The sequence below is a fragment of the Thalassophryne amazonica genome, chromosome 23, assembly GCF_902500255.1.
Source record: "Thalassophryne amazonica chromosome 23, fThaAma1.1, whole genome shotgun sequence".
In the NCBI taxonomy this organism is placed as follows: domain Eukaryota; kingdom Metazoa; phylum Chordata; class Actinopteri; order Batrachoidiformes; family Batrachoididae; genus Thalassophryne; species Thalassophryne amazonica.
Genome location: NC_047125.1, coordinates 21,458,241 through 21,702,812, shown reverse-complemented (window position 1 = coordinate 21,702,812; position 244,572 = coordinate 21,458,241). Strand labels below are relative to the sequence as shown.

The following is a 244,572-nucleotide window of genomic DNA, read 5'->3' as shown; positions in this document are numbered from 1 at the left end:
TCACAAACACATATCTGACATTGCAACCAATCACTGAGCAAAATGAACAGGTGTTAGCATCACATGATTGAAGGACCTGCATGTTAACTGAACCTCAGTCCAAAAACTCACAAAGTTTTCCTGCACATGCAACATACAATTCAGTTTCAAATTACTATATTTTTTTGAGTTTTCTGTTTTGCAGTAGTCTGGAAAACAGCAGGTGCCAATACTGAGAAAATGCAGTCATACGGAACAAAAACATCACTTCGAATTTTAACTGCAAGTCGATCTTTAACCAAGCTTGTTAATTTTCAATTTAAGAAAATAAGTAAATCACCAAACTGAAGTGATGTGTTTGCAGTTAGGCAACATGGAGCAGCATGATGCTTGTTTTATGATTGGTGTTGCCACAAGGGGGCGCACTAGTCTATTTCTATTTCTGTGTGCTGCTCTACAGTGAAGCTGTGATCCTCCTGTGTGTAACAGCTAAAATTACCAACAACAAAAAACTGTCTGTGTCCAAATATGCTACATATGCTTTTCTTGCCCGCCTAAAAATATGATGTGAGGTGTTATTGGTACATGTACTTTGTTTGGAGAGAAGGTCTTCAATGAGATTTGTTACCTGTGCACAGGTTAAAAGTATTATTCTCACTGCTAACACCTGATGTTTGTTAAAATACCATTCTGACCTGGATATCGAGCCAGTAAAATTAATTTCCTTTAAATTATGTAAGGAAAGCATTAAACTTACCCTGACACCCACACATTCTGAAATATTAGCTTTGAACGTTACACAGATCTGATCTGTTCAGCACAACGCTGCTCATTAAACCATTACAATATATATATTACAAATAATTAACTTTGAGAGGATTCCAAATACGGTCTCCACCGCACGACGCAGACGAGACACCTGGAGCTGAAAACGATTTCTGATTCTATGAGTGAATAGTTGAAAGTAAATGCATCATCAGCTACAAAATTATTGTTTTATTTTATTTTAGTATTGAAAGTTTAAACACATCCGATATGTTCCAGCTTCCAAATTCTGCAGACATGAAGGCACAATATCACACATCCAGATGGGCACACAGGCTGCGTTCATTAATTCCACATGGTCCGCATTAATTAAATCCATTTTTGTATAGTACTGAATAAATTCAGCTTTGAATAAAATTTGAGGTGGTTGCGGAATCCATAGATTTGTCACACAGGCATGATTACCACCAGTTTATTGCCCAAAAGTCATGGAAAAAGTAACAAGAATAACCAGAACTGCTTAGTTATGGAAGGAAATTTGTTTCCCTTCTTCCTCCGTTTGTGGCATTGCCAACATGCGCAGCTTTCCAGCATTTTGCACCTGCCGTTTCTTGACGAGATTCTTTGAGCGTCAGTGCGTGCTACCCACTGAGTTGCCCTGATCCAAAATGGCGACCACGCCCCCTTGCCAGGACACATCTCAAAGTGACTGCAGACTCTAGTTCTTAAATAGGGCTCTGTGGAAGGCACCAAGTAAGCTTGCCCGACTCTATGTGCTATGGCCCCTAGAATCAAAGATTAACCAGTATTTTAGTTCAGACACATGCATACACACACACTCTGTACCTATACCTCTAGACAAGGGGAGACTACTACCTCTATAGCGTTTATGAGCGATCAAGCAGCACCTACAGCCCTAAATAACTTTGTAAAGAAGGTAAAGAATCCACTTTCCACACGAGAAATAAATGTTTAGTACACGTCCACTGACACTATTCTGTGCTACAACATGCTTTGTCTTCCATTTAAAACATTTTGCACAGTACATTATCAGCTAGATCTGAATTTAACGAGGCCAAAGTTTCCACTCGCGGCCGCCTTTAGGTTGCTGACAGAGCAAAACCTCAAAACCTGTCTTAACAAATAAAAAGCTGGTGAGATGACGAAGGGTGAGATGTGGGAAACAGCAGAACAATAGAAGACTGAAAGACAGGAAGAAGCAGAGGGTAATGAGGTGTAAAAGGGGTTGTTGGATGTGTGTAAAAGTTCCATCTGCACTCATAAATGCAAAATGCACACATAGAAAACAGAAACGGGTAAATAAAATACATAAATTGACCACGAGAAATGTTTATTCATGATAAATGCATGTTGCAATATGGTGGCTGGATGAAAAGTTTTGAGCCTAACACTGGTGACCTTCTGCCAGCGCTACTGCTGCGTCAGCTTTATCCTAAAATGGTCCTGAATGGTGGAAGTGAATATGGTTTTCAGCCAATCTGTAGTTCATGTTTGGGAACAACTGGAAGACCAGTGGTATTAAATTAGCAGAGTAAAGTGGATGTAGAGGTCAAATCCATAGTTCTGCCTGAATGGAAGTTTTACTCTGTTTCGCCATGATGGCTCCCATAGCTGCTTTAAAATTCATTAATTATTCATGGTTTGTTGGGTGTTTGGAAGTCCCACAAAAGCAAGTACCATCAGTTTCCCAGCAGATCAATCAATCAATCAATCAATTTTTTTTATATAGCGCCAAATCACAACAAACAGATGAAGATGGTGGAAAAAAAATGGGCATTTCCAATTTTTGTCTGTATCTCAATGTGATGGACTCAACATTCGCCCTTGGCTTATTTATAAAATGATTGACAAAACCATTTGGATCTGAAAAAGTTTCAACTTATTCCTTGATGGGATCAAGCTGGTGCAAATTCCAATCAGGAGTAAGAGGGCATAGCACCTTTGTTATTCTATGTTCTGTCATCAGGATGATCTCAACAGGAAATGCCTTTAGCACTCGTTATGGTGCCAGTAATTTCCAGGTTCCCAAGCTTTGGGTCATCTTCAAGTCTTTCTCTTCCCATCTTGAATTCCATTCTCCACCTTTTCACAGTTGCATCATCTCCTAATGTACAAACCATGTCAGCATGTGTTGATGGGCAGCAACACCTTCAAATTCAGGAACTTGATGAGAGCACAATGCTCAGTTTAGTCCGTTTTTAAATATGTGCCACGTCTTAACTGTCAAAGCCTCATAACAAAGGCCACATGGTCAGGTTTCACTGATGCATCACTCGGCATCACTTCCTCACAGCTAGGCTTCAAGACATTCCACTCCACTCTTTAGCATCGGTATGAATACAGTGTCACTCTTATTGAGAAAGAAGTAGACAGAAGGGTTCATCCTTTGCCTGAAACCAGGGGGAGCTTTCTGGAGGTTCAAAGGCAATAAGAGGAAGGTGGAAGGACACATTGGTGCAGTCCCAAGCCAAAATAAATCTACTCATCAACGTACTATATTTTTTCCCCCTTTAATACTTTTACAGTGTTTGTAAAGCTAAAAATAAACCTCTAGGGTGTTTATTCTGGTACAGACTGGTTGAATTCTGTGTAACTTCACAATAGCTTTGATTCACTTCCACTGACACACTTTTAGTCATTGAGCTAAATGCATAAACTTGTGGGTGACACATTTCTACTGTTACTGGATTCATATGGGTGTAATCAGTCTCCTGCCATTCCACCCCCTCGTTATTATAACATTAGGGATTAACCAATGGCAGATGACTTCATGAGGTTGTGATGTCCAAGGGACTTCCGCACTCATAAATTACACCCACAAACGATCCCTTTGTCTGGTATTACAATTTGACTGGACCTCCGTAACTCTCAACTGACATTTTACCCACTTCTCTTTCTCTCCCTCTCCCTCTTCTCCCTTTTCTTTTGGTTCCCCACTTTGTTTTCAGGACCTCAAAAGTTGAGTCATTGTTCATGAATTTTATAAATTTGTTGAAATAGAACAACAGCAACATCTGTGTTTCACCCCAAAAGGTCATCAGTTCGACCTCATGCAGACACTGATTGCTATCAGCCACGCTTTAAATGTAACTCCTGTTTGCCATGAACTTGTGACCAAGTTTGCAGAAGTTGTTACCTCACAACCACATTAATGTGACACAAAGTTTGTGGTAAGTTCACGTTATGGTAATTGGGGTTTTTTTTGGGGGGGGGGCTTGTAGTCATTCTTCTTCTGGTTGCTCCTTTTTCCATAACGTTACAACACAAGTTTTAAAAAATGTTGTTTACTGTTGACTCTTATTCATGTTTGACTTTGGTAAGCAATAAATCAATTGTATTGTTTGAGTTTTGCAAGAAAGAGAAATGCATTAATGAAACTTGTCATCACATCAGTTGGAGTTGTTTAGCTGTTGTTTCCATTATTACGGTGCTTTAACCTTACATCTTTGTACCGTTAACTGTTTATCATATGTAGTTTAATAAATGCACTAAACTAATAATAATAATAATAAAATATCAGAAGATTATTGTGTAATTTCTGGAATGTAGCCTCAAATACTTTTGCTTTAGAGTGATGAAAGAAAACTGGTTAAATAAATGTGGGAGAAAAAAAAATCAATGTTCTGGGAAATTTAGAGAAAAATTGAAGACAATTATATATGTCTTAAAATGTTTGAACATACAAATCAAGTGATGCCGTGAACATTTGTGATACGAAGAACATCTCTTTTTATCAATGGCTTATTGATGATTCTTGTTATAAATCATGTAAATCTCATCTCACAATGAAGACTCACTAGTGGATACTTTCAGTTCTCTCTTGAATGATTTTACCTATGACAGTAAGTTATTTCCCCAGTCACTCTTATTGCCGTTTTCAGTGTTAGTCAATTTTTTTATGTATTGTTGTGATATTTTATATGCATTTTATTATATTTCTCTACATTTTGTAGGTGAAATATGAAAATAAATAAAATCAAATCAGTTGATACACTGCAGTCAGTATATGATACCTTATGAAATAGTTTCTCAAATTCAAGGAATAGATAAAAGTGGCACTTAATGCACAAAATAGAAAACATATTTTTAAAAATTAAAACATGATGTTGCTGACCTCTCATGAAATATGTAAGTCAATTCAGGAAAAAGTTTACAAAAACAAATTTGATTTAAAATCAGTCAGGAAAATTGCTCCAATATCTTGGAGTTCAAGGAGTAAAAAAATACACCCCCTTGGGTTATAAATCATATTCCTTGGCCTTTGCCAAAATTAATTCTTTCAGGGCAATTTTGGGGTCAGTTGTCATTAATATCCCAAGTTTTGCAGACATCAGCAAAAGGACCTGGGAGTCGGAGACCAAGTAGAAGATAGACAGATATGACCTTAGCCCCAGTGATTGACCTGTAGCAAATGTGACCTCGCCGGAGTAATTCCAGAACCCACCCGCATATGTGTGCCATAATAAATGCTATAAAGGTAATCGTGGGGTTGACTGTCAGCGATATATCACGTTCGGTGGGAGTCAGCCAAAGGACCTGGGAAGAGTAGGGGAACAAACAGACAGACAGGCATGGCTCAGATTGTAGTATGATGTACTGTAATCATTTTGTGGAGGTGACAAAGTGACTTTTTCACCACAGTTCCATCTATCAGCACTGACCATGTTATTTTTTATGTGTAGGTTTTAATTTGCATCTCTTGCTCTGAGGGGTTGTTGAAAACTTTTTTTTTTTTCATTCTGAGTTCAGAAGTGCAATATTTCATGATTTGGCTGGTTTAAAAGCAGTATTTCTCTTTGTATCTGTCAGGCTAATATTAGTGCTGTAACTTCCTGTTATATTTTGAATGTTCCATTTCCTTCTTCGCTGTCCTGCAGCATTCTGCAAAACAAAACAAGCAAACAAAAAGAAAGAAAGAAAGCAAAAACAGTCTGTCAGAGGCTCTGACGCACCGTCCTTTGCTGTCTTTGCTGACCTCAGGGACAGCAACAGAATTACAAAAGAGGACACTTAGTTCAAGCCCACAGTGCATATCCAGGTCAGGTAGAGACATTTTTCAACCATCTCACATTCACACCAGTGGCTCTGAGTCAGAACTGAAAGAGGAAGCGTAGGTTTTATGTTGAAGAACTCAGAAGGTGGGTGGCTAGACATTCTACTGACAGACCGACACAAAGTCTAGAAATGTTTGGAAAAAATCATAAATCAAGTTGAATATTGGCTCAAATCAAACCAATCTGGGCAAGAAATTCTCAGGAAAGCATGCAGTCATAAAAATAACAATGTGTGACTGGGGTTGTGGCTTGAACTTGAACAGTTTCTCTTCATAGTTATCCTTTGTGCAAATAATAAGTACTGCATGGTATAAGATGAAGGCTCCAACATGCTCAGCACAGGGTGTAGTGCACATGGACTGCCCAATTTCAGTTAAATTCAATGTCACTCACTTATGTTTAATAATTTGCTTGGATCTTCCATATGGAAGTAAATCTGTCCCATCAGAGTTTGAATTTGGATTTTTAAGGTTGAATTTTTTTTAGCATCAACATATTCAGCCTCACAAACTTCAACCTAAAAAAAAAAAATTCAACCTAAAAAAAATGCAACTTCAAAAAAATTCTACCTAAAAAAAAAAATATTCAGCCTAAAAAAAATTTCAAACTCTTTGTCCAGATCAAGCTGAACCTTGGTCTGGTGTGTTTGCAGTGTGAAAGCACTTTTTGGATCATTTGGACTTTTACAGGACGTTGGAACAAGTTAGTTTTTTCTCCAGTCAAACAGAACTACCAGCCAAATTGAGAACAGGACAATATCAGAAATGTCTACAAACCAGTCCATATCCATCCATGTCCAAGGGACTGCAGATGCAAATTAGCTTTAAGATAAGTCTGGTACAATGCATCAAATGGAAACATTTATGTTTTTTATTGTACATGGTCTCTTTACAAATAAACAAATAAAAAAAGTACCTACAGGGAGACACATCTACATAGATAACAGGACATAAGAACATCATGGAAATTTCTTTAGGGCCCCTTCACACTAAGTACAACTCAGGGTGACTCACGGTGGAACAGCTCATATGAGCGACCCAGGAAAACATTGAGCCGACGGGCAGGCGTGCACAATGCCGCTGCAAAGGTTCATGCACGCAGGAACACAGTTGGAGCAGCTGCGCCATGTGGTTACATATGGTGCAGCTGCTGTGAAAATCCAAAAAATAAAAATTACATGCCACCCACAGGATTCGAACCTGCACTTTCCAAAAGCTCTGATTGCCAGTCAGAAATTTTACCACTGAGCTACCATCGCTGTCCTGTGAAAGGTGCGGAAAAATGCCTGATATCAAGGACATGGACGTATTTAAAAAAAATAAAAGCACCCTTTTATGAAGCGCGCAACACAAATATGAACCATCTGTTCTTCTGTAGATGACCCATGGTCACAGACGTACAGTCATGAAATGACATGAATGAGAAGCAGGGCGCGCTTATCATGTCCACATCTGCTGCCGGCGTGTCCAGGGGGCCCTGTGCGTGTGTCCTGCCCGACAAATGTATCTTTTGGACGGCACGCTGCAAGACAGACACAGCGCCCTGTGGAACAGAGCTCACCTGGTTGGCGTGATATTCAGATCACCCGCTGCGTGTTATGATCTGACGGTCCGGCTCACCTAGGGTAGCCTGTCAATGTGCACGGCTTGTGCGCACTCGCTGCAGCCCATTGCAACAGCAATATATGTTTTATGTATGTCCACGTGACGACAGCAAGTAGACACACTGACATCACAGTGGACAGTTGTTAGTTCATGTCCGTCCAAACACGGTATGTGTTCCCCAGCCGTGACGTCCAGAACCAGAGATCTCCACAGCGGCTCCAGTCGGCAGCCACACCCCCTGTCAGTTCAGCGCACACACCAATGTGTCACTGTGTCTGATTGCAAAGCCACACTCGTGGGCGCACTTAGACAAATTTAACATCCAACTCGACAGTGATTATCTGCTGACTGTTGTTGTGTTAACAGTGTGAATGACCACACATTTTCTAAGTGCCATGCGAGCGGTGTTAGATGTTCGTGCGTGTCACCTGGAATTTGGCCGACACCTGCCGCAAGAGGGTTCAATGGGCTCTCACAGCGCACACTCTGTCTTTCAGCCACTGGTGTGTGCAAATAGTTGTAGCAACAGGTGTACGAGGCGTTGAATATGATTCCTGCTTCATGCGCACTTCATGCTCAGTTCGACCAAACTCGCACGATGTGTGAAGGGGCCCTTAGTACCAATGCAAATGCTAACCAGACCAATCAAACCTCAGTATGGATTTTGCTCCATACGTTCTGGTGTGAAGATACCCCAAGTTTTTAAGTGCAGATGTTGTTAAATGATGCCTGTTCTTGCATATGAAGCATCACTTCCTCTGTATCAGAGTGGAAAAAAGTGAATGAAAGTCTGGGTTGCACACACCCTGCTGAAATAAAAGGCAGTGGTTTGCAGAGTCAAACAAAAGAAACCAGACAGTTTCAGGTGCATCTGAACACGTCATAGAAACCTTCATTCTATATACAGAAAAGAGCCATCATACATTTCACATGCTGCAAATTTAAAACCAAATGAGGAAGTGCAGCTGAGCCTATTCGGGGCTGCAGGTGTGAAAAGTGAAAAACCCAAAAGACGATCACACAGTGTGCAGATAGCACAGCAAATTGTTTGGGAAAAAAAAAACTTGTCTAGTTTGAAATATGAGACACATAAAGCCTGTTTCTTTATATTTGGCATTAAAATGACATGTGAGCAGACTCAAGTTGCACAAAAACTACACGGTTTTCTGTTTTTAAATGTTGCCTATTTCTTAACCAAGTGTTCTCTGACCTTTTTCATTCATGGATACTTTTTTGTGTCAAGTGACCTGACGTTAAACGTTAAAGGACGTCCTGTTGACATTTATTTTAAAATGGACGAAACCACAACAAGCTGATCTGAAACTATCAGAAGATGGCTCTGTCATTATGAGCCAACCAACCTTTACCACATCGCTGCTGTGTTTGATATATAACATAGCTTAAAAGACGAAAGGTCGTCTAGCTAATGTAATAATAGCGTTAGCCTTTGTAGCCACCGACATTTCTGTTTATGCTTGATTTCGGTATAAATGGGTCGCATTTAAAAGGGCACTTTCCAAATTTGGGACATTTGCATATTTGCTTTGAGTGTTTGCCGTGGGTTCCCTCCCACATCCAAAACACATGCATGTTAGATGAGTTGGAAACTTTAAATTGCCCGTAGTTGTGTGCGTGCGAGTGTGAATGTGTTTGTCTGTCTTTAAGTGGCTCTGCGACTGGTGTCCTGTCCACGGTGTACCCCGCCTCATGCCCTATGACTGCTGGGATAGGCTCCAGTCTCCCGTGACCCTAAATTGGAGTAAGCGGGTATAGAAAATGGATGGATGGATGTCACTCAATCAGCAAAGTGAGCTGAAAGACCCCCACAGATACCAGGTGCAGACATGTGCATTTTGAACATTACTGAATGCTACATTGGCATAGGTGATTAACACAAGTCAAATTTCAAGTTTGACTTCCTCTGGATTTTACCTTGTCTACCATGCTGAGTATCATTTGTCCTTTTTAATTTAATCTGTTAGTTTAATCAGGGTAAATACATAGAAAAGTTAGGGCCCCTTCACAGCTGCGTCGTACACCTGTTGCTACATCTATTTGCGCACACCAGCGGCTGAAAGACAGAGTGTGCGCTGTGCGAACCCATCGAAACCTCTCGCGGCAGGTGTCGGCCAAATTCCAGGTGATACACACGAACATCTAACACCACTCGTTTGGCACTTAGAAAATGTGTGGCAATTCACACTGTTAACACGACAACAGTCACCAGACAATCATTGTCGTGCTGGCAGTGAAATTTGTCTAAGTGCCCCACAAGTGTGGCTTTGGTGTGTGCGCTAAACTGACAGGCGACATGGCCACCGACAGAAGCAGCTGTGGAGATTTGTGGATCTGGACGTCCCAGCTGGACAACATTTACTGTGTTTGGATGGACATGGACTAACAACTGCCCACTGTGATGCGTGTGTGTCTGCTTGCTGTCATCACACATCACATGGACCTAAATAAAAACACATACTGCTTGGCGACGGACTGCAGTGAGCGTGCGCACGGACAGGCTGCTCCTAGGTTGAAATGGGCTGTCAGATTGGAACATGCAGCAGGCGATCTAACTGTCACACCACCCACATGAGCTCTGTTCCACATGACGCAGTGTCACTTCTGCAGCACAGCGTCTACAATACGCGTGTCAGGCAGAACACGCGCAGGCCAGCTGGACACACTGGACCAGTAGATGTGGGCATGAGAAGAGCGAACTGCTTCATCATTCATTTCATTTCATGACTGTATATCTGTGACCATGGGTCATCTACAGAGGAACAGATGGATCATATTTGTGTTGCCCGCTTGATAAGAGGGATTCAATAAAATGCTGTGTTTTTATATGGTGTGCATTTTTTTTTAATGCGTCCATGTCCTTCCTGATATGAGGCAGTTTCCTGCAACTTTTACAGCACAGTGATTGTAGCTCAGTGGTAAAGTTTTCGACTGGTAATCCGAGCTTTTGGTGCGGGCTCGATTTCCGTGGGTGGCATGTAATTTTTCTTCTTTTTTTTATTTTCACAGTGCAGCTGCTGTGAAAAGCTGCTGTGGAAGGCTGCTGTGTTCCCACGTGCACAAAACCGTTGCATGCATTTTTAAAATGTTTTATTTATTTTTTCTTCACAGCCACATCGCACAGCTGGTGGCACTGTGTTCCCGCATGCACGAACCGTCGCACTGGCATCGTGAACACCTGCCCGTCAGCGCAATGTTTCGTAGTTCGCTCATATGAGCTGCTCTGACGGGTGTCGCCCTGAGTTGTACATATTTGCATTATGTGTGAAGGGGCCCTTAGACAGCGTTTGAGTAATTAGATAAATCAATTGATTTTATTTGACTGACAAAGAAATAAGATGCTCAAGATCACCTTGTTTCAAAGTTATCCCTTTTCAAAAAGTCCTCTTGGTATCTGGGAAATAAAATCATGAAGAAATCTGAAAGGGTACTTACAGTATTCAAAATCCTACAGGATTCCTGCAGAAACATCCAATAGGATTTCTATAGAATAACTATCGAAAGAAACTGTTATAATTTCTGATAGAAACTGTACAATTCCTATCTGATGAAAATCCTGTGGGAAATCTTGTAGCACTATAGGAAAAAGTTGTTTCAGTTTCTAAGAGAGCTCTTATGGGATTCCTATAGGACATTTTGAGTAGGATTATCACAATATGAGCACACACATTGATGCAAACCCACAAACGTTTAACACGGTTTGCCATTTTCCAACAAAAACCTTTAGATGTTCACTTTTCCACAAATTCTGCTTGTCTGACTCATTTCCTTTTCATACACATGTAGTCACTGCAGTGTCAGATTTCAGGTGACACAGTGATGTAGTGTTGAGAATCACGATGCCTTTTGGGGCATTTCATTCACAGTCTAGAGTGACAAGCACTTTGTTACAGAACTGCTTGGCTAAAGGCAACTATCATTACCTGTACCTCAGGTGTTGCTCATCACTTCTTCATGTAGTCAAACCATATTTAGCTTATATTGATGGTCCCGCCACATTCTGGCGAGGTGTCCTTAATGAGTCCACAGAGCTTTTCGTTGTAATTGTTAAAGTGTAAATTACTGCCCTAGTTGTGAATAATTTCCAGGAAAGCACATGTTCACATTTTCAATGCCCTGCAGCCAAAATGTTGCACTTGGGGGCGCTGTTTTGTGACTGATGGTACAGTTGTATTTAAAAGATTGGGCACCCCTGATGATTTCCATGATATTCCTTTATAAATCATTGGTTGTTTGGATCAGCTTTTCACTTAGATATATATATTGCAGACAAACACAGTGATATTTGAGAAGTGAAATGAAGTTTGTAGGGTTTACAGAAATTGTGCAATAATTCTTTAAACAAAATTAGGCAGGTGCATAAATTTGGGCACCCCAACAGAAAAAATACATCAGTATTTAGTAGATCCTCCTTTTGCAGAAATGACAGCCTCTAAATGCTTCCTATAGCTTCCAATGAGAGTCTGGATTCTGGTTGAAGGTATTTTGGACCATTCTTCTTGACAAAACATCTCAGGTTTGATGGTTTCTGAGCATGGACAGCCCGCTTAAAATCACACCACAGATTTTCAATAATATTCAGGTCTGGGGACTGAGATGGCCATTCCAGAACATTGTACTTGTTCCTCTGCATGAATACCTTGGTAGATTTTGAGCAGTGTTTAGGGTTGTTGTCTTGTTGAAAGATCCAGCCCTGGCACAACTTCAACTTTGTCACTGATTCATGAACATTTGTTCTCAAGAATCTGCTGTTATTGACTGGAGTCCATGTGACCCTCAAATTTAACAAGATCCCCAGTACCTCCACTGGGCACACAGCCCCACAGCATGATGGAACCACCTCCAAATTTTACTGTAGGTAGCAAGTGTTTTTCTTGGAATGCTGTGTTCTTTTTCCTCCATGCATACTGCCCCTTGTTATGTCCAAATAACTCCAATTTACACTCAACAAAAATATAAATGCAACACTTTTGGTTTTGCTCCCATTTTGTATGAGATGAACTCAAAGATCTAAAACTTTTTCCACATACACAATGTCACCATTTCCCTCAAATATTGTTCACAAACCAGTCTAAATCTGTGATAGTGAGCACTTTTCCTTTGCTGAGATAATCCATCCCACCTCACAGCTGTGCCATACCAACATGCTGATTAGACACCATGATTAGTGCACAGGTGTGCCTTAGACTGCCCACAATAAAAGGCCACTCTGAAAGGTGCAGTTTTATCACACAGCACAATGCCACAGATGTCACAAGATTTGAGGGAGCGTGCAATTGGCATGCTGACAGCAGGAATGTCAACCAGAGCTGTTGCTCGTGTATTGAATGTTCATTTCTCTACCATAAGCCGTCTCCAAAGGCGTATCAGAGAATTTGGCAGTACATCCAACCAGCCTCACAACCGCATACCACGTGTAACCACACCAGCCCAGGACCTCCACATCCAGCATGTTCACCTCCAAGATCATCTGAGACCAGCCACTCGGACAGCTGCTGAAACAATCGGTTTGCATAACCAAATAATTTCTGCACAAACTGTCAGAAACCGTCTCAGGGAAGCTCATCTGCATGCTCGTCGTCCTCATCGGGGTCTCGACCTGACTCCAGTTCGTCGTTGTAACCGACTTGAGTGGGCAAATGCTCACATTCGCTGGCGTTTGGCACGTTGGAGAGGTGTTCTTTTCACGGATGAATCCCGATTCACACTTTTCAGGGCAGATGGCAGACAGCGTGTGTGGCGTCGTGTGGGTGAGCGGTTTTCTGATGTCAGTGTTGTGGATCGAGTGGCCCATGGTGGCGGTGGGGTTATGGTATGGGCAGGTGTCTGTTTTGGACGAAGAACACAGGTGCATTTTATTGATGGCATTTTGAATGCACAGAGATACCGTGACGAGATCCTGAGGCCCATTGTTGTGCCATACATCCAAGAACACCTCATGTTGCAGCAGGATAATGCACGGCCCCATGTTGCAAGGATCTGTACACAATTCTTGGAAGCTGAAAATGTTCCAGTTCTTGCATGGCCGGCATACTCACCGGACATGTCACCCATTGAGCATGTTTGGGATGCTCTGGACCGGCGTATATGACAGCGTGTACCAGTTCCTGCCAATATCCAGCAATTTCGCACAGCCATTGAAGAGGAGTGGACCAACATTCCACAGGCCACAATTGACAACCTGATCAACTCTGCGAAGGAGATGTGTTGCACTGCATGAGGCAAATGGTGGTCACACCAGATACTGACTGGTATCCCCCCCCCCCCCCCCCCAATAAAACAAAACTGCACCTTTCAGAGTGGCCTTTTATTGTGGACAGTCTAAAGCACACCTGTGCACTAATCATGGTGTCTAATCAGCATCTTGATATGGCACACCTGTGAGGTGGGATGGATTATCTCAGCAAAGGAGAAGTGCTCACTATCACAGATTTCGACTGGTTTGTGAACAATATTTGAGGGAAATGGTGATATTGTGTATGTGGAAAAAGTTTTAGATCTTTGAGTTCATCTCATACAAAATGGGAGCAAAACCAAAAGTGTTGCGTTTATATTTTTGTTGTGTAGTTTAATCAGTCCACAGCACCTTATTCCAAAATGAAGCTGGCTTGTCCAAATGTGCCTTAGCATACCTCAAGTGACTCTGTTTGTGGTGTGTACGCAGAAAAGGCTTCCTCTGCATGACAGCATCTCTTTGTACAAAGTGCGTTGAATAGTTGGACGATGCACCGAGACACTATCTGTAGCAAGATCATGTTGTAGGTCTTTGGAGCAGGTCTGTAGGTTGACTGACTGTTCTCACCATCCTTCAAACCTTTAAACCTCAAAACACCTCAAATACATGGCACATCTAAAAACAATCTTCAATAATTATCCTGCTTTTGCAAAATCTGAGAAAGGGATGAGCAGATTTTCACCAAGAATATTCCTTAGGTGAGTGTCTCCCAATGATTAAATGTTGGAGCAGCTCAGTCAAAGGTCACGACCATCAGAAATACACACTGAAAAAGACATTTTCCAAGATATCTCCTCAACCAGTATGGCTAGAAAAATAATGCGAAGGTTCTAACAATCTAAATGATTTGTAATCAAATAACGTGTGGTGTTACGATCCCAAAAAATTGTATACCACAATAACTATGTTCAATTATGTGTGAGGTACAAGTACATTTCAAGGCATGCAGCTTGTTTGCAGTTCACTTCCTGACATGAGTTGCAGATTGTAAATGTGCAAATGTTTTGTTTTGCATATTCCAAAAGTAAATGTTGAACCATAAATAGAAATGTTAAACGTGTGAAAACAGCACAACACACTGTGTTTATGCACCGTCCTCACACGTTCACTCCGAGTTTAACGAGAAAGACAGAAGTTTGTCGTCACTTTTCCTTTCTGTTTTTCTTTCCTGGCGAGAGGAGTGACTGAGGGAGGGAGGGAGGGGAGGCAAGGGGAGCAGAGTCTAGAAATTTACTCTCAGGGTGTATTCTGCAGGAATACCTTTGGAGTCCAAAAAGTAATCCAGCAGCAGGTGGAAAAATGAGGAGAGGGAGGATGAAGACGATACACAATGACGGGAACAGCGTGTGCACAGTTAGTCGTGTCAGCACCTCTTTCAAGCACTAAAACATGCATCGCGACCTCATTCAATCTTTTCTTCAAGTTCCTTTCTCGGCGCAAACATCCACTTTCGTCTCTCTTTCTAATCTTCACATTCCAGCTATTTTTCCCTTTCTCATGCTTTAATTCATGCCTGTTTTTTTGTTTTTTGTTTTTGTTTTTTTGCAATTTCTCCCTGCTGCCTTTAAAATTTGGCAAAACACTGTCGCCAGAGCAACCAGTCGACACAATTAAAGCAGGAGGAGAGAAGGTTGGGGGGAAGAAAAGAAAGAAACAAAGAGGGTCTGTTTTGTTTCTCAGGGTCAACTCCAACGGGGCTGGAAACCAAGTGAAACAACAAAAACAGAGCGTGGCACAGGGAGATGACAGGATGAAGTCACACCGGCCAAGAACAGAAAGTTTTTAAAATGCCGTCACATCAGCTCGAGGCCGAACAGACAGTCTGAGCACACAGCAGCAGTGTTTTGTTTTTATTGTTTTTCCACTGATGGAGGAGGAATGTTTAATCACATGTGCATCGTGTTTATTACTGCCTTTAAGTGTACAAACACCACAGCTGTTCAGGACGCGTGGACTCACTCACATACAGACAGTACAGACACAAAGTGCCTCACCTGCTTTGGCATTTATGAACACATTTTTTATTCTGACATCATGCCAAAAAACAAATAAAAATAAAAACATCAGGCTTCTTTATATACAAAAATTGTAAATCCATTACCAAAAAAACCCCTCAATCCTACACTCTGTAAAAGTAATTATTAAGTATTGTAGAAAAGACATTTTTTTGTTATTGTGTAATTTTGTCTGATATTTTTTTAATTTAATTGATATTGTTCGACCTGTGCATGCATTTTGATGAGCTCAGCGATTGTGGGTATTATTTTTTGGAGTGCCAAAAAACATAATCAAAGAGTTTTGTTCTGATTTGGAACAATCTTGGTGCAATGTTTGAGGGTCAGTCAAGGACAAAGTGATTTGCTTTTAAATAAAACCTGTTAATATCAAGGTCACAGGTCAAGGTCCAAATTCTGGCCCTGTGCTTATATAAAGGGTATATTTAGAATGACTATCTCAAGGAATTGGTTAAGCTACACCAATTGTCACTTTTAAACACTAATATGAAGTGACGTATCACCTCTCAGTTGGTTGCATGACCTTTTACCTTGCGTGACCTTGAAAACTCAATCTCATTGATAATGATTATTTTGAGATTGGTTAATGATACAGCTAAACACTAGCATGAAGTCATATATTGCCTTTCTATTTGTCACATGGCCTTTGGCCTTGGGTGACCTTGAAAGGTCAATCTCAAGGCCATATCTGTTTAACTCAAATGGTCTACACCTAATACAAATTGAACATGGTAGAATGGTAGCATGTTAATCAAGGACAAAGTGGTCCTATTTTGGACAGAATTTATCAAATTTGAAGGCCCCATAGAACCACATATTATGTGAAGACTGAATCACAAAAATAACTTGCATGAATCTGTCAAACAAGTATAATGTGAGTGTTGCTCGTTTTCTTCAGATTATGTTCTCAAGATTCTTTTTTTTTTTTACATAAAGAAGTCTGATTTGTTCTTATTCTGATGTGATGTCATAAAGCAATAAAAGACCAAGCCAGTGAGTACTGATAGGCACTATAACTGATAAGATTCATATTAGTTTAAGCCGCTTTGTATTTACAACCATACAAAATATTAAGTTATAAAACTGAGTCTGTAAATGTAAATCTCTCTCCAAGATACTGATTCTAGCGTGACTCCCCATCTCATATTAGTGTCCCAGGCTAAATCGTTTACACGACTCCCTGTTTTAGTGGGAACCACGACCATTAATCAGTCCAGAAATTACAAACACAGAACAACCAAAAAGGTCACAGAATCACAGTTCACATACAGTCCAACTTGTCCTGTAGGTCACATTGTCACATACTGCAGAGAAACACAAAAACTAGCAGTGCAATACTCAATTCTCGCTAACTTCATAATAATAGCGGACACTTTGAAATTATTTGGCTTTTATGAGGCTAAACTGCACTGCGAGCTTGCGAGTGCCTGCAGGCCAAGCTGCTTTTGGCGAAGCCTTACTGTTTCTGTGTTTATGTTCAAGTGAAGTGGCTGAGTCCAACCACACTGAGGCTTGGTACGCCAATTATGGGTTTGCCCATGCAAACACCCGCTCTCTCTTCTCACACATGGGCAGGGTGGCCTGTGCCTACTCTACATCAGCTGTGCTACATATTTGAAAAAACAGGTTTTTCTTATTGGTGCAACCCAATGAAGGAAAGGAAATGAAACAAAGTGACTGTCTTAAATAATTGTTCCAGCCTGTATATGGATTTAATTTCAAATAAGGAATGTGCTTTCAGACATTGGAAGAATAAAAGCATGCGCTATATTGGAGGTGTTCTCCAAATATTTCCATGCATCAAAAGATCTTAAACATCTCCGAGGTTATCGTAGATAATATCCGGTGATTGCACAGGGGCTTGGTGGTGAGTGTGCTGGCTGCACCGTACATAAGATGGCGGCGCTTTATGTTTTGACACTTTGCTGTATAGCTCGCTGCTCCCTCCTCCACCCAAGATGTTATTGTTGTTGTTGTTGACATTGCTGGCAAGATTTCCTTGTTTTTTCCTGCCAGGTTTGGGGACCTTTGTGGGCTTGGGCCATCTTGGGGCCAGAGGTGGCGGTGGGCCGTAGCTCAGGCCCAGCTGTGAAGATGACTGGAACTCAGAAGACTTCCCATGGGAGGGGACGGTGTAGCTTCCCTCCATATTGAAAAGGGCCTCCACTTCTTCTTGTCTCCTTAAGCTGTGAGGTTCCAAACGTGCTTTGTCATAAATACTGATCCCAGAATTCTGTCCTTTGGCGCAGCCTTCTGGTTCATCATATATGTGCTCCGGCTGAGTAGCAGGAGGTGATGATGATCCTTCTGCTTTACCTCCTGGGGGTCTCCTGTTGCTGTTCCCCCCTCGTCCTCCCCCTTGTGCATTTCCAGCTCCATTTAGACTCAGACCACCTGTTTTCTGGTTAAGCTCAAAGGTAATCTGGTCATACAGGTGTAAACAGAGGTCCGGTGGCTTTCTGTGGCTGTGGTGATCTCTGACCACGGCCCCTGAGACACCACCACATGAGGCCTCATCTCCTACTGGTCGAAGGCGTGGGGTGGGCACTGGGACTATGGGAGAGTGGCTACTGGTTTGGTTCTGACCCTTGATGGTGTCCACTGGGTCGGAATAGAGGCCATCACCACTGTGCAAAGGCAGGCGTACAGAGTCCGCTGGCTCAGAATAAAGACTGACATGCTCATGTGTTGACGAGGGTCCTGCACCTTTCACGACTCCGGTTGCCCCCTGCCTCCCCATTGGCGGGGTGTTTCCACCACCCAAACACACCACTGTGGGTGGAGGTTCTGGTAAACCCCTTCCTTTATGTCCTCCCCCAGCACTTTGCACTCTTCCACCTCCTCCTCCATCTCCACCTTCTCTTTTCCCAAGCACGCTGTCTCCAGAGCCTGGCTTGCTGTCTCCAGAATCACCGTCTGCTTCCCGACTGCTGGAGCTGCTACTGTCTCCACTTCCTGCTGTCATAGCAGCACTACCAGGAGACGCATTGCGTAGGTGCTGAAGGGACATGGGCCAGTCTGGGTCAAAATTGGTGGTGCAGGTGGGGTGGCGCTCCTCAGCGAGCGCCTTCTGAGACTGGATAGCCTGATCAACCAACTGGAAGATCTCATTGCCTTGCTTAGTGTCAAAAGTGAAGTTACCCGGACCTGAGTCGCAGCGTCGACCCGCCTCGAACGAAAACATTACCTGTTGAGAAGAAAGTGGAAAATGAAGAAGTGAGGGTAGAAATAATGCTAAATATGTTGGTAGTGAAAGTTAGCAAGATGTCAGAAAATACACAAGAAGATGCGTCTGAATGTAGGTCATCTGTCAAGCATATCCTCTGCTGCTTATAGCTTTATTTACACTTCGTAACAGCAGTCAAGCTTGCAGTCAGGGCTTAAGCATACCACATCAGACTCCCTCAATGCAAACAAGATAGGTGTGACCATGTCGAAGTTCACTGAGCTGTATCTCTGACAGTTTTATTTTTTTCACACAGTTGTAATGTGACTTCCTCCTGCACCTACCCGGTCTCGGCCGTATCTCCTCAGCAGCTTGTAAGGCCACACCAAGATGTTCCTTTTTGTCTTTGGGTCTTTCAAGATCAGGACATCGCCTTCAGCTTTTAGCCAATAATTGCCTGACAGCGCGCAACGCTCTGATGCTTCGGTGCGCTGGATGCTTACCCAGAACTCGTTCACTGCAGGAAAGTCAAAAAGAGGGGGATGTTACCGGTGCATGTTATTCTTACTAAAATTGGTATTTAATGAGCTGGCCTGAAATATGGCTAAATAATAGAGAAGTAAAGCGAAGGACAAATGTTTTAACTTCACTGTTCCGGGTACATGGTTTGGAAAATGGTTGTAGCTCATGTAATATAGGCTAATTGTATAATTTTGGATGAAACAGAAAATGGCTCTTATAAATAAGCTTCTATGTTTCAAGATGTAGATAGAAGGCCCAGGCTGTTTTATCTCCTTACCTTCTTCTCTGGAGTAATAGAGGAGGTTCTCTGACATCTGCATATCCCTTTTTCCCCCATTAGAGTCTGCAGCACTGGTGCCACTTCCTCCCTGTGCACATACCAACAGAAACAGTAGAACATTGTTCCTGTTTACATCCAGAAGTCTACCTTTCGGATTCCAGAAAACCAAATTGAAACAAGTGAGGTACTCATTGAATGCATCACTCAACCATGCCAGAGTCATTCCCTATTCATCACTCTGCTGTTCAGAAAACAGAAATTTATTAATAAAACACAAAAATTATGCAAAAAAAGTGAGATTTAGAAATATGGGTCTCCAATAAAGGCAGCCATCATAAACATTTGTTCTCTAAGTATTTTTAAGTCCATTATCTTAGAATTCATGGTTGCATCCATATTAACATATAGGCTCCGGAAAAACAACATTTATCTGCATTGCTTAGCAAAAAAAAAAAATGGAGTGGAATTGAAAATTGTGACAAAGTGTCTTCTTGCAATTTTTGTCTGTGGCATCATCAGTTATGTGGCTTCACAGTAGAGGAACATAGAGAAGGTTTCTCTTTCAAAGGTGAAATTTCCAATCCAATTTCCAAAGGGCAAATGGGAGGCTCGTTTTTTTCCTGGTGTTAATATCCTTCTCTGCTCCACTTCACCACAAAGCTATAACAGGTGAGCCAAGAAGCTAAATTTGCATTATTCCCAGTTTCTCCAGTCACACAGTTGTCATGTGGGTCTTGTTGGCTTCCCTCATTAGTCTTCTTCTTGCACGGTTGCTCAGTTTCTGGAAATGAAGTCCAAGACATATTTAGTGCCTTGAAAATGTTCATTGTCCACCTTGTGAGTAGTTTAAAGAAAACTGGCTGTACAAGTGAAGTCTTGTATTGAGAACAGTGATGATAATAATATTAATATTTAATTTGTCCAATTACTTGTGTCCTCTGAAAATGGAGAGACTTTGTCTAAAAATGGCCGACATTTTTGTAAAACCCTTTGGATAAAAAATATTTAAATGTTTATGGAACAAGTTATACTCCAACAGAGTGGTATTTTATAAAATTTGATTGTGTGAGGGCTAGCTAGAGCGTTAGCTGCCTCCATTTGACTTCCTTGGCAATACTGAGAATACGGCTTGTGAGTATCGGCACAAATTTGTGTGTCCAAGTTGACTAACTTTGAGTCAAACAAGAAAGGCCTGTGCATATTATCCAACACTGTCTGAATCACGTTTAAATGAGCTGAAATTCGCTGTGAGAATGAGCTGCAAGAAAAAGAATAAGGACTCAGAGGAGCAACAGAGGATGAAGTGGATGGACTTTCCTGCTGGAAACTCCCTCCAGCTTCCTCTCTCAAAACATACAGTGTATGATGTTCGCGAGTGTGTGTGCGTCCCCACAATAGAAGCTTGAGTTTGCACGCACACTCTCGGGTCATATGGGAAATTCTTCACCATGAAGATTCTCACAGAACAGCACACGTAAACAAATAAGAGGCCGCAATATCAGTTTCGAATTGAAATGAAAGCTGCAGTTTTATGTTTTTGACATCTCAGAGTAAACCAGGTGAAACACACACACAGGAAGCATTCAAAAGCACAATTACCCGCTTCCTAACCCAAACGCTATTTCTGAAACACACTGTGAGATTCGGTTGCCCTGATTATCAGACACACATGCACCCCACCATCACTAAATACCGACAAAGTGTATCAATACCTGAAAAGCAATGTCACACATCATGTCCATCCAGTCTTTAGCCACACCCCTCTCCGCGGCGAACACGTGCGTCTTGTCGTTGGTTTCCACACAAAATGCCGCCATGTTGTCTTTGGGGCAGGTCTCCATCAATGCGGGAAGGATGGAGATACATTCAGACAAGCGAATTATCTTTTTATCCAGCTTTTTTGTTTTTTCATTGGCCCCGCTTCCTGAACCTCCTCCAGCTCCTCCGGCTCCAGCTGAGGACGAGTCGAAGAACTCGAGACGGGCAATGCCGTTCTGGCTGGCGGGATAGAGGACAAACCAGTTCTTCTTCCATTTCTGATGGATGGGAAAGGAAGATGAGGAGAGATAGTAACAGATGAGAACATTATTTAATATCGACATTTTACATTTCATTCAATTTCTGCAACGTGTCACCTCACTGGTGTCACATATTAATTAGCTCGCTAAAAATGTGTATCATGTGACCCTTTTAATACTTTCATCAGATTGCAGAGTTTATTCTGCTCATTTCTTGATGCAGAAATGATTATCTTATACTTTATTTTCCTTTGCATGTACCCTGTAAAAAGAAGTGCGTGGTAAGATAAACTATCTTCACGCTAAACATAACTCAAAAACAACACATGCCATTATTTTGTAACTCGAGACAAATAATGACGTCATTTGCAGTTGTTTAATTGGTATCCAAGTGCAAAGTCTGTGTTCGTGTATATATATATAAATATATATATATATATAGAGAGAGAGAGAGAGAGAATTATACATTTATTGTTATTTATTGTTAAGATCCTATTGTCTTACGTACAATTTGTACTTGTTCAGTCAAGTCCCTCTATTTTGTGACATGATAATTTCACAAGGACCACAATGGAAATAAGTGTTTATGTTTTATTGTGTTATCAGTGTATCATTGATATATTCACCTCTGTATGCTTATATTGATGTTGCAGAATAAACTCAATCAATCAGTCAATCATAAACAATATTTTATTTACATTTTAACAGCGTCTACAGGAGGGACTGCGTGTGCGCATTTATGAGCTTTTAATGAGCAGACATTAGCTGTGAGTTTGCGGAAGTTAGCATGCACGCTGACGTCAGCGAGATGTTTTGTATATCAGTCCAGAGGTGTTATCAGGTTACAAAAACAGCTTTGTCAGTTTTAGAATTATTTATTTGTCGGTAGCTTTTACATAATATATGAGAAAGAGGTTATATTTACAAACAAATGAAACAAAGTTAACAGCTAGCTAGACCAGCCAGTGACGTCACCACACTAATGTCCGCGAAATGTCTTGTATGTCAGTCCAGAGGTGTTATCAGTTTACAAAAACAGCTTTTTCAGTTTTAGAAGTCTTTATTTGTCGGTAGCTTTTACATAATATATGAGAAAGAGGTTATATTTACAAACAAATGAAATGAAGTTAACAGCTAGCTAGACCAGCCAGTGACGTCACCACACTAATGACCACGAAATGTCTTGTATATCAGTCCAGGGGTGTTATCAGGTTACAAAAACAGCTTTTTCAGTTTTAGAAGTCTTTATTTGTCAGTAGCTTTACATAATATATGAGAAAGAGGTTATATTTACAAACAAATGACACAAGTTAACACCTAGCTAGACCAGCCAGCAGTGTTGGGGAAAGTAACTTTGGAAAGTTACTTCATTAGTTAATCTATACAGTTATATTTTACACTTACTTCTTACTTCTTTACTTCATTAGCAGCTGCGGACACCTTGTCAGCAGCTGCTGAATGTAATTAATAAAGTTGCTCATAATCTAATTTGGTTATTTTTAAGATTTAGTACTCAGAAAGTAACTATTAGTTACTTTGCTGATTAGTTACTTTCTGATTGCTCAATCTTACGAGTAACCAAGTTAGATTACTTGTTACCTTATTAGTTACATTACTTATTAGTTGCAAGTTTTCTGCAGATTCTAATAAAGTCATTGCATAAAGCTGCTAATGAAGTAACTGCATAAAGCACCTGTATAAAGCAACTAAAAAAGTAACTAAAAAAGTAACTTGTCAAAGTTACTTTCTACAACACTGCCAGCCAGTGACGTCACCACACTAATGTCTGCGAAATGTCTTGTATATCAGTCCAGAGGTATTATCGGGTTACAAAAACAGCTTTTTCAGTTTTAGAAGACTTTATTTGTCGGTAGCTTTTCCAGTTTTATTTCTTGTTAGTTTTTACATAATATATGAGAACAGGTATATTACATATAAACAAAGCTTTGGAACACCAGAGAGCGAGCAGCCAGTGATGTCACAGTGCCTACTCTGATGGCTGTCACCCCCGCCCTTCAAAAAAAACAAAAAAACAAAACAACAAATAAAAAAACAGATTTGCATGATTCAGAGCATAAAATAGGAAGAGAATTTAACTTTTTAACCTCTTAGAATAGGTCAAGGTTAGCCATCTTTGAACTTGTCCAAGGTCGTGTCCCAAGAATGTTCCCTGTGATTTGAAGACTCTGACCAGTAATAGGACTGGACTTATGCTGAGGACAGACAGATGGACAGACAGAGGAATGGACGGATGGACGCAAGCCTTTGCAGTACCCGAGACCATATTTGATGGCCTCGGGTAATCAATAATTATTTCAATTAATATGTGCCTTTTTTCTACAATTGTACTCAGTTGCACTCCTCCAGTCCTGATGATGGTAGTGAGAGCCACTCAGGTATTTTACTCACAAAATCATGATTGACACAGTGTGGTACATACAGTAGGGTTGCTGCCAAAAACATTGTTGTGTTCATGTGTTCATTCACATCTTGGAAATCCTATTTTCATTGCTTTTGTTGTTGCACAAATGTGTGGTGATTACAACATTATTTGTAAATGCCTTAATTATTGTAAGAAGACAAACTGCATGAAGTAGAAAACCAGATCTGCATGCAGAAAAATGTAATCAGTTCCTCCATCTCATACGCACACACACGCCGTTATCGACCAGTTAAAATTAACTGCCAGAAAGGACAGGAAATGTGTGGGACGGCCATTACCCAGGATTCTCTCTGCTTCCTAGTTTTGAGTCCAGGTGTGTGAGATCGAATGTGTGCATGTTTTTGTACGGTGTTTATTAACGTCTCTGCTTTTCACCACCATCTGTGCACATGCAAACTAATACACAATGGGAAGCTGTAAATGCATGTGCCAGTAATATAGTTCGAGCATATGTGCAGAGGTCGTGACACGTTAAATCGGTCTTCCAGATAAGGCAGCAGCCACTGATGCACCGAGTGGAAATTATGCAAATAATTCAGAGAAACTTCCTCATTGCTGGTGGACAGTCAGAAAATTGACACGCTCAGTTTAACCTCACCTCCTCTTGCAGACTGCAGGTTCAAAACCTGTTTGAATTTATCGAAAGTGTTATTACCTCCAACAAGAAGAGTACTTTTTTGTTGCTGTTTGTCTGTCTGTGTGCCTGTTTGTTTGATTGTCAGTCGGATATCTCAAAGGACTTTAACAGATTTCATTGACATCTCATGTATCAGTATTCCAAGTTTCAAGGAAGAGTTGACTACATTTTGGTGCAGATCTGGATTCAGGGGTGGATCTTTGCTTTTAAATTTTAAGGTTGTAATCGTGGTTGCTGTGATCAGGATCATTATCAAAGATCAAAGGCTGGATCAGGATCAAAGGAATTAGGATGAAAAATATCCTGGTCAAAGAGAGTAACAAAAACATAACCTTGAAGAGGTTCAAAGGTCAACAATAGTGATGTAAAATACAGATAAAATGTCAGCAGTCATGGTCAAAGTTTAGCAATCATGCTTAAAGCTCAACATAAGATAGTGTAAGTACTCAAGATCAAAGATTGCCAATCAGGGTCAAAACTCACCATCACAAGACACAATTAAAGAAAAGGGATGAGGATCAAAGATAGGTAACCAGGGCCAAATCTCACAATCACAAGTCAGAATTAAAGATAGGTTATCAGGATGAAAGTTCAGCACACAGGGTGGTCACAAGTCATGATAACCGATCAGAATCAAAAGTGAATCGAATCAAAAGGTATAAATCTTCATCGTGACTTAGTAACCAGGATCAAATTTCAACGATCACCACATGAGGGCAGAAGAAAAGTCAGTAATCAGGATCAAAGATCAACAACTTGGATCAAAACTCAAGATCACAGATAAGAATCAAAAATGAGTGATAAGGATCAAACGTCATAAATCACAATCAAATAAATGTTAAATGTTTGAAGGAGCAAACATGAAAAGTGTGTGAATAAAATAAATGTGCATTTTACAAAAACAGGCGGACCCCAGTTTTACTGTGTGAGCATTAATCAACAAACACAGTATGTCACTCTGTGTTACTGCAATCAGAAATTTTTGTCTGTGTAAATTCTGTTGATTATGTTACAATCTTTTATTTATAAAATGTCAGAAAAATAGTAGAAAAAGTGTCCAAAAGGGTTTCTTAAGCCGGGGAGAAATCTTCACAGTGCCTATTTTGCTCAAAGTCAAGGGTAGCTGTTGTTAATAACCAGTCTAAACCAGTTCACATTTATTATGTCCTTAATATGGAATACTTTAATCAGAATAACTTGAAAGCCAGTTTAAACACGTTCCCCGCTGCTATAAATTCATTAAACTCATAAAAGTAAGTCTCTTCGGCTGCTCCCTTGTTTTCACTTGGGGTTGCCACAGCATGTTCATTTGACACAGGTTTTACACCAGATCCCCTTCTTGACACAACCCCACATTGCATGGAGAAAGGTGGCAGGGGTGGGGTTTGAACCCAGAACCTTCCACGCTGAAACCAAGTGCACTAACTGCTTAGGCACCACCCCTGCTGATAATAATAATAACAATAATGATAATAATGCCATATCTGCGTTAAACCAGTTTAACACATGATCCAAGAGGTTTAAAAACAATTTATACAATTCAGTCCTGAGTGTACAACAGTTTAAACCAAGCTACAATCAGGTTCTGTTGAGGTTTTACTCTACATTCTTCTTAATATGATGCCTACAGCGATGTTGTAGCAGGACAAATTATTATGCTTGAGGTTCATTGGATTGGATTGAAAACCAGTCGCAGGATAAATGAGGAGATGGATGCTACACCACATCGTGACAAAAGCACAAATAAAGACAGTCTGGAAAACCACAAATCACTTAATCCATGAGATGTCCGTAACTTTAGACATGGATCATCCTCTGAGTAAATCCATGAAACAACAGGATGTAATTCGCCCTGAAGCAAGTGGTCTGGTCATGTGACTGTTTGTTCCCTGCCATTAAAAGCTTTTCATAGCTCCAGGCGGGCCTCACACTGCAGGTTCAAGCAGCTTTTACCTGTGTGTGTGTGTGTGTGTGTGTGTGTGTGTGTGTGTGTGTGTGTGTGTGTGTGTGTGTGTGTGTGTGTGTGTGTGTGTGTGTGTGTGATGAGCAGATGCTCAAAGCCACAAGCTGCCATTCCTCCCAGTAAGAAATTCCAATTATAACGTCACTTTGTAAATGTGAAATCACAACAGTAAGAATGTCTGAAGTGACGTACAGCAGGTATTTTCTAAGGTGTTCTGCACTTAGTGGCTCAATGAATACACTCTAAGAAATGAAACACAGGGGTTTAAAATGTAATTAATACTATAATTTTCAGTATACTTGCAATTGTTAAATTTAAGGATTTAAGTAATAATTGTTGTGTGGGCCGCTGAAGAGGAGGTACTGCTGGTCCACCACCACCAGAGGGCGCCCTGCTTGGAGTGCGGGCTCCAAGCAGAGGTCGGTGTGCCCTCGGTCCAGGCCCACCTCAGGAGGTGCCGCCGGGTGTGGCGGACCGCCCGCTCTGCCCTGTTAAAGGCCCGGACGAGGGCCAAGACCCATGCGGACCGCCGGCGTTCCCCGGCCCCCACATACCAGCCCGGGCAGGAGGTGGCTCTCGACTAAGGACATCCCTCTCCGTGTGGACTCCCCAAAACTGAAGGACAGATTCATCGGACCCTTTCGTATCCTCAAGATCATCAACCCGGCCGCAGTGAAGCTCCAACTCCCAGCTTCACTGTGGATTCACCCTGTGTTTCATGTGTCCCGTCTTAAACCACACCACACCTTGCCCCTCTGTGCTCTGGGACCTACGCCGCCTCCTGCCCGGCTCATTGACGGGGAGCCTGCCTGGACAGTCCGCAGGCTCCTGGACGTCCGTCGTAAGGGCCTGGGGTTCCAATATCTGGTGGACTGGGAGGGGTATGGACCTGAAGAACGCTCCTGGGTGAAGAGGAGCTTCATCCTGGACCCGGCCCTCCTGGCCGATTTTTACAAAAGACATCCGGACAAGCCTGGTCGGACACCAGGAGGCGCCCGTTGAGGGGGGGGTCCTGTTGTGTGGGCCGCTGAAGAGGAGGTACTGCTGGTCCACCACCACCAGAGGGCGCCCTGCTTGGAGTACGGGCTCCAAGCACGAGAGGGCGCCAGACCCAGAAGAAGTGACAGCTGTCATTCATCCTCTGCACCAGCTGTCACTCGTTCATCATCATCATCATCACCATAAAGGCCGGACTGCAACTCCACCTCCTCGCTGAGAAATCGACTACCGAAGAGGTAATTTCTCTGCTGACTCATACGTTGTGTAATAATAATCTGAACTTCTGTTGCAGCCGTTTTCCTGGTGTTTTCCTTATCTGTGGGATTGGCGTTTGGTGTGACAGCGACGGCTTCGCCTCACACCCCAAACCAGATAAGTGGATTAAACAGGAGCTGCACAAGTGTGTGATTGGAGGTGGAGGTGCTCCCTCCTAACTGGGTGCAGACTGTGGATTACTGAGTGTGCGGACTCACACTCATTTATCTTGTCTTTGCTTTCTGCCAGCAGTACCAGGGTCGACAGCCGAAGACAGAGGCCACCTGGGGCCTCGGGACTTGGCGGCTCCGGTGTTCTTCAGACCGTTGGTGGTTGTCCGTTCTTTAGCGCCCCCTGTTGTGGGTCCGTGCTACGACACCTTTCCAACAATAATGTTTCATTTGATTTAATTAATTTCAACTACAATATTGTTTGCACTTAATTGACAATGTTATGTGGAAAAGGTTACCTTAACTTTATCAATTAAATTCAATGTTTTATTTCTGAGAGTGTAGTTTACAACCTGCACATTAGCATACAGTGTGTATGTACGCTGTACTGGTGTGGATTTATAAAGGCAGCTCTTTCAAATCTATTTTTTGGAGTATGAACATGCATCATGCGTCCTTTCGGCTTTGTTTCATTGTTTGTTGTGACTTCCTGTGCATTTCATTTTGCACATTATCCCTGAGGACAAATAGTTCATTTAATTTAGCCCACTATGCAAAATACAAACATATAAACAAACCCAGATGAACCAATCCACTTTATTTATATAGCACATTTAAACAACAGAACAGTTTTGCAAAGTGCTGCACATAAAAATAATTATACAAACTATACAAAACAATAAACCAACTCAGATACTAATAAATAAACATAAAAACAATAAAACAATAAATAAATAAAACACTGGGCCAAAGACAACAGAGGACCATACAACTCATGCAGAGCTAAAAGCCAGAGAATAAAAGTGGGTCTTCAGACAAGACTTAAAACACTCCACTGTGGGGGCTGTTCGAACGTGGAGAGGCAGAGCGTTCCAGAGTCTGGGCCCGGCCACAGAGAAGGCCCTGTTCCCCCTAGTCTTAAGTCTCGTCCTTGGCACCACAAGCTGGAGCTGGCCCTCAGACCTCAGAGCGCGCGCTGGGGAGTAAATTTGGAGGAGGTCTACAATATATTGTGGGGCCAGTCCGTTTAAGGCTTTAAAAACAAATAATAAAATTTCAAAATCAGTTCTAAAATTACAGGGAGCCAGTGCAAAGACGCAAGAAGGGTGTAATATGTTCATGTTTTTTGCTCCCAGTTAAGAGGCGTGCAGCAGTGTTCTGGACTAACTGCAATCTGTGAAGTGTATTTTGATTAATTCCAAAAAAAAGTGAATTGCAGTAGTCCAGGCGTGAAGAAATAAAAGCATGCATGACGCGCTCCAAGTCAGAAAAGGATAAAATTGATTTAATTTTGGTTAAAAGACGAAGCTGATAAAAGCTGGATTTAACAACCGCCTTGACCTGCCTATCCAGTTTAAAATCAGAGTCCATAATGACGCCAAGATTGGTGGCTGTGGGCTTCATTTGTTGACTGAGAGGGCCCAGGTCTAATCGAGCTGTGGAACCAACACTGGGCCCAAACACAATCACCTCGGTTTTGTTCTCATTTAAGCTAAGAAATTTTGAGCCAACCAAGCCTTGACGTCTTCCAGGCACACAAGCAAGGGTGTCAGGGGGCTGCTAGAGTTCTTCTTAATAGGCAGTAGATTTGAGTATCATCTGCATAAAGATGATAACATATGCCATGTTTTCTAAACACCTGACCTAAAGGGAGAAGGTACAGGGTAAAGAGAACAGGCCCAAGAATAGAAACCCTGGGGGACTCTACAGTTCAGAGGAACAGAGGATGAGGTGGACTCCCCAGCCTGACAGTAAATGAATGGCCTGTAAGGTAAGAGTGGAACCAGTCCAAGGCTCTCCCCCTGACACCCACACAGTTCTCAAGAAGGGATAAAAGAGTTGCATGGTCGACTGTGTCGAAGGCAGCAGTCAGGTCCAAAAGCACCAAAACGGCAGAGTCACCAGAATCAGTGATTAAAAACAGGTCATTAAAACTTTAAAAGTGTTGTGTTGTTGTGTTCTCAGTGCTGTGAAACAATTTATAACCTGACTGAAAACTGTCTAAAATGTTGTTCGTTTCTAAAAACTCTTGTAGTTGTGCAAGAACAGCTTTTTCCAAATCTTGAAATAAAAGGAAGCTTAGATATGGGCCTATAATTAGAAATAACAGAGTTATCAAGACAGAGAAGAACGGAGAAGACCGTGATCGTGTTTTTTCTCTTTAAAACATTAAGACACCGTTTGAGGTATGAATGATACATCACTAGTTTGATGGAATACTATCTTAGTGTAAGTATATTCATTTTCCCAGCTCCCATGAACACACACACACACCTCCTACCTTTTCCTTCATCTGTTGCTGGGTTCTTTCCCATTTGTTCCTCTGCTGTTTTCCTCTTGCACCTGCGTTTTTCTGCCCCTGCTTGGATTTTGTTTATTTTGTTGTGTTTTCTTTTGTTATTGTTTTTAGTTGGCAGCTATTTGTTCCCATTTTTGTGCATGGACATTTGGTAGTATTGTTTATGATACTGTTTACTCTTCATGTCGATATATAACTTTTCAAAATTTATTTTGTAAATAGTGTTTTTAAATAGGCATGCCTTACTGTAAGGCGTCTTGCGTTTGGGTCTACGTGTCCCGCCTACCTGACAAACTGGGTATCATCTTCACACGACTGTCTGACCCCATGTTTCCAGATTGCACATTTTCAAGGTATTTTTCTCACGTTCCCAACACACACACACACACACATACACAATTCAAGCTCGCTCTCAAAATGAGCCAGTGTTTCAATGTGCTATACTACTTGCAGGGACTGGTGCCATGACTACCCAAATACAACAGTCACTTGTCAGGAAGAATTTGTGCTGTCAAATCGTTTTATAACTGGCTGCAAACATATCAGTTTGTTTCTGAACTATCGACAGTAGGCTGAGCATGAAATGTAGATGGAACATGATGTATATGAACCTATTTCTCTGTGTATCATTTAAAACAGAAACTCTCGACTCACCTTTTCCAACCATACACGTGGAAACAACAAGGCAATGCAGCTGCATGTCCACTGACATTTCTAACAATTGCATAATTGACAAAAAACTTACCCTCAGACTGCTTTCAACACCTTCATATCAGCTGGCGTTCAGTTTCCTGTTCTTTTTGATTCACTTCCTTCTCTACACCATCCAAAGCTGAGAATGATCATTTTGAATGTGTCTATGTTCCTGGTGTGTCAAATGCATTGAATCAGTATTCTCTATGTATCTATTGTTAACTCCAAATTTGAGGGTTGGTAGTACCAGAATGTTTTGCTGGTCCATGTCATATGACCAGAGAGCGAGAGACAAAGACACTCTTAGAAAACCGACAAATTTGAAAGCATTCACGAGTTCTTACACAGCAGAGATCAGACCCAAGGCAAGGTTGCATTTAGGCGAAAGATCACACAGATCTGTAACAGAAGCACGGGTATGTCACTGTGCTAAAAAAAAAAAATAGTTATTTGATGATAAATTAACAATAATTTGGATAATTATTTACATATAGTCACTGCTGGGATAGGCTCAGCCCCCATGACCCTTAACTGGAATAAGCAGGTTTAAAAAAATGAATGAATTTACATTTAGTCATCTGTCAAGCAGAAATGACAAACTTCAGTTCATTTTCTAAATAATTTGTGACTACTATCGATGGAATTTTCTGGTGTAATTTTTCTGAAAAAAAAAAAACAGATATTTTGCCACAGTGCGAGACCTAGAAAATTGTGATGAACATTATTCCATTTTTATAACATTTGTAAAGCAAAGACACCAATCAATATGAAAAGATAAACTTTAAGACCCCCCCCCCCCCCCCCATTAGAACTTTCTGATGTGATAAAACAAGAAAAAGTGAGATCACACTCTTCCCTGACCTACAGTAAATGTCATCTCCTCATTAAATGTCAATGAAAAACAGATCAGGGTGGTCAGAGTAAGACTTTTATTCCCTCATCTGAACTTGTGATATTGATGATGATTTGGAAGCAAATTTGGAACAAAACAAAATTTAATGAGCTGTTTCCTGATCCAACCACATTCTCCCCACAAAATTGAACTGAAGGACATAATAGACTGGTCACAGTTCATACTGTTTTCCTTTCCGTGCTTGCTGATGTCATAAAACAAGGATCTTAACGAATGAGATAAAAGCAAATGTTTGGGGGGAAAAAATCATCATCAAAATGGACCCAATTCATGCTTGACAAAACTGCGTCTCCCCAAAAATGTTTTTTGAAAGATGGCGAGTGGTGACAATTCAGACAGTTTACCCAATCAGAGCTTCGTGATGCCGTTAAAGCAGGGATATAAGGAATGGGATAAAAAAAAGGGAAAAAAATTTTGAACAGATCACAAACTAAATCAACAAACTCAAGTCTGTATCAAAAGACATTTCTTTAAAAGATTATGACATCCAGAGTTCAAACCCTTCACATCTTTTATGATGTCATAAAACAAGAATGTTGAAGAATGAGAGAGATGAGACAAAAGGAAGGGTTTGGAGGCAAATATGTATCACTGCCAAAATTTAATCACATCTTCCATGACCAAAGGATCGTCTTTCCTCAAGGTTCCATTCAAATTGAAAAACCACTTCTTGAGATATCCGGCCAACAGACAACACGGATGGACAAAGTTGATTACATAGCCAAACGAGGAGGTTATGAGAGGAAGTAGCGGCAGCCATATTGTCTTTGTATTGTGAGATCAACCATCGTAAAACATAAACTGTCACAGAGAGAGGAATATTAGTCTGCTGTCACCTGCTCAGATGAAGTGGAATCTGTTGTTTTGGTATCACAGCCTTTTATTATATTATTATATCACAAGTATGATGAACACATGAAGTCTTTCATTTGTCCATGTTGTCACAGTCAACCAGTGTATTTTCATGTCATAAATACATACAAATGTACAGATACCCAGCAAGTTTATTTCATGACCCCACATCAAACAAGGCCCGATTACATCATGCGTAGAAGTCCATCTTTAAGCAACTGGGCACAATGGTGGCTCTGTAACCGAACCAAGATATGTTCCATTTATCAGTACGTAAAACACCCCTTTCTGCTTTGCAACTGGGAATAGCATACTACAACTTCCATTTTTACAACTTCTAAGACAAGCTTTGTTGTCCACATGAAAACCAATATTCATACTTTTATTTGTAGTTTCCTTGTTGTACATTTTAAACTAACACACTTTATTTGCATCATCAGGTACATTTAGGTGAGGACTTAATGGGTATTTGTAATTTTGGAGTTGATCAGTTTCAATAATAATAGTGAGTATGTATATAACTTTATTTATTTTATGTTGCGTGCATTTCCCTCTGGTATTTGTATATTTTATTGTGTCTGTGGGTCAATAATGAATTAATTAATTTCAATACATTCAGATAACAAAGACACACTTCTTCAGATATTTGATTTTCAAAGTGTTTCATTTTATGTATATAGTTAGTTAGTTATTGGGGGAATGGGAGCGTGCATCCCTTTTAATTTTTGTATGCACACAAGAGTTGAAATGCTTATTCAATGTACCGAAAACCAGGCATCAACTCTTCTGATGTCCACTTTCAGTCTTTTAATAAAAAATGTTAAATGTTAATTGGGTCCTACTTCTCAGCTATCACGATTTGTTGTCTCATATATGTTTACAAGGAAAAACTAGCTTGAAACTGGTTTCAACCATTTTAAACCACATGTAGGTTTTTGTGTATTAACCTCTTGAAACCAACAATGAACGTGTAAACTGGATGCAATTTTGTGAAATGACTTTGAAGGGCTTTTAAAAAGTTTGAAAATGGTTTTAAACCAGATAACAGCTGGTTTTTATCAGATCTAAAACTAATTACAAACTGGAGTTACATGGAGATTAACTAGGTTTTAAGTTGTTTATTTGATTAAAAAATAAATAAAAAGCCCTCTGAAGACGCCTTACTGATTTCTGAGAAACATTTTATGCAGTTAAACAGAAATACTAATCAACAGATTAACTGATGATGAAAATAAACATAAGCTGTAGTCCCAATGTACACATTTTAACTATGGTACTGGCTGAACACTAGTATTTCTTTTAAAGTGCTTATTTTTACAAGTTGAAAGATTGTTCAAATTGGGATTAGTTGGTTTGCAACTGTTTTCACAGAAATCACAAACATTTTCATCTTTACCAATATTTATTGAGTCAATTCTGCTTTTTTTTTCTCATTTCTATTCCCACTCAGTGCATTTTGTGTAACTTACCTTTCCAAACTTTTGATGCTGCACATAAAGTTGTCCCTCTTTGACGTGGGTGTCCATCCCCCCCCAAAACTTCACAAACCCCTTTTATCCACAAAGGGGAAGATGTGACTTGCACTTGGCAGATGAACTCTATTTAAGGGGGTAATTTTTTTCTGTATCCTTTAAGAACTTCCCCTTCTGTCACTTGAGCTCCCCGGCTGTCAAAGCGTGTTCATCTGAGCACATTCCGAGAGGTAATGGCCTCATGATCAAAATCAGCAGGTCCAAACAGCCTCTGTGTGGTCCTAACAAAGTAAAATAATGCCCAAATGTTGTCAGAGGGTCTCCGAACTCTCTCACTGCTGCTGTTGGGCTGATCCAGTGTCAAGCTCAAATGAATGCCCATTGATTCGCCTTCAGAATAAAAGCTTAATGAAAAACAGTTATTGCAGCAGTAGCGGACTTCAGTAAGGCATTTCAGAAATTGGTCTAGGTGAGGTTTAGAGGTGCCTGGGAAGAGTCATGGTGTTGCTAGGCAAAGCAGAACGAAAGTCCAAGTCTTCAGGTTTATGGTGCATCTTATCTTACTTTATTGTTGTGAAACTTAAACAAACAAGCAACCTAAGGTGATGACAAGATGTTTTTGTAATGGGGTCCCTTCAGAGGATCATAGGGTACTGCTGGAATTACTTTATGTTAAATGAACAGTTACTTAGAGAGACTCAGATTAGGGCTATCACCTGAATTGTGAGGGAACATAAGCTGTGACAGTTTGACCATGTGGTGTGTTTCTCTTGGATTGATCCATCACACAGGAGCCTCAGTGTTGAGGATCTCGGTGGCAAGGGAAGGCCAACGGGACGCGGACACCTACATTTCAGGCTGCAGCACACAAACTGCAGCACACAAACTGCTACATTTGAGAGGTTGGGATGGACTGATTATCTGCCAGAGTGGTTGCCTTTCTGGACCCAAGATGGTTCTGTAATGTGGTGGATGTAATGGGGTGATGACCTATTGCCATTGGGGTAATGCATTAAGCCCAAATACATTATACCAATGACAGCAAAATAATTTCTAAACAGCACATAAGAAACACAACTGACTGCACGTTGATTCTGTATGTCAATTTAGCTTAATGTTAGCATCAACACCAATACCAATCAAAAGTACCAGAATTGTATATTCACTATCTTCATGTGACCAAAGCGAAATTTGGAAAGATCTGATTAAAAATGCACGAACGACTACAGTCGTGTTTCTACGCATCTTATAAGTGAATTCTGAACTTTTATTATGAAGACCGGATGTATCGACAAGCGGAAGTTGTGGTAGATTTGGCTGACTTGACGCCGCTGCCTTCAGGAGGAGTGTGCAGCAGCGCGTGGTGAGGGCACGGAACTGTTCCTCTTCCTCTCCTCCCACCTCCTCGCTCTTGTGTAACTTCTACTTTTTTCTCTCTCTCTTTTTTTTCTGGCCTTTTCAGCTGTGACAAAAACACATTTCAACAACAACATGGAACGTACCGAGACAGTTTGCTCATTAAGTGTCAGAAATAACAGCAGAACTCTGACCACCGTGACTTTACTGAGCTTCACGTGACGTGTCTAATACAGCACTACTTTAACAAAAAAAAAAAAAAATTCTGGGAATATTCATTAACCAAGAACGAAAAAAGTGAACGTTGAAAACTTCAAGGCAGCTCAAAAGTGTTCACACCAAAAGTGAGCTCTTGCGCCGCCTGCTGGTTTTGCTTGCTTCTGCAACACATTTTTTGCACTACGCATAATTATTTTCCAAACGCCAAAATGCAACTGCTCTCGCCAAATTATTTTTTTTTCATGCCAGTAATCACTAAAAATAGTCTTTATTGATAGCAATGTTTTGGCAAAGAAAAGTTCGACACTGCTGCCATCTGCTGGTTCTGGATGAGCACTGCAATGTTTAAAGTTCTGCAGCTGTTCTCGCGACATTTACGCCAGTCAAGCGGACCAAAACAGGAAGAGGCGCATGGCATCGGTGTACGGCGGAGTTGAGGGGTAAGACCGATTTTTAAAGTAAAATCTTCAATGAAATTGTGTCAGCTTTATTGTTCCCTTACTTAGTACATGTAGCTAATGGATACTGCAGACGTTTATCTGTTGTTTGATGGTTGTCACGTGAGTTTCTTCCTCGTTTACGGAAGCTTTTTGTCGCGTCTCGCGATCTCTTTAATTTTATTTAAATTTGCTTATTTGTTTCTGCTAAATACGTCATGTTTTAACTGCAAAAGGCCCTGAAAGACCTAACACTAGCTTGGGAGTATCATGTTATTAAAAAAGCTAAGAGTTATCAGTATTTTTACACTTTTCTGCCTTTTGACAGTTACAGCCAAAGTGTTGCAGAAACTTTGCCCTTTATTATATAAGGGTGTGTCTCACAAAGTCTCACAGTGATATGGATTTATGTCATGGCACAGTGCAAAAAGAGGCTGCAAAATCACACTTCCAGCCAAAGCTTCTCCATTTGGGGAAACTGAAAGTAACTTGTAGGTTTCTATTTCTCGAGCATTGCTTTGTCATAATGATTCAGTAAAATGGTACTTTGCCACGCATCTACAATGTAAATGGTAAATGGACTGCATTTATATAGCGCTTTTCCATCTGCATCAGACGCTCAAAGCGCTTTACAGTTATGCCTCACATTCACCCCGATGTCAGGGTGCTGCCATACAAGGTGCTCACTACACACTGGGAGCAATAGGGGATTAAAGGCCTTGCCCAAGGGGCGGGGATTTGAACCCATGATCTTCTGGACTCAAGCCCAACACCTTAACCACAAGACCATCACCTCCCCTAATGTGTGGATCCTGGATAATAAATTAAAAGACAAAAGGTCACAGTTGGCAGTCAGAATCTAAAAACTGATATGAACATTGATCTGTAACTGTTCATCTTGCAAAATCAAATCAGACTAAGAGTGACATGCACCATCTAAGGTTACAATACCTTGTTCAGTGCAATTAACAGAGTGCCTACTGGAGGCAGTTGTTCTGCAAAATTTCCCTTAGTAATTCTGTCAAACTAATGCATATTCAGGTCTGAAAATTTGAGTTGTGATAGGTACAGGTGAGGATCGGTGAAGCTCCTATTTTGGACTGTATTAGCACCTTTTAGCATAATTTGCAGTTATTGAGTTAATGTTGGTATAGTGACATGTCTGGGTTTCTTCAGGCAAGCATGTGTGAAGTCGAGCTTCTTGCATGTGAGTTGCCATTTGCAGGGACCTGGTGATCTCTAAGACATGTTATGAAGCATCATTAAAAAAGGTCAGTTTGGTCCATTGGGCATTGACCCCTTTCATCCTGCCACTTCACCTATCAAGCAAGACATTCTACATGGTCCAAACCAATCTAATTACACTGTGTATTGGTGAAGCAGCAATAGGAAGGCATTGTTTTCCATACCTGTGTGTAGCCTATGTATTTACGATAACTCAAACTTTCCTTCAAAGTTGTTTGGAATATTACTCGGATAGATATTTAGAGGTGATTGGATTTTGGAATACTTTGGTCAAAGGTAAAAGAAGACATGGTTCAAATAGCTTTTTTTGTGTATCTCAAGAGCTAAGAAGTCAAGCTGGATGATCTAAAGCATTTATTGAGTGTAAAAATATTTGTGATTGATTGTTAGGAATGACTTTTAAATAAAGTCACACAGAAGTCATATCATGAAGTCAAACATAGTCAAAAACAGTTAGACGTATATTTACATTCATGTAGTGGTGTGTAGAACAAGCAGGGTACATCAGTCCTTTCATTTCTGCTTATTTTACAAGCAATTTTTTTAAAAATCAAAATCAGGGCAGTGTTTAGATTTTGGTCGTCGTCCCCCCCCCCCCCCCCCCCCCCCAATGTGACCTTTCACCTTTTAATTTATAATGCAAGAGCCATCTATTTCAGAAAGGACAAAGTGTGCCTTTTCTGAATTACTGTGGTCAAAGGAACACTTTGGCATTGTCAACAAGATCTTTGAATGATCATAAGATTGAACACTGACCCATGTCTTTCCAAAAATTTGGAAACATCACTTTACTGTCTACAGGATTTACAGGTGTTGCCAAAAATTTACATGGATGCATTGCACACAAAAATACATTGACCCCCTCCACTATCACCCGAGTTGAGAAGCTGTAAGAGCAAAGAAGAAATGTTTGTTGGGTCCTTGCTGTATGCAGTTGTGTTTATGTCCTATGTCTCTGCCACTGTGTCACCAGTGGGGGGACTCACTCCAAAGCAGTGTTGGTGGCTGGAGATGGGAAGATCCTGGCAGAGATTCCAGGCTCATGCACCAATCACTGGGTGAGCACAACCAGTGGTTGGTAAATGCAGATATTTAGGAGAAAATGGCATAATGAATTTGATCATTTTTACATTTTTTTATTAGTATTATTTGTTTGCGTGTGTTTGAGTTTTTTGTTGTTGTTTTGTGCAGTTGGTCGGGGTGGACAAATGCATTGAAACCATTAATGGCATGGTCCAGAGAGCCAAAGTAGAGGCAGGGCTGGATCCAAATACGCCACTCTGCTCCCTGGTCAGTCAAGCATCCCTCTGGTTGGATCTATCATTTAATCGATCAACAAAAGAAAGTAACTGACAGTGATTTTCGTTCAGTTTTTTTCATTTGTTGAGGAGAAATACAAGTGTTCCAGATGGGTAATTGTGGTTGACATTTTTGATTATGATGTGTTTTTATTCATTGAAAATAATGGACTTTGTCCTGAAAATACACTCAACAAAAATATAAACGCAACACTTTTGGTTTTGCTCCCATTTTGTATGAGATGAACTCAAAGATCTAAAACTTTTTCCACATACACAATATCACCATTTCCCTCAAATATTGTTCACAAACCAGTCGAAATCTGTGATAGTGAGCACTTCTCCTTTGCTGAGATAATCCATCCCACCTCACAGGTGTGCCATACCAAGATGCTGATTAGACACCATGATTAGTGCACAGGTGTGCCTTAGACTGTCCACAATAAAAGGCCACTCTGAAAGGTGCAGTTTTGTTTTATTGGGGGGGATACCAGTCAGTATCTGGTGTGACCACCATTTGCCTCATGCAGTGCAACACATCTCCTTCGCATAGAGTTGATCAGGTTGTCAATTGTGGCCTGTGGAATGTTGGTCCACTCCTCTTCAATGGCTGTGCGAAGTTGCTGGATATTGGCAGGAACTGGTACACGCTGTCGTATACGCCGGTCCAGAGCATCCCAAACATGCTCAATGGGTGACATGTCCGGTGAGTATGCCGGCCATGCAAGAACTGGGACATTTTCAGCTTCCAAGAATTGTGTACAGATCCTTGCAACATGGGGCCGTGCATTATCCTGCTGAAACATGAGGTGATGTTCTTGGATGTATGGCACAACAATGGGCCTCAGGATCTCGTCACGGTATCTCTGTGCATTCAAAATGCCATCAATAAAATGCACCTGTGTTCTTCGTCCATAACAGACGCCTGCCCATACCATAACCCCACCGCCACCATGGGCCACTCGATCCACAACATTGACATCAGAAAACCGCTCACCCACACGACGCCACACACGCTGTCTGCCATCTGCCCTGAACAGCGTGAACTGGGATTCATCCGTGAAGAGAACACCTCTCCAACGTGCCAAACGCCAGCGAATGTGAGCATTTGCCCACTCAAGTTGGTTACGACGACGAACTGGAGTCAGGTCGAGACCCCGATGAGGACGACGAGCATGCAGATGAGCTTCCCTGAGACGGTTTCTGACAGTTTGTGCAGAAATTCTTTGGTTATACAAACCGATTGTTTCAGCAGCTGTCCGAGTGGCTGGTCTCAGACCATCTTGGAGGTGAACATGCTGGATGTGGAGGTCCTGGGCTGGTGTGGTTACTCGTGGTCTGTGGTTGTGAGGCTGGTTGGATGTACTGCCAGATTCTCTGAAACGCCTTTGGAGACAGCTTATGGTAGAGAAATGAACATTCAATACACGAGCAACAGCTCTGGTTGACATTCCTGCTGTCAGCATGCCAATTGCACGCTCCCTCAAATCTTGCGACATCTGTGGCATTGTGCTGTGATAAAACTGCACCTTTCAGAGTGGCCTTTTATTGTGGGCAGTCTAAGGCACACCTGTGCACTAATCATGGTGTCTAATCAGCATCTTGATATGGCACACCTGTGAGGTGGGATGGATTATCTCAGCAAAGGAGAAGTGCTCACTATCACAGATTTAGACTGGTTTGTGAACAATATTTGAGGGAAATGGTGATATTGTGTATGTGGAAAAAGTTTTAGATATTTGAGTTCATCTCATACAAAATGGGAGCAAAACCAAAAGTATTGCATTTATATTTTTTTTGAGTGTAGATGAGGGTTCCTCATGAACACTCGTTTCTTGTTTTTGTGCGTACACTCAGGGTTTGTCTCTAAGTGGTGGGGAGCAGAAAGATGCCAAAGATAAGCTAATTGCTAATATGAAGGAGCAGTTCCCCAGTCTGAGCAAGCGTTACTTGATCACCACTGATGCCATAGGTGCCATGGCGACTGCCAGCGATTGTGGTACTGAGTCATTTCTTGTTTGCTGTACTCTTGTAAAAAAAAAAAAAAAAACAAAAAACTGTAGTTCTCTTTTTTTAACCTTTTAAAAATCTGTATATTATGAGATTAAGTTGTTTTGGCATGTGTGAATTTATATTTGAAAATGTCTTTATGTACATGTTAAAATGACCTTCAGACATCTTAACAGAAAGAGGTTTGAAACTTAATCTCCTTTGGTGTGCTCACTGTTCATGTTATGTGACTCCAGGCTTTATGACTTGATGAGTGTTCACATGTTCCGACTGCTGATTGTCTCTGCTCTTTTCCAGGTGGTGTGGTGGTGATCTCGGGAACCGGCTCCAACTGTAAATTAGTCCGTCCTAATGGCTTAGAGATTGGTTGCGGTGGTTGGGGCCACATGATGGGTGATGAAGGATCAGGTAACCATAAAAAAAATAACTTCTGTGGAAATAAATGTGAATAATTTATATTAATTGGTATCCAAACTCATTAGAATCTCTTTGTCAGGGTACTGGATCTCTCATTTGGCCGTGAAGACTGTGTTTGATGCCAAAGACGGACTGGTCGTGCCTCCTCATGATATTACTTACGTTGAACAAGCTATGAAGCAGTACTTCCAGGTCAGAAAATAATTGAATGTTGAAAAAGCGGCTCCAGAAATAACAGAGAAGTTAGACAAGAACAATTTAGGGCGATTTAAGAACTTTTTTTTAAGGCAACTTGTTCAAAATTTTCAGGAACTCAGTGATACTCGAAACTTTGTTGAAGTTCTACTGAACTTGGGTACTTTGGGGTAAATTCTGTTCAACTCAGCATCCAAAGTGATAGTAGCTTAAGACCAGTGATGCCGGTAACGCGTTACTCTAATCTTTTTTTAGTAACGAGTAATCTAACGCGTTAATCTTTCCAAATCAGTAATCGGATTAAAGTTACTTCTCCATGTCACTGTGCGTTACTATTATTTTTCATTGTGGGTCGATAGCAGCATTAAACTTGGTCTGTGGGCAGGAGGTCGGGGTTCAACTGAACTGCCCACTTTAAGCGAGCTGTGAGCTTTTCATCCGCGTTTTTTTGCAGCTGCTCGACTCGTCCTCACCTCTTAAAGCGCGGTGATCAGCACACCTGCACTGAGCTTTACAAAGACATTTTTATACTTTTTCCCCTCCTTTATTTAGAATTCTGAGCTGAGCCGCTCCGTATCTGCACGTTAAAAACAGCTGATCCTCCGCGACGCGTCAACAACTAAACTGTTTTCCACTCAAATGCACCTAAACTCTCTTTCTGAGGACCACATGATGTGAAAACGCAATAAAACTTTCTTACCTGTAAATCTGGTCCTGTTTTCTGCATAAATAAATGTTATCCATTCTTTGTGCTCAAACGCCAAAGCAGGGGTGAATCCAGATGGAATGGGGGCGTGGGGGAGGGATGTGCCCCCCTCACAACACCCCTAGATTAAAGGTCCAGTTTTGAAGCCGTTTTTTACTACAACTACTAATACTGCTTAAAATAATAATAATTTCGACAAGTAAAATGTTTAGAGAATTTAAATGTTAGAAACATGTTAGAATTTAATAGTTACATTTATAAACAATGTAGGTTTGAAATTGCAAGTTTTACTGTTACAGTGCTGTCAACAGTTAAATATGAGGTCAAGAAAGAGGTCTTTATTTTACTTTTTATAAAACAAGTATTTGTTTTCATTGAAGTCAAGAAAGGGTGACTATAAAGTGAGTTTTGGCAAAACAGGTATCATTGTCATGTTGAGGTGGGTTGTTGTCGGCAGCTGGGGAAAGTAACTAAAAAAGTAACTAGTAATCTAACTTAGTTACTTTACTGATTACTCAATTGTAAAAGTAACTAAGTTAGTTTTTCAAGGAGTAATCAGTAATCAGTAATTGGATTACTTTTTCAAAGTAACTGTGGCAACACTGCTTAAGACACCTAATATCCATGAGAATACGTTTAAATCCTCAACAACCAAGCCAACAGCAGGTGCTTGGGTTGTCCACCAGGCTCACCTTATCGTGGAACTTAGTCCAGATTGAATTTTCTAACACATCAGATGGCTTATGGTTTAATGAGCCTGAAGCTGCTGCAGTCCAAATGGTCAGTTTTCCTCCTGAATGGGAAACCTGACCAGGAGCACAGACTCATATTTGGAGGTGTTGACTCATGCTGCTTCATGCTCAATTAACAAAAAAAAAAAACACTCCAACATGCACGGGAGTTGATGTTCTGAATCAAAAAAAACTTGTAGACTTTTAAATACAGTGTTCATATCCTGGAGTCAAAGGGTTGGAGTCCGAATCTGTCCTCACCCCCATAATCCCAAAGTGCTGGTTTCATTTCAGGCATCATCTCTGATGGACATGCTGCCACATCTCTACAGAAACTTCAAGAAATCCCATTTTGCCGCCTTCTGCATAAAGCTGGTCGAAGGTAAGCGGCACATTACTTTGTGCTTTTGGGGATTATTATTAAAACCTTCATACAAACAAAGTGAAACTTTGGTCTGATAAACTGCAAAAAGGACGTGTGTTTGTGTTGAAGGTGCAGAGGCTGGGGATGCTCTCTGTCAGCACGTGTTTACCGAGGCTGGGCGAGTGCTGGCGAAACACGTGGAAGCAGTTTTGCACCGTGCACAGGAGGAGGTGACGCACACAAATATACAATGCTGCAGTTGCAACACAATTTCAGAAATAGATGCACAAAACTGCCAGAAGGTGACAGAACATCCTCAGGAACTAATTTCAATTGGACACCGAACACAAAAATTTTGACTCCAATCAATTTCTATAGTTCTTCTCCCTCTAGCGGATGCTCAGAGTGCTTTACAATCATGCCTCACATTTATTTCCCCAGCCAAGGCTGGGACCCCATTTTGTACAGCTGAGTGGACGAGATGGTGAATATTAAGTGTCTTGTCCAAGGACACAGACAGGTAGAATGAGCGGGATTAGAACCCAGGTCTTTTTGTTGGCAGGTCAGTTCCTTATCCACTCATGCACCTGCTCTCAGCGACCTTGATCTTTGCCAAAACAAACCCTTTAAGTGTAATTCTAGGCTCGACCTTCATCTGTATTCAGTTTGGTTGCGAACAGGCCAAGGACTTCGAGGGAGTAATGGAACAAACGGTTTCTCAAATTATTGTAGGATTAGTGTGACCACATTACAACCTGATTAGAGATGGACTAGCATGCTAATTTTGGAATGCTAACCTATTAGTGCAGGTAATTTGATATACGAGGGCTGTCAAAGTATAGGTCCTTTTTATTTTTTAAAAAACTATATGGATTTCATTCATATGTTTTTACGTCAGACATGCTTGAACCCTCGTGCGCATGCCTGAGTTTTTCCACGCCTGTTGGTGAGGTCATTCGCCTGTGAGCACTCCTTGTGGGAGGAGTCGTCCAGCCCCTCGTCGGAATTCCTTTGTCTGAGAAGTTGCTGAGAGACTGGCGCTTTGTTTGATCAAAATTTTTCTAAACCTGTGAGGCACATCGAAGTGGACACGGTTCGAAAAATTAAGCTGGTTTTCGGTGAAAATTTTAACGACTGATGAGAGATTGAGGTGATACTGTCGCGTTAAGGACTTCCCACGGAGCGGGACGTTGCACAGCGCTCCCAGGCGCCGTCGTCAGACATTTCAGGCTCTATTGATCCAGGACGTTGTGAGAGAACAGAGAAGTTTCAGAAGAAGTCGGTTTCAGCATTTTATCCGGATATTCCACTGTTAAAGGAGATTTTTTTTAATGAAAGACATGCGGACGGGTCCGGCGCGTCGGGAAACACCTCCGTGTTGATAACCATTTGTAAAATTCAGGCGGCTTTTGGTGGCTTTCAGTGGAGTGAGTATCTGAGAAATTGTTTAACAGCTGGGCATGTTCCAACTTGTCCTTAAGGCTTCCAACAGAGGTGTTTTTCCTGTGGCGGAGCGTCGCGGTGGCTGCGAGCCGACGCTGCAATCCGTCCGCACGTCTTTCATTAAAAAAAATCTCCTTTTAATAGTGGAATATCCGGATAAAATGCTGAAACCGATTTCTTCTGAAACTTCTGTTCTCTCATGACGTCCTGGATCAATAGAGCCTGATATGTGGAGGTTTTCAGCTTGAAACAGGCTGACGACGGCGCCTGGGAGCGCTGTGCGATGTCCCGCTCCGTGGGAAGTCCTTAAAGCGACAGTATCACCTCAAAATCTCTCATCAGCCGTTAAAATTTTCACCGAAAACCAGCTTCATTTTTCGAACCGTGTCCACTTCGATGTGCCTCACAGGTTTAGAAAAAATTTTGATCAAACAAAGCGCCAATCTCAGCAACTTCTCAGACAAAGGAATTCCGACGAGGGGCTGGACGACTCCTCCCACAAGGAGTGCTCACAGGCGAATAACGTCACCGACAGGCATGGAAAAACTCACGCATGGGCACGAGGGTTCAAGCATGTCTGACGTAAAAACATGAATGAAATCCATATATAGTTTTTGAAAAAAATAAAAAGGACCTATACTTTATTGACAGACCTCGTAAGCATGGTCCTTAAACATGGCAGTGGATCCACTTTTTTTTTTTTTTTTTTTTGATAAAGTGTTTGTTTCAGATGCTACTGTGCTGGTGCATCTAAATTGTTAGCATGATCCATCATATGTGGACGTGGATTTCTAGGTAGCACAGTCAGCCTTGTGTTTTTGTAATATGGCTACAGTATTCTTCTTGGAAACCTGAGTAACTAATTCCAACAGCTTAACTTCTTCCTTTCCCTCACTTGTATGTCTTGACAGCCTCCACTGAGCGACAACCTTGGCCTGCCCATCTTGTGTGTCGGCTCCGTGTGGAAGAGCTGGGAGCTTCTGAAGCCAGGTCAGTGTCAAACAAGGTGAAGTTTGTGGCAACGAGTGACACACTGGGCAGCTTTAACCACTTGTCTCTAGTATGTCAAAATGTCAGGCACAAGCACTAGCACACATGCTGCTTCTACATGGTTCTACATCCACTATTGAAAAGAAATGCTTTGAGTCCCGACTTGTAACCCACCCAGGCACACCTGTCTGCTAATACCTAGGCTTCTCCTTGGCCTTGTCTAGTTGTTAAAGTCCTCTCTCGTATGAATCATTCAGTGGCACCCGAAGGTTCTCCAGAGAAACTTGGTGTCAGACATCAGCTGTTGATGTCACCATATGACTGTGAAATTACCTTAAAACCTGAACCGTACCCTTGAACCAGGAGCCTGTGGAGCTTGGACGCTCCTTTATTTTGGGATATTGCGGCAAGAAGCAGATGAGGGGATAGCTACCCCGGACAGTGCGCGATGCCATTGCTGGTAACTTCCCCAGCCAAGGCTGGTGCCCACTTCTAGTGAGATGGACTGGGACAATGCAGATGAGTGTCCTTTCCAAGGACAGACATGTACTGCAACTGGGAAGAACCAAATTATCAAATGTATGGCTTAGTCAATTAAATTGCTCAACATCCTACAGAATTGTACGACAGTTACTAAAATCAGTTTTCTGGCCCTGCAACGCTAATTCTGAATTCTGTCTGTATCTGACCAGGCTTCACAGAGGTCATGGACAGGGTAGCATCATCTCTTATTTACAAGGGGCATTTCCATGGCTACAGTCTGCTGATGTTGCATCAGTCTTCGGCCCTCGGCAGTGCCAGTCTCGGGGCTCAGAGTGTCGGCGAAGCTGTGAGTTTAGATTACGCAACTAACGCCAACATCTTTTTCCAACGCACTTTCAACATCGGCCAGTGAGAATTCATCAGCAGGAGCTCAACCAATAAGTCTCCAACTAAGGAGGAAAGTGTGATTGTTTGCATCACTGTTAATGTTTACATCATGAGTTTTCTGCACACTATTATAACCTCCAATTTAATCATCACACATGACTATGTTCCAGCCATCTAAAGTGATACCAGTATCGTTGTACTGTACCTCAACCTTTGACACTTCAACAGTTTACAGTCGAGATTTTATTAAAATGCTGTTGATTGAACACCATCTTTGGTTATCTTCAAATGATCTTTTGTAGGGTCAGGTGATTGACAACCCACAGTGAGGTGTTCACATTTTTCAACGTGAAAGCTACTTTGTAAAACTAGTCCAGCTTTGATTGGCTTCGTGCCCATCAAAACACAACAGTGAACCATGCCTCAAACCTGTGGCGCATATTCAGTAAAATAGTCCAAATATTACAATTTTTAACAGACATGACTAAAATGAGACCTCCAGAGCGACATCACAATCTGACCAAAACAGAGAAGAAAAAAACATTTGTCTTTAACATCTTTATTCAGCTTTTTTTTTTCATGATTTTGTCTGTATTGAAATTTCATACTTTTAACAGTTTGTCATCTTTAACTCAAAATCACCAAAAATGATTTCATGTAGTATAATCCACCTGGCGGACAATTCCTATGGGTTTTATCGGGGCATCGTTCAATAGCTGCGGTCCAGTGCAGTGTACCAAGTTTGCTTTTAACCAAAGACTGGGTGCTTCTGATATTTATTTTTAAAAAAAAAATATAAAAAAAAACCCAACAACTGCACAGATGGATAAAGTACTTTGATTTGTTGGTCCAACAACACTGAAGTGCACATAACTGTTACTGTTAACAAATGTCACTGTGGATCAACTAAAGGTTCTCAAAGTTCTAATTATGAACCACACAGTCTCTTTTCACCATCAAGCGACTCCCACAGTGGATTAACTAACAAATACTGTTATCCGATTTCCTGAAAATACCTTGACCTATACAACTGTTTCCTATTGGCTCACAAGTTAATGGAGTTTATACTTATCGCTAAAGCAGGACTGCTTCAAGGAGGAACGAGACCAGTGGCTAAAAGAGCTTCCTGAAAATTCAGTCTGAGTTCTCCGACAGAAGAACTGCAAAGAAGCTTTCCTCCTGCTCACGGGACTGAATGGACATTGCAGGCTACGGTGACACCCGTGGAGAGACGGAGCGCCTCCATCTTCAAAATACACAAAGGGGGGGGGAAAAAAAAAAAAAAAAGATGTACAAGAAGAGCACGAGAGGCTACTTGAAAACCTCATTTGAAAGTCAACACTGAATCATATGCTGGTCAAATCTAATTGTCCCGGTACAAACAAAAGGACAGCAGCCATGGTCCAAACCAAATGCTTTTGTAAAAGTATCATTAATCCAAATGGAAATAAGGCATAAAGGTAGGGACAAATACAACTTATTTTTAACCAGCAGTTTCTGTCCAACAGAGTTATTTTATCAGTAAATGAGATTTGGACATCCTGTTATAAAAGCTCAAACATCCACATCAATTGATATTTTTTTTTTCTTACTTCCTGACTGTGCAGTTTATTTAAAAAAAAAAAAAAAAGCAGGGACAGTGAGCTGGTATTTGGTTTAGAACAGAGCCGCTGCACAAAAACACCTGCGATGTCTTAACTTATGACATCATCGGAACAAACGCTAACTAAACAACTCTGCAGAGCGCCAACAGAAACCTACAACAACCCCTCAAAGATCATTCTGCAACCGAACAGTTACAGAAACACTCAGAATTCCAATTTGTCAGCACTTTAGCAGTCAGAATTGAGTTTATTTCAATATTTGACTTTAATTTTCAGTCTTGGCATCTCTTCGCGGTAGCTGCCTCAGTTGCCCGGGGACTTTGAGCTCTGCAGACGTTATCAGTGTTATGTGAAATGCGATGATTAGCTAGTGCCCACAGTTGGGCGATGCTGGTATGACACTCCTCTCCCACCCCTGTTCCCATCATCCCTCACTTCACAAAAGAGAAAAATAAAAAGGGAAAGTTTAAAGGACAAAAGAATGAAGAGATCCCCCCACCCCCCATCCGGACCTGCCAGCGCACCGTCGAATTTAATGTGTGTATGCGATCAAAGCCGCTAGAGTCTTTGAGAAAATGTGAGAACTGGTGCGTGCACGAGCCCGGAGGCTCCACGGGGGTGAGGACGACTCCTAGTATTTCTTCCCCGGGACAAACTCCTTCGCTTCAGGATTCAACCTGCTCTTCCTCTGTGAGGTGAGTTGGGGGACACAACAACAAACAAAACATTCATACAACTTGAATTCTTAGTCATTTTAAAAAAGTGACATTTTATGACACTTAAAACAGAGTCCTCGACTCACTGCCACTTCCTCCAGGTTGCTGTGGTGGTCGTTGACAGACAGGCCGTTGAGCTGCTGCTGCAGCTGCCCCATCCCCTGGTGAAGTCACGTGACGGAATGAAGCAATCCTGGTCCTCCTCTTCCAGCAATTTCCTGGAAGCATCGCTCCCAAGAACTCCTGCTCCAACAGCTCCTCTTCCACCTGGGAGGAAATGAAGATCCACCACATGGCAAGTACTAAGAAATCCAGAATGTTTGCATGACTGACAGTTGGATTTCACTACAGTTATATTCCAACTGAATACTGTGTTGCACCTTACAACAGTGGCACCCTGACAGTTTGGAGGAGGTGTAGGTCAACAGAAAACCTCATTTCAAATGCCCCAGACTGGGGCTTTCAATCCAGAAGTTCTGACAGCACTCTGAAATAGAATTTGTGGAGTTTGTCATGTTTTCTTGAATCTGACAATAGCAGGGGAAGCGTTCACAGATTGTGAGGCTGCCAGATTTAGTTTGTGGGCTGAAATGTCCACGACCACTTCTCAGTTTAATTCAAAATTTGAGTATCAACTATCGTCTTTACTGCACCACTGTCTTTTTCCTATCATAACTGCTGCCCCGTCTATACAGAGTCCAACCAAGCCTTCATATGGCAAATTGGTCTCTATATTTGGTTACAAGATTATGGATCTTGTTTGCATTTAGCATTAATGCCATTTCAATGTCAGCCACTTCACCATCTTCATTTTGAAGGGCATCATCAACAGCAAGACAATCTAAAATCTTCAGGAACTTTGTAACTAGATCATTTGCATCCACATACTGAGCATGTATGACATCTGGTCAATGGTACTAACATCAGCGGTCCCAAACATGAGTGTAATATTTATTTTCATGCAACGCTTTCAGGAATTCAACCTCAATTACTTCACTGAGGCACATCAGAAATTCCTGTATAGACATTCCAGTGGAGGTACCATTTTACCTTAAATGTTTAGTCCAAGCTGGGTCAGAAGATCGAGCAACTTAAAGTTTGTTAGGTGGGAGATATTATTTTTGGCTAAGGGGTACAGGCAGTGGAAAGTTTTTTTCCATGCTGTTTCTACTGACTTCCTTATAACATTTCATCTACATGTTGAGACATATCATGCTCCAACTAAAGGCGAACAGAGTCAACGTGTGAAGCTGTTCCTTTGTGATCGGTGATGCTGTCTAACCAAACTAACACATCCAGTTTTATTCCGCGTGTCACATCCGAAAGGCACCTTGTTGAAATCATGGTAATATTTGCAAAATATGGAACCCAAGGCACTGTTACAGATTAACCAAGTGCACCCATTTTTCCATTTGGGATCAAAGTGAGATGCATGCTTCTGTTTTTTTAGTCTTAGCTGCTGCATTAGTGCAGGAATGTGATGCCACGACAGATGATTGCAATGAAAATGGCTGAACATCCCCACACATCTCATTCTCCTCTTCACTTTTCCTTTTTCCCCACCAAAGTAGTCCTCAAGCTTGTGCCATGATAAAGAACCCACTGCAGAATTTAAAATCCAAATAAACAAAAGTCCTACATTATTGCTCCCATGCATAAGTCATTTCGGGAAGGCTAGAGGCTGCGCTATCCCATGATTTCACATCCGGTCCGTGTAGCAATGCCAGACGTTAACATTTTCTTATGCGATGGAGATTCATCATGTGACGGCCCACATGCATAAGAGATCAGTTTTTGCTTAATGTAAGTTTTAATTTTTCAGAAAAAATCCATGCAGGAAGCACTGCCAATTACAACCCGAGAGTCAGGCGGCAAATTGCAATATGGGGTAGTGCTGCCCGGCGCCGCCCAACATGGCTCCAACCCGCTGCCCAGTAGTCCTCGTCTATTTCACTCAAATGAATCAATTATAAGCAATTTACAAGTTAAAAAAAAAAAATACCCCTTATATTTTAAGGTCTCTCGCATGACAAAGACAGCTGCTAATAAATAACTAAAACTAAAAATTTTGTATTTTTATTACCTAAAATATAGTTTTAAAAAACATGGGAGTAAATGTTGAGTCAGATATTTAACACATTTCAGTTATTTTTAAAATCACTTCTTAAATTCCAACCTCTGTGCCAAGCTTAATTCGCTCACAATAATTCAGCATCAGCCAAGTCCTAATTTATCTAAAAACCAAAGAACTGATACATACTAAAATCGTGTAGTTGATAGAGGAAAATGTTAAACCCACACAGTACATCAGATCAACAAGTAGTGACAAGAGGAGGAAACCCTGAGGGTCTGTAATCCACAGAGGAACCCACCTGTCTGTTGTACTCCTCTTCATTCTCCATCCACATGTACTCTGCAAACGGGTTGACATCACCGCCCTCTCCTGTGTGCCCGTTGGCCATGGGCTCTTTTCCTTCCTTTCCTGGAGCACCGCCTCCTGGAGTCTTTGCCACCTCTGGACCACTCATTTCAGCCGGCTCTGAATGAGGAGAAACCCTTAAGTTGTTGCAGTACAACTGGTTTTAAGACATCACAAAAACAAGCATCCCTTAAACTGTGCAGTCAGGATATTCATCTTAAAAGTTTGATAAAAATGTAATTTGCAGACAGAAGATTCACATAAGTCTTTAAAAAGAGGGCAATCTGGTTTTCATTAGCACACAACTGTTATAAAAAAAAAAAGGTAGATTTACATTATCTCAGTGTGCAGCCCAAAACCTAAAGTCTTTAAGTTGTGTAGAAATGTTGTCAAAAGGCCAATAAGTCTTCAGAGTCCCACTGCCTGCCTGCTATAAACGCAGTTTCTATCTTCAATACTGAAGAGAAACTGAAATCCCCAGCACCTTCCCCAGTGTACGCATCAACACATTCCCAAAACTCAACCTTCTTACAGCAAATACTAAAATTAAGCTGAAGGGTTATTTAATGACACAGCAGTTTCACAAGCCTGAATGACAAGTTTGAAAATTACATATCGCTCCAGCATTTTGATTATTCAACATCTTTGGGTGAAACTGGCCCAAAGCAACATTCTTTTACAAAGAAATGTAAGTGTTGAGCTATCAGAGGCTAATAAAGAAACAAGTGTGGCACCAAACATCAGAGCTGATTCACAAGTAAAATACAGACCATCTAAGAGTGCAGATTGAAGTATGAAAGCACATTGGAGATTTATTCTGTGAAATTCTAACATGTTTGGTGTCATGTTAACAGCAACAATGCAACCAAGTCAATTTATATCATAATTATCTGGACAAATATTTTAACCAGATCACACAGCAATAAAGTTCCATCGCAGCACTGGTGTTCGGTGCATCCACTCTGGTTTGCACTCCCTCTCGCGACCATGCACAGCTTGTGCCCAAATGTATCGCTGGTTAGTCTTTGTGCCGTCATGGTAACAGACCACACAACCTTGTAATGAGTCTTGAGAAATGAAAAAAAAAAATACAAATACATAACAATAGCATGTCTATGTGGAAGTAGAACTAACTCTTGCGCACTAATCTTTAGAACTCAGACACTCTAAACAGATCACAAATCATTGTGCTTAATATGGCTTATGTAAGTTTTATTTAAATGCATGCATAAATAGTGGTGTTAAGAGTGTGTAACCCACTATTTTAGTGCTTCATGTGTGTTCTAGTCATATTTTCTTTTGCAACATTTTATCCTTTCTCTTTGCCTTTACCCAGTCCCAAACTGACCACAACCTACAAGTCTGTGATAAGTTTACGAGTACTAACCCCAAGACCCCGATTCTTTTCATACCTTCAATTTCTGAATGGTAATTGACAGATTATAAGAGCTAGAACCCCAACAGACCCAGTTAGGCTCTGTCCTTGATATGGCATCAAAACATCTTCACATTCTACTTTAGTTACACAGAAAAAAAAAAAACATTTATATGGGCTCATCAATTCCACTTAGTGCAGAACTGTATTAAAACTAAAAACACAGTAGTAGGGATTTAATGTTTGTTTTAAAACTATATTCTTAATACCAGCAGTAGCATTATAGTATGCAAAAAAAAAAGCCTAAACTTTCTTTTATAAAAGCCATTTCGCTTCAAAACTCATGCATGTATGGAAACTGCTTCCCGATTAACAGCCAGAATACATTTCCAAAACAAAGATGAGGTGAAGCAGTATGAAAACCAAGACTGAGGCCAAAATCAAGCTCAACAGCAGAGAAGAATGAGGCAGTGGGGAGGGGAAAATTAAGAAGGTGTGAACGGCAATAATGACATAACCTCTGCCCTCCGATATCATAATGCAAACCAGTGCCATATGGTCCTCCAGGTTCAAAATAACTGTTGTGCTGAAGGATTACGTTCAGATAGTTAGTATTTGTTGCAGGGCTGCTGGGTCTGATTACACTCAACAGGTGCCTGTCTATTTTAGTTACAGAGTGCAAGTGAATAAAACAGAGTGAATCGCCTTCAGGTCAGTCACAATAGGTTTTGTCTGTAAATTGGGTTCCTGCATCAAATGCACATTTTGTTTAGGCAATTACACAAAAAACCTCTATCAACAAGAATTTGTCCTCAAAGGCCCATTGGTTTCCACTAATCCTAAGACTTGACAAATTTAGGGAGTCAGCATACGCCCATCATGAAATGACAGTTTACCCCCCAAGATCCTGAGTCTGCATTGACGTGGCCTCGACAACTATGGGCCTCAGGGCCCATTTGGGATTACTACTGTCCTTAAAACACAGATGTGCTCAAATTCGTCCCTTTGAAGGGCCATAAATTAACCTGAACAGAGGACCACAGGTGAAAAACTAGAAGGCATTCAGTTCTGGGATAGAAGTTATGGATCGCATTCAAAATCAAATCACTTATTTCCAGGAACATTAAATATCTGCTCATCAAATTTCATTGAAATCTGATCATTACCTTTTGAGTTATCCTGCAAACAGTCCAACAATAGTGAAAACAGCTCTTTGGCAGAGGGTTGTTGTTTGAATTATTTCCTTTACATTTAAATGTGCAACATTCAAAAGATAATCTTTAATCTGTAGAGCAGGGAGCTCAGTGGGATAAGGACTTGCCCTACCAATATGAAGACTTGGGTTTGATTGCCTGTCACACTAACGGTTTTGTGTTCTTGGACAAGACATTTCGTCTGCATTGCCCAGTACACCCAGCTGTAAATGGGTGCCAGCCTTGAATGGAGAAATAACCTGCATCAGATTTGGTGTCCCACTGTGTTTTTGTGCTTAAATTTTTTTTTAAAAAAGTCAAAATGTTCTGTTTCTGAACCATCTAATTTGCTGGCTTTAAAAACTGAAGGTCCTCATTTCTGTGCCAATAAAGCCATCTCACAGTTACAAGTGCGCATGCTTGGGAAAGCCTACAGTACTACTGGGTCAACGATCACGGGACCCAAGCACCGGCTTGCTGCAGGCTTATGTCTGCTTTCTTCTTCACTACTGTCACAATGACCCATGTTTTAGCTCAATCCTTGTGTGACTGAACCGCCATTTGTCCGTCTAAAAGCTGGCACAGACTGCACGGGATTGCGTAACAAGTTAGTATACTGGAGTCTCGTTCCTTAACGGAATTAGCCAGACAAATCGCTCCACCAACAAGAATGGTGAGAATACACACCAACAGGAGCGATGGGAGCAAAAGAGCGATCAAGCTGTTCATCCTTTCCGTGTCCAGACCCGGTTAGGTTTCCTGTGTTGGAGTCAATTATATCCTCAGGTTCCTGGTGGTGCCCTCCGTCTCTACCCGTCTTCCTCATATGCTGGATGCTGCCCGACGGATCATGGGAATAACGCTGCCATATCACTAGTTGTCATCGCTTACAGTCCGAACTACGACTGTATCTGATATTCTTCGAACCTCCAACTTTCGTTCCTGATTAACGAAAACATTCTTGGTCCAATAATTTGACCTCTACCCCCGACCATCCCTCTTAATCATGGCCCCAGTTAAGAGAAGAAAACCCACAAAATACAACTATAGTCCTATTCCATTAATCCTAACTGGGATATCCAGGTGTCCCACTTTAAACACTGTAATTTTCAAAGTAAACGCTTCAGACCGCATTATATGGGTTCCAATCCACCTGACTACTTCTTCTCCTTCTGTCTTTCGGCTGTTCCCATTAGTGGTCGCCACAGCAGATCAATCGTTTCCATCTCACCCTATCCTCTGTATCTTCCTCTGTCACACCAACCACCTGCATGTCCTCCCTCAGCACATCCATAAACCTCCTCTTTGGCCTCCCTCTTCTCCTCCTGCCTGGTGGCTCCATCCTCTTCAGCTCTGCCACCTCCAGCTGCCTCCTGTCTTTTTTTAGTGCCACCATACTACCAACGTTCAAAGTCCCCACTCTCATTTCCACCCTTCTAGTTTTCTTCTTCTCCCACTGTTTGTGGAAACGTTCTCCTCCTCTTCTTCATCTTTGCCCAGCAGTAGCCCAACTTCCACCGGCACCCTGCTGGGCAACAGCACAGGTGGCGGACGTTGTTAACCCAGGCCGTGACCGAGCCGGTATGGAAATTCGATTCTTAGTCTGCATAGTTGGTTGGCTTGTTTTACGCCGGATGCCCTTCCTGACGCAACCCTCATTATCCGGCTTGTGACCGGCACTCAGAATGTACTGGCTGCACACCCATGTGGCTGAGTTTCAGACTCATTGAGAACATGCTGTAATGCAGATTGTATTTTCTTTGGAGGTTCATAATCGCTTCATTATCTGATTATTTGTTATAGATACTGAGAGTTGTCACTGTATTTCTTGCTCTGTTTTAACTCTAATAAAGTCCTAACACTCAGTGACTTTACTTTACTTGATTTAAAAAGCGCTGCTTACACACTTTGGTTGTGTTTGGGTCAAATGACCTCTCACCTCTCCCACAATGCAGTGCGTCACCTGAGAGTGTGAGATGGCTTATTCTGTGTCGAGAAGGGCGTTTGGTGCAAATAACCTGTCAAATCAACAATGCCATGCCAGATATGTTGTGCCATGTGACAATGAATACAGGAGCTACACTGAAATAACTTTACGCAGAAGAGGCTAATTTTAACCTGCGTTTTACTGAACAGATTATAACTCCATTAATAAGCATGCGTTATACTGCCCCATGCGGTTAACGCTGGTATTGCACATTGAGGTTGAGAAACGCGTTTGTCTTAAAAAAAAGTTTGTCAACTATAAATGTATGTAACACACTAGAAAGAAGACACGCAAGACCTTTAAACGCCTCGTGCAGCATAATGCAAGATAATGTTATGCAGTGATTAAAAAAAATACCTTCAAAGGAGGTTATGCAAGTAGCTTTGTGACGTCGCGGTTTTTAAACTACGGTGTTCAGAAAGCTAACGGGCTAAATCAGGTGCTAAGCCCACCTCACCTGAGAAGTTGCTAAAGGGCTTTAGCCAGGCTAGTGCTAAGATGCTAGGTTAGTGCAAACAAGAGACAGCTGTGTGAACGGGCCTAAGCAACAACAAAGGACACACAGCTAGCTGGCTAAAAACACCCAGTCTTGTGCAAGTCGTCACGTCAAATCGCATACGCGCAGATGGAACGCGGGACACCCGCAAAAACTAAACAAACAATCCTCGGCGAAGAAGATGTAAAGCAGGCAGCGAAGCTAAACTCCGTCCATGTTTTTGGTGTTCGAGGCTCCGTGACCAGCTAGCAGGCTGCTACAGCATGGCAGCATCACTGAAACAGGGCAACAAAACAAGCCAGCGTGCCACGCAAACACTCACCGGACTCGGCGTTTTCCCCGACTTTCAGCTTACCTGGCATTATGCTGCTCAGGTCCTCCTCAAAAAGTGCTGCTAAGCCTGAATCCGCGCACCTCCAACAATTTCGGATGGAGCTCCTGTATCGGGTCGACGCTTCTATCGCGTGCAGATCGTGACGTTGCTGATGACGCGTCACGCCCACTTGATCTGTTTCGGCTCAGTGCAAACTTTTTTAGTCACAGCAGTAGTTGTTTTAACAGTGTTGGGAATGTGCCAACATCTTACTGCATGTGAAAATACTCTGCACTGACTGAAACCTTTAAATCTAAAATTCATAATTTGAAATGGATGCACATTCCTGAACTGTTCAGCAGGTGGCAGCACAGTCAGTAATGTGTGTCTTCTCAGGCTGAGTTTGGAACTATATTTGAAACGTGGGTGTTTTGGAATGTTTCAACTTTGCCAGGAGTAAGTCATTTTGTTTTTGTTTGCTTGTTTATTTATGAGGGAACCCCCTTAGCGTTTGCCTGTGCAGTTGCTAATCTACAGTTGTAAACAACTAAAATAAATTCATAACAACAGAAAAGCATGGTGTTATAATCAACACATAATATCATCAACACCTAAATTTGGCAACATAAGCATCAAGTTTTTGCCAGAGGTTGCAGAAATTGTTCACTTTTGAAGGCAGGCACCACATCCACCGGCTGGCAGACACATCTATGGGATGTTGGGTAGACCAAACAAAGTTGCTTTTTCGGTTCACCTGGTGCATCAAAGACATGGAACAAGATATTCCACAATTCCATCAGCATTTCCTGTCCACTGTACTTTAACGTTTCCCATAATGCCCCTGGCAGCCCCCTGCTCTTCCCAGAATGCACCGCGGTGCCAACAGAGTTCTGGCATCTCACAGTGCATGTAAAGAATGACTATCGAGGATGTAGATGGTGTTGATCCAGCGAATTCGCGAGAGATTATGATGATGATACATTCTCCCAAGTTGAGAGGGTTATCTAGAGGAGGTGTAGCACCTGTGATGGACTTCTGCCATGCCCCGATGTTGTCTTGTTGTCCACACTTCACAATGTTTGTTTACATTGTGCCCTGAACAGGAACTCTGATGAAACTGATCATGGACCACGAGATGGTGCAAGATTAACAACTGCAAAACACCAAATGGTATTTTGAGGAAGTGCTGACACCATCTTGTCCCTCCCACCACCCCCCATATTCCAGCAACAAATACAGGGTGAACACAAAAACACTCCTTGGTTTCAAATATGTATAATATCAAAAGTCCCATGAATAATTTTCCAATTTTGAAGAAGAAGAATCTGCAAAAGAGAAAAAACTTAATGAGTTTCTGCCACTGTTGATAGCAAAATTGTAAAATAATTCATGTGACTTTTGATATTATACATATTTGAAACCAAGGAGTGTTTTTGTGTTCACCCTGTATTATGACAGCAATGAAAATATCACCATCATGAAGCATCACATTCTGTCCTTTCAAATTATGTTGAGAATTATTCGGGGTTAGTGATGGATGTTGTGCAAAAGGTCCCTACCCAGTTGCACACAGAACTTCGTGTTCCAGCCTGAAAGCTAGTTTATATTGGTACAAAGTCTTGTGGAAAAACTCTTCTCTTGTGTCCCACTTTTTAAGACATTGCCACTCAAAAATCTGAGTTCAAAATGGGACCCTGAAGGCAGCAATTCAACAAGATCCTCCACTAAAAATACAAATCCATGTGTGGCTTTGGTAGATAAAACTTTTACTTACATACAAATGATTCAAATGATAAAGGTGACTTTTAGGATAATGTTGGGTAGAAATAGCTTAAACGGTGTATATATACCTGGAATATAACTGATCAAGCTAATTTTGGTGATTTACACCAGTGTTTTTCTCCAGTGGAAATGGACTGATGAATAGGTCAGTAGTGAACACAAGGGGGCGCTGTTTACACTTTATATAAACAATGATTTTGTACAAAGATAATTTAGAAATAGTTTTGCAGACAGAACCATTGAGTTTAGCATCACTCAGATCTGTTTCATTTGAATTTGAAGCTAAAGCAAACATTAAAATGTAAATGAGCAAGCGCAACTACTGCATATATGTATATATATGTATGTATGTACACACACTTCTGTGTGAACTGATATACCTTCTATTATTATATTCCAAACAATGATGACCAAAAAAATAGAGGTTTTTCTTTCTTTAATAGTAGCAAACATTGAAGATATTGTAATATTAGTCTTTACAATCTCAAAAGACAAGGTGTACATTTCCATCTAAAGAGCACTGCCAAAGTGGAACAATCCTGCAATTTTGCATTGAGATGAACAGTCGAATTGTTTATTTGTGGCTCTGTTTGTTTGTTTGTTTGTTTGTTTTCTGGTTAGCAAATATGAAGTGAAGGCCGATGGCTCAGAAGAATTTGTTAAAGTTTCACTCCCTGCTTTGTAAAGTAATTTGGCAGACAGGTGAGTAAGATCTTTAATGTTTTAGCCTGTGGGTGAGAGTTTAATTTAATTCACAGCTTTCATGCACGTTCTTATTTAAGAAGTTAGACCCAGAAGGAGGCGCTCCACTCCTACGAAACATTTCTCCTCCTTTTTGTCCACCTCTCTCCTTTAGTTCCTCTTGGGGTGAGGGTTGGGGGGGGATAACTAAATCAAGAACGCTGCTTGAATTAGTTGATGCTGTTTGAATAAAACGATTTCAGTGAGACAATTTTACCCGATCTTGGATAAGTGGTTGAAGATGAGCACGTGTGTGTGAAAAAATTTGAGATGTGTTTTCATGTTTTGTGCTATACAATAAAACATGCAGAATGACAGAGTGAGGATGGAAGAAACAGTTATCCAAGATATATTCAGGTAAAAGCTCCATCCATTTTTTTTATACCTCCTTACTCCAATTAAGCATCATGCCCTATCCCAGCAGACATAGGGTGTGAGACGGGGTCCACCCTGGACAGGACGCCAGTAAAATATGGTTGTCTCTTTTTTTCAGTCCAAGTTACAATATTGCATTGATTATTTTACACATAAACCCACGTAACACGCACATCAATCAATCAATTTTATTTATATAGCGCCAAATCACAACAAACAGTTGCCCCAAGGCGCTTTATATTGTAAGGCAAGGCCATACAATAATTACGTAAAAACCCCAATGGTCAAAACGACCCCCTGTGAGCAAGCACTTGGCGACAGTGGGAAGTGGCACATGTAAGTGAGGAATGTAAGCACTCAAGGGTTTTTAGTGTGGTGTTTTTGTCTCAGAGGTGACTTTAGCTCCGGAAGCTGTAATTCATTGTCCATATTCTCTCTCCTTCATTTATTCAAGCTTGTCCTTTATTTTCTTGAAATAGACTGAAAATGTTACATTTCCATACAGGCAAACCACATTAGAGGGATTAAGCAATTAATACCACATTTTTGTTTATTTGTTTATTTATTTGGATCCCCATTAGCATCTGCAGTATAACTGCATCAGCTACTCTTCCTGGGGTCCATTCATGTTTTAATCACAGTTTCAGTACAATAACGTAATAGATTTACATTAAGGCCTGCAAATCGTAATGAAAATTCACAATACATTCAGAATAAATTCATTCATAATCAATTCATAATACATCACAATACTTCAACCATTTGCCTCAGATAATACTTTTTAAGTTCGTTTTTAAGATCCGTACTTTGTGGAAAGTGTATAGTTTGCAACCCCATCTGTGATGATATGGAAAATGGAATTGCTGCAGGAATGAACATACGTATATTAATGAATGAAATGACATAATCTCCACAAAACATGAAATATCTTGGGTTCTTACTGTCTGCAATGAAACAGAAGAGAAAGTAAACGTCAGAATCTCTGAGGGGGTTGTTTTGTTGATGTTTTTTTATTATTATTATTTTGTGGTTGTTTGTATTCTCCATATCAACCCACTGTTTTCTGATTTGGGGTTGAAACTAAATTTGACTAAATTGTCATTGGAACAGCAGAATTTATGATGCATTGATTCAGTGTTGAAATAATCCATGGAACCAAAGTTACATCTTTGCAAAAATATACTTTTTAAACTTTTTTTATAGATTTTTTTCATAACATTGATGTTATGATTTTTTTTCATAACAGCAACAACATGCACTTATTTGAATTCCAGACACCTTTCACCTTCCTTCATTCATGTCCTTTAGTAGTTTTTCTTTAAGTTGTGGTTTAAAAATAGCTTTCTATCATTTGCTTGTATTTTTACAGTAACATTATACATATATTAATACATATAAATACATATATTTTCTCAATACCACATGCTTCTTTGAACACAATTGTACAGCTAAAATGCTAAATATATAGATTGTGTTATTTATTTATTTAATTTTTTATTCAGTGGATTTCTGGAACTCCTTCCATAGGTTAGTTGTTCACTTAGGTAGCTCATGTTAGCTCAGGCCAACGTTAACCTTAGCTTGCTAATGACAGTGAACTAAATTATAAAGGCAAAAGTTATAAACTGACAGATGTTAGTTAGCATTCAACTGTTAGCACTTGACACAATCTAATTCTGAGCCACTGAAGGTAAGAAAGTGTATAAAACAAGCCTGATTTGCCCAGCTAACAACAGCTAACCATTAATTTTAAAATAACGTTTGGCTTACGTCATGCAGTGGAAATGAACCACTGCAATGATGAGAGATAAGATGACACACTATTTAATCCTTCCAAAGCAGGTTTGTATGGTTTCATTTGTTTGAGTTACTGGCTTACAAGCCACTAAGCCTATGTTGTGGTGTCTATCATAGTCGTTGGCACCGTCTTCCGTTTATTGCGATATCTCAAAAATTGTCTGATAACTTTCCTTCTCATTTGGCAAGGGCATAATATGGGTCATTGACATTGTTCCCGTCTAAAAATCATATTCGTAAATTCATTCATTTGGAAATGGCAGCCATTTTATGCCAAAAATAGCCATTTTTGAGCACTTAAAGGCAATATTTTCAAAAACTGTCTCATAACTTTTTTTATAATTTGGCAAGGGTGTAATATGGGTCGTTGACATATTTCATGTCAAAAAAATTATAGTCATAGATTTATTTGGAAATGGCAGCCATTTTTATGCAGAAAACAGCCAATTTGGGTATTTGGACCCAATTTTCTCAAAAACTGTCTGATAACTTTTCTTTGTATTTAACAAGGGCACAATATTGGTCATTGACATTGTTCTGTCCCAAAGTTATTTGTGTAGATTTGATTTGTTTGTTTGGAAATGGTGGCCATTTTGCCTTGGCCTTCAATTGAGCCGGTAACCCCCGGCCCTTGGCATTCTGGTTTGAAAATGGTGTTCAAAAGGCAAATTATACAGTGATGTGGCTAGTTTCCTTTGCTGGCTGTTTAAACTGTATAAAGGTAAAAGTTAGAAACTATCTAATATTACTTAGCATTTATCTGTAGACAGTTGACACAGTCTAATTTTAAACCACTAAAGGCGTGAACCCCCCCCCACCCAAGTTGTTAATATTGCCTCTTTTGGTTATTGTGGTGGGGTCTGAGTTTTAATTTGGGTGGTCACATACCCCCAAATAATTCTAACCATGATGGGATTGACTTAAAAACATAAAAATCACTGCTTTTAATTGTGTCTCTTTTTGTAGTTCATAAGTGGTGCGAGACAAATCAGAAATGAAAAAAGCACTAAAGTAAGAGAGAGAAAGAATAACAAGAAGTGTCAGTGATGGCAGGATCCATATGGGGCCTCTTGGTTTTTTTTTTTTTTGGGCAGCAAGGGGAGAAATGCCAGGTAATGACTTCCAGACACACATGCACTATAATTTGATTTGGAAATCTGACAGGACGCGGAGGCTGAGTGCATGGAGCAGTTAGTGCGCAGAAGCAGGAGGTCTGAGTTCCTCTGCCTGTTGGGAGTTGGGGGCCAGCTTGTCTCAGTGTGGGTGAGTAAGAGCTGGGGGTTAATGTGTGCTTTCAGTCACAGCTCCAGTGGGGAGAAATCAGATCCCTGCAGTGCGGAAGTGGACCTCATGACACATGCACACACACGACATACGAAAACACTTACTGAGAGAGCGAGCGAGCGAAAGAGACAGAGACAGAGAAGGAGCAGTGAATTTATTTGTCTATGGTTTTAGTCATTAGTGATTTTGGTGAAACATTCACTGTGAGTCACTGCTTTTTCGCCATTGTGAGCACAATGTTTAAGCACCAAAATGAAGTTTATTCTTTGTTGATCATTGACAGGAGATTGTGTAGAAATGAAAACAAATTATCATTTTTGAAGAGGTGAATTGAAAAACTAGGAATGCACAATTAACCTAGAAAGAAGCGCATACCTCAGACAAGGCCTCACAGATCTTTGATCCTGATCCTGAATTTTGTTTCTGATTGACACTGGATCCTCATTGCTGATCTTTGATTGTCATCTCTAATTTATAAATTCTTTACTTTGATCACTAACCTTCGATGTTGAGCACTCTTTTTTTAATTGGGGAGCCTTGATCCTTTTGTTGGATCTTTTATCCTGCTCTTTTACAGATATTGACTGATTAGGGTCAAAGATCATGATTAGAGGTCAGTAATAAGCATCTTTAACCCTGATTTGGATCTTTGATCCAAAACTTGACTCTGATTGATTTGTGATTGCTAATATTTGCTCATCGTCACTCTTTTTTTAAATCATGAACGTCCCTGATTATCTGAACTCCCAATTGCTCATCTTTGATCCCGATTTTTGACTTTGTACTTTGTCTCTGATTGCTGATCTTGGATCCTGATCACTGATATTTCATCTTTATCACTCTTCTTTTAATTTGGGAAGTTTGATCCTAATTCCTAATCTCTGGTGTGAATTTTGACTCTTATTGGTGATTCTTGATCTTTGATCCAGGTCACCTTTTTTAAATTGGGGACTTTGATCCTGATTGCTAACTTTTGATTTCCCTGTCTGCTCCTTTTTTTAATCTTTGATCCTAATTAATTTAGATCCTGGTTGAATTTGAATTTAGAGACTGATCCTCATTGATGATTTTAGAGCCTGATTGGTGAATGTTAAATACTTTGATTCTGTCATGGTTAAAGGATTCAGGATTAAATAGCAATGTTAGGATCAAAAGAATCTGGATCAAATAGCTTTAAGATCAAAGGCAGGATCTAGATCAAAATTGAATCAACTCTTTCTTGACCTGCTGTATCAGCAAATTTCTTAGAAATGGGCAATTCTACGGCAACGGAATTACAGTCTGAGCTAATCTGTTGTGGTTAGATGCCATATGTCCAGATTTTGCTGCTGTTGTAATTCCGTTACCATAGAATTGCCCAAATATGTTTATTTCCTTTTGAGATGTGCTGACAAACACACAGACGACACCCTAAAAATAACATAATTGATGGAGATAAAGACCAGAAGCGAGGGAATTAGGAAGAGCTAATGAAACAGAGGAAGGACAGATGTTAGAAGAGTGGGAGGAGATGGAAGGAATGAAACATGGCTAAAGTGAGATACGCTGCCTCACTGGTAAGTTCTCAGTGAGGTAAATCCCCCAGCAACCCCCCTTACGCACTGTCACAGACCTCCCACTCCTGTTGTGTGTATGTGTGTGTGTGTGTGTGTGTGTGTGTGTGTGTGTGTGTGTGTGTGTGTGTGTGTGTGTGGTGTGTGTGTGTGTGTGTGTGTGTGTGTGTGTGTGTGTGTGTGTGTGTCTCACTCCGTTGTCTGGCATTCCAGCACAGAGTGAAGCCCAACTGCAGACACAGAACTTGGCCGAGAAAGCAGAAAAGTGGAAGAAAACAGTTGCTTACTCATGCACGCTTCTGTTGTGTGCACTTCTAATTTTGGAATTACAAATTTGGGAATTCTTAGCACTTTCCTCAACTTTCCCATCTCTCTCTGGAGATAGATTTGAACCGTCGGACAGCCATATATCGAGTTTGGGAATGCTTTTGTACTCCAGCACACTGAATCATACCAGGACAAGTGCATAGTGTTCCAGTGGCATTCTGACGGGTGAGTGAATTTTTTTTTAAAGTTTTGTCACTGTTCTTGCGTGTTTGAAATGATTCTGTTTTGTTGAAATACAGGTGTCTCAGGGTCCTGCCAGCTGTGGCCCAGGAGACAATTTCATAAAGGCCACCAGATATTTCAAAAATTTGTTCCAAAATGCATTTTGATTTTTTCCTCCTTTTTAAGTTAAATTGAAGGACATATTGCTGATGTCTGTGCCAATTACCCTTGATAGGAACAGTGTTTACCACATTTGCCTGCTTTGCATTGGCATAGGCTTAATTGTATTAGCAGTTGATACCAGCTGACTGGCAGAGCTGTCAACTGCAAATACAAATACCTCAGACCTTCTACATCTTCCTCTGTTTCTGTTTAATACAACTGCTCATCACAGCAGATAGCCTATCTCAGTATGACACAAACCCTAATGGATCAAATTTTATGAAACTTGGTGGTGGAGTTGGTCATGGGCTGAGAAAAAAAAATTGTGTGGTCCCAGATCAAAGTCTGATCCTTATCAGCGGTGACTAGTCAGGATCTCAGGTGAGCGATCTGCGTCTTCATTCAGAAATGTGATCAGTGGTCAGGATGAGCAGATCCAAGATGACTGAGTGGGATCAAAGATCATGATCAAAGACGACTGGGGAGGATCAAATATGGGTGATGAGGATCAAAGAGTAGTGACAGGAATCAGAGATCAGGATCAAGCATGTGTGATGAAGATCAAAGTTCAGCATCAAGCTGACAGATTTACAATCAGAAACAAAGGGTAGCTTTCAGGATCAAGGTCTTGATCAGGATCAAGGGTGAGTGTTCAGGATGCAGCATGTATTTTGGTCCTTTATCTGGATTTGCAGGACAAAAAAGTATTATCAGACAAAGAATGGAATTTGTTTTGGGACTTAAAGTGGACTGTGGGTCCTTGGAATGTGTTTTATTCAGTGCCCTTCTTGTTAATTTCATAAATTATTGAGTTTAATGGAACAGTGTAAGTTGATTACTGTATATCATTTTAAAAAGAGAGAGAACAACCCTGACCAATGGGCACCAAGTAATTTGAATTTAGTGACTCGTACTTATGCATTTATGGCCAAACTTTTGGAAGTGATAATTCAATGATGGTTTGATGCTTTTTCCTTTACCCAACAACACAATATCTTCAGCAGTACAATTTATCTGTGTCATATTGACAAATCACATCAATGAAAAGTGAGTAACTCAAGGTGGGAAGCATCTGAAGTATCTACAGAAAAGGGAGTACAAATAATAGAATTTGGAAAGTACTTTTTGACAGTATATCATAACAGTTTCATCCATAAGGAATAATTGACCATTGATTACAGTATGTGACATCAATGCTATAGGTGGGTGTCTACATCTTTGCTGAAAACTGTTCTGCTTAGTTTGATTTTTTTGGCACATTTGTAGGTATAATAACACCCAAACATGTCAGCTGTAAATGTACATGGCATGTCATTTTATTCAACAATTTATTTTCTCAGCTGGATTTCTTTCTGGATCCTGTAAAGATGGCTGATGTTTTGCAGCCAGAACCCAACAGCCTGCAGATACCAAGTGAGACAACTCATCTCCATGTAGTTGACCTTTCTCGCTTCCATTTTTTTTTTTTTTTTTGGAGTACTACCAGCAGTAATGTCCTTTCCATGTTCCACTCCCTCTTGTGAAGATTAAAGTCATTTTAACAGTCAAATCAGAGCTATTGTTGGACTTTACCTTAATGGTAACCGTGTTGATGAAGTATAATAATGAGTTGAGTCCATTAATTGTATTTCGACACACATCCAATCCTAGGTGACAATATGCCGGCCCCTCCTTCTTCACCTGGCGCCACCAGAAATGACTGCAGCATCACACCCCTTACACCCTCGCCGTCACCTGTAAGTACACACACTCCGCAAACACACTCCCCTCTCTACTTATTTTCCATATATAGAACTTTGAAATCCACATGCACGCCTTTATGTCATCAGTGACAGTCCACAGCCGGCCACACGAATCTGGAATGTTTTCTAAAACGTAGACGTGGTTTTTGAAAATTACACCTCCCCTCTAAGACATCGGTCTGAATTCCACCACCAGCCTGAGAGCACTTTGGACCATAAACCACGAAGAGGAATAATTTGCACGGAATTCTGCTCCAGTCAGTACCAGTTACACCACAAATACTGCACATATCTCTTTCTTTCAGCGGGTGGAGATCAGACCAAAGATGGCCTGTGCGTTTTCAGTTGTCGTGGCGATAGACTTTGGGACGACCTCCAGTGGCTACGCGTTCAGCTTCACGCAGGATTCTGATGTCATACACATGATGAAGTAAGCACGTGCACCTGTCTGAAGTTTAAGCTAGCAAACAGCAACAAGTAGGTTTATGTTTTTCTTGGCTATCGGTCTGTCTGTCAGGATACACAAATGGATTTCAGCTAAATTTGGTTGGAGCGGTAGACCTTAGATCAAAGAACTTGGCATGGGATGGATCCTGCCTTTGATCACCGATCTTTGATGGCTGTGCTCAGATACTGATCTGTGATTGCTTTGAGCTTGTGATCTCAAATATAGGAATTAGAATCAAAAATAAAAAGAATTATAGGATTATAATCAGGTTCAAAGATCAGCAATGACCTTCAGAGGTCAACAATCAACATAAAAACTCTGTGATCAGGATTAAAGCACAGCACTCAAGATCCAAGATCAGGTTGAAAGGTCAGGATCCAAGTTGAGTGATCAGGATCACAAGTCAGCAGTCAGAACCAAAAATGAACAATCAGCATCAAGGCCATGATCGAGAGCAAAGGTGAAAGCTGAGGATCCCATGATACTCTATCCATGGGACTGCTTTGGTCCAAACCCTGATAATTCTCTGGATCTCTTTGACCAAAATTGTTTTTCATATGGGGTGGTGTACTAGGGTGGAATTTGGCTTGGGGTTTAACTGGTTGGCCTTCATGGAGGTATTACGCTGTCTGAGTACTTAGTCTGGTTCTGTTGTCTTTTTTATCTACACCTTTTTTTCTTCAATCCATGCAGGCGCTGGGAGGGCGGAGACCCTGGGGTGGCCAATCAGAAGAGCCCGACGTGTTTGCTGCTGACCCCTGATTTGCGTTTCCACAGTTTTGGGTTTACAGCGCGGGATTTCTACCACGACCTGGATCCTGAGGAGGCCCGACACTGGCTGTACTTCGATAAGTTCAAGATGAAGATCCATAGCACGAGTGTAAGACACAGATTTATAAAGATGTGGGGCTGGATCGAAAGGAGACAGGTTAAGCTTTAGTTTTAGATTTAAATCTTGAAGCTGCCGAAAGCTGACGATTCCTCGTTGGGGTTGTGGGGTTGTGCTGCAGGATCTCACCATGGAGACGGAGCTGGAGGCAGTGAACGGTCGGAGGGTGAGGGGCCATTGAGGTGTTTGCTCACGCGCTGCGTTTCTTCAGGGAGCATGCCCTGAAGGTATCAGGCCAGAGACTGATTTCCCTGATGGATGAAAATGGATGCGTGCTACATTTGAGGGTAGAAAAATCAAAGGAAATAAGTTTTCTTGGTCCTGTTTCAGGAAGTGAAGGAGCAATCATCATCTATGCTGGAAGAAGAAATCAGATGGGTGATCACCGTCCCTGCTGTGTGGAGACAACCTGCCAAACAGTTCATGAGAGAGGCCGCCTACCGGGTAAAAACACGTACAGTACACTCGTGAATGGACAATATATAAAAGACGCTAAGATCCCGCAGGCATTACTACATTATTATTCAAAAAAGATTATGGTCTTCACCCCATCCAGAAATCAAGATTATTTGTCCATCTTTGATCTGCCGTCACTCTCGATGTCTTACAGCTAAATGTAGCATACACAAACACACACACACACACACACTTTCTGCAGTGGCTCCCGCTTCAAGCCAGTCAGGGTGTGTCTGCTTCCCGCTGGTGATGATGTCATCAGGAGGGTGAACAATGTATGAGACAGGCATACAAACACAGGAAGTGGAGCTCAGACCCACACCCTGCACGCACACACTGATTACAAACCTGTACATTTAATGTCTTATTAACATACATTTAATACCAAAAAAGGCAATTATCCACAGCAATGAGTGTGCAAACAGACTATTTTTTATCTTTTAATCTCACCACAAACTGTCATTGAACTCTGTTATTTTGGAACTGTCTCAACCTGAAGACAAACAGACAGGTGTTACATAACCGACACCCTTCCTCTGTCAGTTGCCGGAGATAAACGAGTAAATAGGTTGCATTTATTTATAGAGCACATTTCCATCTTTTTATGACCATTAAATCCATCTCCTTTTCAGCCTCTTCTCTACTGTGCGCTCATTACACATCCTCTAAATAACAGAGGTGAGTTGGACATGCCCCAAATGCATTTGGACTATGCGCTGGAGACAAAACACTGTAGATCTCCAACATAAAGCCCATAATGTTTTCCAAAGCAGGGCAGGCAGCTCGTACAGATAGAATGTGCAAGTTTGTCATCTTTATGATCCTTTTTTTGTTGTTTTCTGAAAAAAAAAAGTGAATAAAGTTCAACGCATGCCTGGAAGAAAAAAGTACTTGGTACCAGTTAATACAATAAAGTGATGGTACTCATGAAATGTCAGAGGAAGAGTTACTTTTTGTGAACCAAACAAGTCCTTTGGACTGTTTTAGCCAAATTCTCAATCTCTTTCGCTTCATATATTTATCTCTCGCTCCCTCTTCAGGCTGGCCTGGTATCTCCCGATTCCCCCGAGCAGCTCCTCATCGCATTAGAACCAGAGGCTGCGTCCATTTACTGCCGTAAACTGCACCTCCATCAGATGATTGACCTGAGCCTGCAGCCAATCACAAATGGCTTGGATCTGGACGGGTCCCGCCCCTTCGACTCCAGCTTCAGACAAGGTAGCAGAGGGAACGTGTTTGTTTCTGTGTGCATGAAACCGCAGTGTGTTCCTGGAAATGATTCTGGTTGATTTAAGTCAGGCCCTGTAGAGTTAGGGAAGGATAAACCTTCTTTTAAAGATCTGACTGGAGGTACTTCTTGTGGTTTTGCCTCACAGGACTGTAGTTATTGTTTGTCACTGTCATTCCTTTGCGGGATCTTGGCAAAAAGGAGAGATGGAAACATGAAGGAGCAGCAGAAAGAGGAGTGCACTATTGAAACAAAGAGAACAAAGGAAGTAAAACTTGCCAAACATGTAATAAAACCAACAAAACCCATAAAACAAGGTTGTGTAATGTTTTTGCGTGTAAGTATGTACTGTTTATATGTTGAAAGTAGCATTAGAGACACTGCAAGAACACTTTATGTACTTAAAGCCAGTAACTGGCAAACAATTAAGTTGGCCCAGTGTCTGAATGTTATATTTAGTCTTTGCAAGGTGTTCTACTATCTTGGTGTGTAAAATGGGACACATGACTGTAGCAAACTCTCTTGAGATACCTGGTTTCACATTTGACTGCAAAACAACACTCTGGAGGTCACTCTCTGAAGAAACAATTAGAACTGCATCATCTGCAAAAAGTAGCACTGCAATCATGAGACCACCGCAGCTCGTCCCTGTTGGTGTTTTTCCAGTTCCTTAACCCTGAGGCTTGTTGGCCAAGTTTGTGTTTCTGCAGTTGGAAAGTCCCCCCCATCCAACACACCACAGAACTGACTTGGGTCCTGGATGACAACCACCCACACAGACAACGGGCCCATCTACAAGTCTCAAAAGAAACCATTGAGCAGCTTCAGCCAGAAAGAGAGTTTGCGTGTCCTCTTGGCGTCCACGGCTGTGAGGCACCTGTGTGCTGGATCACGCCTGGAAAAACACATCACGTGACCAAAATGTCATAGCTGACATTCCCACACAATGTGATCTTAAGCTTATCTTCAGCTTAATTTAAGATCGCTATGTCTTGGTATTCCAGTAGTATCCAGGGATCCTGCAAAGAGCCCTTGTGTCCAACCAAGTCTCACAATCATACTGTAAGACGGGAAGTACCAGACCCTGAAAAACGTGGATGTTTGCTGTCCTGCAATCACCTCCATACACTAACCTCATGACTTTATCACCCCAAACTGATATCTAAACCCGTCAAAATCCAAAAGTGGTCCAAAAGTACTCAGCAACCTGAAGTCACCAACTGATCGTTTTTGTTTTTTTTTTTTTAAATGTCCAGAACTCCTGTTTTGGCCTTTGGCACGAATGAAATGATCTGTCACTGTATTTCAGCAGCAGGTCAACAAACCGTTCCTCTGACGAGACAAACGCAACACTTGAACTCCTATAATTGAACTTATGATGGCGTAATACAGAAGGGAAATGTTTTAGCATTCTGGGAATAAATTCAAGACTACACAACCAGTCCAACAATCTGTAGAGTGGTGGGCCGTGCAACTGTAGCAAAAGGTTGCCTGGTCCTCGGTCAGTTTTACTATAAATCAACATAAAATTGAAACATTTGCAGCAAAGGAACAAAGAGCAACTCGGTGCGAGAAGGAGGGAATCCAATGTATAATTCAGCAGGCGAACACGCAGCCCCCTGCGCTGGCCCACTTATACATATGCAGCCAGTGACACACACACACACTGAGACACATAACTCAAAGAGGCACGTAGAAACACACACGCAGGATATTGTAATTGGAACAAGGTGCAGAGAGTCTATGATCTCACCCCCTCTGACTTGTCATTCTCTCTGCTTCACTTACATTCATTTTTTTCTCCCTTCCCCTCCGTCTTTCTTGTATTTGGCCCCATCCTCCCCTCAGGACTCTGCAGACACACACACACACACACTGTTTTTACAATCTTTAGGTTTGCTTCCATCTCATTTCTCCTCCAAACAGAACTGCCGGCTCCCTTTTTCCCCTTTTTTTTTAAGCACACTGTAACATGTTCTTTTTTGCAAATGTCTTCCAGACCTGCGTTCCAAGATATGAAATCAAATCCTGTATGAATGTAGTATTCTTTGCTCAGCTCCATTTGCCGTGCACATCACATTAACGTGCACGTACACATGCACAGACCTCAAAATCAGCTACAACACAACTGTAAGACTCTTCTGATTTCAACACAATGTGGGCTGTTGTTGCACAAATCAAGTCTATAGTAAATTTACTTTAAACATTATGATTTAAAATTTTACTGTTAGCTGTGTTTCGGTCTGTTCTGGTTTTGTTGGTCTCGTGCTAAAATTTCATCCACCATTTGTGTGTTTTTTTTGGTTGTGAATAAATAGGCAGTTGAAATATGAGAGTATTATTCCAATTTGACAAACTACCCCAGTTATGCAAAAAAAAAAAAGAGTTTTCCATTTTTAGTGTATTGTTCTTGGATTGAAAGAAATTTGAGAAAATAAGGGGAGAAAATTCTGGAACATCATTAAAATAAACACTGATGTTTTTGTTTGAGCCACTTTGTGTGAACTGAAGAGATTTATTTTGTCACATGCAATATGTTTATATGACACAACAGACCCACTGCTGGGGAAAACAGCCAAAGTAAAGTGTTTTAAGTTGAAAAATAGAGGGAGTGCTCCAGATGTTGACAAAATTGTGGATGAATACTCACTTCATCCTTTCATTCATTGTCTCCATCAATATGGTGTTTTTCTTCTTTCATTTTTGTGTCTGCTTGTTTTTAGCAATATATCTTTAAAGGACAATAAGAGATTTCACTAAAATTTGGTGGAATGTTCAACCTTGGCTCAAGGAAGATTTGCTTCAGTTTTGTTGTGGATCCAGACCAAAAAAAAAAAAGATCTTTGCTCTTTGTTCTAAATTCTTTTGATCTGGATCATTCCTTTGATCTTCAGGAATATTAACAACTGCTCAGTTCAGCAATGAAAGGTCAAAATCTGCTTCTCAATCCTGTTTCCTTTTATCCTGATTACATGATCAAAGCAAAACAGGAAAACAGCAAAGAACAAATAAGATATTTGGCAACAAGTTTCTTTCTGGCTTTGATCATTGATCTCTGATCTTGACAGTTAATTCTATGATCAAAATTGCTGATTAATTCAGTATCAGTCAAGATCAAAGAGGTGATTAAGAATGACGTTCAGGATCAAAGTTCAGCAATTGAGAACTTGGAATGTCAGATCTCAATGGAAGAGCCCTCCTAAAGTAAAGAAGAAAGTTTGAAGAAAAATACAGGAAATATTAATTTCCAAACATTGCTTTAGAAGTGTGTGAGTTAAATGTCATCAGTCCTCAATGTAATAGATCAAAGATACATGCAAATATTTTTAAAAGTATATATAATGGTATGTATTTTGTGATGTATTGCAGCCCGGGAGCAGTTGAGACGATCCAGACATAGCAGGACCTTCCTGGTGGAGAGTGGAACCGGAGAGCTGTGGTCAGAACTGCAGACCGGTCAGTAAACAGACAAATCCCCTACATTCACTATTGATGACTTTTGACCCCAGAAGGCAGATAATAAGGACGTAATGCCTCCACACTTTCTTTTTTCACAGTGGTCATTGTGGTCCAGATGTTATTTTTCTCCTGTATGTACTGTCATTTTTTTTCAGGTGAGCATAGTTTCTGTTTGCATCAGATATAAAAAACTAGTTCAGACTCAAGTTGTTAATGAGTCAAAATATTACAGAAGTTTTTGCATTGCAGCATGCAAAAGGGCCATGCACAACAGCCAGCCTCATGTTACATGTTTGACACATATTCATGGAAATTCATTCTTGATTCAGTGACACCATAATGTATGGTATCATTGGTTTTTAAGGGTTTTTAATAATTGCATGTTCTTCTGACACATTATACACAAATAAAAGTTAATGAGAACAGCAGAACTGTATGACCAATGACATTAACATCAGCATTGCCGTAGCTTGTATATTAGCCATGATAACCCTGCAAAGCACCTTTACAAATCAGCAGGTATGAGTTCCTGGATATGGTGGGTGACAGTATAAGTGCCTGTAAATAAATATAATTGCAGTTTGTGATGGATTCACAAATGAAGGCAGGGACAGGAAATTTTACAGTGCCTTGAGTTGAGTTTTTTTTGTTTTGTTTTTTTTAATGAGGCGAACGTCACGCTCTTAAATGTTTCGTAGACTTTACTGTCATGACTCCATAGTTACTGATTTAATATTACACACAAAAAGTAAGAAATGTACTTGATGAAGTAGAAGGGTATTTGACTTTTACTCTGATTACTGATCTTTGATCCTGATGGGTGAACTTTGATTGTGATTTTCCTTTGATCATAAACATGAACTATTACAGATTACAGATCTTTGAGCTTGAATATGATTTATCATTGATCGTGATCAGTGACCTTTTTCCTGAATGATGTGTGATCTTGACCATAACGTTGGTTGTCATTTTACTTTATGATTGTTGACATTCAGTTCTAATGAACTATCTTTGATCCTTATTGCTTAATTTTGTCCTGATTGTGACTTTAATCCTGACCATTGACCTTTTGTTCTGTCTTTGACCTTGATCATGATTTTGATCACAAGTTAAATTTAGTCATGATCATTGAATTTTTTCTTAAATGACCTTTGATCTTAATCATGTCTTTGATCGTCATTTAATTTTGATCGTGACTGTTGACCTCCTATTCCAGTTGTCTTTGATTATGATTGCTAAAGTTAGTTCTTATTGTCATTTTGGTCATGATCTTTGAACCTGTATGGTGAATACAGATCTTTGATTTTGATCATGACTTCAGTCATTATTGTTGACCTTTGATTCCAACGTAATCTAGATCAAAGTCTGGCATTTGGAACAAAGTCAGGATCTGTCCCTTGATCTTGAACCAGAACAAATTTTAATGGGCTCTTCCTTGATCCATGCGCTGCTCCTCCTCTGACCTTCATTCCAGTTGGCTAATTAGTTTTTGTGTAACCCTTCTCACAAACAAATAACTGACACGAACGTTATCCAGTTTCTAAGACAGTTGGCTGTCAGAGACTTTTCCCACAGTAGGAAAGTTTAAAGCATCAGAATCGTTTGGAGTGAGGATCTTTCTTTCCACTGAGCCTCAGCTGTGACCCTTTCTGCTCCCTTTCCTGTCCACACACACACAGGAAGGGCCCAGCCCACGAGACTCGTTGATGTAAAGAAAGTCAAGGAATCACATCCCTGCGTTCTTCTCATTTGTGGGATTTTCTTTTCCCCAGCATCTTTGCAGCATTGCTCTTCTCCTGTGTAGTTTTGTTTTTCAGCCTCGCGGTGTTGTAGTCGGGGTGTGATCAGGTCCAGCTGAACGCAGACGGCAGCAATTTATCTCTGAACATATCATAAACACACACACTCAGAGGCCGTGCACAAACCACACACGCCTGCAATATGTTTGTTTGAGAGTGGTGTAATCAAAGAATTACACGGGAAACATGCACACGCGCATGTGTGCGCTTTGGAAACCTGACAGACATTCCATAGAAATTATATTTCCAACAATATCATTGATGTTCCTCTGCAACATATTTTGAGTGTACAGTTTTTTTTGTTGTTGTTGTTTTTTGTTTGTTTGTTTTTTAGAAAACATTAACTACCAATGGAATCCTTCTGATAAAACTTAAAATTAAATAAAATTTATGTCTCAAATTTGATGACACATAGTGTGAAGCTATTTATTGTCAAACAACTGTGTTTACTCTTTGTAAATCATAATAACAACAGAAAATACCCAAATGACCCTGATCAAAGGTTTACATACTCTGATGATTTTAGCCTGATAACATGCACACAAGTTGACACAAACAGGTTTGAATGGCTACAAAAGGTAATCAGTGTGTGTATAAAGGGTCAGTGAGTTTCTGGGCTCCTGACAGACTCTTGCATCTTTCATCCAGTGCTGCACTGACATTTCTGATTTCTGAGTCACAGGGAAAGCAAAAGATTTATCAAGGGATATAAAAATTTATCCAAGGGACTGAGAATGCCAATCAGCAGTGCTCAAATGCTAATCAAGAAGTGGAAAATGGGGGATTCTGTTTGAACCAAACCACAGTAATTTCACCACGAACTGCCAGGAAAATTGTTTGGGATGCAAAGAAAAACCCACAAATAACTTCAGCTGAAATACTGAACTCTCTGAAAAAAGTGGCGTGGCTGTTTCAAGATATTTCACAATAAGGAGACACTTGAAGAAAAATGGGCTGCATGGTTGAGTCCCCAGAAGAAAGCATTACTATACAATGCCACAAAGTATCCTGCTTACAATACACCAAACAGCACAGAGAACAAACACTCATTTGGAGTGATGAGAACAAAATTTTGGCCACAACATAAATGTTACATTTGGAGAGGAGTCAACAAGGCCTATGATGAAAAGTACATCATTCCTACTGTGAAGCACGGAGGTGGATCGCTGATGTTTTAGGGATGTGTGACCTACAAAGGCACAGGAAACTTGGACACAACTGATGGCAGGATGAATGCAGCATGTTATCAGAAAATACTGGAGGAAGAGTGGCACTCATCAGCCTGGAAGCTGCGCATGGGACGTACTTGGATGTTCCAACACGACAGTGATCCAAAACACAAGGCGAAATTGACCTGTCATTGGCTACAGCATTAATAGGGAAGATTCTGGAGTGGCCATCTCAGTCTCCTGACCTCAATATCATTGCGCCACTCTGGGGAGATCTCAAATCTGCAGTTCATGCAAGACAGCCCAGGAATTTACAGGGACTGGAGGCTTTTTGCCAAAAAGAATGGTCAGCTTTACCATCAGAGGAAATAAAGAGCCTTGTCCACAACTACCACAGAAGTGACGGTATTAAGAACTGGTGAATGTAAACTTCTGATCAGGGTCATTTGGGTAGTTTCTGTTGTCATTATAACTTAAAAAGAATAAACACAGTTGTGTGACAATAAATGGCTTCACACAACCACTAACCATGATTGGAAAAAAAAAAGTTTTGTGTTAACATTCATGTTCCCTGAAAAATGACCAAAAAGATAAAAAAAAAATAAAAATCTTCCAGGGTATGTAAACGTTTGAGCACAACTGTAAATATGTGTGTAAGAATGCTCTCTCACTTGCTCTATTTATCTTGCTCAACCACCTGCTTCACTTTCTTTTCCTTTCGCCGCCCAGTTCCTACCAATTCCTTTCAGCTGGATTGTACGGAGGCATGACTGTGTTTAGAACATAACCACTATAAAACAATTAGAAAACAATGTTTTAATTTGCTGATTGAATGCAGTCATCTGCAGAAACAGTCTAAGTCACGGGCAAACACACCTGCTCCTAATTTTTCATCATCCTCCCAGCGTTCACACCTGTAAGATATGACATAAGAACAACAAGGCTGCTTTTTTAATTGTTGTGGTACATAGTAGCTGATCCAGTTTCATTTTGTCATTTTATTCCCTTTTAAACTGGAAATGTAAAAGATGATAGCATCTGTTGTTTTTTTAAGATAATTTAATATACTACATGTGAAAGACAGAAAAAAAATGTGTAAATAATTTGCAGCACATGTGAATGGAATTCCCTGTATTGTCCCTCAGATTTCTAATCTTTCTCTCTAAAATGTGATTCTTTAAATTTATGTTTGCATATAATGTGATGTGATGTGATTCATCTTAATGATGACAGAAGCTTTGCTTGTCATGTTACATTCTTGTAAAAAGACAAAGCCAATTATTGTTTCGGCTGTAAACTATAAGGTCACCAATATGTGATTGTTATGTAAACATTACGTAATAGTAAAGACAGTACTGGTGACAACAATCTGATATTTGACCTTAGTAACCTTGACCTTCACCCAAATGATTGACCTCTGCCTGACCATGCCAGGGCAAATCTGGAATCCACTTAAATATGTAATTTGGTCAAAATAGGGTTGAAAGTGATTATTTAAATTTTTTTTTTATTTTTTTTTTTTATCATTGCCAAAAATAATTCATTCAGGGTCATTTTGATGCCAGTCTTCACTGTCAAACCATGTTTGGTGGAAATCAGAATAAAAAAACTTTAATTGCCGTTTGACCCAATAATTGATCTTTGATCTTGCCTGCAATTCCAGAACCTAAACATACACAAAATTTGAAACATTAGCGTAGCTGTAAAACCATTGCGCAGCTGGGGTTTTAAGACCTCATGCACCACCCTGGTGGTTTTAAATAAGATCCTCAGTTTATAAAAATGTGAAGTCTAAGATGAAATTCACGTGGTCTTCTCCTGTCCTGCAGGGGACAGGTATATTGTCGCAGATTGCGGCGGGGGTACAGTCGACCTGACCGTCCATCAGATCGAGCAGCTGCAGGGAACTCTTAAAGAACTTTACAAGGCTTCAGGTACCGTCCTCTTGCTTACAAGAAAACTAATATCACCAAGGAATGGATTTGTCTCGGACTCTAAGAGCTCCCGTTACTTTTCTCCCAGGTGGTCCGTACGGTGCTGTCGGAGTGGACCTGGCTTTTGAAGCCATGCTGTGCCAGATTTTTGGTGAGGACTTCATCCAGAACTTCAAAACCAAGCGTCCGGCAGCCTGGGTGGACCTCACTATCGCCTTTGAGGCAAGGAAACGGACTGTGGCACCAGGCAGAGCGAACGCCCTCAACATCTCGCTGCCCTTCTCTTTTATAGACTACTACAAGAGGCACAGGGGCCAGAGTGTGGAGGCCGCCCTGAGGAGGAGCAAGTGAGTGGAGCCAGGAGGCACAGCACGCCAAAATATAGCTTTTTTTTTTTTTATCTTTAAAAAAAATGTCCAAAGGCATGACTCTGCCCTCTTTGTCTGTGTGGTGTCAGTATGAACATAGTCAAGTGGTCATCTCAGGGGATGCTGCGGCTCAGCCAGGAGGCCATGAACGAGCTCTTCCAGCCCACCATCGTCAACATCGTAAAACACATTGGTGAGATACACTCACACTGAAGAAAATTAGCAATATTCATGTTCTCGCTAATTGTTTAACATTTGAAAATAGGGGTCAGGGGAAAAAAAACAAGGCTGCACAAAGCTTAGCAATGCGTTATATGAGCAAGTTCTGATCTTCTAGAGCAGGACTGCAATGAAAGATGATTTTGTTTAAGGCCCTTTCATGGGTGATTCTTTAACTATGGGCACTATTGGCCTTGTAAATGTAATTTCCACCACACCATTGCCTTACAATATAAAGTGCCTTGGGGCAACTGTTTGTTGTGATTTGGCGCTATATACATGTACTCTGATGTCACTGTTTATCTCCATAGAAACTACCCAAACAATCTTTCATACAAACTGTTTAAAGGGACATTACAGTGTTGTGGTGGAAATTACGGCAGTAGTGTGTGACAACTACATTTTGTTTAACAAAATCACAACAGTTGTATGACATTGAATACCCCAATTATGTTTTGATTATTTTATTGATATTTTATTCAGAGATATTTTAAAACATTACAAAAAATGTTTCTTTACCATTCATTTTTATCATTGAAGATCAAAAGTCTGGGTGTGGGACAAGCACAAAACGGCAATATTTGCATAGAATGATGCTGAAAAAAGGTGAAAAAGTCATCATAGACTACTAGAACAAATTTCTTAACACACTTTCATTGTAAAGATAACTATAAAAGTGTGAAATTTCCCCTTTTTTCTGTTTTTCATACAATATGATCAAAGGACATAATAAGTGCCTGTAGTCTAAGAATCACCCTCACACCTTGACGATTTAGCCTGCGTATGCCGGCCATTTTAAAAACTCTGGCGTACGCTGTCATACATCCAATAAATTAATGCAGCTGTCACACCTTGATGATTGTCCAGCGTCTGCCGACAACCCCGTTTCAACTCAGTGATTCTGCTCAGTACTGCACCACGTGGTGCGCATCAAAAACAGTAATAAAACATTATTTTCTTGTTTTATTTAAAATTTTCATCTTGGTGGACCATTTTCATTGTGTACAGAATCCTGGTGAGTGGATTGGCTGTGGGAAAAGCTGCTGTGAATGAATGGAGAGCGCTGTCTCTAAACTTTTAATGTGCTAGCTGCTTCCTGATCAGTGGAGCTGAAAGCAGCCGCTCAACCCTTTCAGCTCCGCTGATCAGACCTGATCAGGTCATCACAAACCTGAATAATGAAACACCGTGATGATTTAAACCTTTAAAGAGACAATCAACTGCAATCAGGTGTGATTTGAATGAAGTGCTGTGTGATCTGTCAGCGTGGTGATCACTGACAGCCACGGTACTTTAAATGTTTAAACAGCACATTAATCAGGCGTGATCACCCTGATTGATCGATCAAGTCACCTATGATCACACCACAGCGATGGCGCTTTAAAAGTTTGAATCATCACAACGCTTTTGTGTATTCAGAGCGCAGCACTATGGGGCCATTATTGTAGCAAAAGTATTTGCAAATGTGTTTTTCAATCCACAAATGTGTATAAAAAAATCTGTCTGTACTTAGATCCACAAATGTGTAAAGTAAAAGAAAAAAAAATCCATGCGTATATAACCGTGTCTGTGAATAACAGGCCACTCGATTGGGTGCGTTCTTACACGTGACTTTTGCTGCAGTTCTGCCTCTTGAGATCTGTAAACGTGTGCAGCGATTTTTACTTGTGTGGAGACTAACCACCAGGAGGCGCAAGCTCCAATGATGTCAGTCACGGATACCGTTTTAAGCCTGTCTGGGCCCTCCAAGAACATCTTTGAGGGCGTGTTTCGTTGTTTTTCCTATGTTTCCGAGACCAGGACCACGACAGATGGACATGAATTAAACTGAAATGCACAGGTCAGCCTTTTGTTTTTTCAGCGTGTGAATGAAATAGTCTTTTTGCATACGGACCACAGATTTCAGCCAGTCAGTGGCCAACATTAATGGACAGGTAAGTAAATTACAAGAAACATTTGCCAACAATCACTTAACTTACCTACAACTGATATCCAGCATGTGCGGGACGTGTGAGTCACATGCGGGCACTCGTTGAAAATTTTCAGCATGCCCAAAATTTTGAGCTCAGCTTATCAGGACATACATCAGCAAACTTCAACGTGCTCTTTAACTTATATATATATATATATATATATAAAAAAAAAAAAAAACTTACCCTAAATTATTGGACTTATGCCAGCATTTTTTTAATACGGTCAACATACGCTGGCTAAATTGTCAAAGTGTGACAGGGCCTTTAAATCGACTAATTCGGTGCAAATTTAGACAGTATGGTAATCCCTGAAGACCAAGTTCTATAATAAGGCTACCACGGACACTGCTGGCACTGATGGAGAAGGGAGTGCAGGGGATGTACAAGGTGGACTGAGATGAATGCGTGTGCAGTATGGAGAGTTTAGAAGACATAATAAAATGGTGAATCGTAGTTCATTTGCAAATTGGTCCAGATGTCCGATGTCATTTTGCCCCAACAGAAGAGCTGATGGTGAAGCCTGAGGTGCGCGGCGTGCGTTTTCTTTTCCTGGTCGGGGGTTTTGCAGAGTCTCCAATGCTCCAAAGAGCGATGCAGAAAGCGCTGGGGCGGTCGTGTCGCATCATCATACCCCACGATGTTGGTCTGACCATACTGAAGGGTGCCGTACTTTTCGGGCTGGATCCCACCGTGGTGAGCTGTTAGCAAGAAACTGCACATTGAAATCTCACGAGGAACTCATTTAACAAGTTTTCTCCCTCAGGTCCGAGTGCGCCGATGCCCTCTGACTTACGGCGTCGGAGTCTTGAACCGATTCGTGGAGGGACGCCACCCTACTGATAAACTCCTCATCAAAGATGGTCGCGAGTGGTGCACAGACATCCTCGACCGCTTCGTCTCCGTTGACCAATCGGTGGCCCTCGGTGAAGTGGTGAGGCGGAGCTACACACCCGCTCGCCTGGGCCAGCGGAAGATCATCATCAACATCTACTGCAGCGCAACAGATGACGTCACATACATCTCCGACCCTGGAGTCAGGAAATGTGGAACGATCACTTTGGACCTCCCAGAACAGTTACCGCTCACAGGAGCAGCGGGAGGAGCATCAGGAGCAACAGAAGAGAGAAGGGAGATCAGGGCAATGATGCAGTTTGGTGACACTGAGATCAAAGTCACTGCTGTTGATGTCATGTCGAACCGCTCTGTCCGAGCCTCCATAGACTTTTTATCCAACTAAAAACAATCTCAATGATGCTTCGTAGCTTTAAAAGCGGTACTTTGGGAGATTGGCCCCATACTGTTGAACGGAGAGGGCTGTTTTGAGTTCGGAACCGGCCTTCAGACTCTTGACTCCTGGCTTCGCTTTGTCACGTCACACCATATAAAAGCCAGCACAGGCATTTCCTGCCCTTACAGTATTCCAAGGAACACTTGTGTAAACTTGGAGACCTCATGCACACAGACTGTGGACAATTCTTCAAGCAGAAAAACACCTAGTAATTAGGTATATTTTAATCTGCATTATAAAATGTGCTGTCATAACTTTTAATAGTCTAATAACGAACGAGTTGGTCCGATACCTCATCAGCAGTCTGTAAGCTAACAAAGCTACCTGTGAAAGAATTGATTTTTCTGCCATCTACTGGTGAGAAGATAGAACTACCAGATGTATAACCTGCAAATCCTCGGTTATATATATTCTTTCCTGCATTTTAAAATACTCTATCCACATTTATCATAATAAATGTAAATAGCATCCAGTTAAACCACTCAGCAGTGTGTGATCTCGGTTGTGAATTTATTGACAAAAATGGTCAAATAAATACTTTAACAAGGCCTAACAAGTGAACAGATCAGATACAATCAGTGCTTTGACATTTCCACCATCCACAGTGTGTCATGTGACCACATTAACCACTGCCAAGGCTCACAGGAGGAGTTCGACACAAACAGGAACTGGCCTGCTTTCTTGGGTTGTTTTAGTGATTGAAGGGAAAAAAAAGTTGCAATAGAAGAGTATGACGTTACCAAGACAACAAAGTACTCATGAAATGCCAGATGTCTTTAAGTCCAATGACTCTTTTGTCAAACTGCTAGTTGTTCCACACACATCCTTTCCTGCATCCAACACTTTGACTCCAGCTCTACCTGCAATGGGATTTTAATTCCAGACTTCAAGCGGTGCTTTGTTTTTTTCTCCTTGCATCTAGTGAGCATGTGGCCTCCCACGACCTCTGCCCCTGCCGACACCCCCTGGAGGTGCGTCCATAGAGCTACGTGGGTTCTTGATGGTCTCATCGACCGACAGGATCAGACAGGCTGCCTCTGACGCTGCCGTCAAGGCGTTGATCCTCACGATCGACGGCTCCCAGACGCAGGCAGCGAAGTTGTCAGCGATGTCCTCATTGTTGATGTCCACGCCGTACCACATCCCGCCCTGCAGTGAGATGAATTTGCTAGTTAGCAAGTGTGTTGCACTAATCTCTACCAGTACCACAAAAGTCCCACCACCGTACCTGTGCGTGTTTTGCACGCAGTTTGTTCAGGATGTTTGTGGCATCGAAGCCAGCGTTATCGCACAGCTGCCTGGGAATGACCTCCAGTGCCTTGGCGTACGCTCCGATCAGGAGCTGCTGTTTGCCGGGGATAGTCCTGGAATAATCCCTCAAGTATTTGGACAGCTCCATCTCTATGGCGCCTCCACCCGCCACAATGGAGTCATTCTGGACATGAGCAGAAAACAGCATGTACAAACACAGAATGCTACTTTTTTATTCATTTTTTTTATTTTTTTATTAAACAGACCTTGATGGCCCTGCGCACAATCATGATGGCATCATGCAGCGAGCGCTCCGTCTCCTCTGTGAACTGCTCGGCTCCACCCCTCAGGATGATGGTGCACGTCTTCGCTTTAGGACAGCCCTTAAAGAAGTTGTACCTGAAGGATGACACGATGGACATCAGGGGTGAAGCACAATTTTATGTGAAACATGTTACGTGAAATCCTCACTGTCCCTCAGTTACCTCTCTCCTCCAACCTGGACCTCCTCAAACAGCTCACACTGTCCAAGGACATTCTCTGTCAGGGCGCCGACTGATGTCTGGATGGAGCCTCCACAGGCCTGGAGGTCACAGAAAATATTTTCCCCCCCTCAATACCAGTGCAGAAATAAGGTTTATTGTGGACTGTACTAGTCATTCTGACAGTCCTACCATCATGGTCCTCTTTAGATCCTCCTCCTGGACCCTGCCCGCGCAGAACAGGTCCCTGTCAGCGAAGTACTGCGTGGCAACATCACCAATGGGCAGTTTAGACAAAACCACTTTGGCTCCAGACTGGTAGATCTTCTCCAGCTTGTCGTACAGAATGTTCCATTCTGCGTCCACGATGGCCTGGTAGTCCTGCAGAGAAGGTACAGGTGAAGTGAAACGGGTGGATGGGTATTTAACACACAACTGACGCGTCTTTGCGTTGTGGCCTCCATACCTCCACTGATTTGACGCGGACCTCGGCATTATCCTTCTCAGCCTTTAGCTCCAGCTCCACGTTGAGCAGGGCAATCTTTGGGTTCTTGTAACGTTTAGGCTGCATCTCAAAACCGGCATAGGAGAAGGTTTTCTTGAACGCAACTCCAGACACCAACTGGGAATCCTGAATGATTTATTACAAAATAAATAAAAACTGTCCAGCTGAGGAAAACTGACCAAGTTATGAGGAACTGGAAACGGTACCAACCTCAAGTGCTCCTCCCTGGACCTTCTTGATGCCAATCATCTTCAAAGACAGCAGCTCATCCAGAGACATGACAGCATCCACCACCATCATGGAGAAGAATTCTTTCTGACTGGCAATTAGCTTGGAATTCAGAGCCGTGGCTGCACATTTCTCCAGCAGCTGCCTCTGCTCTCTTAAGACAACAGGAAAAAATGCATATAAAACATCTACACACAGCTGAAGGACTCTACACAACATGTGAGGTCATTGGCTGCGACTGTCGTGCAAGTGGTGAAAGCGTGACCACTCACTGCTTGTCATCTTTTTTAACAGAGACTGAGATCTCCTTGATTTTGCTGATGGCGAGTCCCGTAGCTGTGCGGAACGCTCTGATGATCGTCTGAGGATGGAGACCCTCCTCCACGTATGGCTTCAACTGCTTCATGAACTCAGCAGCCAGGAGAGTGACGGAGGTGGTGCCATCTCCAACCTGAAAGTTTTGAAGAAGAATGTTATAAATGTGAAGCTTTAGAATCGAAAACCAAAGACTGTACACCTGCCAAAATTTTCCCAACCTCAGCATCCTGGGAACGAGCGATGTCCACCAGTGTCTTGGCTGCAGGGTGGACCACATCCAGGAGCTTCAGTATTGTGGCTCCATCATTGGAGATTGTGGCCTTACCTGAAAACACCCATTTATGTGATTTGGAACATTCATAATTCCCATAATCTGTCCTCCAATTCTGGTCCTCTTGTCTCACCTCTGCTGTCCACCAACAGTTTGTCCATTCCTCTGGGGCCCAGAGTGGTCCTGACAGCCTCGGCAATCACCTGGAGAGGAAAAAAACAAAACATCATTGGTACACCTCTCATGCATACAAGAGTTGTGAGTTTGATGCACTGGCAGGTTCAGCTCAGAAGCATCTGGGTCGAAGCACAAATCAACACCCAAGAACTGGAAGGAAAAATGTTGTTTTGTAAAATAAACAGTTTTTTCTTCTTTTATGATTTAGAATACTGTAACTGTTATACCACACAAAACATTTTTGTGTTCCCCTGACTTTGAGCTATGCCTGTGCCTTTTCCACAGACCTGCAAACGGAGTGGGAGATCCACTTGCTGAAATGTGTCATTGCTACCATGGAAGCCAGGACTGTCTGTCTAATTTTCTATCTATCGACCAATCATCTCAGCTGGCGATTGGTCGATTGATAGAAAATTAGGCCGGCAGTCCTGGCAAACTGTTTAAAGATACATTTCTAATATTATCTTGCAGTAAGAAAAAATAAATAACTTGTAGCTGATTTCAGAGTTACACAAGATATGAATCAATCCAATTACATTTTCCATATCTCTGGGATTAGTCAAGTTATTTGTAAATACATTTAAACCACCCTGTTATGTGACAACCAAAGAAAGAAGCATTTTGTTCCACCTGACCTGGCAGGCATTGATGTTACTGATGAGCTGTGGGATGCCCTGAGACGTGTCCGTCCCCTCCTTCAGCAAGATAACAGGTGTGGGCTGGAGAGAGCAGAAATAGCGCACAATGAGCAAAAACAGAAAAGAGGTACAATAAAATGAACAATCAATTTTTCACTTTAAATACCAAATACACTATCTTGACGTGGATTTCACATTAGAAAACAGGATAAGCAGCACCGTTATAACGTTCATTCAGCACGCACTTACCTTGAACGCATCACAGCCACCAAGACTATGTGAGGCGTTCGTAGCCATGGGAAATGTGAGAGATCCGAGCAAAATGCGAATTTGCGTCAACAAAACCCATTTTCGATGCCCCGATTACACTTTTTATACATACGTGAGTAAGTATGGGTGCTCATTCACTGCGTCTGTTTAGCTTTTCGAGTTTCTACGAAGCACCACAGCAGTAATTCCAAGCTAACCGGCAGCTAATGTCAGCTTTTTGTAACCAAAGCTTAGAATCAAAACAGAACTCATGAAAATTACACTGCCAGACAGAGAACAAACAAATACTGTGGGTTAATACCAGATCAATCCGCAGAATGACTATTTTACAATACTCGTATCATCAACAGCGGGAGTTAGCAGAACCGAATTACGCCCATTAATTTTGGGCGATGCTAACATTTTAAACAATAAACCGTCTCCTCCATCAATTTCTCGAAATAGCTGCGCCCCAAAAATGCCGACACCAAGTCCTCTAATTCACGGTCTGTCCAGATGTAATTGCTTGTTATCAAACATGACGATGGACAAGGATTGTAAATTTGATACAGGAGCATGAAAGGAAACTCACTCACCATCATCTTTGCAGTTCGTTCGAGAAGCTACCACTGGCATCCAAATCCCACAATGCTTTTCGAAATGGAGGGCCATTCAAGGCACATTTTATCAACGGTTTCAAACGCTGTGCGAATATCATTTTCGTAGTGCGCACATACTATTAAATACAATTTACATTTTTATTTTTGTTTATATTACGAGCAAATTTAATATGCCATAATTAAATGAAAGTGATTTCATTTTTTGTTTAAATGATATATGCCAATTTAAAACTATTGAAAACAACGGAAGGAAACAGCAATTAAAAATGTCAGTGGATATTATATTAGTTGTGCATGGAATTCATGAAAAGGTTTTCCTGACTGTGTCACCCAAAAAATACAGTTCGAGTTCACGACACACGTATTCTTCGCAAATAATTGATCACAGAGAGCGGTTGAGTGTTCTTGAATGCAGCCTGTCGTCTTTGTCTGACGCGCAACTGAATGCGGATCTCTGATTGGACGGCAGTCTGTCTGTGTGTGGTACTCGATTTATTTCACAGGATGCGCCGTTTGCGCGGAGCACTTGTTTTCCTCTGTATTGAACAACGTACACTCCACCCTGAGGGACACTCTGACAAACAAAACATTCGCTGGCAATATTTTGCCGAGGCTCGCGCGAAATTTCAGGCGGCGGGCGACAATGAGACGATATTATTTTATCATTTAAAATAGAATGAACTGAACACAAAGTAAGATAAAAGGGTCTGCTTGGATGATAATAGTCTTTATTGTTGTGAAAGGCAGAGATGGATTCTTTTGGGGTTTATGCGGTTTTTGACGTGAGCAGCCCGCCTCAGAAGCTCCTGTCGTAAGTCAAACCGTCAATGTCCACGACTTTTTGACACAAACCTCAAAACACTGGAGCATGATTACGAACACTTTGTTTACAGAGTACGATTGGCACTCAGTTAGCGGTCCTGTTGTTATAAAATGTAATTTTTTTTTTTTGTTTCGTACTGTGTTTAAACAGCTACGACTGGGGGTGTACAAATGGAGGCCCGCGGGCCGCACACAGCCTCACTTGTCAATCAACCCGGCTGCAGACAAACTTTCACTTTAATAAAAGCTATGTCTGTCAAGTGAGTTAAATAGAATCTAATTAATAACATGCTTTTTGATTGATTTATCCAATAAATAATCCTGTGAAGATGAAGGAATGTATTTCACTACATTAAATATATATATAACTATGTAGAATACTCCCCCATAGCAGAAGTAGAAAAATCACAGGGAAATGTCCAAATAAAGTAAACAAATGCGCTACAAATGCCGCTGTGCAATCTGAAACTGCTGCACGTGTGATTTCATAAAGCCGTATCTGGTGGAATCAGGTGAGTTTGAGTATGATTTAATAAATCTGGTAGTATCATCTGCTGTGCTAGCACTAACTTGCTGCTAATGGTTTTGAGTTGAGGTAACATTTCAGGCTTGAAAAACTCAAATGGTACAAAAAATTCTTAGTGTAGATACTACACACAACAGTTTTCCATCTTGGAATCTTTTAAATGTAAGGTCGTTCTATTGATGTGATTCCGTACGCAAACTGTGTAATGGTAGTCGTATGGCACACTTTATTTTAATTACAATAGTGCTACTTCAAACAAATGCTACTACAAACATTTCATGCACTACCGAACCCTATAGGTTCTGAGCTTTAAATTCAAGTATTCTGGTTACTTTTTAAAAAGTGTTTAATTACTGCTCTCAAAGTAATTTTATTTTGATATGATATGTTGCCTTTTAAAAGCATTAAAGAAATTTTATTTGCAACCCTTATCATTCTTGTGTCAGGTGATATTCTTACATTCTTTCTTTATTTTAATTTTTAAGTGCCTACGGATCGCACAAGGTCTCTGTTGCAGTTCCTTGGACTTCCTGCCAGGTGGTGGTGTTTAGCCATGGGCCTTGGGGTAACAGGGTGTGTGTCAACGTTGAGCTCTGTGATGCTGAGCGGATACCCATCACCATGGGCAAACTCACGCCTTACAATAAGTACGTTGATTGAACGTTACACGTGTTTGCTTGATAAATGGATGCAGCTTGTAAATAAATATGTGTATTAGCATTTTTCATGAAATGTTATGTTTGTGTCCTCGAGGTGCCTGTGTTGGGAGCAGTGGGAAGAGGAGTCATGGACGAAAAACATCACACTGACTGTCGCTCTGGAGGGAGGAAACCTCGTAAATATCAAACATAATACACCTCTCCCGTGTTTATTACACCCCACTTTCTTCTGGGAGGTGCTTGTGTCTAACGTTGTAGCTCCATTCATGTCATGCATTTGAAAAGCTTTTTTTTAATGCCCAACCCATCCAGGTTGGTAATTCAGTGGGGCTCTATCACTCTGCAATTGTTGATGGTACTCACCAGAGTTGCGTTTGCTGTCTCAGGACACCGTGGCTCCTCTTTCAGTCTGCAAGCTCAACAGCAAGCGAAAGCGAGACCGATTATTTGAGGAAGAGCCTGACAAAGGGAAGACATCGATAAAAGGTGAGGAAGAGAACGTGTGTCCCAACGGCAAGGTGGTAAAGACCAAATCTGTGCGAAAGGTCAAAGGAGAACCAAAAGGAAACCAGAGGCTGTTTGTTGAAGAAGATGAGGCAAAGACGAAGGGAGCAGGTGAGAATAAACAGGTTGTGTTCAAACAAACAAATGTGACAAAGTGTTGGGGAAGAGTTTTTTATGATAATTGGTGTTCGAGACACAACATGAGCAACAAAAGGCGTATTTGCTGTTTGTTTTTGTCAAATGTAATTTTGACAGCTAATGGGGAGGTGCAAAGGATTGTGGGAAGGACATCTTCACATGGCGAGGCTAGGGTGGTGGGCAGGAAGACCAAGAGGCCCACACAGTGTGATAAGCGTGAGTCAGCCTGGACACATTACAAATCATATTCACTGTTTTTGTTTGTTTGTTTTTGGTGGTGGGTGTTTGTCCGTCTCATGTGTGAGTTTAAAAATTTGATGATCTACAGATAGACTTTTGAGGCGACCTTCTTAGTTTTTGTAGGGTGCAGTTTTCGGGTTACCGTTAACATTCTTTAACATACTTCATTCTGAAGAATTCCATACTGAGCAAATATACCTGTTATAGCCCATATTTAATCAGAACATAAATGTTTCTAAACTGGGAAAAATCACCATTTGTGGGAGAGCTTAGACCTTCTTTGAATTTGACAACATGAGGTTGGAACAAAGTTTGGACTGCAAAAACGATCGCTGTTATTTACATTTGTAGGTAAAGTGATGGTTATTTTTACAATTAATTTTTTCATGTATAAAATATATGAAAGAAGCTTAAAAATGCACCTTTTTAAAAGAAAACAAATTGCTAGCATCATATTAACAGTAATAATTGAGGAACACGGCAACACATCGGCATAGTGGTTAGCACTGTTGCCTCACAGCGAGAAGGTCATGGGATCAATTCCCCAGATTTGGCCTTCTGTGTGGAGTTTGTATGTTCTCCCCGTGTTTGCGTGGGTTCCCTCTGGGTGCGCCGGCTTCCTCCCACTTCCAAAGTGTGTGGATTGGAAGCTTTAAATTGTTTGTAGGTGTGCGCAGGCGTGTGAATGTGTTTGTTTGTTGACATGTGGCCCTGCGACAGACTGGCATCCTGTCCAGGGTGGACCCCACCTCCTGCACTATGACTGCTGGGAGAGGCTCCAGCCCGCCATGACCTGATCGTTGATAAGTGGTTGAAGATGAGTGTGTGTGTGTGAACTGAGGAATACAGAAGAGCATCTTCTGTCTCATTACTTTCATCTTCTGCATAATACAGCAATTTAAAAGTTTATTTTTTCTTTGTTTACTGACATAAACATGCACATTTACTGCCGTAGGATCATGATGCCAGGCACTTTTAATGACATTTCTTCCTGTTCAGTGATGACAAAAAGTGGTTTACTCTGTTTTATAGCTGCCCCGTACGGTTGCAGTATGTAGCCCGTTAGCCTGTGATGGTGTTTGTGTTCTAATAAATCAATACTGGACCAAAAAGATGAACTCCAAAATGTCAAAAAAATTAATCCCACTTTGAACAATACAATAAATGTGCAATTTTTTTCTGCCGGACAGTGAAAATGTAATAAATCGGTTAAATATTTAAAATTGCTGCAACTAAAATTTGGCATTTTTTGGGAGAAATTATTAAAATTATTATTATCCATGTAGTTGAGTGTTAGTTTTCTGTCAGAAAGGTGACATTCCAAGCATCATCTTGTCATCAAACTGTAAAACTGACTGTGTTGACTTGGAGCAACAGCGCCTCTAATGTGGATCATCTGCTTCATGAAGCGTTTAATGACACATCGTGTGCCGTCTGCTAAAGTGGGTGAATAAATCTACGATCTTCCTGCAGCTCCTGTGCACGCCCCTTCGGGTCGCTGGGGTCAAACGCTGTGTCCCATTGATGCTCAGACAGCAATTCTGATGGGAGGACAGGGGACCAGGATGCAGTTCTGCAAGGATCCCATGTGGAAGCTCTGCACAGGTCAGTCAGTTACTGAGGGGGGGACGCAGGTTTAAACTTAAGAAAGACGAAGGTAGAGAAGCTTGAATCTTCGACTGGACTGGGTTGCTTGACGCGAGGACATTTTGTTTGATTTGAAGCGAAACATCCTCGCGTCAAGCAACCCAGTCCAGTCGAAGATTCAAGCTTCTCTACTATGGAAACCACCTGGACAACTGAGAGCCTACACAGAAAGAAAGACGGAAGAAAAATCTGGTTCCTCTTAATATTGTTCTTTGGTCATTGATTTGTGACACGTCATGCGTTCTTTTGTTTGTCCAACAGAAGACATGTCCTGGGTCACAGCAGAGACGCTGGCAGAGGGTCCGACCCCTGAAGCCAGAATCGGACACACGGCTGTCTACGATCCAGACTCCAAAAGGATCTTTGTGTTTGGTGGCTCAAAGAACAAGAAGTGGTTCAATGATGTCCATATCCTGGACACCCAGAGCTGGAAATGGACCATGGTGGAGGTTTGTACATTTTGTTACTTTCTGTCATTGTCCCACCCCAACCCACCCTTTTTTTTTTTAACTCCTGGTCTCTTTCAGGCTCAGGGTAAAGTCCCCCCGTTGGCCTACCACAGCTGCAGTATGTTCAGAGGGGAACTGTTCATGCTGGGAGGAGTGTTCCCTCGTCCAAACCCGGAGCCCGATGGCTGCAGTGACTCCCTGTATATCTTCGATCCCCACCAATCCATTTGGTACCAACCCATTGTTACGGGCAACAAGCCATCCCCTCGCTCAGGGTACATTATCCTGATTTCTCTTTGTCTTTATTTCTGTCTCTCACATGCAGTCAAACACAATTTCTTCATTTTGCTTTCAGGCATTCGGCATCTGTGATACAGGAAAGGAAGATCTATGTGTTTGGCGGATGGGACACTCCGGTCTGCTACAACGACATGTATATGTTAGACCTCGGTGTGTGGATATATGTCCGTCCGTCCGTGCGTGCACATGCAACTGCACAGATGTCTAAAGGTGCATTGATGAATGCATAACTCAGCTTAAGCTGTTTTTGTCTTCATTAGGCCTGATGGAGTTCTCAGAAGTGAAAACAACGGGAAAACCCCCGTCTCCTCGCAGGTACAAACATCTACTCAACCTCCCACAAGGAGGTAATGTTTTGGTCTGTGGCTGTCCAAAGCACCAATTATCAGGAATTTCAGACAAAAAAAGATGCAGATGTTTGGAATTTTAAAATAATTTTTGCTTGAACATTTCTGGGTCTTTTTTATCTTCTGCCAGGATTGTACACAGAATATTGGCTGACTGTGCATTTGTTATTTCATCCATGACGCAACAATGCTTTGTGATAAAGACTTTATATTCAAAATCAATGTATATCGATTGGTGGCACATACAATTAAGTTCATTTACATCCAAAATTCCAACTGCCACAACTCAAGGAGGCTTGATAGCAGATGCTTCAATCTTGATGTGGTATTATTAGGCAATTCAAGTGGCTCACAAAACTGTTTTTTGCACCATAGAATGATTTTGCCTGGATTCACTTTAGTGTCGACACCAAGTGGATTACTAAATGTAGCTTAACTGGGAAATGCTCAATTTCATTTTGGTGCAAATCCAGTTATTTTCTTTGAATTGAATGCTTGTTGTGGTTTTTATTTTTCCTTAAATACATGCTTGGAGGTACATTTCTGCTGCGCATGAAGTAATCGACGTGTATGTTTCATACAGCTGGCATGGCAGTGCTGTGCTCTCAGACACAAAGTTCCTCATTTATGGTGGTTACAATGGAAACAACGCTCTCAGCGACACCTTCATCTTTGACACAGGTGAGCCGCAGCTCAAAAAGCAGCGGGTTTAAGCCGCTTTGTTTTCGACAGCTTTGCGATATTGATGTGGTTTCTGCCGGTTCAGGGACAAACTGCTGGACAGAGGTGAAACACCCAAGCTTTCCGTGCCCATTGCAGGACACTCCATTATCACCATGGAAATCACCCATCACAGTCGCTTCTCAGAGGAGGAGGAGGACACAGATATGGATGCAACCTCTGTTACCACAACTCTGCTGGTGTTTGGAGGCGGAGACAACGAAGGCAACTTTTACTCAGACGTGATGTGTGTCGCTGTGGAGGAGCTGCTGAGTTTTGTTTAGCAGGTGAACCATCCCTCCCCCCTCTATAATTTATCTGCTTTTGTTTTTCACCTGTTTTTGTTGTGTCTGGATTTAAAATGTCTTCTCACCCTTTTTGGAATGTGTACAGTTTGAGCATTTGAATGCAAACTTTGAGTGCTTTCGAAAAAGTCCCTATAATGGATGGCAGGATGAAAACAAAACTATTACTTTTCTTAAGTTTTAATTTCCTGGTTACAGAGCAGCAAAGTTGCAAATAACCTTAATATTATACCATCCCACAATCAAAGAAAGTGGTTGGTGGAATTGTTACCTTGTCCATTCATTTTGTTGCTTTTGTAAAACCACCTCTGAACTGTTGTATGTCTTTTGGTTTAAAAATCTAAATTTACTCTTTTATTGTTTTGCATGTGCACTTGGCTCCTGTTATCCAAATTAAGGCTTCCGATTTTAATTCAATAAACTATTTTCACATTGTGCATTGTTGAAGTGATGTTCACTTCTATAACACACTCACTAACACCTACTTAATTTGTAATCTTTTCCATTTGTAGAATTATTAGAGCTGGTTTAGTCTGTAGTGGCCAGTAGGGGCTACAACACTTTGAAATTAAGACAATGCCAGAAAACTCAGAAAACATCTGCATCAATGCAACAACAGGTAGTTGCATCAAAAAAAAAATATCTTGCAAAATATTTTGAAAATGAAGATATTGCATTATGGCTGAAATATGTAGCAGAACAGAAAATAAAAGTGGAATTCAAGATTAGATAGAATGTGCGGCTTGGGATGGTGCCAAAACCTTTTTTCTGTACTGCAGATTAGTGATAACTAGCTTGAAACACAGCTTTGAAATATTTGAAAGAACTGTTTTGAACATAGTTCGAGTCAAAATGGCAAAGAAGACACATTCTGCACTGCCACTTGGTGAACACTGCTCCCTGCTGGACAGTTGAGAAATTGATGTATGCATACGCAAAGACATGCAGGTTCGGTGGACTGGAAACTTTAAACTGTCCTTAGGTGTGCATGTGGATATAGTGATACTGAAATAAAAAAAAAATAATAATAATAATATATATATATATATATATATATATATATATATACACGTCAAAAAATGGATACATGATCTTTTCTAAGTCATTGAATATGTCTTGGGTTTAACTTGTAACAGTTGTTAAATATAAACGGTAAATGTGTCTTGAGTAAGTAGCTGGGGGTGGGGGGGTCCTCGACGTCCAAGGCCAAAACGCCCTCAAAACACTTCAAATTACAGTGTGCTAACTTCATTACGGTAAGACGATATTAGTTTATATTGTGGTAAACTTATTTTTCTCCAAACGCAAAGCGCATGTTTAATTTTAAAGAAAAAACACTATCATTCTGCTTTTTTTAATCATTCGGCAATAGTCACGCTGGGAAGCTTCTTTTTAAATTTTATTAATGGCATGTAATGCTAACTGCCCGGCTAGCTCAGTCGGTAGAGCATGAGACTCTTAATCTCAGGGTCGTGGGTTCGAGCCCCACGTTGGGCGATAGCATTTTCTTAGTTTTATATTTTTATGCAACTGCAATCATAAAATTACATACATTTAAAAAATGCTCGTAAATGTAGTGGAAAGACTTGACTGAATAAGTAAATCGTTCATTAGCAGGGTGCTGATGTTGACAAACATTTAGCCACTTGGCTAAATGCTCGACATGAACATAATGAAAGACTTCATTCAGAGCAGAAAAGTAAAATTATGACGAAATGAACAAGAAATCGTGTATTAGAGGATCAGAAAGCGTGTCCCTGGGTGGGCTCGAACCACCAACCTTTAAATTAACACTGATTTATGACGGTGTTTGTGAGAACATAATACACACGGTAGTGATCCTGCTTTGTAACAGTAGGACAACAATCATGACTTTTTTAAGCTTATTTATTATGTAAGGAAATGTGATAACAACGTTCGAGTCCCACCACTGCAAAACATGGGAGTGTTCATTATGTTTTGAAAAGGTTATTATTGTTACTGGAGATTATTGGATCATTTATTTTAAAATCTTCTCTGTTATATACATTGGTATAAGAAATGTTGTTCCTAAGGTTCCTGGTTTGAGTCCCAGTGTTTGAATTACAATTACAGAGGGCAACACAAGAAATCATAAAACATATTTCCATTTTGGTCCCCCGCGGGGAAAGAACTAATAAAAATCAGAAACAAGGCATACAATATATGATAGATGACATTTAAATGGCAGATAGTGTGAAATTACTTGGAGAACGTCTGTCAAAATGAAATTAATAATACATAAAATCATCATGTCTTGGTGGCTTCCCTCATCAGCCTCTCCGGACACATTTGTCGTGTTTATTTCTTAATGAATTATGTCAATTATGTCCATGAAGTCCAAGGCATATTCATTGACAAGTTCATGTGTTCCTGCTTGGCTGTGTTGGCGGGCAGCATGGTGACTTAGTGGTTAGCACTGTTGCCTCACAGCAAGAAGGTCATGGGGTCGATTCCCACCTGTGGCTTTTCTGTGTGGAGTTTGCTTGTTCTCCCTGTGTTTATGTCATTCCCTCTGTAGTGCAGCAAATAACTGAAACAAAACTTCACATGGTGATACAAGCACCAAATCCAGCACAAATTCTCCTTCAACATTACTCTTTTGAAAGAACTGATGGGCCACTTGAATTTTCAATAGGTAGCCACGTAGGGGTCAATTGAAGAATTACACAGGGTAAAAATATAAAAATGCTCCAATCATATTGAAAACTATACCACATTATTTGTCTGATCATAAATATTCCAAAAAGGTATAGTCTGGACTATCTATGACTGAATGTTATTTAGTTATGGGGTAAAAACCTTAAGTATGGTGACATAGGTCAATTTTAGTTTGTACAGGGGTCAAAGGTTAAAGTTGCTCCAATTTTAGGAAAAATGGTGCAAATTGTTGATTGAGCTACTTGGATTAATAAATGAAATAGTTTTGACTGTGTTGAATGCTTGGTCTGCAAGGTAAAGGTAGAGCAATGTTGACGTCCACTGGATTCTATGACGTGACATACGTATGTTACCCTGTAACATGATAACTAAGCATGCCACATAGTGCAAACTATTCCTTTTTAAAACCCTATTTAACTCAACCAATAATTTGCATCACCTTTGAACAAAATTGGAGCAACTGTAACTTTTGACCCCTGCACAAACTGAAACTGAACTTTGTCACTATTCTTGTTGTTTTTACCCCATAACTCTATAGAAATCAGTCATAGATATCCAAACTATACCTTTTTGGAATCTTTACAATCAGACAAATAATGTGGTATAATTTTCAATATGATTGGGGCATTTTTGATTTTGACCCCTATATAATTCTTCAATTGACCCCTACATGGCCGCTTATTGAAAATTCAAGTGGCCCGTCAGTTTTTTCAAAAGAGTCATATCTAAGGTGTACTTTTGCCAAATTTGGTGTTTGTATCACCATTTGAAGGATTCCTCTGTAAATATTCTGTTATCTGCTGCACTACTGGGTGCTCTGGCTTCCTGACATGCAGGCGAATTAGAAACTTCATAATTGTCAATGTCTCCCTTGTAAAAGAGATCTCGATCTCAATGGGAATAACCTGGTTAAATAAAATACAGTTGTCTGCTTGATGGCTTTCCGTCGGGTTTGGTAATCTTGGACTCTTATGGCCTGAAGCAGCCTGATCATTGACTTGCTTGTGAAGTATCTCCAGCTGACTTTCAGCAGGGTGAGCATTAGTTTGGAGCGGTCACTCAATTCCATTTTCACTGCAAGAATTAAATTTCCAAACCAAAAATTGCTCTGGAATGTCCTGCAGGTGGCGCACTACAGCACATTTTCCCCAGCAACAAAATGGAATTTTAATCACTGATGTCAGCTCTTGAATAGTGTGCTTGCTGGCAGTGAAGTCAGAAGGTCTTCAACTTGTTACCTGTTGCTGATAAATCACATCATCTGCAGGTGGATTTGTTGTCTCTAAAAGTGAACACCAGAGAACACACTCTTCCATTATCAGGGATGTGATTTTTCCAGAGATTTATTAATATCCTCAGACTCTGTCACTTCCAGCGGCAGTGCTCCGAGGTTTGTCACTGCATGACTGTTGTTGCTAAGTAACTTGAAAATGTCTGTACCAGCTGTCAGCATCTCACGATCGCACCTAAAGAGAGCATGAACACATGTGACACTTTGTACAGCTGTGATTTTGAACCGACTCACAATTCATCCAGACAAAATTATGCTTTTATCTCATGTTGGTATAGCTTCTGACAACACAATTTTTTTTTTTTAAGTTAAAGTTCTTTTTCTCCTCTAAATTTGACTTGTTGCTTGTCATAGATGTCATTTATTGCACTGGGTGCACTCATGCATCCTGCTGGTACTTTTTATGGACTTAGTCCAGCTGGAGACGTGATAAATTCATCACCACATTTCCTAGAAATAGCAACATTGTTCTTTGGCAGTTTGTGTCATACTACAAAATGTCTTGGGTGGGGAAGGGTGGGGGAAAGGTAGTCTTTACCCACAGGGGTACCCCAAGTATCCATGCTTGGAACACTCTGCTTTTCTCTTTACAATACTTCATCTTCCAATATTGTTCACGCTTATGGTTTTTCATAGCCTTGCTCCTGTCTGATGGCACTTAAGTCTGTCTATCCTTGCCACTGAACACTCTGGAGTTCCTGCATAGATCCACATCTACCTTTGGGGGATCTAACAGTTGACCAGAGACTGTCACCTTCAACTTTCTTAAAGAACTCAATTTCACAACAACCAGGAAGTTAACCCATCATCTTTTGTTAAATTCTTAGACAGACCCTGAGGTCCATTGGTGCCCGTGCTTATCCTCACAACTTACTTTTTTAGCCAAGGCCAGCACCTGTTAACATCTGGGTGGACTGGAACAACACAGATTAAGGGTCTTGTTCAACAAGAACACAGGATGGCAGCATGGCCAGGCATGGAACCCAGGTCTGTATAATGTCAATCTCACTAGCTAATTATTACTTTCAACTTAAGCCTGGGATCATGTGCTGGTGTTGCACATTGGCACATCCATGACATCACAAAACCACCATGTGTCCTGGATGGCAACCACTCAGGTAGACAACCAATCCATCCCCACCTCTCGAAAGTAACCACCTGTCTGCTGCCAGGTGAAGTGTGGGCATGGCCTTGGCCTTCTCCAGCTGTTGGAGTCCTCAACCCTGAGGTACCGAAGGGCTCTTTCTTTTGATAATATTGAGGAGGTTTTGCGGAAATCCCTTTAAACCATCAAGTCAATGCTAATGCAAATCTACATGAACAAATGCTTAAATTAAAAATTACAAAATAGCAAAATAAGGCTTCAGGCACTATTTAACACAGAATGGAAAAAAAGGCTGTGGAGAAATCTCCAAAGAAAGCCCTCCCCATGACATTTCCTTCTGCCGCCTGTGGACAGGTGCACGCTTTGACTTCCACAGCCCAGCAATCAACTGGGCGAGATTATAAAAATATCCATTAAAAACAGATCAGCATCCGGCTCAAAACCTAATCAACCGCTCCTTAGTAAAAAGCTTTGCCTCTCCATTAAATTTAATTGAAATCGGAGGTGAGAAGTCATAACATCGGAAAGAGCCGAGCCGAACCGAAGGCGGCACGAACTCCCCCTCCCTCCCTCCCTCAGTCGGTGTGGTGCAAAAGCAGCCATGTTGCCGTGAGCTTGTTCCGGTATCGGGGCTGGATCGTGCGCAAATTCAGCCAGGATTCGGGTGCAGCTCCTCGTCTCTCCGTCTCTCTCCGTGTCTCCCCCACACATCGCACCTCCCCTGAAGAAAAGCCACAGTTCAGCGATCATGGATTTGACGACTTGATGATTCCTTCTCCGGTCGGCCAGTGAAACACGTCGCAGCCGTCGGTGTACCGACAGGACGGACTGGTTTATCGCCACACTGCAGTGCAGCGCTGGTGGACGACCTTATTCCACTCACGCAACAGGGGGAAGAGCACCGGTGGGTTCCGTGGATATTCGGGTCTTTGGGTCGCTCCGGAGGAGAAGCTAACCAAGCTAGCTTCGCTGAGAAACCCTGAATTAGCTTGCTGCATGGGCTAACGTCGGCCGGATAGCTAGCCTGTGTGATTAGTATTTTTCGCCCGCTATGTGCCAGTTTCACACGACGTTTCTTCTCTTTTTTTTCGGACTCTCAAACTCTGGATATCTCGCCGGGAGGAATTGTTTTGTTCGAGTCGGGAAGGTCGACACCTCGCCGGGGAGAAGTTTTGGCCTGAAAGTTTGTCGACCTCAGACCTGGTTTTAATTACTATCAAAGGAGGACTTCTTTTTTTTTTCAAAATTACACAAGGGAAAGAAAAAAAAAAAATCTCGTTTCATGTATTTTTTTCCGCATGCTAACCACGTCGTTTAAAACAAGCGTTGGCCAAGTTTTGTTGTAGCTAGCTGTGCTAGCCGACTGGCCCAAACGGCAAAACGACGCTGGACAACCTTCGGTACTGACCAGTGTTAATTTGGAACTGAATGTCCTCACGCCTAGACACAGACAAAAGGCTACACTTTTTCCTCCTCTTGTTTCGTGGTTGTTGACAAACATGGGAGCTGCGCTTGGTGCTAGCTAGTTTTGAAGCTAGCTTGCTAACTCGGCCAGCCGCTGATGTGGGATTCAACTTGTTGATTCACGGGCTAGCTGTGGTGCTGCTAGCTGGCTAGCACTGGACCGTTTTCCTAAGACAGTCAGCTGCACAACTTAAATGCACAATAGACACTGAAGAATTGCTGCTTTTCCCCCCATTGCTCTTCCCCTTCCTTTTTTTTTTTGAAAAATGTCAACAAGACCCCCACTGGTGCAAGTCATTGAAAACTCAGCTGGACAGGTAAGATTCAGCTTTGAGCTTCCAAACTCTTAACACACTTTTGATTGTCTTTTAGGCCTTTTTTTGGCTTTCTACAGTCTGATTCTTTGCCACTTTTCCTCCCTTTTTCTGTCTTTGCCACCCAGCAGTGATTCACCACATTGCCTACCCACTCACAATGGATTTCCCATTGCTAGCAGAGAACAAATATAGGTTTCTGTTTAGTCTGTGTGTTAGGGCATATCCTCCTACTCGACTGTTCATCACTTTGACCTGCTGTAGTACAGAAAACCTTGTTGGGCAGTTCCACATAAATTCATCCATTGGTTATGATTATAGATGGCAAAGCAGAACATCAATAAGTTTGTCTTATTTCACTCAAGTGCATAATGGTCATGGGCGCATTGATAATAAGTGGCAACAGCGTATTGTTAGAAAAAATGGGTGTTGACCCCATGTCAACCAGGCATTATAATGGGGAGCAGTGAATTTGGGGGAAAAGGTGTTTTTTTTTGTTTTTGTTTTTTTTTTTTTTACTTTTGAGAAAGAATGCCAGTACCCAAAACGGCAGTGACATACATAGCAACACATTCCATTAACACAGCAACAACAGAATTTTCAACAAAATATCAGAATACATTATTATTGCTTGTCCTTTCATATTAAACTTACAACCTCAAATAAGAAAAGTTGGGTCGGTTGGGGCAGGGGTTGTGATGTTAAAACATTTTCCAATTTCTAATGTTGTAATATAGGTGTTTTGGCATCGAGCACACCAAGCAATGAATTCTTTGAGGTGATATTTTGTTCCATTCTTTTTTCCAAAATCTTTTAAGGTGTACAACAGTACAGGGTTGTCATCGTTACATTTTTCGTTGTGAAATTTTCCACATATCCTCTTTTGGGGACAGGTCAGGACTGCAGGCACATCAATCCAGTACCTGTATCCTCTTCCACAGTCTTGCCTTTATGTGTGCAATAATGTGATTTTGCATTGTCTTATTTTAAAATAAATGTACGTCCCTGAAAAATCATCTTGAAGACAATATATGTTGCTCTATGTCGGTGTGTTTTTCTGCATTAATGCTGCGACCACAAAATTGAAAATTACCTTTGCCAAGGGCACTGATACAACCCTATGACAGGCCCTGGCTTTTGGACTTGTTGCTGGCAAAAGTCTGGATGGTCCTTCTCATCTTTAGTCTGGAGCACACAGCACTCATTTCTTCCAAAAAAGATCTCAATACTGATTTTTCTGACCACAATACATGTTTCCACTGTGCAACGGTCCAACCCAGAGGCCTCTGAACCCAGAGAAGTTGATGCCACTTTTGGACAAGATCAACATAAAGTTTCTTTCTTTTTTTTTTTTTTTTTTTTTGTGCAGTAAAATTTTAAGTGGCATTTGTGAATGTAACTGCATATTGTGGCGATTGACCAAGGTTCTTGATGCATTTCCATCTGAGGGATCAGACCACAGGTGCTCAGTTTAGGCTTCCACTCTTGCACTTTACACACTGAAATTCCTCCTTCTGGGATCATTTAATGATCCATTATCAGGGTGAAATATGCAAATTCCTTCCAATTTTCTTTGAGGAACATTGTTTTGAAAGATTTCAATAATTTTCTCTAACATTTGTTGACAAATGAGATCCTCCGCCCATGTTTGCTCCACAAAGACTCTGACATTCATGGACACTGCTTTTGGACCAAATCAAGAATACAATCACCTATTGACATCAACTGTTTGAAATAACATCATTTAAGTATTTATTTATTTTAAATCTTGTCAGTGGCCCAGAATGATCCTATCCCAACTTTCTCTGGAATGTGTTGCAGGCCTTAAATGCAGCAGTAGATGTATATTAAGAAATTAAATTTGAAATTTTCTATGTCCTCCCAACCTTGGCTGATTTGGTGTTCAATGTTAACTTGTGTTTGTCGAGATGTCCCCACTGGCGGCTACACATGATGCAACTACAAAATAGAAAATAATAAAACAAACATACTCATATTTTGATAACAGGATGGGCAGTTCCATAGTTTGTATAAATTATCTACAGTAGCTACTGCGGACAGTGCAGTGGCCAAGCAGTTACTTTACTACTTTGTAGATCAAAAGGTTCCCAATTCAAGACCACCACTGTTCATTCCCTGTGCAATGTGGCGTTGCATTAAGAAGGGATTCCAGCGTAAAAAACTTGTGCCAAATCAGTATGCAAATCCATCTTTGATCTGCTGTGGCGACCCAGGGTGGGAGAAGCTGAAAGAACTATATATATACAGTGATAATTGTAAATGCAAAAACACTCTGGTATAATAGCAATAGTAAGGTTAGAAATTAGACCCCAGGTATCTTGTTTGAGGCTATTGCTGATAGATTAGGAATATGTATGCCTTTCCAGTTTTATTGTTGAGTCTTTTCAAGTTCTTATTCAAATGCTCACTTGTAAATGTTGAATTTCAAGATGTGTTGTTCAGTATGACCCTCAGGCATTTGTGCTGCATTCCTCACAAAGAAACGGACGCATCTTTTATCAAACCATTGAAAATGCTAATGGCTATATGAGGAAGAAGCCTTGAGGTGAAGCTTTCAGTCTGTGTGTAGTTATCGCTTTCTTTAACATTGCAAGAATAGACAAATAATAAAGTGGTATATATATTTTTGTCACAGTTGCTAAACATAATGCATTTGTCTTTATTTAAATTGAAATGCATGTGTGTTGTCACAAATTGTCCACAGTTTGATCATTTCATATTGTGATCGATCCAGATCTGGTTGGTTGATGTAATCTAGTGCCGAGTTGATGCAGCCGAACACCACAATACAGTGAGGGACGTAAAGAGCGACATGAAAAGGACGCAAAAAATTAAACATGTTTAATTTAATTAAACATGTTTCTTTTTTTTTTTTTCTACGTTAAGCACAGGACTCGGAAAGAAAGTACTTTTCTCGCAAGTTGAGGCAACTTAACGGTACTTAACGTGGCTGGATGCCACACCCACACAATATAGCGTTACCCAATGCCAATTTATGATTTCTGCTGTGCTCCATTGTTGCCGAGTTATAAATCACACAGGATTGTTGTTGAAGTGTTTATACTGTGTACACAATGCAGTAAAACTATAACAACAGAGGACATAGAGCTCTAAAAAAACTGCTCATTACAGTCTGGCTGCAGCTCCTCACCTTCTCAAGTTCTGTCACGATTGTGTTAAATAAAGTCCATAGGTCCTGCTCACAGGCTGATTGCCAGAGACAGGACATGTCCTCAACCAGTATACTCCTCACGGAGGACATCTGCACGTCCACTCAAGGACTGTTCGTGCGCGCAAACGCCGGCTGCAGCTCCGCAGACACAGGAAGAATGATAAACTAGAAGAGAAATCAGCGCACAGGCCTGCAGCGCTGCACAAGAAGAAACATAAACTAGAGAAATCAGAGCGCACACCTGCTCATTTTACAGTCACCTCATGTGGATTGATTGATTAACAGCCTGTGGGGATATTGTTAGGAAACAAAAAAACAAGCCTCCAAAGATGAAACTGGGGTGTCAATGCTGCCTCTAGGTGAATAACAGGAGGAATGACAGTGTCAGGCCTGTGACATGTCCAACACAGGACAGAGGTCTTGTTTTGGACAGGAATTTGTTTTTCTAAGTGGCACAAATAATTTGTTTGGCATCTTATTGTTTTGTAAATAGTTATACAAAAAAACCCCCAAAAACAACAGCTTAAGCATTTCCTGCGTTTCAATGTAAATAGTTGTATATAACTTTGTTTGCTACATTTGTGCACATTTTTGAAATTTACAAATTATTTATATTTATAAGTTATAAAAATGTTAAACATGTTTATGGTTTTCACAGTAAAAAAAACAAAACAAAACACTTTTTCTATTTGGATTTTGTGTTTTGTTTTTTGTTTTGTTTTTGTGTGAATTTCGGTTCACTTTAATATAGTATGTCAGAATGAAAGAAAAACTGTAAAGTCACACAGGTGAGGTTGTGCTAAAAAATGACACCAAACAAGGCAAAGTAAACCATTTTTTAAGGTAAAGTATGAAGGTGAAACCAAAAGTAGTCAAAAACACCCAATTATACCCTGGACTCTAGAGGGTTAATAATTGTATGTTTATAGTATGTATTAATCTTTCTCAGAGGAAAACACAGCCATTGCTTTGATTTACTTGGAATGTGAAGCAATGGGCTTTCCATCATTTATGTATATTTTTTTTTTAAAGAAAATTTGTTTAAATTCACAGTGTAGCATAATGGTGATCTTTGTGTAGCAGCAAGCCAAAAGTTTGATGTAAGCCTTAATAATGTTGTTGTCAGTGCTGATAATCTGAAGTATTCAAGAAGAACTTGCATGCAAAGCCTTACAGTAACAATAGCACAATAAGGAAAAACAATGACCAAACATGCTGTCGAAACAAAGACAAGGAGTCCGAACATCACATGTTAATCCTCCTTGTGTAAAGTATAAGATAAGGTAAGAGCACATCTGTTTTTTCCAGCCAATCAGGAAATCTCATGATGGTGTGGGCTCAAAAGTTCAAGGATTTATCTGCTTTCTTCCTTGTTTGTGCAAATAAAATTGCATGGCGGATGTTAACTGTTCATACCGTTTGGTGTGTACCCGTGGACATGCGAGCGTGTTTTACAGTCATTGTTTCCATACCTTGTGTATGTAGAAAGGTGTAGCCAAACATTTTTAACCAAACATACTTTCACATGACAACATCCTTACCTGTAATTAAGTTCAGAAAGGACACTGGCATGTTCAGATGGTAGATGTATAACAGACACTTGCAACATTAATCTTCATCTTCAGGATTGCAGACAAATTGATCCATTTTCCTGCTTTGTGCTCTGATAGTTTCCACCTAAGGACCCATGGCAGTTCCATTGTGTCATGGATGCGGTGAAGCGTTGTACCAGTGCATGCTCTCAGACTTGACTTGATAATCGTGTGCAGATGATGAATCTCACTTAAATAGTAGTGGTGCTGTTTAAATGTTTGACATTTGAATAATTGCAATAAGGAAATGCCATAAGAATCAGTGCTTTCTTGAAATGGAAATCTTTAATTTGTTCATAAAATAACTTACTTCTGTGCCTGTTGCTTCAAATGGACGATGCAGCTGCTCGCCACACCCACACTCCCATGAGAGGGGCGTCTCTCTATCTCTGTCCCACTGACCATGTGGGTCTCTTACATGAAGTGCAGACCGACTTAATTTTGTCCATGTTTGACTGACCCGACAGGAGTTAATATTCACACTTAAGATGCATATGCCATGTCATACAAACCTGAGTATACAGGTCGGAATGTTTCTCGTGGGAGGAGAATTTCTGTACACACATTTGTTGAATTGAGAGGATGATGTAAAATTTCAACCTTATGAAAGACAAAGATGGCTGTCGGCTTGCTGTAGTGTTGTCTGAGTGAGCTGTTGCACATCTCGCAGGATGTAGTTAGGGTAATGTGGAAGAAAATTTTGGAACCGCGACTGGCATTCAGACTGGGTTTGTCGGCAAAAGGTCATGGATGACATGTACACAAACACGGGCTGTATGGAGCAAGGCTGTGGTTAGTTAGTGTTTTTGAAATCTCTGTTATGTTGCCATGATGTGGATTCTGCAGTACAGCTAATACCATGGTGTTCTTTTAAATGTCTGTCTCTCGCTCTTTTTCTTCCTCTCTCGCTATTTAAGTGCTGCGCAGACTTATAACTTTTGGGAAACAGATTCCTTTCAACTGTAAAATAAATATCATCAGCGATGCTCACACACAGGATTTTAATGGAGACTTTTCCCCTTTTAGTGGACGGAATCTCTGTTCAGCTCCTCCTCGGCTGCACAGTGAACTGGAGCTTTACAGCCTCGGGACAGTGAAGCGGCTAACTTTTTAGCACACGTTTTCACCAACAATTCAGTTAATGTTTCAGAAAATCCATGCTCGGCAAACAGACAATTTGAAGCCGAGAGCCAGGCAGAAACTTGCCGCTAACCGCAGCTGGAACACTGCGGAATAGAGCTCTCTCAAACAGCCCAGCTTTAGAAAACCTTCCCCTCTCCTCCTCCCGCTCCACAGTAAACAGAGAGCAAACAACAGTAGTTGAGAGGGTTCTCGGTGGCTCTTCTCCGGTATCGGAAAATGTCGCAGGTTGGATCGGTATTTTTCGATTTGTGAATTACTTCTGGGGTCAGATCGGTTCCATCTCTAGCTACAAAGCTCTGTGCACTCTGTTGTTGTTATTAGTTTTGGCATTAATGTGTGAATAAAAGATTGAGCGACTGACATTACATTTTCTCCTGTGTACTCTCAACTTCATCAGAAGGCCTCAAAATAATACGAGGAACAAAATAGATTATTTCCAGAGTATTTGATATTGTAACAGAGTAAAGATGCGCGGATCAGCCCTGACATCAGTCGAACGTACTGTTAAAAATACATCATCCACCTCCACCTAAAAGTTTTATTTGATTTAGATATCTGCACCCCAACTGATCATCATTAAAATTGTTCTAATTCTCAGTGGGCTGTTGAAGTGTAACTCGCATTGCAAAATTTTGCGGCTCTGTATGCAGATAATAAATAAATATAAATATCTGGCAATGTAATGGGACACGTATCGTGCCTGTATGAGAAGTGTTCAGATCACTGCTGCTACCTCTCTGTTTTTTTTTTGTTTTTTTTCTTGCAGCCGCATGACACCACAAATCTATGATGTGTTTCACTTTAAAGAATAAAGTTTTAAATTAGTTTTCATGAAATTTAGTGCAACCTTCACGCAAAAGTTCTTTAATATACATAAATGACAATAATGACTTGCAATCGCATGAGAATGTACTTTGTGCTCAGTGCAGGAAAGGGCAAAGCTCTCCCTTTCCACCTGGAGGGGAGTGAAGCACAGATACATCTCTGCTAAAAAAAATACAAATTTAGCAAATAAAGCAAGTGATTTTAATCTTCATTTTTCTTGTTGATTATTTAATTGAATATATAACATTTTCCCCTCAAGCTCATGAAAATGTTTATGAAACAAAAAATGTCATCAGAACAAGCTGATGAGACTTCCTTTTTTTTACCCATGGCATGATGGGGGTATCCCCCCCGTTTTACCCCAGGAAGAACATTGCACAATAAAACCCTTCAAAGTAAGTTGACAACTTCACTAATACAGCTGAACATGACGCAAACACAATTGTACAAGACATAGCAAGTAAACGCCGTGTCACACCTCGACGATTTAGCCTGCACATGCCCACAGTATTAAAAACTCTGGCATACGCGATAATTTAACTTTATTTTATTTTTACCCAGAGGTAGAAAACTCCGGCTTCAGAAAGTAAAAGTCCGACCATGTATTGCATCCATCTGTGCACCTAAAATAGGTGATCTCAATAATTACCTCATCCACCTGCCTGAAGAGTTGAACTAATTACAGTCAACTGGTTTCTTAGGAAGATGGAACAAATATGTGGTTGGACTGTTACTTTCTGAAGCCGGAGTTTTCCACCTCTGTTTTTATCTTGGTGGGTCATTTTAATCGCAAACAGAATGCTGATGGCTGTGGTAAACGCTGCCATGAATGAAGCAAGCGCTGTGACTCTAAACTTTTCAAGCACCAGCAAGCACCAGTCGCTGTCTGATCAGATCCTCCTGTCTCATTGATCAGAGGGGACAGCCTTTACTGTTATCTGTGTTGACTGGTAAGAGTTGAGTATTGCAACGTCCTTGTTGTGAATTGTTGGTATTGTAGGACTTCTTTCAGTTTGAATTCACTTTTTTTTTCAGTGGGACATGAGTCCAAGATCTCTTACCTGTGTCCTTAATGACATAAATGGATTGATAAACTATGTTCATCAGATGTATAAAAGCGACTAAGTTGTGCATGTTGATTTTATGGCATATTGTCTGAAATGTTGAATTATTTATTGTTAAAGTGGTTGCTGTAGGTTAATTGATCTCCATTTTGTTCACTTCCTGACTATCACTCGACTCTGTGATTTCCTGTTTTACAGTGTTCACTCTGTTTATTGAGACATGTTCTTATAAAAAGACTGATACAGCTTGAAATACTGGTCTTTCTTTTCAGTTCTTTTGTCACTGTTCTTATTGTTTGGGTAGTTATGCACTATCCCAGCAAGATGTATCTTCCCTGTACTAACGTCCAATGGATTTAATCTGTTAATTTCTGTCAGGTATTCCCTTATATAAGTAGGCATGGGTATTGCTAAGATTTTATCATTATTGATTCCGCTTATTGGTCCGATTCCTTATAGATTCCCTTATCAACACCTCTCGTGAATTTTCTGTGTACTAAAAGTAGGCTTTTCAGGTTTTCTGTCAACAAAATTTTATTGAGTCTTAACGTAAATAAATATGAAATTGGTCACTGGATCTTTAAACCCTGGACATAAATAAACTCTACATGGTGGATCCTTGATCTCTGGACATCAATGGAAATAAACAAAATCTGTAGTTTTTGTCAAAAGCATTTCCTTTCAGACACTATTGGCATGAATCTCACTCCGTATCTCTGAGCTGACTTCTTGCAGCCGGCTGTGCTGCACGTCACCATCAATCTAAATAATAACGCAGGACGTCTCATTTTTGGAGGAAAAAAACGTTTTACTCGATTGTAGTTTCTTGTCTGTATTCCAACGTTTGGAAAGAGGTGTCATTTTATTTAAAGTGGCGATTCACTTTGAAGTTATTAATTGCGACCGGACTCCAATGGGACTTGGCAGAGAGCCACGGAGCATTTGGAGCTGTGTGAACGGAACGGAGGGCGATTCTTATTTCTTGACTGCAACAAGACAAGAGTCCCAGTTAGTGACTTGAATCTGCGCAAAAGTAACTCACGATTGACACATTTTAATGGCTTTGAGAGTGGTTAAGAAGCGGACTTGCTGCTTCTGAAGAGCAGTGAATCACAGAACCATTGAAGCAGTACTTCATTGGTTCAAGCTTCAAAGTGAAGTCGCGCTGCAGAAGTGGTTGATTAGAGCGTCTGCGGAGTCTGCAGTCAATGTAGCGAAGTAATAATTTTCTCAAGAAACACTCTCAAAAACAACGGCTGCTCTGAAGGAATGATAAGGGAATCATTAAGCAAAAAGGCTATTGATGTCGGTGGATCGAATCATTTCTTAACAATACCCGAAAAGAGCCGGTTCTCGATACCACAGTTAAGTGATGTGCTCATTAGTCTGCTTTAATTATTGCTTTAATGAGCACTTTTATCAATGAGTAGGTATATTACACAGAAAAATCTCTTAAACATATTTTAAAAATACCCAAAGTCCAGGATCACTAAGTTTCACTGTATCCTAATTTTCCTGCTGTCATCTGCATGGGTGCAAGCAGCGTATTTACGTGAAGGCAAAGTTTAATATTGTCAAAATCCCCTTGGTCATCACTGGCAGATCACAGGGTGTACTTGTACAAATGTTTTCTTGAAAGTTTGGCTTCAGACCCCCCTGTAGAGCATTTCAACATACAGACCGGTCCAAACGTGGCCCATGGGCCACAAATTAGCAGCCCTGATTTATAAGCTGTGACCAACAAAACAAGCTGGTGTCTGACAGAACCTTCACACAGTTCACCACTCGTCTTTTTTTTTATCCTTGCAAATTACACTTTGCCTTCAATAACACAGATGTCTGGTGTGAAACATGAGTTGCTGATGAGTTTTAATGGCACCAAAGTATCATGCAAACGGTGGGAGTGTTTGAAAAAACATCTGCAGTGCTACAGTTTCCAGGAGCAAAGTGGTGTATGGTTATTGTCAGACTTTTTAAATCTTTTTCTTTTTTTGCCAATAGGAGTCAAAATCTGTTGGGTAGATGTCAGCTTCTGACGTCTGATGCGTTCTTTTGAAAACTCAGACTGCTAACTTTAATTGATGCAGCAGCAGCTGTTAATGGTAGTTTTAAACGTTGTGCTGCTGTCAAATGACCTCCCTTTAAATAAAATAAGCCAATTAATATGTTGTCAAATCATTTCCAAAAAAGGTTATTGCACTGGAGATTGTTTGTGTGTTCAGGGAAGCTGACATCAAAGTGCAGTGGATATGCCTAAATCATCCAACTCAATTAATATTTGGTGTTATGAAATATACAAATGACAATAAATACAGCCTTCTGAGCATATCTAGTCTTTCACTTCCACCTGGTACTTTTTACTTTATCTGATGTGTTGGATTACTCTGTACTTTGAAGAGTTATATTAGTGGTACAAAATCTGTTCAATAAACTTTTTGTATTAATATGGCTTTATTGGTCCAAAGAATCAGAATCCTTTTATTGTTATTTACAGTGTACACAGTATAACAAGATTGAAACAAGATTTATGTAAAGAAATATCATTTAATATATATAAATTAAAATACCAGCTGTAACTTTAAAGGAATGAACACATAAATGCATCACTAATGATAATCCTGCAACGTATAGTATTTTGAAATTGCATTCTGTCTCAGTAGTTTTACTTTTGAGGATGTTTTGATGTTTGATGTACAGTTGTACCTGGTGGCATTTTCAATGAAGGACTATTGCAGAACTTCTTATTTTTTTACTTTTACTCAAGTAAAAGACCTGAGTCTTTCATTAATGCTGATCTTTAATACTTTGTTCCTGTTATACCCTTTGCCTTACTGGTAACGCAGATTTTGGGTATAGCCTGTTTAAAAAAAATAAATAAATAAAATTAATGATTGAAGATCATATTCTTTAACGCAAGAGAGATTTTGAGCGTGTGCAGAAATTCTCAATCCGAGCACAGACAGATTGCTTTCTTTTTTAATACATCACAATACATAATTTAATGATAAAGTTGATGTAGAATTAAACACCAGATTGAAGAGTTTTTAAACTTTGACACTTTTTATTCTTTCTTTGCAAAAGAAATATGGATTTAATCAGCTGTGGCAGGATGTCTTCAAAGGTTCTGACTTGTTTTCTGAATTACTGTTTTGAAGTTCTGTTTTGGCCATCACTAATCACTTGTTAATTACTGTGTAGTGGAGCGCCACACAGATATTAGATTTAGTTGCACAAACTCTAGTCAAAAATAGCTTCGGCCTACAACCCTCAGTATAAATTTAGCTAGTTAAAATTGTTAGAATATTTTTGGTATAGACACAAAATCATGTTGGATTTGTATAATACGGATCTATGTTACTCTTCTTGTGTGTAGTTTCAGACCTGAACTGGTATGCTCACACATGGCCTGTGTCTTGTGTACGCAGAGCAGACAAGGCTGCTGCACTCTCATAGGACTGCAATTACATCCAGCTACATTAAGGCCACCTGACACTTCCATGACTTTGATCCGTGGACTTGCATGCACTCTGCCGTGCACGAGAGTAAACTCTTCTCATTGTAAACGGTTGTAACCTATGTGTGGCTTTGTGCACATGCACAAAAAAAATTTTGAAATGTTCAAAATATCCTATCACGCATTTATGACGAACATTGTGCAAACAAGTCAAAAACAGCGCATCTCGTCTGCACGATTATAATGAGATATTAAATCTGTCATGAACATACTTTTACAGCTACACACAAGAAGGAATGACCATGCAATTGTTTTACCAAGCTATTACAATATAAGCATTACCTTTTTAGACAGTTCCAAATGCGTTCTCCACCACATTAAGTGCGTGCAAGAGAGACAGGAAAGCTACAGCTGGAGCACCTGTTTGTTTTTGTCTGTTTGTGAACAACCTGTAAACAAAATTTTTTCATATATTGTGACATTTTTTAGAGGATTCATATCCTGATAAGCAAGAACTGATTAAATTTTCAAGGTCAAAGGTAAAAGTCAGGAAAATCCCTATCCTTTAACACTGAACAAATTTTCAAAAATTCAAAACTGTCAAATATTGAATTTCTTTCATATTTGACAGCCTTATGTAGGATGGTATCCTTTATCGACTGACAAAGCTTGATGTGGATCTGATGTGGATTAACAGATTTTGTGGCCATTTCAATTTAACAATTAAAACCCTGTTTAATATATATTTTACATTATATCTTAATTAAACACGCCCTAATCACTCTCATATTTGAAAGTGAGGTGCAGACTGGCACTCACTATCGCCTAACAAAGTTTGATTTGGATCTGATCCAGATTGTGGATTTTGTGGACATTTGAATTTAGTATTGAAAAAGCCCATTTCTTGTACATTTTGCATTATATCTCAATAAAAAGTGCCTCAATCCCTCTCATTTGTGACAATGAGGTGCAAACTGACACTCTCAATCTGCATGTGGATTTAGCGGCTATTTGCTTACCTGAGGCCAAAATGTAGCCATTGGGTATTGTGAAGTCCTTGCGTCTGTCCATCTGTGCTCAGCATAAGTCTGGTCCTGTTACTGTCAGGCTCTCCAAATTCACAGGGAACATTTTTGTGACACAAACCTTGGACAAGGTCAAAGATCGCTAACCTTGACCTATTTTGAGAGGTCAAAAGGTCACAGTTTACTATTTTTAAAACCAACTTTTTTTTGGTAAAATTGTAATAAACCTTTTGTCATGGTATTTGACAATAGTCCCATTGTAAATGGAATTGTCCCATTACATTTCCACAAAATGGGACAATGTCTTGTGGGCTTTTTTTTCCTTCCTGGTTATTATTATTATTATTATTATTATTATTATTATGTTTATGTGATGGAAACTTTGTTGTCCCACTGACTGACCACATTAATCCCATGCATGATTTGCTGTGTGGAGGGAAAATGCTTCTCTTTATCCATACAACAGTCCATATTCTTGTTGAACCTGTATGACTAAAGTTCAGGAATAATTACCGTGTACACTAACAGGTGACACTGCCACTCCTGTTTTTGTTTGTCCTGCTTTGTCTCAAATTTAATCTGCTTCAGACATTGTCATTTCAGAATTACTTTTAAGAAAGCACAGGTTTTGGAAAGTGGCGTCAGCTTCCCACTGTTTCTGATTCCCTATTGTTGCAGTAAAAGCTGCTCCCGTCTACAGTTCAACATGTTCTTTTCCTTCATTGTGACTCACCAACACGGCTGGATGAATTTTATGGTGGGTAGCGGGATGACTGACATTGTATTATATATTTTTCTGAAGTTATAAATTATTTGAAAAACAAAAAAGCATTTTTTAAAATTTTTATTTGGATTATAGAAGTTGAACAGTGTAACAACAAAAAAAAATTCAAAAATAAAGCTCTTAAATGTGCACACTGGAACGTGGATCCCATTAACTCTTGAAGCATTTTCCTCAGAAGCAACTTGGTAAAATAGCTTACAATGTCATATTTTTGAGGTCAGTTTTGTGGGGTTGTTGCACACTAGGTTGCCTTTCAAGAAATGTCCTTGACTATAATTCTGTTGACAGTCCCAGATATACACCAGTGGCTTTTAGGCAGGTTTCTATTACCTTCCAAATTGTCCACTTTGAAATAGATAATTGAAAATACACTTTCTGGAAACACAAATACTTTATTTTTATTTTTTATTTTTTTAATCAGGAATGAAAAAAGTTTTATATTTGTACAAGTGATTATCAAAAGCTTTAGTTTGATAACTGCAGTGGAGACAATTTCTGCTCTTACAGGTCACATGACATACAGAAAGAGCCACATAACATTCTGAAATGCATGACATGGGACGTGTGGACAGGGTTAGAGATAGGGGTCTGTACCGGGTCATGGTATTATTGAAACACTGGTATAACATGTTTGGTACACATACTGGTAATCCCATCCCCATATTTTTTTGATATATCAGCATTAGATGTGGTGAGCAGTTCCCTGTTTTGTGCAGCAGCTCAGAGGGCTTTAAGTTGAAAACAGTTTGTGTTGTTTTCCTGTAAATGGGCTGTAGTTGTATTGTGTTTTCCTGGGCAGCATGCTTTACAGTGATGCCTTACATTCACTCATTCACACAAGGAAGCCAGTGTGTTGCCATGTAAGGCACTCATGACACACAGGGAGCAACTTGGAGATTAAGGGCAAACAAACAAAACAAAAAAAACAACACTTTGCCTTCTTCCAAATAGTCAGTTTCTTTCTAATAATGGAACGAGATAAAAACCGCAGATAAAATAAATACATGAGTTTTCTATTCTTCCTGCTCACAGACAATGCAGGCCAGGGGCGTAGTCTGAGGGGTGAGAGTACCGAATGCCCCCTCAAACACCCTGTGAGACGAAGAGTTTGTTAAATGTTATAAGAGATGGTGCTACGCAATATTTGGTTAAAAAACAACACTGAAATGGTAATATTTAGTAGGGCTTACTGTTTCATCTCCATGATTATTGCATTTTCAGTTCTGGAGCGAGCCTCACTGGAATGATGATTATTACGGGTTGACAGGACCCAGCAGTCACATTCCATCAGTCAATGGAAATACTGTCCCTTTGTTTTCTGTTGTTTTGTCAACATTCTGAAAATATTAATTTTGTGCAAATCTGTAATGGAAACCAAGCTCATAACAGCTTGTGGTTAACTTGACATGCATAGTCTGTATGGTGCCCAGTAGCAACAACTTCCATGTACTCTGGAACCCTTATATCTCATCAAGCAGGTTTGTCTCTTACATTAGTCAGAAATGAGAACTCTGCCAGGTTATTTATTTATTTTAAATCAGGCCACAAAAAAATTGCCTTTCGTGACATTTCATGTCCTCTGATGTGGCTATTGTGTATATCCACCTTGTGATGACAAGGCATGAACAATGGAGAGGTATGGGATGGTGTTAGCACAAACATTTTTGAAATACCCTCTTAAAAATATGAAGGTTATAATGAACAACAAAATGCACATCATTGACCACATGCCCCCCCCCCCCCCCACACACACACACAAAAATCATGTATTCTTCACTCTGAAATACTGCCTAGCAGAGAGCCTGTAAACCAATAAAGCTATTTTAGTTGAATTTTCTTTTATCGCATAAAACTAATATTATAGCAACATTGTAGATATTATGAGGTACATAGCAAACCTCCAGGTAGAGACGTCCTACCTTGGTGTGTTCATCTATGTCAGTGGATGCTAGCTACATATTATTCAACTGCAGCAGCATCCCACTTGGAAACTCAGCCATCTCTATGCAGTCTACACCAAAGTGTGTTTTTGGCCTGTGATCTTGTAAAGGATTTATTAGCATCCATTTTTGCACCTGCCAAAAGCATACAAATGGCCAACATCTGAAATATAGCAATGATATACTGTTATTTTTCACTGTTTATGCATTTTACTTAATTCTGTCACTTTTGCTGAAAATGAAAGAGTCTGTAGTGACATTTAGCACAAATAACCATCATATTAAATTGTCTCCTGTGCTGAAAATATCTACAAAATACCAAAAAAGTCATTTTCAGCATTATATGCAGCATTTTTCAGCAGTACTCTTGTTCAGAGGGTCTGTACATGGGGGTTAGGTTGGGTCAAGTTGTCAAGACTTAACAGATTCCTGTTCAGAAGGTCTGTTCCCATATTTTTAAGGGGGTAGTACATAGCAATGTTTAATTTTGCAAAATAGTACCACCTCCTCGGACAGGGCTACAAAACATCAGTTTGTGGACAGATTTCTGTTTAAATGTGCTTCCATGTTCTATTTATTTTGTCATATAAAAGCGCAGAGTTTTCCCCAGACACGGGAATAACGAAGCATCGCTTCTGAGAGGCATCATCTCGTAATGTTTTAGAGCGAGACTTGGTTGGAATCTGACTGTGCACAAACCCATTTTTCAACGTCAGCTCTTCATTTTATCCTATTTACATCCAGACAACTCAAACCATGACAAAACATAAGGGTTATATGAAGCCCCATGATTAGAGGACAATCTCTGCAATATTTGTTTTAAGGTTGCGACCGATCCGGTATCGGGATCTGCTTCTGATACCGATGTAATTCACATATTAGAAAATACCAATCCAACCCGCGACGTTTTCTGATAACGGAGAGGAGCCACTGTGAATCCTCTCAACTGCTGCTACTCTCTGCTTTGTTTGCTGCCGGGGGGGGGAGGTCTGGAGCCGAGCTGTTTGAGTGCACTCTCTTCCGCAGTGTTTGAAGCTGAGGGTAGCGGTAAATTTTCCGCCCGGCTCTCGGGTTCAAATTGTCTGTTCGTCAAGCACGGATTTTCCGAAAAATGAACTGAATTGTTGAAAATGTGTGCTGAAAAGTTAGCCGCTCCAACGTCCCAAGGCTGTGAAACTCTTTGAAATGCCAGCTCAGATCGCAGCTGAGGACAGCCAAACAGACATTCTGTCCGCTGAAAGGGAAAAAAATATCCATTAAAATCCTTCAGTATTAATTCAGTTTGTTGCGTGAGTGTCGCTGGTTTTACACTTACAAATTTACGGTTCATTTTACCGCTGAAAGGCTTTGTGTTCCAGCTTTCGCCTCATGAAATATTCGTACCATTGAACTTATAAACATTCATTATTTGCATAATATTGTATATAGAGATTTTCAATTGCACTGTCATGTCGGATTTTGGCACTGTCCCCAAGTGCTTGCTCACAGGGGGTCGTTTTGACCTTTGGGGTTTTTCTGTAATTATTGTATGGCTTTTGCTTTACAATATAAAGCACCTTGGGGCAGCTGTTTGTTGTGATTTGGTGCTATATGAATAAAATTGATTTGATTTTATCTTGTATATATTGGGTACCTAAACTTTCTTATCAACATTTTATACTTGTAACTATTTTATACTTCACTTCTGTTTCTTATTTAGCTATCTGTTTGCACTGAAAAAGAAGCTCTCCAATCTCATTGTACATTTTTTGTAAGGACAAAGGGTTGAGTTGACATGTGGTTCTTAGTTGACTAATCAGTGGGAGTCCATAGAACAGAGATGAGTGTGAGCTCTGGCCCCTTTCCCACTCAGACATAGTCAGATTGATATAATATAATATTTTTTGATAGTAGTGGTTTACAATCAAACATTTCATATTTGGAATTTCCCCAAGACTAAAATACAAGTGGTTAGTGTCTAAATGCTGGGATTATGAAGAACAAAAGTCTTGGAAAGGAATTGCAAAGCCTCAAGATGGAAATCCAATGTAGTTGTGAACGCAGTGCTGACTGCACACGTCATAAAAAAGTTATATTGATGAGGATGTTTTGTTATTCCTTTGTACACCTTTTTGCCTCTTCTCCTTCGAGCTCCTATTGAACGAGTCGTCATATCGGCAATCTTCAGCACAAACACATGCGTGTCCACTGTGCTCTTAAACCCAGGAAACCATAAATTATGGTTCTCTCCTTACCAAACCAGTCGCTAGGCAGACTAACAAAAAGACAAAGCTAACCGAGGCCCTAGCAACAGAAAACCACACACACACAGAGGATAATTCAATCTATCACATTCACATTTGTTCTCTGAGGCACAAACATACTAGCACTCCCTGTTCTGTCCTACATGCATGTATTCAGCACCTTAGTAAGATGATTATTATTAATTAATAATTTACGGGTTTCTGTTTTTAAAAAAAAAAAAAAAAAAAAAAAAAAAAAAAGACGGAGATATTGTGTGTGAAAACATTTAGTTTAATGGACACATAAATAAGAAAAGGAGAGGTGCTGTGTAGTTGATAAACCAACCATGCAGTGACATTTTGTGTGTAGAATTGTCTTGGGGAGAGGCAAAAAACAGGCCTTTCCGGTTGAGCTGAAGTTGTAGGTGTGGCAGGTAACTGTAGCTTGACGTCATTCAGGTGTATGAGTGTCGACTTTCCTCTTCCTGCTTTGGTGTAATTCTGTCTTTCCATACATGCAATCATCATATCTCAGTTTGCTATCAGTGCTTGGATTTCTTCCTGTTGATCTCTGTGAGATGCGATGTAGCTAAATGGTTATATGACAAAACTGGCAATGAAGAAATATGTTTTCAGTAGCAACCACTGATTATTTTTGGGATCAAGTATTCTGCCCATTATTTCCTTCACTGAGGTGGCTTGTTTGCCATTTGTGTGTCTGCAGGATTTCTCCAAAAGACAAGAACCAATTTGAAATGACATTTGATAGAGATGTAGGTCTTGGCTCAGGAAGGTTTTAGAGTTTGAACTACGCCTGGATCCACAACTTATTGTAATTAATAATGACATCTGGGCCACCGTGGTGGACACATAAGTATTGTTTGCCTTATTGTGAAGAGAATTGCAGTCAGCCATTTTTCTGGTTGCGCCCTACCTGTCGCAGCCAGCGTTAAAAAATAAATAGAATAATTAGTATTCAATTGCCATCATCACCTTAGCATGTTTTAATTCTTTCATTTGTCCAGCCACAGTCAATAAACCAGTAAACACGGATATTGCTAACAACTAGCAGTGCTAACTGCAATAAAGTCAGTGTCCGCGCAGCTGTCCTGTTGAGACTTTTGACATCACTTCCTCTCTAAGCCTTCGTGGTCACACTCTTGCAAAAGTGGATAAACTTTCATGGCTTTCTCGTACACACGTAAAAATCATAAAAATAAATTAAATAAATTGACATCAAACTTTAAAACAAAGCCTGGTATTAAATGGTCACAGCGGTTAGATTTGTAAAGACCGTATGATCGTAAGCTCTGCTCCTTAGCGGTTTTTGTTTCGGTACTGGAGAAATTTAATGTTGCTATGTAGAACAGAGTGCTCTTTGGCTTTCTCTCACTGTGTGAGCTTGTTTGTGCGCAGAGCAGCTTGTCTGTTTATCTCTTACTCTCTCACTGTGATCGTCTTTGTGCGCACACTTGAGCGCTAACTAGCTTGTCTGTCTGTTGCATGAGCTTGTATTGCATGAGCACTAAGGCAGTTTGTCTGACTCTGTTTGCATCCCCCCTTCAGAACCAATGGTTGCAGAGATAATTAAACACTTAAGAGTGGTTGCACTTGACTGTATGTTAAATAAAGTATTATTAATTCTTCTCCTAATTCTCCTAATTTAATTATCCTAATTTTTTTTTTCTTTGAAAATAGCATTGAGAATACCATCAAGTACCAGACCAATAAACAGTGGTATGAAGCATCCTAGTACCATTAAAATCTTCACAACACCCATTGATTTCTTACTGGCTGTGATTCAGTAGGACAGGTGTCAGTGGTGGAACTGATCGTATTGGTCTGTCATCAGTATGTTGTGTCCTTCGTGGTTCAGCATGATTTGCGGATTAATTGCAAAATGTACATAATGGTGTGAAGCACAGATTTATTGTCATGGTGACTTGTTTTAAAGTAATAACTGTGTAAATCTTGATGCAGGTCACTGAAATCAAAGTGGCGAGTTGGGGGGGGGCGCTGTGCTCACGTGAATGCAGCAAAGCAGGCCATCTTTGCCGCCTCCCGCTGCACTCGCGCTGTTAAACAGCCTGCGAAGATAAATGCACAACACAGCAATAGTTGCTTTGAATAATCAGGGAGATGCTGCTCTGCTGCATCTACACTGCTCTGGCTGTGATCATTCAGATAGATCAGTGTGCACATTTTGTCCTCATCTTCCTGATTATTCAAAGCAACTGTTGGTGCGTTTGACAGTGTGTGCGGTGTCGTTCTCACCTGCAGTTGTTTATCTCTGGTGTACAGAGACGGTACAGGTGCACGAGCTCACCCATTTATTTTTGTGACACAGGAGCATGTTTTAAAATGAAGTAAATTACAATGTCCTTTCTGGTTCTATAATACATTTAATGACTTTGTCTTGCATTACAGCTAGGCAAGACACTGTACACCTCCGCTAACATGCTAGCAACACAACTTGAAAGCATCTTCAGGCTTCCTGCAATGAGTTACTGATGACAGCTGTACTGCAACAGTTAAGGATAGAATGAGTTTTGATTGTTTATCAACAGTACTGGACTACAGGCCGCTCAACAAAATACTGTTATTACTCCTTTGAGGTTTTTAGTATTTTTGACAATGTTTATATTTCTGTCTATTTTTTTTTTTTTGTCTTGACAATTTTTATACTTGTATGTGTGCATGATGTGTGCTTTTTATGTACTGCCATACACTCTTTTTTGCTTTGCACTAAAATTATGTGCAGCTCTGTCACTAAATGATTTTTACTGCCGGTGTAAAAATTTAGAAATGTCAAGCTTGCTAATTCTTCAAAGGTATAACATTGTCCTAATGACATCCTTTGCTTCAAAAACTCCATAATTTGACACATTGTTGGACGTAGCAGAATCTATCAAACATAGCATTTAACAATTTCATGAGAGACTTGTTCTCAGGATAAAAAAAAAGAGAGAGACATTCTTGTCAAAAGTGGCACATTTGTTCATTTTATCTGTGTTTCCGCACCAGATTGTGCACCAGCATTATGTCAGTCTGGGTTTTCATTATGACTCAAATTGGAAGAACTGTCAAAGCAGGTGCAGTATTTCTTTCAAGCATTTGGCAGCTTTAGTCATTTTAATTTCATCTCATTTGAGTGTAGTTGTTTCACTTGAGCTCTCTGTTACTCTCTGTTGGGATCAATTTGTAATTACCTTGGAATTAGCTTTGTAGATGCATCTGTAACTGTAATTAGGGTTTTGTTTGTAAGGTTTGATGTCTAGCAAGCAAACTGGTGTAAAAAAAAAAACAAAACAAAAAGGGTAACATTGCTGCTGTCAGAAGTATTTTGTCTGTTAAATGATACAAGACTGCATCTTAATTTCAGTATATTGGTCAAACTATACTGCCATGAATAAAGGTTTGGTATTTAGTTTGTGTTCAGACAATAAAAACATTTTGCAGCCTTGTCATTATATCTAGTTCCTGAGATACGCAATTTAGTTGATGACCTCTGATTTGAGCTTGATCTTAGATCTGTGCCGTTGACATGAGTCATGCTGTGAGAGGATGGTCCACTGAATTTGTCCATCAAGTGTTTGTGAAATTGCTCTTTGCAGTTTGAAGATAATGCCGTGAACAGATGGACATGACCATAACAAAAGCCTCTTTGTGGTTCACAACAGCATGAAAAATTAGAAATTGTTACTTTCATTAAATCCTGACTGCTTTAAGCACTGATGGCAAGAATAGTACCGTAATTTTCGGACTTTAAGCTACTACTTTTTTCACACGCTTTGAACACTGCGGCTTTTACAATGATGCAGCTAATTTATGGATTTTTACAGGCTTTTTCACAAGTCGAAATACGCCAATTGATACTGTCGATTGATTTCCTGAAAGCTGCGCTCCTCATGCGGTGTAAATTCACGCACAGTGTAAATATAAGGTCTTACCTGTTCGTTTTGGTGAAGAAAAGTCCCTCGCCGGCACTTTGCGCCCAAGTTGCGCCGTCAGATCAGTCCGCGGAGCCTTCTCCCCCCACCATTCCACACCGGTTCTGTCTTGGCACAACAAGCCAAAAAAGTCACAGAGCCTCATTAACGTCTCATTTACCACAGACTCCACCCGATCCTGGCTGCACGCAATGAAAGTTAGAAAAAGAAAAACTTAAAATTACTCAGTTCTCCATGTGGAGCAGAGACACCGTGCACGCTCTGGGTAATGTGCACGTCAATATTTACATGTAACACTTCAGGGGAAAAAAGCATTTACGGTGCGTATTTAATTAAAAGTTAAAAAATGTTTGTCTAACATCACCCTGTGTAAATATCTCTTGTTGCAACGTAGAGACCTGCGGCTTATAGACAAGTGCGGCTTATTTATGTACAATTTTTTTCTTTTTAAAATTGGTGAGTGTGGCTAACATTCATTTACACTCTATAGTCCAGAAATTACGGCATTATAATGATCAGGAAGTCTGTTTTTCTGGTCAGAGTGCATGAAGGTAATCTGAAACCTCGGCACAAAACTTTGCATATCTCTAGCACGACAATAGTCCTCCTATAAATCCAAAGTGTGGTTCTTCTAACTGCTTTTCTTCCTTGTTCTTGTGAGTGTAAAGTGGTTCCTATTCTTCATGCTGGTTTACAACCCTTTCAGTTCTGCCATCATTCAGAACATACGCAGGACTGACAAGTCAATAACGACACTTTGTGTCAACAACTGTACCTTAAAATACAATATTTGGTAACTCATGCTTGGGTCAGGATGTGTGAGGTTAACATTGGTTCACTGCTATCGAGAAATAAATCTGTAGAAAGTATCTATTAAGGCTGATTTTTTTTTTTTCTTTTAAACTATAAAATGAAATGGTGTCATTCACCCAGAGCTCTGTGCTCATTTTTATCCCCCTGGGTATAAAATACGGGGGCATATATCGATCAGCATGTCTGTCCGTTTTCGCTTGTTCGCGCAATATCTCAAGAACCAGTTGACCAATTTCCTTAATATTTAGCATAAAGGTGTTCTTGGGTGAACCCCTGACATTTTGTATTCCTGATTTGTGGGGACCAGGGGGATGTGTCATCTGCTGATGACTGTCGTACTGTTTGCAGTGACAAAAGGCTTGAGCAGACTACAGAAAGCATATTGACAAAGCAACCTCGAGTAAAAACTGTTTGTAGTTCGTCTGGACCAAAGGTCCGATGATATCATGTCACAGTTCATAGAAAATGCTTCTTCTCCTTCAGTTCTTGATTGATTTTTGATTCCGATGGATTGCAGAAGATTGAGGGTTTGCAGTGGAAACAAACAGTAACACTAACTAAACAAGCCACCTTTAGAATTCATTTCTCTCACGCTCACAAAACTTTGATATTGAATCCTTTTAATTTTTTACTGGATTTCAGCTGCAGCAACATATGATTATTGTTGGAATTGGGGCATAGCTGCCGGTTACCAGGCCTTAGGTCATGGTTAGGGGTACAGTGTGTTGTAGGGCTGCAGCTATCGATTATTTTAGTGATCGAGTATTCCATCGATTATGCTGGCGATTAATCGAGTAATCGGATAAAAAGTACTTTTGCGTTTTAAAACATTAACAGTCCAGGGCTCTCCCTAAGTAATGGCACAATGTCGCTGCGTCATCACGGAGATTGTCAAATTTAGTGTATCCCTTTGTTTTTCTGAGTAATTATTTATTTTTTAACATCTTTACAAGTTTTGGATCTTTCCTAGTGTCAGAAACTCAGTCAAAGTCTTGACATTTTGCTGAAATGGCGATGGGATGTGGCTTTCTGTTTTTTGTTTTCCCCAGCTTGTAAAATTTTACCATTTTTATTTATTTATTTATTAAGGTGGTGGACTGGGTCCCTGCATGAATTTCTTTTTAACACTCTCTGCGATTCAGCCAGTGCATTTAATTTTTGGCTGGAGGCTGAACATGCAGCCTCGCAGTCACTGGTTTATGTATTATTATTATTATTTTATTTGAGTTCCCGTGTTTGTGAAGCATTCTGTGTTGCCCAAAAAAGCGAAAATTAAAACGCGAAACACTCATTGCGAGTCACACATAAGAAAGTGTGGACTTCTTCCAGACACTGTGGCCAGGACAGAGCTGTGTGAGGGCAGTGCTGAGCCGCTCACACCGGGCAGAGAGAGGCAGCAGCCGGCCACAGCGCGTAGAGCGGCCAGCGAACGAAACTGTGTTTTTAAAAAAAAACACACTGCTTTGCTTTAAATGCACAGTAAGCTATTTCAGATGATCAGCGTGGACTGTCTTTTTCCTAAAAGGCTTTATTTCACTCTGTTTCACTCGCGTTGGAAAGCTGTAGCTTTTGTGCTAATTTGATTAGCGCTTCTCTACTTCTTCGGTTTGTTTTTCTGGGGACATTACAGTGCCACACACAGGCCTGGCATATGTACTACAACATTAAATGAAGCTTCGAGGCACAGAATTTGCCTCGAACATTTTTTGTAATCAAATTACTCGACTAATCGTTTCAGCCCTAGTGTGTTGTGCACATGCATCAGTCTGGATATATATGTACAGCTGGGCAGTTTCAGCATTAACCAAGAACACAGGCTAAACAACAGACCCTCTCGAAGCCGTAATGTCATTAATGCTCTTGACAATGTTGTTTTTTTTATTATTGTCTGCTGTGACTGAGGGTCCCAGAGTCCGGTCACTGTCCAGTGCCATGCGCGCTGGAAAAGCTCAGCTGGTGAACACACAATGCACATGTGTGGGTGGGCGCTCATGCCCTCATGACATGCTGATAATTACATACACACACGATCACACGAGGACCGGCCAGCATCTGAGCGTGTGGGATGGTGTGAAATTAATGAGCTGGCCGGGTAGGCTGTCACTTCCACTGCATAAATTGTAGTTACATGACAGAGTGGAAATTAAATAAAACAAATAAGGGTAAAGGTGTGAACTCATTCATGTGTGATTGCTTTGCTCATACGCTTTGTTGTGGACATAGAGCGCCTGTCAGCTGACCGTCAGTGCACCACAACGCTGGACACAACCGCGAGGCGCATGTAACTGTGGGATTTCCCCACATTGTAATAATTAAAACTCATATCACATTTGCAACGTGGTCACCAGCAGATCCCTGTGTGCTGGACGTGGCATGCCAGCTGATGTGTTCATGACACAGAAGCCGCCTCTTCATAACACGGGAGCTGGATCTTTATCAGACGAGAGCCCGGCTGATGTCTTCATGAGATGAGAGCATCAGTTAATTCATTTAAAACTTAAAAGGGAGAACAGTAATCGACATAATGTCAGTACTTCCTGGTGTACGTCTAGGCGGAGGCTAAGTCCGCTCTTTATAGCAGGAATTAAATATTATAAATTGTGATGTTTTTTTTTTGTTTGTTTGTTGCTCCACTGCTGTGTGCGTGACTTTTCCACATGCTCGCACTGTTTGTGCGCGTGAACACCAGCGTGCACAAAACCATCGCCGCGGTATCATGCACGCCTGTCCAACCGTGTGTCCCTCCCGACAGCAGGTGGAATATTTCGTGGTTCCCCATTTTTTTGTTTGTGGATTTTTGGCCGGTTTCTGCTTCTTTTTCCCAATTTTGCGTTGTGTGAAGGGGTGCGAACCAATGTTCTGTGAAAATTATCTGAAAAAGAATACAGAAACCGAAAAACTTTGGGGGGGGGGGGGAACCTGACACGACCACAAAAAGACTTCGATTCAGGTGCATGAACAAAACATGCTCCTGACATTTGATCACATAACAGGACTTTGACCTTGAAAATTCTTTCCAAGGTAAAACTTTGTGGAATTAGAAACTGAAGTTGGCGGAGGTTTGCGCCCTACGAGTGCAGTGCTCTAGTTTCTTCACCACATACCCTGTGAGTTGACTGCTTGCTGTATGCACGTTGTCCTCTTCAGAAATGATAATTCACTCCACATGGGGTCACTCACTGATGCACCCTGCCTTGTTTTGACAGTATGACGCCAGACCTGCTGGTCTGCAAAACATCAGCAGTGGTCACACCTGGACAATCTTTCAGGCAGTTTTTCAAAAGAAAATCCACTGTTACAAAACCATCTTCCCATCATATACAAGTTGTCAGCTTTGTATAGATTTGTTGTCTTCATTGTTGACTTCCCGTGCTACAATGCAAGGATAATCAGCCTCAATTAATTCTGCCACCGTGACCTGGAGCGGCAGAAAAAAATAACTAATTCTGCCTTTTTTGGAGTTACTTGTTGTGATGTCTCCTACGTTCAAAAATCCACAAATGTCTTTCAGTGGCCTCTTTGTCATAAATGTCTGCATGCATATTGTGACAAATGTCTTTATCAACAAACTCAATTTTTGTGCTCTTGGCTAATACTGAAACCAGCCAGTTGATGACTTGTACATCCGGGTATTGCCATATTGACTGAATCGATATGGTTTTTAATCCAGGGATCAGAACATTTTTCAGATCAGGAAAAAAAAGAAAGAAAAATAGACGTGCTGCTTTTCTCTCCATTTTTAAAAATAACGAGCAATGCAACAAGGAACTTTACCCCATGGTCCCGAATGAAAACAAGATGTCCAATGTTTTATATAACATACATAATATAAAATGAAATACTTGATTGTTATATTAAAATGGAATATGAACAGTATCAGTAAGTGAAAAATAGTCTTTGTAAAACCCTTAAAGTTAAGAAAATGGGGCAAATTTATCAGGTTCATGATGTCAAATTATTATTTTCTTTTTTTTTTCTTTTTTTTTTTAAGAAATGAGTGTCTACATTTTCTTTTGAGAAGGTAGTAATAATTTTATTTATAGCCTTTTCGGGATGAAGACATTCATCCTACCCCCTGTTTCGAATTCAGTCAGATCAGTGTTCCTGCCGTGCATACGCTTGGAAAAACATGAATATTTATTTTTCTGGAGCTGCGGACTTTCATCCACTTCGGTTGTGCATGTGCTTCAAGCGCGACACTCACGCTAAAGACTGCACAGAGAAGAGATGACGGACTCAACTCCTTTTCATTTTTTGAGAGTTTCTGACTTTTTTTTTGGATCCAGAAGTGCTCTGAGCCTGTTGTCTGTAGCAGAGTGCTGTAACAAGTTGTGAGGAAATGTGTGCCCAAGTTTACTGTGAAATCCTGTTTTATGTAACCACATTAGTTTTGATAGGAGTTTAATTAACAGCTGACATTCAGGGAATATAAACCAAATCACAGGAAAACAGCAGCCACTAAAAAGCAAATGTTTTCAAATGACCTTTTCTTTCTCAGTGCCTCTGGTGTTTGTATGTATTCAGCTCACCAGTTTGCTGTTGAAATATCAGCTTGATGACATCTTTGCAAAAAAACCCCAAAACAAACAAACAAAAACCTGCCACAGGAAAAATGTTGTTACTTTTGTTGTTTTTGCTTTCAGTTTTGAAACCCATACTTGGCTGCATGTCAGTCACATCTGATAAGATTGCAATCACAAAATGTCAGATTGTGTCAAATTCAAGTTTCATGAATTTTGAATCACAAGTACAGTAACCAGAGAGGCCACGATGATTCCATTATTGGCTTGTCTTACAGTATGGACATGACCTTGTAACATTTTTGCTGACATTTTTCTGGCATTGGAAAAGCACACGCTTGAGTGTAATATATCGACATACATAGTGTGTTTTTAATATTTCTAAATTAAGCTTCATGACTCACACTGCATCAGAGAAATGTGAGAACAAAGCAGTGATATCATTTATTGTCCTTGTCCTCTAACACATCTATAATTATAACTGAGGGGAGTGGTGAATATGTGTATGTGTGTATATGTAGGCGCGTGTGTGTGTGTGTGTCTTAGGGAGGGGCTTTGCTTTGCCTGCAGCTGCCCAAAAATGAAGAATCAGAAGACAAAAATAGTCAGACATGAAAGGGGATAGGAGAGAAGGAAGACGAAAGTGTTGGGGCGAAGAGAACTTAGGAAACGTGCTCGAGTTGTATTTCAGCAGTGTCCAGTGATGCTTGCATGAGATTGTTCACGTCAGAATTAAAAGGACAACCACTAACTTGTGGGAGTAATGACCCATTATGGCAGTCGTTAACCACGTAATGAAAAGTTTCTTTGGTAACTGACGTTGTGTGTTCCTGTCATTTGGTAAGCTGATGCGGTTTCATTTCAACTCTGACATAAGAGGTGTTTCTGACAGGCATTTAGAAAATGAGAGCAAAAGCATGATGTGCCCTGCCTCACTCTGCAAGATTTGTGCCGCTCAAGCATTGAAATAGAACGTGTGTATATGCCTCAAACAAGGGATGGGTAAAGACGTGGTGCAATGCTAATAAAGAATTTATATTCTTGTTATTATTCATTTTTTATGCAGTGTCTTAGCGAGGGCTTTACTGGGTTTGTTTGGAGTTGAAGCTTTAAAACCAGGTCAGTTAGGGTTATGGAAGCCATAAATATGAAAATGCTAAAAGTTCTTGGGGTTAGTAATCTGACTAACCATGTAGGTTGTGATGCCAATGTGAGATAAGGTAAAGAAAAGGTGAAAATTTGATAAAGAAAATACTACAACACACATTAGCCAGTATAAAGTGCTAAATAGTTAGGTTACACACAAACACTCCACATTACAATTTATACATTCACTTAAAATCTGTACAAGCAGTATTAAGTACATAATCGGACCAATCGTGATGCCTATCAAGTATTGGCAGTCCATGCCTATGCGTGATATCATATGGAGCTTTGAGAAGAGCTCTAAAGACATTGTCATTTTAAAATGTGGTCCTTGAATGTTAAAAACCTGGAGGAATAACAGCCTAATTTAAACAATTTTTCAGTTTTACACATTTAAAAGGTCTGACTGTGTTCACATTAACATTTCAGTGAAAAATTACACCAAAATTCCGCTTCTTCACACACACTCAAATACATTTTCGATATTTGTGACAATTATTTAAGCAAATTACTTTACACGGTGGAGCCGCGGTTTTAGAACTTAATTGGTTCCTAAAAGTTGTTCATAAACCGAGTTGTTCTTAAACTATTTTTCCCATAAGAAACAATGTAAAGTGGATTTATCTGTTCCTTGCCCCAAAAAGAGCAATGTTTGTACCTTTTTTTTTTTTTACATTAATTCATGCATAAAAGGCAGACAAAATACAAAGAATATGCATAGTGTCTTATACAAAATACTGTACAGTAATTATAATGAAATAGACAATTTACTAAAATAGACAAGTTACTGTCCATTAGCACTTTTTACTGCACAACAAGCCAGATTATTCCATGTGTTCCAGTGAAATTCTTGTCGGATTTAATATTGTATGCGAACAGCATTAGCATTTTAGCAGCTGTCGGTAGCTTCACCCGTTGGCTCCACTTAATGTATGATTACTGGAAAGAGTACGTGGCTCATAACTTTTAATGTCCACAACAAAGTAAACCGTTAGAACCACTGAAGTATGATTTAATCAACACTGAACACAAAACAAAAACAACCCTTCTTTTTTCGGGGTTAATTGACAGATTGCAATCCAACGCGGTGCATTACTGCCACCTACTGAAGTGGAGGTGTTCGTGTACGAAGTTTATATTTAAAAAGTGATGCATTTTTCATTCAAAAAAGTATGTTCATGAACTGATTTGTTCGTAAAGACAGCCACTCAAAACAGAGGTTCCACTGTGTATAAGAAAAGTAATTAATAGGTGTTTGACTTGCGTGCGGAGCAAAACAGGAGGGAAAACAAACAAAGCTGTTTATTCTTCACATCTTAGAACAACACAGTGGAACAAGAACTAACCCGAGTGCTGCAGATGTGTTGAACTCATGGATTGGCAAATTTATAATTGATTTTTCATTGGTGCTGATGGGAAAATAGATATTTGTGGCCTCTCATTTATATTTAAAAAAATAAAACAGAATAAACCTACCGAATGACAACTGGATAAAAGGTCAGGAAATGAGATTGAGATTTTTGTTTTGTTTTGGTTTGGTTTTATTCATTCCAGACTCTATAAAATGCAACTTAATTAATGTTACTTTGATAGCCGTGTGTGTATGTATACTCCCCAAACATGATTTTTAAAAAAGTCTGCTCAGTTCATGGTGCCATGAGCTCCAGTGTGTGTCGGGCCATGACGGGATTTCATTTACACGTTTTCCAGCGGTGATATACTGGTGTTGCCGGGCTGTTTTTCTCTCTCCATAAACACCTGCAGATTCAGTGACATCTTACAGCTTGTGAAAAAGGATGTGTAGTTGAAAATGTAAAATCCTAAACCTTGTATCAGTGGTAGAGAAGTTTTCCATTCTACATAGTATGTTGGAACCACCTCAGTGTGTAAACTTGTCTAGGTTATTCCAGTGTAACTCACATCTTTAAACTGCATCAGGAGACTAGTTCTTATCCGTGTCTTGAAGCACTGCAGGAGAAAGAAATTTTGCCCACAGGGACGGCAATACACTGAATATGTGACTGCAAAGCTGAGTAAGCGACACGGGGCCTGAAGACACAGTGACATGTGAGAACAACCTGACTGATTCATATGGACTTCTCTTATCCTGTACTATTCGGTCGTCATTAATATATTACTCCACCTCCTTACATTAACTAATCTAGTCTGGATAGGGCAGAACTCTGTAGTATTTCAGTAATATACTCCATTATTGTAGTCTGTATGAGAACGTGCTTTCTCAAAACAAAAGTACAAATAAGAATACCATTAAAATATCAAACCATTAACTGGTACCGCAGAGTACTAGTAGTACCATTGAAATCTTAGAGCCATCCTTAATTATATTTGCCAATTACATTTACAGAGTTTTACCGTGGCGATATCTTGATCAGGTGTTCAGTTGATCAGTGTTTTTGTTGTTGTGTTTTTGCCTGCAATCCAAGTGATACTGAGTTTCCGCCAATGCAGTGTCCCGATCCAATACTTGCATTTTATATATATATATATGGTGCGTGTGTATTTATTTTTTGGTTTCTCAATTCCACTTAGTGTAGAATTTTTTTGGAGTAAAACTGGTGCACTTCATTGAGCAATGTTTTAGTTGGTGAAAATATTATTATTAAAGTGAAGTTGTTCCAGTGGGTCATTTCATTGAAATCTATTTTCTTTTATATTGATAAGCATGGGCACTGAATGTTATGGTCCCAAAACCTGGTATCAAGCTCCTCGTGCTAAATTAACAACTAAGCTCCATCTCATAACATTACTACTGTCTGTACTGTTGAAATAAATAAAAAAACACAAACTTTTGAGCAGGTTTTCTTTTCAAATGTCTCTGTCATGCTGCGCTGGCAGCATGACAGCGAGCGAGCGAGTTTTTGCACATTTATCTGGAGTTTTCCAGAGTAGGTATTTGCACGGCTGCCTCTGAACCGACTAGCTCAGCTCTCTGTCAGTCTCTTGCTGAAAGCTTGCACACTCACACAAGCATTTAATTGAGCATTTGAGAGAAGGAGAGGGGGAGATAGTTATAAGAGGAGCATTCGTGCGTAGAAAGAGAGGGAGAGAGTTGTAAGAGGAGCGTGCATGTGTGGAAAGAGAGGGAGAGAGATTTACAAGTGCATCAGGGCACACAGAACCGACGATGATGGAGAGAATTAAATGCTCAAAGGGGTGGTTGCACTTGACTCTTTGTGGTATGTAGAAAATAAAGCATTGTTACTTCTATTATTTGATTCTTTTTAACTCCAGAAAGAAAAATACCAATCACAATACTCTTCCAGTACCAGACCGATAATAGTAGTAGTTGTACTGTTAAGATCTTAATGAAACCTATCCTCAACCCTCTGGGGCAGACCTCAAGTGAAAAGCCAAAGATCGTTTTCAGGAGTGATATGTTACTAGTTGGCCCCTTTTGAATAGCCCCCTGGGTGCTCCAATGAGTACATACTATTAGTACATACTCGGTGCGCCCTGTGCCATTACGCACAGTGATCAGTGAAAGCAGGAGCACATGGAGAGCCTCTGATGACAATCTCACGTGCTCAAAGTGTGTAACTATCAGGATTGCTCCACTAGTTTACATGTGAATGTTACTGTTGCTTTCTCTGCGTAAAGCACTGTTTACCATATCAATGGACAACAAAACCCATAGACCATTTTGTATATATTGTTCAAAATGTGCATTTGTGTTTATTGTTTGAACCTTTTTGTTGTACAGTCTTTCACGCAAGACCTCAAATTACCTTTATGAAGTGTCAAAACAGTTTATTATAGTTTGCTGTGTGTTTTGAATAAATGTGTGGAAAATTATTTTTCGCTTTATTTTTTCCTTGCTTATTTTTGATTGTAAGCCTTTATTACACTTATAAAACACAACAAAAACATATATATTCTGAAAGCACAGGTTGTCCTGAAAAAAGAGACATAAAACTTGATTGTGGAATGCAGGGGGAGCTGTTAACAGCAATAATAAAACACTTATGCCAGGCGAGTGAACTGTCCAAAAAATGCCTTCGGACCCCAGAGGGTTAAATATCTGTATTGGTTAAAAAATAAAAAATCCATCCCATTTGGGCTCTACCAGTGTATGTGCACTCAGCTTGCGGAGAAAGCTAAGAAACCTTTGGTGCCATCTGTCTTTGTTTGTGTTTTACAGTTTAACACCTGTGAAGCAATCACAAAATGTTTGATTCACAGTTGTCTTTGAGTGAAGACCATCACATTGTCAGACCACCACTCAGTCGTGTCACATTTCCATTCACTCTGACTGAAACGTTCTATCTGCACACACACAAGAAAAATGTAGCAAAAACTCCTGTGATGAAAGTAAGCCATGCATGGTGCTCTGGCATTGACTGAAACAAAACCAGAACCAGACTTTACATACCATTCATTCCATGGCCCCAGGACCCTACATGTATGAAAATTTTGAGGGGTTTTTTTCCCCCCCCCCTTTGGTAAAGCGATGGCATTATATTTAACCCTCAGGATGGAAAAAAATAAGACTTTTACAATGTCTTCAGAAGGCATTTATTCTGAGGTGGGGGTAGCAGGATAGCTCCAACCCCTTTCCCCTCTGGCTACGCACCTGTACAGTCTTCCTAGAGCAGGAGGACAACAGACACGATGAGAAGACGATCTTTGTGGAATGCGTGATCTGGTTGATCAGTAAGAAGGGTATATCACATGTACTATCCTTCAGAAACAGACTTGGTGCATATTTGATGATTTGCAGATTTAATCTTGAGTCCTTGTGCCAGTGTGGTGGCCACTGTGTGTGTATCTTGTCAACCTAGGCAGTTTCCTCTCCTCTGACCCTGATCCACATCACCTGTCCTCTCTGATCAAACACACACAGTTTGCCCAGACCCTATACAGAAACTAAAACCCACTGATGGTTACAGTAATGTTGAACTTGCCAGCACAGTGAGGATTTGCTTTCATTTTATCAATGTGCTACTGTTTGCTGTAAGTTACACTGACACAGTTTTAACCAAGTGCTACTTGTTAACAGGCTATCACATAACTTTTAGTATTTTATGGGAACTGGTTGCATAGTTGCTGTTCACATTAGGAACAGTTTGATAGAATTGTGACTCATTTGTCTGAAATACAACATGAACTACTCGTCAAGAAATGAATGAGTAACTTTTCTATGTCGGCATTGACTTGCATTGGTGTTAAACATTAACCACAGTAAACTAGTGACAAAGTTATAATAACTCTCATCCAGCCTACTGTCTCAGTGTGTAGGCTTTCATTTTGAATCTGTCTTAAAACCATTTGCAAAGTTTTAGTGGTTGAATCTTAATGACATCTGCTCATACTGTAATATTAAGCATCAACAAATGCATATCATTTTGCATCTGTACTCGCCATACTGCAGTTGAAATGACACAACTGACTTGACTGCAGTGTTGACGGTCAAAGGTTTTACAAAAATATTGTGTTCACATTTAGAAATTGCAGCCATTTGTATTCATTGGGTGTCCATTTTATGAGCCTGTAAGTCACTTTTACTCTGTAAAACCTACAGCCTGGTGGTCGCCACAGCCGTCTCAGCTTGTCTGTGCCACTGTGGAGTGCCACCTTGCCTAAAGAGTGGAATTGGTGTGCGCGAGCTGATCCCCACTTTAAGCAACAAGCGCAGGCAGGAAGGAAAGCCCTGCAGCGATGGGAAGAGGCGAAAACAGCAGGTGCATGATGGCACTGGGAGCTGCAGTCTCGATCCTGCATGCAGGCGGCTCAGGAGCTATGGTTGTTTGATTGCTGACCCGAGACAACAGCATTATTCGGCAGGGCCCTGGGTGACCAAGCAGCCCTGTTTAGGGATAGCCCTGCTTCCGCCACATGGAGACAGACCTAGAAAAGGTGGTCTAAACATGGCTTGTCTCACTAGACCTGGTTGGCTCACCGCTGCCAACGGGCATCACTACATGCGGTGCGAAAGAAAAACAAAGAAACAGAAATGCCTGCGCCACACTGCAAAGCAAGCTCCGCATACTGCAGAACGACTGGTGGCTAGCTTTTGCGGAGAAGACATAACATGCCGATGCCGGAGACATGCGCTCCTTTTATGAAGCCCTTAAGACCATCCATGGGCCAGCACATCAAGTGCAAGCACCCCTGCGCTCCTCAAACGGCTCCACCCTTCTGACGGACAAGGAAACCATTATGCAGCGTTGGTCAGAACACTTTGAAAACCTCTTCAGTGACAAGCGCACTGTGCAAGAGTCATCAATCGAGAAGATTCCCTAGGTGGAGATGAAATGGGAACTTGATGACCCCCCCAACACTTGAAGAGATCCGAAAGGCCACCACGCAGCTGAATCCAGGGAAGTCTCCTTGCATAGATGGCATCCCAGCAGAGGTGTACCAAAATGGAGGTGAGGCAGTGCTCGACAAGCTTCAGATTCTCTTTTCCAGTTGCTGGGAAAAGGAAATGGTTCCACATGACCTTGGGGATGCGGTCATTGTCTCCCTGTACAAGAACAAGGGCGACATGTCTGACTGTTCTAATTACTGGGGCATCACTGTCCTCTCAATAGCAGGTAAGACTTTGGCTCGAGTGCTGCTCAACAGGCTTAGCCCTACCATAGCGCATGAAAATACTCCAGAGAGTCATTGAGGATTTCGGGCCAACAGGGGAACCACCGACATGATCTTCGTCCTGAGACAGATCCAGGAGAAGTGCAGAGAACAGAACATGGCCGTTTATGCAGCCTTCATAGACCTAACCAAGGCTTTTGACATGGTCAGTCATGAGGGTTTGTGGAAGATTCTTGCACGCCTTGGCTGCCCTCCAAAGCTCCTCACCATCATCCGCCAGCTGCATGAAGGCCAGATGGGACAAGTGAAGTACAACGGGACTCTGTCCGGCAGCTTCCCCATCTCAAATGGCGTCAAACAAGGTTGCATCCTCGCGCCCACTCTGTTCTCCATCTTCTTCAGCATGATGCTCCGTGAGGCCAAAGAAGACTTGACAGACGGCATCTATATCCGCTTCAGAACCGACGGAAGTCTGTTTAACTTGCGGCGCCTTCTGTCCCACACTAAGATCACAGAACAGCTAATCATGGAGCTGCTCTTCGCAGATGACTGCGCCCTCATCGCCCATACGGAGCAAGCCTTGCAGCACATTGTCAGCTGTTTTGCTGAAGCAACAAGAGCCTTCGGCCTCACCATCAGCCTGAGAAAGACAGAAGTGCTATATCAACCGGTCCCCCATACAGCATATACCCCACCCCAAATCAACATCGAGGGTACCAGCCTGAATGCAGTAGAGCACTTCACGTATCTTGGTAGTGTTCTCAAACGACGCATCTGTTGCCAAGGTCCTAGATAGTCGCCTTGCTAAGGCCAGCAGTTCTTTTGGTCGACTCTCAAAGAAAGTCTGGCAGAATCATGCACTGCGCCTTTCCACAAAAGTGCAGGTCTAGAGAGCCATTGTGGTCCCTACCCTCCTGTATGGAGCTGAAACCTGGGTTCTGTATCGCCAGCAGATCAGATTACTGGAACGCTTTCAACAGCGTTGTCTCCGAAACATCTTCGGGATCAAGTGGCAGGACTACGTCTCAAATGAGGACATCCTTACCAGAGCCAAATTGCCCAGCATGGAGTCTATTATACTCAAACAACAGCTTCGTTGGGCAGGTCACTGAGCCAGGATGGATGATACACGCATACCGAAATTAATTCTTTTTGGCGAGCTCAAGGAAGGGAGACAAAACCAAGGGGCCCCAAAAAAGCGCTATAAGGACCAGCTGAAGAAACAGCTCTCCCTTGCAGGCATTCAGCATCAGTCATGGCAGCATCTAGCTACAGATAGACTCAGCTGGCGTTCCAGCATCAAATCCGCCAGCCTGAAGTTTGAGGCAGAAAGAAGTGAGGCCTCACGCCAGAAGCGTCAAAGACAGAAAGAGCGGGCAGCAGAACAAGCTCAGCCTACTCAAGTGTTCATTTGCCCCAAGTGTAACAGGTCTTGTGCATCCCGCATCGGACTTTTCAGCCACCAGAGGGCTTGTAGAAAATAAACTTAAAGAAAAAAAAAAAGGGCCTTCCCACTATCCTCGCAAGCGAGGAAACTGCCAACAACAACAACAAGAAGTCGTCACTGGACAAACTAAGTTGAGGATTATTTTGAATACAAATCATCACTTTGACAACTAGTTTTCTTTAGGCAGTTCACGGGACGGATGCATTAACAGTTCCATGTCATTCGATATGTCTTGGACTTCATTTACTTCAATTATAAAAAAATACAAACAGCATGGTACTGTGTAGTAAATCTGCCTGGAAGGAGTAGACGGTTATCAAAAACTGACCATCCAAGAAGATGAGTGAGGGAAGCCAACAAGACACCCAGTATAACTCTGAATCAGTTATTGGATTATGTGGCTGTGATTAGAGAAATTGTGCAACTTTGGTCTGTTGCGTAACCAGTTACACAGATTCATGATGCACTGGCACATGAAAGACTTGAGCTTAAATTTGATCCATTTTCTTGTTTGGAATTTTCTTATCAGTTCCACTCCAAAGTGAAGTTTTCCCCCTCACATTTATTGGTTGTTTCTCTAATTTTCCCTACCGCATATACTCACATCCAAGCCTTATTTTGCACCAGCTAAGGCCATAGTTACTGGATTTATTGGTTTACAGATTTAAATAATAATTGTTGTTTTTGAGAATTGATTGGTTCAACTTTTTAATAAAAAAATTATGGACCAGGACCAAAGTTTGTAGTTTTATTGTAAACAGTCTGGTGAAAAACAAATCTGCTGCTGCATGTCTTCCAAACAAACCATGATTATTTTTTTTTTTTTTTTTGACAGCTTTAAAATCAAGTCACAGTGACACAAAATCACAATTATATAATTACATTTACATCAATTATGTAAATGTAATTATGTAATCACAATTATGTAATCTTTGCAGTTAAGCCACAGTTCACACAGTAGAAAAATGTCGGACTGATTTCAACATTAACTTGTCGATGCAGCATTTGGACATGTAAGAGGTCAGACCTATGCATTATTGACGCGGGTCGCACTGGCTGATGAAGACCGTGAAGACAGTCATTTGTGGTGGAGCCGCAGAGCAATCCACGGATCCCTGTGATAGACTCAAACACCGGATTTGACAAAAAAGTGGAAATCCGTGTTTCCACGGAAAACTTGTTGTCTGATGATGTCCAGGAGCTGCGTCTCTCAACTTCCGTTGACATCGTCACAGACAAAGAAAACAATCTCCTGAGTCTCATTCTCCACACAGGTGAAGCCTACTGTCGCTGCGTGTGCAGGGGTTGTTGCAGGCCCGGCAGCACTATATTCATTTCCTCATGCGTGCACAGTCTGTCCACGCATTAAAATGGAATACCATTAGATAGTGAGGCTCCTTCATGGCTGGACAACACACACGGACATCGGGATCCTTTGGAAGCCCTCCGATTTAAAAATTCAATGTAGGGTATCAGTTAAAGCTCACAAACAAACCCAGGACACACCACCACTCTTGAAGTCACTTTTAAGTCTTGAAATTTTGGGGGAGCACACAGCTTAGCCAGGGGTTGCCCAGGGGCAATTCTTTTCATTAAGTGCGATTTTTAGACCAGTCGGCAGATCCGTAAACCAATAAATCCAATAACTATGACCTAAGTAACAAATACATACCTTGCAACATAGCCGCATTCCGCTGATTTTGCTTCCGCAGCAGGCAAGAGGAGTGTGTGTGTGTGTGTGTGTGTGTGTGTGTGTGTGTGTGTGTGTGTGTGTGTGTGTGTGTGTATAAAATGAGGTCTATTAGATAAGAAACCGACACACGTATTTTCTGCACCATAAGGCGCACCGGATTATAAGGCGCGCCCTCAATTGGCGGGTACCTAACCCTTACAAAAGGCGCACCGAATTATAAGGCGCGGCCTCAATTTGCGGGTACTTAACCCTGACAAAAGGCGCACGCTAAAACATATAGTCTACCAAAAAAAAAAAAAAAAAGTCACGGAAGCAAAATGGTGAGTTTATTTGAACTTTTTAACAACTTTGAACTACCGGTAGTCAACAATATGGTACTCACATTATTTTTTATTATGCTTCTGTCACAAATCCATCGAAGTCCTCATCTTCTGTGTCTGAATTGAACAGCTGGGCAATTTCGCCATCAAACACGCCAGGTTCCCGCGCATCTTCCCTCTCATTGCTGTCGTTTTTGCCTTCAGCCGAATGGTGACTATAGAGACGCTTCTCCTGGCTGTTCTTTGTTCAATGACCCATTGCTCGAGTTGGTCTTCTAGCTGTGGCCACCTCGCTTTGTTTCCATGGAAACTCCATTTGGTCTTTTTAACTCGGCACAGTTCATTTTCTTGTTTCCTTTCGCAGCTGCTCTATTCCCATGAACAACCGCGTAACTGATAGCCTGCAGTTTGAATTGTGCCTCGTAAGCATGTCTCTTTGCTGGCGCAATTTTCGGGGGTCCTTAGACAAACAAATGTTGTTTTGCAGATACCTGTAGTATACGTAACTACCGCAAGAGTGGCGGAGGTAAGTGTACGTACCACGGACTCACGGACTCTTCTCTCATTGGTTTATCGCTGGCAGTGTACGTACTCTACGCTACCAGCGTACGTACTTTATGTATTACGTAATGTTCTCCGATTGATTTATCGCTGCCAGGGTACGTACTCTACGCTGCCAGCGTACGTACTTTACGTATTACGTCCTTGTGTCAGCGGGAAATGGTCCGATATTCTGACAGTCAAAAACAACGTCGGTCGTTTTTACAGATTTTGGAATTCAGTGCGCACATAAGGCGCACCGGATTATAGGGCGCACGGCCGATTTTTGTGAAAATTTAAGGCTTTTAGGTGCGCCTTATGGTGCGGAAAATATGGTATATGGATTTGAATGACGTGCGATTACACCAATCATGCTTGAACCCTCGTGCGCATGCGTGAGTTTTTTCACGCGTGTCGGTGCCGTCATTTCCCTGTGGGCAGGCCTTGAGTGAGATGTGGTCCCGCCCTCTCGGCTGAATTCCTTTGTTTCACACGCTGCTCGAGACCGCGCACGGTGCTTTATCAAATTTTTTTTCTGGACCTGTGAGGAATATCTGAGTGGACACTATTCGAGAAATTAAGTTGGTTTTCGGCGAAAAGTTTAACGGCTGATGAGAGATTATGGGGTGTTTCTGTCGCTGTAAGGACTTCCCACGGAGCGGGACGTCGCGCAGCGCTTCCAGGCGCCGTCGTCGGCCTGTTTCGACCTGAAAACATCCTAATTTAAGGCTTAATTCACCCAGGACGTCGTGAGAGAACAGAGAAGATTCAGAAGAGACCGGCATGAGGACTTGATGCGGACATTCCACTGTTTAAGGACATTTTGTAATAAAAGACGTGCGCGCAAATTCGCCGTGGGTCATTTCCGTGACGACTCGGCGAATCTGTGTGCGCCGCGACAGGAAAAACACCTCCGTGTTGAAAACCATTTGTAAAATTCAGGCGGCTTTTGATGGCTTTCAACAAGTGAGTAACTGAGAAATTGTTTAACAGCTTGGGCATGTTCCAACTCGCCCGTTAAGGTTTCCAATGGAGGTGTTTTTCCTGTCGCAACCCGCCACGGTCGGGTCCGGCCCGACATGCGACTCTGCCCGCACGCTCTTTCATTACAAAATGTCCGTTAACAATGGAATGTCCGAATAAACTCCTCATGCCGACTTCTTCTGAAAGTTCTCTGTTCTCTGACGACTTACTGGGTCAACAGAGCCTGAAATGTGGAAGTTTTCAACTTGAAACGGCGAGACGCTGCCGCCTCGAAGCACAGATCGCCGTCAGGCACTGTGGGCCGTCCTTACGGCGACACTACCAGACCAAAATCTCTCATCAGCCGTTAAAATTTTTACCGAAAACCAGCTGAATTTATCGAATGGTGTCCACTCAGTTGTGCCTTACAGTTTAGAAAAAATTTTGATCAAACAAAGCAGCAGTCTCTGAGCCATTCCTAAACAATGAAAAAATTGACGAGAGGGTGGGCCACTCCTCACTCAAAGACTGCCCACAGGCAAATGACGTAACCGACAGGCGTGAAAAAACTCTCGCATGCACACGAGGGTTCAAGCATGTCTGCTGTAATCACACGTGATTCAAATCCATATGGTTTTTGAAAAAAAATAAGGTTGGATACTTTTATAATAGACCTCGTATATATAATGTGTAAAAACCTCTTAATTTAGAACAGACTGTCAACACTACAAGCACCTCTTAATGTAAGAGTTGAAGCTCCAGTGGGGTGCTGTATGGAGGCAAAATTATAAAAATCGCCACCATCCAAGTAGTTGTACCAGAGTAAATGAAAATGTCAGCACACAGTAGAGATAATCGTGGTTGGTCAAATCAGCATCTCACTTTATGTTTGAGATTTGAATATCCTTTGATTATACACTAAAAATGTAAATCCCCAGGCAAACTATTCAGAACAGCTGGAATTATAGCTTTATGGTAAATACATTGTCTTGTTCTCTTTTTGCTGCATTACATATTTTCTCCTCTGATCTCAGGACTCCAAGTCTTCGTCTGGCCGCTCCAGCATGCCGCGATGTCGGAATTCCGTTTCCACCACCACATCAGATGACCAGCCGCACATTGGTAACTATCGGTTGCTTAAAACCATCGGCAAGGGCAACTTCGCCAAGGTCAAGCTAGCACGGCACGTCCTCACTGGAAAAGAGGTTGGCTTACATGCAAACACACAGCAGATTTGAGTCAAACCTTTCCTCTATCTCTTCCAAAGTCACTTTGATATTCTGGTTGCTGATCTGATCTAGGCCTCACACGGATTCAGATACATCACACCTGCTGTGCGTCTTTAGATTGCTATTGTCAGCTTGGATTGAGAAGAAATGTTTCCCGGCTTCCTGTGAATTTCCGAGTCGATGTAAGTTATCAGCGTGTCGCTTTTAAGGAAAACGCTGTGTGTGGAGCGAACACATGCTGTGCTCCGTCTAAGGCCCAGTGAAGTCATGTCTCTGAGAGGGGTGGGCAGACTTTGTCAATATGTGACAGCTCTGTGCCTGACACACTGATAACGCTCCATGTGACTGTGAGGCACACAGGCACGCATGCGCACACACATAAAAGGGCAGAGTCGCAGGGCATTCAAGAGTCAGACGAGCACAACCACAGACGAGAGTGAAAGAAACAAGTTAGTTGGCCGAATGTGGTTTATTTCAGTGTCCTGTTCTAAAAAACAATTTGTTGCCCTTCCTATTTATTCTTGAACATAATTCTTTTGTGTTTGTTCATCTGTATTTCTCTTTGGTTTTGTGTGCTTTTAAGACCTTATAAGTGTTTACTCTCAATTTGTTTCAGGCCTGGAGGTACTCACTAAAAAAATAAAATAAAATGCAAATCGCAAGGTGTATAGCATGAAAACATAGTGAGATGCTAACCATGCAAAAGCTAAAGTACAGTGATGTGCTCATTATTTATTTAATCCTGCTATAGTCCTACAAAGCTTGATCATTGGATTAAAAAAAGCTATAAATTTCAGATTCATACATGCGCACCGTTGGGCCCATTTTACCAGTGGTTGTCCTTGATTAACAACTCTAGACTCCGCCAGTTTCATGAGTGGGTGATTGCATTCTGAAATCAACTCCTCTCACATTGTTAGGAGGAATTCTGTGAAACTTGATACAAGTCCTTGTTATAGGTTGGTAATATGCATATTGTAATATTGTACAAGATTGACATATTTTGGCAGAGTTATGGCCCTTCATTAACAAACCAAGACACTGCCAGTTTCATGAGTGGGTGCCTGCATTCAACATACATTACAGAATCACAAAGTTTTGATTCGTATTCAGCAACACAGCTGATGGGGTGAAACAGTCTTTATTGATAAGGACTTTCAGAAGCAATTTCTGGTCTTGTTGGCCTGTTCTGCAATCGGGCAAACCCTGCTGTTGTGCTCCATTATGCAGCTGTCACCTGTCTGTGATTGTGTTTGTCATTAAGTTTGTTGGACGATATCGTTCTGTTTGTGGTTGTGCAACAGGTTTGCTAAAGTAGGTTTCGGTGCCCGAGATGCATCCAGCCATTCACATCAGGCACAATAAGTGAATCAGCACAACAATAAATCAACAGGTTCATGTTTTGCTTCTAGGTGGCTGTAAAGATCATCGATAAGACGCAGCTCAACCCCTCCAGTTTGCAGAAGGTAGGTCTCGCTTTGCATGACCTCAGTCCTCTTTTATCCTTTTTGAAAAGGCGTTTTGAAGCCGCTCTTCTCCCCAACTCTGTCTGTCATTCTCTCCCCTTCCCTCCTTTCTCTCTCGCTCGCCGTCTGATTTGGTCTACTTTTCAGAGAGGTTTTTAATTACAGGAAACAAGCTGCAATTACTTCCTTTGATGGTTGCCGGGTGGGGTCGGGCCGCTGACACGCACACTCTCTGTCCATGTGCAATTTGTACACAGGATGAATCAGAAGACTGGTCCATACGCTTTTGGACTGTCACACAAGTTTTGGAATTTTTCCTCTTCACCACCACAGTGGAGTTGAAATGAAACGGCCAAGATGTGCTTGTAGTGCAGGCTTTCGGCTTGCAGCTGTTTTTATGCGCACCTCCGCCATTTTCAGATGCCAAAAGTAACTGGACCAACTCAGCATCATGATTACTGAAGTTTTTGTTGCAGTTTACTCTTTCCTCAAAGTGTACATTATATTTAGTGCGCGTGCTTGTGCAAAGTCTGATACTCACTGTCTATATTTTCTGTGTAAAAATGTATGACGGCTCACAGCTCCGAACTGTTCCGAATTGTGTATCTGACAAAGCACTTTGTGTGGCGTCTTTCTTGCAGCTCTTTCGCGAGGTGAGGATCATGAAGATGTTGAATCATCCCAACATCGGTGAGTCACCCTGAAGCGTGGGCTTCCACTCTGACATCACTCACTTTGAACCCACCTAAATTGATGTAGTAAGATTGGATTACGACACTTCTGCTTTTCTCTCTATTTTTGCTTTCACTCATGCCGTCTTCCTTTTTTGTTTCACTCTTTCCTCTTATTTCGATTATTCTTTGTACTGGCTTCCTCTCCTCTGCCTCTTTTGTGTTTTCATGTCCCTCTGCTTTACTGTCTTTTCTCTTTCTGCTCCCAGTCAAGCTCTTTGAGGTCATAGAAACGGAGAAGACTTTGTACCTGGTAATGGAGTACGCGAGTGGTGGTAAGTGCATCTCGCTGTGAAAGCCTGATGCTGGGCGCTGTGCATGATAGTTTCCCACAACCAGAAAATGTTTTTGGCAGCATCTACCATTGATTTAATGTTATTTGTTCATTGGGTTGTCAGAATTCTTTCATTTTTATTTTCCCCTTTTCTGCATGAGGTTTTTATTTTTTTTGACTGGACTGCAGTAAGTCTAAATGATGACATCACTAACTTACTTTTCTTAGCTCAGTGGTTGTAAACAAGATGTTTATCTCAAAGTTAAAAATTTTTCTGGCATTATATTCCTGCTCTTAATCTCCTGTCTCCCCCCTCTATCTTCCCAGGAGAAGTTTTTGACTACTTGGTAGCTCACGGAAGGATGAAGGAGAAAGAAGCCCGTGCCAAATTTAGACAGGTGCATTTTTAAATTTAGAAGATTGCTTCTTTTTTACTTTGCAAGTCTGTGTTAATGATCTATTTGTGTAAAAGCTTCACTTGATTGATTTGCATGCCTGTGCAAAAACCTTGCCTCCATTTTTCTGCACAGTTGCCGTTTTTGCCATTCCCCATAAAGTCACAAGGCATCCATTATGTGCACAAAATTATCGGAAAATTTCTGATTTGATGCGGATCTTTTCACTCTGGTTTGTCCTTTCCTGGAAGTTTCAAGTGTAAAAGCATTGAAAAAAGATGAGTTGCCATTTCCTTACTGACATTTGCCAAATTACTGCAGATCTTTCATTATATTTGATAATTATCTTGTAATTTTGATTTTGAAAATGAGAATCAGTAAATGCCAGTAAAAGTAATCCTTGATCCAAATCTCTTCTAGCGATATTGCAGAGCTGCTCTGTTCTGCATTGCCACATTGCATTACGGATGATGACATAACACCAAATGCACAAGTTTGGCCTTAATGCAACTGTGTTTATTCAGATTTTAGCCATGATGGAACTTTGACAGCGAACGTTTCAGCACGTCATCTTTTCAAACATTTCACCTCGAAGTCGAAGTTTCTCATCATTTTTCTCGCTCCACAGATTGTGTCAGCGGTACAGTATTGCCATCAGAAGTGCATAGTACACCGAGACCTCAAGGTGAGAACTCGCGCAAACGTTATTGTTGAAACAAGATTTTGATCAGTTTCAATATGTAATTTCACAGTTTTAAGATTTAAAAAAAAAAAAATCTCATTACAAACAGGTGGCCCAGTGATTAATCACACAGATTATATAAGGCACCTACTTGATGCCTGAAGCTGAACACAATTTTTTTATCTTAATCTCTCTTTTTTTTTTTTTTTTTTTCCTTTCCTCCACCACTGGATTATTTTCCCCTTGTTTTATCCTAAATTCGGTCATACAGGCACACAAACAGATGTAATGCTTTCGGGTCATTTTGGTTCATAGTTTGATGCAGTGTTGTAAATCCTCTTATTGTGCCTGTGACGAGACATTATCATGATTACTGTTACTGCAACCAGTAGTCACCTCTTATCTCAGATTATTTTCCCAGTATTGCTGGATCCCCCCCCCCCCCCCCCCCCCCAAGTTATTTGCATTAACTGGCTAACCCTGATTAAACCTGTCGGCTCATCATACTAGTGTTCAGTTATTTCTTGGTGCAGAACTTACACATGATGCTCGAGTTGTATTTAACACACACACAGCTGAAGAGTATTTTGAGATGAGGAGATTGCACTTGTTACTAGGCAACCATCCTCCTTGCTCATGAGCTGACTTTGGGATGAGAAAGACAGACAGACACAAGAATAAAACTAGTAACTGGCTTAGCCGTGTGTGCCGTTTGTAGGCCTCAGGCTGTTATTGTGCAACCCCACCTGCTGTTACCCGGCCGCCTGTTTTTGTTTTCTCTGATGAAAGATGTTCAGATAATCATCTGGAGTAAGTGATATAACTGTACCTTCACATGTATTCGCATGGCAGATCATTCGACAGGGCAGACTGGATTCAAACCGTGTTTCTACAACCAGTGTTTTATTGGATACGCTATTTTAATGCATGTCTGATGAAAGGTGGTAGAACATGAATGTCACCCACTCACCTCGGTCTTATGCACCGATGGAAGTCATCATACACATCAACACAGAGCTCAGCGGCACTTGTTTGCAAGTCACACTACAAGGATGTAACTGTGCTATCAGACCCCGAGAGGCTTACATTTGTCAATAATAATTGTCATTTTGTAATTATGAAGATGTTCAACATTGAAAAAGTTGTAAGCAATGTGATTTGTGCAATGTCATTACGTTTAAATGAGATAAACAGAGTTTTGTTCACAAGTAGATCATATTTTTGTGCTCATAACATGCAGAGGGGAACTGACAATAATGGAATATGGAGGGGGGGGAAATAAAGTTGAAATTATGAGATTTTAAAAAGTCAAAAATTGACTGTGACATAATGTTAAGATTCTAAGACAAATGTTGAACAGTCTCAAAAACTGTTCCAGAAATTGAAATTTTGCTTTATCTCAGGGGTTTTTTTGTGTGTGTGTGTGTGTGTGTGTGTGTGTGTGTGTGTGTACTGTCATACACTACTGTCTTCACGTTATAATCATTCAGTAATTGTCAGCCACCCCCAGACTTCCATAAAAAAAAATAATTGGAGACAGGAACTCCAAAAAAAAAAAAAAAAAAAAAAAGGTATCACCATTAAATCATAGGGCAATGACACATCAGGCAAAATGCATTCTAAATGTCTGTGTCTCTCGTGTTGCATTGCATACTGACAAATGAATCCCTGGTTTATTTTTTGAGCATTATTAACTTTTTTATTTTAATTATTTTTATGGTTACTCTGCAGGCAGAGAACCTGCTGCTGGATGCTGATATGAACATCAAGATAGCAGACTTTGGTTTCAGTAATGAGTTTACTTTGGGGAACAAGCTAGACACATTCTGCGGCTCTCCACCTTACGCTGCCCCAGAACTCTTCCAGGGCAAGAAGTACGACGGGCCTGAAGTGGACGTCTGGAGCCTTGGCGTGATCCTCTACACGCTGGTTAGCGGTTCACTCCCCTTTGATGGACAGAATCTCAAGGTCAGGAAGTGTTTGTGTCTATGTATATTTGTATGGTATCAGTGGAGATTGTGTGTGGTAGATGGGTTCATTATGCTGGTTTTTACCACACTCAGACATAAATCTTCAGAACGGTTGAATGTGCAAAAGTGATTTTGTGGTGTTCCTGGTACAGTGAGGCAAATAAATATTTGATCCACTGTCTATTTTGCAAGTTTTCCCACCTACAAAGAATGTTGAGGCCTGTAGTTTTTATATCACATTGTATGATTTTGAAATAATTGATTTGCATTTTATAGAATGAAATAAGTATTTGATCAACAACCAACCAGCAAGAATTCTGGCTCTCACAGACCTGTTAGTTTTTCTTTAACAAGCCCTCTTGTTCTGCATTCTGTACCTGTATTAATTGCACCCGTTTGAACTTGTTACCTGCCTAAAAGACACCTGTCCACACAATCAATCAGTCACACTCCAACCTGCCCACCATGGCCAAGACCAAAGAGTTGTCTGACACCAGGGACAAAACTGTAGAACTGCACAAGGCTGGGATGGACTACAGGACAACAGGCAAGCAGCTTGGAAGAAGACAACTGTTATGATTATTTATTAGAAAATGGAGGAAACGCAAGATGACTGTTAATCGTCCTCGGTCTGGGGCTCCATGCAAGATCTCACTTTGTGGGGTAAGGATGATTCTGAGAAAGCTCAGAACTACACTGGAGGACCTGGTCAATGACCTGAAGAGAGCTGGGACCACAGTCACAAAGATTACATTAGTAGCACACGATGCCATCATGGTTTAAAATCCTGCAGGGCAGCAAGGTCCCCCTGCTCACGCCAGCACATGTCCAGGCCCATTTGAAGTTCACCATTGAATGTCTGGATGATCCAGGGGAGGCATGGGAGAAGGTCATGTGGTCAGATGAGACCAAATTAGAGCTTTTTGGAATCATCTCCAATCGCCATGTTTGGAGGATGAGAACGACCCCAAGAACACCATCCCAACCATGAAGCATGGGTGTGGAAACATCATTTTTGGTTGTGCTTTTCTGCAAAGGGGACAGGATGACTGCACCGTATTGAAGGGAGGATGGATGGGGTCATGTATTGCGAGATTTTGGCAGACGACCTCCTTCCCTCAGTAAGAGCATTGAAGATGGGTCATGGCTGGGTCTTCCAGCATGACAATGACCCCAAACACACAGCCAGGGCAACTAAGGAGGGGCTCTGTAAGAAGCATTTCAAGGTCATGGAGTGGTCAAGCCCAGTCTACAGACCTCAACTCGATGGAAAATCTTTGGAGGGAGCTGAAACTCCAAACCTGAAAGATCTGGAGAAGACCTGTATGGAGGAGTGGCCCAAAATCCCTGCTGCAGTGTGCAAACTTGGTCAAGAGCTACAGGGAACGACTGACCTCTGTAAATGCAAACAAAGGTTTCTGTACAAAATATTAAGGTCTGTTATTCTATTGGATCAAATATTTATTTCATACAATAAAATACAATTTTATTATTTAAAAATCATACAATATGATTCTGATTTTTTTTTCTTTTTTTTTCTTTGTAGATTCTGTCTCTCACAGTTGAAGTTAAGGTCTAAAACAGAGCAAACTCATTACTGAATAGCTTTAATCCTCTCTGTGAACCACATACTCAAATCATTCAGTGGCCTGATGTGTCACTCTGGAAGTGAAGACTCTTTGAGTGGGCTATATGACTCCACATATGAATATATTGATCGTGACCTGACTAAATATGCCATTATGAAATCTCTGTTTGGTGCGTTTAAAACGTACATTATTTTTCTTTCTCTAGAGTGTACAGATTAAAGCACCTTTTGTATATATAATTTTTCTTCTCTCCTGTTTTGTGCCAAGTTGTTCCTTGGAATAACATCTAATTCTGTTACTAATGCAGAAAAAACATGCAACTTCAACTTTACATGATTGTTTCTACCTTTCAGATGATGGAATTTTAATCTTTTAAGTGTAATTCTTGGAAATACTTGGCTTTAATGATGATTGAATGTTTTAAGCTTCTTAAAAGCAGGTTTCTGATTTTACAGCCATGCTAAAACCTGTCACTACATGGGTTCACCTCCTTACTGTCTGAATAAATGATTATTAAAAAACCCGTCATGCATTTACTGGCATACCATGAAAACTGATTTCATTCTGTAGAGAAAAGCTGAATTATGTACTTTGACATGTGGAGATGTTTAGCATTGAAGGTGCTTTTATTTTTCTTTGTATTCATGATGCTTAATATGGAAACATTTTGCAAATAGACTACGAGGTCTGTCCATAAATTATCGTACCTTTTTATTTATTTTTTAACTATATGGATTTGATTCATATGTTTTCACGTCAGACAAGCTTGAACCCTTGTGCGCATGCGTGAGTTTTTCCACGCCTGTCGGTGATGTCATTCGCCTGTGAGCACACCTTGTGGAAGGAGTGGTCCTGCCCCGTTGTCGGATTTTCATTGTCTGGAAATGGCGGAATGATTTGGGGTTTTTTTCCATCAGTTTTTTTCAGAAGCTGTTAGAGACAGGCACCTGGAAACTATTCGAAAAATTTATCTGGCTTTCGGTGAAAATTTTACGGGCTTCACAGAGAATAAGGTCTGGTAGTACAGCTTTAAGGACGCTCGGCGCGCTCCGAGCTGCGACAACACGGCACAAGCCACCGGACCATTTCTGAGCTCATGTCTATCGCGGCTTTCAATGCTTACCAGTCCAGTAAGCATCAGTGAAATTGTGGATAGCTGGACATGTCCAAACTTGTCCTCTGACACGCCGACACGGAGGTGTTCCTTTGTCTCGCTTCCAAAGCGAATCGGTCGTGACGTGCAAAGCCTCCGCGTGGCTTTCCATGACAAAATCTCTTGTTAAAAGTGAAATCTGCCGGAAAATGGCTGATGTCCAGCTCTTGTGATAACCAGAGAATTAGCACACGACGGTCTCGTATCCACAGAGCCATCAGCTCAGAAATGGTCCAGTGACTTGTGCCGTGTCGTCGCAGCTCGGAGCGCGGCGCGCCGAGCGTCCTTAAAGGGGTCCTTAAAGCTGTACTACCAGACCTTATTCTCTGTGAAGCCAGTAAAATTTTCACCGAAAGCCAGATACATTTTTCGAATAGTTTCCAGGTGCCATTCTCTAACAGCTTCTGAAAAAATTTTGATAGGAAAAAAAACCCAAATCATTCCTCCATTTCCAGACAATGAAAATTCGACGATGGGGCGCGACCACTCCTTCCACAAGGCTTGCTCACAGGCGAATGACGTCACCGACAGGCGTGGAAAAACTCACGCATGCACACAAGGGTTCAAGCTTGTCTGATGTGAAAACATATGAATCAAATCCATATAGTTAAAAAAAATAAAATAAAAAGGTACGATACTTTATGGACAGACCTCGTACACTGAATGAGCCTTCTCCCATGTGTGAAAGCTGCAAATAACAACTAAAAAGGCCAAACACCAGCATTATCAAAGTGCCAGGAATTACAAGGATTTTTTTTTTTTTGCTCTCCATGACACCCACATAGCAGACTGCCTTTGAGTTTGAAATGCACTCTGTTGACGAGAGAGGTTGTGCTTATCTTTCCAAATGGATTGATAGTTTAGATTTTTCCTGAAAAAAGAAATGAGTAATAAAATAAAATCTGAGGCTGTAAGAAGAGTCCTTACAGATATGGTGGGAGGCCTTAAAATATTTGTGGACTTTTATAAATATTAAGTAATATATAAAATACTGTGATGTTACTGTTTGTTAGCAGTTCAGTTGCACAAATGCATAAATTACTTTGAGGCCTGTATGCATTTCTGTTCCAAAAGCTTGACAGAATTTGTGTTCAACCTTTTACAGCACCAACTTACTGTTGACTTGGCAGTCATGTGCTTTTATTGTGAAGGATGATAAGGATGTGATGAGTTGGTGTCACCAGTAACTTCACCCTTTTTGCTTCAGTAGCAGCGCATAAAACAGGATAATTCCTGCAGTAACATGCTCTGCCGGCATGTTGGTTTAATCGGATATGAAAATAAAATAAAAAAAGCACAAGCTGTTCACTGGTTTCAGTTGAGACACTGTTTTCTGTCTGAATGCCGTGTTGCAACTTGAAAGAAACACTTGAATGGCTAATAAATAAATAAATAAATAAATGTTTTCTGATAAATAGCGCAGCTCTGTTTATGCGGGGCATTATGTTGTTATACCACATTTGACTGTAGTAAAGGTAACACTATCTATAGTTTCCGTGGGCTACATTTAGCATCAACCACGATGAGTCATCTTCGTCTTGTGTGACCACATATGATCCCTGTAGCCCCATTTAACATTTTCTTCACTACAGCTTGTATAAATTGCTGTAGACTTTCAGAAATCTGGTAGTTTTGGAAACCTTTGTTGTTAAATTTTGATTGGGGGGTGGGGTAGACATCTGAATTTTAATTGATATGGACATTTGTTAATATGCATGCTTAGAACTTGATCTGATGTCTGTGTGACTGGACGGGATATTTGGAATTTCCTGTTGACTTTTTCTGCCGTTGCCTGTCTCCAGGAGCTGAGAGAGCGCGTGCTGCGTGGTAAATACAGGATTCCCTTCTACATGTCCACAGACTGTGAGAACTTGCTCAAGAAGTTTCTCATCCTCAACCCTTCCAAAAGAGGCAGCCTGGAGGTACGCAGTGATGAGAAACCACACCTTGGTTTCATACATTTAAACATGGTATCTCGGTGCACTTTTCTGTCAGCTGCGGAGTTGTGGGCTTACACGCTTTCCACCAACTGAATATTATGCGTAAAGTCAGCTTTGATCTACTACTGTATGTGTTTACAGCTGAAGTGCAAAGTGCTTCCTGAAGGCATGGTAAATATTGGGATTCAAGAGTTCCCAAAAGTGACCTTGTGTCACAATTGGCCTGTTTATCAACTGACTGAGTCAAAAAAGTAATTTGACATTTGCATTTGTTGACATTTTATGTTTTGCCTGTGTTAAGAGCTCACGCTTCAAACACGGTGCTGGAATTTGTTCCCGCTTTTCTTCATCTGTGAGATTTAAAGCAACAAAGCTCTTGTTTGAGATGTTAAGAGCATCAGGAATATGATACATTGCTGAAATATATGTCAGGCACAAACAGTTGTACATTTTCAAGTTGTATTTTATGCCTAAACTCTTGGTCTATATGTCTACAATTTGCACCAAACCTTGATCTGTTGCAGGCGCTGTCGTTTTATACTAAAGGCAGTTTATCTCTGTTTTTACCTTTCTTTCCTAATGACCCCTTATTTATCTTGTCGTTCCCTTTTCCCCACCATCCTCCTTTACCTGCTTTAATGTGTCATGCCGCCTCCGCTCTGCTTGGATTGCTCCTAGCAGCAGATAATGAGGGATCGGTGGATGAATGTGGGCTACGAGGAGGATGAACTCAAACCTTACATTGAACCCCAACCAGATTATAAGGACCCGAGGAGGACAGGTAGGCCAAGAGATGGTGACTTTTATTTTTTGTTTTAAATACTTCAAAATGCCTTTTCTAACCTTGATTGAAAAATATTTTGTTTTCAGCATTAACAAGCTGTTGTTAAAAAAAAAAAGGAAAAAAAAGAAAAAGATGAGCCAACCTAAAGTTTATCACTTTTGTTATAATTTAGCATTGCTTTTGTCTGTGTGCAGACATCATGCTGCAGATGGGATTCTCTCAGGAGGACATCCAAGACTCACTGGTGAACCAGAAGTACAATGATGTCATGGCGACATACCTGCTCCTGGATTACAGGAACTCTGAGGTAAACTGTATTGTACACAATAAAACTTCTTCTGTCACAACACCACGTTGGCTTATCGTCAACCAAGGTGATTGACCAAAAATATCTAGAAACTGAACAGAACCTCACAACAACTCTGCGGGAACGTGCTTTGATCATTTGTACGAGATTGAAAAATTCTGTAGAAATCCAGTCTATACAGGTGCATTTCAAACAATTAGAATATCATCAAAGTCCAATATTGGTCAGTTATTTCAGAAAGTGAAAATGTTATGTATTCTAGATTCATTGCATGTAAACTAAATGTTTCAGGCATTTTTTAAATTTTTAATATTTTTAATTATGGTCTGTGGCTTTGGAAAATAGAAGAAAACAAATCTCAAAATGTTGGGATATTTCACAAGACAGACACCCCCCCCCCCCCAAAAAAAAAGAAAAAAAAAAAGATTTGGAATACAGAAATGTTGAATGTCTAAAAATTATTTTCTTTTATGGAGTCAACACTTGATTGGTTCTCCTTTTGCACAAATTGCAGCGTCTGCCCAGGTGTTACAGAAGCCCAGGTTGTTTTCATAGTAGCCTTCAGTTTGTCTGAAGACTGTCTTTCTAATTTTCATCTTGACAATACCCCATAGAGACTCTATGGGGACGATCAAGTACAGTAATACCATGATCAGTAATCCACTTACGAGTTGTTTTGGCACTGTGCCCAGTTAATTTGGCAGCAATAAATCAATTGAAATGGAGTTAAGTTTGAAGTAGTCATGATGACGTTTTGAGGCCTTGCCTCTGTCTTCATTTCTCAATTCATGTTGATAAGTAAATTTTCAAAAACTGACTGTAACTTATGAGTCATAGAATAAATATTAGTTTTGCATTTCTTTTGTGAACATATGACCTTCAGCCTTGTATTTGAACACATGCATTTGTGTTTAAAATGCTCACAAGAGGACACCAGATTATACTTTCTGCCATTGTACACACTCAAATAAAAATCTGTTTTTACCCCATTCAGCTGGATGAAACGTCTCTCAAGACACGGCCAGGAAGTGATGTAAGCAACATAAATGCCCCCTCTCCGCCTCACAAGGTACAACAAACATATAAGCAGTGTCTTGTAAACTTTGTCACTTCTTCCCGTTGAACACGGGTCTTCGGGATTCTGCCAGTGAGTGTATGCCAACACAGAAACACTTTGTGAATTGAGGTTTAGTACATGGCTTTTTCTGTCAGTTTGGAGCACACAATTGAAGCTTTCCACACACTCCTCGTTGGCTCACATGTACAGCAGGCATTATTGACATTTTACCAAACACATCAAATAGTCTCATGTGGTGTTTTATTATTCGTCTATTAGGGATGTGAATCGTACATCAACTCAAGATTCAATTCGATTCCGATTTTTGGGGTGACGATTCGATTCAGAATCGATTTTTGATTCAAAGAGCTCTGAGAAATAGTTATATTACTTAAAAAATGTTTATGTTTAAGAAAATGCAGCTTTACAAGGTTAATCAAGTGATTCTAGATGTAAATTTACTTATCTGCTTTGCTCGTTCGGAGTTGACTGGCAGTTTAGCGAAGCGCTGGTCAGTAGTCGGTAGAGACCGCTGCTCCACTCCTTTTAGCTCCGGGTGATGACGTAGCATGTGGGCTTGCGGATTTGAATTGTTTCCGGAGTACTTAACTTTCATTTTGCAGATTTTGCACACTGCACAAGTCATGTCAAGCTCCTTCTTACGCAGCAAATAATAAAATCCAAAATGCGCCCAAACATTTGCCTTCAGCAAAGACGGTGCTGGCTGAATTAGCTCCTCATCTGCCATGCTAAGCTTCAGCTCACGAATGTTTGAAGCACGCCGGACCCCCCACCCCTCGCGGAGACGCTGTAGTACGGAAGCCGTTGCCTGACAAACAGTACACGCAGCGAGTAAGCAAGGAAATGTTTAATAAAATGCTTTTAAAAAATCGATTCTTGGACATTTTGGATCGATTCAGAATCGTAATATATAAGAATCGCGATTCAGACGTGAATCGATTTTTTTCCGACACCCCTATCGTCTATAGCAACTCTTGCGTGGGTGATAGTGAATAAAAATGTGGATAAAAGCAATTCCGAAACACATAAATGTAAATATTTATTTTTGTGCACCTGTTTAAGAATGGAACGAGTACATATACTGTATTATAAATACATTATACCTTTTGAAATATGATAAGAAAGTAAAATGTATGTTGAACCAATAGATTTTGAAATATTATTGATATTGTGTTACTAGAATGATACCTCAACACCTCAATTTTTACTTCAATTTTTCCTGCCAGAGTTCTAAAGCCTTGTTTCCACTGAGTGGTACGGGTCAGAACAGTTGTGTGGCTTGGCTTGCGTGTCCACTGCCAGTACCCTTTTGTTTGGTAGGCAGAGCATGTAGATGTCTTCATGCACGTCACAGACCGCGTGTATGCTGTTGCATGGCTTCACCCCCTCCACACAGTGTAATTTAACATTTTTTAAATTTAATTTAATTTTCGTCTTGGTGCATCATGGGATTTATTTTCATTGCATGCAGAATGGTGAAGAATCGACTGATGCCTGTGGTAAATGGTGGTGTGAGTGAATGAGGCGCTGCGACTCTTTCAGCTTTTAAAATAAGTTAATTTTGTTGTGGGATAAAGCACCGGCATCTTTGGTTCGGGCTGAGAAACGCACCCGGTGCAGATAAACACAGAGGGACTTCTTTAAAAATGCTGCTTTTCTTCAGCCACGACAAGGAATTAAAGTATTTCCAGACATCGTTTTCTAAAATAAGGACTCTTTATGTGGGTAAGTTTTTGTCAGGCTGTGATGATGAATCCAACTGAAACGAAGTAATAGGTGAAAAAGTGGTACGGTATGGATTGTTATTTTGACACCATTTCCTAAATCTGGATGTGGAAACACACAAAGTAGTGTGCCGTACTGTTCCATACCGACCTGGACTGCTCAGTGTAAACGGGGTTTTATTGGATCGGTCTGGACGTTCTTCCATACAAATTTGGCTCATAGGTCCACAAAATCATGGAGCCAGAATTTTGACTTTCAATGTGCAATTTCTACAGCAAATGGGCATAATTGGAAATCAAAATTTCAAGTTGCGGCTACTCCACGTGTTCTTATTAGATCGATGTGAATTTATTTGGTTTTCAAACTGGTCTCATAGAGCCACAAACTAATGGAGTCAGATTTAAAAATTCCTGTCTGCAATTTCCACAAGACAATCAGTGAAAATCAGGTCAAACAGCAAAGACACAACTCTTTCAATGGCTCTTCCTTGAGTATTAGTTCATAAATATGAATATGAACTCCATCATCCTTTCAGTCAATCCAAGAGGAACAGGGTAGATTATTCTGGTACAGAAAGAATTTTGGGGATTGGGGTGGAGGGGTGAATCTAGTATTGTTTTGAGACATTTCTGTTTTCTTGTGGCTCAGGCCAGCTTGTATTTGAAAGACTTTGTGGAACTGCACAGGCCCACTCAGTGTTTTTTTTTAGTTTAGAACTTTACCATTCTTCTTCGGTCATTTCATTTTGACTAAAAAATAAATCAACAAAAAAATACCTACCCCCCCCAACAGATTGTTGTTGTGAGTGCACATGGCAGCACACAGAAACACACGTTAACCTGTAAGTGTATTTTTCCTCTCAAAGGTACAACGCAGTGTGTCATCCAACCAGAAGCCTCAGAATCGCAGAGCCACCGACCACCAGGGTGAGACTGGTGTTTTTGTTTTGGAGGAGTATCAGTCAAAAATGGCACAATCATAACATTATTTTTGGTCAGGGATCGATATCCAGCAGTGCCTGCTGTCTCGTAAGCTAGTATACATATTCAGATGTAGCCTCTGACAACATTTCAACAGGAAACATGAGAAATGAGAGACATGATACAGATGGCAGAGATGTCCAGAGGTTAAAGTGATGGAATGTCTATTTCTAAACTCTGAACATCTGTTATTTTCTATTCATGTAGGCTCTTCCTACTCAAAGAGGGGTGGTCAAGTAGACAACAGGAGTGTAATGGAGGATTCTGGGAGGAAGGGCTCATCAGGCAGCTCTACAACCAAGGTTCCGGCCAGCCCACTGGTCTCATCTGACCGCAAAAAGAGTGCCACACCCTCCACAGTGAGATCAAACACTCGCCCCTTTTACAAGGCTTTTCCAGCATGAAAGCTGTGTGCAAACTCTGGTTCTTTGGCTTGGAATATGAGTTTATATGTGACACTGGACTTGTAACATTTTATGCTGCACTTTTCTCCAAAGACCAAAACAATGAAAGTAAATTACTTTTCAAAGATTTCTTGATACACATAAAATATGCCATGGATCATTGTCCTCTTCCCTCAGGAGTTAGTTTGCCGTAAAGCTGTATTCCAGCTGTGCTGGTGACCTCCTGGTGGAGGCACCAACCACAACAAGCTGAGGTCTGCGATGTCGCTGCTTTGACCAGGCGATACTTAAGTGTGTCTTTTATTTCTATATTCCTCAATATTAAAGGCTGAAACTTAGAATAGTAATAATAATCTTTTCTCTCATGCTGTGTTTTAATTATTTAAAGTTCAAGCCTGCTCTAAAAAAAATGAAAAACTTGACAACTCCAAGGTTAATAATAGTATGATGGAACAGATTATTTTGACAAGATACAGAAAAAGGTTTCCAATCACAATTTAAGATTTCATTAAACTTGACGTGTTAATGTTTGGAAGTTATTGTATTTGTGTGGAACTTTTAAAAGTAAGGCCCCATTTAAAAAAAAAAAAAAAAAAAAAAAAAAAAAAAATATATATATATATATATATATATATATATATATATATATATATATATCATCCTTGACATCAGGAAAAATAATGAGGGAGGGCTGATTTCTTTTTCCTAAGAAAGAGAAACAATACAGTAAGATTTTGAGGATGGGAAAGGAAACTTCCCCTTTGCTATTGAGCGCAAGTGTTTTTTGGCACTATTGAGTTGCCATAAAAGAAGTGAACGTGGAAAAACTCACCTTGGAACCGTTATACTTAGCGTCCAAGCTTCCTCCATTGTCCAGAGCATACCACATGCATACTGGCTGAAAATATCGCTCATGGTTGCCTCTGGGAAAAAGCTCACTCCTTACCATGGCTTCACCTTCTTGATTATGTCACCAGTCTGTACGACCTCGCGTCTGTGGTTGTCAATGATGACAACCGTAACCGGCTCAGTAAACTTCAGCCACAGCACACTCACCACATAGCAGACGTGCCGGTTCTTGCAGCAGCTCTACCGCCATCAATAAAATTTGGCAACATAAAAGAAGAAAAAAAAAATTTGATGTGGGCTGAGTTTGGCATGCGAGTGGGGAGGATAAACTGTTTTTTTTTTTTTTATGGGGCCTAACTGCTACAAAGTGCTTAGCAAATCTAGCACAATGAAAATGAACAAAACAAACACAGTATGCCTTATAAAAGTAAAAGAATCTTTAAAATGTTGACTAGTTTAATTCTAGATACACCATCCCAATCTATACATTTTTAAATATTGATTTGGTAAATATATAAAAATACAGATTGGAAAATTTCCAAAGTTGGACATATGTATATAATGAGGATTACACAAAAAAGTTTGAAAAGGTATTTCCATTGTGGCCCTTGATTTATGTGTGTATATATGACATGACTAATCTAACATCGACTTCTTTTTCACTGTTGGAACAAAGACTAAGCCTGGAGCATCAGTGGCCTGAACACAAGATGGTTTATGATGTTCCAAAAGTCCACAAATTAAACTAATGGTTAAAAAAAAAAGTCTTGCTCAAGAACCTTTAAATGCACATTGAACCCATGAAGATACCACATATGTGTGCTTCTGCTTTCAGAGCAAGAAAAATTACTGTATTTTCTGGAGTATTATATGGTATAGGTGTATATGTTGCATCTGTCAAAAAATGCATCACAAGGGAGGGAGGGGGAGAGGGAGGGAGAGAGAGAGAGAGTTTCTGTATGTTCCGGAGTATAAGTCGCACCTGTCAAAAAATGACTCTTATAACAGTATATAAGTCGCACCTTTTTCTGTTATGAGCGCTTTAATTTGGAATTTTGGTGCATTGTTGTCGTGTACTTTTTTTTATTACTGGCATTATTTTATTATTAGAGTTTATTTTGTTTCATGCGTTGATTCTCGGGAAAGGTCTGTATAATTAGTCATTATAATTACTATTATTAATAACAAAAGTGTGAATTTTCTGTATGCAAGTCACACTGGAGTATAAGTTGCAGGGCCTCCCAAGATGGGGGGGTTATATGCCGGAAAACACAGTATTTTTGAAACATATTATTTCACAATAATTCAAGAAAAAACATTTTGTAGCAATCTGGAAAGTCTATTCAGTCACACACAAGCCTAAAGAATGTAGAATGTAGGTCGTTTCTTGTTTACACTGCAATGAAAACGTGCTGAAACCTGATTTTTTTTTTTTTTTTTTTTTTTTTTCTCTTATGTAGTTATTCCCCTTTCCCCCACATTTTTGACATGTCACTTTGTAATATGTCCTCGTAGTTAAAAAAAAAAAAAAGGGTAGAGGTAGGTGTGATGTTGCGTCTGCTCTTGCTGGATTTTAACTGCATATTTTCTGTTCTCTGTCCTTCATTTCTTCTTTCTTTGTTCTTCTCTCAGTCCAGCCACAACTGCTGTGCTCAGTGTTTTTAGCCCTCTTGAATCCTTTTTATGTCTCACGTTTTTGCCTTTACTCTTTAATGTACAGAATAGCATCCTGTCCACCGGCACTGGGCGCAGTCGGAACTCACCTCTGGCTGAGAGAGGAACACTGGGCCAGGGCATTCAGAACGGCAAAGACAGGTACTCACACAAAAATGCAAGACGGGTCTGTTCAGAAACACAGGACCAAAGTTCTTCTCACACTCTCTCCTTGGTTATTAGCGATCCAGCCAGTTGCAATGAGGCAGAGCTACTTTGTTACACATGCATGCAAACACACTGATCACAGTTTGTGAATGAAGCAGCTCCACAGCTGTCTCAGTGACTGAATCCAGACCTTGGCTGGTACTCCCCAGAGCTCTGCCAACTGGCTCAGGGAGGCCACGGCTTTCTTTCATGGTGGGGTGAGCCCTCTTGGACAAGCAACTCAAGCTCTCCAAGGAAAACAGGCCAAACACCCAGCAGTTTATCCTTAAATATTTGGATGTCTGACAATCGCAGGACTTAAAAGATCCAATAGATTTTCATACCCTTCTTCACACACTGGTTGTGACATTCCCAGTGATGAAAGCTTCTCTGATGTGGTGCATACAGTGGATCCCGAAAGTATTCAGGGCGCCTGACTTTTTCCACATTTTATGTTACAGCCTCATTCCAAAATGGAATAAATTCTTTTTTTTTTCTCTCTCTCTCTCAAAATTATACTCACAACACCCCATAATGATGACAAAAAAGTTTTGTGGGGATTTTTTTTTTCCTGCAAATTTATTAAAAACAAAGAACTAAGAAATCGCATATACGTAAGTATTCACACCCTTTGCTCAGTGCTTTGTTGATGCACCTTTGGCAGCAATTACAGCCTCAAGTCTTCTTGAATATGCTGCCACAAGCTTGGTGCACCTACCTTTGGGCAGTTTTGTCCATTTCTCTTTGCAGCACCTCTCAAGCTCCATCAGGTTGGATGTGGAGCGTCTGTGCACAGCCATTTTCAGATCTCTCCAGAGATGTTCAATCAGATTCAGGTCTGGTCTCTGGCTGGGCCACTCAAGGATATTCACAGAGTTGTCCTGAAGCCACTCCTTTGATGTCTTTGCTCTATGCTTAGGGTTATTATCCCGTTGAAAGATGAACCGTCGCTCCAGTCTGAGGTCAGGAGCGCTCTGGAGCAGGTTTTCTTCCAGCATGTCTCTGTACATTGCGGCATTCATCTTTCCCTCAATCCTGACTAGTCTCCCAGTTCCTGCTGCTGAAAAACATCCCCACAGCATGATGCTGCCACCACCATGCGTCACTGTAGGGATGGTGTCTGGCTTCCTTCAAACATGATGCCTGCCATTCACATCAAAGAGTTCAATTGTTGTCTCATCAGACCAGAGAATTTTGTTTCTCATGATCTGAGAGTCCTTCAGGTGCCTTTTGTCAAACTCCAGGTGGGCTGCCATGTGTCTTTTACTAAGGAGTGGCTTCCTTCTGGCCACTCTACCATACAGGCCTGATTGGTGGATTGCTGCAGAGATGGTTGTCCTTCTGGAAGTTCCTCCTCTCTCCACAGAGGGATGCTGGAGCTCTGACAGAATGATAATCGGATTCTTTATCACCTCCGTGACTAAGGCCCTTGTCCCCTGATCGCTCAGTTTAGACAGGTGGTCAGCTCTGGGAAGAGTCCTGGTGGATCCGAACGTCTTCCATTTACAGTTGATGGAGGCCACTGTGCTCATTGGGACCTTCAAAGCAGCAGAAATGTTTCTGTGCCCTTCCTCAGATTTGTGCCTCGAGACAATCTCGCCTCAGAGGTCTACAGACAATTCCTTTGACTTCATGCTTGGTTTGTGCTCTGACTTTCAACTGTGGGACCTTATATGTAGACAGGTGTGTGTCTTTCCAAATCATGTCCAATCAACTGAATTTTCCCCAGGTGGACTCCAATTAAGCTGTAGAAACATTTAAAGGATGATCAGTGGAAACAGGGTGCACCAGAGCTCAAAAGGCTGTGAATATTTATGTACATGTGATTTCTTAGGGGTTTTTTTTTTATATATATATATATATAAATTTGTCAAAATCTGGGGGGGAGGGGGGGGGCTTTTTCATGTTGTCATTATGGAGTATTGTGTGTACAATGTTGAGGTGAAAAAAATTGTTTGTTTTTTTTTGTTTTTTTTCCTGCAATTTTGAAATAAGGCTGTAAGATAAAATGTGGGAAAAGTGAAGCACTGTGAATACTTTCCGGATGCACTGTACCACCTTTAAAAGTGGAGATAATTAGTGTGACACTAACCACCATTACCATGATCCAATATGTTAATGCTAACTGCTGTATTTTCTGGAAAATTTCACCACTGTGTATATACAATACAGAACGCCGAACTTTTTTTCTGTTGCAGTTATTACAGTCTAATCATATTGCTCAAAAGTGGCAAAAAACATTACTGGCAACCTGAAGTAATCCAGTGCAAAGAGCACAATAAAAGTTGGACTTTCTATTGGTATTTCAAAGTCTTAATTTTGTGCTTTTCCATTTATTACTTTATGAGATGGAGATATCGTGCTACTCTCGTTTGGTTCATTTCAGCTCTCGTTTCTCCCCACTATTTCTTGAATGTGGTCCCAATAGTGACAAAGGTTTTGTCCTTATTCAAGCTGCTCAATGCCCCCCCCCAGAAAAAAAAACACACACACACACATCCAGTTAATGGCCACTAAAACATTCATTCTGTCAGCAGTCCATCCTGAGGCAGCCCTGCACTTAAATTTGCACACGCACCATTACTCATCCTTAACCAGCAAGATGCTTTATGCGCCTTCTCATATGCACTAAACACAACTCCATGCTCCAGTGCAGCAATCATTGTCATTAATATTTTGTTTCATGCTCATGTATGATTCTCAAGTGACCACCTCATTCCCAGCGTAGTGCACTTTGGGTTTGCTATTATCATTTATGATGAAAGCGGTTTCCATTTTCAGAGTCCAAAGTCTGATTATTCCGGCCCTTGAGTCAATTATTCTTCACTCTCTGCCGGCTCAGCACTACACGGCGATGATGTGATCATTTGGGACCGTTTTGGCTTTTTTTTTAATTTTTATTAATACAATCCTGTGGGTGTTTGTTTTATGCCAGCCCAGTGTTGGTCGTCTGCTTTGATATATTTATATATGTATATATATATATATATATATATATATATATTTATTTTTTAAAGTGGCTTGGTTTAAATGTCATTAATGCTTTGAAAGTTGGGCTTTTATGCTTGTTACCTCCTCGTCCCCTCTCTCCCATTCCTCTTTTTTTCCTCTCTTATGACCTTTTCTAATTTGCTCTTAATTTCATATTCTTTTGCATCACTGCAGATCTTAAGCCACAGATGCTTTCTTAGCTGCTTTTTGCCATCCCCCCCTTTCTAAAGAGATTACAAAGACTTGTGATGGAAAATTAACTCTTACTGGCATTGTATGTATGTACCCCAGATGTGCCTCTTAATAGGCTTACACACACACACACACACACACACACGTATATCACACATGGTCACATTTTTGCCAGGGCACTTAAGAGGCCGTCTAGTGAAAATTATATTTACATCACTGGCCATGCTAATTCCTGTTAAGATATTCTTACTCTCTCTCTTTTTTTTTTCTCTGCACAGTTAGTATCGTTTCACATCCTTCTCTTTGTCCCAGTGTTTCTCAATTCATGTTGACCTGGTTAACTGTGGTGTGTGTTTGTGTGTGTGGACAAAGTCAGGTTGGAGCTGTTTGTATTTTGCAGCACTTTGCAGGTTCTAGCAAAGTTACTGATGAGCAGTCATTCGGAAACAATCCAGTGTGGTTGATCTTAAATTCTTTTAAAATTAAAATCTTAAATTTAATTCAATAAAGTATTCTGTGTTCCAAATACATTCAGGTCCATAAGTAGTGGTGACAAAATTCAAAACTAGAAGCACTCAGAGAGTGCAAACCTCCACCAAGGCCATGGGGTCACTGACGCCATAACATCTACACGCCGTGGAATCATTGAACCTAAAAAAGTCTAACAATGTTTGCTCAGTAGTAAAAAAAGTTTCATCTGCTGTGACTGGATAGCATGTATCCTTAGCGCTTGGCACCACAGTTTATTGCAACTTGCACCTTTCCCAGAAGCTACTGTCATCTGAGCATTGATATTGATATTACATGTGCTTATAGACAAAAACAAATAAGAGACAAAATTAAATTTATTATTCAACTAAACTGCAAATATATGAATTTTTTAACATTTATGAAACACTTCTCGAAACAAGGCCATAGGGTCACTGACCCTAAAGAGATTCCCTCCTTGGCACAGTGATCTATTTCTTTGTCTTTTTCCTCTAAAATTGTATATAATAATCGTTAGATTATTAATATATAAACAAAAATAAATGTAAGAAATGTTACAATTTGAAAACAAATGCACCCAAACGTGATGACAGCTGCAACTGCTTAATGCTAACTTTTAACATTGAAAATGCCATAGACACGCTAACGCGTTAACACCACTAAAATTTAATCACTTGTTTCTCTTGTCATTTCCAACCACTCCACAAAATTTCATCAAAATCTGTTCAAAACTTTGAGTTATCCTGCTGACAGACAGACAGACAAACGCAAACATAACCTCCTTGGCGGAGGTAAAAATATCATTGACCAAATACTTATGGACCTGACTATATTAAACGAGAGGGTGGTGGGAATGCAAAACATACTTTGTGAGATTAGCTAAAGCTAACGATGTGCATTACTTAAAACTCAACTGCAGGTCAACTGAGTTCAGAAGGTAGTCTCCTTTAAAATTCATTAATATTGCATCAACATTTTGCCAAACGCCTATAGTATAGAAACATGTTGCATTTCAAGAGAGGAAGGTGCTAACTGATAAATTGCACAATATATGCCAAGTATGTTGCATTAAACCAGCCAGACAACAAATGGAAGTGGAAAAGATGAAGACCTGACTGCAGATCTTGGACAAAGAACACAGCAAAACACACACACAGCTTCTAATATTAATAAAATGGCTAAAGTCCTTCAAAAATGCGCAGTAGGTGTGCAGTGACACAGCACTGTTTCACTTGAGAGAGGAAATTTTTTTCTTCTTCAGGTTTAGAGGAGTGAGTACATCAAAGAAATACTTTGTGATGCCATAATACAACCCCTGGCAAAAATTATGGAATCACCAGCCTCAGAGGTTGTTCATTCAGTTGTTTAATTTTGTAGAAAAAAAAGCAGATCACAGACATGACACAAAACTAAAGTCATTTCAAATGGCAACTATCTGGCTTTAAGAAACACTAAGAAGTCAGGAAAAGTAATTGTGGCAGTCAGTAACGGTTTCTTTTTTAGACCAAGCAGAGGAAAAAAATATGGACTCACTCAATTCTGAGGGATAAATTATGGAATCACCCTGTAAATTTTCATCTCCAAAACTAACACCTGCATCAAATCAGATCTGGTCGTTAGTCTGCATCGAAAAAGGAGTGATCACACCTTGGAGAGCTGTTGCACCAAGTGGACTGACATGAATCATGGCTCCAACATGAGAGATGTCAATTGAAACAAAGGAGAGGATTACCAAACTCTTAAAAGAGGGTAAATCATCACGCAATGTTGCAAAAGATGTTGGTAGTTCACAGTCAGTTGTGTCTAAACTCTGGACCAAATACAAACATGGGAAGGTTGTTAAAGGCAAACATACTGGTAGACCAAGGAAGACATCAAAGCGTCAATACAGAAAACTTAAAGCAATATGTCTCAAAAATCAAAAATGCACAACAAAACAAATGAACGAATGGGAGGAAACTGGAGTCAACGTCTGTGACCGAACTGTAAGAAACCGCCTAAAGGAAATGGGATTTACATACAGAAAAGCTAAACGAAAGCCATAATTAACACCTAAACAGAAAAAACAAGGTTACAATGGGCTAAGGAAAAGCAATCGTGGACTGTGGATGACTGGATGAAAGTCATATTCAGTGATGAATCTCGAATCTGCATTGGGCAAGGTGATGATGCTGGAACTTTTGTTTGGTGCCATTCCAATGAGATTTATAAAGATGACTGCCTGAAGAGAACATGTAAATTTCCACAGTCATTGATGATATGGGGCTGCATGTCAGGTAAAGGCACTGGGGAGATGGCTGTCATTACATCATCAATAAATGCACAAGTTTACGTTGATATTTGGACACTTTTCTTATCCCATCAATTGAAAGGATGTTTGGGGATGATGAAATCATTTTTCAAGATGATAATGCATCTTGCCATAGAGTGAAAACTGTGAAAACATTCCTTGCAAAAAGACACATAGGGTCAATGTCATGGCCTGCAAATAGTCCGGATCTTAATCCAATTGAAAATTTTTGGTGGAAGTTGAAGAAAATGGTCCATGACAAGGCTCCAACCTGCAAAGCTGATCTGGCAACAGCAATCAGAGAAAGTTGGAGCCAGATTGATGAAGAGTACTGTTTGTCACTCATTAAGTCCATGCCTCAGAGACTGCAAGCTGTTATAAAAGCCAGAGGTGGTGCAACAAAATACTAGTGATGTGTTGGAGCGTTCTTTTGTTTTTCAGGATTCCATAATTTTTTCCTCAGAATTGAGTGGTTCCATATTTTTTTCCCTCTGCTTGGTCTAAAAACGTAACCGTTACTGACTGCCACAATTTTTTTTCCAGATTTCTTAAAGTGTTTCTTAAAGCCAGAAAGTTGCCATTTGAAATGACATTAGTTTTGTGTCATGTCTGTGATCTGCTTTTTTTTCTACAGAATTAAACAACTGAATAAACATCCTCCGAGGCCGGTGATTCCATAATTTTTGCCAGGGGTTGTTGTGGCAGGCTTCAGGAATCCGCTGTTCGGCAGCTCCAAAGGAAAAAGCTTAAAGTTGTAGCTCATAATCCTGAATTGTCCTGTTTTGTTTGAATTTACAACAAAAATGGAATGGTTTCACCCTCCACGAGTGTAAGATTTCCACTAAACTTAGTTCCGAGTCAGTAGTCTTGAATCATTAGCTCACACTCGTCACACAGGTTGGGAAATAAGAAATGAGGCTGTTCGGAGGATCTCATTTTTCTGTCATAGGTGGAGCGAAGAACGAGCCAACAGCAGTGGCAGTGAACGGGGCTGAAGTGGAGCTGTGGGATAAATTCTCCCATGTGGCTGTCATACGCCACCTACTGGAGGTCTTTTTTAAAAACCTCTAAATGAACTCACAGAGGGATCTCAGTGCAGCTCTGTCAGCTTTGTCTCGCTTTCATAAAAGTGAGACTCATATTCTCAGATGTAGATTTAAATGTTCTAAAGCCCGATTGATTTCAATTTATTTGTTTTAAAATAGTCCGTGTATGATTTTGAATAGCTGTGACATTTTTGTCTTTGACAATTTCAGTTGACAGATTATTTAAAAAAAGTAAAACTTTATAGTTGTTCATTGGCTTATTTACAGAACTGCCTCAAACTGTGAAGTGCGTTTTCCTTTGGGTTTAAGAAGTCAGCTCACTTGTCAGTGTTGAATTTTCTTTTTTTGGGGGGGGGGGATCAGAGCCTGACTTTGTCCATGTGCTTTGTGTACAATCCTTTTTATTTTTATTTATTTATTTACTAACAGTTGCTGTTGGTCTTTTGTGCTGTTTGTTACATTTTTGGAGTAGACTTTATGTCAAACGTTCAAGGCACAGAAAGTGAGACGGAGATTGTGGTTTCTTTGTTTTGCACTAAGATGAAGCAATGATACAGCAGCAAAGACCAACTTCCCCTTCTTGCATAATCTTTAATCTGCTTTCTTTAGTCCTCATTTGCACATGGCACTGGTTACCTTTCTGGGAAAAAAAAATCTACCCAATTTGCCAAGAAATTCAACTTTTCCCCATCAGTTTTGGCTTCTTATTGGTTCTCTATTAGTATGTTCCAAAGGGTTTTTGATATGGTTTATGAAATCATGTGATAAAGCGCGACCATTGAGACCATACACCTTGGCAAGAAAAAAATAAAATTCAATTTAAATTTTCCGCACCTTCACAAATTCCATTTTTATCAAACAGTACCTGTATGTAAAAGTCAAATATGGTGTCAACTTCATTTCCACTTAGTTATTTAAAATTCTACTTAACGATGGAGTTATTTTAGTTTGTAACAACTGTCCAATGTCTCACAGTAGATAAATGCAGAGTGAACCTTGATCCAAATGATTCCCAGAATCCATTCTTTCAATTATCTCCACTCAAACTTAACTGTTTGTGTGAGTTTCAACGAATCTCCACATCAAATCGGCAACAAGTCAGTCCCAAGATGCACACGGGTCTGCAAGTGATGTCAAGTATGAATGAACAATGAATGTCAAGTATGGTGAGATGCTGCTTACATAGATGACGTAAGGATGTCAATACTTAGTAAACCAGCTTGACCAAACATATAAATATGAACCTTGGTTCAGACCTTGTTCCAGACTTTTGTGTGGGAAAATCCCATAATAGTTTTTCATTTCTTTGCTCTCCTTTGTGCTCATTATGCAGCCTACGGTTTGTGCAAATTAGCCCAATAAAACGTTGTCCAGAAAATGCATATTAGAACTCGGTGAGTGATACTGCCTAATGTTTTAATCAGTGAAAGCACCAAGACAGATTAAATCAGTTATGATCAGCCAAAAAAAAAAAGAGAAATGTCCTTTTAAACAGAGAGTTAAAGGAAGAAAAACCAGCCGCTCATATGGAGGACAGCTCACATATTTCTAAACCATAACAAACTCCCACAAAATTCAACCCATGAAACATGCCTTTTTTTTAATCACAGTACTTTAGTGTCAGTGTGACTTTTTTTTTTTCCCCAACTTAATCCATGTCCGAAGCATCACAGATGTGTAAAACCGCACATCTCCTTTTATTCCCGTGGAACACCAGAAGTGGACAATCCAAAAGGAGACCCGGCTCTCAGTGCAAGTGGAAAAGGGCGAATGCTTCTGAGCTTATTTCTGTCATTCCTTCATCTTTCCCTCTTCCTTTTCCCTCCCCCAAATGTGTTTAAGTGCTGCCTCTAACCATCTCCACCTCACCTCCCCGCCCACCCATACACAAACTCCGCCCTGTGTGTGTGTTTGTGCGATTTTTGGTGTGTGTGTGTGTGTGTGTGTGTGTGTGTGTGTGTGTGTGTGTGTGTGTGTGTGTGTGTGTGTGTTGGGCGGGGAACTTTTTTATCCCAACTCCCCCACCCCTCCCTCTCAGCCTAAACACTCCGGGTTCCCGCGCCTCCACCGCCTCGGCCGCAGCCGTCCTCTCCTCCTCCTCCTCGCGTCCCCACCATCAAAAGTCCCTGTCCTCCTCCAATCATCCATGCCCCTCTGACCTGCACGCACCACGGCCCAGGCAAGTGTCACTCTGTCTCGCATAACAGTATACATCACCCCGAATCAGCACGCGCCACTCTGTTAACCAGAAATGATGGACAAACAAAGGATGAGGAAAGATTACGACTTGCTCAAAAAGAGAGCGCGGCTCTTTAATTCCTTTTTTAAATGCGCTAATAATCTGGTGCCCAGCTGTGAGCGAGTTTTTCATATTTATCATTATTTATTCAGGTCGGACTCTGAAGAGGTGCTGTTGGTTGCTGTTGTTTTGTTGCACTGCAGAGAGGTTAACCTCTCCAGTGACTTCTGCAAAAAGTTTTGTAAATGCAAATTTGCAAAACTGTAGAGAAGAACCGCAACCTTTGTAAATGATACACTTATACCCTTTTTTTTTTAATAGAGGGAACTCTATATAAATGGTGGTGTTCTTGAAATATCAACAAAATGCCTTCTCTTTGTATCCCAGTGTGGATCAGTAGTGACGGCACAAACTAAAGTTGACGGTCTGTGAAGACAAAAGCCTCTTTGTTGTTATTCTGCATTATCGCCCATGAACATTTTGAAGCAACATTTGCACTGGAGGTGCTTTTAAGGGACGGAATGTAATTATTTACCTTCGTACAGTCTACATATCAGCCTGACTTCACTATGGAGGAGGTGTCCAGCGATTTTTAAGACCAACTGTTGTAGATTTGCCAGTTACTTAGCAACAGCCAGGAAGTACGTTGTGCTGCTGTGAAAAGTGCCTCTTGCATAGATGTTGACATATTTCCTTTAACCAGCCAGAGGCTTGAAAACGTCACATTAACCAGTCGGGCATATCTGAAGACTGAAGAAAGAGTTGAGCAGGTTTTTCTTCTGTTCTGTAGCTCTGATGGAGCAGGGCGTCTTTGTTTATTTTTATTTCCTGTCAGGAAACAAAAAAATAAGTAGACAGATTCAGAGATTTGCAAATATGTGAAGGAGTAGAGATTGATCTGGCTGTCAGTCACTGTCCATGGCTCCTAAACTGCACTTTATATTAACTTGAATAGAAGTACTGTCATTAGTTGGACTGTACACTTGTTAATTAGGTCAAAGGAATAAATGACGACACACTCACAAAACAAGTTGAACAAGTTGACTGGAATCAGTAACTGTGTTGTGGGGAAGTTCTTCAATCATTACTGGAAAATGAAAATCTCAAACCAAAAATTTAATTTTGCTGCTTATTGAGTTATTTCTGCACTATCATAGAACTGAAAAGAAGGAAAGTGTTATTTGAGACAGACGCAGAAATGTTTTAGTTTTGAAGGTGCTGACCACACTGCTGCTCAAACTAAATACGTTTTCCCTGGTAACTGTCGCTGAAAGGTCAAACAATGAAGTGTGTGTGTGTGTGTGTGTGTGTGTGTGTGTGTGTGTGTGTGTGTGTGTGTGTGTGTGTGTGTGTGTGTGTTGAAAGAACCTCTGGATCTGTTCCTAAATGTTTAGGATCTGCAGTGATTAAAGTATTAAGAAATCTAATCTTGACCCAAGTGTATTGAAAAACTATAGGCCGATATAAAATCTATAATTTTGCTCTAAAATTCTGGAAAAGGTTGTTTCACAACAGCTTGTGGACCACCTTACTGATGATAATCTTTCTGAGCCACTGCAGTCTGCTTTTAGAAAATATCAATCCACAGAGACGGCCCTCACTAAAGTGGTGAATGATCTTCTGCTTGCAGTGGATTCGGACACCAATACGATTCTGGTGCTGTTAGATCTCAGTGCTGCGTTTGATACCGTGTATCATTATATTCTACTCGATAGGCTGGAAAATCATTTTAGGATTACTGGGAATGCCATTGGATGGTTGACATTATACCTGACCAATCGTTCTCACTGTGTTTTGTACAGTAACACTACCTCTAACCTTAGTGACATGAAATTTGGGGTTCCACAGGGGTCCATCTTAGGCTCCCTGCTTTTCTTCCTTTATATAGCACCCCTTGGGTATATATTGTGGCAATTTGGGATTACCTTTCATTGCTATGCTGATGATATTCAGTTATAAATGCCAATAACTGCTGGTAATCTCATCCACATAAAATCCTTAGAAGATTGTCTTGCATCAGTGAAAAGCTGGATGTCTAGCAACTTCCTACATTTAAACTCTGGTAAGACTTAAATCATGGTTCTTGGTCCAGTGAGACATCAGCATCAATTTGACCACTAATGCTTAGCCTAGGCTCGTGTATCATACATCACTTTGACAAAGTGAGGACCCTTGGGGTAATTTTTGAGCCTGCATTGTCCTTTGACCTCCACAATAGAGATATTACGAGGACTGCTTTCTTCCACCTGTGAAATATAGCGAAGATTCATCCCATCCTGTCTATGGCTGATGCTGAGACCCTGATTCATGCATTTGTTTCTTCAAAATTGGCCTACTGCAATGTTCTATTTTCTGGTTTACCACAGTCCAGCATTAGGGGTCTCCAATTGGTTCAAAATTCTGCTGCCAGACTTTTGACAGGAAGCAGAAAGTTTGACCACATTACACCCATTTTGGTGTCTCTTCACTGGCTTCCTGTCCCTGTGAGATCAGATTTTAAGGTTCTGCTACTAACCTATAAAATTGTTCACAGACTGGCACGTCTCTACTTAGCTGACCGAATTAATCCCTACGTACCGCCCATTCTCTGTGTTCTCAGGGTGCAGGACTACCTTGTGTCCCTATGGTGAATAAGAAGTCTGCGGGTCATAGAGCTTTCTCTTATCTTGCCCGTTATGTGGAATGATCTCCCTGCATCAATAAAACAGTCAGATTCTGTGGAGACTTTCAAGTCCAGACTTAAGATGCACTTATTTTCCCTTTCGTATGGCTAGCATACTGGTATAGTATGTTACGATGCTTTTACCCTTTTAAATTCGCTTTATTAGTAAAGAGAGCGGGCCGCATCATCAACGTTATCTAAATTCTGGGTCTTTTAGAGAAGCTTAGGGCGAGTGGCCAGCGATCACCTTAGTATTTCTTCTGTTTTTCTTGTGGCTTAAAGGTGATAGAGAGAGGTTGAGTAGGGCATTAATCCTTGTTCTGTGATGTGATATGTAGCCCAAAAAAAATTGGTTGGGTCTGTAATGGCTCAGAACCTTCCTAAAAGGCTCTCTGAAACAGCTATGCTACTATGCTGGGTTTAGAATGCCTCATTTGCCTTTAATGGCGCTGTTTCGGAGCTTATTTGGCAACCTCATTATGAAATGCAAGTAGGTGGCGCTGATCGGTTGCCGTTGTTTGATTGGCTGCCCTTGCTCTCACTGAAAAGAAAGCATTATTTATTTATTTTTATTGCTTTTATATTTTCTGATGTGTTTCTATTCAGGGTTTTTTTTTTGCCTCTTTCTCTAAAATTGTATATAATAATCATATTAATATATAAACAAAAATAAATTTAAGAAATATTACAATTTGAAAACAAATGCACCCGAACGTGATGACAGCTGCAATGCTAACTTTTAACATTGAAAATGCCATAGACATGCTAACGCGTTAGCATCGCTCCCGTTTTTAAGTTATAAAATACATCAACTGTTTCAGAAGAACATAACAGGTCAGTTTAACATAGAAAAGGTAAATAATACTCAGACATATGCTCTTTAGGATTTTAGCAGGAGAAAATTAAGCAAAAGAAAAAGAATAATCGAAGCATTGCTTCAATCTGCGAAGCACTGCTTTGATTGGTTCAAGGTTCAAAGCAAAGCCGCGCTGCATAAAAGTTGTTTACGGACCCGCTGCAGGGTCTGTAATCAATACAGAAATGATCATTTTCCTGACAAACACCCCCCAAAACAACGGCCAGTCTGAAGGACCGATAACATAATCGTTAAGCACAAAGCTTATTGATGTCGGTGGATCGAGTCATTTCTTAACGATACCCAAAAGGAACCGGTTCTCGATACACATCCCTAGCTGCTAAGGGGTTAGCTTATTCCCTTTAGAGGAACAAACCAGAGCTGACGTGCCATTCTAACGTGCAATTCTTACAACAGGAATATGGCGCAACACAGATTTAAAACAAAAGAACTGTACTGATTGCTGGGGTTGATTTTTGTCGCGGAGTCGGAACTGACCCTCTATTGAGTATTAAATGCCGACTGAAGCCAGCTCGAAATCGTGCAAGGTTTGTGAAACAGTCCTCCGTGAAATGCGCAGAGCAAAGAAATAGTCGGCGGTTGTATGTACTGGGGATGCGGTTAAAAATTAATAAAAGCCATTGATCGCGTACAGTGCTTTCCGTGGGAAGATCGTAGTCCGCTAAAACAGCCTGGGAAGGCACACCTGTAGCTCACCATTGCTCCTCTTCCAGTGGTAGGAATGGGTGGGCACAACCTTATGAATAATTAATTTCGAAGGGGCGTGTGTGAAAGGGTGTGGGTGTGTGGGGGGGCTATTGGTGAAAAAGTGACGCAAGTTTTCTCTCAAAAACGGATTGGCCTGTTTTCTAGGGGCAATTCAAAAAAGGAGAAATACTTGAAACAGAGGTTCTGAAAATTGCTGGCACTTCGTGTGTATTCCCCACAGCGGGGAGACTCTGAACTAACACTAAAAACATGAAAAAGATGATTTTGATTCTCTATCCCCTTTAATTGCTATCAAATTATACTGTTTTTGTTGTCTTGCTGCCGCCTCATTCTGTTTTTATTTTTTTATTTTCTCTCTCTCTCTCACTCACTCACTTGCTCACGTCCTGTGCACTGACAAAATTTTCTGTATATTCATTTTGTAAATTGTTTTCTCAATTGTGTCGGTTGCATGGCCCAAGCAGAGGGTCACCCCTTTGAGTCTGGTCTGCTTGAGGTTTCTTTCTGAAATCATCAGAGGGAGTTTTTCCTTATCACTGTCTCCTGTGTGCTTGCTCTAGGGGGTGGGTAAGTTTAGACCATACTTGTGTGAAGCGTCTTGAGCCAACTTTGTGATTTGGTGCCATATAAATGTAATAAATTGAATTGAAATGAACGTGGTCTATATTGACATTAACAGACCCATTTCTTTTTTAAAATGCTGAGAAGCCAGTGTCGCAGACCGAATGGTCCCACACTAAAAATTGGTCCGCCCTGCCTCCGCTGCACATGCGTCATTTCAGACCACAACAGCACATCTGAGACAGAATCTCTTCACCCAAAGCGATCAAATGGATTAATGGGATTATTTATTTATTTAGTTATTATTACTGTTTGCAATTAGTGCAGACAAAACCTACAATTTTCAGTCGCTGAGTGTATATTTCATGACTCTGAAGCAGTTTTAATTCTGCATGAATTACGTTGCCATTGTCCTGTTGAACTCAGTTTGAATTGTAATATAATTCTAAATGTGGCAGCCAAATTATATAATGTTAAATTTGCTCCGAATGCTGTTGTAAAGCAGCATAAAAAATATCAACTCAAACTGCAAAACCACTTGGGGTACGTTGTCGTTCATCCCGTTGACCCACTCCAGTTGCAGTCAATTTGTTGTTGTGGCAGCAAGTTTTATTGAAGCCATTTCCATGTCAAATTGTTTCCTCTTAACTTCAGTGACTGCACAACCTTCAGATGACATGGCGTTAACGGCACTCGTTATGTCTTCTTGATCCCCGGCTTCAGCATGTCCCTCAGTTCCACTGTTTATGCCAATAAAAATTACGGATGGATTGCTACTCACTCGCTCAGTCATCTTCGACTTATCTGGGATTGAGTCGGTGGAGTTGCAACAACTTTTAATCTGAAAAAAATCTTCTTTGACTTTGATGCTTTTTTTTCTTCCTTTCTTTTCTGAAAGAACACCTCTGATATATGAAGCAGAGCATGTTTCCTTACATGGTATTATTGGGACGCTGACTATGGTAATTTACACACAGCTGGACGTCATCATGTTTGTCGGGGTCATCGTGCCTGTATCTGAGGTTATGAGCGGTTAAAGATAAGCATACAAATAAATCTTCTTGCATGAGGCCTGTTACATAAAAGCTCAACTGACAGCACATGTTTGAGCATTAGCTAATCAAGGCCTATTGACATGTTAGAAATGGCATGAAAGCAGTAGCTTTCCTCCCTGAGTCTCACAAACGCACAGTGATTTAAAAAAAAAAAAAAAAAGTTTAAAACTTCTTGGGTCCGGTTGATTGTGATTGTGTGAAAACACACTTGCAGTAATTTGTCACCTCTTTCATGCTAAGATCCTGTAGGATTGGCTTCCCTGTATTTTGTTTGTTTTTGTGTGATGTCATGGTTTTAACTGACTTTATAAGTTTTTAGTATCAGTCAGCTGCATGAAGCTTCAGGATTAACCCACTGCCCACACACACATGCACACTACAGTCTGTCTCCTATTTAAACTCTGCACTTTTAAGTTCCCTGAGAACACCCCTCTCCATTGTGGTTGTAATTGCATTTTAAGTGTTCTGCAGCACACTAAAGCCCCTTTCACACCGGGCCCACTTTGAGTTTTGTCGTGCGGAGTCATAACACTACGTGGAAGCAACCCATTCCCGAGACGATGGAGTTTAACTCCACAACAGCGCGAGGGACGGAAAGGACGAAGCGAATCAGATGCCAAAAATTGAACTTTTTTTTGTTTTGTTTTTTTTTTTTTGCGTCACGTGCTCGACGTAGAAATTAAGTGGCTTCAGCGCAAATGAGGGCAAAGCGACGGTACTCAACGTGACTGGAAGCCACACCCTCACAGTATGTTACCCGACGCAATTTATGATTCCTGCTGTGTTCCATTGTTCCCGAAGTATAAATCAGGCAGGATTGTTTTTATACTGTGTACACAATGCAGTGAAACTACACGCTCAAAAAGAGCACAGGAAAAAAAAAATGCTGATTGCAGCTACTTGCTCTTAAGTTCATAACATTGCAGAGATGGTATGGTCGACATGAGTAGAGATTATTCCAGTATGACTAATCATACAGCCACAGTAAGTATGCCATAAAATACAAAAACAAAGATACTTTTGTGTCTCAGTTTATGTTGCATATTACCAACGGCCCTGGTGCATAATTCTGGGTGATTTTATTCACTCTCTATGTACTTTCAAGTGTATTCTGCTTAACTGCATAGTCTATGCATCAATTTAACATTCTGTAGTTAATATTACTATTTTGCGTGTCTATGCTTCTGCTGTGCTGCACTTTGGAGACTCGAGTCTGTTTAAATGTGCTTTATAAATAAAGTGGATTGGATTCGATTGAATGTGTGCAGATCAAAACATTCATTGTGATTTTGTAGCTTTCTTACGTAAAGCAGCATCTTGTACCATAATGTGTTGCTACATTAAACTGAGATAATGTGCCTGTTGTGACGGCTGTCTGGGGAAAAAATAACAAAAGCCAAGACTATAACTTCGATGGGGGTAATGTCAAGGTGGCCCTGTGGTTGTGTTTTGTCTGCTCTGTGTTGAAGTCTTGTTCTGTTGCATGCGACATTTAGCCATGAGCTTGGGCTGTTCAGAACCTGGTTGGGAACACTGGAGAGAAGGTACCACTCCAATATGTAGACAAGTCTGAGGAATCGGCTCCCTTTTTGTTGACACTTAATCAGCGTGTATGTCCATGCCTGTCTCAATCCCCAGTCCACAGATACCATAGTCAGCGTTCTCTGCATTTCAAAATGACATTCTCATGAATTTGCTCTCTGTTTTTAACAACTACTTTTGCTGCATGACAGTCCATGTTATGCCTTCCTGCACACTGGTAACTGTTATATCTACACAGGGACAGTTTACTGATTGCAAATAAGATCAAGAAGGCCTAGCGTGAAAGCCATCCAGCTGCACCGTGACGGTGCATCAGTCCCCAACCGCCCCTTGCCCCACTCATTTGTGATGCACACACTTTTCAAGGTTAGTCTGGAGTTCAGTCATATTTTTTATAAAATCAAACTTACTAAAAGGTTCATCAAATTCACATAAACAAGGGGACTCATTATGGATTATTAATGCGATCGTGGCGTGTATGAGTCAGGTCCCCCCCCCCCCAAGTTCACAATGAGGAGGTGCAATTTATAAATAGCGGCTGGTGGACAAAAATACAAATGAACAGAGCATGAAAAACCTTACGACTGTCCCGGAAGGTTCATCTTAATAGCACTTGTCCCCACTAATCTACCTGATCCAGCTTTTCCTTGCATCTTTGTCCATCGGGCTCTGTCTTTGTTCCTGTGTACGCGGGTATGTTTCATCACCTGCCTACAACAAAACCTGGTGATCACATTGCTGAAAATAGAATAAAAGTTATCACAGGACTGTTTATCCCATCTTGCACTAATTTGTGTGCTCATTATTATATATGACACAGCTGTTCAGTTAGTTTTTCATTTGAATGTTTTAATGTATGAAATGTCCAACTGAATTTAACGGTAGTAATTAGTGTCAGATTATATATTACACCTGATATTTGTAGTATACACAAATATAGATTATATACCCTGTTGTCAGGCTGACAGGTAAGCCTATTTTCTTTATTTTCCAGTTGCCTCTGTCAAAAGAAAAAAAATGGCCTCTTGAAGAATTAAAACTATAAATGCTGCAGCAGAGTTTGAATTGCATCTTTTTTCTATATTATTTGCTCTTTAATGTGGGATTGTTGTGGTGTATGTTTTATTATTGATATTTATTCTCTTATTATTGTAGTAATTTTGGTTATATTTGCTTTGTTTTGATTCCAAGGAAAGCTCAATATAAATAGTTATTTTCAGGATACAAGTCACACACATAATTGGTATATAATTCACGTTGGAGTATAAATCGCAGAACCTCTCAAACTATTTAAAAAAATGTCTTGCAAACAAAAATGAGCTACATGCACACACAATTTTTCTTCCTTTTTAATTCTCGTCCTGTCATAACTTTTTCTTGTTAATTTCTGTGTCTGCACTCTCACACAGTTGCACGCACAAGCAGATGGAAGGTTGTCACCTAAAAACGGCGCCTTGCAGGGTTTGTGCGTTCAGAGAGTGAGCTGGAGGTTTGCGATGCTTTGCCCTATAGCCAAGGTTAAGCAGATTAACTGTTGGTGTGCGCCAGTGAGCTGATCTGACCCAAATATTGACTCGCTCGACATTGTGGATCAAATAAAACAAAACTAGCAAAAGTATTTGTTTGATTTTTCACACGGATAGGTTAAGCATCACATGGGACTAATTTTTGTCTATTTTGTTTTTCCACCCTCTCTTACCCTCATGTTTTTCTCTGCATCTGCTTCTTTCATTTTCTTTCCTTTGTCTTCTTTCTTCTTGATATGCTTTCTTTTCTCCGTCTCCTTCACCGTGCGAGATCTTGATCTCCACTTTCTTTTCTCCTGTAACCTCTTATCCCTTAAATCCTCTGCACATTTCCCGCTCTCCAACTCTCTCCTCTTGACTTTTGTGTGTTGTGGCCTCCCTCCATTTCTCTTTTCTTGCTGTCTTTCCGTATTTCTTTAGTGCCCCGCCTCAGCGGGCTCCAGGCGCCTCCCCATCTGCCCACAACATCAGCAGCGCGACCGTGAGCGACCGCACCAACTTCTCCCGGGGGGTGGGCATCCGCAGTACGTTCCACGCAGGCCAACAGCGAGTTGCTCGGGACCAGCAGGGCTCCGCCTACCCCGGCGGGCCCGCTTCCCCGTCGCTGTCGCATGGCAACAGCCAGGCCCGAAGACCACACGGCGCCACGGGGATTTTCAGCAAGTTCACATCCAAGTTTGTACGCAGGTGGGTGTTGCAGTGCAGAGGCAGCAGGAAAATATAGGTTTTAGTAATTTCCCGTGGGTGATGAAACACAAAACGTAACTGTACAACTCGGAAAAGTTTTCCATACAAGACTGAAGCGGTTCTGTCGCTTATGCTGCAGTCATCGCTATCTCCTTTTGCTGATCTGTAACTAACATAAATAGAGAGTCAGAAGAAGGCCACAGCTGTTTTCTTCTCTCTAATTTTGTTTGGAGCGGCAGCGATTGAGCAGTAATTTTGGTTTTGAGTCTGCGACTGGTGTAATTTTCCTCCCAGTCGTCTAATTCAGCATCGCAGCTCTGAAGCTGACTTCATGGGTACGTGCTTGTAATGACAGGAAAGCTGGTTTTATTTTTGCGTTGTGTAAGCAGTGGAGACGCGGCCGCCGGTTCTGTTCGGACAGTGAGCTGACAGTGCGCCGCGGCGACTCTTTGGCAGACTCTGACTGAGGACTGTGACTACAGAGATATAGTTGGTAGTAAATGTGATGAAGAGAGTTGAGTGAGACGGAGGAAAGGAGCAGCAGAAGAGGAGCGCCGAGGCCGACGTGAGAGCAGGTGGCGATTTAAAGGTGACGGGAGTGTGCGCGACTCCCAAGACGAAGCACCGGAATATTGCAGTCCTCACACAACCCAGGTGGTGCTGTTATAAGGTGTGTCACAGAAGAAGACATGAGTTTGTAAAACAATTTTTTTTTTTTAGAGCTTCACAAGCAGAAATAGTGTGTGTTTGTGTGTGTGTGTGTGTGTGTGTGTGTGTGTGTGTGTGTGTGTGTGTGTGTGTGTGTGTGTGTGTGTGTGTGTGTGTACAGGCACAGCCACTCGCCAGGCCTCCCACTCGGAGATACTGTAGCTCCATGACAACTGTATCCATGGTTACACCGGAGCTATCACTTTCCCCTCGGCTATAAATACCGCCGATGGGGACACCTTGACACACATGCACACTGACTCCTTGTGTGGGTTGGACATAGACGCAGTGGACACATTCCCACAGCAGCGGAAGCTGTGCAGTTTATTAAATTGTCATTTAACATCACTGTAGTTTGAAATGTATGTGTGCGTATCTGCATGTTTTAATCCTGTTTGAACTTTTTTTTTTTTTTTTTTTTTTTTTTTTTTTTTTTTTATTCAACTGCCTTCCCTTGCAGGCTCGCTGTGTGGTGCACGTTGGGTGGCGAGGCGCTGCTTAGATAAAGCCTGTTAAATTCCTTTAATGTGTGTTTTTTTGTCTCTTCAAACATTCCTGTCACTCGTTTCCACATTTAAATGCTGGTTCAGATCGAAAGCCTTAATAGAAGAATCAGATGATCAGTTATTTTGAATATGGATTAATCTTTTCATTTAAGCATAACTGCTAAATTGACTTGTTCATAATTGTATACATGGAGTTAAATTATGTACGTACTTGATTTTTTTTGGGGGGGGGGGGTGTAATTGTTTCAAATGACTAATTGAGAGGTCAATTTTATTTATTTTTTTGAAAAGGTTATAATCCAACTAAATTGGAGCCAATTCATCTTAAACTGGTTTTAAAATTTGTTAGGCAAAGGATCAGTTGTGTTTAATCCAGTTTAAGTTGGATAAATGTCTGGAGCTGGTCATAATTTTGAAAAATTTAACACATATTTGCTGGGAATATTGGTTGGGAAAAAAAAAATTCAAAGTCGAGATTTAAATAATGTCCATTTTATATTTATTCAAAAATGGACACGTTACTTAGAAATACAAGTTTTTAGTTGCAGGTGAGCACGACTCACGTTGGCATTTTAGTTCAGTGTTGAGGAGAAAAAGTCATAAATATAAAAGTTAATACATAAGTTTTTTTCTCTTTATCCCTCTTTTGTTTTTGTAGAAACCTCTCGTTCAGGTTTCCAAGAAGGTAGGCAACATCCCAATGTTAAATTTAACTCCTTGAAATATATACATACCTTTTCACATATATATTTTTTATGTTTATATACATATATATTTTTTTTTCCCTCCCCTTTTTGGTGTTTCATGCAGCTTTTTGTTAAAATTTTCACTCATGCCTTGAGCTTTTCTGCTTTATCCTGTGGTTGCTCCTCCCCCCTTTTTTTAAGTTCTGGTTTGGGGTGCCTTGTTTTGGCACTTGGTATTGACATTTTGTTTTTCTAATTGTTGCTAACATCACTCACTCACGTAACTCACTCATTCCATCATCACGTGGCAAAGTAACACCTCTGTCCCTACATCAGTTCCAGCCGTCCTCCTTCTCGTCCTCACCCCTCTAAATTCGCTCCCTTCTTTTAACGATGTAAGAAAAATATCCCAGATTTAGATGGAGGCTTAGTGGCAGCATACTAGATCCACTTACTCTTCCCCAACTCCTTGCCTTGCTTAGCATCCGATTTTGGCGATGATGCTCCGCTCAACATTGTGGAGATTTAACTCTCTCGTCAACATTGCTTACAAAAACTCTCAAACAAATTAAAAAAAAAAACAACCTTCCCTATTCCTGTAATCCAGAGAAAGAAACGCATTTGTACAAAGAAACTATGATCGTCTCCATCTTAGATTGGCTAATTTTGCTAACATTAGCCAAGACTAACCCCACCTTCCAAACCATCATCCATCTCACCTTCCTTGTTTTCAAAGGTTTGGTCTCTGGAGTTGAAATGTTGTTTGCAGCAGATGTCAAATTCCTCCATGGTTTTTAAATCTTATTTTTTCTTGTGTAAGTTTCTTGAGGCCTCTGTAATTAAAAAGTTGCTAGTTTTTGTAGATGGAGTTAAAGGGGAGGTGAGGATATCTGAGGGACGAGGCTGCACTCTTCTTTTTCCATCGCTCTGATTGCACTTTTGGCACCAACTCTAACAGCAGCACCAAGAACTGGATGGCTTTTTGACCTACTCTGGCTGGAAAAGACCTTAATGCTGTGACGCACTCTCTTCATGAATATATGTATGCACAGTGCTATTGAACAAAAAAATTCATCTATTCCTGCATGTTTGTCATACTTCGGTATTTTGGATGTTGAAGTCAGGACAACAGTGTTGCACCTTCTCAGTGGTGGCCCGTCTCCAAATTTCACCAATTCCACCATCAACAATTTAACATAAAAGTCATAAAACATTGACATTTCAGGAAGTGCAGTCATGATCGTACCATCAGGGTGGTGGTGGTGGGGGTACTGTTAGGGTACCACCAAGTGGGAGAGTGGTCAAATAAAACTGAATCCCTACTAAAGAGAACATAAAGGACTGCATCAGCTACCCAGTGTAACGCAAGTGTCAGTCGTCGTATTCAGCCAACAAGCTTGTCATTTGCACACCCAGGCGCCAATGTTAGCCAGCAGAATCATGCTTATTTTTGCACCTGTGGGTATGTTAGCTTTAAAGCGAGGTAGCGCTGCAGGTATACAATATTTTGAAAGAGTATTCGAGCTATTCTAATCGAGTAATCAGATACAAAGTACTTTTGCATTTTTAAACAACAACAACAATAGTCCAGTGCTCTCCCTAAGCATTGGCACAATGTCACTGCAGTCTCGCACAAATTGTCAAATTTAGTTTATCTGTTTCTGTTTTCCTGGGTAAATTTTTTTTTTTCACGTCTTTACAAGTTTTGGATCTTTCCCGGACCGTAAGTGCAAGCGGTCAGTGTAATCCTCATCAGTCAGGCTGCACATGAACGTGAGCACAGCTTGTGAAAAACTGGGCTCTGGGGTGCAGCTTTTTCACAAAAGCCATATTGATTAATCTGCTGTGCACCCTATAGATGAAAACTGATCAAATTCAAATGAAGGAGGTTTTGAATAAACTTGACTTAAAGTACATGTAGAGCAGAGAGCAGCCAGTAAACCAAACCGTTAAAAAAAAAAAAAAAATACACAAACACACTGCTTTGCTTTAAATGCTCAGTAAGTCTATTTCAGATGATCAGCGTGGACCTTTCTCTTAAAAAGCTTTATTTTACCCTGTGTGTCACATTGGAAAATTGTAGCTTTGCGTGCTCGATTTAGCGGTTACACAGCTTATGCACATACTCTAGTCTTCCATTTTGTTTTTCTGTGAAAATTGCAGCGGCACACACAAGCCTGGCATATGTACTACAAAATTCAACAGAGCTTTGAGGCACAGAATTTCCCTGTCATCACTTATTCGAGTTACTCGACTAATTGTTTCAACCCGAAAATGAGGTGTGGATTGCTTTTGTAAGGAGGCAGAAAATAATTCCACTATAGACCACCAAAAACCTGGTCGAAAGTCAAATGTTGAGATTTTTCTAGTATTTGAATGTCATTATACGTGCCTTATATAAGCGGGTTCACAACGCATGTATGGGTACGCCCTCCTTGAATATGCAACAAAGGTGAATTGAAAACCACCATTAAATGGAACAAAAGTAAACACTAATGGAACCGTTTAAATAAAAATTTCACTTTACTGCTTCACCTCAGGGAGTTTTGGTGGTCATCTGTACACTGTGGTGATGTTTTTAATTTGCAGTAAATGAAACTGTAAACACTAGTGCATTGAAACTACTAAGTGTGGCCTTGCATGCAAACACTGACTTATATTTGGATTAAGTATTTACATAGGCATGATTTTAAAATTTAAATAATTTCCTTGCAAAATAAATTAGCACTCGTAGGGAATAACAAACTTTTTTTGTAATTGTTTTTTTCTTAACAATATTCTTCCTTCAATGTCCCACGCTGACAGCATAAGTGCAACACCACAGTGGCCACACAGAACAGACAGTAAAACAAATTGTGACATGGACTGCCATCATTACAGAAATTTTTATTTTATTTATTTATTGTCAAGCAACCGCTCATTCTCTTCTTGCTTGCAGACCTGCCACCTTCAGGAAAGGAATGCAATGGCAGGGAAAGCCAAACAGGCCAGGGACAAGGTTGAGAGGAAAATACTTCCCCTTTGAGGAATTAGCATTATGAGTTGAGGTTGTCTTTTGTTTGAACATCTGAGACAGCTAAGTGTGACATATATGCAGGAACAAAACTCAAGAATGGAAGTTTGTTGCACTATATAAACAGAAATATTTATGTGGATATTGACACTATGTTGATGCTAAACATATGTTAGCACTTTTATACACACAGAAAGAGAGGGTTTGCTGCACGAGTGTGCTTCTCGACCACTGGGTACAGCAATATTTCTGTTTAAACAGTACTATTGCTCCAAGTGGTGAGAATTTTAATTTTTTAATTACAGTGTGATAAACATCCAGTAACTTCTCTGTAAAAAGTAAAAATGCTTTTTGGTGTTATTGAAAGTCGTCACTGTATTTGGGGTGAGGGGTGACAATCTATTTGAATATAAACACATTTTTTTTTTTTTTTCATTAAATAGTAATTCTGCACATTTATTAATGACAAATTCCTGTTACCAGAGTCCAGCAATTCATTTGAACTCTGTCTTATCAGTTGCTCTTCTTCAGGTGCTGCATTTTGGGGCCACTTTGCATCCGTCTGTGTGTAGATAATTCATACTGGGAATGCAGACTGGCACAAATGGTTAAGTTTGGGGTGTTTTTCACCTACATTTCACTGGTCATTTAAGGTGCAGCTCCTCTCACCTGTCATTTACCGTGCACTGTTTTAACCATGTTTCTGTTGCAGGAATTATTTTATTTAGCACATTGGCTGATTTTTCAAATAGGGGAAGATGCAACTTTTTTCCATCATAGAATGAATTTGTAGCTGTTGCACTGTTAAATTTGTTTTATGTTCATTTTTCCACATCGTTTTGTTTGGTTTATTTGTATGTTTCATTTTCTGATCATATTATTTTTGTGTATTTTCATACTTGTGTGTTGGGATGAGAGACGATATGATGGCTTTGGAAAGTATCCAACCTTCTTTGGAAGTTTTTATGATTTGGATTTATTGGGAAACCGAATCACATTAACACAAAGTTGCAACAAACCAAATCTGAATGAAGGTCAGTTGGTTTATTTAAACCAACTCCTGCAAGTGGGTGAATACTTTCCACTGTTACGTGTACATTGAAGCAAAGTGTTAAATGGGCTGTGTGTTGGTCCGGTGTTACTAATAAAGGTTTTAACGCAGCGGTGGGGTCATTAATCCTCCTGAGTTCCTGAGCCACAAGATTTGCCCTCTCCATGGCAACCACTATCTTCCAAACCTTTACTTTGCTCTGAATGTTTGTTGCCATGTATTAAATTTTACAGGCGGTGGAGGATTTCTGGAATGTATTGGATTTGTGGCTTTGGAGTATATTGCTATTTATACTGGACATTATTTTGGTGTGGCACGTTTGTCTGCCATCTTCAAACAAACTGCAATTGTAATACTTAACCTAACTTTAAACTGTGATGCGAACTGATCAACACAGTGTGAGATCCTGGAATCCTGAATCCTGGACATCATTGAAAACCGATACGTAGGTACTGTAAATGCTGTGCAGGGTGGAGGCAAAGTCTGTGATGTATTCCCAGTGAATCTCTGTGTACATGAGGGATGTGTTCTGGGTCCTTCTCAGTTCAGTGGTTGCATGGTCGAAGTAGAACAGCATCTTAGGTGCCTTTGTGAGGAAAGTTTTACTGAGCGTTGACTTTGTGGCCAGTGCTCTTATTTTGGCACAGTCAGTGGATGCCATGATAACTGCACTTGAGAAGATGAGTGAGGAGTCAGGGTTTGCAGATGTCATGGATCCAGATTAACCTGTCAGTTTCTTCTTGGACTTGGCCCTCAGAAGTATATTGGCATTCAGTGAAAGTGTCAAACTTGCAGGGATTCAGTTATCTTGGCAGTAACATGCATGTCTGAGTCTTCAACCTTCAACATTGAGAAGACACCTGTGAAGAGCTTGGAGTCACGAGATCACTGGATGGGTGTTTGGCAATACCCAAACCTTTGAGGTAGAATGAAGATAGAAGTCTTTAAGGTCCTAGTTGTTCCCATCTTACTGTATGGCTGTGAGAGTTGGACAATAACTAGGGACCCAAGATGGCAGGAGCATGTTTGATGACCCCTCCCTTAGGGTCTTGGTGCTTCCTATCACACTGCTAAACAGTGACCTAAAGTGATGACTAGATGTCTTTGCTACTTGATTTCTTTGAAGGATCCTTGGGTACCCCTGGAATGACTTTGTCAAATGAGGGGTTACTTCAGCAGATGATGAGTATCACTTGCGTCATGATGAAGCTTGAGCTGTAACATTTTGCCATGTGAGGCATTTCTCTGGGCGTGATCCTGCATGCAGGTGCCTCTGTGTTGGTGAAGGGCCAAGGTGGCGTGCACGTTTCACCTAGCTGCGGCAGATAGAGATGGTGACTATGGATAGTTTACTTTCGAGAAGTGAGGTTGTACTAGTGTTTGCCTGGGTGGTTACCATCCGGGACACAAGACCATTCCATATTTTGGTGGATACAGTGACCAAATGCTCCCAGACTTGGGTAATCAAACCCGCCATGTTGACTTTCCGATGCCCAGTATCGTACACCCCAAAGCTGGAAATCTGCTAATTTCTCAAACTTTTCACTCAGGTGTTTTTTTTTTTTGTTGTTTTTTACTTTACATTAAGTTTGAAATGATTTTGTTGCAATTGAATCCAAATATTCCCTGTTGAAAGTTTTTGGTTCAGTACCAGCACCTGTGGTAGGGGGCGCTGTGAAAACACTGTGCTGTAAAGCAAACCAGCAGAACAGTCAAGCGGCACAGAGAGAGCAGCGTTATGATTGAAGAGAAAAACATTTCCTTCTGCCCTCAAAAAGACTAAACTTGTGTTGATTTTTTTCGAGGAGTCCGTATGAGGGAGAGGGTCGGGATGAGGGGAGCAGGTGAGACACAACTTTGGAAGAAATAATAGTTCATAGTCGCCTGTCAATCATTAGAGTGCAGCCAATCAGTAGATGACGTCTGAGCTGTGCTTGTTGTGATTGGCTGAGGGTGGTTCACAGCTGGGATGTAATTGGTTGGTGATGGTGTTTGTTTGATTAAGTCTTAACCAATCGTGGAGCGGGATGCTGGAGTGGGTGTGACTGGAGGCTGATTTGCATGGTGGGGTGAACGCAAACCGCAATCTTCAGTACCCGATTGTGTGTGTTTGTACACAATGTGGACACGCTATCACAAGCACACACGGGGTACTTAAAAATCTGCTCTTTCTTTTATTTTCACAACCTCCTCATCTGTTCTTCCTCTCATTCCACCTTCATTTCCTTTATCTCCACTTTGTAAAGTAATTCTGAATTCTGACACTTCCCCCCCTCTTTGCTTGCCTTTGTCTCTTGTCCTCCTCCCCACTTATCCACCTCTGCCTCTTTTCTCCTTGTCCTCTTCTGCCTCTCATCCACTCCCCATTCCCTCCATTCAGGTCCATGCTGAGCAGCACCGTGGACAAGTCGGACAAGACGTCAGGTGGCGTCCTCTCCTCTTCTTCCAATAATGATGAGAATAACTCCTCACCAGGATCTGGGAACACTGGTAGGGTGTTCTTAGTTGATCTCTTCAAGAAAGATGACAACCATATTTGTATCACGTGTCATGAAGCCTTTTATTCTGACTTTATGGCCTTGATTGTAAAAGTGCAAACACCGCCATCTAGAGTTGGCTAAATTTAATGCCAGCAAATGGTAACATTTTAAACTGTCATAAGGGATTTTTGGAACTGCAAAAAAGGTTTGGAGCTTTTCTGGGCCTGTATTCACAAAGCATCCTAAGGCTAAAAGTAGTTATTGGTGATGTCATCCTAAGAAATATCTTAGGATTCCTTGAATTCTAAGATATTTCTCAGAATATTCAATATTCATATTATATGTTGAATATTTCTCAGAATACTCATATTCAAACATATGTTTGTGTTTGACCTTATCAGGAGTAAGTTTACTTTTCCCACCCAGCGTAGTAGCGTAATAACACCTGAGATGAATGTCATCACAACATTGCAATACGTGGCTACAGGAAAAGTGTAATTTGCATGTAAGTTGTATAACAACTATTAATAACACAGTAAGTGATGTCAGCCTGCCAGAACCTGAACTCACCTGTTTGAGAAGAACTTGTCTTGTGTGCTGCAAATCTCTGCTCTCGCTTTGGATTGCAGCACGTACCAGCACTTCTCATACTCGTTTGTGCACAATTACCAGCAACACAAAGCTAAACAATATAATAATCTGCATGTGAATGAGGTATGTTCAAACATTTTGAAGCTGTGGATCCATTTATTTATCATCATGACATTCAGTTATTTTCACAATTACACACTTCGTAATACAGTTCAGGTTATATGATTGGTTGATTTTACTGTCCATTCATGACGAGGAGTGCGGAGCACATTGGTATTTTTTCTCTCTCTTTACTGTGTCGTGACAACCAATCACACCTCTCAGAAGATTGTCATACCTAGCGTCGGGGTCAACCTCGCCTGCTCATAAAGATAAGTTTCTGTCCACTTCTACTTCCTGGATCACTCTTAGCCTAAAGGTTAGGATCTTTAGGTTACGTTGTGAGGCCCCTGAGATTCTTTGTGAATACGGGCCCTGGTTTATTTCAATTTTAAAAATGTTCTAAAATCGTGCCCTTTAATTATGTGCATTTACGTGTACACACACACACACACAAACTTTTACAGTTTGTTTTGACAAATCAATGAATGTGTGGGTTCTTAAAATTTTTGTGACTGTGCAAGGAGGAGAGAAGTGAGGGAAGCCATCAAGGAACCCATGACAGCTCTTGATGGTGTTTGAAGCATCTCTGATTGGTGAAACTACTTATTGCAACTATAGTCAGTTTTCATACAACAAAACCGATCAGGTCTCGGCTCAATATGCCTTCTGGCAAATTGTAGGTGAAATTTTTGCTCTTTAAGACGGCTCTCTTATTTCTCTCTCACTTAACGAGTGACACAGGAAGTAGTTCAGCTGATCCTTCTGGGCTCAGTTTGTTGATGCCACTGTTGGTCAAACAAAATGAAAAAGTAAGTAACCTTTACAACTCATGTTTCAGGTGGCACCGGCACACCTCCGGCCATCGCCAGCCAGAAGGACTCTGTTAAGCCGCGCTCCCTGCGCTTCACTTGGTCCATGAAGACCACATCATCCATGGAGCCCATGGAGATGATGCGCGAGATCCGCAAGGTGCTCGACTCCAACAGCTGTGAGTACGAGCTGCGTGAGCGCTACATGCTGCTGTGCGTGTCGGGCAACCCGGCACGAGACGACTTCGTCCAGTGGGAGATGGAGGTGTGCAAGCTGCCGCGACTCTCCCTCAACGGTGTGCGCTTCAAGCGGATCTCAGGCACGTCCATCGCCTTCAAGAACATTGCCTCAAAGATTGCCAACGAGCTCAAACTGTGAGTGCAGAGGAGCGATTAGTGGGCAGGGCTCGGTGGGGGTGGGGTTGCAGTTAGCTTGGCTCGTAAGGAGAAAAACGCCGCTATACGGGGAGCAGGAGGTAAGCTAGTGGGTGGGATCACCTTTACGATGTTTTTGACAGTTTATTTTCTAGAAGTTTTTGTTCCTTCAGTTCCTGACGAAGTTGTGAAGAACTTGAAGTCGTGTTCTCTCCCTGCGCGGTTGTACTTCGACGTTCCACTCTGCATGTCTAACCTCCTCTTAGGGTTTTTTTTTTTTTTCTTCTTAATATTCACAATTTGACCACTCCTGTCACTTCTTGCTATTTTACTCACTTTCTCTGCACTGTGTTGTGGGCGGGGCAAAAATCTAAAGAACAGTCATACTGGGGGAAAAAAGAAAAACAGAAACCTTTCTTCTCTGTTCTCTGAATCTCTAAGTGCTGTTGACTGGTCGCAGATGGAATACGGAGCCTTATTGTGCCGAGATGCTCCAAAAACTGATGGACTCCAACTGAGCCAGAACAATGGATGAACTCTTCCCTGCCCTCAAACACCCCCCCCATTATCAAACTGAACTCAAACACATCATCACTCCTTTTTTCCCTCACACTGTCGCCAACAACTTTATTGGCTCATTGTTTATTTTGTTTGTTGCTGGTTGCTTTAAAAAAAATTTAAATAAAAGTTGTGCACTGGAAATGAGGGCTGTGTTGGAGCAGGATGGACTAATGTTGCCTTCAAGGACGAGGTGAAAATTTGGCTTTTGTGATCAGCACACAAATGCTCTGTCCTTTTTTGTTTGGGTTTTTTATTTTATGATTATTATTTGCATTTGTTTTGTTTGGCATCTTGCCTTTATATTCAGGATGTCAACTTCCCAGTTTTCCATCCCGCTCTGCGACACGCGTTCCCAAAGAGAGAGAGAGAGAGAGAGAATAGTCACTGGAAGATGATGGTGAATTATTTTCTCTTACTTTTGATTTGATAATATATTTTTGTGTTTAAAATTTTCAGTTTGTACAGATTTGGATTGGGGGTTTGGAGGGGAGGGGTGGGGGGGTAAAGGGTCATGTCGGATCATTGCTGCCTTTCAGTGTCGTGCACATCTGGCGCACAAGTTGGACATCCACACTTGGTGTACTAGAATAAATGGTGGCCCCGAGATGTTTGTACTGGTGTCGGTGGTGGTGACGACTACTGCTCCTTCATTTTAGCATTTTTTTTTTTTTATTTTATTTTCTTTTTTGTGATTGCCTTACTGGTGCAAAATGACTTGAAGTGCAGACCTTTTTTTTCTTTTTTTTGTCTCACCTACATTATCCTCAAATCGTTATGATTGGAACCCAAACCACAAACCTGGACGAGTGCCTGGTTTTGTGCAGTAAGTAGCAGCTGGTTGTAGAAGAGACAAATCCAGGGATCGAACACTGCGACGGAAAGGGGGGGGGGGGGGGCGCACGCGTACCAGTCCCATCACCTGGTTGTACCAAACTTAACACTTTTTCTTTGTGTAATAATGACACTTTGTCCTATTTTTAACATGCCAGATTATTTTCTTTAAAAGTCAATCATTGTATTACGGTGCTGGGTATTGATTCTAATTATTATTCTGGCTGTTGCTGTTATATTCTCTTTCAGGGTTGATTTTATTTTACATTTTTGTTTTACATTGCTGTAATTTACATTGATTTTAAATGTGTTTTGAGCAAACTGTAATTGTAGTGGTGGGTTTGGGGTCGAGAGGAGTAAGCAACTCCTGGAAAAAAAATATTTTGTTTTTTGTGCAAAGAAAATGAAAATTACAAGGATAGTAATAAAAATGTTAATGATAGTTTGCCTCTCCCGATTATTGTGGAAAAAGTGAGTTGATTTTGCACAAAAGTGTCACGTGCAGCTGAGAAACACAAGCAAATCCGATGCTTTGCTTAAAGGAATTTGAGCAGATTTAATGCCAGTGGTTCTTGGGTATAACACAGTATGTATGATGAATAGGGTCATCACGCTGAAATCTGAATGGTGAATGGACAGAGTAAAATTTTGAAACCTTTGGTGTTTTAGCACCACCTTGTGGTTTGTGGAAAAAAAGTAGAATTCATTGCATGAGAATAAACTGCTCTGTGTACACTGTACAATTTAATCATTTCTTCATTATTCGAAAAAAAAAAAAAAATTCCAGAATGTAAACACCTCACATACTGTACACAAACAAGTTAAGCAAAGGCAACAAGCATTAAAGTCAAACTGATGTAACATCAGACTGAAAGCGGCACCAAACAGTTTCCATTAATTCTTTCCAGGTTTGGGATCTTGCTGCAGAGACGAAGAATATGGAGTTGACATTTTTTAAAAAGTAAACTGTACAATTTGTTCAGTCCTCTACTGTTTGTATGATTTGAGCACCTGAGGAAGCATCAAAGCCAAAACTGAAACAAAATGTAGCGTATCACCTTCAACTGAAGGCTTCAAATTCAAAACTAAACAAAGCTGCCTCAGTGTGACTCCTTCACATTTGTAATTGAGACCTGGAAAAACTGGCAGAACCAACTAGCAGTCTGCTCAACGTGTAAAACTGATGACATGATGGCGAGCAGCACGGCGGTGAGCTTTTTGAAGCAATAACAGGCTTTATTTTTGTTCCCTCTCAGGTCAGCAGGATCTGAAGAGGTTTTAAACAGACGACATTTCATCAAGGTGTTCTCAAACGAACATTCTTAGCACCCGACAGAGTTCAGCTGCTTGATTCCACCACCCTAAACTACTTAAATGCTAACTAACGTTGCACGCTGCTGGCAATGCTATAGCACATCAGCACACTCACCGATGCGTCCTTTAGTTCATCTGAAGAGTGAAGCTTTTTGAGGCTTCAAGGATCATCTGAAGCCTGCTTCATCACAGTCCACCTGGAGGTGAAACTTTTGTCAAACTGGATTTGATACAGTAAGCTGTTAGCAGCTGCCACAGAGATAAACGGGACGGAGTGGGTGGAGGTCCTTCTGGTCAGTTTTCATTCTGGTTTGGGGGGCAGCTCTTGTTTGTTGTTCTGTAGTGTGTGTCTCTGTGTGTCGGAGGTAGGCGTGTTCAAACATTAAAAACGCTCCCTTCTAAAGGCTGCAGTCTCACTCTGATAACAGGACGTGTCCTCGTCCCAGATGTGGACTGTGCATGGGACAGGTCTTTCCGGTTGTTCTTGGGGTGTTTCGCAGAGGAATATGGAAGAATCCCGGAAGACAACCACCCCAGTTTGACACGCATATTACTCAGGTCGATGGACGCCTGGATATCGTACTGAAAAATGAAACCCTGATTTACAGCCTGTTGAAGTGAGAGGAAAAAAAATGCTAACTGTACTTGACTTACATCCTCTGTAAACTGGTTTGGATCAGAGATGTTGGATGTAAAGAGGTTCTACCGGCAGCAAAAACGTTTTTAAATACTAAAATAAACAATAATTAACAAACTTTGTTTTTCAGCCAGTTAACTTGAAAAGTTACCACCTGCAGGTCAGTGGGAGGTGGGCTGCTCCACTTTGAGCCCCACCACTGAAGGAGGCAGCTGCCCAGCAGAGGAGACATTGGGAGGAGATGAGCTGTTGCCACCTCCCAGGGAGGCCCTGAGGGTGGAGCTCCCGATGGAGGAGGTCACCACCGGCCGGATGAGAGGAGGAGGTGGATGGTTGTGTGGAGCCCGGTTCTGGAGTGGGCGCGTCTGTAGAGGAGGGGGTTGGCGGAGGAGACTGGGGGGAGCCGAGGGAGGCGCCGGCCGCAGCAGCGGAGGGGGCTGAGAGAGGGAAGAAGGAATCTGAGTGGAGGAGGGTGGAGAGCAACCGCTGGTGATATCTGAGGGGGAGCCCTCCATTTTGACCTGACAGGTGGGAAAAAGAAAAATAAAGATTATGTTCTCCAATCACTGAGTAAGAAGTTTGCTCCTCGGCGTCTCACCTCGTCGTCCTCGGCGCTGCCGTCCATAGCTGCTCCCAACTCCTCGGCAAGCTTCCGGTGCTCTCGGTTGGTGGCGACCTGCTCGGCCGCCCACTCCCTCAGCACCTCGTCCAGGTTGAAGCGACGCCGGTAGCTCACGAAGAACGAGCTCACCTGAACGCAGAGGAGAGTCCGTGAGTGAAAGAAAAACCAAAAAAGGGACAATAAACATCAACCTACAAAGAAAAACACTGTGGAGAGAACAAAGTGAGCAGATGTCGAAGTCAGAACATAACAGATTTTTCTTTGGGATCAGGAACGCAGCAGAATTAAGTCATTTTGGTGCTTAACCTTGAGGGTGAAGTTACTCTGAAACTTCAAGAGTTTAAATTATCAGCTTGGCTCTGGTACGTGAACCTAAAACCTCCACGGAGCAGAGGTTATATGGTCAACTCGACAGTGGACAGCTGCTTAAATTTTTGGTTTGATCCGGATGAAATTCGTAAATTTAATTAATCTGTCCGACACATAATAGTTTTATCTTTGTAGGATTTTCAAATAATAACCTAATGTCACAAAGGGACATTGGATTTAACAGATTTCAGGATCTTCAGATTTTCTTGTATGAGAGGGGAATTGAATGATTTTTTTGGTTGGTTTTGATCCTAACCATAAACGTGATGGTGTGTTGAACTGTTAAAAGCGCCTTGATTACTAAACTATACTCATCCTCCCGCCGTTGCCCGTTGACTCTGTCTCCTACTTTAAAATAAGAGCACAAGAACCATCTGAAAAGATGAATTTGTTCACCTGCGCTGGTGTCTTTGTCCCAATCACCTCAGCGATGGCTCCAAAGTCTTTGCCGTAGCGACGGATCGCTGCAAAGGAGAAACAACCAATTTGTTGTCTAAAAACCTACAAAAACAGCTAAACTACAGGGTGTAAAGTTTTATTTCTGGTCTACAATGACTATTAAAATGTGTCACCCTGCACAGCCAGGAGCTGCTCCTCTGTGGTCCAACGAGTGTTCATCTTCTGAGCCGGCTGGGCAACATCGGAGAGGGAGAGAGAGAAAAATATTTGCTAAACCATAAAACTCACTGGGAAAAAGCAGAGAAGAAAAGCAAAGTGAGGAGTGGAGGGAATGAACCTGAGGTGTCCAAACAGGCCTCACCTCAGTAGGTCTGAACATGTCGATGTTCTCGCTCAGGCTCTGCTTCAGACTGCTGTTCGTTTGTTTAACCGTCTGCACCTGAGGGAGACGCCAGCACAGACGCCGTACTGAGCAGGAAGTTTATTTTGTGGTTATAAAAAAACAATATAAAACACTTGGAACAACGTGAAAGTTATTTTAAACATTAGCCACAGGCCCCTTACACGCTAACGAGTGCACAGTTCTCACAAAATGTCAATGTGACGAAAAGCTCAAAGTGTTCCGGAAATTATCAGATGTGGAGTGAACCAGGACTCGTAGCTCTGCTATAAATTCACACTTAGCATGTACAGTTAGTGGGTGACACTTCCTCATGTAAGTGCAACAACAGCTGTCAATGAGACCGTGTATGCTAATGCAACATAATGTCTGGTGTAAACAGTCCTCTGACAATTTCTGAAAAACTTCCACCTCTGAACTTTCAGTGAGGCCGCGTGCCCGGCACTTACTTGTCTCTTGAGCGACACCAACTGCGTGTCCAGCTGCCGTATAGTCAGCACGCCGGCGTCGTGGGAGGCCGACACCGACGTGATGTCTGCCTGCTCCAGGTGCATGCCTTTAGGTGGTCTGCGGCGCGCTCGCAGCGGGTGGTGGCGGTACTGAGCGCTGATGCTCTCCTTTCTCACCGGGCCCGAACGCCCAGGGATGACTTTGTCAGACGTGGCGCTGGTGGGGTTCTGTTTCAGCGCCTGCATGGATGCAGCAGTCACACAAACGTCAGAATGACGCAATGACATGCACGCACGACTGACAAACTAAAAATTACAAGAAGAAGAGGAAAACCTGCTCACTTTAGATCGTTAAAATGCCAATACCTCTTTTTTGGCGTCAACATCAAAGTCGCTGTCGCTGCCAGGCTCTCCCTCCTCCATGTCATCGTTACTGAAAGACACGTTCAAGCTTCTGTAAAGACCAGCTCCCAGGAGACAACCTTCTCAGGTGCTAACGCTACCTTTGACACAGTGTCCTCGGGGGTTATGAAACTTTCATGAGATGATGTTGTACCTGTCATCTTTCTCTCGCTTGCTGACCAGCCTCCTGGCCTGACGATCCATGACGGACGTCCTGGTCCGTGTCTTCTTCCAGCCGTAGTAATATTTCACCAGGCTGGAGATCGGCTTGTCTGGAAGCTGCACGCAAGCAACAATGTCAAACGCAAATTCCGTGTTATTCCCTTTGAAACAGCTTGCAAAAGTATGCTTCTGTTTCCGCCTCACCATCTGCTGGATCCGATGAAAGCTCTTGCCGTGGAAGCTGAAGGCCTGTTCGAACAGGACCTTGTCCTCCACCGTCCACTCGTCCGGGAACGGAGTGAAGTTAGCCAGGTCGGCCAGCGAGCGCTCCACGTCGTGTTTGTGCCACAACAACATCCCCAGAGCCTGGAGGAGGTCAGAGGAGAAGTGCGGTGAGTCACCACAAATGAAAACAAGCTAGTTAGCCGCGCAAATTGCCAAGTTTCATCACAGTGGGATACAATGTGGATTAATCTGCAGACTTATGGTTTGTAAAGTAAGTTGAAGCTCAAACATGAAAACAAAAAAAAAGTTTTTTTTTTTGTTTTTTTTAAATCAGAGTCGCTGTAGGAAGCCCACCTGCTCCTGGTTGTATCCGTGTTTTTCTTTAGCCATGAGGATGTACTCATCCACTGCAAGAAGACGACAAGAGAAGGCGTTCACTACATCAGCAACAAGAAGCAGAAATGGCCAGAAGCAGAGTTGTTGCTTACACATGGCATCGGAAAGCTGATCGTTCGGACACCAGACCAACATGCTCCTCTGGTCCTCCTCGCTGCAACGGCTCAGGCTGTCTGCCAATCAAACACATTTTCACACCGTTTCTTATGTAACACACTTAGAGACTATGATTGCAAATGTGTATCACACAACATAAAAACATGCAGAATTTTGGAAAATGTGCCTCCAACACAAACAAAAACAATCTGATCACATGTAAAACAATTTCACCAATTACAACTTGACAGTTTACTTGTGCAATTCTGACTTCACGGATCTCAAAATTTCCAAAAAGCTCCCTCTAATTTCTAAAAAATGTGACTTCTTTTTTATTTATATAACTTTCTGCAGACTCGCTGCATGTGCACGGATCAGGATCTATCTGTACGAATGTAGCGTCAAGACACACAGATCCACAAATGGTGAGTTCAAGTGTTGATGAAAAAAAACTGGGACATCTGGGTTTTCATTGGATTCATGTGTACTTTTGAAGTGGGGGAAAATGTTTCTGAGTAGACAGAAGACCTGTGATAAATTTAGAGTTTATGGTTTAAATAAGATCCTGCTTGAATCCAAATAGATATGTGTTTTTCCCTTTTTAACAATCCATTTAAATGCTGGAGGTGTGCAGTCCCTCCTTTTTTATCTGGACTAGCACGTTTGCCAGCAGACGTGCAAATCTACCACCTAGTGGCCGCTTACTGAATTAATTCTATGTTAATTTGGTGAAACAATCAAGAAACATTGTGGTTTAGGGGTTAGCACGGTTTCCTCACAGCGAGAAGGTCCCAGGTTCACTGTTCTCCCCGTGTTTGTCCCTCCAGGTGCTCTGACTTCCTCCCACTTTCAAAGACATGCAGGTTCAATGAACTGGTGACTCTAAATTGGCAGCAGGTGTGAGCGGGCGCATGAATGTGTTTTTGTCTACGTATTGGCAGACTGGCGGCTGTTCCCTGCCTCTCACCCTGTGACTCTTAATTGGAATAAATGAGTCCAGAAAATGAAGTATGCGGTCTCCGACTAGCTGATTCCATTGATATTTTCCCATATCAGACCGTTACCATAACAATCGGTCCAGATCGCGTATCAGATTTGCAACTTTGGTTACAATTTTCACAGCACAAAATAAAACAAAAAGCAAACAAAGAAATTATGAGTGACAAAGAGGACCATTCTCAGAGCGGATTTTATTACACCGACAAGTTTGAATTGGAGGAATGAACAGCAAACGTGCTCGAAGTGGACATGCAAAATGAAGACCAACAAGATGAAAACACAGCTCCGAACAGCCAAATAATTAATTATTGCGCTCAGTCCATACAAAAAAGACAGAGGTCTGATATTTTCCCAGACAGACCTCGGGATCAGTTATTAATCTTTTAATATTAGACGACAAAATTTTTTTTAAGCGAGGCTGTGAATCACAACTTTGTGTTTTTCATATACCTGAAATTGTCCATTCCACAGCCTCACACGCAGGTCAAGTCCCTCTCTCCCGATCTGATCAAACATGCTGCCCCCCCCCCCCCCCCCCCCCCCCCGGCTCCCTCTTCATTAGAGAGAAAAAAATATTACAGACGGTGACAGCCAGGGTGCTCTCTCTGGGATTCGCCACCTGTGTACTGTCAGAATCCAGACAAGAGGCTGGTTTTACATTTTGGTACGAGACACCTCTATATTTCTCTGACAAGGAGATGAAGTTCAGTCAATTCACATCTACCAGTCATGAAACACCACACACAGTTTCACCCTGTCATTTTTTCTTCACACCTCATCAGCCAAGTGTGGATGACAGTCTGGTCATGTGATTAAACACTGAACCAGGATGCTGACGTTGCCTGTTGGGTTTTCATTTTGGATCATGGTTATACATGCTGATAACTGCTGGTAATCTCGTTCACATAAAATCCTTAGAAGATTGCCTTGCAGCAGTGAGAAGTTGGATGTCTGGAAACTTCCTACTTTTAAACTCTGATAAGACTGAAATGATGTTCTTGGTCCAGTGAGACATCGGCATCAATTTGACCAGTTAACGCTCAGCCTCGGCTCGTGTGTCTGACATCACACTGACAAAGTGAGGAACCCTGGGGTAATTTTTGATCCTTTGTTGTCCTTTGGCCACCACATTAGAAATATTACTAGGACTGCTTTCTTCCACCTGCGAAATATAGCAAAGATTCGTCCCATCCTGTCTATGGCTGATGCTGAGACCCTGATCCATGCTTTTATCTCTTCTAGACTGGACTACTGCAATGTTCAATTTTCTGGTTTACCGCTTTCTAGCATTAGGGCTCTCCAATTGGTTCAAAATGCTGCAGCCAGACTTTTGACATGAAGCAGAAAGTACAACCACATTATACCCATTTTGGCATCCCTTCACTGGCTTCCTCTCCCAGTGAGATCAGATTTTAAGGTTCTGCTACTAACCTACAAAATTATTCATGGACTGGCACCTCCCTACCTAGCTGACTTAATTAAACCTTACGTACCGGCCCGGGCTTTACATTCTCAGGGTGCAGGACTACTTTGTGTCCCTAAGGTGAATAAAAAGTCTGCGGGTCACAGAGCTTTCTCTTATCGTGCCCCTGTTCTGTGGAATTATCTTCCTGCATCAATAAAAAAGTCAGATTCTGTGGAGATTTTCAAGTCCAGACTTAACACGCACTTATTTTCCCTTTCATATGGCTAGCATACTGGTACAGTTTTGTTTTATGCTTTTTACTCTTTTAATTCATTTATTAGAAATTGGAGCGGGCTGCGGCCTCAACTTTACCTAAATTCTGGGTCTTTTAGTGGAGTTTAGGGCTAGCGGCCGGTGATCACTTTAGTATTTCTCTGTTTTTCTTGTTTAATGCTGGCAAATTATACAGTATTTTTTGTCTTTCTGATGCTTGATTCTGTTTTTTCTCTGTTTAAGATGCAGCTCCATCCAGAGATGGGAGTTGTATTCGTGTTGGCGATCCTCCTGTCCTGTGCGCCAATAGCATTTCTTGTATATTTGTCCGTGAATTGTTCTGTAATTTATGTTTTGTAGCATGGCCCAAGCAGAGGGTCACCCCTTTGAGTCTGGTCTGCTTAAGGTTTCTTCCTCAGAGGGAGTTTTTCCTTACCACTGTTGCTCTAGGGGTTGGTAAGGTTAGACCTTGCCTGTGTGAAGCGCTTTGAGGCAACTCTGTTGTGATTTGGCGCTATATAAATTAAAATAAATTGAAACTGAAAATTGATCACTGCCTCTAATTAAAACAGGTGCCACTGCTTTCAGCCAGAACAACGGTGTTGCTGTGACGGTGTAAAACTGTCTCTGTATGCGGAGAGCAAGAACAAGACTAAGAACTGACAACACCCACGACTACCTGCAGCAGAGGCGGGCAGGTGAGACTCCCTCCCATGATGTCATCAGGCATTCAAAACAAAACAAATATATAAATTCCTTTTCAGCACATGGTTGAAAAGGCCCCTTTTCCTCTAAAGTTATGTCTTTGTTGCTTGTAAATCATGTTTCCTTTTCACATCACTTACAAGACAAATTTAACTTTACATTCCTCTCATTCTTTCCTCTCAATTTCTTTTGGGCAATAACTCTCATTTGATCTTATCCATATCCTGCGTTTCCTCTCCTTTTAGATGTTCTCCATACTTCATCTTATTTCTAAATCTCCCTGTGTGTGTGTGTGTGTGTGCTGTGTGTGTGTGTGTGTGTGTGTGGTGTGTGTGGTGTGTGTGTGTGTGTGTGTGTGTGTGTGTGTGTGTGTGTGTCTCATGCCTCACTTTCTTTCATGCATCACCGTACCTGGTCTGCATTCAGGGATCTGAGCCTGGTAGTCTGCTCCAACCCTGATCATACTCTCTGAAATGAGACAGAAGATAAATGTGAATCATTACATCTCAGAAGAATGGACAGATTAGTAAAAAGGGTCTGGGGCCTCATGTACAAAGACTAACGTGGACTTTCTACTAAAAGTTGGTGTACGCCAAAACCCTGAATCTGGCGTAAGCACAAATATATTCAGATGTATGAAAGTGTGAGTAGGTTTGAATTCACGCACGTTCCATTTGTACATCCCACTGAACGTGGAACCAAACTCCTCCCTGGCCACGCCCCATTTAAATATGAAATTTCATGTAAATAACCCCTTGGAGCAGGGATTCCCCACGATGTCACATCAGACAACATGAACACAAAATAAATTATACTATAGATGACTAGAAATTCCGTGATGACACACAGGGACAGTTTATTCGGTACACTGTTAAACGGATTAATCATGAAACTGGAAAAATGTTTGTGGGAGCTACGGAGCAGAACAGCGCGCACACACTGACGTTAAAAAGGTGAGGCACACCTCTGCTGACCATTCACAGTTTACACACATGTTGACTGACAAATATGGAGCACAGGAAGCCTGTTAAGAAGCTCTGCAGCTCACCATCAAGCAAAAATTCAAAAAAGACATTAATAATAATAAAACATATCTGAATGCTCCCATCCCCAAATGTGCCTGCTTTGGTTTTCGTTCGGAGCAATTACACAAATAAACTATTTAAAACACACAAGCAGCCCCCCCCATCGTGCACCGTGGCAGCCCCCAGCCTCTCTGATAGAATAGATAGATACCGTATTTTCCGGGACTATAAGTCGCACCGGAGTATAAGTCGCACCAGCCACTTATCCATTATAAAGAAAAATAACCATAAATAAGTCGCACCGGAGTATAAGTCGCACCAGCCACTTTATCATTATAAAGAAAAATAAACCATAAATAAGTTGCACTGGACTATAAGTCCCATGGACTATACAGGTATGTTAACTTAACATGAAAAGTTCAGATGATAATATTGTGACGGCTACCGTTTTCAGATGCATATTCACCAGTCGTAACTTACAATCTGCAGAGTATGATTTTCTTTTGGTCGCATTTTTTCGGGCCTTCTCCGTTGTCTTGTGAAGTTATCAGTAATGTTGAAATTTTTATTTTTCTATGGTAGTCAGAAGTCGCAGGAACAGTCCACAAGCCTTGAGTGCCCTCTCGTGAGCTGCATTTTACCTACAGATATGTTTGTATTTTGCGGACCACATTGCTGAGCCAACCATGCAGCACCTACCTGCGCAGCTCATGACCACCCAGCGGTGTCGATCCAGCTCTTCCAAGTGCAGACGCTAATCCTCCGCCGTCGCTCAGTGCTCCCATGCAGCTCTCAGCGTCAACTCTGCTCACACTGATATCCACGGGTTGAAAGCTGTTTTGTTAGCCGTCCCGGAATAAACACCATTTTCGTCTGCTTCAAACGCTATTCACATCTTCGACGCCAGCTCCTTCCAAGTGCACACACTAATCCTCTGCCGTCGCTCGCCCAGTGCTCCCACGCGCTCTCAGCATCAACTTAAACACTCTGCTCACACTGATATCCAAGGGTTGAAGCTGTTTTGTTCGCCATGCCGGAATAACAGCAAGCACCGTATTCGTCAGCTTCACACGCTGTGGGTGAGGTGAGGAATACGCGTCCAACGTTCTGTTCTCTGATTGGTTATCGCGACCAGCGTGACTTATAGGACGGCCGCCATACTACAGTGTCCATGATGCATTGCATTTCCTTTTCTGGTGGCCATTTTAAAACATAGATCGACTCTGTCACGTAAAATTGTTTTGTTACAGTAAATTAATTGAGATCCTACCGGTATATTTTTCATTTATAAGTCGCACCGGAGTATAGGTCGCACCCCCGGCCAAAACATGTAAAAAAGTGCGACTTATAGTCCGGAAAATACGGTACTTTATTGATCCCAGAGGGAAATTCAAGCATCCAGCAGCTTACACATTAGACAAGACACACACATTGCACCAGACACACAAAACAGGGTTAAGTAAATAAAAGAAAAATAGACTAATCAATAAAAGCTACTAACTAAAAATAAAAATAAAATGTGTGCAAGTACAGCATCCAGTCTCAGAGAATATGACGGAGGAGTAAATGTAGTAGTGCAGTAGTGAGGAGGTAGCACAGATGTAAACAGTACACAATGTGAACAGTGTAGGTTGTGCAAAGAAGTAAGCAGTGTAAACAGTGTTGATAGTGCAAAAGAAAGCAATAAAAGGTCAAACAGATGTGTCACAGGATTATTTCTTACTGAGATGGGAAGAGTTGAACAGTCTGATGGCCTGAGGGACAAAAGACTTCCTGAATCTGTCCGTGTGGCAGGACTGGGACAGCAGTCTGCCGCTGAATGCGCTCCTGTGCCTGATGCCTTTTGCGCACCACATATGATTTGAACATTGATGGAAGGAAAATGTTTCCTTTTAACAGAAACAAACTCATCATGTGATGGTGCCTTCATGCTGTTAATAGCTCCGATTACATTCCGGAAACCGGCTCTTGCTGCAAAATGCGCTGTAATGTTAGAATGTACCTGATAACATTTTGATGATTGCGGCTCGGCGCAAGGTTGACTGGCACACTCCTGACTGATCAGGCAGCGCACGCTGGAATGCCAGGGCGCCCAGTGTGGTCAGTACCTGTGTAGGCACAGCCTGGCTCCTCACCGTTTTGCGCTCTGGGTCGACCGCAGTGCTGTGCGCAACTCCAGTAACAGTGGCCTTGGTAATCAAAATCGGTTTATGAGCCAATTATCCTCAAACCTCGCATTCTCCGAATAATGTCAGTTTTAAGAAGACATTTTTACTCCCTTAATTGTACAGTAATCCATCCATACAGTAATCCATCCATCCATTTTCTAACTGTGCCTCTGTGCACCACAACCACAATGGAGTTGCAATAAAGTGATCAAGACGTGCTTGTAGTGTAGCTAGATGTGTAGAGGAAGAAGGGGGGACAAAAAAAAAAAAATCTGTTTTCCAGCTCTCCAGAGTAATGGCAAGTTTCAGAGTATAGAGGAGGTAGAACAACCAAGTATAGTTACTGCACACTGAACTAATAGCCATAATTACATTAAGGCCCACCACGGGACACAGAGTTCATCAGCAGAAAATGTTTTCATGGTTCAGAGAGAAACTGTGGTTAAAAGCAGACATGAGGCACCAGAGCAGTGAGGCAAATATAAAGCTAATGCAACCTGGCCAGCCATACCATCGTTTTTCACTTTTTTAAGGTCTGGTACTGAATTTGCTTTGAAAGTTGCGATATTTCACAGCACCACAACAACAGCAAGCACATATCTTGAAAAATATGACCGATCTAATTTTGTCATAACTCATCATAAAGTAAAGGACAGATGAGAGAGAGAGCAACAGTAAATACAGACAGGGAGTAATTAGTGCTGTGATAAAGCCAAGGAGACAGACGAGATGGACAGAAGGCTCAAAAGGAGAAGAGAGAAAGACGACAAAGCAAGGCAGACCAGACGGAGAAAGGGGATCTATCTTCCTCAAGGACAGAGGGCAGGAAGGGAGGAAAGGGATGATAGAAACCATTGTAGATGGTAAGAAGAAGGTGGAGTGAAGCAGTGTGGAGAAGTAGAAAATGCTACAAGAGCAAAGGAAGGAAGGAGGAGAAGAGGAAACAACGATTGTGGAAAATGAAAGATGTTATAGGAAGGTTGTCGAGTGATCGCAGCAGAAACAACGAGCAAAGTCACGGCTGCCAGAACATGCCTGTTTCTGACTTCAAGTTGGCAGGCAAAAATTTTTGTAGTCCCTTTACCAGAAAATTTGAACCCCCAGTAGAGCTGCTGTTTGTTGTAACACCATCTCCTTCTGCTTCAAAGATGAAGAGAAGGCAGCAGGCAGTTGGTTGGTGATAGTAATCAGAGGAAGGAAAGATGCACATTGGCAAAGGATAAAAGGAAGGAGGAGTGGAGAAGGAAGTGGGTGGATAAAATGAGGAGATGACAAAGGAGAGTTAACTTGACATGCATTTGTTTTCCATTTGATCTGCTTGATTGGAGGCTGAATAAGAGAATGTAACTCAAGTTGTTATTGTGTGTGTGTGTGTGTGTGTGTGTGTGTGTGTGTGTGTGTGTGTGTGTGTGTGTGTGTGTGTGTGTGTGTGTGTGTGTGTGTGCAGTGGTGGCCCGTCTCCAAATTCACCAATTCCACCATCAACAATTTAACATAAAAGTCTAAAACATTGACATTTCAGGAAGTGCAGTCATGATCGTACCATCAGGGTGGTGGTGGTGGGGGTACTGTTAGGGTACCACCAAGTGGGAGAGTGGTCAAATAAAACTGAATCCCTACTAAAGAGAACATAAAGGACTGCATCAGCTACCCAGTGTAACGCAAGTGTCAGTCGTCGTATTCAGCCAACAAGCTTGTCATTTGCACACCAGGCGCCAATGTTAGCCAGCAGAATCATGCTTATTTTTGCACCTGTGGGTATGTTAGCTTTAAAGCGAGGTAGCGCTGCAGGTATACAATATTTTGAAAGAGTATTCGAGCTATTCTAATCGAGTAATCAGATACAAAGTACTTTTGCATTTTTAAACAACAACAACAATAGTCCAGTGCTCTCCCTAAGCATTGGCACAATGTCACTGCAGTCTCGCACAAATTGTCAAATTTAGTTTATCTGTTTCTGTTTTCCTGGGTAAATTTTTTTTTTCACGTCTTTACAAGTTTTGGATCTTTCCCGGACCGTAAGTGCAAGCGGTCAGTGTAATCCTCATCAGTCAGGCTGCACATGAACGTGAGCACAGCTTGTGAAAAACTGGGCTCTGGGGTGCAGCTTTTTCACAAAAGCCATATTGATTAATCTGCTGTCACCCTATAGATGAAAACTGATCAAATTCAAATGAAGGAGGTTTTGAATAAACTTGACTTAAAGTACATGTAGAGCAGAGAGCAGCCAGTAAACCAAACCGTTAAAAAAAAAAAAAAATACACAAACACACTGCTTTGCTTTAAATGCTCAGTAAGTCTATTCAGATGATCAGCGTGGACCTTTCTCTTAAAAAGCTTTATTTTACCCTGTGTGTCACATTGGAAAATTGTAGCTTTGCGTGCTCGATTTAGCGGTTACACAGCTTATGCACATACTCTAGTCTTCCATTTTGTTTTTCTGTGAAAATTGCAGCGGCACACACAAGCCTGGCATATGTACTACAAAATTCAACAGAGCTTTGAGGCACAGAATTTCCCTGTCATCACTTATTCGAGTTACTCGACTAATTGTTTCAACCCGAAAATGAGGTGTGGATTGCTTTTGTAAGGAGGCAGAAAATAATTCCACTATAGACCACCAAAAACCTGGTCGAAAGTCAAATGTTGAGATTTTTCTAGTATTTGAATGTCATTATACGTGCCTTATATAAGCGGGTTCACAACGCATGTATGGGTACGCCCTCCTTGAATATGCAACAAAGGTGAATTGAAAACCACCATTAAATGGAACAAAAGTAAACACTAATGGAACCGTTTAAATAAAAATTTCACTTTACTGCTTCACCTCAGGGAGTTTGGTGGTCATCTGTACACTGTGGTGATGTTTTTAATTTGCAGTAAATGAAACTGTAAACACTAGTGCATTGAAACTACTAAGTGTGGCCTTGCATGCAAACACTGACTTATATTTGGATTAAGTATTTACATAGGCATGATTTTAAAATTTAAATAATTTCCTTGCAAAATAATTAGCACTCGTAGGGAATAACAAACTTTTTTTGTAATTGTTTTTTTCTTAACAATATTCTTCCTTCAATGTCCCACGCTGACAGCATAAGTGCAACACCACAGTGGCCACACAGAACAGACAGTAAAACAAATTGTGACATGGACTGCCATCATTACAGAAATTTTTATTTTATTTATTTATTGTCAAGCAACCGCTCATTCTCTTCTTGCTTGCAGACCTGCCACCTTCAGGAAAGGAATGCAATGGCAGGGAAAGCCAAACAGGCCAGGGACAAGGTTGAGAGGAAAATACTTCCCCTTTGAGGAATTAGCATTATGAGTTGAGGTTGTCTTTTGTTTGAACATCTGAGACAGCTAAGTGTGACATATATGCAGGAACAAAACTCAAGAATGGAAGTTTGTTGCACTATATAAACAGAAATATTTATGTGGATATTGACACTATGTTGATGCTAAACATATGTTAGCACTTTTATACACAGAAAGAGAGGGTTTGCTGCACGAGTGTGCTTCTCGACCACTGGGTACAGCAATATTTCTGTTTAAACAGTACTATTGCTCCAAGTGGTGAGAATTTTAATTTTTTAATTACAGTGTGATAAACATCCAGTAACTTCTCTGTAAAAAGTAAAAATGCTTTTTGGTGTTATTGAAAGTCGTCACTGTATTTGGGGTGAGGGGTGACAATCTATTTGAATATAAACACATTTTTTTTTTTTTTTTCATTAAATAGTAATTCTGCACATTTATTAATGACAAATTCCTGTTACCAGAGTCCAGCAATTCATTTGAACTCTGTCTTATCAGTTGCTCTTCTTCAGGTGCTGCATTTTGGGGCCACTTTGCATCCGTCTGTGTGTAGATAATTCATACTGGGAATGCAGACTGGCACAAATGGTTAAGTTTGGGGTGTTTTTCACCTACATTTCACTGGTCATTTAAGGTGCAGCTCCTCTCACCTGTCATTTACCGTGCACTGTTTTAACCATGTTTCTGTTGCAGGAATTATTTTATTTAGCACATTGGCTGATTTTTCAAATAGGGGAAGATGCAACTTTTTTCCATCATAGAATGAATTTGTAGCTGTTGCACTGTTAAATTTGTTTTATGTTCATTTTTCCACATCGTTTTGTTTGGTTTATTTGTATGTTTTCATTTTCTGATCATATTATTTTTGTGTATTTTCATACTTGTGTGTTGGGATGAGAGACGATATGATGGCTTTGGAAAGTATCCAACCTTCTTTGGAAGTTTTTATGATTTGGATTTATTGGGAAACCGAATCACATTAACACAAAGTTGCAACAAACCAAATCTGAATGAAGGTCAGTTGGTTTATTTAAACCAACTCCTGCAAGTGGGTGAATACTTTCCACTGTTACGTGTACATTGAAGCAAAGTGTTAAATGGGCTGTGTGTTGGTCCGGTGTTACTAATAAAGGTTTTAACGCAGCGGTGGGGTCATTAATCCTCCTGAGTTCCTGAGCCACAAGATTTGCCCTCTCCATGGCAACCACTATCTTCCAAACCTTTACTTTGCTCTGAATGTTTGTTGCCATGTATTAAATTTTACAGGCGGTGGAGGATTTCTGGAATGTATTGGATTTGTGGCTTTGGAGTATATTGCTATTTATACTGGACATTATTTTGGTGTGGCACGTTTGTCTGCCATCTTCAAACAAACTGCATTGTAATACTTAACCTAACTTTAAACTGTGATGCGAACTGACAACACAGTGGTGAGATCCTGGAATCCTGAATCCTGGACATCATTGAAACCGATACGTAGGTACTGTAAATGCTGTGCAGGGTGGAGGCAAAGTCTGTGATGTATTCCCAGTGAATCTCTGTGTACATGAGGGATGTGTTCTGGGTCCTTCTCAGTTCAGTGGTTGCATGGTCGAAGTAGAACAGCATCTTAGGTGCCTTTGTGAGGAAAGTTTTTACTGAGCGTTGACTTTGTGGCCAGTGCTCTTATTTTGGCACAGTCAGTGGATGCCATGATAACTGCACTTGAGAAGATGAGTGAGGAGTCAGGGTTTGCAGATGTCATGGATCCAGATTAACCTGTCAGTTTCTTCTTGGACTTGGCCCTCAGAAGTATATTGGCATTCAGTGAAAGTGTCAAACTTGCAGGGATTCAGTTATCTTGGCAGTAACATGCATGTCTGAGTCTTCAACCTTCAACATTGAGAAGACACCTGTGAAGAGCTTGGAGTCACGAGATCACTGGATGGGTGTTTGGCAATACCCAAACCTTTGAGGTAGAATGAAGATAGAAGTCTTTAAGGTCCTAGTTGTTCCCATCTTACTGTATGGCTGTGAGAGTTGGACAATAACTAGGGACCCAAGATGGCAGGAGCATGTTTGATGACCCCTCCCCTTAGGGTCTTGGTGCTTCCTATCACACTGCTAAACAGTGACCTAAAGTGGATGACTAGATGTCTTTGCTACTTGATTTCTTTGAAGGATCCTTGGGTACCCCTGGAATGACTTTGTCAATGAGGGGTTACTTCAGCAGATGATGAGTATCACTTGCGTCATGATGAAGCTTGAGCTGTAACATTTTTGCCATGTGAGGCATTTCTCTGGGCGTGATCCTGCATGCAGGTGCCTCTGTGTTGGTGAAGGGCCAAGGTGGCGTGCACGTTTCACCTAGCTGCGGCAGATAGAGATGGTGACTATGGATAGTTTACTTTCGAGAAGTGAGGTTGTACTAGTGTTTGCCTGGGTGGTTACCATCCGGGACACAAGACCATTCCATATTTTGGTGGATACAGTGACCAAATGCTCCCAGACTTGGGTAATCAAACCCGCCATGTTGACTTTCCGATGCCCAGTATCGTACACCCCAAAGCTGGAAATCTGCTAATTTCTCAAACTTTCACTCAGGTGTTTTTTTTTTTTTGTTGTTTTTTACTTTACATTAAGTTTGAAATGATTTGTTGCAATTGAATCCAAATATTCCCTGTTGAAAGTTTTTGGTTCAGTACCAGCACCTGTGGTAGGGGGCGCTGTGAAAACACTGTGCTGTAAGCAAACCAGCAGAACAGTCAAGCGGCACAGAGAGAGCAGCGTTATGATTGAAGAGAAAAACATTTCCTTCTGCCCTCAAAAAGACTAAACTTGTGTGATTTTTTTCGAGGAGTCCGTATGAGGGAGAGGGTCGGGATGAGGGGAGCAGGTGAGACACAACTTTGGAAGAAATAATAGTTCATAGTCGCCTGTCAATCATTAGAGTGCAGCCAATCAGTAGATGACGTCTGAGCTGTGCTTGTTGTGATTGGCTGAGGGTGGTTCACAGCTGGGATGTAATTGGTTGGTGATGGTGTTTGTTTGATTAAGTCTTAACCAATCGTGGAGCGGGATGCTGGAGTGGGTGTGGACTGGAGGCTGATTTGCATGGTGGGGTGAACGCAAACCGCAATCTTCAGTACCCGATTGTGTGTGTTTGTACACAATGTGGACACGCTATCACAAGCACAACGGGGTACTTAAAAATCTGCTCTTTCTTTTATTTTCACAACCTCCTCATCTGTTCTTCCTCTCATTCCACCTTCATTTCCTTTATCTCCACTTTGTAAAGTAATCTGAATTCTGACACTTCCCCCCCTCTTTGCTTGCCTTTGTCTCTTGTCCTCCTCCCCACTTATCCACCTCTGCCTCTTTCTCCTTGTCCTCTTCTGCCTCTCATCCACTCCCCATTCCCTCCATTCAGGTCCATGCTGAGCAGCACCGTGACAAGTCGGACAAGACGTCAGGTGGCGTCCTCTCCTCTTCTCCAATAATGATGAGAATAACTCCTCACCAGGATCTGGGAACACTGGTAGGGTGTTCCTTAGTTGATCTCTTCAAGAAAGATGACAACCATATTTGTATCACGTGTCATGAAGCCTTTTATTTGACTTATGGCCTTGATTGTAAAAGTGGCAAACACCGCCATCTAGAGTTGGCTAAATTTAATGCCAGCAAATGGTAACATTTTAAACTGTCATAAGGGATTTTGGAACTGCAAAAAAGGTTTGGAGCTTTTCTGGGCCTGTATTCACAAAGCATCCTAAGGCTAAAAGTAGTTATTGGTGATGTCATCCTAAGAAATATCTTAGGATTCCTTGAATTCTAAGATATTTCTCAGAATATTCAATATTCATATTATATGTTGAATATTTCTCAGAATACTCATATTCAAACATATGTTTGTGTTTGACCTTATCAGGAGTAAGTTTACTTTTCCCACCCAGCGTAGTAGCGTAATAACACCTGAGATGAATGTCATCACAACATTGCAATACGTGGCTACAGGAAAAGTGTAATTTGCATGTAAGTTGTATAACAACTATTAATAAACACAGTAAGTGATGTCAGCCTGCCAGAACCTGAACTCACCTGTTTGAGAAGAACTTGTCTTGTGTGCTGCAATCTCTGCTCTCGCTTTGGATTGCAGCACGTACCAGCACTTCTCATACTCGTTTGTGCACAATTACCAGCAACACAAAGCTAAACAATATAATAATCTGCATGTGAATGAGGTATGTTCAAACATTTTGAAGCTGTGGATCCATTTATTATCATCATGACATTCAGTTATTTTTCACAATTACACACTTCGTAATACAGTTCAGGTTATATGATTGGTTGATTTTACTGTCCATTCATGACGAGGAGTGCGGAGCACATTGGTATTTTTTCTCTCTCTCTTTACTGTGTCGTGACAACCAATCACACCTCTCAGAAGATTGTCATACCTAGCGTCGGGGTCAACCTCGCCTGCTCATAAAGATAAGTTTCTGTCCCACTTCTACTTCCTGGATCACTCTTAGCCTAAAGGTTAGGATCTTAGGTTACGTTGTGAGGCCCCTGAGATTCTTTGTGAATACGGGCCCTGGTTTATTTCAATTTTAAAAATGTTCTAAAATCGTGCCCTTTAATTATGTGCATTTACGTGTACACACACACACACAAACTTTTACAGTTTGTTTTGACAAATCAATGAATGTGTGGGTTCTTAAAATTTTTGTGACTGTGCAAGGAGGAGAGAAGTGAGGGAAGCCATCAAGGAACCCATGACAGCTCTTGATGGTGTTTGAAGCATCTCTGATTGGTTGAAATACTTATTGCAAACTATAGTCAGTTTTCATACAACAAAACCCGATCAGGTCTCGGCTCAATATGCCTTCTGGCAAATTGTAGGTGAAATTTTTGCTCTTTAAGACGGCTCTCTTATTTCTCTCTCACTTAACGAGTGACACAGGAAGTAGTTCAGCTGATCCTTCTGGGCCTCAGTTTGTTGATGCCACTGTTGGTCAAACAAAATGAAAAAGTAAGTAACCTTTACAACTCATGTTTCAGGTGGCACGGCACACCTCCGGCCATCGCCAGCCAGAAGGACTCTGTTAAGCCGCGCTCCCTGCGCTTCACTTGGTCCATGAAGACCACCATCATCCATGGAGCCCATGGAGATGATGCGCGAGATCCGCAAGGTGCTCGACTCCAACAGCTGTGAGTACGAGCTGCGTGAGCGCTACATGCTGCTGTGCGTGTCGGGCACCCGGCACGAGACGACTTCGTCCAGTGGGAGATGGAGGTGTGCAAGCTGCCCGGACTCTCCCTCAACGGTGTGTGCGCTTCAAGCGGATCTCAGGCACGTCCATCGCCTTCAAGAACATTGCCTCAAAGTTGCCAACGAGCTCAAACTGTGAGTGCAGAGGAGCGATTAGTGGGCAAGGGCTCGGTGGGGGTGGGGTTGCAGTTAGCTTGGCTCGTAAGGAGAAAAACGCCGCTATACGGGGAGCAGGAGGTAAGCTAGTGGGTGGGATCACCTTTACGATGTTTTTTGACAGTTTATTTTCTAGAAGTTTTTGTTCCTTCAGTTCCTGCGAAGTTGTGAAGAACTTGAAGCGTGTTCTCTCCCTGCGCGGGTTGTACTTCGACGTTCCACTCTGCATGTCTAACCTCCTCTTAGGGTTTTTTTTTTTTTTTTCTTCTTAATATTCACAATTTGACCACTCCTGTCACTTCTTGCTATTTTACTCACTTTCTCTGCACTGTGTTGTGTGGCGGGGCAAAAATCTAAAGAACAGTCATACTGGGGGAAAAAGAAAAACAGAAACCTTTCTTCTCTGTTCTCTGAATCTCTAAGTGTGTTGACTGGTCGCAGATGGAATACGGAGCCTTATGTGCCGAGATGCCTCCAAAAACTGATGGACTCCAACTGAGCCAGAACAATGGATGAACTCTTCCCTGCCCTCAAAACACCCCCCCCATTATCAACTGAACTCAAACACATCATCACTCCTTTTTCCCTCACACTGTCGCCAACAACTTTATTGGCTCATTGTTTATTTTGTTTTGTTGCTGGTTGCTTTAAAAAAAATTTAAATAAAAGTTGTGCACTGGAAATGAGGGCTTGTTGGAGCAGGATGGACTAATGTTGCCTTCAAGGACGAGGTGAAAATTGGCTTTTGTGATCAGCACACAAATGCTCTGTCCTTTTTGTTTGGGTTTTTTATTTTATGATTATTATTTGCATTTGTTTTGTTTGGCATCTTGCCTTTATATCAGGATGTCAACTTCCCAGTTTCCATCCCGCTCTGCGACACGCGTTCCCAAAGAGAGAGAGAGAGAGAGAGAATAGTCACTGGAAGATGATGGTGAATTATTTTCTCTTACTTTTGATTTGATAATATATTTTTGTGTTTAAAATTTTCAGTTTGTACAGATTTGGATTGGGGGTTTGGAGGGGAGGGGTGGGGGGGTAAAGGGTCATGTCGGATCATTGCTGCCTTTCAGTGTCGTGCACATCTGGCGCACAAGTGGACATCCACACTTGGTGTACTAGAATAAATGGTGGCCCCGAGATGTTTGTACTGGTGTCGGTGGTGGTGACGACTACTGCTCCTTCATTTTAGCATTTTTTTTTTTTTATTTTCTTTTCTTTTTTGTGATTGCCTTACTGGTGCAAAATGACTTGAAGTGCAGACCTTTTTTTTTCTTTTTTTTGTCTCACCTACATTATCCTCAAATCGTATGATTGGAACCCAAACCACAAACCTGGACGAGTGCCTGGTTTTGTGCAGTAAGTAGCAGCTGGTTGTAGAAGAGACAAATCCAGGGATCGAACACTGCGACGGAAAGGGGGGGGGGGGCGCACGCGTACCAGTCCCATCACCTGGTTGTACCAAACTTAACACTTTTTCTTTGTGTAATAATGACACTTTGTCCCTATTTTAACATGCCAGATTATTTTCTTTAAAAGTCAATCATTGTATTACGGTGCTGGGTATTGATTCTAATTATTATTCTGGCTGTTGCTGTTATATTCTCTTTCAGGGTTGATTTATTTTACATTTTTGTTTTACATTGCTGTAATTTACATTGATTTTAAATGTGTTGAGCAAACTGTAATTGTAGTGGTGGGTTTGGGGTCGAGAGGAGTAAGCAACTCCTGGAAAAAAAATATTTTGTTTTTTGTGCAAAGAAAATGAAAATTACAAGGATAGTAATAAAAATGTTAATGATAGTTTGCCTCTCCCGATTATTGTGGAAAAAGTGAGTTGATTTGCACAAAAGTGTCACGTGCAGCTGAGAAACACAAGCAAATCCGATGCTTTGCTTAAAGGAATTTGAGCAGATTAATGCCAGTGGTTCTTGGGTATAACACAGTATGTATGATGAATAGGGTCATCACGCTGAAATCTGAATGGTGAATGGACAGAGTAAATTTTGAAACCTTTGGTGTTTTAGCACCACCTTGTGGTTTGTGGAAAAAAAGTAGAATTCATTGCATGAGAATAAACTGCTCTGTGTACACTGTACAATTTAATCATTTCTCATATTCGAAAAAAAAAAAAATTCCAGAATGTAAAACACCTCACATACTGTACACAAACAAGTTAAGCAAAGGCAACAAGCATTAAAGTCAAACTGATGTAACATCAGACTGAAAGCGGCACCAAACAGTTTCCATTAATTCTTTCCAGGTTTGGGATCTTGCTGCAGAGACGAAGAATATGGAGTTGACATTTTTTAAAAAGTAAACTGTACAATTTGTTCAGTCCTCTACTGTTTGTATGATTTGAGCACATGAGGAAGCATCAAAGCCAAAAACTGAAACAAAATGTAGCGTATCACCTTCAACTGAAGGCTTCAAATTCAAAACTAAACAAAGCTGCCTCAGTGTGACTCCTTCACATTTGTAATTGAGACCTGGAAAAACTGGCAGAACCAACTAGCAGTCTGCTTAACGTGTTAAAACTGATGACATGATGGCGAGGCAGCACGGCGGTGAGCTTTTTGAAGCAATAACAGGCTTTATTTTTGTTCCCCTCTCAGGTCAGCAGGATCTGAGAGGTTTTAAACAGACGACATTTCATCAAGGTGTTCTCAAACGAACATTCTTAGCACTCCGACAGAGTTCAGCTGCTTGATTCCACCACCCTAAACTACTTAAATGCTAACTAACGTTGCACGCTGCTGGCAATGCTATAGCACATCAGCACACTCCACGATGCGTCCTTTAGTCATCTGAAGATGTGAAGCTTTTTGAGGCTTCAAGGATCATCTGAAGCCTGCTTCATTCACAGTCCACCTGGCAGGTGAAACTTTTGTCAAACTGGATTTGATACAGTAAGCTGTTAGCAGCTGCCACAGAGATAACGGGACGGAGTGGGTGGAGGTCCTCTGGTCAGTTTTCATTCTGGTTTGGGGGGCAGCTCTTGTTTGTTGTTCTGTAGTGTGTGTCTCTGTGTGTCGGAGGTAGGCGTGTTCAAACATTAAAAACGCTCCCTTCTAAAGGCTGCAGTCTCACTCTGATAACAGGACGTGTCCTCGTCCCAGATGTGGACTGTGCCTGGGACAGGTCTTTCGGTTTGTTCTTGGGGGTTTCGCGAGGAATATGGAAGAATCCCGGAAGACAACCACCCCAGTTTGACACGCATATTACTCAGGTCGATGGACGCCTGGATATCGTACTGAAAAATGAAACCCTGATTTACAGCCTGTTGAAGTGAGAGGAAAAAAAATGCTAACTGTACTTGACTTACATCCTCTGTAAACTGGTTTGGATCAGAGATGTTGGATGTAAGAGGTTCTACCGGCAGCAAAAACGTTTTTAAATACTAAAATAACAATAATTAACAAACTTTGTTTTTCAGCCAGTTAACTTGAAAAGTTACCACCTGCAGGTCAGTGGGAGGTGGGCTGCTCCACTTTGAGCCCACCACTGAAGGAGGCAGCTGCCCAGCAGAGGAGACATTGGGAGGAGATGAGCTGTTGCCACCTCCCAGGGAGGCCCTGAGGGTGGAGCTCCCGATGGAGGAGGTCACCACCGGGGATGAGAGGAGGAGGTGGATGTTGTGTGGAGCCGGTTCTGGAGTGGGCGCGTCTGTAGAGGAGGGGTTGGCGGAGGAGACTGGGGGAGCCGAGGGAGGCGCCGGCCGCAGCAGCGGAGGGGGCTGAGAGAGGGAAGAAGGAATCTGAGTGGAGGAGGGTGGAGAGCAACCGCTGGTGATATCTGGGGGAGCCCTCCATTTTGACCTGACAGGTGGGAAAAAGAAAATAAAGATTATGTTCTCCAATCACTGAGTAAGAAGTTTGCTCCTCGGCGTCTCACCTCGTCGTCCTCGGCGCTGCCGTCCATAGCTGCTCCCAACTCCTCGGCAAGCTTCCGGTGCTCTCGGTTGGTGGCGACCTGCTCGGCCGCCCACTCCCTCAGCACCTCGTCCAGGTTGAAGCGACGCCGGTAGCTCACGAAGAACGAGCTCACCTGAACGCAGAGGAGAGTCCGTGAGTGAAAGAAAAACCAAAAAAGGGACAATAAACATCAACCTACAAAGAAAAACACTGTGGAGAGAACAAAGTGAGCAGATGTCGAAGTCAGAACATAACAGATTTTTCTTTGGGATCAGGAACGCAGCAGAATTAAGTCATTTTGGTGCTTAACCTTGAGGGTGAAGTTACTCTGAAACTTCAAGAGTTTAAATTATCAGCTTGGCTCTGGTACGTGAACCTAAAACCTCCACGGAGCAGAGGTTATATGGTCAACTCGACAGTGGACAGCTGCTTAAATTTTGGGTTTGATCCGGATGAAATTCGTAAATTTAATTAATCTGTCCGACACATAATAGTTTTATCTTTGTAGGATTTTCAAATAATAACCTAATGTCACAAAGGGACATTGGATTTAACAGATTTCAGGATCTTCAGATTTTCTTGTATGAGAGGGGAATTGAATGATTTTTTTGGTTGGTTTTGATCCTAACCATAAACGTGATGGTGTGTTGAACTGTTAAAGCGCCTTGATTACTAAACTATACTCATCCTCCCGCCGTTGCCCGTTGACTCTGTCTCCTACTTTAAAATAAGAGCACAAGAACCATCTGAAAAGATGAATTTGTTCACCTGCGCTGGTGTCTTTGTCCCAATCACCTCAGCGATGGCTCCAAAGTCTTTGCCGTAGCGACGGATCGCTGCAAAGGAGAAACAACCAATTTGTTGTCTAAACAACCTACAAAAACAGCCTAAACTACAGGGTGTAAAGTTTTATTTCTGGTCTACAATGACTATTAAAATGATGTCACCCTGCACAGCCAGGAGCTGCTCCTCTGTGGTCCAACGAGTGTTCATCTTCTGAGCCGGCTGGGCAACATCGGAGAGGGAGAGAGAGAAAAATATTTGCTAAACCATAAACTCACTGGGGAAAAAGCAGAGAAGAAAAGCAAAGTGAGGAGTGGAGGGAATGAACCTGAGGTGTCCAAACAGGCCTCACCTCAGTAGGTCTGAACATGTCGATGTTCTCGCTCAGGCTCTGCTTCAGACTGCTGTTCGTTTGTTTAACCGTCTGCACCTGAGGGAGACGCCAGCACAGACGCCGTACTGAGCAGGAAGTTTATTTTGTGGTTATAAAAAAACAATATACAACACTTGGAACAACGTGAAAGTTATTTTAAACATTAGCCACAGGCCCCTTACACGCTAACGAGTGCACAGTTCTCACAAAATGTCAATGTGACGAAAAGCTCAAAGTGTTCCGGAAATTATCAGATGTGGAGTGAACCAGGACTCGTAGCTCTGCTATAAATTCACACTTAGCATGTACAGTTAGTGGGTGACACTTCCTCATGTAAGTGCAACAACAGCTGTCAATGAGACCGTGTATGCTAATGCAACATAATGTCTGGTGTAAACAGTCCTCTGACAATTTCTGAAAAACTTCCACCTCTGAACTTTCAGTGAGGCCGCGTGCCCGGCACTTAATTGTCCTCTTGAGCGACACCAACTGCGTGGTCCGCTGCCGTATAGTCAGCACGCCGGCGTCGTGGGAGGCCGACACCGACGTGATGTCTGCCTGCTCCAGGTGCATGCCTTTAGGTGGTCTGCGGCGCGCTCGCAGCGGGTGGTGGCGGTACTGAGCGCTGATGCTCTCCTTTCTCACCGGGCCCGAACGCCCAGGGATGACTTGTCAGACGTGGCGCTGGTGGGGTTCTGTTTCAGCGCCTGCATGGATGCAGCAGTCACACAAACGTCAGAATGACGCTAATGACATGCACGCACGACTGACAAACTAAAAATTACAAGAAGAAGAGGAAAACCTGCTCACTTTAGATCGTTAAAATGCCAATACCTCTTTTTTTGGCGTCAACATCAAAGTCGCTGTCGCTGCCAGGCTCTCCCTCCTCCATGTCATCGTTACTGAAAGACACGTTCAAGCTTCTGTAAAGGACCAGCTCCCAGGAGACAACCTTCTCAGGTGCTAACGCTACCTTTGACACAGTGTCCTCGGGGTTATGAAACTTTCATGAGATGATGTTGTACCTGTCATCTTTCTCTCGCTTGCTGACCAGCCTCCTGGCCTGACGATCCATGACGGACGTCCTGGTCCGTGTCTTCTTCCAGCCGTAGTAATATTTCACCAGGCTGGAGATCGGCTTGTCTGGAAGCTGCACGCAAGCAACAATGTCAAACGCAAATTCCGTGTTATTCCCTTTGAAACAGCTTGCAAAAGTATGCTTCTGTTTCCGCCTCACCATCTGCTGGATCCGATGAAAGCTCTTGCCGTGGAAGCTGAAGGCCTGTTCGAACAGGACCTTGTCCTCCACCGTCCACTCGTCCGGAACGGAGTGAAGTTAGCCAGGTCGGCCAGCGAGCGCTCCACGTCGTGTTTGTGCCACAACAACATCCCCAGAGCCTGGAGGAGGTCAGAGGAGAAGTGCGGTGAGTCACCACAAATGAAAACAAGCTAGTTAGCCGCGCAAATTGCCAAGTTTCATCACAGTGGGATACAATGTGGATTAATCTGCAGACTTATGGTTTGTAAAGTAAGTTGAAGCTCAAACATGAAAACAAAAAAAAAGTTTTTTTTTTTGTTTTTTTTAAATCAGAGTCGCTGTAGGAAGCCCACCTGCTCCTGGTTGTATCCGTGTTTTTCTTTAGCCATGAGGATGTACTCATCCACTGCAAGAAGACGACAAGAGAAGGCGTTCACTACATCAGCAACAAGAAGCAGAAAATGGCCAGAAGCAGAGTTGTTGCTTACACATGGCATCGGAAAGCTGATCGTTCGGACACCAGACCAACATGCTCCTCTGGTCCTCCTCGCTGCAACGGCTCAGGCTGTCTGCCAATCAAACACATTTTCACACCGTTTCTTATGTACACACTTAGAGACTATGATTGCAAATGTGTATCACACAACATAAAAACATGCAGAATTTTGGAAATGTGCCTCCAACACAAACAAAACAATCTGATCACATGTAAAACAATTTCACCAATTACAACTTGACAGTTACTTGTGCAATTCTGACTTCACGGATCTCAAAATTTCCAAAAAGCTCCCTCTAATTTCTAAAAAATGTGACTTCTTTTTATTATATAACTTTCTGCAGACTCGCGGCATGTGCACGGATCAGGATCCTATCTGTACGAATGTAGCGTCAAGACACACAGATCCACAAATGGTGAGTTCAAGTGTTGATGAAAAAAAACTGGGACATCTGGGTTTTCATTGGATTCATGTGTACTTTTGAAGTGGGGGAAAATGTTTCTGAGTAGACAGAAGACCTGTGATAAATTTAGAGGTTATGGTTTAAATAAGATCCTGCTTGAATCCAACTAGATATGTGTTTTTTCCCTTTTTAACAATCCATTTAAATGCTGGAGGTGTGCAGTCCCTCCTTTTTTATCTGGACTAGCACGTTTGCCAGCAGACGTGCAAATCTACCAACTAGTGGCCGCTTACTGAATTAATTCTATGTTAATTTGGTGAAACAATCAAGAAACATTGTGGTTTAGGGGTTAGCACGGTTTCCTCACAGCGAGAAGGTCCCAGGTTCACTGTTCTCCCCGTGTTTGTCCCTCCAGGTGCTCTGACTTCCTCCACTTTCAAAGACATGCAGGTTCAATGAACTGGTGACTCTAAATTGGCAGCAGGTGTGAGCGGGCGCATGAATGTGTTTTGTCTACGTATTGGCAGACTGGCGGCTGTTCCCTGCCTCTCACCCTGTGACTCTTAATTGGAATAAATGAGTCCAGAAAATGAAGTATGCGGTCTCCGACTAGCTGATTTCCATTGATATTTTCCCATATCAGACCGTTACCATAACAATCGGTCCAGATCGCGTATCAGATTTGCAACTTTGGTTACAATTTTCACAGCACAAAATAAAACAAAAAGCAAACAAAGAAATTATGAGTGACAAAGAGGACCATTCTCAGAGCGGATTTTATTACACCGACAAGTTTGAATTGGAGGAATGAACAGCAAACGTGCTCGAAGTGGACATGCAAAATGAAGACCAACAAGATGAAAACACAGCTCCGAACAGCCACAATAATTAATTATTGCGCTCAGTCCATACAAAAAGACAGAGGTCTGATATTTTCCCAGACAGACCTCGGGAATCAGTTATTAATCTTTTAATATTAGACGACAAATTTTTTTTAAGCGAGGCTGTGAATCACAACTTTGTGTTTTTCATATACCCTGAAATTGTCCATTCCACAGCCTCACACGCAGGTCAAGTCCCTCTCTCCGATCTGATCAAACATGCTGCCCCCCCCCCCCCCCCCCCCCCCCCTGGCTCCTCTTCATTAGAGAGAAAAAATATTACAGACGGTGACAGCCAGGGTGCTCTCTCTGGATTCGCCACCTGTGTACTGTCAGAATCCAGACAAGAGGCTGGTTTTACATTTTTGGTACGAGACACCTCTATATTTCTCTGACAAGGAGATGAAGTTCAGTCAATTCACATCTACCAGTCATGAAACACCACACACAGTTTCACCCTGTCATTTTTCTTCACACCTCATCAGCCAAGTGTGGATGACAGTCTGGTCATGTGATTAAACACTGAACCAGGATGCTGACGTGCCTGTTGGGTTTTCATTTGGATCATGGTTATACATGCTGATAACTGCTGGTAATCTCGTTCACATAAAATCCTTAGAAGATTGCCTTGCAGCAGTGAGAAGTTGGATGTCTGGAAACTTCCTACTTTTAAACTCTGATAAGACTGAAATGATGTTCTTGGTCCAGTGAGACATCGGCATCAATTTGACCAGTTAACGCTCAGCCTCGGCTCGTGTGTCTGACATCACACTGACAAAGTGAGGAACCCTGTGGTAATTTTGATCCTTTGTTGTCCTTTGGCCACCACATTAGAAATATTACTAGACTGCTTTCTTCCACCTGCGAAATATAGCAAAGATTCGTCCCATCCTGTCTATGGCTGATGCTGAGACCCTGATCCATGCTTTTATCTCTTCTAGACTGGACTACTGCAATGTTCAATTTCTGGTTTACCGCTTTCTAGCATTAGGGCTCTCCAATTGGTTCAAAATGCTGCAGCCAGACTTTTGACATGAAGCAGAAAGTACAACCACATTATACCCATTTTGGCATCCCTTCACTGGCTTCCTCTCCCAGTGAGATCAGATTTTAAGGTTCTGCTACTAACCTACAAAATTATTCATGGACTGGCACCTCCCTACCTAGCTGACTTAATAAACCTTACGTACCGGCCCGGGCTTTACATTCTCAGGGTGCAGGGACTACTTTGTGTCCCTAAGGTGAAAAAAAGTCTGCGGGTCACAGAGCTTTCTCTTATCGTGCCCCTGTTCTGTGGAATTATCTTCCTGCATCAATAAAAAAGTCAGATTCTGTGGAGATTTTCAAGTCCAGACTTAACACGCACTTATTTTCCCTTTCATATGGCTAGCATACTGGTACAGTTTGTTTATGCTTTTACTCTTTTAATTCATTTATTAGAAATTGGAGCGGGCTGCGGCCTCAACTTTACCTAAATTCTGGGTCTTTTAGTGGAGTTTAGGGCTAGCGGCCGGTGATCACTTTAGTATTTCTCTGTTTTTCTTGTTTAATGCTGGCAAATTATACAGTATTTTTTGTCTTTCTGATGCTTGATTCTGTTTTTTCTCTGTTTAAGAGCAGCTCCATCCAGAGATGGGAGTTGTATTCGTGTTGGCGATCCTCCTGTCCTGTGCGCCAATAGCATTTCTTGTATATTTGTCCGTGAATTGTTCTGTAATTATGTTTTGTAGCATGGCCCAAGCAGAGGGCACCCCTTGAGTCTGGTCTGCTTAAGGTTTCTTCCTCAGAGGGAGTTTTTCCTTACCACTGTTGCTCTAGGGGTTGGTAAGGTTAGACCTTGCCTGTGTGAAGCGCTTTGAGGCAACTCTGTTGTGATTTGGCGCTATATAAATTAAAATAAATTGAAACTGAAAATTGATCACTGCCTCTAATTAAAACAGGTGCCACTGCTTTCAGCCAGAACAACGGTGTTGCTGTGACGGTGTAAAACTGTCTCTGTATGCGGAGAGCAAGAACAAGACTAAGAACTGACAACACCCACGACTACCTGCAGCAGAGGCGGGCAGGTGAGACTCCCTCCCATGATGTCATCAGGCATTCAAAACAAAAACAAATATATAAATTCCTTTTCAGCACATGGTTGAAAAAGGCCCCTTTTCCTCTAAAGTTATGTCTTTGTTGCTTGTAAATCATGTTTCCTTTTCACATCACTTACAAGACAAATTTAACTTTACATTCTCTCATTCTTTCCTCTCAATTTCTTTTGGGCAATAACTCTCATTTGATCTTTATCCATATCTGCGTTTCTCTCCTTTTAGATGTTCTCCATACTTCATCTTATTTCTAAATCTCCCTGTGTGTGTGTGTGTGTGTGTGTGTGTGTGTGTGTGTGTGTGTGTGTGTGTGTGTGTGGTGTGTGTGGTGTGTGTGTGTGTGTGTGTGTGTGTGTGTCTCATGCCTCACTTCTTTTCATGCATCACCGTACCTGGTCTGCATTCAGGATCTGAGCCTGGTAGTCTGCTCCAACCCTGATCATACTCTCTGAAATGAGACAGAAGATAAATGTGAATCATTACATCTCAGAAGAATGGACAGATTAGTAAAAAGGGTCTGGGGCCTCATGTACAAAGACTAACGTGGACTTTCTACTAAAAGTTGGTGTACGCCAAACCCTGAATCTGGCGTAAGCACAAATATATTCAGATGTATGAAAGTGTGAGTAGGTTTGAATTCACGCACGTTCCATTTGTACATCCCACTGAACGTGGAACCAAACTCCTCCCTGGCCACGCCCCATTTAAATATGAAATTTCATGTAAATAACCCCTTGGAGCAGGGATTCCCCACGATGTCACATCAGACAACATGAACACAAAATAAATTATACTATAGATGACTAGAAATTCCGTGATGACACACAGGGACAGTTTATTCGGTACACTGTTAAACGGATTAATCATGAAACTGGAAAAATGTTTGTGGGAGCTACGGAGCAGAACAGCGCGCACACACTGACGTTAAAAAGGTGAGGCACACCTCTGCTGACCATTCACAGTTTACACACATGTTGACTGACAAATATGGAGCACAGGAAGCCTGTTAAGAAGCTCTGCAGCTCACCATCAAGCAAAAATTCAAAAAAGACATTAATAATAATAAAAACATATCTGAATGCTCCCATCCCCAAATGTGCCTGCTTTGGTTTTCGTTCGGAGCAATTACACAAATAAACTATTTAAACACACAAGCAGCCCCCCCCATCGTGCACCGTGCAGCCCCCAGCCTCTCTGATAGATAGATAGATACCGTATTTTCCGGACTATAAGTCGCACCGGAGTATAAGTCGCACCAGCCACTTTATCCATTATAAAGAAAAATAAACCATAAATAAGTCGCACCGGAGTATAAGTCGCACCAGCCACTTTATCATTATAAAGAAAAATAAACCATAAATAAGTTGCACTGGACTATAAGTCCCATGGACATACAGGTATGTTAACTTAACATGAAAAGTTCAGATGATAATATTGTGACGGCTACCGTTTTCAGATGCATATTTCACCAGTCGTAACTTACAATCTGCAGAGTATGATTTTCTTTTTGGTCGCATTTTTTCGGGCCTTCTCCGTTGTCTTGTTAAGTTATCAGTAATGTTGAAATTTTTATTTTTCTATGGTAGTCAGAAGTCGCAGGAACAGTCACACAAGCCTTGAGTGCCCTCTCGTGAGCTGCATTTTACCTACAGATATGTTTGTATTTTGCGGACCACATTGTGAGCCAAACCATGCAGCACCTACCTGCGCAGCTCATGACCACCCAGCGGTGTCGATCCAGCTCCTTCCAAGTGCAGACGCTAATCCTCCGCCGTCGCTCAGTGCTCCCATGCAGCTCTCAGCGTCAACTCTGCTCACACTGATATCCAAGGGTTGAAGCTGTTTTGTTAGCCGTCCCGGAATAAACACCATGTTCGTCTGCTTCAAACGCTATTCACAATCTTCGACGCCAGCTCCTTCCAAGTGCACACACTAATCCTCTGCCGTCGCTCGCCCAGTGCTCCCACGCAGCTCTCAGCATCAACTTAAACACTCTGCTCACACTGATATCCAAGGGTTGAAGCTGTTTTGTTCGCCATGCCGGAATAACAGCAAGCACCGTATTCGTCAGCTTCACACGCTGTGGGTGAGGTGAGGAATACGCGTCCAACGTTCTGTTCTCTGATTGGTTATCGCGACCAGCGTGACTTATAGGACGGCCGCCATACTACAGTGTCCATGATGCATTGCATTTCCTTTTCTGGTGGCCATTTTAAAACATAGATCGACTCTGTCACGTAAAATTGTTTTGTTACAGTAAATTAATTGAGATCCTACCGGTATATTTTTCATTTATAAGTCGCACCGGAGTATAGGTCGCACCCCCGGCCAAACATGTAAAAAAGTGCGACTTATAGTCCGGAAAATACGGTACTTTATTGATCCCAGAGGGAAATTCAAGCATCCAGCAGCTTACACATTAGACAAGACACACACATTGCACCAGACACACAAAACAGGGTTAAGTAAATAAAAGAAAAATAGACTAATCAATAAAAGCTACTAACTAAAAATAAAAATAAAATGTGTGCAAGTACAGCATCCAGTCTCAGAGAATATGACGGAGGAGTAAATGTAGTAGTGCAGTAGTGAGGAGGTAGCACAGATGTAAACAGTACACAATGTGAACAGTGTAGGTTGTGCAAAGAAGTAAGCAGTGTAAACAGTGTTGATAGTGCAAAAGAAAGCAATAAAAGGTCAAACAGATGTGTCACAGGATTATTTCTTACTGAGATGGGAAGAGTTTGAACAGTCTGATGGCCTGAGGGACAAAAGACTTCCTGAATCTGTCCGTGTGGCAGGACTGGGACAGCAGTCTGCCGCTGAATGCGCTCCTGTGCCTGATGCCTTTTGCGCACCACATATGATTTGAACATTGATGGAAGGAAAATGTTTCCTTTTAACAGAAACAAACTCATCATGTGATGGTGCCTTCATGCTGTTAATAGCTCCGATTACATTCCGGAAACCGGCTCTTGCTGCAAAATGCGCTGTAATGTTAGAATGTACCTGATAACATTTTGATGATTGCGGCTCGGCGCAAGGTTGACTGGCACACTCCTGACTGATCAGGCAGCGCACGCTGGAATGCCAGGGCGCCCAGTGTGGTCAGTACCTGTGTAGGCACAGCCTGGCTCCTCACCGTTTTGCGCTCTGGGTCGACCGCAGTGCTGTGCGCAACTCCAGTAACAGTGGCCTTGGTAATCAAAATCGGTTTATGAGCCAATTATCCTCAAACCTCGCATTCTCCGAATAATGTCAGTTTTAAGAAGACATTTTTACTCCCTTAATTGTACAGTAATCCATCCATACAGTAATCCATCCATCCATTTTCTAACTGTGCCTCTGTGCACCACAACCACAATGGAGTTGCAATAAAGTGATCAAGACGTGCTTGTAGTGTAGCTAGATGTGTAGAGGAAGAAGGGGGGACAAAAAAAAAAAATCTGTTTTCCAGCTCTCCAGAGTAATGGCAAGTTTCAGAGTATAGAGGAGGTAGAACAACCAAGTATAGTTACTGCACACTGAACTAATAGCCATAATTACATTAAGGCCCACCACGGGACACAGAGTTCATCAGCAGAAAATGTTTTCATGGTTCAGAGAGAAACTGTGGTTAAAAGCAGACATGAGGCACCAGAGCAGTGAGGCAAATATAAAAGCTAATGCAACCTGGCCAGCCATACCATCGTTTTTCACTTTTTTTAAGGTCTGGTACTGAATTTGCTTTGAAAGTTGCGATATTTCACAGCACCACAACAACAGCAAGCACATATCTTGAAAAATATGACCGATCTAATTTTGTCATAACTCATCATAAAGTAAAGGACAGATGAGAGAGAGAGCAACAGTAAATACAGACAGGGAGTAATTAGTGCTGTGATAAAGCCAAGGAGACAGACGAGATGGACAGAAGGCTCAAAAGGAGAAGAGAAAGACAGACGACAAAGCAAGGCAGACCAGACGGAGAAAGGGGATCTATCTTCCTCAAGGACAGAGGGCAGGAAGGGAGGAAAGGGATGATAGAAACCATTGTAGATGGTAAGAAGAAGGTGGAGTGAAGCAGTGTGGAGAAGTAGAAAATGCTACAAGAGCAAAGGAAGGAAGGAGAAGAGGAAACAACGATTGTGGAAAATGAAAGATGTTATAGGAAGGTTGTCGAGTGATCGCAGCAGAAACAACGAGCAAAGTCACGGCTGCCAGAACATGCCTGTTTCTGACTTCAAGTTGGCAGGCAAAAATTTTTGTAGTCCCTTTACCAGAAAATTTGAACCCCCAGTAGAGCTGCTGTTTGTTGTAACACCATCTCCTTCTGCTTCAAAGATGAAGAGAAGGCAGCAGGCAGTTGGTTGGTGATAGTAATCAGAGGAAGGAAAGATGCACATTGGCAAAGGATAAAAGGAAGGAGGAGTGAGAGAAGGAAGTGGGTGGATAAAATGAGGAGATGACAAAGGAGAGTTAACTTGACATGCATTTGTTTTCCATTTGATCTGCTTGACTGTTGGAGGCTGAATAAGAGAATGTAACTCAAGTTGTTATTTTTGTGTGTGTGTGTGTGTGTGTGTGTGTGTGTGTGTGTGTGTGTGTGTGTGTGTGTGTGTGTGTGTGTGTGTGTGTGTGTGTGTGTGTGTGTGTGTGTGTGTGTGTGTGTGTGTGTGTGTGTGTGTGTGTGTGTGTGCGCATGCACACGCATACCGTGGGCTTGCTCTTCATCACTGCTCTCCTCCTCAGAGTGTGGCTGACTGTTGCCATTGGTTACGGACTTGGCTCTGCTCCTAGACAAGACCCCGGCCCCTGACCGCTCCATCACTGAGGGCATGGCTGCAGTGAAGACCAAGACACCACATTTAAAAAGGCAATTTCACTACCTTCTTTCATACAATGTTAATCAAAATCTCAATTTTCATATGAAACCTGGCTACAATTTGTCGTCCCCCCTCCCTCCCCCACAGAAAATAATAAGCTCCCTCTTTAAAAAGTACAAAAGCTCTTTATGCTGCCACCTTGGAGGTCTTCCCAATATTTTTAGCTGTGTTCCAAACTTTATTTTTGTGCGTGAGTGCCCCCCATCATCTCCCCCTAATTACCACTCAGTAACTATCTAGCATCAATTCATAAATCTGTCTCTCAGCTCAGCCTTGTACCTTGTTTACCAGTGGAACACAAATTCATAATAGATTCAACGTGTGTGTGTGTGTGTGTGTGTGTGTGTGTGTGTGTGTGTGTGTGTGTGTGTGTGTGTGTGTGTGTGTGTGTGTGTGTGTGTGTGTGTGTGTGTGTGTGTGTGTGTGTGTGTGTGTGTGTGTGTGTGTGTGTGTGTGTGTGTGTCAACAACGGGCAATGTCGAGCTCCACAAAAACTATCAAGGTCACGGCCATCTATTGAATTAGTCAATATAGGAATTATTGTGACAGGCCAAATCAAATTAACATTTTTTATAGCCCAGAAGCATGAATTTAGAAAAATTATTTCATCTGCAAGTTGCTCTTCCAGCTCTCTCTCACTGTTGGCCACAAACCATGACCACTTCTTTTAATCTTGTTCATCACAGAACACAACCTACTCAATCTGCCATTGTTACGCCGGCTCATAAAACCACTGTTCTGTCAGAGGCAACAACCACCAAGACAGCAGAGTGCTACTGTGACCTGGAAACACTTGCAAATGCACTGAATCAATTACACTAGTAATTCAGAATGGATTTAAAAAATAGATTTTTCCAGAGTGATCATAAGTATTTGCAATGATGTGCAACGTTTTGCACACAGATGCCCACATTCAGTTTAATGGCTTGGATTTCAAGTTTTGGCATCCGGGTTAACGGACATCTGTCCAAAGAGCAGGTCTTCTTGCAAAAATTAAGTCAGACTCTTGACCACCTTTAGTATCTATCTCTCTCTCTCACACACACACACACACACACGTATGTTTCATGTTTGTGACAGATGTTTTACCAAAACACAGCCTCATACGTGCCAACCTCCTAACCTCTGTCTGTCTGAAATGACGCATAAAACCAGAAGTGGAAAATCTTGTAGTTCTTTGAATGGTCACGAGGCTAGCTGCAAAAGGAAGTTACTTCCCATTTAAGGCCATTTTAACATATCCAAATTCAGGAAAAAATAGAATAAAAAAAATGCTGTCGATGCATTTTGTTTCTGCAAGCCAATTAAGTTGACTCAAACTGCATCCCTACTGTAATTATGTTTTGTCTTTACAACACTGTTCAATCTTAATTAAAATATACATTCAATGCTACATTCTATAGATATCTACATTTTCAGAAAAACAGACCACTATGTGGTGCTATAACTGAAAAAGCATGTTTCTCAGTGAAGTTTAAATCAGCACAATAGCTCCCAATTATGTTTTTTAGCTTCAACAAAACAGAGACTGTTATTTTTTCAGCATTAACCCTGCTAACATGTTACAATAAGCTCCATGGTGTAGTGCTTAATAAACCAAGTTGTAGGTGAGAAGATCCTGATTCAAGCATTAAGACATGTTCAACACATGATTGCCAAAACCCAAACTTTTCCTGGTCTCAACACAACTTGGAAGTTGCATCAGCTCTTTCTCAAGGCCAAGATGTTAATGAAGCAATGAGCTAATTTAAATCTAGCATTCACCCCTGGAATGTACCCATGACCAAGGCCAAAGTCTCCTGGCTCCAGTTGCAAATATCCTGTGCTCAATTCAACATGCTTCAGATTTTCAGTGCAAAATATCCGATGTGATTTCAAGACACACACACACACACACACATATATATATATATATATATATATATATATATATATATATATATATATGTATATATATATGTGTGTATATATATGTGTATATATATGTGTGTGTATGTATGTACGCACCACACACCCACAAACACACACAGAGTTTGCTGCGCTAGTGTGCTTCTCAACCACTGGGTACAGCAATATTCATCTTCCATCTTTCTAATTTTCTGTTTCTCCATAATACAAATCCTGAAAGTTAGTGTCTCCACACAGAATTTTTTATGCCCTAACCGTGTCAGTGAGCATTTCATTTGTTTGACACACAAGAGGTTCAGTGCTCAGTTCTGTGTGGAGTTTACTAATTGGGAAACTCAAGAATTAACATTATTACAGAAATTTCTCACAATCCACTTGCTCAACTCACAAGCAAGTGAGTGCTAGTCATTCATCTGGCAGTTCAGCATTCAATTTCTGCTTGTGCTACAGTGTTGGAGGTTTGGAAAGTCTCAATTCCCTGTGGTCTTATGTGGTCTCTTGTCATGATGATTTACAGTCCCAAGTACCACAATTCATGAATTGCACAACAATGGGTCCAAGTGTTCACAGGCTGCTTGGACCCAATGTTTGCCATTTTCAGCTATATATTTTTATTTATTTATTAGTGCCTAGGTGGGAGACCATTTGGGAACACCAAATGCTGTGAGCATGTTTCTCCATTTAGTACTGTAGTTGAGTTGGGAAGGGCATTGAGTGTGAGACATGTCAAATCCTAAGGTGTAGCAAAAAAAAAAAGCCATGCGTTAAATTAGACTTTCATCAACTGTCATTTATTTAATTTTGATGTCAGTATGGTTAACATTTTGTCATTAAAAAGCACAAGTTAAACATTTTTTTTATCATGGGGCATGCTTTTTTTAATATTTGGATTTTATGTGATACAATATTAAAAATACTGAAAACCCAGAAGGGGTTAGTATTTTTAATCAATAACGTCTATTAGTTATCTCACATACTTTAATCCGTCTCTAGCACTTTCTGACAAAACTCAACAGACAAGGAAAGTGTCTGAGGCTCTCACTTCGGGGGTCTTTGTCTCATCGAAACGACAACAGCTGTCGCTCCAGCTTCACTGGAAACTCATCTCAGCCTATCATAACATCATCAGGATCTACAATTCGCCGAGGATGTGTTTAAAAAAAAAGAAAGAAAGAAAAAAAGGAGACTCAGAACTGCCACCTCGACTTTCTGGGAGACTTTTTGGTGGCTGTGGTAGCCTCGAACACTTCGACAGTAGCCTCGATCGCTCCATTAAGTCGGGTGATTACGAGCTACCAGGCTAAAATTTAAATTAAACGAGCTACTTACACCCTTTTGTTGTCAAAAGACTTTACTTTCACACTCTCTCGACACCACTACAGAACGGACAAATCTAACGAAGAAGCGCTAATACGTGCTAATAATCACAACTGATTAAGTATCAACGTTTTAACATGGAAGCTGGGTCAAATCTCTTCGATCGGCCATCAGTTCTGGCCATAAAATAACATTTATAAGGTGGTGAAAGATTGTCACTTTTTTAGCATAACCACTGAATATGTAGAAATGAAGCCCAACCAAGTCCTTTTGTTTCACTGCTACCACCACCACCACGTAAAACTCACTCCTGAGTTACAATAATAACTCCGGGTGTTCCGTTCCGGAACATTTGGGTGGAAATAGTAGCAAGAATTAACGGCTGGAGTCGTTGGTGGATGCTGAACAATGAAAAGCAGACGGCATACTCTCCCCCCTCCCTCTCCGCCGAAGTGCACTCCGAAGTCAAAGCCAGCAGGCTGTCGGGATGCTAATGCTAGCTAGTTAGCTTGCGGCTAGTTCCCTCGCGTCACATTAGTTAATAGAAGTCGAACAAAAAAAAAAGGCTCTCCGTACCTTTTGTTTCTTTACCTTTCCCTGCGCTTTTCCGCTCCGAAAACTTCTCCGGGCCTCTTTCCGTCGCTGTGCAACTCACTTCGAAACGGTAAAGAAAAGATAATTAGTGATGACCGAAGAGCTCGACTGGTGTCTAATAAGATGCTCCGATCGGATCAACCCGAAGCGCGAGAGTGTGTGTGTGTGTGTGTGTGTGTGTGTGTGTGTGCGCGCGCGCGGGGGGGCGAGGGGGGGAGGCGAACAACGTCGCCAGAAAAGTCAGGTGCTCTTCCGCTACGCTGCTCTCGCCTCTCCTCAAACCACCCGACTGGAGTGGGGAAAGAAAGTAGTCCTACAAAACTGATAACTTGTCATTTAAAAAAAAAAAAAAATGCTGTTTTAGTGTTTTGTTGATGGTGTTGTCGTTTTTTGTTTTTTACAATTCTAACTATAAAGAAGAGTAGAAGCAAAAAAAAAAAAAAAAGGCTTTAAGTCATTGGCTGACATTGCGGTTTCTGATTGGAATTCACCTATATTTGGAAGATAAAAACATATATGTTGCACCTCTGTAACTGTTTTATTCCCATTATCTGCTTTTTACCACATTCCCATAAACTGCGGACTACTTCCCAGTGTCGGCGGAGGGATTCGTTTCGCGTGCCTCTCGGTGCTGAGGCCGGCTGTCCACACTTGTACTGAAGTGTACACACGTACGGTGGAGAAAAGGGCACGAGACCGGGCTCCAACTGAGCTCAGTCAGATTCGGTTGTCTCACTTATTTCTTTGTTTATTGCTTTTTTATTATTATTAATATTATTATTTACTCATTTAAAAGTGTCCAGCAGGCACTTTTGTATGTCTGCGTGCGTGCGTGCGTTTGTTTGTGTGTGTGTCCGGCACAGTGACGTCATACAGCCGTTATACACACCTGATGCTGATAATGACGCCTCCCCGTCCCCTCCCACGCGCTCACGCGCGCGCAGCATGTGCCTTGTTCTCTCTCACTTTTTCATTCCCTCAGTTCTCCTCTCTCCCCCCTCCTCCCTCTTGCTTCTCGTCTCCTTCACATCACAATACTTTTTTGTTTTTACCTCCTTTACTTTCTTCTTCACCTATATCCTCCCCTCCCTCTTTCCCCACCTCCTCCTGGTCCTCTCCCGTCTCTACTCCCCTCCCTTCCTCCTCTTCTCCATCACCATTTCCTTTCCCTCTCCTCCCTTCCCTGATCTTCCACCCTTCCGTGTCGCCTAACGCTGACTCCTCTGTCCTCCCCTCTCTCTCTCTCTCTCTCTCTCTCTCTCTCTCTCTCTCTCTCTCTCTCCCTCTCTCACCTCTCCTTCCTCTCCTTTCTGCCCTTCATCTTCCTCATCGTCTCCTTCCTGTCTTCTCGAATCTATGCTTCACCCCTCCTCCCCCTCATCCCGTGTGGCTACTTATCGTTCTCTCGTGCAGCCTTTTACATGCCGCTGTTTGTGTGTGTGTGTGTGTGTGCACACGTACGTGCAAGTTCTTCCCCTCCCCCATCCTCCCCCTATAGGGTGGCATTATATAGCAGTTTCGCTCCACTCACCCCTTTCCTCTCACCTCCCCTCTCTTCTCCTCTCATTAGTGTCCAACTCTCCATTCGTCTTTCCTTCTTTCTCTCTCTCCCTTTTCTGTCCCCACTAATCTAACCTGCTATATCTTTCAGCCTCCCTTCTCCTCTGTTTGTCACTCTCTATCTTTCTCCCTTCCATCTCCCCTTCTGTCCCTCCCACTCTCCTATTATGTTCCTACTTCTTTCCTCACCCCGCCTGTCTCCTTCTGTCTCGCCTGTCTGTCTTTTGTCCACACAAAGATTTGTCTTCATCATCCACTCATCATTCCCCCCTCCCCCCCACTGTCTCTGTGCATTCTTTATTTCTCTTCCCAATACTCTCTTTCTCTTCACAACCTTGTTTCTTTATCTCATCCCAATACTCATCTTTTCATCTATCCATCCTGTGAATTCCCTTGGCTGCTATCATGTGGTATAAAGGAGGGGTCTCAAACTGGAGGACCATGAGCCAGATAAGGCGGACAAACCAGAAGTCCACGGCCCATGGCACACATTTTTACGATGCAGGGGTAGTGACCAAGTGGTTAATGCGCTTGGTTTCAGTGCAGAAGGTTCCGGGTTCAAATCCCACCCCTGCCACATTTCTCCATGTAATGTGGAGTTGCGTCAGGAAGGGCGTCTGGCGTAAAACCTATGCCAATTCAACATGCAGATCCACCTTGGATTTGCTGTGGTGACCCCAAGTGCAAACAAGGGAGCAGCTGAAGGGACTTACCTACCTCTAAATCTGAAAATATGGTCCTCTGTCGGAAATGAACAAACTGCCCCCTCTGAGGAGTTCAAGTATCTCGGGGTCTTGCTCGATAGACTGATCAATGCTATGTATGAGGTCCTGTGGATGCTGTACCGGCCTGTCGTGGTGAAGATAGAACTGAACTTCAAGTATGGTCATGAACTTTGAGTAATGACTGAAATACAAGTGGTGGGAACAAGGTTCTTCCACGGTGTCCAGACCGACACTCAGGGACAGGGTGGGGACTCAGAGTAGAGCCACTGCTCCTTTGCATCTCCCTCGGGAGGTCCAGGCACGCTGAGGAGGCCCTGTGGAAGACACGGAACACACTGGATGGAATGTAACTTTCCTTAAAACTTTCCTTTTTGCTAAAGCTTATAGTTAGGGCTGGATCAGTTGACCCTGAACCATCCCTTAGTTATGCTGCTATAGACGTAGACTGCTGGGGGGTTCCCATGATGCACTGTTTCTTTCTCTTTTTGTTCTGTATGCACCACTCTGCATTTAATCATTAGTGATCGATCTCTGCTCCCCTCCACAGCATGTCTTTTTCCTGGTTCTCTCCCTCAGCCCCAACCAGTCCCAGCAGAAGACTGCCCCTCCCTGAGCCTGGTTCTGCTGGAGGTTTCTTCCTGTTAAAAGGGAGTTTTTCCTTCCCACTGTAGCCAAGTGCTTGCTCACAGGGGGTCGTTTTGACCGTTGGGGTTTTACATCATTATTGTATGGCCTTGCCTTACAATATAAAGCGCCTTGGGGCAACTGTTTGTTGTGATTTGGCGCTATATAAAAAAAATTGATTGATTGATTGATTGATGTATCCACCCAACTAGGAATGCCTTGGGATCCCCCAAGAGGAATTCAAGGGCCTGGTTGATGATAGGGAAGTGTAGGATGAGCTACCAAATAAACATCAGAAATAAATGACAGAATAAAAAACACAACAGCACAACAAACTATCATCTTTCCTGTTACTTTCTCCAGCACATTTATCCAGACATTATGGTCAGTCAGTGAGTCATCAGCCTGGAGCTGCAGCTTAGTTTCCACTTTTAGTACAAGGTTCACCTTGTTCTCTTTGGATTTTGACTAACATTTTTTTGTCTGACAGGTGTCACCTGGTAATCTGTTTCCTCGAACTGCAGAATCTGTTTTATTCCATCGATATTAGATTAGATATACTTTATTGATCTCACAGTGGAGAAATTAATATTATAATATGCAGCCTTCTCAAGTCTGAAGAGACATGACTTTTTTTTTAGAACTCCTCATATTAACATATTTTGCACAGATACAATAGAAATTTGTGAATATGGCAATATGATATACAATTCATTCTATTTTCAGAGTTTTTCCCATTGTGTGACAGCACAGTGGCACAAATGGTAAGCATGCGTGCTGTCTCCGAAGCAAAATATCTCAGGTTCAAGGATGCCGAGACCCATAGGTGGAGTTGAGTTTGGAAAAATCAGATCCACGTGTGGATCCCAAGGGTGCTACCAGGGATTTTAGGCCCGATGAAAAGAAATCTTACTGGGTCACCCCCTATATTATTTCGTCAGTATTACAATTGTATTAGGAGCCTCTCTGAGCCCCTGTCAATCATGGGCCCCTTGAATTCTTATTCTCCCCTTTTCAGCACCCCTGTGGGGTGGCCCTGAAAAAAAATGGGAGCAGTACAACAAATTCTCATTGAAGGGGATTCAACTGCATTTAAATTCTACAGAAAAAAATGTTTAAAAACAGCATGATAATGTTAATTTAGAAAAAAAAAAAAAAAAAAAAAAAAAGCTGCTTCATTGACTGGTTTAAAATGTAAAGTATTTGTAAATTACAACAGCTTCATACTGTGGAATTTACAGGTTGGTCTGCACAGGTATTTTTGTCCTTTTACAGAATTTTTTTTGCAGATTTTTTTTATGGCAACTCAAGTTGCCGTTATTATTTTTTCATTTATTACTTTAAAAACAGCTTTATTTCTGTATTTAGCCTATTTCTTACAGTGTGGTATCAGCCTTGGATGAGGATGGACTGGCACCCTGTCCAGTGGAAAAAAAAAAAAACCTGAAATAAATCTGCATTGTAACTATTATTAATAAACAATGTACACATTTTAACATTTTAACTGCACATTTTATAAAATGGTGTTTGTACTGTTGAGGAAATTGCTTGAAATATTTTGTAGCCAATGTGCATGCAAAAATATGTCTGTAACTGCACAGCAACAGCCTGTTTAGTGAATAAAAAAAAAGAAAAAAGAAAAAAAAGAAACAAAGGTTTTTCACAGTTTTCCTCTTCCCCACACTGTCAGGCTGCAGTTTGGAGATAACAGGTGGAGCCACGTTTTGGTAATCTGAATGCAAAACGTTTCCTTTCACAGTCTCTGTAACTGACAGTAAATCCAAACTGATGGACCACCTTCACAGATCTTGCAAATAACAGTGGACCAAACAGTTTTGCACATATATTTGTAAACACTGCATTTATCAACACACACACCTGACAAGAAAATGGTCATTTTCAGGCCAAATGTAGACATTCAGTCACAGTTGTGGTCACATTCTTGAGTGCAGAAGGTGGCTTTCTGCTGCAGGCATCACCACTTCACCCTTTTTTCCACCCTGCATCTGTTGATTCCCTCCCTCACCCTCTTTGTCATTCTCTCTCCTCCTCATCATCTCCCTCCCTGTACTTTTCTTCTCTCTCTTTTTGATCTAGTCTCCCTTCATGCTCCTGGTTGCTCTCTGCTTTTTTCCATTCCTCCCTGAATTCCTTCCTTGCTCCCCTTGTCTAGTAGGAGGCATCTTGAATTTTATTATCCATTCCTGTCTGCAAAAACCCACTGAGAAACGTGTATATAGGAAGAAATATAACTGAATAGATAAGCAGAAAAGAAAAAATTGAAATACACTTTGCAGTGAAATGTTCTATACCTGTCCATCCATCTGTCGAGATGTATCTACATTTACATATATATATATGTATATATCTACATATCTAAACACCTTTCTGTCTTAAATATTTAAATCAATCTGTCTCTGTCTGTCTCAAGAGTCGCATACAGATCTCTCTCTCTCTCTCTCTCTCTCTCTCTCGATATAGATCGAGATATCTGTTGGTTGTTTAATCCATGTAGATATAATCTGTATTTGCATATACATCTAAAGCACTACATATATCAAAATAATCTGTATGTACCAGTCATAAATCTAAATATTTGTCTTGATATAGCTTTATTTATATATATATCAATCAAGAGATCTATGTGTATATATATATATATATATATATATATATCTATATAATATATATATATATATATATATATATATATATATATATATATATATATATATATATATATATATATATACATAAATAGGTAGCTGTCATTTTTACTTTTGAAGGGTGGTAATAAATTGTGCAAAGTTTCTGTAATGAGTTGGAATGGTGTGTGATTCCAGAATGTTTTTAGAACCTTAGACCTCAACAGAAGAAGAATGTAAGCCTTTTATTTGGGTGTGTTGTGTGTGTGTGTGTATGTGTGTGTATATATATATATATATATATATATATAGCTTGCAGTCTGCCATCCATCCATGTATGTAGATTTACCCAATAGTTTCTGGATATGTCTATCTATCTGTCTGTCTCTCTGTGTAGACCTAAAAAAAAAAATGTATTCTACTGTGCTAACCAAAAGACGTTTTTGTGTGAGTACGGTAAAAATCCTCAGAATCACACTGATTTTAGTTTCTCAGTCAACTTATTTATCTATATGAGATGTGTTTAAAACTATAATACAGCGCACATAAACGATCAAAGTTCATCCTGTTTATTGGCCCTGCCCGCCCCTCTTTATGTCGTCATTTTCCAAATAGGGAAATATTGTTCGCGCTAAAGCAATGACCACTTCGGAAGCGTCTGATTTCTGAATACTCAGCAGTGTAGGGTCCTCAGGGTCTTATTTTACATATGGTAGTGTGGCCGAGCGGTCTAAGGCGCTGGATTAAGGCTCCAGTCTCTTCGGGGGCGTGGGTTCGAATCCCACCACTGCCAATTGAATTTTCTGACAGACAAAAACAACACGCATAACTTTAATTTCAAAGCAATCTGGAATAATGGTCAAAGTCGTATTGGTATTTAGTATCAGGAAGAGAAATGCAATCATAAACATCCTACCTACAGTCGAAAAGTTTTTTTTTTTTTTCATTTAAACATGTTGATGTGACTAATAAAGATTGTGTTTTTGTTCTCTTGAAAATAGTTTATTTTCTGCGTCTGTTTTAAGGTATTAAGAGCACTGCTCGGCATAACGATTTGACCGAAATTAATGCGTTTGCCAAAATTGTCCTAACAATACAAAATTGTGCACCCCTTTTTGGTGAGCGTAACTGATCAAATTTAAGACCAAAAGGAGTGTACTTATCTGAGATCCACACAGCACTGTACAAAAGGTTAAGCTGTATTTTTTAATAAACTAATGAACCTGCAGAAATACTGAAATTCCTCTAAATGCCAAATAATTTCAAGTAAAGAATTTCATCAACAGAGTAAAACAAATATCTTGTGTGACCACCCTTTATATTTAAAATTTATTTTAGGTTAACTGTTCCACATTAACAATTCAATATTTTTTTTTATTTGTGTGATCTGTACATTGTCGTCTCACATTGGACTGGCGACTATTTTTAATATAATAGACTAACATTCCCTGTAAACAGTTTTTTTTTTTTTTTTTTTTAATTTATATTCGAAATGGGAAAAAAGCATTCATTCTGAAACAGCTTCATGACGTTGAGGAAGCTGTAAAATCTGAGCCCGGTAAGAGTCCGTGAATGCAGCATAGTTGGACGCGACGGAGAAGAGAGGAGGAAAGAAAAAAAGGGGTCAAGGAAGGAAAGGACCTGTAATAAAATTCAGCTTTGTACTCTTGGCGCCAATGCGACCAAAACAGAAATAAAACGTCTTAATATTAATAGATGTTCTTAAGGCAATTTTGCCTAGTTTGAGGACGTCTCTCAGCACTCGGCCGGTGCTAGCCAGCAGATATAGCCTCGTTAGCACACTGAGTCTATCATTGTCCTAATAATCTGGCCGCTTCTGTCATTTTTCAAAGCACAATAGAGGCGCGTTTTTCCACGGCGGCCGATAAAACAGCCACGAAATGGGGGTGAGTTTTATTAATCCTATTTGTTGTGATAGTAATGATAATATATATATATATATATATATATATATATATATATATATATATATTTGGCTTGTGAAATGCGTGATGGTGAGAGAGGGAGAAAGAAAGGAAAGGAGGGAGGAATTAAGGAAACCATTAAGGATGGATGGAGATGAAGGTAGCACCAAGGTTTTTTTGGGGGGGGGGGGGGTTGGCTGTTATCTACATGATAAATGCATTTTTTTATGTCACCACCCCTGTATGCTTTCTGCTATGTGTAATTTCTACGGTTATCACTGAGGCTAAAACACACTTTGTGGCATTTGCTAGCTTGTTGGCTACGTTAGCCACTTAAGGATGATAGATGCTAGCGTTTAATGCTAATCGCTTGTTTGGTTTAGAAAATAGTGCAAACCCTAACTTGTTGCATAATGCATATAACACAGTGATTCTGGACTCTTGCTATAAAATTGATCACTGCTGATGCACACAGAGTTGATCGACTTTCACTGGAAATAAACCAACCCACGTGTTTCAGTCTGCAGCCTCCCTGTGCACGGTGCAGAGTTCTGGGGTCAGCTTCAAAAAAACCTATAGGAAATTCCTACTACTGCCTGCTGTTTTTGTACACTGCGTGTGTGAACACGTCACAGTAAACTTTGTTAAAGTAAGCCAAACTTGAAGTGTATTCCTTGCAGCATGTAAAACGTTTTGCTTCACTGAGTCAGTTGGCCAAAGTGAAGCTATGTGACAATTGTGGAGGTGGTCCATCCTCAGTAATTTTGAGTATTCTGGTTAACGTGTTTGAGCCAAGGCTGTTGTAAAACTGCCTGCCAAATTTCAAGACCAGGTCTGGGAGTATACACAGGTGCCACATGTATGTGTATGCATGCATGCATGCATTCACTACACTTCGGAACAGCCTTACGTCCAGTGCCACCTGTAAGAGAGCACCAAGTTTGGTGTCTTCGGTCCAAATCTGTCGGCAAGGATGACTGTCTCACACTGCTGTTGAGGCAGCTTGGAAGTCTACACATTGCAGTGGCTGCTCTGTGTGAGGTTCAGAGACATGGAAGTGGCCAGTGGATAGACACTCCTACTTTTGCGATGGTTGCCCTATTGTGCGGCATACCAAAGGAGTGGCAGGTGGTGTGGTGGACCAGCTCCTTCTGATGGTGTCTCTTGGATATTACCCCTGTCTGTAAGTCTAAAGGTGTCGTACATCGTAAGACCTGTCGAACCAAATAGGAAAAGCCCAATCTCATGTTTTTCTACAGACAAATACCATTTCCAATTAAAACTACTCAAGGACTCATCAGCATCTCTCTCTTTTTTTGCAAGATAGAGATTTGTCAATACAATTTGTCACATCTGTAATTTTAAAGCATCACTGCTGCTTGTCTCTTCAGTGACAGGTTGTGCTTTTCAAAAACTACAGATGGTCACATTATCACTTACAGTTGAATTTCACTTCTTTACCTTGCTGTCATTTTTACGCTTCTGCTTGTTCTTGTTGTCCAGGTTTGTTCTGTTCTTGTGGCATTTAGGCTGTGTGTGATTTATGCTTGTTGAGCCTGGAAAGTCTGCTCACACCAAATATTACCTTCCATTTGTGCTTACAGGTGAATAAATAAAACAAGTGAAACTCAAGTGGTCTCCAGTATGTAGTTGAAACATTCTGGCGGCGATGGAATTGAGTTGCTCCATGACATTCCTCCTTCCATTCCTCATGGCTAAAATCAGCTTCAGATTGCAGCATAAACACACTGAATGTGCATTTTTGTGTGACACAGTCAGGTTGGATAAATCCTGATTATGTGTCTGTGCGTCCTGCCTGGACTTGAGTCTTTGATCTTTGTCACCAGAATTAATGGTGAGACCTCAGCTCTGATTACACTTACTGTAATCATTACCCTAAAGAACACTAACATGTGCTCAGTCACCTGATCTTTCCTTTGACATAAAACCAACTACTGCTTTTTCTTCTTATCTTTAGAGGAAGTCCAACAGAGCAAAGGAGAAGAAGGCCCGGCGACTAGAGGAACGGGCAGCTATGGATGCTGTCTGTGCCAAGGTGGATGCAGCCAATAAGGTGATTACAGCAGGTTGCAGATTAATCAGTGGGGCTCCAACAGCTGTCCTCAACCTTTCAGGACATTTGAGAGCATTTGGGCAGATAGAAGTTGTAATGACTCAAAGAATGGGTGTATTTATTTATTTTAAAGGCTCGTTTGTTGAATGTCTAGTTCTCACATGAGATAATAGAAAACATAAAATCATCCTTACGACTGTTAGGTGTGGGACATCCCCAATTTGGTAATTTTGTGGGATTTGTGCTGGATTTAGATTGCATTGATGGTGGTCGTGTTCATCGCTGTGATGTGCTTTGCTTTCTGTGCGTCGACATTTAGTTAAATGTCAGCAAAATATTAGAGTCCAGTCCCTGCCCCAATTACACTAACAATTGATGTAAGACTGTGAGAGGACATGCCAGCCACAGTGCCATATGTTCCTTTATGCATAATTAATTATCATTATTAAATTCCACCCATCTACTCGAACACACAGGAAGCTTGTTTCAGTTTAAAGCTGAGTTGGAAGAAGACGGCTAAGATGTGAATGTCGTGGATTCCTCTGCAAAATATGAGCAAAACTCCATCTGGTGTCTTTTTTTATTTAATTTAGACTAATTGTACATTAGATGACTGTTGCACATGATGCATTTTAAATGGCTCTTATTGGTTCTCATGTAGAAGGGGGAAGGAGTACATGGTACATGCACAACTCTGTACATGATGACCCAGAGAAAACTGCTGCTGATCAGTCAGTCATAAAATTTCACAGCTTTAATAACCACAACTTTACATTTAAAAAAAAAAAAAAATTGCAATAAATTGTTGAAAACTGGCAGCATATATTAATTATTTTTGATGTTTTTACAAGTGGCCACACTGAATATGACAAGAACTTTGCGCATTATATTTATGCAAGCTTAAATTGATTTCTTCAAAGATGATAAACGGTGATTTTTCAAAGTTAGGAGTGTGCAAAAAAGAATGATTTTATGTTTGAGTCTCTCAAGCTAATTTATTTTTATTTTTTGCTGCTTCTCACAGCTTGCTGACCCTCTGGCAGCTTTCCCAGCCTTCAAGAAGTACGACAGAAACGAGTATGAGTTGTTTTTCAAAGCCTACAAAGGCCTTATTCAGTGTTTCATGAGCTGCGTACTTGTTGTGGTATTTTTGTGTCTCTCACTGCTGTCTTTCTGTTGCTCTGAGGTGTTTTTGTGTCCATTCTGATTGTTGATGCTGTCGTCCTCCGATGCAGACTCAACCTGCAGATAGAGTGTAAGCGAGTGACCGCCCTGAACCCGCTGTCTGTGGAGTGGGCCTTTGAACTCACCAGAGCCAACATGCAGACACTGTAAGAAATCTGTTGTGATCATACACTTCATAAGCACAGTGAGTTAGTAACGATATTACACAAAAAAAAGGAAAAAAAGGTCCTTTTGTGTTTTACTGTTCTATGTACAGTATGACTGGAAAAAATGGCTTTTTAATCACCTGTTCAAGACTCTCTGACATTTAGAGTAGGGTTGTAACTTCCAATTACTTTTGTAAGCAGTTAATATTGTAATTATTTTTTTGGATTAATCAAACGAGTATTTTTTTTCATAAGTCTGTTCTCTAATTAGTCGACTATACTTTGGTTAGTTTACCAGTAAATCATAACCATAAATTCAACCACTAACTTTAAACCATGCATTCCAATATTTTGTCATAAATAGCATTTATTTTATACATAAAAAAAAACCCATTCCCAACATATGAAAGATATAAAAGGTCCAAAATTAAAAAGGCAGGCATGCTAAATAAATTAAATAAATAAATCTTGCACACAGCTTTGCCTCTTCCTGAGAGACAAAAATACAGAGAATAAAATCCTGACATCTTTCATAAGGCTGAAACAAGTATTTTCTTTACCAGTTAAATCTGCTGCTCATACTGTGGATTAATCATTCGTTGTTTTTTCGTTTCGTTAATCATTCGTTGTTTTCAGAAAATGGCTCAAAATATCAATCAGTGTTTCACAAAGCCTGAAATGACCTGCTCGAACGTTTTGTCCACAATTCAAAGACATTCAGTTTACTTTCAGAAATGAATAAAGAAACCAGAAAATATTCACAATTAAGAAGCTGAAATCCAGAGAATTTGGCTTTTAAAAAGGACTCAAAACAATTAATTGATTACTAAAATAGTTGACAATTTAATAATCGATTAATCATTATAACTCTAATCTGGAGGGCAGTTGGCATAAAATCTGTGCTGAAACAACATTGTGGCCACCATGAGTAACATGGTAGAAGTAAAAAGAAAAATATTATGCTCAAAATGTGTATATGTATGTTTTTAATTTGAGAGTATCAAACATGACAGTCTAAATCACTCCAAATTGTATTGCAACTAAATAATCACTTTTACAGCCAGTTGAGTTTAGACGTAACACTAGATTCCACTGGATCCCAACATAGATTTAGATCCAAACTAAATCCAAGGCATACATTGATAGTATCACTATAAAAATGGCTGAAGTTCAAGAGAGATTTTTTTTTTTTTCTTATGAACTGTGATCCACCACTTCTATACATTTGATGGAAGTCTGCCTGGTGGTTTTTTGTCATCCTGAAAACATGGCGGCACTAATTTCTGAAAGTACGAGTAACTGTTTAAAGTATAAATACACCTCTGTCTGGATGGTTGAACCTTTAGTGACACCATAAACACAAATTAAAAAAAACAAACTCTCCAGACAATTCTGTTAATAAAAAAAATAAATAAAAAAAACACAAGTTGGGATGGTGATAAGAAAACTTCCATGTGAGTTAAATCAATAATTTAAACTCCTGTTTGATTGGAATGGTTTTGTTTGCTGTAGGTACGAGCAGAGCGAGTGGGGATGGAAGGAGAGAGAAAAAAGAGAGGAGATGAACGATGAAAGGGCATGGTACTTGCTGGCTCGCGATGCAGACTCTGCCCCCGTAGCCTTTTCTCACTTCCGTTTCGATGTTGAGTGTGGGGAGGAAGTGCTTTATTGGTCAGGAGTTTATGGCTTTTTGGGCAAATTTGGAGTGGACACTGCTGCTAATTTATACATCAAACTGACCTGAAATATGACTTTACAGTTATGAGGTGCAGTTGGAGAGCAGAGTGCGAAGGAAAGGACTGGGCAAATTCCTCATTCAAATACTACAGCTTATCGCAAACAGGTAAAAGCACAGCTGCCCTACGACTACATGTCAAATTAAAGTTGAGCCTTTTGAGAAATGCTGTTTGTTGATTGGTATTTGTATTGATCTGAAGACCTCTTGATTCAGAATATTGTTGAACAAGTGCACATAAATGTTAAGGGACATATGACAGTCATTTAAAAAATAAAGTAAAATTCTGCTCCCCCCAGTACACAGATGAAGAAAGTGATGTTGACAGTTTTTAAACACAACCATGGAGCTTACCAGTTCTTCAGAGACGCATTACAGTGAGTATAAAGTCTCCACATTTATTCTTTATGTGCAAAGGGAACCTAAAGGTGTCCCGATTGATGTTGTACACATGAATATCAAAGGCAACAACTGTTTTGTACGTAAAACCTCAGTTGTTAAATGGTGTCCTGTTCAGAGAATCCCACACAAGTAACACTCCCTCTGTGCTCTGAGCTTTTCAGCCCCATTTACGCTCTCAATTGGGCCATTTAGTACATATTTCTGCTTGCATAGAAACCATTAAACCATTGTCCATCGGCCTGCTTATAAGGAGAGAGCAGTTTTTGCTACTCACCACAGTTGCTGGAATTTTAATTTTTTGCTTCAAGATAGCGGATGGCAGAAATAATGTTGAAAAATCACATGTTGAGGCTGAAAGTGTCTGAACCAAGAATGTGGTCAGACAGGAATCCATGTTTGGCTTTTCCCCACATAGAGGGCCAACATAGAGTTGCGTAATATGATGTACCAACTACGCACATCTTATGCAGCCCTACATGGCAATACGCTGAGGCACACATCGGATCCATGGAACGTATGCAAAAAATTAAACATGTTTAATTTTTTTAAACATGTTTAATTTTAGACCTATGAAAAGGCTTCAGCTGATGGTCCTTGTGCTTTTTTGGGAGTGGGTGTTTGTGAAGGAGTGGCTGAGGAGGGAAACTTAATTATGATTCTGAAAACAGAGCAACATCTAGTAGGAGAAAACTCATTTAGGATGACATTAATGTGTATCATCATGCTCTGATGCCTACCTTTGGCTGCCAATCTGTCCCCCTGTCTGTCAGTGTTACTGCAACATCTTTTGAAACGGATACTCCACTGTTTAAATTGCCCCAACTTTGAAAAAATTTAAGCTGCTGATGAAATTCAGCGTCATACTGTTTTGACCTGCATCTGTCTCCTGTACGATTAAATAAAGTCAGAAATAGTACTTACATACTGTAACTATATATTTTAAAAAATACTTTTTTTTCTGTCACATTTGTTTGCTTGAGCTCCTCATCAAGGCAAAGCTGTTCAGTCTTCCACGTTTCAAATTCTGCAGTGTTTTTCCTACGCGGGACCTGATTGAGTCAGTTTACATCGACATGTAACTAGCGAGTGCTATCTCTGTGTAGGTTTGAGATCGACGAGACCTCGCCGAGCATGTCCGGCTGCTGCGGGGACGACTGCTCTTATGAGATCCTTAGCCGGCGGACCAAACACGGTGAGGTGTCAGCTGGTCACACCCACGGGGGTGGGCACTGCGGAGGCTGCTGTCACTGATCCGCTGCAGCGACCCCGCCCATTGGTTCGTAAAAGCCAGCAAGTGTCATGCCTGTGTGTGATATCTGGAGCTGCCTCTTAGTTCACAAACTTTTTGATTTGGAATGACAGTTAAAAAAATAAATCATTGGTGGAATGCACCATATTTGGTTATAGATATTGATGTTTCATAATATTTTTTTAATGCATTCCTGCATAAGCAGGAAAAGCAGTGTGAGCTTTCACACAAAGCTCTTTTTTTTTTCATGGTTTGTTCAATCCATCTTTTCCCATTCTTTCATCCCAGTTAATGACAATTAGGAATTCCCAGTTAATAAAATGCTGATGTGTTGCTGACGTTCTCTGAGCATTCATCTCACCCCCTTTTGTGCTGTACCGATTCATTCTACAGTGCAGTTAAGCTATTTTTAAACAGAATGGGCTGATGTTCTGGGGGATGTTTAACAGAAAGTCAGTGTATCAGGTCACAACCCACGTTTCTGAAGACAAATAGTGATTGAGGTTTGAATCAGTGAATAGATACTAAGCAGGTTGCATAGGACTTTAAAGACAGGAATTTTCTGTAATACATTCCCCAGTTATTTTTGGGCTGTTGTGCTGAGACTGTGCTGTTACATTAAACCAGGGTATCAGTAAAGTAAAGTGGCGGAATGATCTGAGAAGCCGTTTCACCTGTTGAACTGCAAATATGTTTTGTTTTCGGCAGCAAGTACATTGTGTCTGTTGTGGCCGTGAAGTGTAAAACAGTTTACAAAAAAGGAAACGCATCACCATTTCAACAAACCACAATTGAAAATCTGATATCATTACATCAGTAAAGCACTATCTTGTTTGAACCTGAGAAGTTCCCAGCATTTTAGTGTTTGTGAATTGTAGTTTTGCTGTAAAAAATGGTGTGTTTTCTACAAATTACATTTGTTGGCATGTTTTGGTGTGCGTAATTGACGGCCAACACGTTTTTGATTTTGGAATTTTTGAAAACCAAATTTGAATCCTCTCTGGACATAGAAAAGTGAGGGGGAAGTGCTTTGATCATTTAAAAGCTATAAATTACCATAAAAAAAACCATCCTGGGATCTGATTTTATTTTGTTTTCATTAATGGAAATGACTGATGATGACGTTGTTGTGTCCCGCTGGGTCTGCTACGATCAGCTCTTGTGTGGCGCTGATGTTCCCGCGAGGTTGTTGGACAGTCAACTGCAAACCACCAAATCTCTGTGACATTGCAAAGGTGGTGAAACGTCTAAGGGTCATCTAAAATCATCTTAATGGGCGTTTCCCCCTTTATCAACAAAACAGT

General features: G+C 41.1%; 9 protein-coding genes, 2 long non-coding RNA genes and 2 other non-coding genes across 24 annotated transcripts; 8 read left to right on the top strand and 5 right to left on the bottom strand.

Moving 5' to 3' along the window:
• Positions 1–15,554: 15,554 nt before the first annotated feature.
• Positions 15,555–34,769, bottom strand: dok1b (docking protein 1b). Its single transcript, XM_034164797.1, has 5 exons — positions 34,368–34,769; positions 21,369–21,692; positions 19,654–19,744; positions 19,199–19,371; positions 15,555–18,875 (listed from the first exon to the last, which is right to left on the bottom strand). Exons 1-5 carry the CDS (start codon positions 34,422–34,424, stop codon positions 17,499–17,501), a joined length of 2,022 nt encoding a protein of 673 aa, XP_034020688.1. The 5' UTR covers positions 34,425–34,769; the 3' UTR covers positions 15,555–17,498.
• Positions 34,770–36,266: 1,497 nt separating this feature from the next.
• Positions 36,267–47,911, top strand: nagk (N-acetylglucosamine kinase). The gene is made up of 10 exons (XM_034164803.1): positions 36,267–36,385; positions 38,601–38,685; positions 38,819–38,917; positions 40,783–40,924; positions 41,233–41,343; positions 41,432–41,544; positions 43,279–43,366; positions 43,478–43,578; positions 45,703–45,781; positions 46,474–47,911. The coding sequence occupies exons 1-10, from the start codon at positions 36,357–36,359 to the stop codon at positions 46,674–46,676; spliced, it is 1,050 nt and encodes a 349-aa protein (XP_034020694.1). The 5' UTR covers positions 36,267–36,356; the 3' UTR covers positions 46,677–47,911.
• Positions 47,240–56,945, bottom strand: LOC117505216 (polyadenylate-binding protein-interacting protein 2B-like). The gene is given in 7 exon segments (XM_034164804.1): positions 47,240–48,943; positions 49,058–49,137; positions 49,140–49,185; positions 49,187–49,204; positions 49,206–49,238; positions 51,344–51,510; positions 56,797–56,945. Coding segments are annotated over 7 exon segments (408 nt in total). The 5' UTR covers positions 56,804–56,945; the 3' UTR covers positions 47,240–48,886.
• hspa12b (heat shock protein 12B) lies at positions 49,145–82,104 on the top strand. The gene is given in 16 exon segments (XM_034164796.1): positions 49,145–49,266; positions 62,421–62,561; positions 66,278–66,350; positions 66,588–66,673; positions 66,985–67,109; positions 67,821–68,007; positions 68,138–68,188; positions 68,190–68,243; positions 68,347–68,460; positions 69,513–69,690; positions 73,070–73,156; positions 77,957–78,061; positions 78,150–78,408; positions 78,519–78,622; positions 81,124–81,314; positions 81,385–82,104. Coding segments are annotated over 15 exon segments (2,154 nt in total). The 5' UTR covers positions 49,145–49,266; positions 62,421–62,495; the 3' UTR covers positions 81,859–82,104.
• Positions 82,105–82,400: 296 nt separating this feature from the next.
• cct7 (chaperonin containing TCP1, subunit 7 (eta)) lies at positions 82,401–86,694 on the bottom strand. The gene is made up of 12 exons (XM_034164801.1): positions 86,625–86,694; positions 85,777–85,860; positions 85,098–85,167; positions 84,912–85,018; positions 84,648–84,826; positions 84,358–84,529; positions 84,109–84,273; positions 83,835–84,023; positions 83,646–83,743; positions 83,427–83,559; positions 83,138–83,344; positions 82,401–83,058 (listed from the first exon to the last, which is right to left on the bottom strand). The coding sequence occupies exons 1-12, from the start codon at positions 86,628–86,630 to the stop codon at positions 82,828–82,830; spliced, it is 1,641 nt and encodes a 546-aa protein (XP_034020692.1). The 5' UTR covers positions 86,631–86,694; the 3' UTR covers positions 82,401–82,827.
• A 495-nt stretch (positions 86,695–87,189) lies between these two features.
• krcp (kelch repeat-containing protein) lies at positions 87,190–93,721 on the top strand. Its single transcript, XM_034164802.1, is given in 13 exon segments — positions 87,190–87,459; positions 88,482–88,643; positions 88,750–88,831; positions 89,042–89,270; positions 89,415–89,513; positions 91,011–91,142; positions 91,446–91,633; positions 91,712–91,908; positions 91,989–92,083; positions 92,194–92,248; positions 92,864–92,961; positions 93,047–93,079; positions 93,082–93,721. Coding segments are annotated over 13 exon segments (1,635 nt in total). The 5' UTR covers positions 87,190–87,397; the 3' UTR covers positions 93,285–93,721.
• Positions 93,722–94,729: 1,008 nt separating this feature from the next.
• trnak-cuu lies at positions 94,730–94,802 on the top strand. The gene has a single exon. It is a non-coding gene; the product is annotated as a tRNA-Lys (tRNA).
• A 4,176-nt stretch (positions 94,803–98,978) lies between these two features.
• On the top strand, positions 98,979–188,358 carry mark2b (MAP/microtubule affinity-regulating kinase 2b). Of its 11 annotated transcripts, none has more exons than XM_034164786.1 (21): positions 98,979–100,161; positions 140,379–140,549; positions 141,986–142,039; positions 142,681–142,729; positions 142,980–143,045; positions 143,372–143,442; positions 144,068–144,124; positions 145,853–146,089; positions 150,636–150,755; positions 151,455–151,554; positions 151,752–151,864; positions 152,859–152,933; positions 155,533–155,593; positions 155,855–156,006; positions 158,621–158,715; positions 167,807–167,947; positions 177,359–177,625; positions 179,498–179,524; positions 185,395–185,433; positions 185,970–186,079; positions 187,601–188,358. In XM_034164786.1, the coding sequence occupies exons 1-21, from the start codon at positions 100,111–100,113 to the stop codon at positions 187,948–187,950; spliced, it is 2,406 nt and encodes an 801-aa protein (XP_034020677.1). In that variant the 5' UTR covers positions 98,979–100,110; the 3' UTR covers positions 187,951–188,358. The 11 variants fall into 11 exon arrangements, with proteins under 11 accessions (XP_034020677.1, XP_034020676.1, XP_034020675.1 ...); XM_034164785.1 differs by having other exon boundaries at positions 151,455–151,569; positions 185,398–185,433; XM_034164784.1 differs by having other exon boundaries at positions 151,455–151,569.
• LOC117505218 lies at positions 160,781–181,996 on the bottom strand. Its single transcript, XR_004559049.1, has 3 exons — positions 181,914–181,996; positions 175,628–175,633; positions 160,781–160,809 (listed from the first exon to the last, which is right to left on the bottom strand). It is a non-coding gene; the product is annotated as an uncharacterized LOC117505218 (long non-coding RNA).
• A 1,714-nt stretch (positions 188,359–190,072) lies between the features above and the next one.
• Positions 190,073–229,158, bottom strand: rcor2 (REST corepressor 2). Of its 2 annotated transcripts, XM_034164799.1 has the most exons (15): positions 228,981–229,157; positions 227,939–227,949; positions 225,010–225,136; positions 198,603–198,659; positions 194,806–194,886; positions 194,672–194,724; positions 194,297–194,458; positions 194,085–194,209; positions 193,893–193,961; positions 193,529–193,778; positions 193,041–193,118; positions 192,853–192,910; positions 192,677–192,744; positions 191,888–192,040; positions 190,073–191,810 (listed from the first exon to the last, which is right to left on the bottom strand). In XM_034164799.1, exons 3-15 carry the CDS (start codon positions 225,131–225,133, stop codon positions 191,451–191,453), a joined length of 1,638 nt encoding a protein of 545 aa, XP_034020690.1. In that variant the 5' UTR covers positions 225,134–225,136; positions 227,939–227,949; positions 228,981–229,157; the 3' UTR covers positions 190,073–191,450. The 2 variants fall into 2 exon arrangements, with proteins under 2 accessions (XP_034020690.1, XP_034020689.1); XM_034164798.1 differs by lacking the exon at positions 227,939–227,949 and having other exon boundaries at positions 192,853–192,943; positions 225,010–225,137; positions 228,997–229,158.
• On the top strand, positions 193,200–203,518 carry LOC117505217. The gene is made up of 3 exons (XR_004559048.1): positions 193,200–193,211; positions 202,233–202,240; positions 203,383–203,518. It is a non-coding gene; the product is annotated as an uncharacterized LOC117505217 (long non-coding RNA).
• A 6,105-nt stretch (positions 229,159–235,263) lies between the features above and the next one.
• Positions 235,264–235,345, top strand: trnal-aag. The gene has a single exon. It is a non-coding gene; the product is annotated as a tRNA-Leu (tRNA).
• A 784-nt stretch (positions 235,346–236,129) lies between these two features.
• On the top strand, positions 236,130–244,153 carry naa40 (N-alpha-acetyltransferase 40, NatD catalytic subunit). Its single transcript, XM_034164160.1, has 8 exons — positions 236,130–236,459; positions 238,456–238,551; positions 239,576–239,628; positions 239,787–239,882; positions 241,395–241,553; positions 241,642–241,725; positions 241,917–241,994; positions 243,123–244,153. The coding sequence occupies exons 1-8, from the start codon at positions 236,454–236,456 to the stop codon at positions 243,268–243,270; spliced, it is 720 nt and encodes a 239-aa protein (XP_034020051.1). The 5' UTR covers positions 236,130–236,453; the 3' UTR covers positions 243,271–244,153.
• Positions 244,154–244,572: the final 419 nt, after the last annotated feature.

Bases quoted from the DNA above. Each gene is read 5' to 3' on its own strand.
- dok1b (XM_034164797.1), bottom strand. From the start codon at position 34,424: ATGGACACCCACGTCAAAGAGGGACAACTTTATGTGCAGCATCAAAAG. The intron at 19,372-19,653 runs GTAAGGAGATAA...ACTTTCCTGCAG, and splicing joins CTATTACTCCAGAGAAGAAG to TGAACGAGTTCTGGGTAAGC. The intron at 18,876-19,198 runs GTAGGTGCAGGA...TCTTCTCAACAG, and splicing joins GGAGATACGGCCGAGACCGG to GTAATGTTTTCGTTCGAGGC.
- rcor2 (XM_034164798.1), bottom strand. From the start codon at position 225,133: ATGCCCTCAGTGATGGAGCGGTCAGGGGCCGGGGTCTTGTCTAGGAGC. The intron at 194,887-198,602 runs GTACGGTGATGC...TTTGATTGGCAG, and splicing joins GATCCCTGAATGCAGACCAG to ACAGCCTGAGCCGTTGCAGC. The intron at 193,779-193,892 runs ATTGGCATTTTA...TGTGACTGCTGC, and splicing joins GTTGACGCCAAAAAAGAGGT to ATCCATGCAGGCGCTGAAAC.
- naa40 (XM_034164160.1), top strand. The intron at 239,629-239,786 runs GTATGAGTTGTT...CCTCCGATGCAG, and splicing joins AAGAAGTACGACAGAAACGA to ACTCAACCTGCAGATAGAGT. The intron at 241,726-241,916 runs GTAAAAGCACAG...TGCTCCCCCCAG, and splicing joins CTACAGCTTATCGCAAACAG to TACACAGATGAAGAAAGTGA.
- cct7 (XM_034164801.1), bottom strand. The intron at 84,024-84,108 runs GTATGGAGGCCA...CCTTCTCTGCAG, and splicing joins TCCGCGTCAAATCAGTGGAG to GACTACCAGGCCATCGTGGA. The intron at 83,059-83,137 runs GTACGGTGGTGG...ATCTCACTGCAG, and splicing joins TGCGTGCAAAACACGCACAG to GGCGGGATGTGGTACGGCGT.
- mark2b (XM_034164784.1), top strand. From the start codon at position 100,111: ATGTCAACAAGACCCCCACTGGTGCAAGTCATTGAAAACTCAGCTGGA. The intron at 100,162-140,378 runs GTAAGATTCAGC...CTCTGATCTCAG, and splicing joins TTGAAAACTCAGCTGGACAG to GACTCCAAGTCTTCGTCTGG. The intron at 177,626-179,497 runs GTGGGTGTTGCA...TTGTTTTTGTAG, and splicing joins ACATCCAAGTTTGTACGCAG to AAACCTCTCGTTCAGGTTTC.
- nagk (XM_034164803.1), top strand. From the start codon at position 36,357: ATGGCATCGGTGTACGGCGGAGTTGAGGG. The intron at 38,918-40,782 runs GTCAGTCAAGCA...GCGTACACTCAG, and splicing joins ATACGCCACTCTGCTCCCTG to GGTTTGTCTCTAAGTGGTGG. The intron at 41,344-41,431 runs GTAACCATAAAA...TCTCTTTGTCAG, and splicing joins GATGGGTGATGAAGGATCAG to GGTACTGGATCTCTCATTTG.